Raw genomic sequence first — 288358 nt, 5'->3', positions numbered from 1 at the left:
AGTGGCTGTGGGACCAGGTAGAACAGAAACTCTGTCTACAACTCCACGTGTAATTTATTTGGGAGCTGAATGGCAGGCCCCCTAAAAAAGTGTAAAAAAAAAAACCAATAACACATAACCACTCTGGGCTCTCCCTGATGTGTCTGCCTCTGGCTATGCTCTCCCACATATCTATAATAAACTTTCTCCTCCACCATACCTAGGAGCGGTCCTTTCCTTTTTTATTTCTTTTTTTCATTGAATACCAAAACAAGGACTGTGCTAGAAACATGGCTGGAGCATTGCTGAGAAGTCCTGAGTTGTTTCTCCTCTGTGCACGGGGAGGTGCTCTCACAGAACCAGGCTTGATGACACCCAGGAGATGGGACCCCTGACAGTATGGCAGGTAGCCTAAGTGCTTCTCCACCAGGAGTAGGTTCAGTACTCACCATGAGAGCAGGCTTACAGCACCCAACCAGAGTGTGAGCCCACACTGAGTGATGGTGATTGGTAGACCCTCGTCCCTCAGCCAGAAAGGCTTCTAATCCATCTCTGTGACCAAATAAATAATGAATGGAAAATTATGATGTCTACGCAAGATTTCACAAGGAGTTGAATCCCATGCATAGTATCTGGACCAAAGCAGTTTTCATATCCATAACCCATACTCATACTCAGAAACAGCCTTGCAACATGGTGCTGTATTCAAGTGTGCTCGGTGGTGACCTTTCTGATGCCTCCCTGAACAACATGTGGCTACCTCCTTAGAGGATTGTTCATTAGGTAAAGAGCAAACATTCCAAGGAGTGTTGGACAGTAGAGTTGAGTAGCATAGTACGGGGGATCCAGACAAACTTTCCTACCAAGATAGTGAAGTTGGGGCCAGTGATCACTGGGGTTTGGCCCAGATCGTTTTTTTTATAAAAGCCCCACTGATTCTACAGACCCATCCTGTGCTATCTGTCTGGTTCTGACACAGTCATTGCAAAAGGAATATGGAAAACATTCCCAGTCCTCACTAGCTACTGCTGAAGCATTAGGCTATCCTGGTCTTGTAGAAGGCCAAGCTGTGTTATCAGGCCGTGCCCAACCACCTCTTAGGCAGTGAAGTGCATGCATGCCTTCCCTCCTGGGATAATGGCAGAGATCATCTACACATTAATGACCTGGCATGGAGTGGATGCTGGGGGCCATTAGACCCCAACAGACTCTGGCTGGTTTCTGTGAATATCCTCTAAGTGGTTACCCTGGAGACCTTCCTAATTAATCGAAATCCTTCCCACACAGCTGCAGTCTTTCACTGGCCAGAGAAGCTGCCTTTTCTGAAGGTTTGGCCCAAGGCCTTTCTCTATCTGCTGGACTTTTCTCTATATATGGTTCCCTGGTGGTATTGATTAGCATCTGTGTGCCTTCAAGTGCCAGACAGACTAGTCCTATGAGCTTAATATCTCTTTGGAGGCTTTCTATTTATCCCAAACCCAATATGACCCAAATCAAATACTCTCTTCCATCACAAGCATGGCTAGGTCTGTGTGACAGTCTTGTCTGATTAGGACCTTGCACACATTTGATTGTGCAAGCCAGAAGTCTAAGGGTTGCCATGAACCCTGACTCTGCCTCACTCACTTCCAATCAAGAGCCCGTTTCGTTACGTTAAATATCTCTTTAATCCATCCACATCTTCCTCTGAGCTATGGTTTTCTCAGCAGCGCTGGGAGACAGCAAGCAGTGGTGTCCTAGCTGTCTCTTACATCTATACATGGCCTGCCCATCTATCCTCTTCACCTCAGCAAGAGCAATCTCTTCAAAGGGCAAATCTGATTACTTCATCTCACAATAGCCAAAATGACCTTTGTGGATCCTAACTTATGGCAATCACACCCATTGTCATTCCCTCCCTTACTTAACTTGAGCTGATCTGTGTGACCAGTAGATGGAGGGTCACCTCCAAGACTGAGTAACACAAACACCCGGCACCCATCCTGGGTGAGCAGAACTGAGAAGGCCCAATGAGAGGCCCACAGTGAATAGGCCACAATACTCCTTTGTCCATGACATTATAGAAGTGATCTCAGCTACAGTCACACCTGAGATGGTGACAAGCCTGGTAGACAGCTTCACTCTGGCTTTATGAGAACCCTGAGCCTAATACATCATCTTTCTCACACTTGGGTTCTCACTTGCTAACCATGAAAGAAGCTGTGCTTATATTAAGCTACCAAGTTTGAGGGGTTATTTGTTACACAGCACCGAGTAACTAGAACATCACTATAGTAGTTTAAAACCATCAGAGTCATTTTTTGAACACTTGGTCCCAAGCTGATGGCTGTTTGGGAAGGCTATAAAACCTTGAAGATGTGGAGCCTTGCTAGAGGAGGAGGGAAGATAAAACAAGAAATAGGAGAGGGGAGGAGTAAAGGAGGAAAAGGGGAGGTTGGAGAATAATTGAGGAAGGACACCATTTGCAGGCTGTCTTAATTATCTACAAGAGAATGAGTGGGAGATAGTGAAGACGGGAAGAAGGGATGGCATCTTAGGGTTTTTATTGCTGTGAAGAGACACCATGACCACAGGAACTCTTTCTTAATTGGAGTGGCTCCCTTACAGTTTCAGAGGTTCAGTACATTATCATCATGGCAAGGAATATGGTGGCATTCAGGCAGACATGTTGCTGGAGAAGTAGGTGAGTGTCCTACATCTTACAGGCAACAGGAAGTTGACTGAGACACTGAGTAGTGGAAACCTCAAAGCCTGCCCCCACAGTGACACACTTCCTCCATTAAGGCCATACCCACTCCAGTAAAGCCACACCTCCTAATAGTGCCACTCTCTATGAGTTTATAGGAGCCAATTACATTTAGACTTCCACAGGCTACAGCAACTGTTTGGACTCCTCCTGCCAACTGCCATTGGTTGTAACTCCAACTCCCTGTCCTCCCCAGACTCACCCTTATTCTCCTGGACCTTGAGTCTGCCATTTCTGTCTATCTGTCCCCACTTGACTTTTCATTTTAGCCCCCCCCCACCTTTTTTTGGCCTCTATCTTCCTCATTGAATTTTCATCTAAGCCCAACCCATTTCCTTAAAGCTTGACTTTCTCATGGAGTCACTGGTCTCAGAACCTTGTGATGGCTCTGCTTCCTCCCTGGCTCTTGGGACAGCCAGGCTTCCGTAGGAAGTGGTGGGGTAACCTGGCTGAAGTCGTGGAAGGAAGGGAGGGTTCCATCCTGGCTCATCTCATTCCTCACTCAGGGCACTTGCTCTATGGACGGCTGGAGGGAAACAGGCTTTGCAAACTACTCAGGCTTCAAGTGAGATGTGAGCTGGAACAGAATCGGGGCAGGGGTGGGGTCAGAGGGAGCTTTCCTTCTCCTCAAAGCTGTGTCACATCTGTGCACAGAGGTATGGCTGCTTTTAGATGGCTCAGCAGCAGGATTCTGAGAGGCAAAGCCCCCATTCACCAGACACAGCAGCTTCTGGGCCAGCTGATCTTGGTAGAAGGTCGTTTCCCAGGGAGGAGAGTCTTAGTGGGTGCCAGACTCCAGGAACAGTTTTGCAAGGGAGTGATTATGATTTCCAGATGAAAACTAAAGCCCACCAATACAGGCTCTGAGAAGATGACTCATCATGCTTCTATCATGCAGGTCTGATGGCCTGAGTTCAGATCCCCAGAACCCATGGAGAAGCTGGATGTGATGGCATGAGTGTCAGAAACCCCACAGACCTGTGAAGACATGGGAGGCAGAGACAGGAGGATTCCAGAAACTTAAGGCCAACTAGCTTGGTACAGCCAGAGTAAACAAGACTGTCTCAAACAGCTTGGCAGGGAGATAGACCAGGCTGCCCCCAGGGATAAGACTGAGTTCCTGAGCTCTGAGAGGGCTGACTGACTATTCCTGTGCTGACTCAGCACCTCAGGAAGGATGTTCTTGGTTCTTTAGATGCCTGGCAGGCTGAGCATGTCATTGAGCTGGTAGAGTGCCTAATGTGCACAAAGCCCTGACTGTGATCTCCAGCATGGTACAGACAAGTGGGGTGGTGCAGGTCTGTAGTCGCTGCACTTGGAAGGTGGAAACCAAATGATCAGAAGTTCAAAGTCATCCTGAGGCTGGACTCAACTACTACACTGGAGACCCACCCTTCTTTATGTTTTGTCTAGGGCAGTACTTGGGTTATAGGCTTGTCTGATGGGAGATGTCAGCAGTACTTGGGTTATAGACTTGTCTGATGGGAGATGTCATTTTGTAAATGTGTCTCTTAATTAGCTGATAAAAAAGCACTGTTGGCTAATAGGGATGCAAGATAGGTAGGACTAGGAGTCCCGGAGGATTCTGGGAAATGTAGTCAAGAATGGAGAGTTGCCATGTGATTCCCAGGAGGAAAGGACGTGTCAGGATGGTGTCCTCAGAAAGATAAGTCCTTATAAAAATATATTAGTAATTATGGGTTAATAATTAAGTCAGAGCTATCCAATGAAAAACCATAGCAAATGGCCAACAGCTTCATAATTAATATAGTGTTTTGTGTGTTATTTGGGGGCTGGGACAGCTCGGGACCAGGTGGCTGGTGGGAAGACTACACTTTACACTTGTCTGTTTGCAGTTGTGCTCCAGGCAATCGGAACCTCACACACCACGCTCCCTGCCTGCATAGGAAGCGAGCTGCCCCTCCGTTTGCTCAGCCTACAATGCAGGAGGGAGATGAAATGGGGAACTAATTGCCACTCCCAAGTCTGCTCCCATTTGGATGCATCTCTCTGTGATGTTTGAAAGCATCTCCAAAACCTCTTCTGTGGATGATTCTCAAGGACCCTTGCAGAGAGAGATGAGTCCTTAACTATAATGGGAGTGGGCGCCCATCCAGATTCTCAATCAATCGCCTCCCACACTAAATGTTGAATCCAGGCAGGGCGCGGCTCTCATTCCTTACAGTTAAGATCCTAGGAGGAGAACCAAACCAAGGAGGATGAGGAAAAGCAGCATTCATTCTTCACTGTCCCAACAAGTACAGCTGCTGGGCCTTGCGGCACATGCTATACCCCCAACACTTGGGAGGCTAAGGCAAGAGGATTGGGAGCTCAAAGACAGCTAAGGTGAGTTCGAGGCCAGCCGTCTCAAAACAAACAAATAAACAAACATATCTGGCCCCCTAGAACTTGGCCAGTGTTCAGAAGAAAGCCCCTGTTAGTTGCTGGGCACAGGAACACAGAGCACTGAAAATGTCTTCCTTGAGAATCTCAATGTTTCATTTTAGTGAATTCGAATTCAGTAATGAATAATTGATTATTTAATTTCATCTTAAGTAGCCACACGTGGCGTAGCTGCTTGCAAGGCAGCAGACGCTGTGTGTTAATAAAGGTGATTTCTTAGGAAGAGGAAGGAAAAAGAAGAGTTTAATGTGAGCGTGATGCCAAGATTGGCATCTTTCCTGAGCAACCTTAATGAAATTTCTGGAGCGCAGAGGAGCCGCATGATGGTCACTCAGGAAAGAGCACATGTGTGGCTGTGGATGGAGAGCCCTCACCTACTGGACTCCTGCACATCTGTCATCCCACAAAGGATGATGTATTTCATTTTAGCCAATTTACAGTACAGAAACGGTTGATCACCTTTGTTTTTACGCTCCTCCTCACCCTCTTGTGTCTGTGTATGTCTTGGTGTATATGACTATCAGGTTAAGCCGTTGGGATGTATTAATGTAACAGACTGCATAGCTTATACCAACCCCAAAACTCAGAATGCCCTTGGGTGGCACCTGAGACATGTAGTTGAGTTTTCCCTGATTTGCTATAACCAACCTACCCCATGTTTCCACTAATGTAGTCTCAAAACTGTCTTGACTTACAATTTTCTTTTGCTGCATAACTTCCTAAAACTCTTCCCACATTGGAACATGTTATTTGAGGTGACCAAAATTCCTCTTCCCAGACTATGCTCGCTGTGTTGGCTAATCTTGGTTGTCAACTTGACAACCTAGGAAGAGGGAACCTCAATTGAGAAACTGCCTCCATCGGATTGGCACATGGCATGTCTATGAGACACGCTGTTGATTGCAGATCAGTGGAGAAGGGCCCAGCCCACCGTGGGTGGTGCCATCCCCAGGAATGAGGGCATGGGTTGAATAAGGAAGCAGGCTGAGTTTAAACCAGAGGAAGCAGACCATTTCTTCATGGTCTCTGCTTCACTTCCTGCCTGTGCTTCCTTTGATAGACTATATAATCTGTAAACCAATCAACCTTTGCCTTCTTCTCCAAGTTACCTTTGGTTATGATGTTTACCACAGCAACAGAGAGCAAGCCAGGAAAGTCAACCACATTTGGCTTGATATTAACCTGTCTCTTACTCTTCCTAAAGAGAGAGCTATGTTTTGGGTCAATAGCTATGTAGTGAGATCAAACAAACAAACAAACAAATTGAGCAAAGAGATTGTCTTGTATGGACTCACATTTAAACTTGTGACATTATTCTTGTGATCCCAAAGAGAAACATGAGACACTCTGGTCTAGTGAGTAAGCACAGCAGAAATTAGGAAGTGACAGATAAGCCTTCTTGTCCAGGGGCCCTGTGATGTGGGAGTCTGTATCCGTTATCTGAGCCCCTGAACATACCAATAAACTTTGATGTGAGGAAAACCGGATGCTAGGAAGTGCGCACTGTAATGTTTGTTTGTTTAGCTGCAGCACACTGACTCCCCTGGGACTCCTAGACGCATTCTGGGGACCGTGGCTTCCGGCATTTCAGATCCCCATCTTCCATCCCAGGGAGGCTTTCCCGTAGCTTTTGGAAATTTGTGATCGCTGTTTGCAAAGCACGTCCACAGAATGCAGCGCAGTTAAGATCTCACAAAAAGTGATAGGTGGTGAGGCAGAGCTGAGTCATCTGGGATGGCCAGTGTAGGCGTCGCTGCCATTACGTCTAAATCCCTTCTTTATATTGGTTTTATTTATGGGTACATACACAGGCAAAGAACAGCTATTAGAGCTGTAAATTGCAGCTGATACGGAGATTGATAGCCTTAAAAATAGTCCTTGAGGGAGTCCGGGGTCTGGTTTAACCATCTCAGAAATGTCTCTCTTCCAACATTCACGGTGTTCCAGAATTTATAAGCCTGTGCTCACACTGCCCACGTGGCTCCCAGAGGCAGCACTGGAAACTTGTCCCAGAGTTTCACTGTCTGAAAAGAGCTTCTCTTTGACATTCTGTGTGTCACCATAACACGTTACCTGAGGGTCATGGAAGCTAGACTCAGAGCTGGGTCCTGGGGCTCCAACCATCAGAAACAGTATCATCTTCAATAAGTAAGGGCTGGGAGGGGAGAGGGGGTCCAGTTACTTCCGTCATACTGGCAAGAGGAGCACAGAGAAGGAGTCTGTGTGTCTCCTGAGGCAGGGATGGGGCTTTTCTACGAGTGGGTTCTACAGACTGGCAGGAGCTTCTTGTTACATTTCAAGGATCTTTTCGATTCTGTTTTTTGTATGCAACTGCAACAGTTGCAGCAGAGTGAACCCCTGTGACCCCAGCACTCAGGAGCTAGAAACAGGAGGATCAGGAATTCAAGGCCAGTCTTGGCTACCTAGCAAGTAAAAAGTCATCCTGGGCCATGTGAGAGCCTGTCTTAAAAAGGAAATCAACAACTCTACCATTAAAGTATTAAATATACTCTAAAAGCAGAGTTAATTCTTGCTGAAAACCCTGATTGTGGTTTTCAGGGGTTACCAGGAAGGGCCTAGCTGGTAAAAGCGGGTCACTGAGGGCAGACCTTTGAAAGTTCTATCCAACCTCTAGTTCCAGAGATTCACTATCTCCCAATCCACCATTATGTGAGGAGACTCAGCCATGTGCTCTCTCAGCAATGCCCTCCCTGCTATGATTGATGGACACCCTAAACTATAGCTCTCCTGCTTTTAAGTTGTTCCTGTCAAGTGTTTCTGTCACAGTGACAAAAAGGTTGGTAGCATGGAGGTCAGGCAACCTTACCAACTTGCGCGCTCTCTTGCAGAGGTTGCTGGCATGGCTTTCAAAAGGCCCTGTATGGTCTTCACACCCATTTCCCTCTTCTATGACCTTTAGGTTTGGATAGAGGGGACAGGATCAGGGAGGACTCCACAGTTTGCCTGGAACTGTTTGTGACAGAAAACTACTTTCCATGACATCTCTCTTTCCTTTAAACTATGATCAGATTCTTATCAAAATGAATGGTTCAAAAAAGTTCATGCATAGTGGAAGTCACCAGGCAAATAAGCAATTTCTTCCTCTATTTTCCTGCCCTTCTATGATATCCCAAAGGTAGAATTCAGACAGATGAAAATCACCAAGCATTGCAGACTTCACTGCAATGAAGGAAATGAGAAAGTGCTTAGGACGACGGGCCCTGTCTTCCCTAGCTGGGGTCATCTAATTAAGCAGCTGCCGGAGTCCATTTGCCCAGCCGCCTGTTGTGTGCATCATAAAACCGAAGCATGGAGCTATGGTACTTCCTGCAGCAAATTTCCACCCCGTCTTAAGAATGAAACAATCTTGACACTCACACAGCTCTACCTCCCATGGATGTGAGCGGCTTAGTTTAAATGTGAAATATCGCTGTCTTCTGTTCTCTGATGCCCTCAGACCAGCTGACCTACAGAACTCTCAGCCAACTATAATCCAAATTAGACCTCAATTAGACCAGCAGCTCCCTTTCTGTGGGTCCCATGACCCGGAGTGTCCACTCTCCCTGCAGGCTTAATACCAAATAGGAAATATCTAAATGGTTGCAGTTGCATCAATTAAAGGGAAGATGGCTTGCCCACTTTGACCCAATGTCTTTTTATGTTTGATATACTTTCTTAATTAAAAAGTACACTATGATCAGAATTGCAGCATTAGGTGGTTTTGTGTGTGTGAGAGAGAGAGTGCACACACACACACACACATAATAAAAAGGGAAGAAGGGGAGGCTGGAGGACAAACTCTTTGCAGTATTTAAGCTTGGCGAGTCAAGCTTTCAACATAACAAGCCAGGGACAGAAGGAACAGCTTTTGGTGCTGAAGTTGACCTTGGAGTCTGACTCTCAGACTTCTGGAGTTGCTGAGAGCAGCCTGAAGACAGAGTCTTCTTTACAAGCAGAGATCTTTCTTCGTCCTGTCTAGTGCCCTCCAAAGCATGTCAACTGCATAGAGAACATGGTCGCTCTAAGGCCATGACCAGGGCCCTGCCCCTGAGAACTCACACCTAGCTCAGTGGTGTTAGCATCGGTCCCTGTGAAGCGAGACTATCCCACCCCCAAGCCAGTTCTCTCGTCTCTAGAAACCATCTTTCTCAGATGTGTTTACAGCTGTTGGCTCCATCAGCTACATCCTCTTAGGAGAGTTTCCCTGACTATTTGTCTCTGAGACTCAATAGACAGAAGAGTATAGCAGAAAATAGCCCAGAGCCACCATGAAATTGCTGGGAGTGGATCTTGCTTCCTTGTCTAATGGGCTGTGTGACCATGGATAAGCTCCTTGCCCTCTCTCTGCCTTGGGCTCTCATTTTTGTTATATAAACTCTCACTGGCGCACAAGCGGCTTAGAGATGTTGTAGAGTAAGAGAATTAATGCTAGTCACACAGCCAGGACAGGGGAGCATGCCAGGTGCCCTGTAAGCTCTCTCCTAGCTATCACACCCACACACAGAGTTATGCTGTCTAGGGGAGGAAAAGGATGGCCAGAGGAGCATGGAGCATATCTGTAAAGACCTACTGAACATTAGTGACTGGAACCTGGGGCTGGGGTTTCAAAGAGACTCTCAGCATGAGATTTAGGCTGCGACCTTATAACACACACAGCCATCTTCCTGAGTTTGGGGACCACTGTATGTGTTGTGTAAAATCTATAAATCAGTGATTATGTGTCCTGACCAATGTTTATGATAATCTGACTGCTACAGAAAGACTGAAAGATGGTACAGAGACACCTCAGGGTTCCTTGCTAACACAGAACCCATACTTCTTGGCTCATGGATGCTATTGCTGTAAGATTTATTATTAGTGTGTTTCACAGGTTGACATATGGAGGCCTTGGCCAGGAGAAGGAAGCTACTGGAAGTCTTACCCTCTTCACTATATCCTTGCCTTGTTGGGACTGTCCTTTAAGTCTCAAATCCAACTTTCACTCTGTTGACCCACAAAGGACAGAGATAGTAGAAGGTGAACCATAACACATGTAAACCATGCTCCCCCTGCCTGGGACTGGGAGCTCCATACTAGCATCCCTGCGCTGCTCCCCTTCCCACAGGTGACTCTAGTGTTCAGCTGTGACTGCAGCTGCCTCCCTTCCCGTCAGGGTTCCATATGTGGCTGCTAGTACATAGGGGTGGGAGAGGTCACATCTCTGGAATTCCTTTCCGTTTTGAGTCAGAGGAACCTGCAACTGTTGCTTCCCAGGGCTTGGAGCCAGAGTTAAAGAGGAGGTTTGATCATGCTTTTGTGGTACCTCCTCCTGGAGAAAGCATCTGAGGGCAGTGGGGTTGCTAAGGACCACATGTCCACTCTGTGTGTACACATATGCAGTTGTTATGGGACTTGCCTGGGGAAACATGAAAAACATCATTTCATCCCAGATAGAGAGGATATCAATAAACCAAAGAGAGTGTTCATCTGAGGAGTGATCCAATAGGTTTGTGGAGATTGTTGACAGGAGTATGGGCTACTCAAAGATAGCCATGTTGAACGTAGTCCCAGCCCAGTCAACCTTTATTTCAGATATAGTGGTGATTAGTATCTTGGGGAGAGGAGGGACCATGTGAGGATGTTGGGGAACCCTGTCTCTTCTAAGCCTGGTGAATTCTTCCTATTCCTCCATGCAGGAACATTAACAGGCCAGATCTCATGAAGGTCTTGTGTAGGTGATCACAGCTACTCTATTTCAAATGGGAAGGGTCCCGTCCAGTAGAGAGACCATCTGCATTACAATGATATAGTGTTATTATATTGCACATATACACATATATTTATGCAGTATATATCATTGTAATATATACACATGTTACACAGTATTTATTATGTGATATATATGTGTACATATATATATGTATATATGACACACACATGCATATATTTCACTTATATACACCCTGCTATATAGTTCCTTAAGTTCAAGCCTAAGAAACCCAGTCCCAAAGTGACGGATGTGGAGCCTTCAGGAGGTGATTAAGGTACAATGTCTCCTCTATTCCCCTAGCATTAACAAACCAATAGGTTGTCACAGGACTGGCTTGGCTAGGACCCTCACTTCCTCTGGCTGGCTTACTGTGTCTTACCACATGACATCCTTTGCTATGCCATGATAGAGCTTGGCTGAGCAGAGAAGATGTCAGCTCTATGCTCTCATACTTGTTAGCTTGCAGAACCAAGGGCCAAATATAGCTCTATCCCATATAACTTAATAAATTGCCTTTCTCAGGTACTCAGCCATAGCCACAGACATACCCATCCTTGTAAACAAGTATCTGTTATACATCTATGTTCTGGTCCAAATACTGAATGTTCTGGAAAGATGTCAGATGAAAAGATACCTAGGAGAATCATGAATGTCTGTCTGTATGAAGGGCTGTTGCCATGGCAGCTCAGCACCCTTGGGCAGTCTCCTAATGAAGAGTTATTACTTCTTAGCTAAAACACATCACAGGGAATGGATTAGTCATCAACTTGCAGAGAGATACAACAAGTTATTTTTTTCTTTCGATTGCTTTTGGATGTAAACACGCTGATCTATGTGTGACAATTCATGCCCACGTCTGACTCACTCACCCCCACTCTTTCGTCACTGAGCTAGCGAAGGAAGGCCTGAGAGGTCTCTATTGCTCCCAGGGACCTCTCAAACAGAGGCGTGGGTGGCAACTCAAATGCATCCTGTGGCAAGAGGGTTTTAGGCAAGACATGCCCAATGAGGATATACCCTGGCTCCTCTGAGCTCCACATCAGAGCTCAGGTCCTGGAATGGCTCGTTGTTCACGAGAGCTTTGGGAGGAGGTGCATCTCATGTAATAGGGAGGACCTACCTCTGCCCCTTAGGTCTGGCCATTGTCCTCTCCTGGTCCTCCTATTGTCTATGGCCAGAGGAAAGGTGACAGGATTAGAGAGACTTCTGAGCTGTGTGGAAGGAAGGCTTACATTTCCCTCTTGGGACTTGGAGATGTGTGTTAGCTGAGAAACTTAACCCATTTTCACTGTGGCTTCTACATTCCTAAGATGTCTTTGTCCTCCTCCTGCATCCCAGCCCTCAGGCCAGCTCCCCCACCCCTGCCTCCCCACCCTCCCACCACACACACAGATGAGTATCCCACTGCAACATCCACACACAGATGAGTATCCCACTGCAACATCACACACGGATGAGTATCCCACTGCAACATCCACACATGGATGAGCATCCATCCCATTGCAACATCCACACACGGATGAGTATCCCACTGCAACATCCACACATGGATGAGCATCCATCCCACTGCAACATCACACATGGATGAGTATCCCACTGCAACATCCACACATGGATGAGCATTCATCCCACTGCAACATCCACACATGGATGAGCATCCATCCCACTGCAACATCCACACACGGATGAGTATCCCACTGCAACATCCACACATGGATGAATATCCCACTGCAACATCCATAAAAGAAACCCAGAGAAATACTCCACATACTCATGAGCTCCTGTGGGGATGAAAACTTTAACTCAACAAATCCATAGGAGTCACCATTGATTTGTGGGAAAGATTTTCAGGTCACATATTTGTCATAAATAAAGTATGTAAGGTAATTAACAATAGAAAAATTATAATAAATAATTAAGATAGTTTCTCCTACTTTTTGAAACCACAGGGTATGTGGAGAGAGAGAGAGAGAGAGAGAGAGAGAGAGAGAGAGAGAGAGAGAGAGTAGATGAACATCTCTTCTAGTTTTCTTTCTGTTACAGTAAAACAGTTTGGCCAAGGGGGCAGCTGGAGAGATGGCTCAGCAGTTAAGAGTACTAATTGCTCTTACAGAGGGCCAGGGTTTAGTTCCCATCACCACATCGTGGCTTACAACCATCCACAGCTCCAGTTCCAGGGAATCTGACACTCTCTTCTTGCTTCCACAGGCACCAGACAAGCACATGGTGCACAGACATACAAGCAGGCAAACACTCATTCACATAAAATATCTAACATATATATGCATATATCTAACATATACATGTATATATATATACATATATGCACTTATATCTATATCTATATCTGTTTTTTTCCCAGCCAAAAATAACTTGGAACGGAGAGGATTTATTGGTTGTATACTTTCAGGTCACAATTGGTCACTAAGAGAAATAAGTGAAGGAACTCAAGCAGGAACCTGAAACAGAAGCCATAGACTCTATGACTTTATGATACAGAGGAACCTGAATGCTCACCTCACTCTCTGGCTTGCTTACTCTGGTACTCAGCTAGTTTTCTTATACGAACCAGGACTACCTGCCTAGGCATGATTCATAGTAGGCTGATCCTTCCCACATCTATTATCAATCGAGACAATCCCCCCAAGACGTGCCCATTGACCAATCTGATAAAGACAGTCACTCAAGTACAGCAATGCAATGCAGCTCCCAACGCTCCTATCAAGTGACTCATAACTGGCCGTAACTAATTCCAAGGGATGGAGCTCTCTTTCTTGGCCTCCGTAGGCACCTGAACATTCATAGGCATACTTACGCACTGATCTACACACATCCATACATAAACAGCAGTTGTAAGGTTGTTTTTAAAGATTCCCTTTTCCTGGGAACAGAAAAGGAAAAACTGAGCTAGTGTATAGAAAGAAAAAGCATTGGATCTGAGGCTTCTGGCCAGCAAAAGGATTCAAGACATCACCATGTCACTTGTGTCTAATGGGAAATCGCATCATCTTGGAGGTTTGCGGAAAGACTTGATGAATAAGATCACGAGGAAAAACCTTACAAGGCACAGTGGCTGTTGCCATTTGTCCTCTGTCTACTCTCTGCCTGTAAACTTTGCCTGATAAGAACTTTCAGGAAAGGGGCCCTAGATTCTGTCTGTCCCCGACGGTCCTTGGCTTACACTCAAATGGCAAATTGTGTGGAAGATAAGGAAACCAGTTGCTTCTTTAAAGTTAAAAGAAGACTGGATTTAAAATGTCATTTTAGATGACATTTTATAGATGGATAGATCTATGAAATGGATGGATAGATGGACAGATGGTTATAGGTGGATAGATGAGAAGTTTTCCCACACCCAGACACCCCAAATAAACCATGTTATTTAGCAAATGTCCATGGGGGGAGGGGGAGGCAACCAAACAGATGTTTAGAGAGTGAAGAAAGGGCTGAAGATGTCTGGAACATTAAGACTTCAAGTCTAGGAAGAAAAGATGACCCTATGGATGACCAGAGTTTCACAGAATCACAGTGGGAATCACAGTACTATTCATGCTAGCCCTGGTGTCAGGAGCCTACATCATTCTCCAGTGCCTACTGGCTTCTCTGGGAAAGACCAGAGAGAAGCTAAGCCACACAGATGGGAACGGAAGGGCTCTCAGGGGGGAGAAGTCCACAGGAGCTCTGAGCTGAGTCCAGCTAACATCTACTCCCCAGTTTTTATTAATTTTTTACTGTGTAGCCCTGGCTAGCCTAGTCTAGAACTTGCTATGTAGACCAGGCTGGCCTCATAAAAATCTACCTTCCTTTGCCTCCCAAGTGCTGGGATTAAAGTCATACACCACTAGGCCTGGATGGCTTTTCTTTAAATTAAAAACTATGTACCAAATGTTTCAGAGCTGCTTTCTTCATTTTTCTACCCTGCTTTTTGGTTCTTCCTTCCTTCCTTCTTTGCTCTGTCCCTCCCTGCCTCTTTCCTCCCTTCCATTTCTCTCCCTCTTCCCTCTACTGTGCTTCACCCCTCCCCACGTTCTGCTCTGCGTCCCTTCCCTCTGTCCCGTCCCATCCTCTTCTCTTTAACCACCCTGGTCACTAAACAAACACCCTGTTAAAGACAAGCCCCACAGTCAACTTCACATGTCTCCCAAGAGCTTTCCCAAAATCAAGACCATATTAACTAATCATAGTAGTCCATCACTTCTCTCCGTGGGGACCCAACACTCTGACTTGGGGCACGCAGCACAGACAGGAAAGAGGCAGGGCAGCCAGCCTCACAGGCACAGCGGCCATGATGTCATAGTGGGAGAAGACATCAGGCCTCTTGGGCACATAGTCTCCACAGAGCATCACAGGTCATGGGCCTTAGAGCCTGGTCTTGGGTCAGGTGACCACACTGACTCTCAGATGACAGAGCATCTTGGGTCTGTGGGTCACAGCTGTGGCTAAAGTTTAGCCTATACAGTAGAGGAACTGATGACTGCCATGTCACTGAGATGCTGAGCATCAGAAGCAATGAGTTGCGGTCCTCTCCTCAGCATCTGTAAGGGGGGGTCTCACTCATCATTTGTGAAGTGGATTTATTTCTCACTCACTAGAGAAAAGTGGGGTTTTGTTTCCTTCCCCTGGAATTGTCCCCAGTATGTGACGGTTTGCAGGACATGGGCTATTTTTGATCTCTTTATCTTAATCTCTGACATGATCTGGTAACCTCCGGATGTTCTCCATTTTCCCACAGCACAGCCCAACTCAATCAACAGGGGTTTTTTTTTTTCTTTTCATTATTTGAAACTCGGCAGCTTTTCCTGGTCTCCTGCCCCACAAGGCCTCGAGCTTTTCCTGGTGTGTCATTACTTGGTTGTTTGTTTTGCACGTGCAGGTGTGTATTGTGTGTGTGCCTGTGTGGGAGCACATGCATGTGTGAGTGCAGGAACATTTGTGCGTGCCTATGTGTGTGAGGGCCTGCGGGTACTGGGAATCATCCTTGGTTGTTCTTCACCTTGTACCTTGAGGCAAGGTCTCTCAGTTGAACCCAGAGCTTTCCCTCACAGCTAGTCTACCTAGCCAGCTGGCTCTGAGGCTTCCTGGTGTCTGGGCCCAGTTGGCTTCTACATGGGTGCTGGCGGGCCTCTGGGGTCCTCCTGCTTCTGTTTGTCCACTGAGCTGGGGAGGGTTGCTGCTGTCCTGCAGCCAGCTTGGTGTTGGCTCTGGACATCCTCACTCTTCACCTCTCCTGCCCTTACTGAACACGCCTAAGTTCTACAGCTGAATCATCTTTCTGCTGGAAAAGCTAGAAAAGTTTCAGTTTCATGAACCTGGACTCTGATGAGTACCCACAATCCAGGGCCTCAATGTCTGGGGTCCCTGTGGGCACTCAGAACCATCTTACCTCCCAATTGTCAATAGCCCCAAGCTTCCATTCTTGAATCTACTCAGATTCCTAAAACAATTGGCCCACAAAACTCCTCATGTCTTCTGCTGCTGTTGGAAGCTAAAAGCCATCAGAGGTCCACTGTCAAAGGCATGCTGGGTAGAAACTCCTCTCTATACACCATTTGCAATTCCAATATGGGAGGCAGAAGGCCAGCCTATGCAATGTAGGGAGCCAGACTTGAAAATTACAGTGAAGAACTCAGTAAACACATACACAAAGGATTTCTTTGTGGTAGAAAAGACATGATGGAGATAAGTGGTACTTCTGAGTAGAAATATTGACTTTAATAAAAGAGGGATTCAGAAATGTTTTTATGTTCTCACTTCCCAGTATTTCTTCTTCCCAAGATGTCTTTCAAGGTTGAGATGCTGTGGAAAGCAAACATTTTCTCCTGAATTTGTAGGGGAAGCCAAGGCATGAGTTTTGACAGAGACGGTAGTGCTATGGAATAATCTTTTTGTACACTGTGAAGATGTGTCGCTCTAATCGGTTTAAGAGAAAGCTGAATGGTCAATAGCTAGACAGGATTTTCAGGCACAGGGGATGCTGGGAAGAGGAAGAGCTGGGACAAGAAGAGACGTGGGAGACGCAGGAAAGCAGGATGGACATTATGTAGATGAGGTAATCAACCCTCTGGGCAGCACAAGGATGGATAGAAATGGGTCGATTTAAGCTATAAGACATAGCCCAAAACAAGCCTAAGCTATCAGCCAAGCCTTCATAATTTATAATACATCTCTGTGTCATTCTTTGTGAGCTAGCAGCCCAAAAAGAAAATCCATCTACACAGCGGCTCATGGAGAAGTGACATGCTAGGATTGGCCCTCAGCCCCTAGAGTTTCCGGCCCACTGAGACCAGAAATGTGGAAAAGGAGAGAGAGAGAGTAGTTAGTGGTTTGTTGTTGTTGTTTGTTTTGCTTTTTGTTTTTTTGATATAGGTCTCACTATAGCCAGAATAGCCCTAGCTGACCTGGAATTTGTTATGTAGACCAGGCTAGCCTCCAACTCACAGATCCACCTGCCACTGCCTCCTGAGTACTAAACTAAAGGCTAAACTTGTCTATGATAATCTCTAAAAGCAAACAAGCTAAATGAATACTTCATGCCACCTTTTGTTCCTCCAGGACTGCTGCTGGAGAGCCCCACTCTGCTCCCCCCTCTTGTGAACTCATCCCTGCACTGCAGCTGGCTCAGCATCCAGCATCTGGGGTGTGTTGTTCCTGAATCCCAGTGTTTCTGTTCTCCTAGCCCTAGCACTGCTGGTAGCTGGGCCCCATCCTTCCCTGCAGGATGTGAAGATGCTTCTCATCCTCTAGTTGAGTTTGAGCCTTGATGCTTGCTCACACATATTAGAAAGACTGCCGGAGGGCACCTTTACTCTTCCTTCAGCCTGGACCCTGGTGAGAACAGGGCTCTGAGCTCCCACAATGCCAAGGACAAGATGCTCCAGCCACACAGCAAATTTTGGAGTCAGGCCACATCCCTAAGTGGTCAGTTGAGTTCTGCCCTAGCCCTGCTAGCCTAGTTAGGCATGAATAACCATCCTTACCTCATCTGTTTATATGAATTTTGTCTGTTGGAGTGTCATGCTACTTAGAGTTGAGGGACTTCCTTCTGCCTCAGTTATTTTTAGAGAGTTTCTTTTTCCTTTCTGGTCTTCAAGGCCTCCTAGGCCTTATGTTTGTGCCTGGCTATGTCTTAGAAGTACTTTTCACATTTAAAATGCTCAGTGTGGGTGGGGGCAGGAGGAGGTGACAGCAGGAGCTCACTTCAACATCAGAGACCCAGTTCTTTTCAGAACCTTTTCAAGATTGTCACATACTCTGGGACAGCAACAGGTTAGTTTGTCCCGTGTGGGACTTGAACCCTGGTGGGATTAGCATGGGTCCTTGGAGAGCAACTAGAGAGGGACAATGAAAAGCAGGCGACCTGAAGAGCAATAGTAAGATGGAAGACACCAGGGCTATGGGCCATGAGGTAGAGCCTTCCCTTGTTCGGATTCTTGTATCCTGGGTCACCTGTAGCCGCTTCCTCAGGGTCCCTCAGGGTGGCTTCATGCCATAACATATGTGGGAATATAACATCCACAGAACACATGACTGTTTCCTATGTGGTTGATAACATGGTTAATATTTCATCACCTGTCTGTCTACCTCATAAGATCAAATGTAAAGAGAATCACTAAGGGTTTGGGTTGGGGGAGGGGTGTGACTGTCTTCTGTTCCCAGCCACAGTGTTGGAACCTCCACAGAATGTGCGCCTGATCCTGGGGTTAACAACCTTGTTTCGGGGTTGCTGAGTCACACAGATTTTTCTCTTAAGCAGAGTGCAAGTGTTTGGAGCTCATCATTCAAAGCAAAGTTAATCCCCGAGGAGAGGAGCCTGGCTGAGAGCCCAGAGCCTGGTAACTGGAGCTGTGGAATGCTGGCTAGGAGGGCCAGTCGCTGAGGGAGGAGCAGCACGCTCAGTGTGGTCTACACCCTTCTAGACCAGGTTTTGGCATCTCCAGCAGAAGGACCTGAGAAGATAGGTGCTGGAGGGAGCAGAGCTCCCAAAGGTGTGCTCACCTAGGACCTCAGAGGGTCTCTTCACTTGGAAAAAGGTTCTTTGCGGATGTCACTATTCATGACCAAGTCACGGTGAGTTAAGCTGGACCTAAGCCAGAGGTCTGTGCTCTTACAAAGAAAGAGCACTTGGAGCAAGGGGAAGGAAGTCTGGTGACCATGGAGACAGCAATGGCCCGGGAGCAGCGCAGGGTTGCTGGCCATTGCCAGGAGCTGAGGAGCCGTGAGGAAGGGAAGTGACCCTGCTGGTGCTTCTCTTTTCTGATTTGCATTATCACCATGCTTCCAGCAATCTGCGCAAGCTCTGATTTCATTCTTGAACAAGAGACCAAGAACCTGGTCACATCCAGCACAGACAGACCAGGTCTCCTTGGGAGAAGAAGAAAAGAAAACCCATCAGCATTCCAAAGAGAAGCGCAATTTGTGCATGGTAACAGAAACATACAGACCTTAAGTATCCAGGGTGATGAGTTTTTAGTTTTTATTTTATTTTATTTTTTCAGTTCTGGGGCTGGGCCCCAGTGTCTCATACATCCTCAGCAAACATTCTACCACCGAGCTACATCCTCAGGCTTCTTTTCATTTTTTATTTTCAGACAGGGTCTCATGAACTCACCCAGGTTCGTCTTGAGCTCACTCTGTGCTGGTCTGAAACAGTACCTCACTCTAATCCCTAAGACTCCCTCACCCAGCTTTCTAGCAACCCACTCCCCCTGGTGAGTCTCTATTGCTTCAGGGTTTCACAATCTTCCAAAATTACTGTCACTAGCTAGGGACCAAGTGTTCAAACACGAGCCTGTAGGGAACACTTTACATTCAAATCATAACACTTGTGTATTTCTGTTCAAATAGGAGCCTGCGCCCACCAGGGTCTACATTTAAGGACAGGACAGCTGCCAACAGGAGGCTCACGCTCAGCGAGGAAGCTGGGAATGGCAAGGAGGTATTCTCTATGACCACTGTCACCTGTGGAGTGCCAAGAGGTTAAAGTGGAGACAAGATGCTTTGGGGAGCAGGCTGGCAGAACACATGCTCAGGGCTGACTCTTGCACCACCCCAAGGCCCAGCCTCATCCTGCATAGTCTGGGAACAGCTGAGGTTGGGCATGGCGGGACCTGATGTGTCTAACACTCTGCCCTGTTCACAGAGTCTGCAGGCAGAAAGGAATTGAGATGGCTCTACCACAGTATTCCACTGAGACTTCTGGGAGAGTCTGGGCCTGGGGCTGCTTCTGCATCTGCATCTTTAGGAAAACAATTTTTACTGCAGCTCAGCACAGCCAGGAGGTCTTGATTCTGCTTCCTTCATTTATTCTTGAGTTCCATCTGTAAAATGGGATGATGTGGCTGATGTAGCCTGCTAGGGCCCAGTTTGCAGCTGCCGTGGTGCTCTGTGGTTAAGGCGAGCAATGTGGGGAAGCACGGGATGAGCTTAAAGTCCGTGGATGACAAGGCAGTTTCCATCCCCCTGTCATTTGGATGGTGAACCTGGCTGCTGATGCCCTCTGGGATTGTGGACAAGAACAATAGGAAAGAACTTGGGGCAAAGACTATGTCTTCCTGGGTTAGACAGAGCTGAATCAGCAAATATCCACAAAGCCAAACATCTGTGCCTCTTCTTGGCTGTGGGGCACACAGTGGTGGCTTCTCACGGTTGTCTTCTCTGCCTGACAGAGGCAACAGAGTAGTGTCCAGGGGATGAAATGAAGAAAGACAACAATGCGCAGAGCAGACTCAAGGCAGCAGTGAAATGTCACACAGAGGCATGACAGCAACTGACTTGCTTCACTGACTAAAGACGGAAATGAAATCAACACAGAGACTGGAAGAGACGCAGAGTAAAACAGAGACAAAGAGACAGACAACAAGAAAGACAGAGACAGACAGGCAGAGAGATCGAGGAACACACACACACACACAGAGGTCAGTGGCAGGGGCAGGGATGTGAATGTGTCTTCACAGTGGAAAACAGCACTCACAGAGGTGGGTAAGGGTGACAGAGCTTACTTAGCCTAGCTGTGATTTGGTCCAGCCTGTTTCAAATAGGCAAACTGAGGCTGGTGAACCTGGTATATTTGTAACTGTTTGTTAAAGCTAATGGGGACTGTGGCTGGCACTGGAATCCAGTCCTGAATCTTGGAGGCAAAACCATGTCAACTTGTGAAATATTTTTTAAGTTAGCTCACAAGTGTTTACTGTTTGTCAGAGAATTAAGACTGTTTTTATATTGCATGTTTTACGGTGTCTATTGATCTGTGACCATGTGACTGAAGACCCCAGGGTGAAAAGGATGAATGTCCAAACTCCAGCTGAGAGAGAGATTGCTAAGAGAGAAAAGGGAACCAGAATCAACAGAACAACCAGCTGCACGCACACAAGCGCCACAGAGGCCTTAGAAATTAGCCCCGTGAAACACTTCCCAAATCAGGAGCAGAAAGAAATTCTAGTCCAGGCCAGAGCAAAGCCCCTGGAAGGAAGATAATGAGAACAGAGAAAAAGCAAACTCAGACAAAAAGAAATCTCTGAGACTCAGACAGCAGAACTTGGGAGCCCAGCAGGCAGATGACTTGGAGAGAGCCTAACAAAGGGAGGACAGCCACCAAGTGGACACTTGTAGGGGCCACGGCTGCAGAGTGGGGGAGGCAAGGAGCTTCCCCAGCCACAGAAGGTGGTCTCTGAGAGGATATGCAAATGAGAACAGGTATGGCATGGTTTACTTGGCATCCACTATTCCTGACTAGCCAAGGCACTGCTGACCTGAGAGGCCCGTGTGTGAGGCAAGAAGAGTGGGGTCAGGCACGTGGGACCATGAGAATAAGAAAGTTAACTCCATGAGACCGGAGAGATGGTCAGGAGTTAAAAGCACTGGTGCCCTTCCAGAGGATTTGGGTTCAATTCCCAGCACCTACATGGCAACTTACAACCATCTTAGGCCCAGCCAATCCAACACCCTCTTCTGGCTTTGGCAGGCACTGTACACTTGTGGTACTTATGTGCATGTTTATACATATGGACCAAACACACATGCGCACGTGCACGCACGCGCGCACACACACACACATACACACACACAATAAAGGCAAATATTTTAAAGAAAGTTCACTCTAGGACTCTGCAATCAATAAGTCCATCACACGGACTGTCCTGCACAAATCGCCTCAGCAAACCAAGAGAATCTGTCACCTGCAGTCAAAATTGAGCTGCTCCTTCCCAAGCCCCTCTCCTTTCCTTCCCTGCCAGTAAGAAAGGAATAGGGTGAGGGGAAAGAGGCTCTTGAGCTGCATGCTTGCTCCAAACTTCGTATCACAGGACTTTCCAAACCCCCCTCCATCGATGAGGCTTTAGAAGATGCAGCCTTCTGGGCTGATATCAGCCTGGATTCTGGTACTGTCTGCCCACGGTGTGATGGAATGTTTGTATTTGTAGTGCTTCTAGGAACGACAGTACCCCCTTGGTTTAACAACCATTGTCAGAGCCATTCGGGCTGCGCGATTTGCTTCATGCTGGCTTGGCCCATCTGAATCTGACCTGTGTGGTCCGTCATTCATTCTATCCATGCTTACCGGGAACTTCTGCACTCGAGGTGGTAGCATAAAAGCTGAAGGCAGAAATGCAATTGAAACCGGCAAGATTCCTTCCTGGTGCTGAAGTTTCTTGTCCCTAAGGCTGAGATACTTAGCCTGTAGGGCTTTTGTGTGTGTGTGTGTGTGTGTGTGTGTGTGTCATCTCCAGAGCATGCTTGTTAAATGGGCAGTAACGGGAGGTTTCTTACAGAGGCACTGTTAATGGTTGAAAGCCAATTTCTGTGATATGTCATCCCAGTGTCTTAGGTAGAGAGAAGGACTTGAGGCCATCAGAGGAGCAGGTCACCCCAGACAAGGAAGGCTGAGGTGTGACCTTATAGACCAAGACCTTCTCTCAGACCAGAACCTGTGGTCTACTGAGGCATGGTCAGTGCCATGCCAATCATAATCCTGCCATGTCACATTCTCCAGACTTTTGAGGCTGGGAGCATGGTGTATACTAGTACTATGGGCATATAGGTTCTCCAAGGACTTGCCATGTGTGAACTGACATTCCCAGGAGGAAAAGAAATGAAAAAGCAAGCAAGAAAGAAAGAAAGAGAAAAATCTGCACCAGTGATAAAAGATTCTACAAGGCCAAATAACTGAACTTCAAGATGATGAAGGGTTAAAATGTTGCAGACAGAACCACATTGTCTCAGGCTATTTTTAGCACCTTTTAAAACTGTCTATTGCCCACACCTGTGTCTGACCTAAGGCCCGAAAGTTTATTGAAAACCTTAGTGAGTATTCTTAGCAGGTCTTCTTGTTAGGTTTCAGCTGTTAACTGGACACAGCCCACAGTTTTCTGAGGGAGTCCCAGCTGGGAAACTGCCTCATCAGATTGGCCTGTGGTCATGACTATGGGGCATTGTCTTCAAGGCTACATTGATGTAGCAGTCCAGTCCACTCGGGGTGGCACCATCCCTAGACAGGGGTCCTGGCCTGGGCTGTTTAAGAAAGCTAGCTGACCAGAGGCAATGTGCCTCTGTGGCTTTCTGCTGTACCTCCTGCCTGAGCTCCTGTCCCAATTTCTTTCCATGATGGACTGGGATTTGGAAGTATAAGCAAATAAGCCCTCTCCTCCCCACGTTGCCTTTGGTGGTGGTGTTTATCACAGCAGTAGAAAGCAAACTAGCGCAGTGGATCACTAGTTTTCACCAATGTAAAAAGCTAGAAATGTCATCAGACGCTTCTGAAACCTGCAGCACAATTCCCCCCCCCACTTTCCTGTGCTCCACTCCGGACTTGGTGAGTGCTTTGATTTATGACTTTCTTTGTTCTGTAGCTGATAAAATCTCCTGTAACCACTCCCACCGGCTGAACACTAGCCTGGGCACAGTGTGTCCGGTGTGAGGAGAAGCTGTGCAGGTCGGCAGGAAACCCAATTTGGACCCAAGGGTGTGTCACTTTCAAGATCAACACAGAGACTGGGGTGATTCTGTGGGAATGGCTGGGAGGGGGTGTGTTTCCTTCGGGGATGCACGGGGACTTTGCTGAAGGCTTCCCTGTGGCTCCAGATGTGTTTCACTGCCCTATGGGGAATCACAGGCATTCATCCAGGGGTTGCTAGGCAGAGTCTGCAACTTGAAAATAAACTTGGGACAGGATTCAAACAGCATTTGCAGACTCGTCATGGTCATCTTATCACCCTCCTGAGGTTCAAGTTGTTTTTCTTCTCCATCAGGTTTGTTTTAATTTAATTAGTCTGAGCCCAGTGTGAGCCCAGTGATGACCTTCAAAGATGTCATGAAGCAGGTAATTATATATCGGTGCCTAGGGCCAGATGCGGAGGTCTCAAAGGCCCTGAGGGTTTGTAAAGCTGCCACAAGTCTGCACCTGGCTTCCCATCCAGCTGCACATCTCACCATAGCATCTCAGGCCAAGAAGGCCCAGCTGTCCCCAAGCCAGCAAGGACTCTATATAGCTTCCCTTGCAGCTGGGGCCATGTATCCAGCCATTATGGTGACTGCTAGATGTCGCTTGGTCCATGTACTAGGTTCAGCATCCTGGGAACACAGGGCAGTGGATACCCTGCCTTCATCATTACCCCTATTTTAGTGCCCTGAGCCACACAATGGCCCCATGACCACTTGGCCCCATACATTTGGCTGTGACACTGGGGTTTGGTGAGTACCTCCAGAGAGGTGACAAGTTCTTGTGCTCTAGATCAAGGAATTAGACAGGTACATATGTATAGTAGCAAACAAAGTGAGAACCGTTAAGACTATATAAACTTAAAGGAGGGAGTAGAGTTGAACAGAGAAAAAAAATTAGAAACTCAGCAGCAAGTATACTACCAAAGTTGGGGGCTTCTATGTCATATTCTCCAGGGTCTTGGGGGTCATTTGCAAAGCATGGGCTTTCTTTGCATGCTCTACTACCTGGAGTTCTCCATGTAGCCTCATGCAGCCTATGTCTCATTAGCATATTAAGTCTCCACCCAGGTGTGTATTTTAATATTATGTAAGGCCTTCTGGACCTGGTCCTCTGCCCTACTTTCCTGCTTCAACTGAACCATTTCCACTTCTGGAGGGCTTTCCAGAACCTCCATGCAGAACAGAAGCCACCTTTCCCATTACTTTCATGCCCCTTTCCCCCAACCTTGGCTCTGGATTTTAAAGTCCTGAGCCCTGGTCCAGAACACAGCGGACTTGTATACCTGTGTTTTGATTCAAGGCCTGGCCTACGGGACCCTCAACAGCCTCATCTGAGCACAATGCAGATGTAGGGGGTGTGCAGTCCCTGTTTCTCATTCCCTTCTGAGACTCTGCTTCTGGAGAGCCTCAGCTGGCTGAGCTGAGGTCTGGCCCAACCAGTGAGCTCACACTCAGGGTCTACACACATCCCACTGTAGGCCTCCTCTAAGTCTGGGCCTCATGATAAGTGCAAGAGGAATCCAGGTGGGAGAATCCAGCATCTCCAGTCTAAAGCACCACTTGCTGGCACAGATGCAGGGCACTGCCTCTAGTCAGCGGGTGCTGCTCTCTGTTCACACTGACTTTGAATTACATGCCCCTACTATTGTGCCAGATGGTGAGAGTGGCTTGGTCTCCCTGACTGGCTGAGTCTTGGCCAGGGCTGCTGCAGAAAGTGTCCTTCACTGCCCTTTCACTCACATTAAACTGTGTCTTGTTCTTCTCTCTTGCACTCTGCTATCAAAAGCAAGTGATAAGCGCCACCTCAGCTCACCCCTCAGCATGCCAGATTTAGCACAGCATAGTCAAGAACCCAGGTGTCATTCTGTATCAGCACAGATGGCAGCCTGCGGTAGAAGCAAGAGCAATAGGCTGGCCATCCAATCTCAAGGCCAGGGCCAAGATCTGCCTGCAACCATCTGTGTGACCTTGAGTTTAAGTTGTGGGTTCTTCAGCCCGTCCAGCTGTCATAGCCTATAAATGTATGCCCAGTGTAACATCATGTTCAATCTCCTTTTATCTCCATACACAACAAACTTATATACAGCCTTCAATCAGCCAATTAAATGATGGTCTTAAGAGTTAGACTGTTGTGGGGCTGGGGTGATAAGGCACCTAGAATGGGTTCAAGTCCCGCACTGGAAAACAACAACAACAACAACAAAAGTCAGCCAAGTTAGACTGTGAAAGGAAGAGGAAAGCTGGTTTATGAGAGGAGAGAGACAACAGACAGAGGGGGAAACTGAGTTCCAGAACGTAAACTTCCATGGAAAAACAAGAAGGAACATTCCTTTAGTGCTGTGCATGTTTGCCCAGGCCTCCTCAGGTAGACCCTTAAGTTTAATTGGAGATGGAAACAATAGGTGGCAAGTTCTAAAGACAGGCTGGGAAGAATTGTCCTTCAGGAGAGAGTGTCATTAGGGGAATTACCAATGCTGTATTTAGGCAGGCAGCACCAAACAACAGGGATCCAAAGCTAAGAGGGATTTTGATTCTGCCAGACAGTGAGGTGGCCATTTTGAAAGGTATGAAGTATGAGGGAGATCCTATGCCACAGGTAGCAGGCTTAGCTGGGAGACCAAACATAGGTGACTTAGGTTTACAGACTAAAAGCCAGGGGCTGCCTGTTTCCACCCTGAAGTGGCTGTATCTGCTTAGGGTCTGGTTATCTTGGTTACCTGGAAGTCCTGGGTTTTCTAATAAGGAGGACATTTGGGATACCATAGTGGCCCTCTCCTCCGTGCCACTGGGGTCTCTTACTGGCTTCTGTGTGTTGATAATTGTGACAAAGAAGAGTCAGACATCTTCAGTAGCTGCTTTTCTGCAGCTCTGTCCTCTAAGGCATCCAGGCACTTTATGGAACACAAGTTCTACTCATATATATGTGAACCACTTTGTCACCACTCCCCCACTCTCGGGTACTCCCAACACTTCCCCTTCCCACCTTTGTGTCTTATTTTATTTTTCTCAGTCCAAATTGTTGGCTGATCTTATTGCCTTGATCTTACGCAAGTGACCATGGAGCCTTGGAGGTAGTGTGTGTGTGGAGTATGGGGTGGGGCATGGTAGAGATGTCCTTTTAGGACTGAGCGCCCAGTGGTCACTTATTCTCCACACTTTGACCAGTTCTGAGTTTCCATTACCTGCTGACCACTGCAGAACATTCTCTGGCCAAGGCTGAGGCCAGTGCTAATCTACAGCTGCAAGAATAAATATTTAGAAGGCAGTTGGTTTGACAGCATGCCATTTAGCAAAACAATAGTAGTAGGTTCCTCCTTAGAGCCATGACCTCCTGGGTCATGGGCTTTTGGCCAGGTTGTCAGCACTAGAAATGAAAGGATAATTTCTTAAACTAATGTTTCTTCTTTTGGGGAGACAGACTGAGTCCTGCTTATGGGTCAGGAACTATATGCCGGGGAACTACAGATAACCAATCCAGCTGACCTGTCAGGCCAGTGTGGTCATTGAACCACAGACTGTCAACATTCCCTGACAGTGCTTCACCGGAAACAGGCCTTTGTAAACTAAGTGTGCTCTGGGAGAGGTTCTCAACTAAGCCAGGACAGAGAATATGTATTAAAGTTTTAAGATCTAGAGTACAACTTGACTGCATCTGGAATTAACTAAAACCCAAATGGTTGAGCAGAGGGCTTTTTTTCTTAACTAAATCCTTTGACTTTTGAAGACTCACTTCTAATCCAGATCTTTTGAGATGGGGAGATTCACCTTTAATCTGGACCACACCTTCTGCTGGCAGCCTATGTAAAGGACATGGAAAAAGGAAGCAAGTCCATCCCTTCACTGGCATTAGAGCCTACTTAACTTTGGCCAGTTAAGACAACCGGCCTCGAGGACTGAACAACTACTAGATTCTTAGGCCTTACATTGGTAGACAGCCATTGTTGGACTAGTGGGGCCACAGTCTATAAGTCAGTCTAATAAATCCCCATATATATTCAAAAGAAAGAACTAGAGTAAACAAGGGAGAATTATTGCAGTCTAATAAAGCACCTCTACTCTTGAGACACTCCATGTTTATTTAATGACCATGACGCAGACCTGTGATGAAGCAAGGAGAGGACCTTCAGTTCTTGGCAGCGTCAAACCAACTTGAACTTGGAAAATGCTTGTGCATCTTGGTTGTGTGAATGGTCGAGCCCTTCTCCTGAGTTAGATGGAACCCATTTTAAGGCCTTGGTCTGTGGTATCATGCTGGGCCAGAAGGGTAGGAAAGGTACACAGCAGGGCACATAGATGGAACAGCTTGCACTGGAAAGACAGAGTCTCTTAACATAGGTGGGCCAGCATATGCACAGACACTCACCCTGCCCCAGCTCCATCTGGTCTACCCCTAGGAGCATGCCCACCTGGAAAATATCATGGCCAGCTTTCCCACTCCTGTGGCTGTCCCCATCCACATATTTAATAGAAAGTAACTTACAATGTGAAGGCACCTGGATGCTTCTAGACCTTTCTTAAGTATTGTCAGGTTTAGCACCTATGTTTCTGTCTGTGTTCCTTAGAAAAAGCAACAGTCCTTTACATTCAGATTACTGTCTCCAGAATTTTCCAGTAGCCACTTACAAAGTGGGACACCTATGGCCAATGTCAAGCTAGATAAAGCCAGTCTGGGAACACCACCAGTAAAGATGTCACTCTCCACAGGCATCATTGTCCCTACATTGCCAGTGTCAGCTGTGGGCTTGCTGGAGGTTGCACAGAGCTGAGAGGAATTTGGGTAAATAGGACATGCTAGCTGGGCACTTGGGCAGGCGTGATGCTCTCTCAAGCAGCATGGGACCTGCAAACCTGAAGTTAACATTTCAGTACTGAGAACTGCAGGTCACTCTAGAAATGGATACAGGACCCTTGAAACCAGCACTGTTTAGCTACTTTTCCCAGGGAAATTTAAAGAAATGTCTATTCTCCCTAGATAGGACACTGGCAGACTAAAGAAAGGACTCCATTCAATCTCAGCTTGGTGAACCAATGAATTTTCTTAAGGAGCATCTGTGACTCAAAAGCAGCTGCACCACCAAGAAGTCCCACCCCAGCATGTGTAACCAGCACTGCTGAAGACCCACCGTTGGCCAGTCTTCCATGTCCAATATATTCTAGCACTTTCTCCAAGAGCACATGCAGCTGGGGCAAGAGAGGGTGGGAAGCAGACTCTCCTTTGAAAATCTCCCAAGACAGTCCCAGGAAGAAATATTAACAGCCTTATCATTATTGCCAAGGCCTGGGACTGACTGGGGTCTTCATTGCCCTACCTGCTAAGGTACAGTACTTTACGGCAGCCACTGATTCTTGGTAGTGGTGGTGATGTTAAAGCCAGAAGCAGCAGTTTTGCCACAGGTGCCCTGCTTTATTCCACATTTGAAGCCCACTGGGCTGAAGTACAGGAAAGCAGGTATAAGGACATCTAACTTTGACAGGGCAACCAAGTAGAACAGTGATGAGCTCTTGGGTTAATGAAGCCATAGCTCTGTTCACTGTGTATTTTGATCCTTTGCAGCCTTGACTTTCTGTAGTCAGGTTTTGTTTTGTCTTGTTCTTTTACTCTTTGGGGGTCTGCCACCCAGTTCCCAAATAAATACATGGAGACTTATTTTTACTTATGAATGCCGGCCTTAGTTTGGCTTGTTTCTAGCCAGCTTTTCTAACTTAAATTATCCTATTTTTCTTTAGCTACATTTTTCCTCTGGGCTTTTCACTTTCCTTTATTCTATATGTCTTTCTTTCCTTCTTAGTATGTGGCTGGGTGGCTGGCCCATGGCATCTTCCTCTCCTTCTGCTTTTCTCACTCCTTGCCCCATCTCATTCTTCTTTTTCCCATTCTAGGGTTCTCTTATTTATTCTCTCTGCCTGGAAGCCCCATCGATCCCTCTCCTTCCTAGCTATTGGCTGTTCAGCTATTTATTAGACCAATCAGGTATTTTATGCAGGCAAAGTAACACAGGTTTACTGAGTCAAACAAATGCAACATAAAAGAATGAAACACATCTTTGCATCATTAAAGAAATATTCCACATTATAAACACATCTTAAACTAATATTCCACAACCTTCTAATTGAGTGCAGTTTTGTTGGAGGGAAGCCAAGAAAGTACAGAATAGGCTCAAGTCCTTACATTTTTGTCCCAACAGCTTAGTTCACCTGTTGCCTCCGAAATTTGGTAGATTCCAAGTAATACAGTCCAAGTGTACCAAGGTCAATCTTGTGCCATAGGTCATATACCAAAAGTACAAACACCTCTTTTTCCCTTATATAAAGCCTCGGGACTCTGAAAAAAATTCTACAAACATTTGCACTTGGGGATTTCTGCTCTCAGAAACATCCTCACTCTGAGATTTCCTGGGAGACTTACAGCCACCCCACATACCAATTGCAGGCACTGATCAGAGAGTCAGTGATACCACAGCACAGCTGCACAGGCAAGGTTCATCCCTTCTGAGCATAAAACAGGAGTCCTCTCCTCTGACTGGAGCTCTGCCTGCTAAAGTCCCCACTAAGCTCTTTCTTGCTTAACAAACCTTCCTAGACCCTGTCACTGTCACAGGCCTGGATCAGAGTCCTAAGGTTCTTGTTTGGGAACAAAAAAACTGGTCCAGGGATACCTGGGGAGCAGTAGAAATAGTTTGAAAGAGAAAGGCGTTCCTGAAAACTCATGCAGACCCGAGAGCTGAGGAAAATCCTAGACTCAGGGACCCTGGCCAGAAGAGGCCTCATGGTTTTTATTTGTTTGTCTTGTTTTTGTTTGTTTGGGTCATTTACATGGCTCTGCCTTCTGTTTTGTTCACTTGAATCCTGTTAGGGGCTTCCAGTCTTCCTCTGCCATTGGTTTCTTTCACATGCCAATCTTGATGCCTCTGGATTCTCCCTCTCCATCATGTACTCCTTCATAATCCATCTACCATGAGCTATGCTTTTATTAGCGGAATTGAGGTGGCACCATTCAAACCATCACACGAATCTGGCCCTGGTGCTTGTTCCTTGAGGGTGAGAACTGAGTGCAATGGGATTCAGCCTCAGCTACAGAGAAGTGGCTAGAAGCAGAACCAAGCACAAACTGAAGGTGTCCAAATCGCAGCAACCCTACCTCCCCTGTAACTCTGCTTCCATCTCCCAGAGGACAGGAAGCAAAAGATGGCGGCGGTGGGTGCTGCCAGCACAGAGCACCTCCCTCTGACCTGCAGGAAGCCACACAGGCCTGTCCAGGAGCTGCCTTCAGCTCTTTGTCAGGCCACCAGCTGTGGGCTGTGGCTCCCTGAAGAACAGCCTGATGATGAAGGACATGGTGTTTATTAGCAAAATGAAGGCAGACACTGAGCCAACAGTATGAATAACTCAGCCAGCTCCTCCCATACCCACACCCACTGCTTTGGATCTGCTCTCCCAAAGCAAAATTGGCCAGAGAAAGCCTAGGATGTGAGGCAGAATTATTTGGGGTGGGGGGTGGGGTGGGCAGGAGCCTACCTGTTGAAAATCATGATTTAAAGGTAACTTCATGGTTTGATTGGTTTTATTTTTCCTTCAGAATTATGCAGTCAGTTGGCCAGTTTCATTGTATAAGCCATCTCCCCCTACACCTGTGACAACTTAAGACAACTCCACTGTCTGTTTTGAGATGCCCCATTGCTTCCACAGGCTATTTTCCTGCTTGCCTCTCCCATTCTCCTTGTGTGAACAACCCCATATTTAGCACGTCCTCCCCCCTTTCTTATTCATGATGCCACTTTCCCACTTAATATTCAGCGTTCTATAGTAAGTATCTGTGGGCAAAACACTATCCACTCTTGTCTGCTTCTCTAGAGGAACAAAACCAGCGTAATGAATATATATCACTAAGAGGTTTTTTAGAATGGCTTACATGAACGGGCTGGGTAAGCCAGCAGTGATGATCTGCACACTAGAGAGCCTGAGAACACTGTAACCGCTCAGTCCATAGGACCAGGTGCCTTAGCAGTCCCAGTCTGCCAACGATGGCCTCTAGTTCATGATGGAAGGTCAAAGGACTGGTGTTTTTTTTTTCTTTTTCTTTTTTTTTTTTTTTTTTTTGGTTTTTACGTGACAGGGTTTCTCTGTATTGTTTTGGAGGCTGTCGGTCCAGCCCAGCCTCGAACTCACAGAGATCCACCTGCCTCTGCCTCCCAAGTGCTGGGATTAAAGGCGTGTGCCACCACCGCTCGGCAGGACTGGTGTTTTGACAGCAGTGGCAGCAACAAAGGGATAGATGTATCCACCAGCAGGAAGGAAGGCTGGTGAGCGCTTGTTTCTTCTTAGGACCACTTTGTATCTGGGCTGACAGAGGACAGTGACACCTATCCTGCGGTAGGGGCTTCCCCTTTCAGTTAATCCTTCCTGGAAATACACCACGGACCTGGCCAGAGGCCTGTCTCTTAGTTAATTCTAGATCTATCAAGTTGACACTCACGATTGACCATCGCAGCCAGAGTGCAAAGCGTGGATGGCACTCCAAGCTGCTGTGCTGTGTGTGACTTCGATGTTGTAGTGCTCACTGGGCACGGCTTCTTCCATGGTGACTGGGGAAAACTTCTGGTGACAGAACTAAATTTAAGCCATGTTTCTCTGGAGTGTGATTGAGTTTCCTCATCTCTGCGACAGCCAGCCACATTATCCTTTTACTACAGAGACAAAAATGCCAGTATGGGTCACTGATCGCCTCAGATACTACATTGTGTCTTGTCAGAGCAAGAGAGGCCACAGGATTTTGTACTCCTCAAACTTCAGGAACTTCCCCAGTAAATGCCAGGGAACATCATCTGACCAATCAGCCATCATGCCTGAGGCACCATACCCTGCTCCTCTTTGTAATGCAATGCTTTTTTAAACCCACTCAAATGAAGCTCCTGGGATGTTTGATTGACAGGGTGGTAGTGGAAAGGCAAGGCTGGTTCCCCTTTATCATGATTGTGCAGTGCTGTGTCCCTGGCTTCATGGGCTCTTGAAGGCTCCAGCATTGGCATGAGACATGAGATAGTGACAGGACCTCCCTTACGTTGCTGTGAAGAGCTACTCTGAAGATCAAATGTGAAGAATAAGATGTCTAAGGAGGGTTGAGAGGAAGGCTCTTCTTTAAAGATTTATTTTTAAATTATGTGTGTGTACGGATTTGTACATGTATGAACGCAGGTGGCTTCAGAGTCACCTGGTGCTGGAGTTACAGGTGGTTGGGAGTCATGTGACATGGGGGCTGGGAATTGGAACCCCAGTCCTGTACAAGAGCAGTCAGTGCTTCTATCTGCTGAGCCAGCCCCCCAAGACTTCTTCTTCTTCTTGAAAACTCAAGTGAAAAACAGAAGCAACACCTGCCCACTGACGTCAGCGTCACATTGTCAGTGAGCACAATGTGGTGGCAATGAAGAAGAGACGGCAACATGGATGTTGGTATTGCAGAGCCGGGAGGAAGCGCCACCATGCCACCCACCTATCCACAGTGGCACACTGCCATCTTTACACCACACACAGCAAGGGAGCCACCTGGTGCCACCACACCAGCCTGTGATTGTGTTACCCCACTGAGGCTTCAGGAAGGCTGGAGAACCACCTCACATTGCCCTGAGTGCTACAGGTGTTCAGGACCGCCTTGTCACCCTTGAACTTGCTTTGGTGGCAGAACACTGGTGGGCTGGATGGAGCCAGGGTCCTGTGGCCTCTCTCATGAGCAGGAGATACTTTTGCCAAGAGCAGCTAGCTGCATGTGTGGGTATGGAGGAGAGATGTATCCATGGAGCGTAGCACTTGCCCAGGTTACCTTCATCCTTTGCTCACAGGAGAGCTGGGATCTGTCACTCAGAGAGGAGCAAAGGACAGGTGCTGGAAGCCAAGGACATTAAGTAGCTAAATCATAGGTTGCCTATAGTAGTGAGGATGGGAGCCCATGTCTTTCAGTCTTCACTGGCCAAGGGTGTTCTGTCCACACCCTCAACCTGCCTTTCCCACCGCATTGACTCTGAGGAGTTCAGTGGCAGACACGATGGGAGCTTTATGGACACTGTGTCACCTGCACTCCTACTACGGGTTCTGGGCCTGACTGTTTCCATAGTCTGTGACAGTTCCAAGCATTTGTGCCAGAAAGCTGAAATAAACAGGAACACCCTACCTAGAACAGATGGGCCAACATGTGGAAGAAAGAGTGTGGGGGAGGCAGGGGAGGAAAGGAGAAAAACAGATAGGAGGCCAAGCCACAGTTGGAATAAATTAGTTTATCATTATTCAGTTTGACTGAGGGCAAATGCACCAAAGCCATCCCAAATGTCCACACGGAGATCATAGGGCATTAAGATGTGCTTGCCTTCAAAGGGACAGAGGACTTGGACTCCAGACTCCAGGTCTCATCAAGACCCTGATCTTGGAGGTAGCAAGATGGCTCAGTGGTTAAGAGTACTTGCTGCTGTTGCACAGGACTGGAGTTCTGTTCCCAGAACCCATAGCAGACAGATCACATGGGATTGGATGCCCTCTTCTAGTATCTGAGAAGCACACATACACATACACACACAGAGAGGGAGAGAGAGAGAGAGAGAGAGAGAGAGAGAGAGAGAGAGAGAGAGAGAGAGAGAGAGAGAGAGTTCTAAAAGATAATAATAAATAAATCCTGACAGTTTTTTGAGACAGGGTCTCATGTGTCTTGAGCTGGCATTGGACTGACTCCATAGTTAAAAATGACTTTGAATGTCTGATTCCTCAGCTTCCCAAGTGCTGGCTTTAGAGGCAAAGCACCATCAGACCAGGTTTGCATGGTGCTGGCAATTGAGCCCCGGGCTTTATATGCTAGATAAGCACTCTAGCAGCTGAGCTGTGTGCCCAGCCAGAGACCCTGTTCCTAAGCACCTGCAGCCTGAAGTTCTCACCCACCCCCTGCTACTGTCTTCAGCTTCACAGCAACCCCACTGTGTGCTTGGAGTGACAATGCGAGGCATCCACGTTATTATCTTCAAGACCTATCTCTTGCATTTTCCAGTGACATCACTTGGCCTTCATGCTAATCTGTGATGGACTCAGCAGGGGTATCTTATCTTCAGGGCGTGCAGCATTTGAGCAATACCCCCACTGTGGCTCCTTTCTTCCCAGCTCTGGCCTTTTCTGCTCATCTTCCCTTGAGTGAGACTTTAGAGCAGATGCCTCATCAGTAGATCCCTAGGCCAGGCTTCTGGCAATTGGTTCGCAATAGGAAAATATAACCCAGACCACTCATGGCCATCTGAAGTGACTTTCAGTAACAGTCTCGTGGTTGGGAGCTTGACAGCATCCTGGATCCCTGACAGTAATGATTGCTTCACTGATAGAAGACTTATTACCTTGTCTTTCAGAATGGGGACTAGTAAGACACTAGCGTTAGGATAAAGCTTGAGGGGGACCTTGGCGGATTCCATGGCAGGCAAGGGTGAGCCGAGGTGGAGGGACAAACATGGCAGGCACACAGGGCTTAAGTGAGAAGTTTTATTGGAAAGGAGAGGGAAGGGGGAAGGAAAGAGAGAAGAAGTAAAGACACACACACACACAGACACACACACACAGACACACAGACACACACAGACACACACACACAGATACACACACACACATACAGAGAGAGAGAGAGAGAGAGAGAGAGAGAGAGAGAGAGAGAGAGAGAGAGAGAGAGAGAGGACAGAAGAGTGAGACAGGAAAAGTCATGTTTGCCCCAGAGGAACAGCAGGAAAGAGAGAGTGGAAAGAGAGCATAAGTGGGCAGAGTCTTTCTTTTAAAGGGGTCCTTTGCTCCTGGGATGACCAGGGTACTGCCTGAGTGCATTCTGCCAGGTGACAGGGGCAGGCCAGCATAGTGCCTGAATCTTTACGACCAGGGCTTCCTGGTTGTAAGGAAAAGCTCTATCATGGCAGTGCCCATCTTCATTCAAGCCTCCTTCCCTTAGCACTTGGGTTTCTAGAAGTGACATCTTCTTGTGCATCAAAAGTTGTTCCTTATATAGAATCTGGAGACGACAGACTTTGACTTGATTGCAAATGGCTAAAGTTTGCTTAATTTTTTAATATGTATTTTTAATTTATTGTTTAAAAATTCTATGCTCTGGTTTGCTTTTCTGTTGCTGTGATAAATATCATGATCAAAAGCAGCCTAGGGGAGGGAAGGATTTATTTCAGGTTACACTTCCTGGTCACGGTTCATCACTGAGGGAGGTCAGGGCTGGAGCTGAAGCAGGAGCCACAGATAAATGCCACTTGCTGGCACATCTCCCGGGTCTGTCCACCTGCCCAGGGCTGATACTGCTGGGCCCTCCTATATTAATTAACAATCAAGATGCCCCAGAGACATGCCCACTGGCCAATCTGAGAGAGGCAGTTCTTTGATTGAGGCTTCCTCTTCCCAAGTGACTCTAGTCATATCAAATTGACAATTAAAACTAACCGGGAAGACGCGTATACAATGTGTTTTGATCCAATACACCCTCCACCTCCTCCCCTCCAACTTTTCCCATAGCCCCTTCCCACTTCCCCCTCCTAATTTCATGTGCTGGCGTTTTTGTTTTTTGTTTTAACCCATTGAATTCACTTAGTGCTGGCAGTATTGCCTGGGCACAGGACCATCCACTAGAGCATGGGCAAGCTACTGGGGTGCCACATCTCAGAAGAAAACTGACTCCTCCCAATAGCCATTAACTGCCAATAATAATGCCTCATCTGGGGGTGGGACTTGAGTGACTCTCCTATCCATGCCGAAATTTTGGCTGGCTCATCTTGTGCAGGCCTTGTGTAGTTATCCAACTGACTTTGTATTAGAGTATGGCATAGCTTCTAGCCACTGTACATCCCTGGAAAAGTAGCACAGCCCTCCATTCATTCAGCTGTGGAGCAGGGACCTACGATGTCTCCTCCATGCTGCATCTGTGAGAAGATACGATTTATACCTGCAAAGGCCAGGCCCAGTGCGGATCTTGGCAGGTGTCCTTGGCTGTTGCCATAGTCATTGGTTTTCAAGGCTGAGGCTGTAGGCAAACAAGGATCTAACATGGGTGGTTCAGGCCAATGGAGGACAAGCAGTGGCCTCAGCAGCCTCCTAATGGGGCTATCCTCTCCATTTCTGCTCTATAGCATCTTCCTGCTGCAGTCCTAGAGGCCCAGTAATGTCCCCTAGAGAAAACAATGGTGTTGCTTACCTAGAGCAGAGTTTACCTGGCCCGTGGGACAGAGAATGAGGGGCGACCATCAGCTCCGTCTTCAGAGAGGACCAGAGACAGGGTACAGGTCGAGGGGTTCCTGGGAGGGTAATCCCCCTCCTGGAAAGTGGGCTGATCATAAAAGAGCAGTGAAGGAGGTCAGGGTGCCCAGCCTTGGATACCTTTAACAAAGCAATGCTAACCACTCAGCTGGCTCTGTAGAGGTTGCTTAAATGAAGGATGGAATTCCAAAGACACTGCATGTTAGAATATGCTCAGGACTCCAAGTAAGCCCGGTTGTTCTCTCTCTCTCTCTCTCTCTCTCTCTCTCTCTCTCTCTCTCTCTCTCTCTCTCTCTCTCTCTCTCTCACACACACACACACACACACACACACACACAGTTCAAGGAACACTTAAGAGTACACTGGGTATAGGAGCTACAGCTATCTATGAGTCTCTGAAGCAGTGAGGTTATGAGGCAGAACTGCAGCCTCTCCCAGCAGCAGCTCTGCAGGCTCACTGTATCGTGTAAATCTAGAATTCAGCTGGGGGTAGGGCAGGGTGGGGAAACACATCAGCCTGCCAGCTCACAACTGGCACTCCAGCGGTATCCTGAGCTGGTACAGAAACGGAGCCTGCATCCAGTCCCATCTGTGAACTTGACCCTTCCTCTTCCAGGATGCCCTCCCTCAGATCTCCACAGTTCAGCTCCCCTCATCAACCAGGCTTTCTCAGCTTATGCATGGACCCTCCTCAGACGACTTCCAGGCAGTGGCACCCTTGGTCTCTACAGATCTCTTCATCGGTCTATTCTATTGTCTGACCTCCTCAGCCTGTGTCACCCATACAGCAGAACCTTGTTCTCCTTGACTTGGTCATCCCCCGTTTCTTCAGCAGTCGTCTGATAAATGCTTGAGGAGACGAGGATGGAGCCAGCTTTCCTACTGTCCCGAAGCTGGGGGGTGAGGAGGCTTTGCCGTCTGAGCCACCACTCTCCGGGGTGTTTAGGGATGCAGGCCAATGCCAGGTAGGGCGAGGTTGTAAGTCCTGGACGTTCTGTGTTGAACCCTCAGGTGGGCTGGGTGTACTAGTGACTTAGGTTGTGGTAACAAACTATCTGAGAAAGAAGATATGAGAAAAGAGGGTCACCTTGGCTCACGGTCTCCTGGCCGGGAAGCCACGGCACTGACGTGATCTGTGGCAATGGGACCTTACAGCATGCGTCTCACAGATGGCAGATGAGGAAGCAGAGACCTCATGTAGAAAAGAGAGGCGGGTATCCACCCTGCCCCACCTCCTAACGGTCTCATAAAGTCCCACGACCACCAGCTGGGGTCCAAATGTTCTAACTTATGGGCCAGTTGGGGAACATCTCAACACCAGGCAAGCCCCTGTCTTTTTCCTGTAAGGAAGGCTCTTTTGACCTTCGGTTCCAGCATTTGTCTGGAAAGGTCATTCCTGGGGGACTCTATTTCCAGCCAGCTGGCTGCCAAGGACGCTTTATTTATAGCCTGTATTTTGATAGTGTTGGGGATTTGCTGCCTCGGGGCATTTGGATAGGGCTGGCCTGAGACAAGCCAAGCCCGGCTTCCCCCCAGGTCTTCCCAGGAGCCAAGCTTTAACTTGGCTGAGGTCTGATAAGGCTGTCTTCTCTCCTTTCAGGACTGGGTAAGAGGCCAGGCCCCAGACCAGTTCACTTCCTGCTGGGCTGGGAGTCCCTGGGGCCTCCCTTCAGGGAACACTACGGGCCAGAGTGAAGGCCTTTCTTTCACCTCACCAAGCCTGCCTGTGCATTTCAGACATGGGCCTCTGAGGACAAAATTCACATCCTGTGCTTGCTCCCACTTGGCAGCCAGGCCAGTCTGTGAGGTCAGCTTGAGGAAGTTAGTCTCCAGGTATCTGTGAGAAAGTCAGAGGCCCCAGGGTAGGGGTAGCTCAGGGCTCCAACCCTCCTAAGCAGCAATGAGAGCAGGAGCTGAGGCTCTCAGCTGAGCAACAATGTCATAGGGTTTCTATTGCTCTGATGAGACACCAAGACCACAGGAAATCTGAGGAGAAAGGGGTTCATTTCAGCTTACACTTGCAGGTAACAGTCACTGAGGGAAGTCAGGGCAGGGGCTAAAGACAGGAGCATGGGGGCAGACACCGAGGCAGAGGCCATGGAGGAGTGCTGCTTACTGACTTGCTCAGCCTGCTTTCTTACATCATCCAGGACCACCTACCCAGGGTGGCACTGTCCCCTGTGGGGTAGACCTACCCACATCACTCATTAATGAAGAAAATGCTCCACAGACCAATCTGGGGTAGGGGAGGGCATTTTCTCACCTAAGGGTCCCTTCTCTCAAATGACTCCAGCCTATGTGAAGTTGACATAAAAATTAGCCAGGTCCTTGGGGCTGCCAGCAAATGAAAGAGAAATCCCCAGGGTGTTCGAAGTTTCATAGCCTATGGGAAAGCACTGCTTAGCCCAAGGGTAAGGCTGCACTTTTGGTTCTTTTTCTTCCTCATTTGGAAGGGACTGGTATGGAGTGAGGTGGCAGACATTACTGAGACAAGGGCACACATAGATTGCCATGCCCTGGTGGTTTAGAGTTGGTGGCTTAGTTCTCTTTTGTTCCTTACCCACTAGAAACAAGAAAAAACTTATTCCCAGCCTCCACTGGCAGGGAAGGCTAACTGCCAGGCCTTTCTCTGTTTGCTAAACAAAGGAGTTTGCACGTGGAGGGCTCCCAGGAGAGACTTAATCCACAGCCAAGTCAGGGAGGCTGTGACCTTGAGAATGGCAGGCTTTCTGGCGCTAACTTGCTGGCTGGGTGTTCAGCTGAGTCATTGGAGGACCCCCACTCCTGCATGCCCCCACCCCTGCATGCCCCCACCCCTTGATGGCACTGCACCCCACCCTTGAGTTTCTTCCTAGCTCTCAGATGCCGCTTTTCACTCTAGTCTCCTATGCAGGGATCGACGGACTGCAGAACCAGCAAAAACAGCCCTCCCTCCCTCCCGGCCAGCAGCCAGAGCAGTTTATTTGGTTTGTAAGTCTCATGGAAGTGAGAAAAATAAACACCCTATCAATAATAAATGGAATAGAAAATAGAAGCAAACATATCCTCAAGGTAGGGGGGAGTAGAGACAAGCCAACCAATTTTCTTTCAGTTGCCCTGATGCCCTTCGATGGCAGAAGGACAGCGTTTCTGGACTGTTCCTCATCAGCTAGAATCCCAGGAAGACTGCAGCCTCAAAACCTCTTGTGGGGAAATGCAAAGCTGCCCAGGTTTATAAACTTCGTCTGGCTGAGGGACACTGAGCTGGAAAGGGAACAATTACAAAGGAAAGCTAGCTGCTGGCCTTGGCAGCCCTTTCAAGTCCCCTGATTCTGAGGACAGGGCTGTAGTTTGACAAACTGTCTCCATGGCACAATTTGAGAAAGAACTTTTTTCTGTTGTTATTTTTGAAAGTGTTGGGGATGAATTCATGCAATACATGTTACCTAAATTCCATGTTCCAACACATAACCTTTATATGACATTTTTATGGTAACCTAACAAAGTCACACATCAAGACACTTTTTGAATACATTGGTTGGTAGAAACATTAGCGGCGGTTACGGCAGGGTAGAGAAAGCTCTTCTATAGGTCACAGATGCTATTCCTAGCTTTTGAGTTAGCAGACTAGAGGTCTGTAGCACATTCCAAAGGATTTACCTAGTGGTCACTGTGCTGGATAGCTTTATGTCAACTTGACACAAGCTGGAGTCATCTGAGGGGAGGGAACCTCAATTAAGAGAATGCCACCACAAGATCCATCTGCAGGGCATTCCTTAATTAGGGATTGAGAGGGAGGGCCCTCACTGTGGATGGGGCCATCCCTGGGCTAGTGGTCCTGGGTTCTATAAGAAAGCTGGCGGAGCAAACCAGAGGGTGAAAGCCAGTAAGCAGCACCTCTCCATGGCCTCTGCATCAGCTCCTGCCTCCAGGTTCCTGCCCTGTTTGAGTTCCTGTCCCAACTTCCTTCAGTGATGGACTATGATGTGGAAGTATAAGCCAAATTAACCCTTTCCTCCCCAACTTGCTTATAGTCACTGTGTTTCATCACAGCAACAGTAACCCTGACTAGGACAGTCACAAAAGATGCTAGATCACACACAGAGGAGGGCTAAAAGTGGCTCTACGGGAGGCTAATGATTGCCCAAGATGATTTGGCTGCAGACCTATGACACTCCAAACTCTGCATCACTGAAGTTCTAATCAGCCAATCAGCCTTTGTGGGAGGGATTTCTTCCTTTCATACGCACCAGAAAGACCATTGTGGAGGAAAATACTCAAAGGGAAGGAGTAGACAGTGATCAGAGTGACCACTGTGCCCATCTTCATGCTTGGGCAGGCTTCATATTATTTTCTAAAATCTCTGGACAGAAGGAGTACTATGCCATCACATGTCAGGTGTGGGCACTAGGCATTGGGGTGCCTCTATTTATGCCCCTCCTCCTTACTATCATATTGGTTATTGACAGCAACACTGGTGTGTGCATAATGACGCTGAACATCAGAACTACGCCGTCCATATACTCAATCATCCATGCACTGAAAAACAATCCAGTGGGTACCTTTCATGTGTCAGAAATTATTCTAGACTCAAGCTTATATTTTGGAGAATTATGACTTTTCAAAAAACTCACATGCACATGCCTTGATGTCATTCAAGATGTACCCCCAAACTGAAATTTGTGGAGTTTGGGTTTCACATCTACTAGGGAAGCATACGGACCACAGGTATTGTTTAACTAGGTTGATTCAAGGAACCTGATTGCCGTGAAATTCTTTCTACAATAAAACCACTCCAAAGGTGAGTGAACTGTAGAAATAATGTTTTGTTCGTTTGGGGATAGATCCATATTACAAAAAGAAATACGACCTAGATGGATGTCTTTTCCAAGTCTTTATATAGTCAGCAAGTGCTCTCTGAGGGAAAACAATACAGTGATGGGCTATGATTTTCATCAGAAGCGTGTGGACCAGGACAAAATGGGAAGAGCACAAAAACAGAACATGACACAGAAGAGAGTCAGATTTCCATAGCTCCTCTTGAAGATGTTTCATCTCTTCTCACCAGTCCCTCTAGTTTTCTGGGCTACCTATGACTCACTCAAACTCCTGAAGATAGGACACCAATACAACTGTGCTTGGGTTCTTCCATACCTTTTCTTGCTGAGCTGATTCTGAGGCCTTCATTCTCACCCAAGACACATCCTCTACAAGCATATCTTAGCTCCAAACTTCAGACTGACAATGAGAAAACCATGACCATGACATTTCAGACATCAACCAGTGGGTAGATAGAGTCAAGAGTCATCAGATGCACCCCTCAAGCAATATCACAGCTGCTTGTAAGAGCATTCCCCATTCCACCAAGGCAGCTCATAACCAAACACATATCAACAAACTTCCATAAGAACAGGGGCGAGGTGTGGACTGTAGTAGTATCTGTCATACCTCTTTCCTGTAGGCAAGTTCAGACTAGTTCCTTTCACTTGCTAGTTGATTTGAGACCTGGATATGTATTTCATCCTTAAGCTAACACTGAAAATCAGGTTTTTGTTCTTGGTCAGAGTAGAAAATGATCCAGCCACTGTGGAAACTGGTATGGAAACTATTAAGAAATCCAAAACAAATTCTTCTCTATTGTAAAGGGAAGCCTTTTCCTTGAGAGGATGCCTTCCCGCCAGCCTGGTTCTAGTGCCGCATCAGTCCCAAATAAACACACAGAAGGCTATATTAATTATGAAGCTGTTGGTTTTGCTTGTTTCTTACTGGCTAGCTCTGACTTAAGTATTTATCCCATAATTGTTAATCTAAGTATTTCTCTTACCGGAGAATAGTTCCAGGCTTCCTACCCCATGGCATTACATCTTGACTCTCTGTGTTTCTCCTTCCCAGAGTCCTCCTGGACTCCTAGTCCCACCTATCTAGATTCCCTATTGGCCCAACAGTGCTTTATTGACATAATCACAGGACTTCCCACATCACTCTATCACCCAGCTACACCACTCTAAGTCAACACACCACAGAGACCTTATACACCTGTGTATAATTGCTGCACTAGTCATGATAACTAAGAAATGGAAAAGGCCTGGGGACTGGGAGATGGTTCATTAACTGAGTGCCTACTGTACAAGTGTGAGGTTTGGAGTTTGGAACTCCAGAACCCATGTAAGTGTTCAGTGGGTGAGGCAGCCCACCTGTAATTTCAACCTCTGAAGACAGAGATAGGGAGTCATGAGATCTAGAAAACTGGCTAGCAAGATTAACCGTATTGTCAAGCTCTGAGTTTGATTGAAAGACCCTTCCTCAATAAATAATGATTGAGGATGATTCCCAACATCAACCTCAGGCCTTCAATGCACACACACACACACACATACACACACACACACACACACACACACACACACATGTTAACACCACATACATGAAAAATGGAAAAACAAACCAGGGTCTAGAAAAAAAAAAGACAGAAAAGTATAATGCACACTATGAGGGGAGAGCAGGGGGTCAGGAAGAGGGGACAAGAATGCCATGGGGAAATGAATTTATCCAGTGTTCACTACACACATGCTCAAAAATGTCACAATGAATCTATCTTAGATAATTCCTATATGTTAATAAAATATATGAAATAGCATTTTAGTAAAGTATGCATTTTAATAAGATTTAACCTTTCCGTGTTATTTGAATATCTTATTGCACTAGTATTCCTTAATCCATCAAGGATTTTTAAAGCTTTATTATATTTTAAATTATGTGTCTGTCAATGGTGTGACTGGGACAATATATGAGACCACTGGCAGTGGGTCCAAGACCTAACTCTAACGTACAAACTGACTTAGTGCAGCCCATTCTATATGGAGAGATACTATGCCCAGCCTAGACACAGTGGTTTGGGGGTGGAGAGGTGCCTTGGTCCTGACTCAACTAGATGATGGGACAGACTTAGTAGACTTCCTATGGGAGGCCTCACCCTCTCTGTGGAGTAGATGGGAGGAGGGGAGGTTGTGGGGAGTGGGGGAAGAGGAGGGAGGGAGAACTGGGATTGGAATGTAAAAAATAAATTAATAAAAAAAGAGCCGGACGGTGGTGGCGCATGCCTTTAATCCCAGCACTCAGGAGGCAGAGGCAGGTGGATCTCTGTGAGTTCGAGGCTAGGCTGGATTGACAGCCTCCAAAATAATACAGAGAAACCCTGTCTCGTAAAACCAAAAAAGAGAGAGAGAGAGACAGACAGACAGACAGACAGACAGACAGACAGAGAGAGAGAGAGAGAGAGAGAGAGAGAGAGAAAATAGTGAAGAAGATGGGCTGAGCACAAGCATGCATGCACAAATTGATTGCATTCTGCTCTTGGCTCTGGATGTCTGTAATTAGCTGCTTCAAGTTCCTTACACATTGAAGTCTCACAGCAATGAACTAATTTTTAAATATGAACTAAACAAACTTGTTTCCCTAAAAAAACAAATTATGTGTCTATGTATATGTCCGTGTATCTGTGCAAGTGTCCCTGAAGGCCAGAAGAAGGTGTTAGATACCCTGGAGCTGGGGTCAAATATGGTTGTGAGCTACCTGACATGTGTTCTGGGAACCAAACTCAGGTCTCTGTAAGAGCAGCAAGCGCTCCTAACTGAGACCCTCAAGTATTTACACACACACACACACACACACACACACACACACACACACACACAGCTACTGTGCACTTGGGAAAACACAAAGATGAACTTAAGGTCTAAATCTGCAGGGAGAGCTTGTCACACATGTGACTCTCATTTGCTGCTATAGGCTGTAAGGGAATTATGAGAAGGTCAGTAACTCAAGTTCTGGGGCAGGATGGGGGGTGGGGGGGATGTGTCCAACTTTGAACATTGTGATGCTGTAATCTACAAATATACTGGACCTCAACTAAGACTATCCAGTCAGATTAACCCCTTGAAACATCCCAGTCCTGACAGTTTAAAGTGATTAACCAAATAATGTAGGCGAAATAAGAGGAAATAGCCAAAACACATACAACTGGCAAGCTCAGTGTCAGAAAGCCAGTCTCTTTGTCCAGAATTTGATGAGTTTAGCTGTGCCTCTAGTGAGTGACACAGTCCACATATTATCTGGGCCTGACATGGAAAGAGGCTGTCAGTAAAATACTGACAACAATATCAACGTTAACAATGCCAGACTTAGAGGGAAAAGAAGGTTTGAAAAGAAAAAGGAACAGGGCTGGGGGGATGGCTCAGTGAGTAGAGCATTTGCTTTGCAATCCTGGGGACCTGAGTTCAGATCCCAGACCCACACAAAGTCAGGCACCATAATGCATCTGTAATTCCATCACTCCTACTGGGAGATGGGCGGTGGAGACAAGAAAATCCCCCTGAACACTTGCAGGCTAGCTAGCCTGGTATACTTAACAATGAAGAGATATTGTCACAAAGAGGACCAGCAGCTGAGGCTGTCCACTGACCTCCACAGGCTCTCTGTGGCACAGGTGCACTCCCCTCCAACACACACACACACACACACACACACACACAATTTTTCTTAAAGGGAAAAAGAATGAGAAATCAAGACCTGCTTTCCCTGATGATCCTCAGGAATGAATTAACTGCAGTTGGAGTCACTTAGTAAGTATAAAGCTGACTGGAGCAAAGCAGGAAAGGGATGGGGGAGGGGAAGACTAATAATGACTAGAAAGGTAGGGGGAATATCAGAGGAGGATTAGTGGAAAAAAAGAAGCCTACAGGGAGGGGACTGATGGGCAGAAAGCAAAGATCAGACTAAGCTTCCCAGCAACACAGCCCCAGGAAATCCTATTAGACTTCAAACATGAGATTATTGTACTTTCATTTCTCCACAATATGCAAATGCCTCCATTTAGCTGCTAAACATGCTGTTATTGAATTCTGAGAAATCCCCTTCATAAGATGTAATATTTTTGTGACAATATTGTCAGCGATGCCAGATTGCTTTTCTATTTCGGTTAAGCTTTTATCTGCGTCTAGTCTATGCCATCCACTCCCAGATCCAAAGTGATGGCTTTTATGTAATTTTTGTGTAAGCAAGAAATAATAACAGGCTTGGAAATGTGAGAAATGTATTAACCTTCCCATTATTTTTCAATGCCCAAGAGAATGAGAGGGTGGGCCACCATAGAGGATGTAATTATTTCTCATGATGAGTTTTTATTTATGTTAATAAACCTGAGTGCTGACAGTGACTGTTACCAGCCTGGTGGGTTAGGCTGCCGCCATACGTCATACCTTCTACTTCCAGCAGCTTTATGTATAACTTGTGGACACTTTAAAACCCTATAGACACAGACTATGGAATCACAAGCTATCTGACACATCGGCCCCTCCAGGGTCACGCACTCTAATTCTTCTGTTATTTTGCAAAGATGCTGGTCTTGCCACACTGTCTTGTCAAAGGGGGCGGCAATGGCCAAGATGACCCTCAACTTTATAGACTTGGACAATGTTTCTGGTATAGATAACTCCCATTCACACAGGGTGAACCCATGATAAGTGATGGAGGGAGCAAGGAATGCTCTGAGGATGCATAGGTCCCAATAAAGCATAGTTACCTAGTCAAAGCTACTGGAGAGGTAAATGGCCAGCCATTTGAGCCCAGACAGTAGCTACGTGGTCAGGATAAATAGTGACTCCTGATTGATTACCTATTGATCAATATCAGATCAATAGGTAGCTGTTGGGCTGGCTGGGGCCTCCCTTGAGGATAATAGAAAGTACCAGATGTCATGGGAGTCAACCGAAGCCTCAGGGATACAAGCTTCTCCCCATTAGCAGATCATACTGGTGTTTGTCACATGAGGGCAGAAAGGGTCCCTGTTGCAGGCACTGTGTGACCCTCTGTTAGCATCAGTCACTTTGCTCAGGTCTGTTTAGCAACTCCAGCCACATTTACAGAACTGAGGGCTGGAAAGATTCATGCCACATCTTGGCAGGGGGAACAGCAAGAGGCATTTGTATCAAGATTGGTGGTTTGTGGGTTGTGGTCAGTGGCATAGTTCTACCTATCCCAGAAGACAGCAAGTGGTTAAAAAGGTGGCCAGCTGTGCAAACCATTTCTTTGAGAAAAGCATTAAAAGAAGCAATAGAAACTGAATGGAAGTTGTAGTGGTCAGAAGGGCCAAATAATAGTTTTATTGTTTCTGTGGTTGGAGAGATGGTTCAGTAGTTTAGTATTTAGTGTTCTATCAGAGGATCTGAGTTCAGATCCCAGTACCCACATCAGGACAAATGGCTACCCCATATTCTCTCTCTCTCTCTCTCTCTCTCTCTCTCTCTCTCTCTCTCTCTCTCTCTCTCTCTCTCTCTCTCTCTCTCTCTCTCGTATAATTTTAAAAAGGACTTGTTGCTTTTATTCAGGTTGGAAAAGGAAAGCTGAGGCACTGACTGCTCTTCCAGAGGACCCAGGTTTGATTCCCAGCACCACATGGCAGCTAACAACCATTTATAGCTCCAGTTCCAGGGGGGTCCAACACACTCTTCTGGCCTTCATGGGTACTGCATGTATGTGATGACAGACATATGCATAATACAAAACGAACAAAACTTTTGAAGGAAAGCTGAAAAAGAGCCAGTACTGTGAGAGACCCAGGGACTTTAGCAAGAAGGACTTGGGTCCCTGTGGAAGAAGGTTCCTCGGGTGGAAACATCTTGACTGTCAGTATCACCTGGCTGCTGTGGAGAAGGTGAGTATGTGGGCCTGTCAAATGGTTTAAGTGGCCAGAGTATGACTCCCAACCTCAATCTTCCATTCTGTTACTGACTCAGAAGGAAAGGGTGGGATGCATTCAGACTTCCCAAAGCCACTTCACCCCCTGCCAGGCATCGCTTGCTTAAGAAGGCTTTCTGTTCACCTAAGGAGATTTGGGGTCTTTCAAGTTCATTGCATTCTAGGTCCACTTAGTATCGATCCTTGCTGTTCAACAGCTACTCTTGATGTCTTTTGGCTGCATTTGTAAGAATTGCTGGGTGTGGGGGGAGGTGGAGTGAGGGGGTTGTCTCCCCTGCAGAGGCATCTCAGAAAGCTTCATTTGGGAAAGCCTAAAATTGGAAACCAGAATCTGCCCTTTTCTGAGCTCCCCAGGAGGCCGGCAGGTGGGTGGTAACAGAATACTGCATTAGCTGAGTTTACCATCTCAGCTGTAGTGAGAAGTGTCCTGGGGAACCCTGCCTGTGTACCTGTATAGAGAGGCAAAGAGAGACAGAAGATGGTTTCACCCAAGTCCAGCCTGGTGAACCAGGTTTAATGGGTTAGTTACAGGAGCATGGGAGTGTGGGGGAAGGGTTAGGATAGGGTCTGAGTTCTCCCTAGGAGCTTGTATGAGGGAAACTAAGCCCCAGTGTTACCATGTGAGAAGTCACAGGCTCCCTAAGAGGCAGCATCCAGTAAGAGATCACTGAAGGAACTGCCCTTGGCAGGCATTGAGGGAGTTCTTTTGGGGCCCATTGTCCTGAGAGGCCTTACCCTCTCTCTCTCTCTCTCTCTCTGTCTTGCAGGAGTTTAGTTCCTGTCTTAGGCTTTTCTGCCACCGTGATGTCATCCTCCCTGGGTCCTTCATTAGAGCCCAGTAGAATTTGATTGCAAATCTCTGTTGACAGAGCAAGTAGGTAGGAGGTGGGCTAGGCAAAGAGCAGAGGGAGCCAGGGTTTGTTTACCTGCCTTGTGTTTGATGAGCAGCCTCACCTCATGGCTTGACTGGGGTTCTGTAAACAAGGGCACTGACCATGACCTTTCAGGTCCCTCCTCTGCAAACACTGTTGAGAGCCTGCTCATCTGAGGTTAACACAGGATGCCACTCTGAGGCTTTCAGTTGTCTCTGCCTTTGGAAGGACACTCACACTTGCTGGAAAATACTTTGGGTTTGTGTGCTGGCTAGTTTTCTGTTAACGTCACACAAGCTAGAGATATTTTGGAAGAGGGAAACTCAACTGAGAATATGCCCCGCCAGATTGGCCCCATGGGCATTTTCTTGATTGATGATTGACATGGGAAGGCCCAGCTCACTGTGGGCAGTGCCATCCCCGGGCTGGTGTCCTGGGTGCTATAAGGAAGCAGGCCGAGCAAGCCATGAGGAGCCAGCCCATAAGCGGCACTCCTCCATGGCCTCTGCACCAGCTCCTGCCTCTAGGTTCCTGCCATGTTTGAGTTCCTGCCCTGACTTCCTCTAGTCAGACAATTACCTATAAGTAAAAGTTGAAATAATCCATTCCTCCTCAAGTTGTATTTGGTTGTGGTTTATCACAGCAATAGAAACCTCAACTAAGACAGCCCTGTATCTGCTGAAGAAAAGGGTAGTGTATGGAAGGCAGGGTTTCATTTACCAGAGGAAAGGTGCCCAAGCTCTCTGCAGCACGCTTTAGACTCTGTATCTGCTGAAGGAAAGAGGGAAAAGTACAGAAAGCAGGGTTCTGCCCCATGGCAAAGATCCATGACCCAGCACCATTGCTAAGACTGCTAGTAGCTGAACCACGGAGGTGGTGACAGAGAGAAGGTAGAGTGTGTTCCAACCCATGCAGAAGCAGGTATCATGGTAGGCACCTCCCAAAGTGTTTCAGTTCAGCTCTCAGCAAACCAAACCTTGGCCTTGGCTGGTAGAGGGCTATAAAATCAGCCTTGGGAGGCTGCAGCAGGAGTGTCATTGAGTTCAAGGCTGGTTTGGTCTACAAAGTGAGTTCTGGGCCACCCTGGGCTACTTAGTGAGACTTTGTCTCAAATTAAAACAAAACAAAAAACTGGAAATATAGCTCATGGTAGAATGTTTACCCAGTGTGTAAAAGGCCTGGGTCAATCCTCCCTGATATTGCTAAGGGGAGAGAAAGGTGGGGGGAGGGAAAGGAAGAGGGAAAGAGGATAAAGCCGAACCCACAGCCTACTCAGATACTTGGGATGAAAATCTGGAAGGCAGATTTTAGGTCATCTAGCTATTTTCCTTTGCAGATGAATAAGCAGGTCCTCCCTATACGGTGACTTCCACAAGCTGAACATATGACTAGGGATGTGGATGACCGACCTCACCAGGAAAAGCCAGAGGATATCTGTTGTCATGGTAAGATGCTTCCCAGATCTGTGTAGATGGAGACGGAGAAGAGCGAAGGACAGGGCAAGGGAACACTTTAAAGAGGACAGTGAGCTCATTAAAGCCTCCTGATGATGGCAGACAAAAATCTGATAGGATGGCTTACACAGGGGTACCTGTTCGTGACCCTGGGAACCTGCAGCTTTTTTTACCTCTAATTCCAGCTCTAGGTAGCAATGGGAAACTTTGGGGCTGGGATAAATGGGACTCCCCTCCTCCTTCTGCAGCAAGGTGGTAAGAGTTGCATGTTGGGCTGTAAGACCAGCCTGGCTCCTACCCTCTCAAGTCAGTGGGTCATTAGATCTGTAATGCAAATGTTTCCCATTCTCTCCCCATCCCAAAGACTCGGGGCCATGTAGAAAATGCACCTCTTTGGTTAGGTCAATAGCTGGACAGCACTTGAATTTGAAAAGTACCAGTGGATGCATGGAGTAGCTACTGGGTTAGAGCTGTAGAAATCTCAGAAAGGACTTTGGTGAATCCAGCTCTCAAGGGAACCAAGGAGGGGTTAGGCTGCACTAACACTCACATGGGGACAGTGCTAAGTTTTGGTCTGTCCCAGGAACCCATTTGAGGTCCTGCTCTGGGCAGTGGATTTTTAAAAGTATCTTGCAAAGTGTCTCTTCATAACATCATGTGTGGATACACACTGCTCAGGTTGCTGTAACAGCACCCCCACCCCCCAATCCTCGAAGGAGGATTGATGAACATTCTAGAAATGATGTGCTTGGAGAAGACCTGAGGGTGGGGGGAGCTGTGTCCTAACACTTGAAGAGAGGCCAACACAAGCTAGGGCTTTCACATTCTTGTGGTTCCAAAGAACAAAGATGGGACAGACTGACTTTCCAGAAAAATAAACATTCTAAAGAACAACAAACTAATGAGCTAAGTGCAGCAACAAAGAAGTCTCTCGGACACAGCAGTCCTCAAGGATAGACCAGGAAACTGTGCAAATAAGGTGTTGCCTGGGTTCAAGTCTTACCAGCTGTGGACCTAAATGCTTTGGAATAATCCTTTTATACACTGTGAAGATGTGTTGCTATCATTGTTAATAAAGAACTGACTGGCCAATAGCTAGGCAGGATCTGGAGGCAGAGAGAATGCTGGGAAGAAGAAGGGAGGAGTCAAGGAATCATGAGGAGATGCAGAAGAAGCAGGAGATGTACATGCCATATGAGATAAGGTACCAAATCAGTTGGAAGAATACAGCTAAAAATATGGGTTAATTTAAGTTGTAAGAGCTAGCTAATAATAAGCCTTAACTATTGACTGAGCATTTATAATTTTACTAAGTCTCTATGTGGTTATTTGGGAACAACTGGTGAGACAGAGCTAACTGGTGGTCCTGCTGAAAAACTCTGTCTACACCTAAAGACCCTGCCACCCCACCCTCACATCCAAGACTCTGTGCCTGGCAGGAGGAGAAGCACCCACATGGGAGCTAGCAACTGTCTGTAACTACAAGTCTGACACCCTCACACAGGCATATATGACTGAAAAGCACCAATGCAAATGAGGTAAGTAAATTATTTTTAAAAAACAGAAAGGCAACTACCATGTTCTCTTTTATTTGTGGAGTGCATGCGAGTGTGTGTGTGTGTGTGTGTGTGTGTATGTGTGAGTATGTACACATGCATGTGTTCATCATGCATGTTTGTGTGTGCATACGCACATACATGTATGTGAGCACTGTGTGTGCATATGAGTATGTGTGTGTTATGTATGTGAGGAGGAAAGAGCAGAGATAAGAGAGTGTAAGGGGCACCAATGTGAGCAAAATACAATGATAATTATGTTTGAAAATGTCATAGAGAAACTCACTGTTTTGTATTTTTACTAATTTTTTTAAATCCTGAAATCCTAAATAAAGGTTAAAATGCCAAATAGAATGCTTTATATGTAAAACACCATTTCAAACATATGTAATAATTGTATATAATATCAACTGTTCAATTACAATAGTGAAGTTGTCCTAGAAGTCTCTGCAGAGTGGCTATGCATGACTTTGAACCGGTACCATGGCTCTTTACTATTATTATTTAAACTAGCACATGCACTCACAAGAACAGGTCCTCAGCACCTTTTCAGCATGCTGTGTGTGAGTGCTCATGCACATAATGACTAATGCAGTAAAAAGACAGGGTTTGCTTCAGTGAGGCAGGACAGGGGAATGATCTACCAAGCTCCCATACAGGAAGGTGAGGTCTTCAGATCAGAGCAAGCCTGATTACTTTCTAGTACTACTTTGCAATTCTCCTCTAAGAAGTCAAAGATGCAGACAGAACTGTCGGCTGGACATGAGGTGATATGTGGGAAACTCCAGCAGGGTTTGCATGGTAGCAGGGATGTCAAACACGGAGAAAGAGGCTTGTGTGCAAGAATGCATCACTAATCACAGACCTGCAGGAACAGTTGGATCAACAGCACCGGAATTGTTCCTGCTCAGTCTTCAGGCTCCCTGAAGTAATGGAATTGTCCTGGCCACAGGAGGCCCTGCCCTGTCCATTCAGGCTGTGTGTGTCATCTGCCTATGTGTGGGCAGAGGGGGTTGGGTGTCCTGCTCTGTGACTCTTCTCCTTATTCCTCTGAGACAAGGTCTTTCGTTGAATCAGGAACCAGGCTGGCGTCCAGCAAACCCCAGTGATCTCCCTGTCTCGGCTCCCCACGCCTCTGGGGTGTCCACACATGCATGCATACAAAATAAATAAACGTAATAGTTTTCTTTTTAAAGGAAGATAATAGAAATACAAATGACATGTATTTTCCCACACACATGACCATGTCTCCTGGTTCTCCAGTACTTGCTCAGGAGATGGCGTCTATGCTGGCTTTATCTGGTGCTGCTGAGGGAACCACTGATCTTCGTGAAAACTTCTGCACACCCAACAGAAAACTGTGAGTGGCTACTCCTGCATAACAGACTTTGGGGGTCTGTGCCCACTAAAGGGATGGCAGCTCTGCCACTTTCCAGAACAGTTCATCGCTGGGACACAGAGGAGGGGCAGGGATACTGACTCTTACCTGTCAATCATGTTTTCTAATATGGGACCAACAAACACTGGTATAGGCCTGCATCATTGTTGAGGGACAATATTTTCTGAGAAATCTCTTCATCAAAAAAGTTGTCAAAATCTCTTCATCATGTAAAAATTTTCAAAGTCAAAAGAGTAACATTTATGTCAACCATAGAAACAAACGAACGGAGTAGGGAAAGCCAGGCAGTTCTGAGGAGGGTTTGTGTACAGTGCAGGACAACAGGTGTCAAAAGAGCCTGTGTGAGGCTGCACTGTAGACAGAGGCCGCAGCCAACAAGAAATGATGTTCTTGGAATTAAAAGTCATCTCAAACATCATGCGATCTGCCTGAGTGTTTTCTGTTAAATGTGTCCATTGTTTAAATACTTGTGAATACATCTACAGTCGTGATGGTGTGTATGTTGCCCATTCAGTGTCCTACCGTCCCTCACAATGCCCTACCATCTCTTCATACTGGTCCACTATCCGTCACACTGTCCTACTGTCCCCACACTGTCCTACTGTCCGTCTCACTGTCCTACTGTCCATCTCACTGTCCTACTGTCCATCTCACTGTCCTACTGTCCATCTCACTGTCCTCATTGTCCCACCACACTGTCCCACCATCCCACTACACTCTCTCCCAGAGTCTCATCACAGTGTCTCACTGTTCCTTCAAACTGTCTGTCCCACAGCTGCAGTGGTGCTGTGAGCCCCGGGGTGTCATGGCAGTTTACACCTGGCAGGAGCTAAGCCATCTGAAGTTAGGGGACTGAGTGGCCACCCAGATCCTGGTTGAGCTGTAAGACTCAGGGCAGAGGCATGCCTCTGGGATGACTTAGAGTAACATGCAGTGTCTTCAAGAACAGAACAGATCCCCGGGATTGGACCTGGTATCTATTCATCAATTTCTCTAGAAGGTTCCGAGCCCACATCCCACACAGTGGGTACCCAAAGGGTGGGTAAACACAGCAAAAAAGATAAAATCCACGTAAAAAAGAGACAAGGGGCTATTTGTGAGGGACATTCTTGTAATTTCTAAACTACAGCTAAAGAAAATGTCAGCATTTGGTTCAGTTCCCATCTGGCACCTTCTCAGAGGTAAATGGATTCCAGCAGGTTTTCTCTAAAGCCTCATTAGGAAGCTTCTATAGTTTGGTGCAATTCATCAGGGTTTAGAATTAGCCCAGATTTCTGTAAATTCTTATTTTTTCACACAAGGGTGGATGATTGTTGGTTTGGAACATTGAAATGCAAATGATGGGGGAAGCCTGACATATTTGCATGTGTGCCTGCTGAGGTTTGCACAGCTCTAAAAAGCCACCCGTGTCACCTGGGAAAGCGGGCAGGAGACAAGGAAGCTAGCCTTGCAGAGCTGTGGGGGCCAGCTGAAAGAGTCTTCATGAGCTCAAGGCCTTGCAACAGAAATCCCAACACAAGTCACAAAGCAAAAATTGTGGCCTGGCCTGGAGACAGGCAGGCCTCACTTGTCCCTGACATCCACCTAAGGTTTGATGGGCCTATCTTCCCCTTTGCCTTGGGAAGCTCTTGGGAAGGGGTCTTTGATTGCAGGCCCCCCCCCCACTCCTTGCCTAGTGCCACAGACATGGTCGCCCCTCCTCCTGGGGCTTGCTGCTAGCTACTCTGGAAGGATGAGCAGCAGCCTTGGGCCTCAGGCCTTGGAGGATGAGGTGGAGGAGGCATTAGTGTTTATCTTGACCTTGAGCCAAGATGAACTGGAAAAAGGGGCTTGATTCCAGTGTGCTTAACGTGCCCAACAGAAGGACAGTTGAAACCCAGCCTTCTACCCATCCAGGCCTTATGCAAAGAAGGCCAGGCTGTTCGTATTGGAAAAGGTCTGCTCTTGTCTGACAGCCAGTGGCCAATGGCATGCCCAGTAGCCTTGTCAACCCGCATAGCTCCTAGATCTAATCTGTCTCTATGGGTGGGCAGAGAAATGGTCATGAATATCAGGGCCCTGGGTGGAGACACCTTGATTTGATCCTATTGGCTCTGTGTTGTCCAATAAGTAAGCACTAGGCTCTGTGCTCCAGCGTCACCACCAGGCCATGGAGAACACAGGGCTCTGAGGCCCATATCTTCATGCATTCTGAGTGGATAACAATAGTTCATTCTCAGAGTTGAGAAGTTGTGGGCACCACTCAGTAGGAAAAGGTACTGTGTGTTGCCTCTGAGGACTTCTCAGGTATGGCTTTCAGTTTACCCAGGACTTCGGGTTGGTGCAAAGGGCAGTGTAGGCCTGCAGGCTGCGGCCCCTTTCTTGGCCTTCCTCTTCCACGTCTCTGCTGGATGCCTTGACTTTCTGCCAGCTCCAGCCAGTCCTGGAGAACTACTGTGACTTCCTTGGCATCCTCAGTACCCACTGGGGAGCGGATCATTTTCCTTTCTGCTTCTATCTGTAAGAAAAGTTCTGACGGAGCTGTTCGTCCTGATGGGATTGGTGTGTGGTGACGTGCAAACTCTCTCTAGCACTCTGTGTGTATCTCTCCCGTCATTCCTAACACCTCCTCTCCGTGGGCAGCCCCTCCTCCGACTCCTGCTTGCTCTTTCTGCTCCCACACAGTTGGCACAGTTATGGCCATGGTTACCTGGCACATGCTTCTTCCAGCACCCCTGTCTGCTCTGTGTTTCACAATCCCGTTTCTGCTCCATGGCAGACCATCGTCCCCTGTTACCCGGTTTCAGGCTACTTCCCATTGGCCTTCTAGAGCTCACTTCTGCAAGTCAGCACACACATCATGGGCTCTCAGTTGGGACAAAGGCCTGGCCCAGTGAGCCATGGCAGAAGGAGGGGCTGAGAGATACATGGCCGCTTTGGCCAACTGTTCTGGCAGATGCTGCAGGAAGCCCCTGCTCCCCAGCAGGCATGGGTGGGAGGGGCATGATTGACATCTCCACCCACAGACAAGGGCCTGAACCAACTCCATAAAAGGGAGGCGCCTGCTCCAAAGACCAGAGGAAGAAGGCCTGATCCGCATGGCACTGTCTCTCATATTTTATCAGAACACATGGCTTGTTCAGGTCCTCTGAATTGACAGAGACCAAAGCCAACCTCACAGAGTCTCTGGGTACACATACTGTGCATTTGTGCTTTCAACACTGGCAATGATATTTACCAAGATGTTTGTGCCACTGGGAACAATCAGATCATTCTAGAACTAATCAGAAGTGCTGCATTCTATTATAAACTTGTGAACATGTGAGCATGCCCCCTGGAGTTCTCTTAGGGGCACAGAAGGGAGTTCTTGGGTTACAAATACCTCTGCTCCCTAGAGACTGCTCTCCCCTGCCCCCCTCCTCAAGCATGACTCAAACACCCCTGGCAGTGTCTAGCAGGGTTCCAGTGTAGGGGAGGCACTATTCGAAGGTTCTTGTGAGAAAACAGTTGTGCATGGCACAGCATGGAGGAGCTGGGGTGAGGAGCAGTGGTAGGAGAGGTGGGGGAGGGTGAAGCAGGAGAAAGCGGGAGGAGGGAGAGAGAGGGCGAGTGAGTGAGAAAGAGTTTGCTGGCACTCAGCTTGCTCCCTCTCTTTAGCCTGGAACCCCAGCCAATGGAACGGTGCTCCCCATATTCAGGGTGGGTCTTCTCTCTTTTGTTTAACCTCTCTGAAAACTTTGAAGGCACACCAAGAGGTGTGTTTCCATGGAGATTCTAAATCCAATTAAGTTGACCCTGAAGATTAAGGATAACACATGGGTGTGACAGGTCACAGCCTGTGATGACTGCCTGTGTTGTGGGTTTGGGAAACTGATCCTGAGGGAAGCCTGGATTCACAGTAGCCTGTGTGTATTTGTTGTCCTTGAGTCAGGCCGGAAGGGTGCCCACTGCACAGATGTGGAGCTGGGGGCGGCCTGGTATCAAGTGTAGAGAGCACCCAGCATACACTCCCAGGCCTGTGGTACCAGTAGCCTGTCTGGTTTTTGGTGGGGAGGGTAAGAGAAATCTGCAAGACAGGCCCCATGAGCACAGCTCTGCAGCCAGTTAGCAGAAATTCACCAGAGGACCTGTCTGCCCTGAGACCGTCCTGCTGCCCTGCAGCCTTCTGGGTTCCAGTTTGCTCATCCCTCCCAGTGAGGTGCCTGCGGAGAGGAAAGTGAGAAGCCAGTGGGCACTTGTGGGAGGGTGGGGTGTACCACTGGCTCTCCGCTCTGCACATTATCCTAGCCTCAGGAGACAAGAATATATCCTACTGGTACTTGAGGGGCAGTGCTGTGCATATTTCAGAAAAAGAATCCAGAAGCAGATAAATATAGACAGTTGAAAATAGGATTAGATTCTGTAAAAATCGTTCTTGGACACTGTGCATGTGTGTGTGTGTGTGTCTGCATATGGAGGCCAGAGGTTGGTATTTCATGTCTTCCTCAGTCACCTCCATCTTATTTTTGTTTGTTTTTTTGGAGGCAGGGTTTCTTACTGAGCTAACGCTGGCCACTACTCCCCAGCACTGGTGTCACGGACACACACTGCTATGCCTGGCTGCTCATGTGAACTCAGGTCCTCATGCTTGTGTGGCAGGCACTTTGCATCCTAAGCCGTGTCCCCAGCTCCAGGAGTAGTCTTGAAGAAGGCAGTCATATTTGGCACAGGTCTTCTACCCCATCAGCGCTTTCTATTCTGCTCTACTACTGGAAGCCCTGCCTCAGGAAAACCCATGGAATATATGGCGGGAGTCTTGCTTATGTACATGTGAAATTCATGGCACTATAAAGTGGGTGCCCAACATGCCTGGTACCATTACCCCTTTCAACTCCTGACTGCCTTTTTGCAACCAAACATTTGTGGGGCAGGTCTCCTGTCTCACTGCTGAATGCATCTCTGGTTTGAGTGAAGGTCACTTGAGTTAGAATGTTTGAAGATGGAGATATTGTGGAATGATGTCCCTTGATCATGACAACCATCACCATCTTCATCAGAGCATCTGTGACAACTTACAAGAAACCCACAAGACTGGACCTGCTGACCTGTTCTCATTGAAGGAGGGGTTAGGGAAGATCATTAGACCCTAACTAGAGATGTTAGTCTGTCCCTCCTGTGTTCATTCCTAGCTGTGTGTAACCCTGGCCTGGCTGCTCAAGGTTTTTGGAGGTGCTAGAGATTACAGAGCCTGGAAGGCTACCTGAAATGGGGGAGTGACTCCATCTATACAGCTATGAGGAAGTTGCCACTCATGCAGGAATGAGACTGCCATGCTGTTAGGTGGTCACCCACACTCCTGTAAGTAACCTCAATAAACTCCTGGCTGAGTTTGAAGCGACTTGGTTCCTGGAGAGCATCATTTCTTTGCTCTGTTGTTTGTATACTACCTTGGGGGAGACGTGTTTCTATCTCCCCAGGAAACTTATGGAACGTGAGCTTTCAAGAGTGTGTCCGATGCCTGGACACTGGAGGATATTCCACAGGAAAAGCATTCTGGGAACTCTCGGAGGATGCTTAGACCACTGCCCTTTCTGCGCTTGGTTCAGAGAGACCCGCCATTCCTTGTCAAGCATCATGTAGGTCATCCGCATTGTGGATGACCTCCTTGCTTCAGATGGGACTGTGAAAGATAGTCCTATCTCGGGCTTCCTGCCAGCGATGGGGACTGTCAGCTGAGGCTGTGTGTTGGTGCCAGCTGAAGAATAAAAGCCTGGCTCTTTATGGACAGTATCCAATTGTCCAGACGCACTCAACCATATGACTATGGAAACATTTGGGGTTGTGTTCAAACAAGGAGAGCTGTCATGTTGTGGATCTGGGCACGTGGCTCAGAGGTACTGGACCCAGTGGCATGTCAGGTCTCAGTCACAGGACACAGGCTCTCCAGGTGTTTATACTTGAGGGCAGACAGACATAGACATGTATGTCACTGTATACTATTTTTGACAGAGGGATGTAATTTCTACTATTGTTATTTCTGTAAGCTTAAGATCTCTCAGAGTGGGAGTGTATAGCCCCAGATGGCTCAGGGGCTGCCCCTCACTGTGATTGACATGTGGCAATCAGTAAGGATGGTGTGTGGGTGTTCTGGGAGGACCAGGGTCTGGTGGAGGATAGAAGAGACACACTGCACACAGGAATTCCTGTTTACTCTTTAAAATAAGGCATTTATTTGTGTGTGTGTGTGTGTGTGTGTGTGTGTGTGTGTGTGTGTGCAGGCACATGTCACAGCATGTGTGTGGGGGTCAGAGAACAACTTGTAGGAGTCAGTTACCTCCTTCTGCCATCTGGGTCTCAGGATCAAACTCAGACTTGGTGTCAGGCAGGTGTCTTTTCCTGCCATCTTGCTGGTCCCTATTTACTTTCCTTTAACAAAGCTATCCCTGCTTGAATTGTTCTAATTAATCCTTGTTTTTCCCACACAGAGTTTAGTAAAAGGAAGCACTCATGTAAAAATCCCGATTTTCCTCGGCCTGGGCTCAGCCATCCCAGTACTAATTGCTGGCCAGGAAGGGCCCAAAATAGCAAGACTGCCAGTCCCTGCCTGGGCCTGGAGCCAGATTCCCAGTGAGAAAGCATGAGGGCCGGGAGAGAAGACCTGAGAACTCTAGAAGCTCTTTCTAACGGCCTCCTCGATGTCTGCAGAGTCAGCCATTGCCACCTGTCCCCAGTGTTTCTCTTTAATTACTGTGAGGCTGCTCTGTGGTTGTCACCAAGGATGCTGCCACTGCTGTTCTCTGCATAGTAGGGTCAGATGGAGACTCAAGAAAGGGAGCCATCCCCAGGCACCTGTAGGTTTGGTCCCCTCTAGCAAATCCCTGCAGCATCCTTACCCCAGGATGCAGAATCAAGGACTTCTGGCTTGAAATAAATCACAGGTCAGGGCATCTAGGCGCAGGAGGAGCCTCTATCTTTGGTGTCTTGGAGATGATGCTGCCTGGGGAGGCAGCACTGGATCGATGATGTATCAGCTGGAGTTGGCTCCCCAGTGAGGATGCTGATGCGAGTTAATAACTAGCAGGATCCCAGTGGATGACACCATCTGCAGCTGAGCTGACGAATTAAAGTCTAAGCAGTAGTGGCAGGGGCTAGAGAGAACATTCTGGAAACAGGGTTGACGGGAATGCAAACATGAAGGGAATATACTTTTTTTTTTCAACTGACTGTTCTCAAAGGCATTCTGTTCTAGCCAACTCTCTATGGCTGTGGTAGGTTATGCTTCGAAGACACAGCAGGACAGACTGGCATTGATGAGTCTGGGATTGTGGAATCTCATTTCTACTTTAGCCTGAAATGGCTAGCAAAGTTGTTTGAGTTTGAAAGAGGCTTCATAAAATTTTTGGACCTTGGGTGTGGGGTTGTCAGTTTTGTTTTTATTTTTAATTATTTACAGAATTAAGACAATGATACCTATCCATCAGGATTTTTAGTTGGAGGATTTTTAGTGTCTTAGTTGGAGGAGGGAGGATGGTGTGCCCGGGAGTAATAAGAAATGTAGCAGATTTGCTCTCAATGGCCCTGGATGCAGGCTCTTGGATGCTTGCTCTCAATGCCCCTGGATGCAGGCTCTTGGATGCTTGCTCTCAATGGCCCTGGATGCAGGCTCTTGGATGCTTGCTCACAATGGCCCTGGATGCAGGCTCTTGGATGCTTGCTCTCAATGCCCCTGGATGCAGGCTCTTGGATGCTTGCTCTCAATGGCCCTGGATGCAGGCTCTTGGATGCTTGCTCTCAATGGCCCTGGATGCAGGCTCTTGGATGCTTCTTGCAGTTTCCTCCCTTCTCTTGAGGTTTCCCTCTTGTTCTCCGGAGACAAACTCCTCCACAGGTCAGTTCTCAACAGTCAAATCAAAGGACAGCCCCCAGCTCTCCCACTCACTCTAATGCCCTTGTGTGTGTGTTGGGACGGGGGAAGCACCAGGCAGTGGAGTTCCTGGTAAAAGCTGTCTCAGCTACACCTCCTCCTGATCAGGATCTTTCTAGTCTAATCTATCAAGAAGCCAAATGTCTTCCCACTGGAGCACAAACCTCTATTCTCTGATTGTTTTTCAGAGCAGTGTCTCTGTTCAAACTCCAACTGACTTTCAGAGTAGAGCTTTGCTCCAGGTTCTTTCTTGGGGGTTGAGCCATGAAGCTGGAGTGCAGCTCAGAAGGTTGCAGTTCTTAGAGGCACAAGTCCAAAGGTGCTGGGGAAAGGTGCTTCACACCCAATCTTCCCTCTGTAACTTACAAAGCCCTGAGCAGAACGGCTTCTGCAACCATCACTCAGCTTCTGGGACATGACTTGTCACTTCTGCCAGGTACTTCTTGCACAGAATGTATTTGGGTGAGGGCTGGTCACTTGATCAAGAAGGAACCAGACATTTGCCCTGAGAACTAGGGCAAGAGAAAAAGAATCTTGTGTTGTAGACAATACCCCAATTTTTATTTGTTTTATTTTTGTTCGTTTGTTTTTGTTTTCAAGACAGGGTTTCTCTGTGTAGCTTTGGATTCACTGGAACACACTCTGTAGGCCATGCTGTCCTTGAACTCACACAGATCCCCCTGCCTTTGCCTCCCAAGTGCTTGGATTAAAGGCGCTTGTCACCACCACCCAGCAACAACACCCAATTTCTTAATATTCACCCTGCAGAGGCTTTTGGAAAGGCATGGTAACACCAGCACTCTCGCTGCCCAGCTCCCCAATATGCCCACTGAATTCCTGCCCTTTGACCGCGATAGACAACAGGAAATGGGCCCAGTGCCCAGAAGAGGCGAGATGCTGTCTTTGACACCTGTCCAACAAGACATGGCCTGAAGTAGGAACTGATAATTTTGGGCACCTGTCCTCACACCATCTCCCCACCTGGACCAAAAGCTGTCCACAGAAGACCATCTGGACACCTTGAATTTATGCGGCCATTGAAACAGGAGAGGAATGGACATGTGAGAAAAAAAAAAGGCTCCAAGAGGAGCAGCCAGCAACCTTGGAGAAGGTGGCAGTTGGATTCAGCTAGCATAAGGGACAGTGGGGCCACAGAGAGTAAACAGAGCCCTGAGAATGTGGAGAGACCATCGCATCAGGCTGCTGGCATGGGATGGCTCTGTCACACCTCAGGGGTCTGTAGAATGGCTGGTGGCTCTGATGTTGTCAGATCCAACCCTGTGCCTGTCTACCTCTCTCCCAAATCGTCACTTTTGTACACCCTAACCCAGAATGCTTCTACCGCTGGATTTCAGAACTGCCCTGGACCATGCGCTGAGGCTTCTGAATGTCCAAGTTTCCAGAACTCGGATAGCCTGGTAACTGTGTCTTTCTATATTTCCTTATAATAGATAGTCAAAGGTGATATAAGAAAGATTCTCTGAGAACTGAGGAAATGCCCCGCTGATAAAGTACTTGCTTCATAAGCGTGAAGACCTGTGCTTGATCCTGAGAACCACAGATACGCTTGGCATGGCAGCAGTGTGTGCTTGTAGTCCTAGCACTGTGGAGGAGTTCACTGGCCAGCCAGCCCAGTGTAACCAGTGAACTGCAAGTTAATGCAAGACTCTGCCTCCAAAAGAAGTAAGTGGACACGGCACTGAAGAGGATGCCCAAGGTTGTCCTCTGGCTGCCACATGCATGCAAACGCACCACCATGGTAATCCATACAGATATGAACATGAAATGCACGCACACACACACACACACACACACACACACACGAGGCAAAACTAAAATCTGAGTACATCACAGCAGCAGGGCTGTATACACCAAAAGGCAAATGGCAAAGTGAGATCTAAGCATGTTTTGTCTTCAAGATTCAAACAGCTGTTGAGAGATGTGGAAGGCTGCGGCACTGAGGAACAGCACATCCAAGTCCAGCCACGCGTGGGTGAAGACTTTCCTAGATAGGGAACACATAGGCCGAGTGAGACCTAGACGCAGAAAGCACAACCTACTCAAGCATTGCTGCAGAGAAGAGGTCCAGTCTGCTGAGGGCTCCGAGACCCACTGCAGGGCCGGCAGCAACGAGGGCTCAAGTGCTACACCGAAAAAGTGGCCCCAGGTTAATCAAAGCCTACAGACTCACATCAGATCTGGCAATCATTCTTTCAAAGTGATGCAGGTGCGTGATCATAATCCCAAGATCTGGAGTTCAAGGCTAACCTGAGATACATGGCAAGACCCAGTCTCGCAAAAATCAAGAGTCATCTGGGGTTGAAGGAAAGTGCACCTGCTAGCTGCACAGCAAGCCTCAGGAGCCCTCCTGTCTCTGTCTCCCCGGTGCTGGGATTGCGGCGAGTGCTGCCACACCACGCATCTCTCTCTCTAAACATATATCGTGGGTGCTGGTGATTGGAGCTCAGGGCCTCATGCTTACAAAATGAACACAGTATCCGAATGTTGTGCCACTGAATTCAGACTCAACTACAAACGTTCTGAAAGCTTGGGTTCACATTTGGAATCCACAGCCACACTTGCCAGCTCCCCTTCTCTTGCTCACCCAGGTGAGCATCCTCCCACACGCTGTGTAAACACTTGGCTCATGTGGGCCAGACCCTGTCCACATCCCCTGGACCTGGAGCTGAGAATACAGGCAAGAGCCTGCTAAGGGTGACATGTTTAGGCATTGAGTCTAGGTAGGCCCCTGTGGGAACACCAGACCTTGAGCAGAGACCCACTTCCCCTTCTGCCTGGGAGTAGGCAGCTGTAAGACAATGTTTACTAAAAACAATGGGGGCATTAAGTTCCTGGAAAAGGCCTGCCCACAGAAACCACCCTGACCTCGACCTTGTCCAAAGACTAACCACCTCTTCTGCCACGCCCAGATCAGTTTTCTGGTGTCAGAGCAGAACCAGCCAGGGGAGAGGAGAGAGCAGAAGTTTCTCTGGTGGGAGCTTTTCTTAGGAGGTTTTCTTGAACCTTTTTGGAGCCTGTTTAAAGTTTTCTTTATATCATTGAACGAGTCTCTGTGTTGTCAATCCCCGACACCCTCCGCACGTTCTCGGACACAGGCCTAGAAGCAGACGTGACAGGCCCCAACTCAGTAGTTTACAACTTATGGGTTGTGACCTTTTTGGAAGTCAAAACAACCCTTTCACAGGGTTTGCCTAAGACCATTGGAAAACACAGATATTTACATTACAATTCATAACAGTAGCAAACTACAGTTATGAAGTAGCATTGAAAATAATTTTATGGTTGGGGGTCACCACAACATGTATTTAAAGGGTTTAAGTGTTAGGAAGTTTGAGAACCACTGCTCTAAATAAAGACCCAAGATTATCTCTGCAGGGACTACCAGCATCCTAGTGGTAGGATGGTGGGCATGGTCCTGGGGTCAAGACATCAGTTCTCTAGTAGGAGGCTCTGCTGGAGCAGGGCCTGAAGCCTGAGAACATTTGCTTATTACACAGCAAAGAAAAAGATGATGGAACTGCATGTGTGCATTCGCACACACACGCATACACACACACACAGATACACAGACATAGACACACACACAGGATATACAGAGATACACAGACACACTGACAGATAGACACACACACACACACACACATACACACACGCCACAAAATAAACAGGTAACTTAAGAGTTTCTAAAGAAAGAGGTGTTATAGACAGAGAGGGCAGGCCTTCTCCAGGTCACACGGCATGCACTGAGGCAAGAGAAGAAGCTGAGGGGCACAGGAGAAGCTGAGGTCCTTGATGCGGAATATCTAGAAGTGCTTCCTTGTCTCCAGACCGGCCACCCTGGCCCTTTGCACCGGTGTAACTCAAAGACACCTGCAGCCGCCAGTGAGAAAACCCAGGACTCCAGCTGCTCCCACAGCTTTCTACGATTTCTAAGTCGCTCCCTCCCATTCAGATTTGAGCCAAGAGCTATTTTTTGCTGCCGGTAACATGAAACAGGAATGATGAATTGTTTGGTGCCAGGAACACAAAATAAAGAAGGACAATGGAGGTGAAAATAGCCCCGCTGTGATTTATGGTACAACCTAGCGTCCTGTCTCCTTCCCACGCTCTTCCAACCTTTATGCTCTCCCTGAACACTCCTTCCACTTTGTTCTCTTTACTTTCCAAAGTTCGTTTTAAAATAAATATCTTTACCCCATGGCATAGCCTCTTTCTCTCTCTCTCTCTCTCTCTCTCTCTCTCTCTCTCTCTCTCTCTCTCTCTCTCTCTCTCTCTCTCTCTCTCCCTTCCTCCCCCCTCTCTCTCCTCTACACACACACACACACACACACGTGACTGTGCATGCACATGTGCAGACTAGAGCCTTACATTAGGATGGTTTCTCTCCATTATATTTTGAATCAAGGTCTCTCACTGTACTTGGAGTTCACTGATTGGCTGTACTCACTGGACAATACTCCCTAAGATCTTCCTGTCTCCACGCTCCCCCAGCACAGTGTCTGCCACCATGCCCAGATTTTTATGTGGGTCCTGGGGAGGCACACTCAGGTCCTCATGCTTAATTCACTCACTGAGCCATCTCCCCAGCTCCATGGTATGCTCTTAGCAAAACCATGATGACCCATACATCCAAATTTCTGCACCGTACTTGTTATTGTACTTATTCTTGTTCTTACTATCAAAACTAATTAAATAGGGGAGATTTTCAATCATTCATTGTTTCGTTTTTGTTTGTTTTTGATTTTTCGAGACAGGGTTTCTCTGTATTGTTTTGGAGGCTGTCCTGGCACTAGCTCTTGTAGACCAGGCTGGCCTCGAAGTCACAGAGATCCGCCTGACTCTGCCTCCCGAGTGCTGGGATTAAAGGCATGCACCACCACCTATCATTCATTGTTTCTAAAGAATATTTGCTAGAAATCATTTCTCCTAGCAGACCCACTCAGTATTCACTGTCTGAAGGACCTGATAACCTGGTGATAGACACAAGAAAAAAAAAAACATAGCTTGCTAGCCCAGAGACAAGACACAGGCAGCGCGGTGACAAGAAGCAGTGTGCTCTCCGTGAGGAGGAGAGGCAGGTAAGACGATGGCATAGGGCAGCTGCTACTTCAGCAGACACCTGGAGCAAGTGTCTTCACAGGCCGAGAACAGAGGCACAGCCCTGACACGGGATGTGATGGAGGAGCATTGAGTATGTCACGCAGGTCCGTGTGCCTGCAAGGGTGACCAGAGCTGGTAGTTAAGGCAGGGACAACCGAGAGGAGGGAGTGTGCACGAAAACTCCAACCCACACCCGCTAGGCAACCGACAAGGTTAGGATTCTACCGAAGGCCAAGGAGGTGAACCAGCGACCTTACTGGGGCCACTTGCAGGAACCTGGGTGACTCAGAGGTACACGTCCCAGGAGAGCCCACCCCAGCCTGAGTGACTGGGGCTTCTGCATGATCACCCAGTGTGAAAGCATAGCGCTGACTGAGGACAAAGGTGAAGAATGAGTTCGAGGTCCGGGATGAAGCAAAGACCCCAGCAGGTATTTGGGACAACATTAGGACCCAGAGGGACCCACTTGCACGTCGGGTCATAAGCTTAACTAGATGCCATTTGCCCAGTTGTTCAGGTATGCATAGGCCGTGTCTGGCTTCAGCTGGTTTTCAGGAAGGATTCTGTACCAGGAAGAAAGGATGGCTGAGGGCCTGTGCTGGTGTGTGAGATGCAGGCATGGTCAAAGTGCTGGGCTGAAGCTGGGCAGAGGACAGTGTGAAAATGGAGGCTGTGATGCTTAGTCTTGGCCATCAGCTTGATTGGCTCCAGAATCAACTAACAGATGCTCCCCTGGGCAGGCCTGTGAGGGCGTTCCCAGGACCGACTAATTCCACCTACCCTGTAGGTGTGCTCTTTACAGATGTGGTGAGGAGACACTTGTGGGTGGAAGGGATGGGCAGGACCATGGCTTTTTTAGAGTACAAGAAGCCATGTAAACCTCTGTTCAGGGTTGACCGGAGTCCCTCCAGTTCCTCACAGGCTGAACAGACACCAGGGCAAAGGCCAATGGGGCCATGCTTGGCTAGGTCTGGGAGCAGCCAGAAGGTTCCAGGGTTCTTTCCAGGGATGCTTCAGCCACCAGGCATCTCAACAGGAAAGAGGCAAGACATGCTGCTACAGGCCCAGGAACTGGGGCGCCCCACCTGACACCCACAGATGCTGCTATCCATGCTACTCAGGTCTCACCAGCACTGCTGCTTGCCTGCCCAACAAACTGCAATGAATTAAAAACAAAAGATGAATGCTGTTGGCGTAGTGTATTATGTACTCCACTTCCATGCAAAGCCAGCAGGTAGTAAATCAGCCCCAAACCATATTTAATGACACCTAGTAAAAGCCAATTTACTCACCTGCCAACCGTGAAGAAGCCGATTGCTTCGTCAGAGGTGGGAGCCCCGTTCAGCGCAGACTGCGGGGGCCGCTCCAGACATAAGAATACATTTTCCTGATTTAGATCAGGATGATATATCAAAAATCGAGCCAAAATAAAAAAAATAAATAAACCCGCCCAGTAGCAACACACCTGTGGTTAATAACAGCAGGCTTTATTATTTGTCATCTGCTCCAGATCCATCCACCTTGGGAGCTGGCATCCTTCCTTCCGCAGTTTTTAACCAGAGCCCTCACAGGGCAGGGGGAAGAGCAGATAAAGACAGACTCATAGGAAAACCTCAGCCTTCCTTCCTGCTTGTTTAAACAAGTCCTCCGGGGTCAGCCTCAGGGAAGCTGTGAGCTTTCCTTGTGACATCTTACTATGTGTCTTGAGTGTACTGCTAGGTTTCCAGAGGAACTTCCTACCTGTGACTTCTGTATTGACCTGAAGGAAATGATGGGATTTTTTTCCCCATCCCATCCACTGATTTTGGCCCTCTACTGTCTTTCTAGCATTTTCTTCAACTTCACCCTCTATTGTCAACCAACTACTGTTCCTAAGAAAATTCCCCATTTCTGGCTGCCTCCCAGATGCAAGTGCTCTTTGACACGGGATGTCTGAACCGGGAAGCTGATTGCAAGGCAGCAACAAGACCTGCTGCTTGCTGCAATGGAGCGTCTGCGCTCTAGCTTGCTCTAGTTTCCATTCTCTTGCTGTGACAAATGCCATGGGTCAACGCAACTTAGAAAGGAAAGGGTTTCTTTGCTTCCTATTTCCAGGTCCCAGGCCATCATTGGTACAAGTCAGGCCAGGAATTCAAGCAAAAACTTGGAGCAGAAGCTATGGAAGAACACTTAGCTGGTTTATTCAGAGACTCCTGCTTTCTTATACAGACCTGGACCATCTCTCTAGGGAATGGTGTCACTTACAGTGGGCTGGACCCGCCTACATCAATTAACAATCAAGAAAACCGTCTAATGGACATGCCCACATGACAATTTGAGCTGAGCAATCCCTCACTGGGGACTTCCCTTCACAGGTGGCCCTAAGCTACATCAAGTTGATAGTTAAAGCTGACTAAAAAAAACTTCCATCTTGCCCTTTGATCTGTGAGCATCAATTGTTCCAAGGGAAGATGGAATGCTTCCTGCTTCTGATGTGAGCAGCACATCTGGGATAACTTAAAAGGTCCTGTACCTCGGGCTGGGAAGACAGCTCAGACAGTAAGTGCTTGCTACACACTCACACATGTGCACCGTGCACAAACACACACACACACACACACACACACACACACACACACACACACACACACACCACACTGCATCTCCAAGACTATGACCTTGAAAGTCTGCCCAGGAAAAAAAAAAATCCAAAACCTAAGACATAGTGAGCAAGGAACTTGGGCACAGCCTTCAGTTTCAAGGCTGGGGTATGGCTGGGTATCCCCACTGTTACCTGCAGCCTGTGGATTGAGGTCAAAGCTGAGTCCAGCTTATGCCTGAAGATATCAGCAACTCATAGTCAACTTGCTGGTTAGAGTTACACATGTTCGTCTATCATATGCTAGGCTGACTTCCTCAGCTGATCTAAGACTCTTTAGAAGTTGTTCACAGCCATAAACAAGAGTGCATGGTATGTGCAGGCCTTACTATTTACAGTAAAACTCATGGTTCACGGAGTATTTTAACAGACACAGTTCTCTACAGGAACATGGCGTTTCTTAAATTAGTCTGGGATGATACATTTTCGGTGATCTTTAAAATGTTTATTACATTAACTAGTTAGTGTGTGTGCACACACATGTGCACATACATGGGGGTGGGTATGTACAATAGTGTGTATGCAGAAGTCGGTGGGCAATGTGTGGAAGTCAGTTCTCTCTTTCCACCATGAGGGTCCCCCATTGAACTCAAATCATCAGGTTTGACAGCAAGCAACATCTCAGCCCCTTTTCTCAGGGTCTTTTTTTTTTTTTTCCGAGACAGGGTTTCTCTGTGGCTTTGGAGGCTGTCCTGGAACTCGCTCTGTAGACCAGGCTGGCCTCGAACTCACAGAGATCCGCCTGCCTCTGCCTCCCAAGTGCTGGGATTAAAGGCGTGTGCCACCAACGCCCGGCTTTTTCTCAGGGTCTTAAGGCATGAAATTACGTTTTTTAAAAGACGGTTTTATTTATTTTTATTTTATATGCATGAATATTTTGCCTGCATGTGTGTTTATATGCCACATGCATACAGTGCCCACAGAGGCCAGAGCATGGACATTTTGGAACTAGAATTATAGTGGGCTGTTTTCTATGTGGGTGCTCGGAGCTGAACCTGGGTCTCTGCGAGAACAGCAAGTGCCCTTAACCACTGAGCCATCTCTCCAATACCCAAGATTTGGTGGCTCTTAACCTCTTCGCCATTTAGTTCTTCCAAGGGGTGTATCTTCATTTCCAATTGCTCAAACTGGCCTGCACAGAAATCAGGATGTGTGGGTACATATTCAAGAATTTCAGGTTACTTCTCCGGTAAGTACACCTGTACACTCCTTAAATTCACAAAGGTCCAAATGCTGGAGCAACTCAAGTTAGTGTTGAAAGCCAGTCAGGATTCCTTCTGTCAGATGACATAGGGACATTTTTAAACCTCCCTCTGTTGCTGTAGTGATGTGCGTTGGGGACAGGGATGCTCCCGTCTTCTCCTCTGCAGCGTTTGGGTTGCAGGCATGCACCACTACCCCTGCCTTTTTATCTGGCTGCCGAGTATGGAGCTCAGGAACTCCCATGGCAAGTGCTAAGGGACTGAGCCATCTCACCAGTCCTTAACTCTGGTTTATTCTGTTCAGCAAAACCATTCTACCACTGATCTTGGGATTCTTCCCAGCCTCTCTTAGACTCTGTGTTTCTACACCTTAAAATACAGTAAGAAAGCACTGCCATAGGCAAGGCTGTATGAGGAACCCAATACTTAGTTACTCTCACTGGAGGCAAGCACAGCAGATCAACTTCACCTTAGATCCCGTGTTGGCTCATTAGTTCAGGCCCTACAATAACATACTTGCCTCGAGCCCCGTTTTAGTCGAGAAACAAGAACTAAATCAGGCTTTTCAGAAGCTGGGTTGGTACCAGCTCATCATATTTGGCCATGGAATATTTAGTCCTCTCTTGCAGATACCTGCTTCATGTAATTTACCGTCTTGTGGGATTCTTTAATAGCCCCTTTCTAAGAGATGAGTAATGTCCCAGTGTATTGCTTCGGGGAAAAAAAGTCACAGCTGGGTGAGATGCTTAGCAACTTTTTCTGCGATGAAGAGATTTGCCAAACTCAGCAATTGGAGGCAGTAGAAATCCATCATTATGTTCACAAGAAGCCTGGGTACCAACTAGCCTTGGGAAATCTCCTTCTACTGGTAAGAAAATAACCTTCATTAAAGTTCTTGCTAAGAATTGGCCAAGCCCTCCACACAGGACACTCTGAGAATTCAGGGTAAGCTCCTTACCCAGGACACAGGGGTCTGTGTGTGTGTGTGTGTGTGTGTGTGTGTGAGAGAGAGAGAGAGAGAGAGAGAGAGAGACAGAGAGAGAGACAGATAGACAGAGAGAGAGAGAGAGAGAGTGCGCATGTGCATTGGCTCAGCTCATGTATGGGGGCCTGAATAATAAAAACCCAAGCATGGTGTGTACCTGTAATCCCAGCATCGGGGAGGCAGAGCCAGGCAGACCCCCAGGGCTCACTGGCCAGCCTAGCCAAATCAGTAAGTTCTAAGTTCAGTTAGAGACTCCTCCCAAACATAAGGTGAGGCCTGGAGTGATGGCTCCATCGTAAAGAAAACTGGCTACTCTTCCAGACGACCCGGGTTCAGTTCCTCAACATCCATGCTGTAACTACAGCTCCAGCGTGTCCAATGCCCTTTTTTGGCCTCTGAGACCTGAGAGTATTTGCACATATGTGGCATGTAAGCACAAACACACACAAATAAATAAAATACATCTTTAAAGCAAAAGGTGGAGTGTGGTTGACAAAGACTCCTGACACTGACCTTTGTGCCCCCCCACTGCCCCAGAAATCCCAATTTTGATGCAATCTTGACTTGCTCAAGATACTCAGTTCTCGGGAATGAATCACCAACAAATTAGAATCATTCTCTGTTTTTGCATTTTAATGCCTCTGTTCTTTCATAAGATCATTAACCTTGTTCAGTCAAGTGAACCCAGGTGAGTCATTTAGAAAGGTTCATAGCATATTTTTAGGATACACACTAGATACAAAAAGAAGGTATTGTTCTCTAAAAGTAAGCTCTCTATACTAATAACTGTACGCACATTTTTGGCGATCCTTTATTGTCTTCTTTTGTGCTCACTGGTCTCCACTTCCTAGCACCTAGCTCTTAGGTGGGTTCTGTAGAATTTATCTCAGGCCCCCATGCCAACACAGCAAGCACTTTACTGACCAAGTCATCTGCCCAGTCCCTTGGGTCTTGTTCTTATCATTATAGGGAAAAGGAATCAATGGGAAATAGAAATGAGGGGAATGGTTTGGCACAATGATTATAGTTAGATTCTGGAGTGCTGTCCACAGAAAAGGCAAAACTAGTTCTGCTTCTAAACAAGTAAGTGCCAATGACACACCAAAGCTGTCACAATGAAGCAGATAGGAGAGCCCCAGGGAAAGCTCATTTCTACTTCAAGCCTGTTGCACCATGGTGCCATGATGCATTTACCAATGGACTCTCCTCCCTGACTCATGTGGCACGTGAAAAGATGCTTGGCATCATTAACATTCTCATTTCCAAACCTCACCTCCATGAGGCTGGCTATGAGGAAAAAAGTATCAAATGCCGGGGAGGGTGTAGAGTAGGAACCCCCATGCAGTGGAGGGAGGGTGTAAAGTAGAGAAATGGTTTGACAGGCTCTCTGAAGATTAATATGGAGTTAACTTATATAAACTGGACCGTTCCACTTGAACTTGGACATGTTACCAAAGTGCAATGTACCAGGCTAAAACACTGCATTCTTGTCACGTCTGCTGCACGGCCTGTGTCCGAGAACGTGCGGAGGGTGTCGGGGATTGACAACACAGAGACTCGTTCAATGATATAAAGAAAACTTTAAACAGGCTCCAAAAAGGTTCAAGAAAACCTCCTAAGAAAAGCTCCCACCAGAGAAGCTTCTGCTCTCTCCTCTACCCTGGCTGGTTCTGCTCTGACACCAGAGGTGGATGTGTGTGGGTTTTTGAAGGTGCGGTTAGTCTCTGGACAAGGTCGAGGTCAGGGCGGTTTCCGTGGGAAGGCCTTTCCCAGGAACTTATTGTATCATTTTTAGTAAACATGTTTTTACTAAACATTGTCTTACAGCTGCCTACTCCCAGGCAGAAGGAGAAGTGGGTCTCTGCTCAAGGTCTGGTGTTCCCACAATTCACCCCTTTTTATTTTCAAATGAGGCACTCCTGGCTTAGGTCAAGTAGGGTCACCCTCCCTTTCCCGTCTTTGGGGGACCTTGAACCCCTGTTTTAGGTGGGAGGGGTCTTCCCCACAGGTTGTCCGTCATCGGAGATACCCCAACCTTAAATCATCTGTAACCAACCTTCATGGCTATCGGGATTGCCATGGGCTAAACTAAGCAATACTTGGTTACGTGTCTCTTGCCTCTGGAACAAGGCACCTTTGAGCTCGGCATAAAGCCAGAATGCCTACCGCCACTGCCACCATTCCCAGGACCCCCATTGACATAGCACCTCTCCATCACCGTACCCATCACCAGATCTGGGCCATAACATTCTACCAGCCTTCATCTGTTACAAGGGTAACATGCACATGATTTTCATTCTGCTACAATGGTAACCCGCACGTGATTTACATTTACAATTTGATAAAGTTTACAATCGTTTCAAGATCTGCTCAGGAAAGCATTTAGAAAGTGTACTTGCACAGATACATTGGACACAATCATTGATGTTACACATGTAGCATTATGAAAAATATGAACAATAGGCTTGTTGCACTATCCACAGAGCACCAATTTGTTCCTGTGGTGATGTAGTTTGTTGATTTAACGTCAGCTGATTATGCGACTTGAGTTAAAGTCTCCTTTTTGTCGCATTAGGACAAGTTGCATTTCTCCAGAAAAATACATTGGCCTAGGCACAATTCCAGAAACAGGAACCACCAAGTCTGATATTTCAAGTGACCATGTCCTGTTCAATTACTGAAAAGAGGCTTTTGTCACTCATCATAGTCCATACCAATGTCCAAATATTTTAAATGGGTCCTTTTTTCTCTGTTGGCTTCACGATGAAAACTCATGGGTCCGGAAGGTTGATGCAGCAGGTCTGTTGAGAAACTGGAAATCTCGAACCGACTGTTTTCTTTCTTTCTTGGGCTCTAGATTCGATGACATCAAGAATCAGGAACACTGATTTAGGAGATCTCACTCAAACTGGCTTAGGTAGGCTCCCATGGTCTCAGGTCCAGTTTTTCTCTGCTCCATGCATCTCACTAAATGGTCTGACAGTTGCCGAAGCTTTATTCTTTTCCTGAGTGTTCAGCAATGGTTGGATCTTTATCATGGTGAGCATTCCTAGTATCCGGAGTAGTATTGGGGTCGACATGCCTGATGCACCGTTCGGGGACCCAAATGGGCTTCTCACTTCCTGGAGGGAAAACACAAACAGCCCCTCGGACCCTAGCTAGTAGGGGAGTGGGTGGCTGCCATTTTCCTGTAATCAAATCCTTCCATCTGACCCATCCCAAGGACTGGGAGGGTTTGTTCCAATGTCTCTCCATAGCAGACAAATTATTATGGTCTATGGTCAAAAAATTTAAAATGTAAAGTATGGTGGATAACTGAATATTGGGGGAGGTAACATACTCCCCCTTTTTTATTTTCTTAAAATACTGTTTGAGAGTGGCATGGGTGCGCTCCACAATAGCCTGTCCCGTGGGGTTGTGAGGAATACCAAAAGAATGGACAATGTGATGTTCCCTGTAAAAGGCAGCAAAGCGATTGCTGGCATAGGCAGGGCCATTGTCCGTTTTTAGGGCATCGGGTACGCCCATGTAGGCAAAGGCCTGCAGGCAATGAGAAATAACATCTTTAATCTTCTCTCCTGAGTGGAGAGAGGCAAAAATCAGTTTAGAATACGTATCCACAGAGACATGTATATATTTTAATTTCCCTGCCTGCGGCAGGTGAGTGACATCCATTTGCCAGAGATGGTTGGCCCTGAGGCCCTGGGGATTTACCCCCTCATTGGGAGAATTATGATAAGGGGCACAATCAGGGCACTGAGAGGTAATCTGTGTAGCTATGGATAAGGGGCACCCAGTGTGAAATTTAATGGAGCGGGCATTTAGATGATACCTCTCATGGAGCTGGTGGGCAAGCTGCTCCTGAGTAAATAAGACCCTAGGGCGGGTCAAGGAGTCAGCAATTTCATTGCCCTGGGCAAGGGGTCCTGGAAGGTTAGTATGTGCACGAATAAATCCCACATAAGCAGGGTGGATGCACTGCCAAATAAGATGTTGGAGCTGAACTAATAAGGAACGAACCTGGGAGGTTGGAAGAATATATGGAGAAGTTTCTAAAGGTCTAACAATGTTGGCAACATAAACACTATCAGTATATAAATTAAAGGGCTCTCCCTCAAACATTTGGAAAGCCATCAAGCATGCAAACAACTCGGCGGCTTGTGTTGACATCTGCCCTATGGGTACCCTCTTCTGCACCTGAGAAGAAACCACCACCGCGAAACCCTTGGAGGAGCCGTCTGTAAAGACTGAGCGAGCTCCAACTAGAGGGTTCTCCTTTAAAATCTTGGGAAAGATCACAGGGTGTTGTTTGAAAAAAGACATCAAGGGGCTGTTGGGATATTGGTTATCAAACTGTGCGCCTGTAGATGTAATAAACAGGGTCCACCCATCATGGAAGATCTGTAGATGTTCACCTCCTCCTTACCATAAGGAAGGATAATTTTATCAGGACTCTTTCCAAAGGTTTGAATGCTAAACTTGTGTGCCTTCCACAACAATTGTAAAATGAGATCATAGTAAGGGGTCACTACCTTCTTAGGGGAGGCTGACAAATGTATCCAATAAATAGGACCAGTCTGCCAAAACACAGCAGTGGGCGAAAAGCTAGATGAAAGTACAACCAGAACAAGGGGCTGCCCATAATCTATACGCCGAAGGTGGGCTTGCTCTATACTTCTTAACAACAATTGTAGGGCTTCCCTGGCCTCTGGGGTAATCTGTCTAGGGGAAGTTGGAGCAGGATCTCCAGGAAGAATATCATAAAGCGCTTTAAGAGCCCCTGTTTTAATAGAAAGAGAAGGGCGAAACCATTGCACCTCTCCCAAGAATCTCTGCCAATCATGAAGTGTTTTTAAATTTGAACAATCAATTTGGAGTCTTTGTGGCCGGAGGCCAGTTTGTTGAATTTGATGACCCAAATAAGTATAAGGGGGTCTCTTTTGGATCTTTTCAGGAGCCAAAATAAATCCGCGGGCCTCCAGAAGTTCCTGTAGCTCTGCAAAGGCTATGTAACATTGTCTTTCTTCGGCCGCAGCCAAAAGAATATCATCCATGTAGTGGATAATGTAAAGATCAGGGAACTTACGTCTGAGGGGATCTAAACAGGCAGCTACATAAATCTGGCATATAGTTGGACTATTAGCCATCCCTTGGGGGAGCACCACCCATTGGAAGTGAAGGGCAGGCTCCCTAAAGTTAATCGCAGGAAGGCTAAATGTAAACCGAGGACTATCTTGAGAATGCAAGGGAATAGAAAAGAAGCAATCCTTTAAATCAATAACAATCAAATGCCAGTCTTTAGCACGGGCAAGCCAGGCTGTAGAGCCCCCATAGGCTGCATGGTCGCATTCACGACCCTCAAGTCTTGTAGTAACCTCCATTTTCCTGAAGATTTTTTTATTACAAATATAGGGGTATTCCAAGGGGACGTGGAAGGAACCAAATAACCTGCCTCCAATTGTTCTTGAACTAGCTGGTGAGTCGCCCTTAGTTTCTCCGCTGGTAAGGGCCACTGTTCCACCCATACCGGATCATCTGATAGCCATGTGATGGGTATAGGGGCTGGCGGCGCAACAGTGACCCTCATCAAAAATGGCCAAAACCCTTCCTATCCCCTGGGGCCCTGGTCTCCAAAGGGAGGGATGTCACAGGGCAAACCTCTTTCTGTTTTAGTTTACCTAGTTCTCTCCCCGGGCTCTAGCCCCTCCCTTGTGTTATCTGGGGGCCCCTGCTTTTGGACTTGGGTGCCTGAGTGGTGAGGACCACTCCCATTTCTTGTATGAGGTCCCGTCCCCAGAGGTTAATAGGGAGGCCAGGCAAAACATATGGCTAGAAAAGCCCTGTGTGGCCCTCAGAGTCTTGTCACTTTAGGATTTTGAGGCTTTTTTTGGGGCACAGTCTGTCCTATTCCCTGGAGGGTCACTGTCCCTTCCTCTTTCGGCCAGGCAGGGGGCCAGAATTTATCTGAGAGGACAGAGAAATCTGCCCCAGAATCTAAGACGCCCCTAAAGGACTTGCCTTCTATCTTTAATGTAAGCTGGGGGCGGTTCTCCATAGTGGCTACCCAAAATGCTGCCGGGCCGGTACTTCCAAAACCTTGGTTGTCCCTTTTCTCTTTAATTTTTCTAGCCTCACAAGGAGCTGTAGGGAGGAGGAGTATCTGAGCAATCCGTTCTCCTGTAGGGATGGCAACAACCCCACTGCCCACTGATGTCATTATTTTAATCTCCCCCTCACTATCCTGGTCTATAATGCCTCGAAGAATAGTACTGGACCGTCCCAAGAGTAGTCCAACCGTGCCTGGGGGCAATGGCCCATGCACCCCAGTAGGGAGGGCCTGGATCCCCATTTCCGGTGTTAGGATTGCCCGGGCAGAGGGAGCGAGGTCCAATCCTGCACTCCCCGAGGTGGCTCTAAGGAAGTCTGAGATATGAAGGGGTTGCTCTGGGGTAGAAAATGAGTCCTGCCACTGCCCAGAGCAGGCGTCATTGCCCCGTACACATTGGTTTTGGGGCCCTGGGGTGGGGCCCTCCTCCCGTTTCCCTGATTATTATTAGCAGAAAGGAAATTTCCCTCCCTGTCAGTTTTAGAGTAGCAGTTATTGGCCCAATGATATCCCCTTCGACAACGGGGGCATAAACCAGGTCTCTTGAGACCCGTAGTACTATTTTGAGGGCACTCTCTACGGAAGTGTCCCTCCCTACCGCAGCTAAAACATGTTTTTCTCCCTCCCAGAGTAGGTCTTTCTTTCCCCACTTGGGGCCGAATAGCAGCAGCTAACACTTGGCCCTGGATGAAGTTCCCATCAATGTCCCTACAGATCCGGATATAGTCATTTAGACTTTTATTGCGATAGGGGCGAAGGGCTTCCTTACAATACTTATTTGTATTTTCAAATGCCATCTGCTTTATGACTGGCATCGCAGGCCCAATGCCCCCAAATATTCTTTCTGCTACCTGACTGAGACGGTCTACGAAGTCTTGAAAAGGTTTAGAAGGTCCTTGAAGGATTTTGGACAGATGATCCCCTCCTTCCTTGGAAGGCAATACTTTCCAAGCCCCTTGAGCCGCTGCTGCCACTTGGGCATAGACTGCGATGTCATATTGCATTTGTTGCTGAATGGTGGCGTATTGACCACTCCCGGTAAGCATCTCCACATTTCTCTGGGGCTGTCCGGCCTGTGCATTCCTTTGGGCTGTCTGGCTGTATCTTTCCTGAAACTCACCTCTCCAAATCAAATAATCTCCCCCCGACAGAGCTGCTCTGCAAAGCTGCTGTCAATCGCCAGGTGTCAAATTAAGAGACGCAAAAGATTCCATTAAGGAAAGTGTAAAGGAAGCCTGTGCTCCATAATTTAAAGTTGCCTCTTTAAGTTGTTTTATATCCTTAAAATTTAAAGGGTTATGACGCCTAATGACCTGTCCAGAATTGTTCGGATCTGGAACTTCCATTACTGGGGCCACCACCGGGCAGCATTGGACCCCTCCTCTTGTTCTTCCCTCCAGGTCTGAGAAGGACTGGGTTATCTCATAGGAGGAGTCCCTTTTTTCAGAATATGGGGAAGGGTTTTTCTCCCTGTCCTGTCTTTCCTTAATTAGAATCTGTTTTAGTTCTTTTTTAAGGGTCGCGATCTCAGCAAGTAACCGTTCCTTTTCAGACTGTGACAAGTCTGAGTCTGAGCTACTTCCATTTTCTAGGTCTGATAGAGAAGGATATAACCGATTTTGACCGGAGTCCTTCATTTTGGATCGCGCCCGGAGATGTCTACCCGTTTTTTTGTTGTTACTAAGAGACTCCTCCTCATCCTCACTAATAATGGAGCCTCTAGTTTTAGTCACGGTCTCTTTATCATTACTTTCTGCCCCTGAACTCAAGGAGGCTTGAGTCTCAGTCTCTTGTAACTCTAAAAAAGCCTCTTTTGTGTCCTGAACTTCCTGGCGGTGACGAACCTTATCTGTCAAAAGTGTTCCCCTCACTAATCTCCATAAGGAGAATGTCGTAGGGGGCAAGGACTCAGATCCCTCTTTTTGTAAAAGTCTATGAAGATCACGGCGAACCTCCTCCCAATCTGGAATATTTAAGCTTCCCCCAGTAATGAACCATGGACTGGCTCGTTCGATCGATTTTAGAAAGCCTTCTAGGGTTTTAGACTTGACTGTAGTCCCATGTTCTTTAAGTAACTTTTTTAGTTGATACTGTAATGATTCTAGCTTCCTGGAACTATTTCCCATAGTTTTTTAACCCCGTCCACTTACCTCGCTTTTACGATCTCGGTGGGACCTCCAATTGTCACGTCTGCTGCACTGCCTGTGTCCGAGAACGTGCGGAGGGTGTCGGGGATTGACAACACAGAGACTCGTTCAATGATATAAAGAAAACTTTAAACAGGCTCCAAAAAGGTTCAAGAAAACCTCCTAAGAAAAGCTCCCACCAGAGAAGCTTCTGCTCTCTCCTCTACCCTGGCTGGTTCTGCTCTGACACCAGAGGTGGATGTGTGTGGGTTTTTAAAGGTGCGGTTAGTCTCTGGACAAGGTCGAGGTCAGGGCGGTTTCCGTGGAAACCTTTCCCAGGAACTTATTGTATCATTTTTAGTAAACATGTTTTTACTAAACATTGTCTTACAGCTGCCTACTCCCAGGCAGAAGGGGAAGTGGGTCTCTGCTCAAGGTCTGGTGTTCCCACACATTCTCTAGGATTCTATTGATGTAGAAGGTCTAGAAAAGATACCCCACAGATACAATGGAAAAGAGTTACTGCCCAGAACTGGGGGAGCTTGGGAGGAAATGGAGAGGGCTAGCTATGTATGGGCCCAAGGGTTTTTTGTAGGGCGTGAAAATATTCTAAGATTGTGCTGGTTGTTGTGCAGGTCTGTGGATTCTCTAAACACATTGAGCTGTACACACTGGATTAGTGAAGAGTACAGTGTGTGGCTGATTGCTCAACAAAATTAGTACACAAGAGAACTAAGTGACTTGGAAGACCACAGATTCATAACCCACATTAAACAGAGCAGTGACTATGTCAACACAGGCAAGGAACATGCCATCGACTGAATGTGTGATGGAATTTGAATTCCAAGTTAGCAGAGAAGAGGGAGAATCATCCTGGTAATTCAGTAATGGACATCTTGACACTCTCCCTGGAAAAGACTGTAGTCAGATACTGTGCTTTCAGTAGATAGAAAATATTCCTGATGGATGCACCTACATGTAAATGGGCAAAATAAAAATGACCTACATGTTCTAAAGGAAACAGCAGGTGATTCTTTTTCTTGGAGAATCAAAACAATTTACCACCAGGACAATATAAAATCTAACAATAAACAAGATGACACGGATGAAGATGTTGCGATAGAAAATGCCTAGTGGAGAGAATACAGAAGTTCTGAGTTCTAAATAGGAACAACTGGGACTGGGGAGATGTTCAGTCAGTCATCTTGCTTGCTGTATAAGGATGGGGTGCTGGTTCCCAGAAACCCATGTTAAAAAATAGTCTATTGGTACATCCTCCTGTTGGCAAAATTTGATGGTGTCTATACAATTTTATATTTGTAGTATCTTGCAGCTCCAAATTAAAAATTCAGCCTTGATAAGCATCTGCACAAGGACTCAAAAGCACGAGTAAATCAATTCTAGTGAAGCAACTGTTTATAACAGTGAAAAGCTGGAGGTCCCCAAACAGCCTGCTGCTGGGGGAGTCATGTAAACTGTGGTAGGCTCCCACCATGGAACAGTTCACAGTTGTTAAAATAATATATACTGGGCTGAGTGTGGTGGCACATGCCTTTGGTCCCAGCACTTGGGAGGCAGAGGTCAGTGGATCTCTGAGTTCAAGACTAGCCTGGTCTACATAGTGAGCCACAGGACTGCCAGAACTGTAAAGCCCTGTCTCAAAAAAATGGAAGGGGGGTTGTTCATGTATGTGTACTCATACATGTATGTGCATGAATGGGAAACCAAAGGACAATTTCAGATGTTGTCCTCAGGCTTTGTTTGCTTTTCTTTGATGGCCTTTGAGTTTGCCAAGCAGGGTAAGTCAGCTGGCCCGTGAGCCCAGGGGACCTTCGCTGCCTCTGCCTGGTGGAAGGAAGACACCTATCTGCTTAGCCCTTTGTGACTGTTAGCTTCAGCTGCCAGGGTGACACAATCTAGGATGACGTGAAGAGAGTCTTAATCAAGGAGCTGTCTAGGTCAGATGGGCCCGTGGACACATCTATGGGGAATTGTCTTGGTTATCAATTGATGTGGGAAGACCCAGACCACAATGGGTGGCACCATTCCTGAGTAAGAGGTCCTGAGCTGTGTAAGAGTAGAGAAAGCAGACAGAGCACAAATAAACCGGAAAATGAGTGATCATGCATGCTTAACTTCTCTGCTCTTGACTGCAGCTGTGATGTCGGTTAGCTGGGGGTGTGATGTCAGTAGCTGCTTCAAGCCTCTGTCACTGATGATGGTCTGTAAGCTGAAATTGTAAGCCCATAGCCCCCTTTTTCCTTAAGCTGCTTTTGGCCAGGATACTTTATCACAGCAACAGAGACCAAACCAGGAGAGTTTTTCCTACCACTCTGCTGTCCTGTCAAGCACACAGCTAGTCTTCAGGTAAGAGGGAGCCACACCAGGGAACCAAGGCCACACCAAGGTCTGCTGCCTGTTAACCTGGCTCACATGCACTTGGCCTTCCTGACCTCTGAGACCCAGGCTGTCAAGTCAAACCTGCTGTTCAGAAGAAACCTGTCTGTTTCAGGCTTCTCTGTGGCACTCCAGGCCACAAGGATAAGGGCGGCTCTTTCAGGTACTTCTCTGTTCCCCAGAAGGCAGCAAACCTGGGCACTGCCCAAAGCATCATTGTCTTACTTAGGGTTTCTATTGTTGTGAACTATGATCATGCAATACTCATCAAAGAAAACATTTGGTTAGCGGCGGCTGCAGCAAAGCGTTTGGCACGATGTCTCCCACCATTGTGCTGGTACAGCCTACCAAGAGGCCCGAAGGCAGGACTTAACACTGACTATGAGTCTGTGAATGAGTGCATGGAAGGTGTTTGTAAAATGTATGAAGGACACTTGAAGAGAATGAATCCCAACAGTCCCTCTATCACATAGAATATCAGTCAATTGTTGGGTTTTATTGACGATCTGGCAGATGTCAGCTGTCTTCTGTACTGAGCTGATACACAGACATACCAGCCTTATAACAAAGACTGGATCAAAGAGAAGATCTACAAGCTCCTTTGTCGACAGGCCTGTTAGGCTGGGAAGTAACTGAGTTGGAAGCATTAGGGGCTGGGGGTGGGCTTGAAACGGGTGCATACAGTGTGCGGTAGTGAACATTTTGTATGATAGTAATCCTGTTTCCATTTTGTTACTAGAGCTAAGATTGAATGTATGGCATGAAACGTGAATGATCTTTTCATACTGAAACCACCATTGCCCCTTTGCTCCTTTTCTTTATTTTTTTACTTAAACATTTTTATGATAATTCAGACAGAAAATGTTTTTGCCATTTGAGGTTGGTTCCAGTTCTTGAAACTGTTCGTATCTGCTCTGTAGCAGTGAGTGCACTCACCCTTTACTGGGTGGGGAATGGTGACAAGGTTAGTTATGTCCTCTGGGAAAGTCTTAGTGAAAAATAAAGAAATGTTCTGAAAACAAAACAAAACAACAACAACAACAAAACCCATTTAATTGGGGTTGGCAGCTGGCTTACAGTTTCAGAGGTTTAGTCCATTATCATCACAGCGGGAAGCATGGTGGCAGCTGAGAGGTCTACATCTGGATGCTCAGGCAGCCAGAAGAGATAGTTTGTCACTAGGCCTGGCTTGAGCTTCTGAAACCTCACAGCCTACCCTCCAATGACACACTTCCTCCAACAAGGCCATACCTCCTAATAGTGCCACTTCCTATGGGCCTATAAGGGGGTCATTTTTATTTAAAACACCCCAATCATGCATACCCAGGGCCTGACAGGGAGACTGACAGCATTTTCCCTTACTATTTTCTCAGGCATTCCCCAGACAAAAAACCTTACCCAGGAGGCAGTGTCCAGAACAAATAGCAACGGGTCCTATTGGTATGTGTGGGTAGCAGCTGATAAGGAGGCAGGAGCCAGGACCTCAGCTCACAGAATGAATGGGAAGAAGTCTGTTGTCAAAGCACTGTAGAGAACTGGACTCCGGTTGCTAAGCTGCTGACTTTGTCCACTCCTCTGCACCTCCTCCCCTCTCCAACAGCCATTCTCATGACCTATCAGGACTCTGTGACCTTGGCAACCAGCAGGTCAGCCCACCAGCCTGGGAATGTGGTGAGAGGTGGGACTGGGGGCAGACAGTGAATGCAGTGCATGGAAGTGTGGGGGCAGATTGGCTGTTTGAACAGGGGACAGTTGTTCCAATGAGTTCTCCCCTCAGCCATTGGCTCAGATTCCCAGACTGACTGCATGTGGGAGGGCCTTGGGAACAGGGTACTCCTGGAACAGGGGTGCCCCTGGGTTGGATTGGGAGCGGGAAGCTTTGGCTGGTTGCTATGGCAGCCCTGCCTTTGAGAGCTCATTCCTCTTCTTAGATTTGACCCTGCTTATCTGTTCAGGGACCAGCAAGTGCTCTTGCCTCCAGGAAGATGAGCAAGACCTTGAAGAGGGTCTGCTGCAGAGGGGAGAGTCACTTCGGTTTGGTCTTTAATGAGTTGGGGATTTTAAAAAGTAAGGACAGGAAGAGTTGACACAGATCTCACTGGCTCAGGTTGACTTAGAATTAACTATGAAGTCAAATCTGGTCTCCAACTTGCAGCAATCATCTGCCTCAACCTTCAAAGTTCTGGGATTACAGATGACCCTCATGCCCTGCTTGAGATACTTTAAATGTGTGAAGTGTTTTAAATACACATAAAGGCATGCAAGTGTACACACATGGGTAAATACCATACATATGACACATATGTTTGCATACAAATGGACACACATGCATTTGTATGCATATGCATTCATGCACACACACAAACACAAATGCGCATGCATATGCATATACACTACAGAAACACACACATGTACACATACATACACAATCATGCCTACATAAGCACACAGACACGCACACACATTTACACACATATGTACATCTACACATGCACACACATGCTCACACAGGGGCCCACATACAAAAGCACAGGAATACCCATACAGGGACACTTGCAAAGACACACATGTGCACACACATGCACATGCCCATGCAGGGGCATGCATGCATGCAGAGACACACATGTGCACACAGTTATAAACGTGTATACAACAGGCACACACTCAGGCACGCACACATTTGTTGTGATCTCAAGGGCTGCTCTCCTGGGCTCAGCTGGGGGCCACTCTCCACTCTGCGTCCTTCTGACTCGGAGGACAAGGCTTGAGACTCAGCTGGAGCACCAGCTACTGTGCTGCATCGTTTGCCCAGTGCCATGGAGACGAGAGGCCCAGCGAGGAGCGAGATGCTGTTGCATTATTGATGGCAACACTGACAACTCAGCTCTCTCCCAGCTGTGACACTTGTCGCCTTAAGTGGGCAGTGGAAAAGGCTTCCAGCAAAGAGAGCTGAGCTAATGTGGCCTCGGGTGGCCTGGCTAGGATGCACATCCCTGGGCATGGGTGGAATGCTGGCTGCCTGACTTCTTTTTTTCTTCAAACACCCAGGACCTGGCAACTGCCTGGTGGTGTACTAAGGAAAAGGCAGATACTGAATAGGTCATGAGAAGGCTACAGACCTGCTCAAGGGACTGTTACATGAAAATGTGACCAGCCAGGTGAGAAGGCCATGTGGGCTGGCAGCTTCCTGTCACTCTGATCATCTGAGATAATTAACTTACAGAGAGATGGTTTGCTTTGTTTCAGTCTGAATGGTTCCAGTCTAAGATTGGGAGACCCAATATCGGCAGCATCTGAGGAAGTAGCGTATCAAGGCAGGACCAATGGCCCAGCACAGATGATTACCTCATCAACCAAGAAGTCAATGGAAGAGGAAGGGGCTGGGCTCCTACATGACATACCCGCCAATAACCTACAGACCTCCCATACAGCTCTCCCTCTCAAGGGCTCCTCCCCATCCCAGCAGCATCACATGGTGGGTGGGTGGGGCAACCCTTCCACAAGTGGTTTTTTGGTGGTCACTCATGTATATTCACATGTCACACCAGGTCTCTGAACTTTGCTGAACTGCTAGTGAGTGCTTGGTATCTCTGCTGACTGGGACACAGCCGAACACCAGCAAGCATGGGAATAACTGGTCTGTAAGGGTGTCTGGTAATTCCTCCTGAAAGGGGCTTTTCTGTATGCGTTCCAAGTACACCCTCAGTTCCCACAGCCACTCCAGCCGTAGTTACCATTAGCAACCTTCCTTATACGTGGAAACCGAGGCACTGGAAGGCGAAGCATCTTTTCCAGTATCACACAACCCTTGAAGATTGGCATCCTGGTGTGGACGCCAGCACAGAGCCTGACAGGGGCTCTCATCCGAGGAAACCCTGTGCATACTGTGGTTGTGGTGAGGGGAGGGGTTGACCAATTTCCTAGAGTCCCAGAGTCCTCCTGGCCTTGCTATTGAATAAGAGTACCAGTACACTGGTCATGAGTCTGTCTCTCATTCTGATCCTTCCCTCCCTCCCTCCCTCCCTCCCTCCCTCCCTCCCTCCCTCCCTCCCTCCCTCCCTCCCTCTCTCCCTCCCTCCCTCCCTCCCTCCCTCTCTCCCTCTCTCCCTCCCTCCCTCCCTCTCTCCCTCCCTCCCTCTCTCCCTCCCTCCCTCTCTCCCTCCCTCTCTCTCTCCCTCCCTCCCTCCCCCCTCCCTCCCTCCATCCCTCCCTTTGTTTTCTTCCTGGAGATGATGAAAAAGTCAGGCCACCCTGGGAGGTTTGTGAGCCATCTTGGAGCACATAGGGAGTCATGGGAAGGAGTCAGGGTCTGGAAATTGGACTGACTTCCCAGAGGAAGCCAGTTCTGAGTGAGGCCTGCCAATCCGTCTTGTGGGTAGCAATGTTTAAACTTGGCATCAGCTGGGCAGTGGTGGCACACGCCTTTAATCCCAGCACTCGGGAGGCAGAGGCAGGCGGATCTCTGTGAGTTCGAGGCTGGGCTGGACTGACAGCCTCCAAAACAATACAGAGAAACCCTGTCTCGTAAAACCAAAAAAACAAAAACAAACAACAAACAACAAACAACAAACAACAACAACAACAAAAATTTGGCATCTACTCACTGTGGATGAGAGCAAGTGTAATAACCCGGAAGAGCGTTTCCATCCCCTAAGGGGGTGATGATGTACACAGGGCCATCAGGTGAAGGAGAGTTGGGGGAGGGGCATAGGTAGACAAGGAAAGCTTCTTGATCCCAGAAGACACTGTGAGAAAAGGCAGCTAGGTACAGAGGCAGTTATCTAAAAAGGCCTAATGGAGGAAGGGAGGGTGGGGGGGTCTATAAAACACCTAAAGCAGGGTTGCATTTAGTCTTAGGCTCCCTCCTATCCCAAAGGGATAAAGCTGTTACTTCTCTTTCTCTGGGGCTTGTCTGCACTAAGGAACTAACTCAATGACCCCATAGGTGACCACCAGCACCTGTTACAAGAGACAGTTTCCAGAGGACCAGTCATACCAGCTCCGGTCAGCAGTATGGGGTTGGGTAAGTACCTCCAATCATGGGGCAGGCTTGAGGCGAAGTGACTGTTGCTCTGTCCAGGCTGAGCCAGGAGGCCAGCCGGGTCCCCATCCAAGCCTGGCTTTCCAAGAGCAGAGGGAGAACTGGGCTGCTTAGCCTGTCATCCTTCCACCCAATCCTATGTCACCAAGTCAGGGCAGAGGCTGTCGGTCCCATCTGCCCAGGCGTGTTGGGTCATGCACAGTTTGGATGTGAAATGTCCCCCAGGCTCATGTGTTTGAACACTTGGTATCCAGCTAGTGTTCTGATTTTTGGAAGATTGCAGAATTTGGGGGGAAGAGAAACCTTGGGGTTCGATGCCCCAGCCTTACTTCCTGTCCACTATGTTTTCTGAGCCCAGACACAATCTGACCGAATGCCTCCTGCTTCTGCATCGCGGCCCCCTCCACGATGGAGCGTACCCTTCTTGATTTGAAAACAAGCCTTTCTTCCCTTATGTTGCCAGCTTAAGTGCCCAGTCTGATCCCAAGGGTACTGGATTCTGCTGAGGCCACTCACCAGGCCTCGGCAGAATGACTCATGGCCATCTGCCCTGCCATATGCCTGAGCAGCACTATGCAAACATGGGCCTTGCTGGTTTCATGAGGGAAACATTGGTTCACAGTCCCTGTGTTCTAAGGCACAAAATCCAAGCGTGTTTACACAGCTAATACTGAGTGCTGTTCCCGTGAACCCTTGCTCCCAGGTGGCTCTTCTTCCTGGCAGGGTTCTGGCTCTTCTGCTCCTCAGCCATGGGGTGGGAAGCAGGAGCCAGGGAGACCAGAGATGTGACAGACCGGAGCCACTCCTGCACGGCCTTTCTCTCGACCCTCTATGCTGCCTGGCACACGTAGCCTGGTTCTGCCACTGCTAAGGTGTCTCTCCTATGCTGCTATCTCCAGAGGGACCCATTGCAGGCTGTCTCCAGCTCCAGGAACAGTGTCTACACCATAGGAAGGATTCGTTCCTGGATCGAATGGAGTTAGGGCTGAAGGAGAGGGGAATTAGTATGGGGGGTTCTGGGCCCATTTCGTGAGATTAGGGGTAGGGAACTCAACTTCCTGAATGCTGTAGTAATGACTGAGAACACTCTTCCAAGAGATTTCTTTTTCCAAGATAGAGAAACAATCCACACAGCAAGCGTCATCCAGATCTACTGAGAACCCAACCGCAAGTTTTTTCCTTGGGTTGACCTTGAGTTAGAAGCTACATGCCTGGCCACCCAGCTGTGGCCACACTGCCCCTCACAGAGGTCACCCCTGGGGTGGTGAATACATGATCTTCCTCTGTTGAGGCTCTACTCCCTATCTAATCTCAACCAAGCAAAGGGCAGCAAAGAGAAGCCACCTGAGTGCTCACACTCTCAGGGCAACGAAATGGTGAGCAGCCAGGGACACGGGGCAGTCTGTGTTCCCTTCTGGCCGAGGCAGCCTGCCTAAATGAAGAACACATTTGACATTCCCATGTCGTTGGCACTCAAGACTTCTGTGGACATTTCCTCACAGGCAAGCATGGGCTCACCGGAGTCCAGGGGCTCTGTAGGGACACACAAAGACGACTCGATGTCCTGTGACTCTGCATGAGGCGTGGGCTGTATAGGTTCAAGTGCAGGTATTTGGGAAATCCCAAGAGACATGATGGCCTTGACCCAGCGTCCCTGACAGCACAGATCCCACCTGCCTCCTTGTTAGCTGACAGCTGTGTTCAGGGCTGAGCCATGCTTTTCCTCTCAGGGTCAGACAGTGGTGGTTGTAATGGCCCCCAGACTCAGCACAACTGACTCCATGATAGGAGTACCATTCAGGCCGTAAAACTCAGCACACAGATAGCACCACCTGCCAAAATGAAAACAAAGACTGATTCCATAAGTATCTACCATCTCTAAATGTACTAACCTTACCCCTTAGCTTCTGTAGTTCTACTTCTGACTAACTGTTCTTGTTAACTGAAGTATGTCAACCCAGGACATGGCTTTAATGCTTAAAAAGTTCACCCTGAGAAGGGCTCAGTGCTACACTGGGATCCCAGACACGCAGTGTAGTTGTTAGCTGGCCAATAAAGACTTTCTATTGGCTTCAACTCATGTCCCAGCATTGGGGAGGTGGAGACAAGAGAATCCCTGGAGCTTACTGCTGGCCAATCTAGCAAAACTGGTGAGCTTCTGAGTCAGTGAGATGCTACCTCAAAATGATGATGATCATGATGACAACGATGATGACAAGGATGTGGAGAACATTCGAGGAAGATAGTCACGATGGACTTCTGGAATTGATGTGCGAACACACACACACACACACACACACACACGCATACACATGTCCACATACAATCACCTACAGCCCACATACAATGTCTGCACATACATGGCCAAACATACACCTCATTGAATTTTGACTTACAGCAGTGGTTCTCAACCTGTGGGTCATGACCCTTTTGAGAGTCAAACCACCCTTTCACAGGGGTCACCTAAGACCACCAGGAAACACGGATATTACATTATGATTTGTAACAGACTCAAAATTAGTTATGAAATAGCAGTGAAAATAATTTTATGATTGGGGGTTCCCAGAACATGAGGAACTGTATTAAAGAGTCGCAGCATTAGGAAGGTTGAGAACCACTGACTTACAGAGGCTTACTTGTCTTAACTTATACAGGTTAATCAAATTCTAAGTGCAGATATTTTACTCAGAAAGCAATCCTCCAGGGCTCCTCTGTTTACCTGCCTTTAGACTACCTCCCCAGAGACCATGCTGTGAATGTGGTACCCCAAATGCCTCATTTCTCCAGGCCGTGGAAGTTTGGTTTTCACACTAGTGAAAGACTTGCTCTTTCTGCCCCAGGGCTCTTTCCATTGAACTCCAGAGCCTTCTCACAATGCCTGTGTCTTCGCATTTGAAGTGTTGTCTCCCTCCTTTCAGGGCTAGGCACCTCTGGCTCCCAGAGGCCCTGCATCTTCAATCTCCTCCCTGCTGCTTCCACAGCTCTGCATCCTACCAGACGCTGCGAATGCAGACTTAAATGTTAAAATTTAGGGCCCGAAGCAAACATTTCAGAGTCATTCTTCCTCTTCCCTGCATTAATTACCAAATTAATCACTCTTCAGAGAGAGCTTCTCCTCCCTGTTGCTCTTCCTGTGGGCCCAGTGCTAAGCTTCTGAGAGCCCAGGCCGCTCTGAATGGATGGCAGTGGATCAAAGCTGAATACCCAGGGGGCTTTTCAAAGTGGTGTTTTTGGTTTCCTGCAAGCACTAACTCCTTCCCTTCCCTCAGCTCTGCAGACCTGTTTTCTGTGTGAGTCTGACCACTCTAATGGCTGCACCTCATAAAAGTGGGGTCCTGGGTGACTGACTTATTTCACTTTGCATAGTGTTCTCATTCATAGTGTAGCACATGTCAGCATCTTCTCCTCAAGGCTGAAGAATAATCTTGACTTATCTCCCTCGCTGCTGTGACAAAACACGCAACAAAAGCCATTTAAGGAAGCAGGGATTATTTCACTTTGGGGCTATGTCCTTCATGGTGAGAGGCATAGTGACAGGGGCGTGAGGTGGCTGGTCACATTGCATTGACAGTCAGGAAGCAGAGAGATGATGCTGTGCTCAGCTCGCTGTCTCCTTTCTGTTCAGTCTGGGACCCCAACCCATGGGATGGACCCCAAATGTGGGTCACCTCAGGTTAACCTCAGTTAGCCCAGTCTAGAGAATCCGTCACAGACATGCCCAGATATTCATTTTTTAGGTGATTCTAGATTCTGCCAAGTTGACAGTATTAGCCATCATAAGTGTATGTGTGCATTTTGTTTTCCTGTCATCCATGATAGACATCTGAGGTGTCTCCAGCTGTTGTGAACACTGCTGAGTAACTATGGAGAAGTAACTCTGAATCTCTCTTCAGTCCTTTTGGTTTACATAGAGATTTGGGATTGTAGTCACAAGCTCCCCAAACACTGTTCCATTCCTGTCTCTTTAAGTACAATTCACCTGAGCCATGACTCAGAAGGGATCAAAGCCATATATGATGGGGGCTCAGAGAAGTCCAAAGACTAAGGTGTCTATATGTATCAAGGATTATTAGAGCAGGGCATGGTAGATCAATTTTTCAAGCACAAATACTAAAAATGTTGGAACCACATGGTGGAAGGAGAGTAGACTCCTGAAAATTATCCTCTGACCCCCACCTATATGCTGTGACATGTACACTCACACACACACACACACACACACACACACACACACACTCAATACTAGTATGATAAAAATAAACCAAACCTGGGGGCTGGAGAGATGACTCTCCAAGAGCATTGGTTGCTCTTCCAGAGGACAAGAGTTTGATTCTAAGCACCCACATAGCAGCTCACAATTGTCTCTAACTCCAGCTCCAGGGATCCAACACCCTTTTCTGGCCTCTGAGGACACCAAGCATCCACACAGACATTCATGCAGGCAAAACAACCAGATATGTGAATTTAAAAACAAAACTAGAAACTATTTAAAATGGCCATACTTGTATACATAAAATGTACGTATAAAGAAACAGATTTGATGTCCATGTCCAGTGAGTGCATCTGATGTCCATAACCAGTGAGTGCATTTGATATCTATGTCCAGTGAGTACATTCACACAGACCCCGGAGTGGGATGTCTCCTTCTACAGATGTGTTTATAGCCAGAACTACTTCAGAGCATTTGCTGAAGTGCCTCCACTCTGAATCACACACAGCCCTCTTCATGGCTCTCAGGCTCCATGCAGATTTCCCACACGAGTCCCTCAAGGCTGATGGATGGGCACTGATGGCCAGGACATCTGGCCTTGACTTTTTTGTTCTTTAGTAGCTTGAGGACAATTCAGGAATCAAAAGGACATTTGCATGTGTTTGTTGGGGAGGGCTCATGGCTTCTCACTGGCTCTTCTGCCACACGAAGCTGCTCTGCTAGTCCCAGGCAGACTCCTGACATCAGGACAGAAAACATCCAGGTGTTTTCAGTTGGCTATATTAACAGGTGAGCAAAGACTTGGTCAGTTTCAGAGGCCAGCACATCTGGTGTGTTAGGATGAATGGGGTGGGGGAGGGGCACACACGTTCATATGTGTAAGTATGTGGTATCTGGGGCTGGAGGCACAGAGCTCAGTCAGTGAAGTGTTTACCATGCAAGAATGAGACACTCACTTCAACCCCCAGAACCTGCAATAAAATAAGCCAGGGGTGATGACATGCACTTATAACCCAGGGGCCGGAGAACACTGGAGCCCTGGGGTTTGGTGGCCAGCCTGTCTGAATTGGACAGCTCCAGACCAGTGACAGGCCCTGCCTCAAAAAACACAAGATAGATGGCATTTGAAGCACAACAGATGGGCTTGTCCTCTGGCCTCCATATGCACACACATATCTGTACATGCTACCCCCCAAATGTGACACTTGAGGTGACGTCTGTGGAGCTTGCTAAGTGCCTAACTAACTTCCTGTCCCGTGTCTGTGAAGGAAAAGCAGATAGCTCAGCATGTGGTTAATGTGGAGGCTGTTTTTCCTCCTGTGTGTCACAATAAATAAGCAGGCAGTTCTGCTTTCGCTTCTTCCTCAGAAGCTTTTAAACATCCCAAGAATGAGGTCCTGGTTTTATGTTTCCACTAAAATCCACACATTCAAAGAAATAGCCTAGATTCTCTCCAGTGTGTAACCTACAGGCACAGTGGGTTGGCACAGTCTTCGCTGTCTCTGCCTGTCCTCACTCCATCTGGGGATGCTGAGGAGCACACACTGGCTTCGTTTCCAAGGACATGGGGGCTACTCAATGAAGTATCTTCATGGTGAGGTGCCACAGCTGTCGCTGTGGTAAAGAGGGACATGGAGCATTGGCCAGAAGGATATGGAGTACTCAGTTTGGCTAGAAGCACACAGTCAGCTCCACAAGACATCTCCACACCAGAGGATCCATGGTGTCTCGGCCTGGGTTACAGGCGCACACCACACACCCACGCACCCAGCTTTCTGTGTGGGTTCCACAGAGAACTCGGGTCACCAGGCTTCTATATCAAGTGTTTCACTCGCTGAGCCATCTCCCTGCCAACATGTCCTCATTCTTCTTTGTGGCCACGTACATCTCTGGCCTTAGATTTTGTAAGTAAGAAGCTGTGGCTTCCTAAATCTGATGCTATCCCTGGTGAGGGACATGTAATCAAGTTGCATTTTGATTCACTGGTGGACCATGGGTTTCTTCTGTTTCATTGATTAACTGAGCAGCTGAGCAAGGTAGGCTTCTATTGTTGCTCTTTGATGGCAACTTGTATTTTTAATAAGCCTTCTCCCTGGTATAGGGGGAAAAAACCCCTCCAATATGCTAATTACTTTCAACTGCCACATACTGGGAAGGCTTTGACACACAACAATTCACCCTGCAAGGTGAGAAAAAAACACCTGCTTAATTATTCTAAAATAAAAGCAATTACTTTTAGAGGCTTGACTCCAATATTAGTTTGTACCAGTGCATCTTCATAGCAAGTAAGAATGCTTAGTCAAGAGGTGTCAGTAACTAAGCATGCTTACTTAGCACAGTGCAAAGCTGCCCAGAACTACATGCACTTTGGAGGCAGGAATCCATGTTCAGTTAGCCTGGTTAAGTAGAAACATCACCTTTGAAGAGACCAGAATCACCTTGCATCTGTGTTAGGCATGGCCCTATAGAGATGGCCTTGGGAGATGACTCTACACTGGTCCTAGAGACAAGAGGACTTAACATGAAAAGATACTGCCATTTTGGGCCATGGTAATGCCTAAGTTGGGAAGGCTCTCCATTTGGCTGCTTTTGGTTGGATTCCTCTATTTTCTCCAAGGTTCACTGTATCTGCTTAGCTTCTTGGTACAGATCATAGCTGCTATAGATCAAGGACTTGGAGAGCAGTGGCTCCAGGTTTTGCTACTATTTTGTTGTACAACTAACCGACTCACAAACAATTCTAAATTCCTTGAATAAAACATCAATTTATAAAATGAGTCAAGGTGTGGTGGCACAAATCTGTAAATCCAGGTCTCAGGACACCAAAGCAGGAGGATGAATTTATGTGAACCTATATAGCAAGCCCTGGCTTTTATAAAACCAGCCAACTAAATGGCTTTCCACCACTAAAGGAAGCTTGAGTAAGTTACTCACCCCAAGTCACAGTTTATCTGGTTATAAAACGGGAACCCCAGACCCTCCCAAGGATACTAGAAGCTTAGAGAATAGTGTGTGTGGAACACTTAGCACTCTTAACCAGTGAGAGGCAGCTAGAAGTTCTGAACATAGGTCAGGATCCTAAATGACCTGAGATAAACTCACAGAGACAATCGACACAATCTACAGACAACACTGTTTTTTATGTTGACTTCTTTTGAACATTTATTAAAAAAGCAAAATGTATGTTCATCTCAAATATAACAGTTAAAAATGGAAAGCAATACAAACAACGCGTTAGCCAGCAGCATCCAGGCCTCCGATCGCCCACCTGCTTCAGTCTGATCCGGGTGAGCTCAGTCACTGCCTGCCTGCCTGCCGCCCTCCATACAGTGCAGGGGAACCAAATCATATAAAATTAACAAGGTAGGGTTAAATAAGCTTAAATAAGAGTGTTAAATACAAGACACTTTATCAGAGTTTCTGTACAAAGATAAACAAATCTGGAGTTGTACACAGGATCCCTCGGCATTCGGCATCAGGGGACTCTAGTGGGGAAGGCAGATTGACTGTCTTCAGCAGAGTAACTACAGGAAAGCAAACTACTCATTGACGTGACTACCAACAGGTCCAGCCATTTACAAGGCATATGTATCTCTTTAAAAAAAATCAGAACACTGTTAATATTCAGGCACCGTTTGTTCCTGCAAATAAATACGTCTCTACGGTAACGCGTTTGAGCTAGTGTTAAACTTCAGGGCTTCTCTCTGACAGAGCTCTGCCAACTACTTACTGCACCCTTCTTATTGCTATGATAGTGTGGCTGCAGAAATAAAACTACTGTACATCCAAAAAAATAGAGCACCTTTAACATTAAAGTACATGTCTGATTATCTGCCTCCGTATTTATTTTTTACAATCCTACAGCCCTGCTATTGTACACTGGCTTAGCATCTCTGTGGGTCACCTACTTCAGTTGGCGACACCCAGTTTTCTCCCCCATGGAAGCTGAGGTGGGAGCATTGTCACGGGAGCCTTTCAGCTGCAGGCTACTTCTGCGTTCACCAGGAGTTACATTCATCTTCTGCTGCAGCTACCCAGAAGGAGTGCAGGTCCCCCAAGCTGTCTGTCCTGCTAGGGTGAGCAGCGAGACACACAATGGACAGTGAGACATCTACCTACAGGAGGTGGAAAGCGCACGTAAAACTCGGAAGGGATTGTAGATAGGCAGGCAGGCAGGCCAGCCCATGGTCCCCAGATGAGGAGCAGCTAGCTAGCTGGTCAGGCCTTCTTGTCAATGGTGCTGAAGAACCACTCGGTGAACTTGCGGAGCTGGGCGGTGGCAGTCTGCGACTCTTCCTGCAGCCGCATGTTGTCTTGCCTCAGGTGCTGGACCTCAGCCTGTAGCACTGCCTTGTCCTGCTTCTCCTGTGGGGACCAGAGATCATGTCATAGGCTCATTCTGACTTAACCCCAGGGACTCACCTGCCTGGGTTTCCCCACTCACTCAGGGATAGGAGCCACCCTGGCCTCTTGGCTTCCTCCGTATAAGATGCTATGTGGACGATGCTATGTGGACGACTGCCAATCAGAAGTTATGCTACCCTTCACCCACCAGAAGAGGTAGACTGCACTAGGTTGGTGTGATCCCCTCCTTATCTTCAGGGCTTCTCCAGTTGCCTTCCTCTCTAGCTAAAACTGGTGCCTATGCTGCAGCCATGGATACGAAGTCTAGAACAATCACTTGGGCTTCTCATTCTACCCTTAAATTAGCCTTTTGGTGCTACATTATTTCCATGCTGACCTTCAGAGTTTGCCATTCAAAAGTACACAGTAACACGAGTTTCAAAATAACTGTGTTGGTGCCTCTAATACACAGCCATGAGAAATACATGACAAGCCTCAGATCTCTAGTGCTGACAGGCATAGCAGTCACAGCATCTGCTGTTCCTAGTGGCTCACACAGTGGGTGAGCAGGAGCTAAACCACTGGGAGCTCCTTACCTCCTCAGAGTGTCTATTTTCACCCTACAATGGCCTTCTGGTTCCTCACATCTTCTGGGCTTGCCCCAAACTCACCACCTCTCCTGTAAAGCTCTGGTTCAAAGAGGAAAGAAGCTTCTGGACTAGAAGCCAGGACCAGCCCTGCCATAAAGCCAGCCCAGTCCTGAAATCCCCTTCCTCTCCATTCCTTTCTACCTTGGCTCAGCTCACCCTGCTTCCACTCAGCTGCTGTCTCCCTGAAACCCCACAGCATGTAATTAGACCCGAGTTTTCCACATCTCCTCTAACTCCCTTTCCCCTTCCTGCTCTTGAACCACGGGGACAATGGCTGCCAATGCTCTGCCCACCCGCTGTTCCCTTTGGAACTCTGCCCACTCTGACCAGCCTGATGTTAGGGATGAGATCCCCCATCCCAGCCCTGTCCATGTGTCCTGGCTCCAAGACCTTCCCAAATCTAATGGACAACTCTAAAGTCCTGTTCCCTCTTCTCTCTCCTACCCATAGAGCATCACACCTCATCACCGATGTCACGGCCCCTTCTAGAGCAGTTTCAAGTTTTTACCTTCCGACTCACTGCCATCTCCTGTTTTTCAAAGGAAACTTCCTGATATCCACTCCTCATTGTCTTCAATCCCATCTCTCCCAGTGATCACTTCCCCACATCACCATATCTTCCCGAGCAGTCCTGCAAGGAAGGATCTTCTTCCTCTGGCAAGCTGGTATACACCCCCACAAGCAGCTTATATTTTGGGTCCCCTCATCTACTTACATCCTACACACCCCTTGTACCTCTGTCTATTTCTGTTGGTAGACTCCAGTGATCATACCTTGCGAAGGTCAGTCTGAAGTTGTCGAAGAATCAGTTCTAGCTGGTTGACTTTCCCAGTCAGTGTGGAGGGTGATTGCTCCCTGGTAAATGGTACAATTAAGAGGGCTTAAGAGACCCATGGCTAGGATGTTGCTTGTGTTTGGGTCAGTAAACTTTTCACTGAAAGTATTACATGTAAATTCACAATTTGGGACCATGTTCCCATAGCTACTGCTAAGGACTCAGACTCTGTAAGACAAAGGCTGCTAAGAAAACAACGGTCAGGATTATTTAAATGGAGAAGAGGTAGGCCAGAGCTAAATCCTAAGGGCCAAATGTAGATCTGATTTCCCTAACTTGCTTTTGTCATGAAATAGCAAGCTAACAGTGACCCAGTTCATAGGGAAGTCAGAACTGGGGTTCATGCATCACGAGTGATGGGGCATTCCTCAAATATGACAACAGCAGGTGGATGGTTGGATCAAGGGCCAGGATTGACTGACAAGGGGTAACTGCCTAGTGCTTTTGTAGTAATTAGGAAGCTAACCTGAGGTTCCGCCTGGCCTCTCTGCCAGAGAGACTGGCTACTATGGGCACAGGCCAGCCATCAGACAGTATCTGTCTACGTAGTGCAATGGTCACACAGTCTAGTGGTATCACTTCCAGTATGGCAGGAATCCAGGTCAGTCCCACTGTAAGACTCTCAGGCCGGGCCCGGGATACCTGAGTTCTGGGACAACGGGAGGGGGTGTCCACATACCCAGGTGCATCCATGAACTCCTTGCCACTGGTGGGATCCACACACAGGGACAGCTCTGGAGCCCCTTCCAGGTCTTGTCCATGCTGGAGGTCGGTCAGGGTACAGAAAGATGCCACCCTCTGGTCTGCAGATGAGGAACACACAGAAAGCAGGTTGGTGAGAGCCACCAGGCACCATGTCTTTGCACAGACCAATTTACTGAATGGACTCTGCTGGCCCTCCTTACCACAATGCCCTGTTCGAAACAAAATAGAGAAACAGAGACTCAGGCAAGCTGTTGGCAATGAAAAAGCATGAGGCTGACTGTCCTCCATGGGCTGTATGGTACATATACCACAGTCCCAGGGGCAGGTCTACTGCCTGCTTTCCACACCCCAAGGACTCTAAAGCTATTGGCTGTGAATGGATTAGCAAGCTGGACGATGTAGCTGGAGGACAGAACCATGGAGATGGACCCTTGTTCAAACTGCCGTGACCTCGAGATCACTCCTGAGATAGACCAGCCAGGGCACTCATCCCTGGTGCACCCCCCGCCCCCACTCAGTATGTGGACCACCATGCAGGCGTGCAGACACATGAAATAAACAGAGCAGGCTACAACATAGCAAAGAGCCAGTGTCAATCACCTAGGTAGGAGGCGTGGTGACAGAGAAGCCCGAGTTCTTCATCTGAGTCAAGACCTGAAATAAGATTTAGAATTCTCCCATGAACAGGAAGATCTCTCTGACCTTGACAATCTCAGGGACCCTTATGACGCTTGAAAGATGGGGTTGTGTGAGTGCAGCATGCAGGGCGTGCTAGCATTTGTGTGCAGGGAGTCTATGTGCACTTATCTGTGTTATGTGTAAGACAGCAACCAGGAGAAAGCTCAGTGCCAGTGTTAAATAGTGTCACACACAATGCTGAGATAACATGTTTCATGTTTCAAGCATTCTAGTTAGAAGCAGGGTGGAATTGTCTGACATACACATATTCAATCATAGATACCCATTGTTTCAGATTGTCCTGAATTCTGCAAATTTAACAACAGAGATGGTGAGAGCAACCAGCTGGGCCCTCTCACTTGAAACCATGCAGGAAGCTCAGAGGGACCAGCAATGCCTGCAGTAACACCCATAACCAGCTGAGACAGCCTCCACTTACAAGGGATAGTGAACTTGGCATTCCATGTTTTCAGAAGGCTGGGTAAGAAAGGAAAACAGGAGCAGCCCCGCCTCCCCGTCCTAACCTCTGACCCAGAGCTCAGACCAGCAATGCTCAAGATAGGCAGGAAACATTCTGTCTTTACACAACATGGGGACAGATTCCGGAAGCGGCCCTGGGAGCTTGCCTTGCATGACTCTGAGTGCACATGCAGCTGGAAAGAAGGGACAGAGTCTGCCAGTGAGTACCGGGGAGGCTCTTTTCACAGGGATTGATTAATGGGGAGGAACAGTACTCAGGCTCTAGGAGCTCTGTCTCCTGCTGGCTGCTGTGTGGGCCCCCTAATGAGGTGACCTGCCTGTTTGGTTGATGGAGGGTCACACACTACCAGTCAATTAAAAAGGATAGCAATGTTGGGGCTGCCAGGGGCGCATGATGGAAAGTCATTGCAGCCATACAGTGCTGAAGGCACAGCCTACTTACTCATGGTGCCCTGGGCCCTCTCTGAACTCCTCCTGCTCAGCCTACCTAGTGACCCAGCACATCAGGGTTCTCCAACTGCACAGTGCCCACCTAAGACCTGCCATGGGCATACAGGTCCTTTAAACTGACTTTTCTGTAAAGCCCAAGTCTAACCTACAGCATGCCAAAGATCCTGCAACTACTCGGCTCTAACATAAAGCTGTGTTATCCATTTAGTGCTTGATATTCGGCTGTTGGCACATGATGAAATAACCTGTAATTTAGTGAATAATGCAGTCTGGCCACTGCCCACATCCACGCATGGTCTCTCTGCATAGAGGTAGTGAGGATGGATTAAGGAGAACCCCCACTGGGAGTCAGTAAGAGGTTTGGGTGGCTACAGAATTTTGCACAAACCAATTACTGGCCTTTTGGCTAAGATCAAGTGTAGAATTCTACACAGCCTTCTTTTCTGTGAGGGCCCCAAATAAAACATTGTATCATTTAAAAACAACAGCAACCAAAAACTAGAAAAACCTAGGCTGGGTAAAGTTCTTGGACCCCTAGCTCCCATGTAGCAGCTGAACATGGAGAGTGTGTTTGTACCCCAGTGTTGGAGGGTGGAGATAGGCAGATCCTGGAGGTTCACTGGTCAGCAAGTCTAGCTGAATGGTGTGAGCTCCAGGTTCAGACAGAGATCCTGTGTCAAAGGGGATGGAGGGAGGAAAAACTATCAAAGAAATCCTGACGTCAGCCTCTGGCCTCCAAAGGCGCCCACACAGGCACACATACCTGCACATGCATGTCTACACGCCAACATCAAGAGAGGCTGGTTTTGTTTTTTCTTTGTGAATAATTCCACAGACTTATTTTACAGTGTGGAGTCTGGTGATAACCCAACCATGCCACTTTGTTTTTAAGTGTATTTGGCTCTGAGGGTCAGGTCTCACACCCGGATAGAAAGACTGTAGCTCACTTCAGCTATTTCTGCCTTAACCACACATATGAGCCAGAACATGCTCTCAGCAGCCTCAGGGAGTCACATGGTCCTCTGGCCAGGGGGCAGAAGCCAGTGCAGACTCTGCCATCCAGGGAGTGTGTGCTGGAAGAGCAGGCTAGGGCTCTGGGCATGCAGATACTACTCCCCTGAGCAGACACTGAAGGACTTTCTAGTAAGGCTCATCTTCCTGACACTTCTCAGGGAAGCCTTTTCCTCTGCAGCTTACTTCAAATGCTCTGCCATCAAGTGACCTGACCTGGAACCACACGACACAAATAAAACCACAGACAAGGCAAGCTTGGGAGAGTGGATGTTGTATGCAGACACAGCTCAGGCCTGGCAACTGAACCCTATGGGGCAGACTACTTGTTTTGTCACTCCTGTTCCCACAGGCTAAGCAGGTTTTGCTAATAGGGACATCAGACATGCTTGAGGGACAGACAGTTCACCCCTTTAGGTATGTTTATAATAATTTCAATGTCACTGTATGTTCATGTAGGGTGGAGGGCAATGTGCATGTGTGTTCGAATGTCGAGGTCAGAGGCCAGCCTAGGCATTGTTTCCCGGGTGTGTCTACCTTTCTCTTTATTTCTAGAGACAAGGTCTCTCTCTTGGCCTGGCACTTGCATCCGACAGCAAGCTGACGGGTCAACAAAACCCCAGGGATCCTCAAGGCTTCACCATTTCTGTGCTGGGATTTTAAGTGTGTATGGCATGTCCAGCCCTTCACTCAGCTCTACACACTTCAAGGTCAGCATCTTAATGACTGAGCCATCTCCCCAGCACCCAACGCCATTTTTAAAGATCTGAATGCACAAAATGCTATGCATGAGGAAGAATAATCCATAGGTTATTCCATGACAGTTCAGGGCTGAGAAGAGCAAGATGGTAAAGGGAAATCACCCAGGACTTCAAGCCACACCTACACGATGGGCAGTGGTGTAAGCAGTGGCTTAGGGATGAGTAGAGTCGTTGTACAGGCCCCAGACACTCAGTGAATGGTAGGTGGCGAGGTAAACTACAGTCCTCCACATCCAAGGGGGCTCTGATCTGTCTGTCAAAACCCCGGAGGAAAAGGCTTGCAGGGGCTCTGCGGCTAGGGGGAAGGAACCAGAGGCTCTGTCGGGACAAGTGACAGGAAAGGAACACACTGCACTTTCCACAGCACACAGCCTGGTTTGGGCCTTTGTCAGTCTCCGAGGAACGCAAGGAGGCAGTGCTGTAGGGCTGGCCTGAGCGACAAGAAGGAAGGAGCCCCGGAATCAGCCTCTGCTCAAGACACAGACATGCCTTGACCTGAAACACTTTCAATCTACTGCTGAAGTGACTGAAGCTGGTTTACCATACAAAAGCTGACCTCATAGTTTCCATCTCCAGAGTGGTCAGTGTTCTGTTTCCCCACCATTTACATGACCATCAGGACCCCACAGCACGCTGTGTTCTGTTTGTGCTTGCACACAGGCATCAGACAGCAATAACTTTAGGACTTCTATCGACTTTGTGCTAATAGTTTAAAACTGAAAAACTCTTCATCTTCAAAGTTTATGATTAAGCTTTCTAAGAAACCAAAGACACATGGAGCATATATTAAAGGCACAAACTTAATATATATATATATTATTCCCATATCATCTAATTCCCATAGCAGCCCAGCAGTGAAATTAAACACAACTAAAGGCACAGGCTTAATAGACTTAATATCTATAATACACTCATGTGGTCATCTAATTCCCATGGCAACCCAGCATAGGCATTAAACGCATGTGAGCACACGTCCCATATTCAGTCTTGGAGACATGGTGATAGTCATTACCCACAGTAAATACTGGGCACTTAGAGGTCAGGTCTCCTCAGGTTGGGGACATAGAACTCAGTCCCTGGTTGTATCACTTTAATTCTGAAGCATGCTTGCTCTTCATTTCAGCATGTAAGTAGGAAACTCTCAGAACCACACTGGCTGGCTCCTGATATGAATGAGAACAGTGAGCTCCAGAACCTGTGTATGTGCAAAGCACATGTATGTGCAGGTGCGTACGTGTATGTGTGTGTGTGTGTGTGTGTGCGCGCGCGCGCGCGCGTGTGTGGAGGGGGGGCAGACAGCAACTTTGGCTATTATTCCCCAGGATGCTGTCAACCCTGTTTCTTGAAGCAGGGCCTCTCATTGGCCTTGAATACTCACTGATTTGGGTAAGCTAGCTGGCTAGTGAGACCCAGAGGTTTGAGAGTCTCTGCTTTTCCAGCACTGAGATTACAAGTGAGTGACCATGCCTGGCTTTTCACATGCGTTCTCCAGGTAAAACTCACATCCTCATGCCTGATGGCTAGCACTTTATTGACTGAGCTGTCTCCCAGCCCTCTAATGGTTGAACTTTCAAAAACAGACTCCATTTCCCTTCCCGGACTCAGTCTGACCCACTCTCTACTTGGCTCCGATCCCATTCGAAGGATCACATCCTGTTAAGCCTGGGTTTAAGTGAACACACTATTAACACATTAACAGAAACACATATAACACACTACCTAGAGAACATCACAGTCCAGCCACGCAGTATACTTAAGAGGGCCACTGTGCTCATGGGGCTGAAGGAACTGCAGGCATGGCAGAGGGTGGCAATGCACTACGGATTCCAAATGCAGTTTCTGTGGAAGCTACATTGCTCTTGAACTGCAGGAAAGTGAAAGACTCATTGACAAGTCAGGGATGGTCTAGAAAGCATTATTTCAAGCAGCAAAAGGTAAGCTGAACACGGCATGGTGGATGGCTAAAGGATTTTGCTGTATTAGGCAAGTCTGCAATTCTGTTCGGGAACTCTGACAGGCAAAGGGCATTATCACACCCCACACCAAATAGAACTGGGCATCGTAAAGCGTGGCATGTGACCCAGCCAGGTCTTAAATGTGACTGTCACAGCACAGGGGAGCTAGATCATCCTCTCAGTCAGGGATCAAAGAAACTTCTCCACTCTTGGGTTACACTCTGGTTATCTATCTACTTCTAAGTGATCTTAATTGTGCTATTATTATTTTATATATTGAATAATTTGCTATCAGCTAGTTCTTAGGAATGAGATTTCAGAACTGGGGAGGGGCTGCGGGACAATTTTCTGGTCTGGCTATGAGTTGTCACTATGTCTGAACGAGAAGATGGATTGCTTTATAATCTGCAGAACAACAGTGGCTTTGAGTGTTCTTTGTGGCTTCCAGGAGCAGCAGAATTGTTTTCCACACTGAGTAGGTGAGTGCCTGTGGCTCATTATCATTTAAATCTACATGAACATTGTTTGCACACTTAGTTACTGTGTCTTCTTCAGCAGGCAGCCTCCACACACTTCATTTGTTTACCACAGAGGCAGCCTTTCGCTGTTTGGTTATGCATGGCACATGTGTCGGCTTTATCTACCACATTATAAACCTCTCTCTATAGCTAACCATGTCCCTTTTAAAATCTACTCTTTCAGTCTCATAAATACATATATATTATATACAATATTTTACATGTTCTTTCATTACTGTGTAATTAAATCTTCCAAATGGTAATATTGAATTATTGTTCACTTTTTATAAAGTTGACTTTTCTAGTATATAATTTGCTTTCTCTTTTAGGTGCTAAATACATTCTGATGCCTATGTTCTTCATTTTTTCAAAAGGACCTATTCTATTTTTGAATCATTATTATGCTATTTTAATTATTATTGATTTATAATAGGTTTTTTGTTGAATACTGTTAATCGTTTTTTTAAATGGGTGCAATTAAGTTCTTAGCATATCTTTAGATAACTGAGTTGAAACTGCACTTATCTCAAATTAATTCAAAAAGGACTGTCATTTTACCACCGAGGATTCTATCCATTCCTGTCCTTGTCTATATTAAGACTCTACAGTTACTTAAGAGTGTCTCTGTTCTCTCACTGTAATTCTAACGATGGCTTGATTTCCAAAGAACACATAGTTGGAGCTTGCTGATTTGCTTAAGGTGCTCTTCAAGGCTGTTACAGTGACTGCCTGTGGAATCTGAGCCAACCAGACCTCCCTCTGCTATGTTAACTTAACACACCAGCCCATGACGAGGTGTTGACCACAGGCCTGCCTTAGTGTCTGACTGTCCTTGAGATCTGCTCTGCCACAGATGATGGCAGGTTAAACAGCCTGGGACTTCTCAGATTAGACACCAAACAATTACAGAACTGCTTTTATTCCACTAGGGATGCCATCATGCATGAAAACACGCAATGACCCCAATGGGTGCACAGTTCAGACAGACAGGAGTGGGGTCCTCTGGATGAGCCTGACACAGCTAAGCTCCAAGTGTGTGCTCTTGCAGCCTGTGGAACAGAACTACCTAGATGAGCCTTAGCAAACTCATGACACTGGGAGACCACTGATGGTGGTAGCTATAAATTTTGGGATGGATTATGTAGAAATAGTAGTTAGAAAAATCAGGACTACTTTGAAAAATTGTGTATCTAATTAATTTTAGAATTTTTTTCCAAGATAGGGTTTCTGTGTGTAGCCCTGGCTGTCTAGGAACTCGTTTTGTTGACCAGGCTGACCTCAACCTCACAGAGATCCACCTGCCTTGGTCTCTAGAGTGCTAGGATTAAAGGTACACACCATTACCACTCTGCAATTTTAGAATCTTAAATAATTTCCATTTAATTCTACCTTCTAGGTATGTAAGTATGGCTACAATTTTAAACCACTGATATTCATTCTTTTTTCTCTCTCCTACACTGCGCTGTTCATGCATCAAGGATTCCTGCTGTGGTCTGCATGTGTCCCCCACAGGCGTGTATGTTTTAGCACTTGGTCCCTAGCTGGTGGTGCTACCTGGGAAGCTTGTAGAGCCTTTAGGAGTAGAACATTGCTGAAGGAAGTAGGTTTCTGTGGGCCCTGCTGCTTTAGGGCCTGGCCCCACTCTAGTTCCTTCTTTTGTTTCCTGAGTGTGGATACAATGGGGTCAGCAGCTTCCAATGCCGTGGGCGGCTTTGTCATGCCTTCCCTGACACAATGGACTCTATCTCTCTGGAATTATGCACCAAAATAAATGCTTTCTCCCTTAAGTTGCATTGTCAGGATATTTTATTACAACAATGAGAAAGTAACTACAGCAGTTCCCTTGTTTAATTTCTGAACTTGAAAGCCCTGCTCATCAACATATTCCCAATTGCATTATGTAGACTATCTGGGAATAAGGATATATCCTTCATGAGACTTTGGAAGGATCTCTTAAATCTTATCTTTTATTAGAACTAGGTCCCAATTCTATTAGATATACTTCCAGGAAATTAGAACAATCACTCTTAATTACTTCACCTACTAACTTATTATAATTAAAGCCTTTCTTTTATTAAACTAGTTAAACTCTTGCTGGTAACAATGAATAATCTCAGTCTACTATGCAATTTCATGTAAGTTTTCTCACTGCAATCCTACAGAATAAGGCTGTCTCAATGGGGCTCTATTTTTCAGAGATGTAAAAAAAGAAAGAATTTTATTACATAAGAAAGCTGCTTCTAGATTTCAGGAAAGCCTTGCACAAGGCCACCATTATCCTTTGAAACTGAAAACAATTCACTATAAACTTGGTAGTTTTGAGTGACATTGGGTATTTTGGAATATTTTCCAGTGGCTTTTCAATGACTTCCCACTCTGGCTTGTGTTCCTCATCCCCTACTTTTTCTTTCACTTATGTCACTATGAAGCTTATTCCTATGTAGTTGACATTCCTCAATAACTTCTTTTGATCGCTCTTTAGTGTCACCCAGAGGATATATAATGAGAAAATGTGGGGGAACTATGGGTGAGGCTTGGAAAGGTGGCACCTACTATTCACTGCAAATGGAACCAGCCAGGCAGAAGCCACAGTGTTAGTCAGGTATATGGTTCCCACCTTAAGGTGAAGACAGAGGGTAGTCAGCTAAGGCACTGTCAGTGAGCTGCTATCTCTAGGCTTTCTGGTGACAGGTTCCATTTAGCCTCTCAGTTAATTCCTGACACCTGGGAACTGTGCACTCTAGGGAACCAAGTTCTGTTTGTTTGTTTGTTTGTTCTGTAGTTCCAGAGATATGGAATCCTGGGCTCTGCCCTCGATCTTGTTCCTCTGCCCAGGCAGGCACTGAACTTGTGGTTCTCTTCCTGCTTAGTCTTTCATGTGGCTGGGATGACAGGCCTGGCCAAGGTCTATCTTGGAAACCAGTTCATCAGGCTAGTGGCTTGGGCTGGCCAGGTTTGCAGTCTGTGGGGTACAGAAGACCCCAAAGCACCACAAGGTCTCATGACACAAGTCAGAGGAAGGTCTTACAGAGCCTGCGTCTTCTCCAGGGGACAACAGTCTGCTGCAGCTCCAATAACATTCTCACTTGCATTAATTCCATCTTGCTCATGCCCTTTTATGGTTTTGGATCATATCTGCTAAATGTTAATCAATATTCAAAGAAAAGCTAATTATTCAATTATTACACAATGCACTGATATTTTATCTGCTGTTGTATTTTAAAACAGACTTGTCTGTCTATGTGTGTGCACACCCATACATACCAAGACTAGAGTCTCACTGAACTGGAAGCTTGCCATTTTGGCTAGACTGGCTGGCTAGCAAGCCCCTGGATATGCCCACCTCTGCCCCACCCCACAAGGCTGGGTTACAGGCTGCAGTCAATGTCCAGCTTTTGACATAGCTGCTGGGGATTCGAACTCAGGGTCCTTGTACCTATACACACAGTGCTCTTACCCACTCTGTGCAGTTTTCCAGAATCTTTTGAAAGTACAGTTAAGGTTAGTTTTCATACTTTCCCCATTAAAATGTTTCTAAAACACTGTATATTTCTTTAAGAACTACCCTCTATACTTAATATGTAAATATTTTTGTCATCATTATTCACTGACAAAAAAGAGAACTATTATATCCTTTAATTCTGCATAGGTAGTTACTAGAATAACATTTCACACATCTCCAAAGTTCAGATCTTGAGTTTCATCTTAGTTTTCTTGATGAATTGTTTTAGTGCCTGTGGTCAGCAAGGTCTGGGAATGCTTCTCTCTGGAGGGCACTCATGGTATGGCCTTTGGCAAGCTTCCTGGTGACTCATCTATGGTCAAGTAACACCACTCATTTTTCACACTAACTATATTTAAACATATTCAAACAGCTGTAATGGGGTGGGGGTGGGACAATGATGAATTTGGTGCCTCAGCTCTACTCTTGAATAATACAACAAAATCTAAGCCCTTTAGCTTTGAATATAGCCTTTCCATGGATGAATAAAGCAAGTCAATGGATCAAATGACTGCCAGGGAAGAATTCTTGTTTTGATTTTATAAGTAAGAATTGTGGTGTCTCTGGGTGTCAGTGAGGAGGCCTAGGTAATCTATTGAACCTTGGGCAGCAGATCAGTACCCATCCCAAGTATACACACGGACTTTGGACTCCCATAGAACAATGTGAGGTGCACTCTCACCCTGAACTCTTGGGGAAGGGTCTAGGCCCTGCCCTATATGAAATGACAGACTATGGACACCCCCATGGAGGGCCTCACCCTCCCTGGGGGAATGAGGGGATAACGGGGGGGGGGAGGTTGGGGGAGGGTACGGGAGGAGGGGAGGGAAAGGGAGAGGGACCTGGAACTGACTTGTGAAGCAACCTTGTTTCTTATCTAAATTTAAACTGAAAAAAAAAAAAAAAGAATTGTGGTGTCTGTTGTGTGAGTTTCCTGAGGAGATGGAGAAACATCTATTCGTCCTGATGTTGACAGCATCTATGAACCAAAGAAAAGAGTCCATTCAAAGGGACCCAATGGGGGTGACTTAAAGGAGTGTGAGCAACCCAGGGGCAGCTGAAAAGCCCCACCTGCACCCTTGCACCTCTCACATGCTCTATCACCCAAAAGGCCACATGCAGCTGGGTAAGAGGGCGCGGTGATGGACATCTCAGATCAGAGTCCCTTGAGGACCCTCTTCTATGAGGGAATGCTGATGGTTCAATCTGGCGAGGTGCCTCTGCATGTCATTATGCAGACTTAAGATCACCAACAAAGAGGAAACAGTTACACTAGCATTTCACTCCAATAGGCTGATAAATTCCATTTCTAAAAACTGCTACAATATGGGTGCTGAAGTCTGAATCTAGTAAGACGCTTTACCCCACCACCATTAGCAGCTTCTAACAGTGAAATAAACAAGAACATGGACACTGTTCCGACTCTTTCCAGAAGGGAGTGATGTACTAGTGTAGTAGGGAAGTAGTGAGGGCATGTTCACTGCGTGTGAGCATCCCCTCTTAGCTGTCCTATCTCAAAAGTAAACTCCCCCACTGGCAGACATGTACCTCAGGGGCATGGGAATAAAGAAGGCCTCTCTAGCAGGCCAGGTCACAAGAGGAGAGGAAGGGTTACAGCAGCAGACCTTGGTCATCTGTAGTTGGATGTCACAGGCGTAAGGTGGAGCCACCAGCAACTGACAGGTGTGAGGGGCCAATGGAGGCTCTGAGCCCTGCGGACAGCATATTATGTTAGGGCTGGAAGGCCCTGACATCCTCACAGTGGGCAGAAGGCAAGGCACCATCAAACAACCCTGCATCAATTCATCTACTGGTGGACACAGAGAGGGTGTGGCAGTGTCAGAGTCTGTATGCAAAATCTTCCTGGGGGTTGGTGTGTCTGAGTACTTGCTACCCAGCTGGAATGATGCCTGGGGAAGTTGTGGAAAATTAAGTGGTGGGATCATGCTGAATGAAGGACATGGGATCCAGCCTTGAAGTCTGTAGCCCAGCCCCACTTCCTGTTGCATCTTTGTTTCTTGGTCTACAGAATGAACACCCCCCCCCCACTGCCATGGCTTGCCAACCATAGTACCCCTTAAACCATGAACTAAAGTAGGTTTATCCTCCCACAAACCATTGCTTGGCAGATATTTGGTCACAACAATGAAAAAAATAATACAAGTGACAGATGCCCTAAACTCTAAGAGTTGTGGCCTCGTGTCACACAAGCCCCAAACAATGGGAAGCAGCTTCTTCATTTACTTTGTGGACAGTTCCTCAGAAGCTGGAGAAGAATGTACACATGCGGCAGCTTCAACTACACAGTCTCAGTGTCAATGGTGATCAGAAGCAGCATGGCAGCCAGAAGGGCTCTCTGAGCTCAACTGACCCAGTACAGCCCACCAACCCACAGGCTTAACTGACCCACTGCTGCTTACTGATCCATGGGATTAACGGGCCTCCCCTCCCCCACCTACTGGCTTAGATGTAGCCAAGGACCACACAGGTAGAGGGACTTTCAAAGGACAAACAAGCCTGCCAGAATCATTCATGTTGGCACCAAGTCAGCAGGCCACTTGTCCTAACAAACTCGGCAGCTCTGGCCTCTTGAGGGTTCTCTCCCATGTCACCTTAAGCGTGCTTCAAGGACAGAGACGGTGGGAGCTAGACACTCATGCAGGGTTTTCAGACCAGGAACCGGAGCCAAAGAGGAAAAGGGGCTTGTTTGATCAGTGGCAATTGGTACCTGGAGCAGAATTTAGGGTTTGAAATCCTGTGACATGACCACTTCTAGATGCTTCCTTAGAGCCATATTTTCCCCTACCTTCGCCTTCAAAGATGGACAAAACATTCAACATTTGCCAGATGATCCGATATGTAGACATGTGTTCCTAAGCTGCAGTATAAGCCCTGCAGGAGCATGCTCCCTGGGTACACAGGCAGGCCTTGGGTGTGGGTGAAATCTTTACCTTCAAATGCTCGTGCAGCATCCACAAGATGGGACCAATCTAGCCCTGTGGCTGTGTCTGGTAGCGGCATCAGACCAGGATCTGCACACTTGGACTTATCAGATAAGGATCCATCGGAGAACCAGAACTCATCTGAGTAGAAACAAAGTCAGGGTGTAAGACAGTCAGTCAGCCAGCCAGCTAGAGCATGTGCATGATCACCCTCACAGAGAACCAGTCAGTTGGTTAGTCCCAGCATGGGTACCATAGAACATCAATATGAACACCACAGTCCCCATTATAGTCAGCTAGTCGTCAGTTCATTAGTCACTGTCTACATGGTCAGTCACACAGCAAGAACACTGCTACCCACACAGAGCCAGTCAGTCAGTCAGTTAGTAGGTCACAGCACGGCTATCACCTTTCTCACATAGTCACAGTATGAGTACCACATTCCCTACTGGAGTTAGTCAACCTATCATTCCATTAGCCACTGTGCTCACAGCCAGTCAGAGCATGGGTACCACCATCCTGTCAGTCAGTCAGTCCCAGTATGAGTACCATTAGTCCCTACCTAGAGTCCGCTAGTCTGTTGATCTGTTAGTCTATCAGTCCCTACATAGGTGCCATTGTTCCCACAGAACCAGTTAGTCAGAGCAACAGCCCTGTGATTCTTCCAGGGTCAGAGAGTCAGTAAGTGGATTTGTCAATCGAAGTGCAGAGAGCATGTCCCCACTCAGTCATGGTATGAATGCCATAGTTGTCACAGAGTTGGTTACAGCACAGGCATCGCCATCATCTCTCACAAAGGGGCCTAGGAAACTCTATAAAACATGTCCTGCTAAAATAGGAAACAGTAAGCTGCTATCACCCAAAGATATGGAGATTTTCCATAAGCAGTCAACATGACACCAACTAGACAGTAGAGCAAGCAGGGGCAGTCAGCATGGAGCCTGGTAGAGTGTCCTTACTTCATGTTCTTACAGAAGCTTTCTGGAGGTACCCAAATCTGACCGACCTGGGATAAGCTCCTGTTTCCTCAGGGTAGCTGTCCCCTTTAAAAAGTGCCTCAACCTTCAGACTGCCTTGAGACAAGCTGGTAAGCAATCTCTTACCTGATGATTTACAGTCTGAGGAACAAGGTCAGCAAAGCTGAATGGTAAACATTACATGCATCACATGGGCCCCTTTTCTACCCAAATGGAATGAGGCTGTTTCAATTAACTGATTATGAGAAGCAAGGATGTCTTTTCATGACCTAGGTGCAGACATGGCTGCTGGCCCACTTTTCTGACTTCACAGGACAGTCCTACTCTGCCACACCCGAAGCCCCCGGGCCCTCCCTCGCTTCCTGAAAGTCAGTGGTGCATGTGTGTCTTCCCACCATTGCTTTTCTCCTCTGGCCCGCACTGCAGCTCCTTAAGTGCTCGGGACATTAATAACCCTCATTGTTAAGAGCTCGTTATGCATCTGAGAATAAGTTCTGAAAGGGCCTGACCGGGCGATTTCAAAGTGCCTTTTCTGAACCTGCCCAGAGCATTGCATGTAGCTGCTTGTGGCTGCATCTGACTAATGAGACCAATCAAAGTAATGACCACCTGGCTGGCTGAACCTGCAATTAAGTTCAGGGGCATAATTAAGCAAATGCACCTGTGATTTCTGCACTTCCATCCCTCTGGGAAGCTGTGAGGTGCTGGCATCTGGAATGGGACAGACATCATTTTGCATATGTGGCCTTGAAAGACACCCACAGTCTGCTCCTAGTGACAGTGACACCAATCAGACAGTGCTGTTTCCAAGCCACCATGCTGAGATGTGGTGATGTCTGCCAATGGATGTACTCCCAGTCTCCACTGAGAGTATGGCAGCCTCTGCCTGTATATCTTTACAATACCAACAGTTCTTGCTTGCACTCTGCCATTGTCAAGTGGTAAACCAGCAGCAAAGGCTGGAGCAGGAGTTGGGAGAGAAAACACTCAAGATTTTTGGGTTCCTCCTCCATGGCCTTCTCTGGGGTCCACTGGAGAAGACAGTGGCTGGTGTTGTCAGTAGACTAAAAGGGACAGTGGCTGGCTGCCATGATAAAGGAGGGAATGGAGGCCTAGTTGAGAATGAAAGGAACAGTGGCTGGTTCTAATTTAGAAGGTGGGGTGAGAGTTAACATCCTCCTGTGGGAAGATCACTCCCCCAGTTACTCAATGAATAAGCACGGGGCAGTCTTGGGCTAAAAAAAATTCAAGCTCTGTTTCTGAGGCAAGGCACAAATTAAGGATCTTGGTGCTGAGGGGCAAATTTGAGTGACTGGGTGTGCAGACAGGTGCAGCTTAGTCAGCCCTAGAGTCTGCTCACAGGAGAGCACAAGGCAGTGACCACTAAGTGGCACTGGGGTCTCAGGAAGAGCCCTGCATCACCTGAGGCAAGTGCAGGCATCCTCCTCTCCTCCAGCCTTCAGACATGCAGGGAGCCAAGGGAGGAATACAGAATGCAAGGACGCTCAGTGTCCATGCCCACTGTGAAGGGAACTTCTGCAGACTCAACACTGAGCAACGGGCAGGTGGAGAGGAGGCTGTGTGAGAAGTCCCCTCCGGCTGGAGGCATCAGTGATGTCTTCAGAGTGACTACTTATCCCATTACAGATTGGGACAGCCGAGTCACAGCTAAGGCTCAGCTTTCAGGCTCTGTCATCAGGAGACACACACATACTGGACTTTCTGAACCTTTTGAAAAATACAGGCTAGGTGATGTGCTGTGAGACAGAGTTCTGTCTAAGAAGGTGACACTTGCTTGGGATCTGAGTGATAGGGGGAGCTGGCAGACACCTGACACATTACTGGCATAAAAGCTTGGGATGAGTGTATGGAGATTTGAACCTTAGCCTGACTTGACCTAAGCAGGGAGAGCCTTGGGCTGTGGCTGTCTTTCAGACAACCCAGGGGCTATATGTGGCTTTTCCAATAGTCAAAATCAGGCACACTTAAGATTTTTTTCTTCCATTGAGTGGAAATGAGGTAATTATGAACAAGATCAGCCTTCTAAGATCCTTATGTCCAAAGACTCAAACCACTGGCAATCTGTTTCGCCTTTAACTGACACACACACCTCTGCCAGCATTACTGGATTATACACTGGTGAGTCAGCAAGCAAGCACAGTCACCATGTCAGAGGACAGTGGAAACAGTGAGGAGCTGGAGCTGGTATATAACACTGTCCATGGTCTGATGGGTTCGGATATGGTGGGAAGGAGGAGCCATCACTTTGCCTGTGATATTACACACTGCATGTGTTCCGTTCTCAAAGTATGATGGCTTCTAGAAAAAACCTCCCTTGTTATGGCTACTCAAAGCTATCCTTTCAAATGCAACTCTTCAAAGTGCTTGGGGCACCTCAGGAGATTCAGAAAGAAAGCGATAAGCTAGGTGACAGCACTGACTGCTCCCTGGGCATAGTCTCAGCATCAAGGCACCATGTGACTGACTCCCAGAATAGCATCTGGCTCCTCACAGAGCCAAGAAGGCCTGTGCTATAGAACACTGAGGTCAGAGAGAGAAGAGAGAAATACAAGATTATAATAGGAGAACTTCCTGGGGACCCCAAGGAGGTGAAGGACAGAAGAGGGCATGGTTGGCCTGAATGCATGTCTACGAACAGGCAGATTATGTTCAGCTTCACCTGGACAGAACCATGCAATTTCTCTGCTTGGTTATCCCTTCCCACATTGCATGAGGACCTAGATTTCAGTGGTGGCTTTTGTCTAGGCTCTGTTGACCACCCAACATGCTCTTTAGCCCTGGATACCAATCCTGTCGATTCCTAATATCACTCCACAATCCTGACTGTCTGACTCTATTGGTTTTACTATAAACGCAAAGGGGCCACCTTGATAGCATCTTGAACGTGAGCTTTAGAGATGACAACAGTGTAGCCTGATGTCAAAAGGTTGGATCCATCTGACAAACAGAGCCACCTAAGCTAGAAGACAGCACATGGACACTCCAAGTCTTCATCTGATATAGTGTTTGTCTCTCTGAGAATCTGAGAGGTATGTGCTCCTTGGTGTTCATCACTGGAGGACTGCTTCTGAGGATCAGGGCACACACTGCAGCAATTCAGAATGCTGCCACCTTCTTAGAGGGCTGTCTGTGCAACAACCAGGAAGGCATTGGATGAATGGATTCTGAGGGGACACATGGAAACTGTCACATGGGTTATCAGAGGTGGTCATGAACAAGGAACTAGCATCCTCCAACTGGATCCTTGACACTTAAGGTTCATGGGCAGCCAGAAGGGAATCAGAAGCTTTTTGAGAAGATAAGTTACTACACATTATTTCAAGGTTTCTTATTTACATTCAGTTACACATTACAGCTCACTCTATCCCAGAGCAGAGATCTGAGCAGTTTAAGGCTTGAGGAGATGCATTACCAAATAAGGGTGTTTTATGAGAGTGCACCTAATAGCAAGGGCACTTAAATGAGTGACAAGAATGTGGTAGGTCTAGCCGGGCGTTGGTGGCGCATGTCTTTAATCCCAGCACTCGGGAGGCAGAGGCAGGTGGATCTCTGTGAGTTTGAGGCCAGGCTGGACCAACAGCCTCCAAAACAGTACAGAGAAACCCTGTCTCATAAAACCAAAAAAAAAAAAAAAAAAAAAAAGAATGTGGTAGGTCTTGCTTCTTTCCTCATTATGCCTAGATACTGTGGGCATCTATGAAAGAATTCAAAGAAAGCATGGACTACCATTCAGAGATGAGAAAAGGCACAGAGGAACTTTAACTGCTGATGCTAATAAAGAGGCCAACATGAAAGACTGCACATTCCAGCTACTGGACATTACAGGACCACAATAACAGTAAAGAAATCAGGTTTGTTGTAGGTGAGAGGGTGGGAGAGAAATTCAAGGAACAGGCTTTTTAAGGCTGTGAAACTCATCTGTACGATGCTGTGGAGGCAGACACATGTTGCTGACCATCTGTATAGAGCATGTGCAGAGTGAACCCTAAATCAACATCTAGGGCCTGGCTGACAGAGATGCTCAGTGGGCTCTACTGTCACCCAAGTGCCATGTGGCTTGTGTGGGGGAGGGGAGAGTAGGGAGTACATGGAAACTACAGTATTTTCTGCTCATCCTACGAATCTAAAACTGGTCTAAGAAGTGGTTTATTTATTATTATTACAATTTATTTTAAGAAATTGAGGAGAAAAAGCTAGGCATCTCTCACGGGAGGGGGAGGACTGAATGGAAAACTCAACATCACAGACTATTCGTAGTGTGGGAAGTGGAAAACTAAGGGCATAAAACAGAAGCTTTAAGAAACGCTTAGGTCGCCCTGAGCCAAATGACGCCCTGTCTCTAACAAGATGCGTGACTTCGACATTTAAAGGGACATGGGGGAACACAATAAACATGCCTGTCTGAACTTTTGCCATGCTATTGAGAAACTCAGAGGTTTTATAACAGGCAGGGTACCATGCTCCTGAAGAAACACATTAAGTACTGCACAAGATGAGGTTCTCCCCAGCTTGTTAAACATCATTAGAAGCCTTACGTCAGACAACTTGGGATGTTTATATACACTGCAGAAGTTAAACTGGTTCTAAAGATGGTTCTTTTTATGATGAAATTTAAAAAATAACCTCAATATAAATTTATGGTTAAACTGTCATCGTTCCTGTATGACAGGAATGGAACAGGGTGCAGAAATTAACATTTAAACAGTATCAAAACCTCACCCATTGAGCCTGGGGAAATGGCTCGGCAGGGAAAGTGCCTGCTGAGCAAGCATGAGTACTTGAACTGGGATCCCTTGTCCTCGTGTGAAGCCAAGCATGTTGACATATGCTTGTAACTACAGGGCCAGCAGTGGACACAAGGAGAGCCCAGGGACTCACTGGCCAGTCTGGGTTCAGTAAGAGACTCCGTCTCTACAGATGTACATGTACTCGCTCCTGCTCTCTCTCTCAAAATTATAATTTTAAATTTTGAACTGCCAATTGTCAGTATGACTTGTGACCAGTGTGCTCGTTTGAGCTGGGCACACAGAAACAGAGATGACATTCAGAGGATCATAAAGCCTGAGCAGAGTCTCCCAACATCCCCCTGCTACCACCTGTTACCAGGATCATGAAAAGGGAGAGCTGGAATGCTTGGCACAACCTAAAAACTCACTCCATGCCACTGTGCTTTTTTGTAAAAGTTAGACTTTACATATCACTTCCTTCAGAAATAAAATAAAATTAATATTTGACAATAATGTCTAATGTAAACCACCTTGCAGTTTTGCTATTTGAAAATGATTTAAGAGACAAAGAAAATAGTGCCAAACAACTGACATCTAATTCCACATGTGCACTGGGGCTATCCAACTTGAGGAGCACATGAACCCACACATGTCCCATGTACCCACCCAGGCAGCCAGGGTGGCCTGGCCTCCACTTACTCCGAAGGCTCCCCATGCTGGGAGCAGGGTGGGTCCTTGGAGGCAGTGTGCTGTGGTAGGGTGGAGTGGTGCTGAACAGAATGTCATTGGGCAGAGCCTGGTCCAGGATGGAGCTTCGAGAGCTGGCAAAGGAAGAGCCCCTCCGGTTGCTGCATACACTCTCATCGGACAATGTTCGGTACAACGACCTCCGTGGAGACAGGTTCCCATAGAACGAAAACTAGGGGTTGAGCAAGGTAGGGGTCATTAACAATCTGAAGGTGTCAGGAATAGTGTGTAAACCTATAATCCCCAGTATATTGGAAGCTGAGGCAGGGGAATTGCTGAGAAACCAGCCTGGGTTACATGGCAAATACAAGCAATTCTATGCTACCTTACCAAGACTATCTCAAAACCAAATAAAACATCCAAAATTAAATATGCAGTAAGGTTGTCTGACTGTGCTACAGGAGTGGCTTCCTGAAGTCTTCTGTTAGTCCAGGAAAGCCAAGCATGCAGGGAGGCTCCTGTACCATGCCTAGATTTCAGAGTTCCCTCCCTCCTCTGACATTCTATGGAACACTAGCACAAATTAGACATGTACAGCTTTATTAATTCTGAAATGTTAAATGGAACCGTAGAGAGGCAAGTGCTCCTGGAAATACACAAGGTTGCCATTTCAGGCAACTGATAATCACAAAAGCACACACTGCAGCTTGATGGTAATTGGAAATGACTACATTTTAATATTAGGCAATTGACAGTAGGAAGGTTCAAGTGAGTGTAAATAAGAAAACTAATTCTGAATACTGACATTTGCTGAGCCATATAAATGCGCTTTAAAAAAGTAGCTTAAATCCAGTAAATTCTGCTGTCCACTTAAAAATTATCACTTGCAAAAGTCTGTATTATAATTGTTGGAAACTGAATTATAGTCAACGGGACAAAACAATTTCGAGGGTTAGCTTGTCAACTGACATAATCTAGAATCACCCGGGAAGAGTGTCTCAAATGTCTACTTTGGGTTAGCCTGTGGGGATGTCTGTGGGAGTTCGTCTTAGACTAAGAGATAGGGGTGATCCCGCCCACTGAGGGTGGCACCATTCCCTAGGCAAGGGTTCCTGAACTGGATGCGGTAGAGAACCGGAGACGAGCACAAGCAAGCACACATGCACCCACTTCTCTTTGCTCTTGTCTGAGGGTGTGGATGTGACCATCTAGCTGTTTGAAGTTCCTGCCTTGACCTCTACTCGTTTATGCATTGTAATCTGAAACCGCAAGATGAAATAAATCCCTTTCTCTTCTCAGTTGCTTTTTTTTTTTTTAAGTAACTGCAAGAGAAGTAAAACTAGGACAATCAACTATAAGGAAACCACTGTGTGTTAAATCTCAGATACAGTAAAAGAAATCCCAACTAAAGCAGCAAGGGCTCACAAAGAGTCAGACCCCATCTGAATTTCCATCTCTTCCTTGGCATACTGAACCACTTTCCTCTCATGTCAATGCCATTTCTAGAACACTCATTTCTAATACATACAGAAGTCAATATTACCATTTCTGGATGTGGCAAGGAGGCTAGAAATCTTTCCATTGCCTGTGTTCTATTCATTGTCTTCCTTCCAGTGAAGAATGTATGTGAACTGCAAAGCCCACTTGTACTGGGAAAAGGAAGTGATGTATTTTTGAAGAAAACACACATCGAGCACAAGTTCACCCATTCTGAGATGCTGCATGCTGTGGTGTCCTCTGCCCTTCAACCCAAGCACATACTGGGATCTGACACAAGCTTTAAGAGAAAGGTTCATGCGAGGCACTCTGGTGGGATTCCCTTTTCATACCCCCAGCAAGTTCTTCAGAGCTGAGTGCAAGTGCTTGGATGAAAGTGGATGGGGATGGGAGGAGAGGGTAGCGCCTGATGGTGCTGCTCTGGGAGCACCAGACAGCTAACTGTACGCTGTTCACAATGGGAAGGCAGCACACAGCTGGCTGTTCACTGCCATCCCAGGCAATGCTCACTTTCCATTTAAACCAAAGAAGCTTGGATTACAAGTGAGAGAAGGGCTCTGTACTAGTACCAAATATTAGTGTTTGTGTCACATTCCATTACCTGAGTCTAAATTACTTGCAAAAAGAAATGACTGGATAAACCTATTTGGGCTCTTTTAATACTTTGCATTGTTTTAAAAATTGTTTGGTTGCATTTATGTATTTATTTTGTGTGGGGCACATATATGCCATGGTACATAGGTGAAGGCCAGAGGATAACTTGGGGAGTCCACCTTCTCCTTTCTCCATGTGGGTCCTAGGGACAGAATTCAGGTCTTCAGGCTCTGCAGCAAGTGCCGTTAATTACTAAGTCATCTTGGTAGCTCTTAGTTTGAATTATTTTAAAAAGTGGAGAGAGAGAGAGAGAGAGAGAGAGAGAGAGAGAGAGAGAGAGAGAGAGAGGAGGGAGGGAGGGAGGGAAGCAAGCAAGAACTTGGGGACAGCAGAGCAAGAGCAGTGAATTCCTTTCTTGAGAAGGTACCACTGGGCTCAAGCTGGCACAGTGCTGTCTCTCTGAGTGGCAGAATACAAGGTTTGGTAGATGGGGTTGTGATTAACTCCACCCATCATGCTAGGCTCCTGTGTGTCACTTCCTAGCATACCCCTGAACCTGGAAGACAGTTATTGTCATTATCTTTTATCACATCAGCACACAAAGGTCACTCGCATAAGCTCATGTAGCAGGTTGTAGCTGGAGGCAAGATCTTAGGAAGCCCTGTCTGGCTTTCAGAGCACCTTCAAGAGTACAATGCTCTCCACCCTAGCCTCCTCAGGCTTGCTTGCCTCCTGAAGGAATTGCATGGCTGGGCTGTAGCTCTTGCCTACAATGTACAAGGCCCTGGAGTTCCATCCTCAGCACTAAAACAAAACCAAAACCAAACAAAACAACAAGCCGGGGTGGTGGTAGCACATATCTTTAAGCCCAGTACTCAGGAGGTAGAGGCAGGGGAATCTCTATGAGTTTTAGGCCAGCCTGATCTATAGAGCAAGTTCTAGGACAGCCAAGGCTACACAGAGAAACCTTGCCTTGGGAGGAAAAAAAACCCAAAACCAAAATCTGGCAGTAGCCACTCCGTCCTTGACAGAGAAGCATGTGGAGAGGAACCGTGAGCACCCCACACTTGCTTCAGACTGATGGTAAGTGTTCCTGGTGACTCGAAAGCCCTCACAGCCACTCACCTTCCGTCTTCCCTCCTCCACTAAGGGGCTGTCAGGAAGCATTAACTTTAGAAAGTCATCTTTGGATAGGACGTGTTGAGTTTCTGAAACAGCGTCTCCCACCACTGCTGGATGCTGAGTGGCTGTGGACATGAGATCCATCTCACCATATATCCTGATGGAATAAACCAGAACATAGGTTCATAGGAGCTTTTTCCTACCTAGAAGATACCCCTTGATGATCAGATGAAAGTCCAGAAAACACTTGAAGGTTGAGGTATTTTAGTCAGTATGAGGACCCAAGTTAAATCTCCCAAAATCCAGATGAAAAACAGTATTGTACTGTGCTTGGCACTGGGGAGGCAGAGACAAGCTGATCTATGGGGCTCACTGGTCAGCCAGTCTAATCAGGACACTCCAGGCCAGTGACAGACACTGTCTCAAAAAAAAAAAAAAATCACAGTAGGGCTAGCCTTTACTCCCAGCACTTCGGAGGCAAGGACAGGCAGATCTCTGTGAGTTCCAGGTAAGCCTGGTCTACAGAGCGAGTTCCAGGATAGCTAGAGCTGTTACACAGAGAAACCATATCAACAAACAATCACAGTAGTGCTTTCTCTTTCTACACACACACACACACACACACACACACACACACACACACACACACACACACACACACTGGAGGCCACAATTCTTAGCTCTGGCAATTCACTGTGTCTGTGTGTGTATGCCATCCCTACACCATCTCACATCTGTGAAATGAGCTTAAACACAGCTATGGTTTCTGAATAATCAGAGATAACTCAGATTCCCAAAGCCCAAGATGAAAGTACTACACCTTTAAAAAAAGGCCACACTTTCCTCCTAAACCATGTCAGAAAGTAGCTTTCATAATCATCAGACACTGTTAAGAGCTGCAGCAACATGCACCTTCCCAGAGGCTGGACAGCAGGACCCCTTGGCGGCCAGCAAAGAGAGAAAGCTGCCCCAGGTGGTCTGGGGTTTAAGAGAAATGCTGAGGCATGAGCTAAGTAGGTTTCATTATTGGTGACTTTACACAGCTGTTTGGATAAATAAAGCCACTGTCTCCCTTAATTACAAGGATATGAAAATAGATGTATAAGCTACAAAAGCCTGCCATATTGAATTACTGTGCCCGGGTCCCTGCCAGGAGACTGGGGAGTTACTCTGGGATGGTCTGTGGTCAAAACATAATCTGAGCAGCCTGACACTCCTGGGACCCAGGATAATCAGGCTGGATGATCTGTGCTACACAACTGTAAACATGAGGCTCAGAATCCTGCTGCCCACAGCGCAGAGCTACAAAGACTGACCCTTGCATCACTGTAGTGCCCGTTTCAATGAAATGCTACCCATCACAGTGTGACAGCTCATGGTGGAGTGAGAATAAGAAACATACCAGAGCCTATTCACAGTGACTAGGCCTTGTAGGAAACTGTGGCTTTCCCACCTTAAAGTCTGGGTGATGCTGGCAAATGAACACACAGGCTGGGACAGTAGCTCTCCAGATCTTTCGGACAGGCTTGTGATAACAGGGTATGAGAAGGGGGCCACCAGAACCCCAAAACTTTGGGAACTTTTGCAGATGAGCCTTCTAGGGAGAGAGCCACACATGGCTTTTAGGAACAGCATTCCAAGACCTGACTCTGGTTCCCAACACTAGGGCTGGGAAGTGCTCAAGATTATCAGGCCCTGTTTGATTTGGGGGAGACATAGAGAAACCCCCAGGTTTCATCAATTGCCACAGTGTGAAGAAAAAAAAATCAAACCAAACCAAACCAAACCAAACTACGATCATATCAGCTTAGAGAGAGTGCTTCTAGCTTCCATGGGATAAGAATCACTGCAGTCTCTGCTAAACTAATTCTGGAAAAAGGTGTTCAATGGTCGGGTGTTGGTGGCGCACACCTTTAATCCCATCACTCGGAGGCAGGTGGATCTCTGTGAGTTCAAGACCAGCCTGGTCTACAGATCGAGTTCCAGGAAAGCCTCCAAAACTACACAGAGAAACCCTGTCTCGAAAAACCAAAAAGGTTAAATGATGTGCTCCAAAGATTTATTCTGTGCTGGTGACTGGATGTGTACACATACACACATACGGGAAGTATACAGATGGCGCAGAGCCGAGTCTACCCTGGGAGAGCCTGGCTGGGCTCAGAAGGCTGTTTGGCAGGAAACAGGGATCCATTCAGGTACCAGGCACAATTGTTCCTCTGCTTATGTCATTTTAAAATATAGGATACTGAGGGCAAAAGTCTTCCCAGAAGGCTCTACAACACAATTTTAACGTAACTGGTGATTTTTCTCCCTCCCCGCTCCCTGGCAGTGCATTCATGTCTACACATTGTGTGTGAAGGTTTAGGTCAGAGGTTGATATTGAGATGTCTTTTACTGTAGTTCTCCATCTTAGTTTTTGAGACAGGGTCTCTTGTGGAACCTGAAGCTCACTGTTTCGGCTAGGCTGGTTGTCCAGGGATCCCTAAGAAACACCTGTCTTTGCCCGTCAAAACTGGGGTTACAGATGAATGCTAGCACTCCTACCCTTTTTATACAGGTGTCGGGGTCCAGAAAGCACTTTGTTCACTGAGCCATCTCCCAGGCACACTGGTAATTTCAGAGCTATGAACTTCTCCCAAAGAATGGAAACTGAGGTTTGGTGTTGTGCACGATGGCGTACTACCAATGCTTAATTCACAGCAGTGCTAGCCTCATGGCTGGCAGCTTCCTGAATGGCTCTTCCAGAGAACTGGTAGATCCCTGACAGAACTCAAAATCTAGCCTTGTAGTCTTTCCTTAGAACCTGTAGAACCTGTTGGACATGCCTTTAACAATTATGCCTGACATGTGAACACACATGCTGGTCTGGAGTCCTACACTGACACAATGCCTTGTCATATCTACTCTGGCTTAAATACTAGGAAGTGGAGATAGCATGAATAACCTCCACAGGTCCTCCCTGTAACACGTGCCTGAGCATAGACATGGGAGAATGCCACTTGCCCCATACCATCCTGTCAGGAAGATATCTTAGGCGAGGGGCTGCATCTAGTATGTGTGGAGTTGCCCCAGGAATGCCAACCTCCTACCCTCAACACTCCTGTATTACCCCTTTCCCTTGACGTCACTCATAAACGCACACAGAAGCTACACCCACCAGGGTTCCAACAATGCTTTCTGGAATTTGTAAAAGGCTTGGGATGAATTTAATGAAGTCCCAGAAGACGTATGACAGAACACCCATGTGTTTAACTAAGGACAGCAGTTATGTGAAAGGTACAGTAGAAATGTCCTTCTCAAATATTTTCCAACAAATTGACATGATTCTCTATATTCCAAGATTCCAGGGATAATTTAAGCACTAACATAAGGTTCAGCTTAGAAACTATAAACGAGATAGTTAGGTTTAATATGGGATCATTTTATCAGATGTCACAAACCAAGTCTTGACTCTGAAGTATATCCTTTAAGAACCTCTGCCCCCATCCCATAAGCTGTGCATTCACAGGCACACCCAGCCCATGCCTACGCCATGGCAAGCTCACATAGCAGAGCACACGATTCAGACCTTATGACACATGGTTTCTTAGGCTTCTTGGATGATACCAAACCTTCAGTTTTTCTTCCTTTCACACACACAAAGTATTCTCCCCCACCTGCCCATCAAATCTCAAGAGTCCTACAAAACAAGCAGGTAAAGTGGTTTTACTTTTATGTTTTCTGGCTGTGGAATGCATGCTGCCCTTGGCCTTGAGATACCATAGAGTCTATGCCCACACCATCGACAGCTGTTACCATGACTCCACTGCAAGACAGCTTTTTGGATATAGAATCAAAAATCAAAGACAGCAGAGTTTTACATTTTTTTTTAACATATTAAAGTCAAGGGCTAGAGAGATAGTTCATCAGGCAAAGGACTTTCTTTCTCAAAGTGTAAGCCATACAGTCTGAGTCCAATCCTAGGAACCCAGAACCAACTCTATAGAGTTGTCCTCTGACCTCTAGACCTATGCCATTGGCGCCACCCCCACCACTTCCTCCTCCTCCTCATCATCATCAAATGATGACAAACACAGATGCCAACATTTAAGGAATTTAAAACAGAGGCTGGGAAATGGAGATGGCTCAGTGCCTTGCAAGCACAAGGACTTGAACTCCATCCCCAGCACCCAGATTGTAATCTCAGTGTTGGGGAGGTGGAAACAGGAGGGTCACTGGGACTCAAGGGCTGGTCAGCCTCACCTACTTGGTGAGTTCCGGGGCAGCGCGAGGCCCTATTGTTGTTTTTATTTCCTCTTTCCTCTTTTAGGGGCCCTCCAACCAGCTCCCAAGCAAATCACACAGAGTCTTAATCTTATAAATTCCCAGCCTTGGCTTGGCTTGCTTCTAGCCAGCTTTTCTTATCTTGCCCAGCTACCTTTTGCCTTTGGGGTTTTTCCTTTTCCAATTTCTGTATTTTCACACTTACTCTGTGGCTGGCCCCTAGCTGCCCCTTCTCTTCCTTTTCTTGTTCTTCCCCCCGATTTCTCCTCCTTGTTTATATTCTATGTCTGCCAGCCCCACCTATCCTTTCTCCTGGCTCAGCTATTGGCCATTCAGCTCTTTATTAAATCATCAGGTAGTTTAGATAGACAAAGAATCACAGCTTCACAGAGTTAAACAAATGAAGCATAAAAGAAAGTCACACACCTTAAAATGATTTTCTACAACACCCTATCTCAAAGAAGGTTGACAGTGCCTAAAGAACATCACCAGAGGCTGTTCCCTAGATTCCCCATGACTGCTCATGCACACACACTGGCTAGCTTTGTGTCAATGTGACACAAGCTAGAGTCATCTGAGAGGAGGGAACCTCAACTGAGACAATATCTCCATAAGATCAGGACATAGGCAAGCCTGCAGAGCATTTTCTTAATTAGTGATTGATGGGGAGGGTCCAGCCCATTGAGGGTGGTGCCACCCCTGGGCTGGTGGTCCTGGGATCTGAAAGAAAGCAGGCTGAGCAAGCCATGAGAACAAGCCAGTAAGCAGCACTCCTCTATGGCCTCTGCACCAGCTCCTACCTCCAGGTGCCTGCCCTGTTTGAGTTTGAGTGCCTGTCTTGACTTCCTTCACTAACAGACTGTGATGTGGAAGTGTAAGCCAAATAAACCCTTTCCTCCCCAATTTGCTTTTGGTCACTGTATTTTATCAGCAACAGTAACCTTAACTAGGACACACACGCACGCACGCACGCACGCACACAACAATGTTTGAAACAAACATTTCTTGGCTGTCCTTTTCTAGACACTGTACTTCCTGTGGTAGGAAGGGAGTGCAGTGAATGCAGTTGACGATGTAACAGGAAGCCACTTACCTAGGGCATTCAGTCACTTCGGGTTCCTCGGGTGGTGGGCTGCCTTCTGACTTTTTCCAGCCAATGACATATTTGTTTGCTGCCTCTTGTCTGTGGTAAGGCTTCGACATGGCCCCAGTAACCTGCTGACTGCTACTGTGAGAAACAATGTAGACTTTGGAGCTGTCCAGAGACCCCGTGCTTTTGGAGCAGTGAGTGGAGGGGCTTCCTGAATGGTGAGAGCCACTGTGGAGAGAGACAAAAGTGGACACGCTGTCACTGTCACACACAGCAGTGACTTGTGATTAGAGCTGGCCACTGGGCTGGGAAGGCAGGGTGACCTTTTTACCACACAGCTTGCTGTACAGAGGCTCTCCACGTTCATATGTAGGCTCTCTTGTAGGAATAACATTAGAAATACAACTGGAGGGAAACATTACAGCAAAAGACAGGTAGGACGCAGGACCACTCACTCAGTGCCTAAAATTCCACCTCAGCTGCCCATGCCTCCAGTCTCATTACAGGCAGAAAGACTTATGGCCAATGAGGAGCTTCAACCCAGCTCCTCATGGACTTTTTAATTCCCTACCTAACCTATCAAATTAACAGATGAGGTACTTGAGAAAATCCCTTCCAACACTTCTTCCTCTAGCTATGAAAGGATTGTGCACTGAAGGGAGTGCCCAGGAAACTCACTTAACAAGAACACAAAATTCACTGCCATACAGATCCCACGAGTCCCCGAGGGTTATCCTGACTCCTGATACCAGGTTTCTTACAAGTGTCCTGAACTTTGAAAAGATGGTACAGGGCTGGCTGCAAGACCCCAAGGTAGCTTTCATAGAATTGCCAACTTTTATCTGATCTCTAGAAGAGGTGGAGTAGAGCAGAATTCATGTGATCCCTGGATATAATGTTGTCTAGCACAGAACTTACTTTATTAAACAGAACCTGTAAAAAGCAGGCAGAATGTCTACTTGTCACACAACCCCCACACCCTCTGTTCTCTCTGCCCTGAAAAACAGGGGCTGGTTCTGGGCTCCACTGCCCTCCCTTGGCATGGTGACTGTGTCACCTCTGCTGAGTAGCCCACCCCCGGCAGAGGCCCCAGCTATCCTCAGCAGTGCCACCTGCAGCCACGGTGTTTGAAAACCGAGGACAGGTGAGAAGACGTAGGTGGTGGGTGTGATTTTAATCTTGTTAACTTGACTAGATTTGGTCACCCTAAGGTGACCAATGTGTCTGAGGGAATGTTAAAAACCCACTCTGAATGTGGCCAGGACCATCCCACAGACTGGGTCCTGGACGGAATAAAAAGGAGAAAGTGAGCTGAGCACCAGCATCCATCTCTGCTTCCTGACTGTGGATGTCATGTGGCAGCTGCTTTGTTCTTCTGTCCCCATGTCTCTCACTATGATGGACTGTATCCCTCAACTATTAGCTACAATAAACCCCTTTCCTTAAGTTGCCTTTGTCATGGATTTTATCAGAGCAACTAGAAAAGAAACTAGCTGGTACAGGGAGACCTGTGCCTTCTCAATACACTAGAAAGAGCCCCTCCTCACCTGGGGACAGCAATGAACAGGGCCTGTGGGTGGCAATCAGTTTTAGCCATGAGGAAGATGCTCACAGCGTGAAAGACTGCCATATGGATGCTAAAAATAGGGAACTTAGTGATGGGCAATGTCACTTGGCCGAGCAGAATCTCAACAGTTCAAGATATTTGGGTTACAAAATGACACGAAAATCCCCCTCTTTAGTTAAACAAACCAATGAGGGTGTCGTTTTACACCACTGGTTGTATACACAATACCACTGTCTTTTAGTAATGTCCAAGAGAGGCAGGAGAGAGTTCCAGGGAAAACTCTGGTGGCCACTGCTCAGGAGCAGAGGCCTGCTTAGGGGCTTGCAGGCACCACCTTCTGAAGACATGCCCATCAGTCCTAGGTCCTGGAGGACTGTCCCACTATGGTTTGTCCAGCCATGCTCTGTGATTGGAAGCTCGGAGAAGCCAGGGAGTGACCCAGAGCCCAGGGCAAGTATCAGTGGAAGTCACACTGCTTGATTAAATCCCACCCACAGACACAATGATACACACATTTCTTCTCTGAGAGAATGCAGAAATGTGAAATTATCAGTTTTTAAGCCAACATAAAGATGTCAGTCAAGAAGGAATACAAAACTACACACAGGCATGCATTACCCATCTATACAATTCTCTTCTATTTAGCTTCCCCTCATTCCCAGTACTGAGGGGGGGAATTCACCAGAGTCTCAAGCTATTTCACAAATATAAATCAATTAATTTTGAGACAGGATCTCACTAAAATGTCCAAGCTGATTTTAACTGACTATATGTCCCAGGCTAGCCTTGATTAGCCTCTGGAAAGCTGGGATTATAGTCCTGCACCATCAGGCCCAGTCAGCTAACTTTTCACTTAAAAAAAAAATCCCAATTAGGGCTGTAATGATGGCTCAGCATTTAAGCATGTTTACTGCTCTTCTAGAAGGTCTGAGCTTGGTTCACAGAACCCACACTGGATGGCTTACAACTGCCTATGATTCCAGCTCAAGAGGATCCAACACCCTTTTCTGGCTCTGAGGGCACTATGCTATGCGCACATATCCACAAAGACCCCAAATCAAACTCTCAGCTGTACATCAAGTCCCATAAGAAACCTCAAGTCTGGCCTGCTAGCAGGCTTCTTGGGCGTGGATGGTTTGATGGTGTTCACAAGAGCATACAAGGGGGTGGGGTGGGTTCCTGGTGAGGTGCCTACTGCTATGTCTTCCCTCTTCCAGGGGTCTCCAACTGTTTTTTTGACAGACATGGTGAGATGGTGTTGCATTCACAGTTAACCTGGGATGCAGGTGGCCTGTGTGGTGGACATGGTTGATAGACACTGAAGATTACCCAACTTGCAGCTCTTTATCAGAAGATATCAGGATCACAGGCTGAGTTAGGGGAGGTGACATTACCCTCAAATTTAAAGGGAGAAGAAAACCACTAGCACATTACTAGTCATGCACAACAGAGTTTTGGAGGCAAAAGCTCTCTGTGAGGTTAGACAGTTGGGTAGTCAGCAGCAACCAGCCTCAGGCCCTGCCCTTACTGCTTCAGGTAGGAGCAGGTACAGAGCAGTCAATGCTGGCTCACCTGGAGTGAGAAGAGATCTCACTGAGGTCACCCATGCTGCCCTCTGCAGCACTGGTGGAGATGGCAGAGGCATAGCCATGCAGGGTGTACATCTTGGCAGGTTCATCATCAGCTCCTGAGACATCAGCAGCATCAGCCCATTGCTCGGCCCGGCTATGCATCAGTGACCTGCTGCCTGTTAGATGCACAGGGCCAAGGATGGTGGCTGGCATGCACGGAGTGGTGTCAATGCCACTGTCAGTGGAAGCGCCTTTGATGTAGGTCAATCCCAGCAGCTCAGGGTCCATCAGGTCCCCTGACCCAAAATGCTTGTCATCACTGTTGCTGGATGTGTTACTGGAGAGAGTGTTGCTGCTGGAGTGACTGGAGCAGCTCTTATCCCCAATCTGGAGAAGAGGATAGACAGATGACAGTTTTTGGGTAAGCCCCTATGCAATGCCCTCCCCAAACACTGGGCTACAGCCAGGGCCTGGGTTGAATTCTGTGTGCTCTGGTGCTGCCACCAGAAATGTGGCTTTTCTCCACAATAGCCTAGTCATGTGTGTGTGTGTGTGTGTGTGAGCGTGCATGCACACATAGGTAATAGTTTTCAGCCTCCTTTTGTTTCACATGATGCCAGTCAATTTTGTTTTAGAAACAGTGTCTCTGACTTTCACTTGGAACTTGTTGATTCGGCTGGCTAGCTGGAAGTCTCAGGGATCTGCCTATGTCTGCCTCCCAGTGCTGGGATTGTCAGTGTGCATCACCACACCTGGTTTGATGCTAGGGACTGAACTCAGGTTCTCACTATTACCTATTAAGCCATCTCTCTAGTCTTATCAGCTTGGCCTCATGTCATGACATCCTGACATCACTGTCATGAGCTCAGCATCCTTTCTTTCGTCAATCACTGGTGTATAACAAAAGCTGCCACCATGTCCTGTGGTTACTGGACATCTCAGTGACATCAACAGAAGGACCTCACTGCAGTTCCTCTAACCATATCTGTCTCAGTTTCCATGACTGCCCTAGCCCACTAAGTGGTTGAATGTTTAACTAACTAAACCTGGGGACAAGATCTCAACACTATCACCTGGGACATCGAGGCTCGGAGGGTTGATGCACATGTTGGTGTTGCCAGTAATCTGCTGTACAGCCTTTCTATGAGTTCCTTCACAAATTGAGAAAATAAAAGATTTTTCATTTCCTTTCACTTATTATCCTCTTCTATTGTGTCCTATGTGATAAACAACACCCTCTTGATCATACTGTCACCGGTGTGTCACCTACTGTGTGCCAGGTGTTTATGTTATCAATCACTGCCACAGGCGTGCTGCCTGCCATACTGTGTATTGGAATACACCCCAGAGTAGTGAGCATCACATGTGGACACATGCTGGTCAACTGTGTGTGCTGGGGCATGTTCCATACTGCTGGCAAGCATGTCACTCTGCTGTGTGAGGTATGCTGTCCACATTCTTGAGTAACATACACATATGCTGCCATTCTGTGTGTTTGGCTGCACCTCACACTCTCAAGCATGAAAAACCCAGATGCAGTCCTACTGTGGACTGAGCTGCATCCTTATGTCCTTGAGCACTTCAGACAAGTGTGCTGTACCACCCATTATGTGCTGACATACATCAGTCCTGGCTAAAGGTATGATTGGCATAAGCAAACAACTTACATGAGACAGCTTATTGGGGGAATCTTTGCAGCTCCCATCTTTCTGTAGGGCTCTTTCCTTATAGGAGCTCAGGGCCTTGGAAGGTGGGCCATGCCATTTGGTTTCTGTGACATAAAGAGAGTTGAACCCCCAATTTCCAAAGTTAGTAAGAGGAAGAAAAAGATCTTTAGGAACAATCAAGCAGGAAAATGACTTTACAACTTCCCAGGTTACCAATGGATATACAGGAGCCTGGAAAACCACCACCACAGAAGGATCTATTTCTATAAGCATTATAACCACAGTTGTCTGAAGCCACACTACAACCACAGCCGCACCAGAACCACTCAGTCACTCACAGGCACTGCCTCTTATGCTGGGAGGATCAGCCAAGCCCTCTGGCCTAGCTCAGAGGTCTTATCGAATATGGTCAACAAGGGAATGAGTGAAGGCGGTGGGAAGAAGTACAAGTCAGGGGAGCTCTAGAAGCCAGTTTCCCAGGGGTTCCATGATACCTGGAAGCCTGCCTCCTTCTATGATGTCCTCATGCTCCCTGGCTCCATCACACTCCACAGAGCCTGGGCCCTGGTGCTCCAGCAGTAGAGGGGATGGACATCTGCAAAGAAAAGAGTCCAGCCATTCTTTCCTGACACCACCAGTCAGCAGAGGACAGGGCTGCTGATTTCTACAGATAGTTGTTGGTTCCTACAGAGGCCATGGCCACCAACCTTTACTGGTGGGGGTGAAGGGAGGGGTTGGCACTCTAGGCCTGAAGCCCTCCTCAGAAACAGTTCCCTGTTCAGTGGAAACGCAGTAATATGGCTGATCTCTCCAGAGCGGAAGATGCTGTTTCACTAGGGGTTGACACAGTGCCTGCCTAACAGGTTTTAACATATTTAAAACACTGCCAGCACCGAGAGGCCACAGGCTGTCCAGTTATGGTGGGGGCACACTGATCTTTCTTTTGATTAATGTATGTGGTACTGATAGATATGAAAAAATGCATTAAGGAAAAGAAAATCTGACCAAGTCTAGATTCTACCCAGAATGTCTTTACCTTACGGAAACCTGAAAAGGGAAGACGAATCTTAGAAATAAAGGAATTGAAGAAAATGTGCTTATATTACAATATGATTTATATGGGTAGAATCCATGCTTAAACCACACAAAGGTTTCATCTATATAAAAGAAACTAAAACAGCCTCCGTGTCTAACAAGTATTTGACATTTAGCTGTGAAGAGGTCTGTCTATCAACTGAGGTAACAAGCATGTCATCTGGGAAACAAGCCCAAACTGAACAAAAGAACGCCTGGACTCAAGTTGTTCTCTGCACCTCAAGTCAGTACCATGACTCTGCAGCAGGGTCTTCTATTGACAGGCATCTTCTGTCCATACCAGTTCAAGGCTTCCATGGATGGGTGACTGTGTTCTGTTCACAAACGGGCCTAGATGCTGACCACCATAGATAGACCGGAGTCACCACACAGCACAAGCAGGACATGATTGTCCCACATAAGTCAGTGAGTGTGTGTCCACAAGGGTCTCTAGTCTCTAGTTGTGACCACACTGCTGACTCCTGGCATATGACACGAACCATAAGGGATACTGACAAGGTATACTATGCTTCTCCAACAGGATGTGAAGACGCTTCAACCATAACTTACTTCTCTGGCTCCAAGGAGCTGTCTCTTGCTAGCAACTTAAGTAAGGGGGACTTCCTGAGGATTCCTGTCCAGAAGTCTTTCCTAGCTGGAATGGTGGCACATACCTGTCATCCAGCACCTGAGAAGCTGACACAAGTAGATCGCCACATGTTACAAACCAGCATGGGCTACAGTGCAAGACTTACTCAAGCAAAAGAAATGGTGCTTCTTATCCTGGACCCAGCACTTACTACAAGGGCCTGTCACTTTTACATTCCTCAGCCTGTCTTCCATGCAACCCACAAACGGGGAGTACTTTTGAATGAATCCCAGGCATAGGTACAGGCTCCCCCTGGGGAGACAGAAAAGCAGGAAGGAGCCATACCCATCGTAGCCCACTTGTGGTCTCCAGGGTCCACTCCCACCGGGTCCTGGGTCACTGGATGATGACTGGTTGCTGGGAGAACTTCTGCAAGAGGAGAAAGAACAGCAGCAGGGTTACGGGCATGGGTCATTGCCAGACCAGTCCACCTGTCTGACTTGAGATGGTTACGAACAAATTCGCTATGTCCATGACGAAGAGCAAATCATATTACAATTGATAGATAATCTAAGAATTGGGATGCCTCAAGATTTCTGGGGCTTTATGACCAGCAACCCATCACAGGAAGGAGGTGTGGATAAGTGGGCAGTCTAAAGATGAAGGAACATGACAGCTCCAGAGGACAAAACCAGGGACAAAGCTGGAGGATATAGTCAGTAGAGCAGCACTCACACAAGTTACAGGAGCTTAATGCTAGCCACGTCTGGGTCATTAGAGAACAAAGCTGAAATTCAGCAAAACCACTGACTTTCATACAGCTACTAAATGTAATTCTACAGGTCTTTCCTCAAATATTTGTGAAAACTCATGTGATAGGGAATAATGCCAGTCAGAATTCCCTCTCTAACTGGGTCATTCTGGCTTCCTCTGTAATTCTCGAAACTCTACTTGATTATGAGAGGTTCTGTGACTCCTGCTCAGGTGTTACTACCTGGGGCCTTACACGGCAGCCTGCATGTATTTAGAGCTTGGAGGGTGGGTTATAAGCCCCATGATCTTTAAGTAACGAGGCTTGGAGCCCAGATGGTTTAATTAATGTTAAGTTTAAAGACTCCTGAACTTCCTGGGAGAATAAATTAGAAGAGGCAGAAAGGGCTACACATTTAACAAAATGTTGGTAAATATATCTATAAGTTTACAGTGTGCTGTGTCTGGTTCTAAGCCTCTCACTGATGCGATCTGGTCAGTCCTTAGAAGGGCCTGCCATTGTCTGCATCCTTCTCTTTCAAAGGAGGGAAGTAGATCAGGGAGGCCCAGGGGACAGTGTCTCAGGTAAGTAAGACCCTGGCTCCCTGTGTGTGCTGACAAGTGCACCAGATCAGAGCCTGGCAGGGATCAGCTGTCTAAAGTAAGGACACACATCTCTATGTCACATGGAAGTTTATAGTTTACAACAGAATTCATTGTCTTGCTCTCAAATACAGCCTAGGCAAATTAGATGCCCTGAACTTTCATCACGTTCTCATGTTACTGGGTTTAATTTTAAAAGCTGCATTCTTCCATTGAAACAGCGATTGCTGGGCCAGGCTGGTTAGCAAGCTTGTAACTTCAGCTGCTCAGGAAGCTGAAGCAGGAAGATGGCAAATTTAAGGCCTGAGCAGGCTACCATGTGAGTTAAGCTAGACTAGGCAACTCAGTGAGCCCCTACCATTAGATTCATTTGAATTCAGCTCACTTTGCTTGACGTGAGAGAGAAGTGCACTACTTGAAAGTCCCTGTTCATGTTTATGTTTGCTTTATTCAAACATGCTCAAGTGTTCCTAGAAGTACAGTGATAATAGCCCAGGGGTTTTTGGAGGGCCAGCTACCAAGGAGAGCAAAGGGCATCTGATATTACATTAGGAAAAGGTTGGACTCTTGAATGCCACTGTGCCCAAGGCTACCTGATTGCCCTGCTTGCCCAAAGTTCACAACATCATAGAACTGGTCAGGCTGCACTTGGCACCTCTGGCCTGAGTTAGTGTCTAAGGAAGGCTATAGGTGTTACCTGGTGCCATCAGGAAGCTTCCTATCAAAGGATGTGCTCCGGGGGATGGCAGCCTGGGCCTGCTGGAGCAGTGGCTGGCACTGTAGACGGTCAGGTGTGCCTGGCACAGGTGAGGCTCTGGAAACTGGCTGTAGAGCAGGGGTGGGCACACGGTGCCATGTGGTGTTCCTCCTGAAAGGCGTCTTGTACTCGCAGGGTGTGCCCTCGCTGTCCAGCTTGTACTCCACCATGGGGATCCGGCAGAGCTCCGAACAGCCCCTGTGGATTCAAGAAGAGATGGTGAGAGAGAGAGTAGCTTCTTGGAGAACCCCAACAAGTCCTGCTCATGGCTAAGCAGATTCTCCCTGCAAGTATACCTGTGCTTGCTGGGGCTTAACTGGATGCTACCTAACATCTACTCTAAGATGCACCCCTACCTAGGGTAACATTCCCTAGATGCTCAAAACTATTCAGCTGCTTTTTGACTAACAGTCAGATTGAGACTCTAAAAGGCCCAATTGTGGCTTTCTTCTCTCTGCCAATGTACTACTAGACTGGTTGGGGTGGGAAGTGCTGCACAGTGGGAAGACTAGAGTCTTTTGGATGCTGTGGGTTATTGCTAGTTGTTTGGTGTTTCAAAGCTCTTCTGTACTCCTCCAAGTGCTGCACATCAAAATCCAGAGATGCTGCACGCCTACTCAGGATTACATAGCAGGGTCATGGACAGACCCAGGTGCTACAAATGCTGTCCACAGAGCTAGACACAGACACGAGTCTCTGTTCTCCAGAGCCCAGGCATCAGGGTGAGTCACCCAATTGAACATGCTGGTCCAGCAGTTAGTATCTGGAGGCACTTCCCCTCTCTAGATAAAATTCCTATGCAGCCTTTGAAAGAGCTGCTTCAAGAACACACATCCCTTAGCTGATGCTGGAGTAAAGCAAGACAGTTTCTTTTGAAGGCATTGTTGAAGAACAGCAGGCGCTTAGCACCACCCGGGATGTGCAGAGGTAGAACCACCATGCCCTGCACAGTCTAGAGATGCCAGTATGGCTGACTGACAGAGTGAGTGTGTAGGCTTAAGACACAGGGCTGCTAAGAGAACAGGGTCCATGGAAAGTTAAACCCTAGACCCTGGGGTCCAAGGGGCAGGGTTCAACCAGAGGGTCCCAGAGAGCAAGCACAGGGCTCTTCAGTGTTCTGCAGAAACATAGGAACTTGGGCTGGTGAGAAGAGCGGGTGGGAAATGATGAAAGAGGAGATTCAACCTTACTGCCCCTTACTCAAATCCAAACTGTCCCCAAAGACCAAGTGAGGACCACTTTCACCAGAAAGACAACAGATGTCAGTCCCCAGCCCTATGGAGAAGCTCCCTGACCATCCATGGCTCAGAGAACAAGTAGAAGCCTCTGATATTGACAAACATGATAACTAGGTCTTAAAGTTAAAAAAATCTGGCCAGAGAGTGGAATGGTAAACTGAGGCATTCTCCCAAAGAACTTAGGAGGGAGAACTATGAGAAAATTCAGGGTGATCCAAAATACCCATCTTTCACCAAAAAGGACAGAGGGAGGGTGATGGGAGAAGTCCTTCTGTGGACATGTTTGTCTTATTGGTTGATGAATAAAGCACTGTTGACAAATAAGGAAGCAAGATAGGCGGGGGACTAGGAGAGGTGGAGGATTCTGAGAAACGGAGGCACAGTCAGTCACCATGTAGGATGCAAGAGGAGTAAAAGGTCAGGACCCTATCTCTGGTAAGAGAAGACGATGTGGAAATACTCAGATTATCAGTTATGGGTTAATAATTAAGTCAGAGCTAGCCAATAAGAAACCATAGCAAACGGCCAACAGCCTCATAATTAATGTAGTGTCCTGTGTGTTCATTTGGGGCTGGTGAGGCTCTGGGACCAGGCTGGCAGGAACAATCCTTGTTATAGGAGGGCAAGGTGGGAAATTAGTAAGAAATACTATCAGAAAAGCCAAAATATCAGAACTAAAAGACATGTAAAACTAGATTGGAAGGCCCACAGGACACCAAGCACACAGATGGACAAAGATCCACCTATACATACATCCTGTGGCCTCCAGATCCTGGGTCAACAGCATGACGTAAATGAACATGGTAAGAGACCTGGGTGGAGGGCTGGTCAGAGCTCTGCTCTACAGCCATGCTGGAAGGCAAGAGGGAGGTAATTCAAGGAAGGCTTCTGCTGAAAATCCTGGCTGGAAATTATTCTAGCTGTTCACTAGATCTTGAGGCTGGGCCTAGGGAGAATCGCCGAAAAGAATGGCCTGGTTTATGTCTTGGGAACCTGAGTAGGTGATGGTTCATCCTTGGAGAAGCAGCATGGGTGGGGAAAACACTTCAAGAGACGTTCCCACGCTGTCTTTAGCGGAGGCGGCTCTGAGCCGCATTACACTTCATCCCTCACCCTCTAACTCCTTTTCCTTCCCCAAAGCAAAGTTTGCTTCTTAAGTTTCTAAGCCTCTGGATTTTCTGAGTTTGAAGTTAAATATTTAAGTTCAGATTTGTGCTGGATTGCATTTTTATTCTGAGTGAAATCTGAGGAAGCATTATAAATTTTTACCTAAGGAGTGCTTTGCTATGTATCTAGATTCAACACCCCCGACTGCTGATTCTTCCACACACCCAGTGACCCAACTGGAAATCACAAAATGGGACATTACAGTAGGAGGGTCCCAAAGCACTCAGCAGGTCCACACAGGTGTCTACTCTCACTTGCTGTGAGTAGTCACCCAGTGTGCAGGGGACCACATGACCGTGCCTGCACTTCTGTTCTTCAGTTCTAAGAGGAAAGGGAAAGGGAAGGCAGATGGCTGAGAATAGGGTGGTCTACTTAATTCATGCCTGTGGACTCTAGCTGTCAACAGCACACTATAATTTCACTTGAATCCTGGAAGAAAAAATGTACATAAATGCACACTCACACCTAGAATTTGAGGAGTGTCGTGCATAAGATAGAGTGAAGAAAAAGAGCAGAATTCTATTTCTCTAAACATCTCAAAGAAAGTCATATGTAAACTTTTTTTTTTTTAATGCCAAAAATCTGCAGTGTTTTGTCACTAGAGATATAACCTATTCTCTCAGGCTGGAGAGGAAGCTCAATAGTTGAAGTGGTTACTGTGCAAGCATTAGGAGCTGAATTCAATCCCTTAAATCTACACAAAGTGCTGGGGGCTGGGGGGAGACATGCCCTCGTAAGCGCAATGTGGGGAGACAGAGAAAGGCAGACTCCTAGGGCTCACTGGCCAGCCAGTCTAGCCAAACCACTGCAGGTTCACTGAAGAGACTCTGTCTCAAAAAATGGTAAAAAGCAACCGAGATCTGATGTGGATCTCCATGCCACATGGACCATATGCACCCACATATACATGTATACCAGCACACATATGAATACATACATGTACAAACACATATAACTGCTACCAAGAAGTCCATAGCACTAACTCTAAAGAACAATGATCTTAAGATTTTGTTTGACTCTCGTGGCTAATATGTCAAACATCATGGACGGTAATGGAAGTTTCCAGTCAATCTTAGCTCTGCTCCACAGATCTAAGGAAATCCTCATAGAATGCACGTAACCCTCAGAGACACCTCCCCACCCGCTTGCAGCAGAGGCGGATCTGCTGAAGCTCATCATTCATGATTGGCCTTGATGTGAAATGTCCTCACAGGCTCATATGTTTGAACACTTGATCTCCAGGTGGTGACACTGTTTGGGGAGGTGGGGGCCTAATAAGAGGAGGTGGATCTCTGACAGAGAGGCCTTGAGGTTGACAGCGCAAGCTCTACTTCCTGACTGCTTCTGTTTCCTATCCTAGATGTGAGGAGTCCTAGAGTGTTCCTGCCATAGCCTCAGACCAGGAGCCAAGATAACCCCTTCCTCCTTTAAGTTGCACTGACCAGGTGTTCTCTCATAGAGACAGCAAAGCAATGAACATGTGTCTTTTACAATGGACTCCAGAGACATCCTGGGTCCTCTGAATAGTAACTCTTAAAACTAGTGTAGATGGCATTCCACAAATATATTTAACCATGGGCGAAAGGCCAGCTGAGAAAAACACCTAACATATATGGGAAAAACACCTAACATAAATGACATTTCTTAAGGGAGAAAAAGAAAAGCTCTACTACTCTTGAGTGTAAGCGAAAAACCTTTCAAGCAAAGCTTTCACTCTTCTGTTTTCCTGGCATGGTACAAACGTCAGACACTGATACATAGCTTCCTTTCCACACCTACTAAGTCAACGGAGAAGAGCACATTGCCAGCATCAGGCATACTCAAGCTTTCTTGCCAATGAGAGACACTAAACCTTGCTGGCCAAGGCTGTGGGTGTGATCACTAACATATCAAAACACCGATTTCCTCTTTGGTCTATAATACCCACAGATATCAACTTTAGGATCTAATTACCAGGCTATGTAGAGATCAACAGAAACCCAGCTTCTAGCTTACAAATAAGATGATTTTAACATCAGCCCTCTCGCCAACAACTTTTCTGATTCTAATCTCTTCACCACACACCTTGAAGGCACATATGTTGTAGGCCATGGTAACTGAAGATGTGCAGGTCATCATGTCACATGGTATGGTGCTGCAGGTCTGCAGGGGACACACAGTTTGCTGGACTGCAACCTCAGAGAACCTTACATTTTAATGCTGTATCCTGAAAAACATTACTGCTCTCTGAACTCACCACGGCAGACTTCTAGGATAGTTTCACCAGGCACAGGGGGTGCTTGTTGACTGACTTACTGACTAACCACCCTCAGAGTTGCTCTCCCTGCTCCCTGCATTCTAACACTGGGCCCCATCTCTGTTACCTGCTTTTCTCACTGTTGTGACAAAGTATCTGAACAAAGCAACCTAAAAAAGCCTCCTCACAGGTGTGTCTCCCAGGTAACTCCACATTCTGTCAAGTTGACAATATTGACACCACCCTATAGAGGATTGCTTGGGTCTACAATGGCCCCACTTCCTGGCTTTGGACCATATCCTCCTCACAGGTGATAGATGCCCACACTGACTGCCTATGTACACCGTGGCTGCAGGTCCTAGTGTGCCTTTTTCCAAGAGCTACTAAGAGACTCTCTGGAAACAAAGCAGATTCCTTTAAATAAATTACTTGCTTCTTTTATATTATTCATTTTGTACAAGAACCCTTTCAGAGCCCTGGGGACTAAGGTAATCACTGATATTTTAATCATTTTAATGTCTGCTATGCTAATAAGTTTCTAATAGCTAAAAGACCCATTCCAAGTCACATAACAAGGGGGCAAGGCAAACTGACGTTCCTCTCTTGAGTTGTGAAGTCTCTCTGGTACACAAGGCATCAAAGCTTCCTGCCAGAAGATAACCACAGAACAGACCTCCAGGCTGCAGATGCTGCAAAGGCCAGAGCAGTGGCAAACCTAGTCAAGGGCTCAGGAATCAGCAACTGTCTTTTCAAGACACAGAAAGACACCCACAAGATAGGTGTACACGTACGTACACACACACACACACACACACACACACACACACACACACACAGAGAGAGAGAGAGAGAGAGAGAGAGACAGAGAGACAGAGAGACAGAGAGGCAGAGAGACAGAGAGAGAAAGAGCTAGACCGCAAGTCCCCTTGACTGATGGGACACTCTAGGGAGAGTGCAAACAGAGGTGGAGTTTTTCTTTTGTTCTGGCTACCTGGTCCCAAATAATCACACAAAGCTTATAGTAATTGCAAAATGTTTGACCTATAGCTCAGGCTTATTATTAACTAGCTCTTACAACTTAAATTAACCCATTTCTATTAATCTACATTTGTCACGTGGCTCTGTGGCTTTACCTCTTCCCTAGCACATCTTGTTCCTCTGGAGGCTGGCTCGCACCTTCCAACTCTGCCCTTCTTCATCTCCTTTCTTACTTTGTTTTTTTTTCCCTATCTAACCTTATCCTGCCTGGCTATTGGTCAGTCAGCTTCCTTATTGACCAATGAGAGCAATACATATTTACAACATGCAGCAGGGGAGGTCTGGCATTAAATGGGTGGCACCACACAGAACAGGTGTGTGCCACACAGATGAGAGGCCTTCTGGCCCCGAGCAACTACTCAGCTGCCTCTCTTTCTTCATCAATGGGCAGACTCTGAATCCCTAGGACCTGCCACACAACTGGAAAGTTTCAGAATCCTCACTGAAAATGACGACCTCTCTCTTCTTTTCTTAGAAAACCCAAGAGCCAAAAAAAAAAAAAAAAAAAAGTCTACTGCATTGTAACACTTCTAGGTTACACAGAGAAGGTTCCTGGTAGCTGATTCTGGATGAACGGCTGTTTAAGAGGCAAGCTCCCAGCTCTGTCTACAATCTATGCCATGGATAGCATGGCCAGTGTCACCCTCTACATTTTCAGTAACACGTGAAATATAAAATGAAACTGGCTAACGTGAGGGTGATGGTATCTTACAAACTGCTGTACGATTTTTGTTATCAAGTAAAAAGTTGCTGCTTTTGGATAGCAAAACTCTGATTTAAATAGGCAAAATATGCACAAGAAGAGCTGTGTTAAGAATGCTGGACAGACTCGGAGCCCATCAGGATGAAGAGAAAGCTGTCCTGTTAATAATGCAAGTGATCGGCAATTTCTGGCACAAATTTGTTGACAGCTATTGATGAATGAATGAATGAATGAACCAACAAATAAATAACTGTATGAATGAGCAACTGAACAAATGAATGAACCAGTGAACAAATGTATGAATGAATAAAAAGAGGACAAAAAGAATGAGTGAATGAACAAATGAAGGAGCAAATGAGTGAATGAAGGAAAAAACTCAATTCACCAAAGGTTCTGAAATTCCTTCTTAGTTTAGGGAAAGGGTGTAATCATTATACTGGTGGAACATGCTAGGACTCTGCATGTGTCAGGTTACCAGGTGGCCAGTACAGTCTCAAGTCCTGAACTGTTTCTACATTTCACATCAAAATTCATTAGAGGGTTGGTAAGACAAGAATAGATACAATACCTATTTTATTATCTATATAAATTAGAACTGTAATCTAAAACCTTGAGTGCAGATTCAACTATCTCACACACACCAGACCATTAAAATAGAATTTTCTTCCTGTTCTTCATTTCCTATTTTTCCTTCCTCCTGTACTTCAAAGAGTTGGGCAGTCAGGCAATAGGAGACAAAAGCATGGTTCAGGAAGCTTTAATTTATAGAACACTGTGAGAGCAATCATTTTGATTCCAGATGACCTATGGAAATCTCTGCTGTCCTGTATCACATGGAAATGTGGACCTGTGTCAACAAAACACAGAGAATCACTGGAGCCAGATGTACGGTCTGGTGTTTCATTTCCATTTTTATTGGACATATTTACTAACTTCACTAGCAATGTGTGACAAATCATGCATGATTCTGGTGAGTCATTACTTCTCTTAGACAGCAGTCTTTGAAAGATGCCTTTCCCCTAGAAAGTCATTGACAGAAATGTCACCTTTGAGGGTTAGTTCTGGGGTCTTCCCCCTTTGAAAAACAGAAAAAAAAACTTAAACAAAAACCCTTTGTGTATGTCAATGTGGGTGGGTGCTTGTGTGCCATAGCTCTTATATGAAGGTCACAGGACACTCTTGGGTATCTGTTCTCACCTACCACCTTGAGACAGGGTCCCCTAGTTCACTGCTGCGTATACCAGGCTAGCTGGCACACGAGCTTTAGGGGATTTTCCTGCCTATACCTCCCACCTTGCCATAGGAATGCTGGGCTTACAAGCTAACCAGGGTTTCATGGGGTTCTAGGGATTCAAACTCAGGTCCTCAGGCTTCCAACAAGCCATAAAGGTGGGTAAAGTCACTGAGCAATTCCTCTAGTCAGAAACACCTCAATTAGGCAGCTTGGGCAATGGCAGCACTTGTCTGGTAGCCTGGGAAGCCCATTCCTCAGCTCATTTCCATTTGAAGAGAGTCATTCCCAATGTGCATGGATTTACTCAAGGGTCTCAGTTCCAGCAGGAGACCCTTTAACAAGCCCCCAGCCCCATCAAGAAATCAAAAAGTGGCTCTGCTTTCCTTTCAACTGGGGAATGGGACAGCTGGACTGTCTTCAAGACTGGGTCAGAAAGGGACTTCAAAATCCTCATGGCTTTTGATGTAACACAAATACCTTCCCTATAGAAGGCTTCAGTTAACTCAGCAGTGAAGAGCCATAACCAGGCACCTCTGACCCAAGGATAACCAGAAGAGCCCATTAACCTATAGGCTTCTCAGGCTGTGGGCAGAAACAGATGGGCTCTGGGGTCAAATGATTTTGTCACTGATATCCTGTAAGACAATTATTGAGCTGAGATTCCAAAATGAATGGAAGTATTTTCCACAGTGTTGATGAGTGTTAGAATTCCTTATAATTAATTAGTTTGGCTATACTGTCATCCTCATGGAACTTGCACTGAGGACAATGTCTCAGGAAAAAAAATCACACAGATGTGTGCACATGCACATAACTGTTCATTTAAATTCCTTTTTTCTCCCTGACAGACTCTAGGAGCCAATTTCTGAAAGAAACTGGAGGTAATTTTCCACCCCAGAAATCAAATGTGCTGTCAGAGCCTCAGGCAAGTCCTTGTATACTTAACTATAGGCTATGGAACCAAAGTAAGCCACCCTTAAAGTGAGTTTTCGGTTTTATTTAAAAGATTTATTTTGTTACTTATTGATGTGCATGTGGATGCGTGTGTAAGTACACCTGTGCATTCAGACACCAGAGGCAACCAGAAGAGGGCACTGGATCCTCAGGACTTGGAGGCAGTGTGGTTGTAAGCAGCCAAATGCAGGTGCTGGAAACTAATTCTCTTGAGGGGAAGCAGGTGATCTTAACTACCTAGCCTAACATTTATGTCCAAGTTTTTCAGATTTTAAAGTGCATCAATGCATATAATCCAAGTACTTAAGAAGGTAAGGTAAGAAGATGGAGAGTTTAAGGCCATCCCGGGTTACTATATTGTGGGAAACTCTGCCCCCACCAAAGAAAGCCAAACCAAATTAAACTCAATATGACAATGAAAATGAGTCAACGGCTACCCATTCTCTTTTTAGTGTCTCTTCTATGGTTTCTTTGGCTGGTTTTGTTTTTTCAAGACAGAGTTTCTCTGTGAATCAGTCCTGGCTGTGCTGAAACTCACTTTGCAGACCAGGCTGGCCTCAAAATCACAGAGATTCGCCTGCCTCTGCCTTCTGAGTGCTGGGATTAAAGGTATGTACCACCACCGCCTGGCTTTTTCTATGGTTTCTTAAAATGTCTAATAATGCAGACTGGGAGTGACAAACCCTTTGGGATATAGAGGTAGAAGGACTACTGCCAGTTCAAGGCCAGCTGGTCTCAAAACTATGGGGTTGGAAATGTGGCTTGGAGCTTGTTGAGCATTCTTGAGGTCCTGGATTTGGTCTCTAGTAGCACATGCACACAGGTACATATGTGCAATGCATATGCTCTCTTTCCAACAGTGCCAACTGTACAGGGTCTGACTGTGCCAGAACATGGTTGTGCCAGAAAGAACAGCATTTCTTGCTAAGAGCTAGCGTGATGGGGACTGACTGCAGGTTGTGGAAGATGTCTGAATACAGCAAATACGGTTATCATGGCTCATACACATCAGAAGTGAAAATGAATCAAGAAGAAATGAAAACACTGACTTTAAAAAGGCTCAAGTTCAGATTCACAAAGAATGAGGAAACAACAGAGAATCCTGCTTTATGTGTGCTGGGCTTAAAACTCCAGAGCCTTCCCCCAAAGGTAGAAACAGAAGAAGGTGACTGTGCACTATAAAGAAGAAAGGGACTATATGCTGGGGAAGGACATTAACAAAGGCAAAGGATCTGAATAAATATCCTGGCTATTTTCAATTGCATTTAAAACAAAGAATTAATTATAGGCAGATCCAGGCAGATAAGAAAGTCTCTTTAGAGGAAAAACATGCTCTTGAGGAAAAGATAACAGCAAAACATTCACACTGTAGTTCTGTTTATTTGTTTTGGCTAAAAAACAATTCAATATTCCTTAGGAAATTCTATTCTTTGAAACTGTATAATTGAAATACCATACATAATGAAAATGTTACTATTTTTATTATCTAACATTCTTGAAAGCTTCGAGAGTTTCTTGCAGAACAACAGCAGACCAAAGCTAGGTAAGGCCCGGCAACCTTTTTACTCAGTTCTGCAGTAGTCAGTCTCTAAGAGAGACTGAAGACCTGACCTCACCACTGGATGACTCACTCTTGTTTTCCTGCCACAAAGGGGCTTAAGAGTTACTGTGAAAGCTGTTCACTTACAGGATACATGAGCTTCTAGGAGGGCCAAAAGGAAGACAGGCGCTTAGACAATGAGTCTTGTCTCCTAAAATCTTTCTTCATATACACACTTAAGTATGGTACTTGGCTGGGGGCAGGGCATAAGACACAGATGGGTCTAATGGGCAACATCAGGCAAGGTGAGGCTATGAGAAACCTCTTGTGGGACTTTACAGGATTTTCTTTAACACTAAGAGGAATCTCAGCTCTTTTCAGTTCTTTAGCCCTTCATTTTACAAACATATTGAGCAAATATAGGAACAGGGCCATTGAAAGGGTAGGGGGCTAGGGCTGTTGCTCAGGGGTGGGGTTCACCCCCCAGACACAAGACCCCTGGTTCCATCCCCAGCATCACAAAAACAAACACATCAGGTTGGGAACAAATGCTAAACATAATCAAACAGACTTTACAAACTCTGGCATATTAACCACAGAGACCAAGATAACACAAGAGTAGTTTGTTTTGTAAAAGATTCCCATTTAGGGCCGAATTCCTCAAAAGGGCAGCCATTAGAGCCACCTGTGGTTAATTAAACTGAATTAATTAAAGTGAAAAAACTCAGCCACATCTCAAGTATGTGACAGCTGCATGTGGCCTGGACATGGCACAGATGCAAGCAGGCGTGTGCCACTGGGAAGAAGGAGAAAGGATACCTTTGTGTCATTAGTCCAGAAGACAGATACAGTCAACCTACTGTCTGCATAAGAAAGTCCCTTTTTAAATGTGACAGAAACTGGAGTGAATTTAAAGCTGTCTCCCCTTCCCCCAACTAAAATGTAGATGGAACGCTAATTATGCTAGAAAGTTCTGATGTTTATAAAAACCATACAGGCTAGGTATAACAGGCTCCCTATGTTGCAGATGTGGAAAGACCCTTAGAATGTCTGTGTACCCCATAATCATGCATCAGAGCCTTAGACCTCCTCCATCCTCCCCAAAGGTAAGCTTCAGAATCTGCCTCACAGCTCTCCCTGAATGGAGACACAAGCTGCATGGGAGATATGGCTGCCACAGCCCACTATACCCCCAACATGGGCTTCGGTCTTCAGGGAGCACAGTCGTCTGATTGACAGTCAAACCTCTGACATTGAAACATGACCTTGTCATCCACACATGTTCACCAAAAGAACTACACAAAAGACAAAATGCCAATGTTTTAAATACATTTACAATTCGCAGCAGTCCTTGCGGAAGGTGCACGTAGCTCCCAGGCAACAGGTTAGACACACCTGGTGGTATTCTCTTGAGGCTTTTCATCTGTCAGTAGCAGACAGACCACTTCCTACTTTCACTCCTGTTCCTTCCCACCACTTATAGATCTCTGGACCTTTCAGTGTAGTTACCCCACTTTCTGTTTTTCAGGACAGACAGAGCACAAGGATACACAGGACCACTAGACATCATGGAGGCTTCAGCTTGAGAACAGCATGACCTCCAGAATCTACCTGCTGTCCTACATTCCTTCAAACAGGCAGCCCTGTTGCTATCCATCTTGTTAACTAACCATCCCAACTTGAGGCAGCAGGCTGTGAAGGCTGTGCTGTGTACACTCAAGTCTACATAGGCCAGGTGCATCAAATGGACCAATCCCCTGGTCTGTGCTGACTCAGTGTCACAGAGTCAATATACCATGACACTCTTTAGAGTCACAACCTATCAGTAATTGCACATGACCTGCCCATCTAAAGCTCTTAACCATTGCACTCTGGCTCTTGTGGTCCACAGAGACATCTGACTGGCTCTCTGAGGATCCTGCAGGCAGTCAGAAATGCATCTGGTGACAGCACACTACCTAGCTGGTCTTACCTGCGGGGAGAGCCATCTTCATGGGGGTGGATGATAACCACTTTCACAGTCACAGATGTCCGCAGTAGGTCAATCATCTGCTCATGGGTCAGGGTGGCCACAGCCACCTTGCAGATCTCCACGAGGCGGCTCCCTTGGCGAAGGCCCGCCTTCCAGGCAAAACCAAAAGGTTCTACATCGGCAACGATTCCTTCAAAGTTCACATGGAAGCCAAGCTGGCCCAGCCCGTTCCTCCTCAGGGTCATTTCTACAGTTTCGCAGCCTCTCGTCACTATCTAAGGGGGAAAGAAGCTGTTAGGTAGGTTTGGTCTTTCTCGCTGGGACCATGGGACCCTACTGGGGACCCACACACAGGTATCTAAGTGAGCCCTCTCCCCCTCAGCTCTATCCCAGCCACTCCCCTGTTCCTCCAAGTGATCTGAGAAGGCATCAGAATCCAGTGTTTACCATGATTGCCTTTGACAGAGAGCAAAACCCTAGTTTCAGTGTTCAGACCATAGGCTGCATGGTGGGCAGCCTGGATCTTACGAAGCCACTGGCCTGCGTTCCCTTTACTCCCTGACAACAACAGGACTCTGAAGCACTGAATTCTATCTACAAGAGAAAGAATGAGACAATCTCATTCTGTCTCAACCATCAAATTCTAAGGCTTACTGGATCCTTTTATCTAAGTCAAAAGAGAACAACAACGAAACATGGCCCAAAGTACTTCTGATATCACACTCAGTGACTGTACCTGTGCTTAGGAGGGGCCCAGGAGAGGCTGGACTGTGAGAAAACCCTTAACTGTCCTCCGTGTACTGGCCTGCAGACTTCCTAGTTTGTCCCATCAGGTCTCCTGAGAGTGACTCTATCTGTACCCAGGGCCTTTTGATCAACGTGGGGCTTGCAGGTGGCAGAGGGGCCTCTGTTCCTGCAGTCACCTTTCCTTCTCTCACCTATGCCCCAGAGACAAAGGGCCACCCCAGGCATTTCCAGTGACACGCCTCTGGAGGAGTAGGAGTCTATACGGCACTCCGAGAAGAACATGAGAGAGCCAGTTCAGTGACTTGGTGCTGCAAGTAAGGTAATTAGTCACGGTAACCCTCTGAGGTACTGATGGAATGTGGCTTGCAACGCCATGAAAGGAAAACACAGCTCATTAAATATCATTTGAAGATGATGACATCATTTTTTGTGGGAAATTTCAAGTTGGGAGGTATTATCCCCCATCCCCAAAGCCCTGGGGGCAGTGTATGAAGTTTCAGTTCAGTAAACTCTCCATTTCCAGGAACCTGGCTCTGAATGCACACATTCCTATTAATGAGCCTCATGGCTGTGAGTACAGCTGGGGAGCTGTGGCTTGCTCCCTGCATCAGCATCTGGCCTAGGTTTCCATGGTTACAAAAATGAACACACTGCCAGTCGGCTTCTCCCAGGCCAGCATGATGCTGGGGACTCAGCAGAAAGGGAACACTGTGTCAGTCAGGAGTGAAGTTTCAAAAGGTTCACATTTTCAATGATCTGAACTAATTTCAAACTGTTAGCAGAGCAATTCCAGAACCTCGACAGACATTTTCTTCACATCTTTTTCAACTTTGTTTTAAGCAGCACTAACACAGACGGCATCTAACACACCTGTGTGCTGGCAGATGTGAACGCAGCCACTACCTGAAATTCACTATGAGGTACTAGACCGAACAACATTGGCCAGGCTTTATTTCTGACTTCCTCCCCTTCATTATCATTGTCTCTTGCTTTCAGACATCCCTGAAGTCAGACAAAGGTCTCCTTGTTCCAGGAGTGCCCTATGTATTTATGCAGACTCAATAACCCTGGGAAAAGGGCAGTCTCCCATTTACATACCTGGGATTAGCTACACAATTTGCAGGGCACACCCGACAACACAAATGTAGGGTCTTTACTCAAAATCTATTAAGAAGTTGGATATGTGAAAAGGGAATTTCTGTTCAAGCATGGCCATTCTGAGGATGCCTTTCCAAGACTCAGGCAGCATACCCAAGGTCTCTCTGGGAGTCAGCTCTCCACCCTCCTGTATGCCCAATGTACAGTTCTGGCTGTATTCTGTACCAAAAGCAACAGACAGTAAGCTCACCATTTACAAAAAAGTGGTGTCCCTACCACCTCCAACATGATGGTCTCATGTAGACGCTGTCTGCAATGACTGTAGCTACTCCAACACTGACAGATGCTAACTGATTTTACTCTCTCTCACACTAGCCTTCTCATAATAAAAGACTCACCCTTTGTGGGAAGAAAGGACAGGAAGTGCTATCCATATCCCTTTTTAATGAGTCTCAGTTGACTATGTGATACATCCTCCTTGGGAAAGGAGTTAATAATGAGATGTTTTATGGCCAAAACATGCTTTGTTCTTATATTACACCAAGCAATCCAAACAGCAAATTTATGGCTATTGCTCTACTGCACACACCCAAAGAAAATCTGAATTTTGCTTTGTTAAAGTTGGGAACAAAACCCAGACCCCTTGAAGGTGGGTATCAGTGAGGAGGCCTAGGTAGTCTATGGGGCCTTGGGTAGTATTTATCCCTGGCGTACAAATAGACTTTGAGTGTCCACGCCACAATATGGGTTGTTCTCTCAGCCAGGAATCTTGGGGGAAGGCCTAGGCCCTGCCCTGGATGAAATGACAGTCCCTGGAGATCCACCATGGAGGGCCTCACCCTCCCTGGGGATCGTAGTGGAGACTGGGTGGGGGAGGAGGGGAGGGAGAGGGAGCTGTGATTGACATGAAAACAAGCTTGTTTCTAACTTAAATTGAAAAAAAGTTGGGAACAAAAATTTGACTGTTTTACATCTTAGACACAATGCAGGGGGTTGAGATTAAAAATCATATTAAGCCATGGTGGCACACAATTGTAATCCCAGCACTTGGGATGCTGAGACAAGAGGATTTCAAGTTTGAAGTTGGCCTGGGATATACTGTAAGCTCCAGACAGTCTGGGTTACATGGAAAGACCCCAGCTTTTTTTTTCTGTTTGTTGTTTTGTTTTTGAGACAGGGTTTCTCTGAGTAACAGCTCTGGCTGCCCTAGAACTTGCTCTGTAGACCAGGATGGCCTCAAACTCACAGAGATCCACCTGCCTCTATCTCCTGAGTGCTGGGACTAAAGACATGCACTACCATTGCCTGGCTAGGTCTTGTACGTACGTACGTACGTACGTGTGTGTGTGTGTGTGTGTGTGTGTGCGCATATGGGTTCATGTGTACATTTTATATATAGAGGCCATGCACTACCATTGCCTGGCTAGGTCTTGTACGTACGTACGTGTGTGTGTGTGTGTGTGTGTGTGTGTGTGTGTGTGTGTGTGTGTGCGCATATGGGTTCATGTGTACATTTTATATATAGAGGCCAGAGGTCAATCTTGGGCATCATTTCTTAGGAGATGTTCACCTTGATTTTTGAGACCAGGTCTCTTTATTATATTAGCATTATTATAACCTGGGTTAGGCGAGCTGGCTGGTCAGCAGGCCCCAGGGATTCCCCTGTCTCTGCCTCCTCAGTGCTGGGGTTACCAGTGCATGGCACCATGCCTATTTCCACATGTGCTCAGGATGCACTTTGGGTCCTCATGCTTGTATGGCGAGTGCTTTATAGCCCCAGGACCTTAAAAGAATCCCATCTTTTTCAGAAGTCTCTTTTGAGACAGATGACTTTTTTCATTTTCTTTTTTAGGTTTTTATAACTTAATGTCCACTTTTGTGAAGTACGAGAGATTAACATTATGTTTAACATAACCTTTAAATTAAAACATTTGTTATGCAAGCATGTACAAAGGGATCAGGAGAGAGGACCCAGTTGTTAGCAAACAGCAATTCTGTGCTTTTTTAAGATGTGTTGTTTCCATTACACAACTTATAAAATATTTTAATAATTGTCTTCAACTATTACAGAAATGGTGTACTTGAAGATGGCTCAGCTTTTCCCGTCATGTGGCCGTGGGTGGCTTCTTCACCACTGTAGTCATTGACTCTCATTAAAAAAAACAACACGGGCCGGGCGGTGCTGGCGCACGCCTTTAATCCCAGCACTCAGGAGGCAGAGGCAGGCGGATCTCTGTGAGTTCAAGGCCAGGCTGGACCTACAACCTCCAAAACAATACAGAGAAACCCTGTCTGGAAAACAAAAAACAAAAAACAAAAAACAAAAAAACCCCAACACAGTAGGGCTGGGGATGCGGCTCAGTGGGTGGAGCCAACAGCTACCATGCATAAGACCCTGCGTATCTGGGTATGATCTCCAGCATCATATAAAACCGGATATGGCAGGTCACAGCTGTAATCACAGCACTCATGTTCAAGGTCACCCTTGGCTACATGGTGAGTTCAAAACTGGCCTGAACATGAGACCTTGTCTCAAAAGAAAAACAAAACAAATAAACAAAAGAACCCAGCACTCAGATTGCCCAAGGCCTGGAGTCACAGGTGGAGTATCCCTTACAACCTGCCCGGACTGTGAGGTTGAAGCACAGACAGTAGGGACACAGCCATACTTACCACGAGTCGCTGCACTATCTCCCGGATGTCTTCGGAACAGTTATCCACTGAAGACAGCAGGATACACTCTCCCCTTTCATAGAAGACTTTGATGCTCACTAACCCAGAAGTCCAACCAATCACATCCCTGCAGGAACAGTTAAACACAACGTTCTTGGAGTCCTTCTCTATCAACATGATGAACTCATTAGAGATCCCAAGCAGACACTCGATGTCTGCTGACTGGCCAAAGTCCCTTGCCACCACGTGCCACATGATGGCCCCGATGCTGAACAGGTGCGCGTCCTTCCTCGGTTTCACTCGCTCCTTCTTCTTTGCACCCAGGGTGATGAAGCTGAACTTTGCAGAAGTGTCCACTGTGGCGGTTGTAACAAAGTTCTCAGCCAAGTCCTTCAAGTATTCTTGCCTTGTTCGAGTAGCCATGGCCCGGAATTTTTCTGACTTATGGGCTGCATTTTCTGCATTGATTACTTTGGCTAATAGGAAGTCCCGGAACACGGCTGATTTTGGAAAAGTTACACCTTTGGGGATTGGTGGACCGAAGGGAGGGACATCCTTTGATCTGGAAACGCCAACACTGAGGACGAAAGGAAAATGAAATGAGATGAGTCATAGGCCTCTCATTCCTTCTTTAAGGTGACAGGCTCCCACTCTAGCTAGTCTGTCTATTTTGCAGACTCTTATTCTAATTTTAAGAGAACCCATGGATCTGATTCGGCACTGCCAAATATTTGAGGCACTCTACTGGCTTTCATTCGAATCAAATCAGTAAATATTAAATCAGTGACTACATTCTGATTTCTTAAAAGTCAATGACTCTCAGAAGATCTGAAATATTCCATTGTCTATACAGAAAAACAATGAGAAATGCTATGCTCTATAAAACATGTATGGTGGTTTACGAAACCATTTCTCCCATAGTAATTTAATTAGCACCAAAAAAAAAATTGAAAAGAAAAAAATTATACCTGCCTCCAAAGTATTTTGTACTAACAGATCACTGTGGAACAGACGACAGGCCATGCTGCAAGAATAAAGGCCAGGAGTACTTACAAATACCTGCTGTGTTTGAATGGGAAATGTCCTCATGGCTCACGTTTAAATACTGGGTCCCCAGCTGTTACTGCTCAGGGAGGTGTGGAACATGTGGACATGGAGCATAGCGGGCAGATATCCACTACCAGGGGCAGGCCTTAAAGATGACATCTTCGCCTTCAGCCAGATCACTCTGCTTGTGGGACATCAAGGTGTGAGGAGACCCTGCCATGCCTCCCTGACTAAGACAGATGGAAACCGGGAGCCAAAATAAGTCCTTAGCCCTTAGGGTACTTGTCAGCTCTGATGTCACGGCAACAAGAAAAGTAACCAAAATGTTTGCTTTGACTAAAATTAGCAACCAAAAAAAAAAAAAAAAAAAAAGTACCAAAACCAATAAAGCTGTAGATCTAGCCTATTGCTGAGGAAGGTTCTAGAAACTCCTGAAGATGTGACTTACCATGTTTGCACCAATACCACCCACTCTAAGAGCACACATTACATATTCTCTCAACTACCCTTTCTTAATGTAGGCCGGTGGCCTCGCCAGGCCAGAGGTGCATCCACAGTCATCATGTGGGGAAAGGGACCTTGTGTTTGACTCCAGGCCTCACAAAGTAGATCCTTCACAGCGAGCCAGATTCCTCATGCATTGCAAGTTGATTAGGAGGCAAAGTCAGCTAGAAACTAGGGTTTCCAGAGTATTTCCAAACGGGCTGCACATGAGGTAGGCCCGTGCTCAGACTGGTGTCCTGCCTGTGGGGCAGGGTCTCTATCGTCCCAGGGCTGTGCTGTCCACAAGCACCAGCAGCACCTGTTTGCTCAACTTAAGTTATTCATGCTGCATAACCATTTTCTCAGTAGGTGTGTGAGCCCTCAACATTACGACAAGAAATCAAAGGATAAGGAAACTAAAGAAACTCGGCGATTAAAGCACCTGCTGCACAAACCTGAGGGCCAGAGTTCAGATCCCCAGAAACCACACTAGTGAGCTCTGGGATTAACTGAGAGATCCTGTCTCAGTGAATAAGGGAGGAGAGCCACTGAGACTCCTGACATTAACCTCTATGCGCATGCGCATGCACGTGTGCCCATCCTCCCCAAAACATACGCACACACAAAATGAAAATGGGAAAGAAAAAAGAAAAATAAACATCCATATACCCAATACAAGCAGTAGGCCAGGGGCACTCCTATCAACACACACACACACACACACACACACACACACACACCAGTCATTCATCCCAGTCACCTCCTAAGACAAATCCCCAGACAAAGCAGGCCTAGTGAAGATGGTCTTGGGGCTCTACAGCATACATAGGCTTTAAAGTCATCAAGGCAACTGTGGGTGCTGGGTCTCAGTGGCCCAGCCTGGGAGTCTCTAGGATAGTCCTTGCCATTCACTTCCTTAACAGGCCATCTAGCCAAGAGGCTGGTGTCAGCCATGGCCCGGGTTCAGTCTCTCAGGAAAGCAGAAAATGGAACCCCACTACTCTAAGCTTCCCGGCCCTTCCTTTTTCAAGGGAGGGAGACAATTACTGCTTGCAAGATATACTTAGAATGAGGCTGACTAGGGAATGAAGCTCTGTGGTAGAGCACATGCCTAGCATACACAAAGCCTGTTTGAATTCTCAGCACTACCAAAAATAAATACAAATTATTATCAGGCAGGTTACAATCCCAGCACTTGGGAGGTTGAGCTCCTGGCCAGCCTAGCTACACAGTGGAAGAGGAGGCAAGAAGGGAAGGAAGTTAGGTAGTTACGGGTCCAGGAGAAGAACGAACGGCGGACGGGAGGAAGGGCCACAGACTCACCTGTAGCACACACTTTCTGTGCAGGGGTTGTGCACCTTCACTATGACGAAGACATGCTGGAAGTGCGAGCGGATGTTCTTGGGGGTGAATGGGAGGGCGCCAGGCTCCTGGAAGACGATGGTGACAATGTCGTTCCCAATGTGCCTCTTCCTCAGAAGCTGTGTAGGGAAGGGAACACCCAGAGTGACACAAAATACACTAACATACAACCTGCTCACCCTGGGAACAGAAATCTAAAGTATTCAAGGTCATCAGAGAGAGCATGGCACCTGGGAGGGAAGTGGGCTACCCTTGGCTTACATCTCCAACTATTCCTTTTACTTAGAAATCTTTCTGTTTTCTCTCCCTTTATCTTTATCCAGCTATTTCTTTCATTCTAAAATAGCACACTAGTGCTCAATACACTTGTAAGTTACGTTATGGTTTAAGCACTTCAACTTAGAGGAGGAGACTGTGTTTGGGGATGGGTGACCTACTGCACACACAGCCCTGCCTTATACCTCAGGCTCCCATGCTCGCTTCCATTTCTGCAAGAAAACCAGGAGGCTGTCTCCTTAGGTAGCATAAGTCTTCAAACTAATTAACTGAAACTTGGCTTTTTGATACAATCCATATTAATTAACGAGTCCAGAATTCCACTACACTAGCAGCTGGAAAACCCAATCTTTTGTAATCTTACAAAACTGAGAAGTCTAGGGGAGAGGAGGAAGCCAGAGTTGCTTCTGACATCACTTCTGCCAAGAATGTTCCTCACTGGGAGCTCTTCCTAGACAGTTCCTGTGTTCATGTGGAGTGAGGCCTTGGCATACCTCACCTGGACAGTTCTCTCTGCTCCTGAGGCTTGGATGTGAAATGTCTCCCAAAACCTCATGTAGGAAATCTCGGCCCATGTGGCAGTGCTGGGGGGGGGTGTCTAATCTCCAGTGGATAAATTTATGGAAGGATTCATAATAGAAAGTACTACTGGGGAGGGGAGAAAATGAGGAAGCAGAACACTGTGGGTGTGCCATGGAGGGCTGTATCTTATATCCTTCCTCCAGTCTCCCAGATGCCATGAGGTGCAGAGCTTTCCTCTGACATGTCCTCCTACCTCACTAGACACCAGAAACACAGAGCCAATTGAGCATGGACTGGAACATCAGGGGCTGTGATAAACCTTCTCCTTGTCCACATTGACTCTCTCAAACTTCTTGTTAGTGAGAAGTCTGTCACGGCTGCATCTCCACTCCACCCTCATACCTAGGTCGCCCAGGTGCCACTCACTTTCTGCCACTGGCTGGTTTATGTTCCTATATAGGTAGTGATCTTTCCAAGGACGGGAGGTATACTGACTGGATTCCTGCCTTCCAAAGGCATGCCTATCACCAAGTAAGTAGGCACCCAATATACATTTGCTTAATGACTAAATGAGGCACACAACCCATGTTCCTTATATTGTGCATTAAAACCATGTTCACATTCCTGTGACCACACACCAAGACCCTCCACAAGTATAAGCAAGCAGCGTAGAAGTGAGCCCCACCTACTTCAGATACAGCCAGTCACCCACCAAGGAGTTGTTGCAATCACTGCAGGGCTGGGCCCGTCTCCAGCAGTAAACCCCACCCTTCACTGGCAACAACAAAGAACACAACCTTGTCCTTGAGTTTATTTGGCATCTACAGAACACGTTTCACTGTCCAGGGCATCAAGTTCAGCTTTTCAAACCTTCTGAACTCAGAAATAAAAAGTATCTACCGTGAGCTCCCTGGCTTTTAACTTAACACATAAAGAGGCAAGGAAGTGAAAATGACCTGTTCCTCCTTACGAGTCCTCCACGGGCCAGTGAGATCCATGATCACAGCCTGGAGGAGTCTTATTTATATACTGTGGGTAAATCTCTGAGCACAGGGAAATCACTGTACTGCCAGAGAAATTTTAAAGCATGAATTAATACATAGTAGCAGATCTATTGAACCTCCCTGTCCAAATCTGTAGTTTGGTCTTTGATACTCCTCTAAATAAAATGTATAGATTCAAATTCATGTTAAGAGAAAAAGAAAAAAGAAAAAAAATAACATAGTAAAACTACATTAGTCAAGAACAGTTCTCCCCCTTTTCCTGATACCTGAAAAGCTTGTTTTCATATACTGTGGCCAGACCTAAGAAGATAAGGAATGAAACAACTATTAAAATAGAAGTAGGCCTGGTGCTGTGGTTGGACATAGTTATAGAATAAAGAACAGAGCAGCTTTTCCGACACACCATTCATTCAGAGTTCTCAAGTACAGGACATCGTAAGAATGATGGCGAAGACAGAGCTAAGAGAACACAAGGCTGGGCAGGGGCTCTGCATCACAGGAGTCCAGAGCAATCACTGTACACTGTGTCCCTTGGCACTCAGATGACTGATCCATGAGCATGTGGCATACGGAAAGACCCCGTCTCAAAGCACCAAACAAACAGAGGCAGGCAGCCTCTATACAGTTAAACAAGGCCTATATTTCCATAGACAGCCTTTCCTGCTCTCCACAGAAGCACACAAGCCAGTGGCTGGTAGCTCTTGGATGCTATCAACAAGTCCACCTCAAACTTAACTGATGTTTCAAACTGATTTACCATCTCATATGACCACACTTCACCAACAGCAAGAGTAAATAAGTGTACAAACCAGCCAAGCAGCAATACGGTACAAATAAAGATGAAGACACAGAACAGAGTGAATTTTCAGTGCCTTTCTGACAAGGCCAAGATGAAGATAGGGCTAGCCCAGCCCTCTGCTTCCACAGCAATCCTCAAGCTGGTGTCATCACTACCCCAGTGAGGAAGAAGCAAACCAGAGAGTCACCTCTGTGCTTTGTCCTGTCAGTCAGAGGGGAACACAGGCTGTGGTCTGCTCAGGTAACACTGAACAAGCCAGGCTGCTCTAGGACCCAAGTGCTCACCAGCTGTGGCAGCCAGGACCCATGAGGTGTAAAAGTCTTCACAGCAGGACCTGTAGCCAGTCTAACACAGCGCAGCTCAGCCTAAGCATTGTAGCTTCTAAGGTGACGATGAGCATAACACCAAAAACCCAAGGGCCTGGTCACTCCTAAGGTAATTCACAGGGCTTGAAGTCCCTTCCAGTCAGGGCTACTTGACCTTCACACATGCACTAAGAAAGAAAAGGTTGCTGTGTACCAGGCACCCTGTTCTTCTCCTCTTTTCTGAGGCTACTGTGAACAAAGGGTGTCTCTGCCAAGGTGAGGTTTGAAGTTGCCTTGAAGTTCTCGATGATGACATCACATGCTGGCTGAGCTGTGGTTTGTTCAGGGAAAGGGAGCACAGGGAACCCGGCCTTAGGATAGACTAGTGTGAACTTATCTTGTGTGAGATGTGGGGTCCAGGGGCATCTATGGTCCAGAGGCCAGTAAGGCTTCCCCTGTGGGAAGGGGCTCAGGCCTGATGAATGTGCCTAGGATTTTACTACCTCAACAAGCAGCTCCCAGATTGATTAATTACAGGAACAAACACAAGATATCAGGTCCTCTGAGGACAAGCCTAGGCCAGTTAACAAATTACAAACACTCTGGTGCAGGCAGAGGTGGGGTTCCAGCTGGGCTAAGTCCCATGGCAGTCACCATGGGATTGAACCTTCAGACTTTTCTGCTCTTGGTATTAAGTTTGTGGGTATTATTTGCAGGATGAGAGAAATGGGAAGAGTCAGGAGAATCTGTGGCTAAATTTTAATACCCATGCCCACGATCAGAGGGTGCCACAGATTCGCTATAACTAGAACATCCTGGCAGCAGCTTGAAATTCTAGGTGAGGAAAGTCGCTAAAACGATAGAGGCATCTGGCCCTTACCTTTACACAATAGATCTTTAGGAATGGGGACAAAACTAACTTGCAAATCTAGTCATCTAAAAATACTCACGAGCCACACCTATGGGATTATAAAATAGCAACAATAGAACTTGGGCACACACATGACCCTGTTTAGGGGCTCACAGATGGGCCTGGAGGTAAAGGCTAGGAATTCCAGGAATTTCGGGATAGATCTTTCAAAGATGAAGGGGGAAGAACTACAAATACTAGAAGAACTGTGAATCATTCAGGAAGGGCAACATCTGAGCTAAGAGTCAGAGGGAAATGTTCAGCTAGTGAGCACGGACTTGGGAAGGGAGTGAAGCTTGAAGCATGTTCCTCAGGGGCAAAGTCCAGGGTTCTCCTAGCTGAGGGGAACCTCTGGGGCTTAGAACTAGTTAGTGTGTATATGGCGGGATGTGTGGTGTGTGTGTGTGGGGGGGAGCTGGTTTCTTTTTTGAGAAAAAAATAGAAGTTTTGACTCAATTCATGTTTTAATTCATTAAGAAATGAGAAAAATCAAGGCCAGAGAGATAGATGGCTCAGGAGTTAAGAGATCTGGCTGCTCCTCCAGGTGATCTGGCTTTGGTTCCCACCACCCACATGGTGGCTCACAACCATCTGCAATACCACTTACCAACAAATACTCATGTAAAATGAAAATAAAAAAGGAAATGAGATAATTCTCTGCCACTAATTTTGTTTCATTCTTCAGACAAGCCACTCTCAGGCCACCCTATGGTCTCTGTGTACAGGAAGGCAGGAGTGGCGTGCAGAATGTAAGCATTCAGAAATAACTGTGTCTCAGTCCTGCCCTAACTCCAGTACCAAAGCCACAAATCACATCCCAGCAGCTTATGACCTTTCCTAGGAAGCATCTCCAGACACTCAAGCAGTCTTCTTCCTTTAAACGGGGCTGGGAGTGTTGCTGCTACCCTACAGGGCTACCTTATGTGCCTCAAACTCCCAAGCTCATGGAGCAGTCATAGCACTGCCAGTATTTGCTATCAATTCTAGCAATTTCAGTATAAGAACTCAACTCATTTTACAGCAACACAAAACATCCTGTTAATTACTTTGTGATGTTTTAGGCATCATTAAGCTTTCAACACTTCTTGAGTCTGTGGGAGTGACTGCCAGTGCAGTAGAATCCTCTCCCTACACAAAGGGTCAACACATTGTGTCATTAAAACAATGAAATAGAACCCTGATGTGGAGCAGCAGCTAAGAACAGCCGTAGCCCCCACTGCAGTTAATATTTCCTATAAATAAGTTATTTACCCGCATGTAGAAACCTGCCTGATCAACACAGTTGTTCTCATGATTAACATGGTAGACATGGGGTTCTCTGTGTAGTCAGCTTGTCAGTTTCCTGATTGATAAAAATGCAGTAACATTCCCATAAAAGCTCAGATAGCCTAGAGAGTGCCAGCTTAACAGGAACAACCTCCAGCTCGAATGTAAATTCTCAGAGTCACTCTTACCCACCTGCATGATGGGTGGTATAGGAGGCTGCACAGATGTGCTGGTGGACATGGGAGTGGGCACATACTATGACGCACACACAGGAGGCCTTACCTGCTGCCTGTTGTTCGGCATATACGGAAGCAATGTCGACACGTGGAACATGAGTTCAAAGTCTTTGTATGTGGTATAGAGAGAGTGAGTCCCTGTGGAATCCGCTGAAAACAAAGTAATTAGAAAGCTAGTTAGTTACGCAAGCACAGCTCTACCACTCGGATGGTGATTTCTGCAAAGGTATTTATTTGGGTTGAAAAGCACAAGCCACACTGTGTTAAACCTGGATCAACCTCTCTGGCACTCTGCTCAGTTGTTAGCAGTTCTCCACCTGGAGCTGGGCCTCCAGGCTTCTGCTTTCCTGTCAACTTTCTACTGAACATGCTCTCACAGGGACCCAGGAAGGGAGATTACAGTTTCTTTCTGTACCTCCTTCCTGCATAAACACACATGTTAAGAAATGGGAAAACGAGGCTGGAGAAATAAATGGTTCAGTCGGTAGAGTGCTTCTCAAGTGAGGCTAGGGAGCTGACATGGGATCTGCAGCGCCCATGTGAAAGGCTAGGTGAGGAGTGCATGTCTGGCACGTGTGGACACAGGCAGAGGGAAGTCAGTGGCTAGTCAGTGTAGCCTCATCAGTGAGTTCCAGGTTCAGTGAAAAGCCTTGCTTAAAAAGTAGAGAGGATAGACCAATGAGATGGCCCAGCAGGTGATAGCTACTACTGCCACACAAGCCAGAAAATCCAAGACTGATCCCTGGAACCCACACAAGCAGAAGGATATGGGGCAGATGCACCCATAGTCCCAGCATTTCTATGGCAAGACAGGAGGTGGAAACAGAATTGCCCCAACACACAGGGCTCGGATAGCCTGGGATACTGATGTAGCATCAGACATGAGACACCTGCTTCAATGATATGGGAAGAGGAAACCGACTGCTCAAAGTTGTTCTATGATCTACCTCCACATGCCCATCATGATGTGGTGCATTCAGAGTTGTATATGAGAAATAAAAATTAAAAGGCATAAAGCAGAAAACAATATAGGAGGATACTGGCATTAACCTCTGGTCTCCAACATGAACAAATATGCACCCTACACAACGTACACAAACAGGTACATACACATACAACACATAAATACTTTAAAAAAGAAATGGGAGTGTCTGAACTTTTGACTGTAAAGCTAGTCATCTGTTGTTTTTAAATGTATATAAATACACACAATCATGCATATAAATACACTGGCTACTCACATACACATGCACACAAAAATGTATTCACAAAAACACAGTAACACATATACAAACACAAGCTACCCAGGCTATATGCATACCCATTCGAACAAACACCGTAACTCACACTTGCACATATGCTTACTTTTATTGTCCAGCTGTGCACGGTACTTGCTGAAGCCTTTCAGTCGCACTCTCTGGCCTAGGAGGTCCAGGAACTCCTCGAAGGCTGGTCCTGCTGTCTCGTTGTTGTACATTTCCTCTTCCGTGCTCTGCCCAGCTTTGCAGTACAGGATCCCAATTTTGTGCTGAAAGCTCAGCTGAAATGAGAGGAAACATGATGAACTTGGCAGAGACTCCAGACCTGCTCACTTCTAGCCAAGTTAAAGCTGCGGAAGCCTGGGATCTTGTTCCCAGGAAAGCATGCTGGAAAAAATTCCAAAAGCAACTCTCATTGTGCAAGATGTTGCAAATAGGATCCATGTCCAGAAAACCCCAGGACACAGCTAGAGAAGAGTGAGAAGCCCTAAGAAAAAGTGCCTATCGCCAGAGCCATGTGGGATTTGAGAAAGAGTGGGCAGACCTGTTCAGACATGAAGCTAAAACTGCAACTGTGCAAATGCCTCATCTAACATACTTCTAAGTATAATTAGGGTAACCTTCAAAGTTCAGAAGTGGGAGAGGCCATGGACTTAGAAAAGTTTTCCCTCTCCAGCTCTCTTGTCTTTTTCTTCTGTAATTTATTTGAACATTCGTGGGAAAATGTTGGCTGAAAGGAGGGAAATCAAATTGAATTACGGTCTGGTAAGAGAAGAATTCCAGCAAGAACTACATACAATACGTGTGCAGGCATAGAAAATGTTTTGTTTCTACCAAAGTAAGTTTGGTTGTATAATTATAGTCATTTCTCATATTTTTGCCTGTTTTGAAAAGAAAACACTGGCTTATAGACACAATACTCCAGAAAGAGCTGCAGCAGCCCAGAACTATTTCTGCCATAATCCTACCTCGCAGTCAATACTGTGTCAAAGTGGAAGCCATGACCAGGTTCCTCCAGAACCAGAGAGAAACTGATTCTAGCTTCAGTAATTGCTTCCCCCCCCCCCCCAAATCTACTTCTCAGCCCTGCCAGCAGAGGCCTTGGTCCTCCTAGCAGCAGCTGAGCCTGAGAGACTGACAGACCTTCAGACGTCACCAACTTCCTGCAAATATGGATCCATAACATGTTGATCTTCAGTACCGAGATGGGAAACTCAGCCTCTAACAGAACCCCAGAGCTGACTCCAGCAGCAAAGCAAGGCAGAATGACAGGCAGTTCTTGGAGTAACAGTCTGGGCCACCTCATTATCCATGGTGAGAGAGTGCTGGTGCTTCCTGGGTGACCTCAGCAGGTTGCGGAAGTTTCTCTGTCTCTTTGATGGGTGCCCACAGCATGACAGAACCGGCTTTCTCTGCTGACAGATGCCAGGGTGGGTAGGGAGTGTAGGCAACAAGTTCCTCATCACAAAGATGACAACAGCTTTGGCCTTGACTGCGGGCTTCTAGAAGTTATGCAGCAACTACTGAGCTTATTCTTTACTGGGTTCAAAAGGGGCTGGTGTTAAGGGCTTATTCTTTACTGGAGTCAAAAAAGGAAACTTTTCCCCAAAAGAAAAGAAAACCACCAAATATAATTTAAAAATGCTTTGTTGTTTCTTTATGAATAGCAGTTGGCTCTGAGTTGCTTGGGAAATGGTTTAGGATCTTCGGAGCTTTAGGGACAGGGTGGTTGACTTCAGTGAGTCCAGATTAACATCAGAAGCTCCAAACATGTACTCTGTACTTCTCCCTCCATTACCAGAGAATCTCAACTGCACCCACGATTAAACTGCAGAACAGCAGGACCATCATTTGCCATGCCTGTGTCCTCAAAGGCATGGTTTCAAGCTGGCGGAGCAGATCCCTCCATGGGCTGGCATGCATTTCCTGACTCCCCACACCTGGTGGACTTTATTCAGGCAAAGCTGGATACCTGCAGATTGAAATCCTGGGAGACTCCCTGCTCTGCACTATGCTATCTATTTTACTGTCTTCCATGCATTGTGTCTAGATCCAAAATGAACGGAAATGGTGTTTCCAATCGCTAGACCTGCATCACAGATACCAAGCAAGACATTTGGGAAATGTAATGACAGAGTCAGAATCTGGATCCTGAAGACATAGGGGCACACATGGCCAGAAACAGGGCTGTACTCATGCATGGGTTGTCACCACCATACCTCCCTCATCTGTTCTCCAGCGAGTTGCTAGCAAGATGGAAATCAGAGAGAAATGCTTCCAGGGACCCAGAACCACTTATACAAGTTGGCAACAATCTAATGGTATTCAGGAAGTGACCTATTGTCACCTGGCCTCTTTTAGAAAACTAAAGAATGATCAAATGGCACTTCTCTTTTCTTTCTCCTAGTCTACTGGAAGCCAGTAGCAGGCTCTGTTGCTCACTGCCATACAAGTAAACATTCACTCTTCTACACAGAGCTCTCATCTTCCTAGACCACTCTTTTATCTCTCACCTGCGGACCTCAAGCTGATCTCAACCCTTCCCCACTGCTGCAACCCAACCTAACTGATCTGAGAGAATTTGCAGGCAGGCTGTAGTCCATCACCGGTGCTGGGACATGAGACCTGTGACACACACTTGTCAAAGTCTCCTGTGGCTCAGGGCTGTGAGCAGGATATATACACAGATAGCAGGGGACTAAGTCATCTCTTCCCCTGGGGCAGGGTCACTGGCTGGTTACTCTGTCCCCAACACCTAAAGGTGGTGGTTTGAATAAGAATGGCCCCCATAGGTTTATATATTTGAATGCTTAGTCATAGGGGAGTGGCACTACTTGAGAAGTGTAGGAGTGAACCCCACAAAGCTATCTGCCCATGAGGGCGGGGACATGTAAACTGACACAGGTAGATATAAAAGGAATTGAAAGGAAAAGGAACCTCCCTTTTCTCCTGGAAGCCAGCCACGCTTCTAACTCCTGGTTTGTGCGGCTCTCTCTCTGGTAAATAAATATATTGTTTTCCTATAGCACTGACTATCATTAATACAGAAGAACTAGAAGCTGTGACCTTGTTGGAGGGAGTGTGTCACTGGGGGTGGGCTTTGAGGTCTCAAAAACCCATACTAGGCCAGCATCTCTCTCTCCTCTCTTCTCTCTCTCTCCTCTCTCCCTCTCTCTCTCTCTGTCTCTCTCTCTCTGTCTGTCTCTTTCTGTCTCTCTCTCTGTCTCTGTCTCTGTCTCTCTCTTTTCTCTCTCCTCTCTCCCTCTCTCTCTCTCTGTCTCTCTCTGTCTGTCTCTCTCTCTCTCTGTCTCTCTCTGTCTGTCTCTCTGTCTCTGTCTCTGTCTCTCTCTCAGACTCTCAGCTACTTCTCTAGCATCGTGCCTGCTTGCATGGTGTCATGCTTACCAACATGATGATAGAAGAATAACTGTAAGCAAGCCCGTAATTAAACACTTTCTTGAGTTGCCTTGGTGTTTCTTCACAGCAATAGAACAGTGACTAAGACACTTAGTCATTATCAACAAGAAGTTTTAAACACAAATGAAGGTAACATAAAAGAAAGCCTATCAATTTCCTTGACAATCATGCTGCGTGTGCAGCAACTCAGCAACACACAGCTCAGCTGGTGGTGGGACCTGATGCTTATGTGCAGCAAGACCTGGTGTGTCTGGACCATGTGGCCAAGAGGGAAGGGGCAGCTGACCTTTAGAATAGACTTTGTCAAAGGCACTATAATGTGTTGTGTTCCTGGGGGCTATCATGACCCAACTAAGTAACTCTTCTTAAAGGCCAACCTATGAATTTCCCAATGTACAAACCAGAACAATCCCTTTAAGAAGGAAAAAAAAAAAAAGCAATGTATGCAGCAGTAGTTAAGAGCACTTGCTGCTCTTAGAGAGGATTCAACTTCATTTCCCAGTATCCATATGATGGCTCAGAATCGCCTCTAACTCCAGTTTAGGGAATCTGATGCCCCCTTCTAGTGTGTATATATTCACACAGGAAGTGTTCACACACAGAAATAAATAAATCTTTAAAAAACTAAAAGGAAAGGGGGGCTGGAGAGATGGCCCATTGGTTGTGAGCACTTGCTGTTCTTTCAGAGAATCAGAACTCCCAGCATCTATGTGGGGTGGCTCATAACTGCTTACAATTCCAGCTCCAGGGTATCTGACATTCTTCTCTTTCACAGGAGCACGTGCGGGTGCATACACACACACACACACACACACACACACACACACACACACACCCCTAAAAAAGGAAAAACCGGCGTTATAGAAGCTGGGATGTGAATTTATAAAGACAATGTGTCACAACCCCCAAGGCTCCACATCATATCTTCTCTTCAGCTTTTCACAGTGTTCTGTCTCTTACCAAAATCCAACAGACAAAATGAAGAAGCCAGAAATCTCACCTGACTGTGTCCTAAAGGGAAGTGAGATAGCCAGGAGTCAATCACAAGGACCCAGAAGGGCTACAGACCCAAGCAAGAGGAGCCACAGCAAGGTTAGTTACTATTCAAATATATGAACTTCTTTTTGGTTATGCTGGTGCCCTCACACAGGCAGATTTGTTTTCTGGAAAATAAGCAAGGACAGTGGTGCCTGGAGTAAGAGGGCAACACCAGCAGGGTGATGGCAAACTGCATCTCTTTCAGGGGTAAAATAAATAGCCTATTTTCTCAGTAGTCCTTGATTTCCAAGACACAGAGGGAGTTGTCGGATCTGAAAGGTCAGCTGACACTCAGGTCCAAACATCACAAAATACAGCCACATCAACATCGCAAAGCCAGAAGACAAAGCAAGAAAAACAACTGGAGCCCTGCCTCCAAAATCAGCTCACGGACATCCAATTCTAAGACGGTGTTCACCCAAGGTCTGAAAAGGCTGGGCACCGTTTCTGAACCTGCCTGGCTTATGACCTCACGTGGAAGACAGAGCAGGCCACAGTTGTCATGTGGTTTCGCCACTCTGCTGCCACAAAGCAGAACCACATCGATTTGGGAAAAATGGACCCTCTATGGAATTTTCAAGAGCGGTCTTTGGGGTCATACACTTTACTTGGGGACATTTATAGTAAATGGTCTCAAAAGGAAGAACATGAGAACCTGGTACAGAGGCTAATGTCTGGTTACCTGGGAGACTGAGGCAGGAGGATATTAAGTTCAAGAACACAGTAAGACATTATCTTGAGAGAGATGTAGGCGTGCATGCGTGCGTGCGTGTGTGGATGCGTGTGTGCATGCGTGCGTGTGTGCATGCGTGCGTGTCTCCCCGTCCCTTTTTCAAGTACACAGCTGGGTTTGCATGAGCTTTCTGGCCACACACTATACGCACCCCTTGCTCATCCAACTTGAGTAGCTGCTCCGGGACCTTGGGGGAGCTGGCTGCCTGTCGCAGGCACTGGATACTCAGCTCCGGGATAACATACTCCAGGACTTCTTTGAGGGGCAGGCCCCGGGCAGTGCCATGCCGGGCTGTGGAGGGAACAGCATCTTCTAGGATAGCTCCTCTCAGAGTTGTGAGCTGGGACAAATGAGACTCCAGTTAGTACTTGTTGGTGTTTATTCACAAGGATCTAACAGTTTAGCAAATGGAAGCAAGACACCTCATCTGAAACAAAATCAACATTCCTTTTATCAAGAACAACTTTACAGAGGAAGGGCAAACAGATGAGAACCTAAGAATGAAGGAAACAAGACAGAGCAACATCCCACAATTAACCCCGAAGCTCTGAAACCCCACAGGACGGTTACTGAGGCGGGAACACAGGATATGCCCATAGTACATCCTCCCCGTCTCTCCATTTCTACTTATTCCCGTCTACTCCTTTCTTGTATTCTGTTCAATATCCATGCTGAACACTCCTGGGGCTACATGTGGGTGGCTGAGATGGGACCACTGGACTTGGTCTCATATTTTGCTCTATACCTTGGAAGCCTCATGTGGTGTTCTGAATGAGAATGGTCCCCATTGGGGCATATATTTGAAGGTTCAGTCTCTGGCTGGTGGAACTGTTTGGGAAGTATTAGGGGGTGTGGCCATGTTGGACCAGGTATATCACTGGGGGCAGGCTTTCAGGTTTCAAAAGCCCATGCCATTCTGTTCCTCTCTGCCTCCTGCTTGTAGATCAAGGATGTGAGCTTTTCTTCTTTTTGTTTGTTTGTTTTTTTTTGTTTTTACGAGACAGGGTTTATCTGTATTTTTTGGAGGCTGTCGGTCCAGCCTGGCCTCGAACTCACAGAGATCCGCCTGCCTCTGCCTCCCGAGTGCTGGGATTAAAGGTGTGCGCCACCACCGGCCAGCATGTGAGCTCTTAACTACTGTTACAGTGCCATACTTGCCTGCCCGATTGCTGCCATGATCTCTACCATGATGATCATGGACCCTAACCCTTAGTAACCATGAGTCCCAATAAATGTTTTCTTTTATGTTGCTTTGGTGATGGTGTCTTCACAGCAATTGAAAAGTAAGACACTTGGGGGACCATTCCAAGCTGTCATGGTAAAGAAAAGTCACTGCCCTGTGGTACAAGTGATCCTAGTGCTTGACCATGGGAACTGGGTGTGGTTCCAGAGACATCTGGCATGTGCACAGTGTTCTCTGGGCATACATAAAGCTTGTGACCTGCACTAGTCACGCTGTCCACAGACCTCAAGGTAGGTAACTAGTGTGACAGACATCACGACAGCTGGCTTCATCAATTATTTACATTTAATTACTATCTTAAACGTTACTCTGCACAGGTCTATCTTCAAAGCTGTCACTCAAGGAAAGGGCTTAGCCCATATGAGCAGAGTCAGCATTGAGCCCAGTGCATATACCAGTTGAGACATACAGAGTCACCACACTTATAGAAGCAAAAGAAATTATAAAAACTTCCCTTTTCTGTCTGACCTAAAGTGGTCAGCTGGCACAACCTTGAAAGTCTGCCAAATGGTTCCCACTCTGATTCTGTGGGCCACAGGATTGAAGGGCAGGGGAATCTGATTCCTTAGGGTGGTTGATGTGCTGCTTAGCTACACACTGTGTGCAGTAATCTCGATTGTTACTCAATATGAGGCCAGTTGGGCACAATCTATTCTGCCACGGTGTGGACTGGATGGACATGTGGTCAGTCAGACTGGTTATGTGTGCCTGTCAGATGCCAGCCCCACCGCAGGCTGCTTCATCTTCTGTACTCATTTCCAAATTCTGGTGCGGACTGTGTAGCTCACATCTGTCCTCATGTCTCAGTGCCAGAACCTTCCATCTTTACCATGCTATTATGTTAGGTGGTGGTAAGACAATGGCCACTTAAGATCCAGGACAGGCTTCTATGTATTCACTCATGATAAAAAAAAAAAAAACATAACCGTCTTTCAGAGTCCTTAAACGTGAAATGACTGACATTAAAATCAGGTTTTCTAAAACTTAACTGAAGTGGCAATGAGGATGGGCTTCCCACAGCAACCTCTTACCTCACTCGTCCTGAAGGTCACCCTGTAGTTAAACTGGGACCCTTCTTTCTCCTTGGGATCTTCCACCTTCTCCCTCCGGATGCTGACTGCCACAGGGCCAAGGTTCTCATCTATTCCAAAGTAGTTCTGGTGCTCTGGGATCCAAAAGAGCAGAGTCAGTGGAGACACTGAGGGATGCAGCAGCGTCAATTCATGCAGCACGCACCACAAGGCTGCACCATGACCCCTGTGCACTGGTGGAATCTTCTAGCTTCACCTTACTCACTGTCTCTCTGCCCTTTCGTTCTGCTTTCCGTTGTCAGTGTCATGAGGGTCCGTACACTGAAGCTGCCATTCTGTACACAGCACCATCAGGAGGATGGGAGATCATCCTCAACACTGTGAAGAGGTGTGGTTCCTCAAGTCATCACCAAAGGCTGCGCTGCTCCCTTCCATATGGAAGGCGGCTTCCTCTGACTGAAGAAGCCTCCTGAGGTTACCCAATGAACCACTCTGACCTATCGGAGTAATCTTAGCCATCAGTGGAGTGGCAAAGGTCACCCTGTCATTAAACTGTCTCTAGTGTCTAAGGAGAAATTTAGTGACAGGAAACACATAATAATTACTGGGCTGGGAAGGTCACTGGTCCTACAAATCTACTTACTCTCTCCACCAAGATGTCAGTCAGTTCACCTTTTCTTTCCCATAAATCCCTGGTCCTTGAAAGAGACCCAAGTCACACAACACCAAGGCAGGAATGGACAGTAGGGTGTCCCAGCTATCAGGCACAGGGTGCCACAGAACACATTTTCTAATGGACAGTCACCAACCTTCATTCATCTGCATAATAACCACATGCCAGGTGACATTTAGCAGTGGGGACAAGGAAGCAATAACCACTCACAATGTGAATCTGCTGGTTAGAACCCTTCCAGTGATGGGACATTCCTCACTCTGGACAACTCTCTCTGGGCCACAGAACGAGGGGTCACCATGCCCCACTGCAGCTTCTACAATGATGTTTCTTCAGAAACAGCCCACCTTACTGCAGCACAGCAGAGGTGGCCCACTAATGCAGGTTAAGAGCATGTCTATCGTAAACAGCTATATCACACGGTACTGTGTGCAGAGCAGGTAGTAGATGCGAACCCCCAGGAACTGTTCATTCATTTCTTTATGAACACAGCCTGGTCAGTTCCCCAAGGGTTACATCCTTAAAAACTGATTTTCCCCCACCCTTATGCAAAACACCATATATATCCCCTCTGAATGTCACCTTCTAGGTCTCCATTAATCTTACCCAACTCTCGGGTTTTGAGTTTGGGAAGCCTGCAGAGTCTGCAAGGCTCTGCAAGCCGTGGTTTTATGCTCTGAAAACTTCTGGGTAGATCTGAAGTCACCAAAGGGACAACTGCCTGTTTCACTCCAGTCAACACTGCCTAACTGGTTGTGCTCATTTTATACTGATTGGGGACCAGACTAGTGTAACACAGGTATTTTGTCCTTATGGAACTAGGCAGAGCCAGAAGCAGCAAGGAGGCTACTTTTGGGGCTGAAGGTGAGTCAGTTTCACAATGGAGAAAGCCTGGATGGTGGGTACAGTATGTGTTGACACCAGCCAAGATAATGGTCACAGACCTAACTAACTCCAGTTGAAGAAACTGAGCAGCTGTTGTGATTTGAATCAGTAGTTTAAGACCAGCAATAGGAAGTTGACTGTTTATTTCAATGTATTTTGTTATTCTTGATGCTACATTAGTGGAAAGGAGCCTAGAGCACTGTACTAACCCTGTCTTTATAACAGGCAAAGCATCAGTACAGAACTTTCCAAGCTGCAGTTAACTACCCTTCCATGTATTTTGGCCTTTACTGTTGTTGGCAATACTCTGTAGCTCTCTGAGGTGGTCACTGGTCTTTCTTCAGATTTGATCGTAGGTTCATGGTGTTTTAGAATCCATGACACCCCCCCCCACCAAGTGTGTAGGTATGTGTGTATACACATATATGTATATATTTATATGCATATTTACATATACCACATAAATTTCAAATATATGTATTTGAAAATCTCAAATTTCTAACTGTTTTCTAACAGACTGCTGAAGATTTTAGATCGGATTTTTCCACTGGTATGTTTTTAGGTGACTGCCTGGGAAGATTCAGTTGTATTCAGTCTTTTTAAGAGGACAGTGGCATATAATACTCCACTGACCCAGAAGTCATATTTTGAAAAACTGAACTATTAGTTCTTTCACTAAGGATGACAAGGACACAAACTAGGAAACAAGAAAATAAAGGAAGGGTATCCCTCCTTACAGGTCTTTCTAACTTATGTCACTGCCACATCTTGCTTCCATTTCTAGCTCTGACTCTCTCACATGTCTGTATTTCTGAATGCACATGCAGAGGTGAGGTTCCCATGGCCCACAGGCACCATGCCTGTGCCTACAGATCGCAAGGCGGTTATGCCCCACCAGTCTTTGCTAGGAACCTCACAGTGCTTTTGGTTTCAGCAAGAAGTCTGCAGGATGCCTGCATGTGTTTCTAAAGAAATTAACATTTTCCCCTAGATCTGAGAACATGCTGTCTAGCTCTTATATAGAGCATGCCCACAGACCATGAAGATGTGAACAGAGCCTATGTCCCCTCCCCCACTTCCCCAGAGGAAACAAAGGCAACACTTTCAAAGGACATCCTGCATCTCTTTCAGGAAAGACCCGAGAATTCCGTCCCAAGAAGCCCTGCCACTCTGCACAGAGGCTTGAAGTAAGTCCCTCTTAGCTGAGTGCATTCAGACACTCACCCCCCACAGCCTGGCCTTATTTCTGAACCAATGAGCTGATGATTTCTATAAAATTGTTTCAAGAGTGAATCAAATGAAATCCTTTCCTGGCAGGACGGACGCTTCGAGAAGGCTGTTGATAAGTTGAATGAAAACCCACACATCACTCGAATATAACTGAACATGATAAAAGAAAATTGGTTAACAAGATTGCAGTGTGGAAAATGAGAATCGCAGCATCTTGGTGGTGTATCCTGGATATTTCAACAAGAAGGGGGGGATTCCAAGCTCCAATGAAGAAAAAGGACTGGGGTGCCTTGGGACCCTGGCTCAAGGCTGAGTCTGCAGTGTCTTAGATGGAGATTAGTTGGTAAGTCACCGATGAAGTGAGCAGGGAAGGACAGGCAGTCTGCACACTTAGCTGGGGCTGAAGAGATAGATGGGAACAGCTTTGTCAGGTTGTGGTGCCCAGGGGTAAAGCACACTGCAAGGTCATAGACGCCACAGGCTCAAGACCCATGTCCCCCGGGCCTCTGCCTCAGTCCCATGCAGAGGGGAGGCCTGTGAACACTGTCTCCTGTAATGTAGCTTACCAGTTCTCTGCCTTACAACAGCTAGCTGGTCACTGTTCTTGCATACTGCTAACTGGGTGGCATGTCAGAGCTGGTAGCTCTCTGAACTCTGAGACGGACTGTGCATTACCTCTCCCTCTGCGCAACTGTGCGCCTACATTTCACATCATTCTCTTCTGTGCTCTAGGAGCTGCGGGCAAAACTCAGCAAGAGTGGGGCAAAAGGCTGAGAGAAGGAACCCTGTCTCAGCAGATCACTGTGCAGTCACGCCCAGCCTTGAGACACCCATGCTCCTGCAAAGGCTTCCTGCTTGTACACCTGTTTCCATTCCAGGAAACCAAGGTATTAGTGCTGCACATGCCTCTGACCCAAACTTAACCAAAGCAGAAAACCCACAGCACTGGAAATAATAAAATGTTTAAAATACTACACTGTGTCATACAAATCCAATGAGGACCCATGTTTCAGATGGGGCTGAAGGTGAGAGGCTGAAGTGACTTGCTGTAGGAAATGATCTCCTGCAAATGTCAGAATGTAAACAGACAGCCTGGCAACAGCACTTCTGTGAACAGCTTCAGGGATTGACTTCATGTATGAGGTAAAAACTAAGCCATGGGCTGGGGAGATGGCTCAGTAGATAAAATGCTTACCATATACAAAATGCATGAAGAATGGATTCCTAAATTGAAATGCCATGTAATTCCTGATAGGTAGGAAGAGGCAGAGATGGCTCTCTCTCTCTCTCTCTCTCTCTCTCTCTCTCTCTCTCTCTCTCTCTCTCTCTCTCTCTCTCTCTCTCTCTCTCTGTGTGTGTGTGTGTGTGTACAGTGGTAGGAAGAGGCAGAGATGGCTCTCTCTCTCTCTCTCTCTCTCTCTCTCTCTCTCTCTCTCTCTCTCTCTCTCTCTCTCTCTCTCTCTCTCTCTCTCTCTGTGTGTGTGTGTGTGTGTACAGTAAGCTGGCTAGCCAGACCAATGACATCAGTAAACACTGGTTTCAACTGGGAGACCCTGTCTCTAAAAGAAGGGTGAAGAGTACAGAAGGACTCCTGATGTCAACCTCAGGCCTCCAAATGCATGTGCACACACCTGTACACATACACAAGCACAGATGTACAACCATGCACATGCAAACACACATATACATACATGTGCTAAAAAAAACCAAGCAAGTTATATGGGAGAGCCAGCACAGCATGGAGACAGACAATAGTACCACCAACAAATGACATACAATAGTATGTCATGAGGTACAGATCCAAAGAAATCAGTACACAACCTGAGAGACTAGGAACTAAGGAGCCATCCCAGGCTGCCTTTGCTCACTGTAGCTTTTAGCAACATGTTCTCAAGAGGAGGAAGACATCTCTGAGCATAAGTAACAGGCCACCAGTGAGGTATAGCTGTCCAGATTCACAGAAATAGCATCCTCATTCCTACTTCTCCACAGCTGACCCAAGACCTGCTGAGGTCCAGTGTGAACAGGCCTCTGCAAGCCCTTCTACCAAGGACTCCCTGCGTCCTCACTGCCCACAGCAGCAAAGCAAGTGTAGGTCAATGTCCCTTGGTGCCAGAGTCCCAAGTACAACTGGGTAGTTCCTCCTGCTAGGAGCTCCTGGAATCAGTGGGGTCTCTGTTTGTGGCGATGATGAGGCAGGAAGAGAGGTTATGCAGAGTCTATCAATGGTGTCCTCAGGGAGGAACGTGTGTCTTAGGAAGTATTATTGTTAGGTGTCACTCTGTTCACCCATGTGAATCTAAGTGTCCAACTCCCTATTACTTTAGTCATCGACTGTATAAAATGGGAAGAAAAGGCAGGGGGCATGAAATTCAAAGGAAACACAGTCATGAATCACTCAGCAGTGAGTTCAAGGGATTCATAAGACACACTCCTCGCCCAACCCACGACCCTGCATTAGTGACACTGGAGTGAATGTGTCTGGAACCAGGTGGTAGGCTTCACTAGACACACTCCTAGCCCCATCCCAGCTTCCTTCAGCTTCTCTCCTCATCTTTTAACCATCAAAACAAAGTACTGCCCTTTAATGCTGTGCCTGTCTATGGCAGGGACAATGGCTTCTTTAAAGAGAGAAAGTTCTCACACACTTTTATAAGAAATGCATAGGGGGCCCGTGCTGTGTGACAGGCACTGGCCTAAGCCCTTTGCAGGACTTTTCTGAATCATTAGCTCATTTTAAAGATAGAGCTAGGTGGAGTGGGAACCCATGGGTGTTTTCCCCCTTGGCCCTTGGTTATCAGGCATGGACTTCCAAGTCAGAGTTACAATGGATGGTCACTTCATTCAGCCTTATGGCAAAGGGGCAGTGCCCCCATCCACAGAATAGTAAAATGGTGTTGTGACAGGAGACAGGGCTAGCAGGGTTTGTTTGTTTGTTTCTGTTCTTACTTTTGTTGGCTAGTGAACTCAGGGTCTTGTGCATGGTAGGCAAGTGTTGTACAAACAGCCCCTGCTCCATCCTAGAACAAACTCTTCTTGGCTCACTTATGCACAGCATCCTTCACTCAGTGCTGCTGAGGAGGCTAACACTGGAGAAAAGGGAGCGTCTACAAAGAGCTGGGTGGAGCAGAAGTTACAAGTGATGAAGTGACTGGGCTTTCAGGGCACTAGGAAACCAAACCCTTCTGCTCCTGCTCCTGCTCCTTCCAAGTTGCCACCCCCCTGAGGGAATCAAGTATGTCCTGTCAAGTGCCTTTTATAAAGGAGGGTGGGGATAAGGAAGAAAAGGGGAGAACGAAAGGACAAAAGGAAAAAGTGAGGCAGGAAAGGGGAGAGCAAGGAAACGAGAGTGTCAAGGTTTGTGTTGTCAGTTTGACAAAATCCAGAATCATGGAAAGATGGGTCTTTGGGCATCTTTACCACATTAAAAGTTACAGGAAGATTCATCTTCATTGTGAGGGGGATCATTCCGTAGGTAGGGAATCCTGGACTGGATAAAATGGAGAAGACAAGCTGGATATGGGCTTTCATTCCTCCCTGTTTCCTGATGGTGCATATGATGTGATCAGCAGCTTCAAGGTCCTGCTGCCTGGACTCCCATCATGGTGGAGTCTACCTTGACTGTGAGCTAAAATAAACCCTTTCTCCCTTATGTTGCATCTGTCTGAGTAGTTCATCACAGCAACAGGAAAAGCAGCTAAGGGGGACAAAGGGAGAGCGTGAACTCATGGCTGTCAGCTTCATCCCATCTGAAACACACCCTGAAGCTGCTGCTGCAGCACAGGAGTCCACAAAGAGTCACGAGCTGAATCTGGGATGCTTGTAGGACTCTTCCAAGTGGCCTGTGCTAACATGGAGAAGCCCCAGAGAGGGACAGTGGAAATGTGGACTTTTCTTCCTGGTCATCACCAGAGAGAGTGAGGGATGTTATTGCTGCTGGCCAAGCTTTCTGCCATGCCCATTTCCTTTCAAACTCTCCAAGGATGCAGGAGGACTTGTTTGGACAGGTCATGCTGCTGGTTCTGTTTAAGGTGGCCAGCCACTCCCTGGTTGATGGGTTCACAAAGTCACTGAATCATTGTTTAGTGATTGTCATGGGACATATCCCGGAACCAAAAGCCACCTCTGAATATCCATACCTAGTACTTACAAAGCCTACATATCAGACAACCAGGAGTTTCTGGAACAAAGAAAAAGACAAAAGGTGCTTTAAAGGTTATCAGCAGGTCCCCTGAGAGCCACAGAGAAGAGCTTTCAAAGGGAGAAGGGGAAAAGCAGGCAGCTATCTACAGAGCCCAGCCTTAGAGCCTGACCTGGTAGTGGGTCTGCTTTTAAGCAGTGACATCCTGGTGAGCTTGTAGTACTCTGCTTTGCCTTGCCTAGCAACAAAGGTTATGGGATTAGGCTATTCTGTACAATCGAACCCTCAGGACTCTGGCCACCAGTGTCTGGTCCCTAATGACTCCATGCAGACACTCCTGCTGTCAATTCTATCTCAAGTCATACTGGGTCACAGGCAGAGCTAAGCCCCGAGGAAGCAGGAATCTCTTTTGCACTGAAGCCCTGCATCTTTCCCTTGTGGCCACTTCCCCTCAGCTGGGGCTTAGCAGGCTTTTTCCCAGCAGACAGCTATGGAAACGGGGTCCTCAGGGCCTACTGCACACCCCCTCATTCTGCTGGCTTTACACAACAGTCTAGAACTCAGCTTTCCAGCTACTCCCTAGATCCTCTGCTGAGCCCCCAATCAGAGATGAATCCCAGACCCTGGCACTGCCAGCCAGCACAGCTATCCCCTCACATTCACTCCAGAGTGTGCACACACCAATTATTTCTTGGAGCTTATTAACTTATTTCATGTACTGACCTAAATAGTCTGACAGTGTTGCTTCCAATGTTCTCCAGTGTCTTTGTCAGCAATCAGAAAGGGCAGAGGAAATAAGTCACTACAGAGAGGTCTTCAAGATGAGTGACAGATGAGCACAGACCAGAAACCACCTCCTGGGACAGACTCTGAGGTCACTAATAAGTCCAGTGGTGGCAATGGCGCCAGGCAGTAAGTTTGGCTCTTATCACACACACTTTGTATGTGAGACACAGTTTGAGTGGGAAGCCATAAGCAATTGCACAATAGGACCATAGAAACCCTTACGTTCTGATGCCCTACACTCTCAGCACTCAGCTGCCCAGGAGGAGCTGAGCTACTTATGGACTTTAGAATGTGACAAATCTAGACTGACTTCATGTGCCTGCTTCCAGTTGTAACAAGTCTTGGTGAGGAAGCCTGTTCCTCTGCGGTTCCTTTTTGAAAGCCAAAAGCAATTGCCTTCTTCCTGGAGACCAGTCCTCCACATGTCTAATAACTGGGACCCAGGGATGGGCACAGCAGTGAGGATGGCAGTTAGTCACAGCCTGGAACACAGTTCAGAGGTTCCTGGGCTTTACTGTGACAAGGACTGAACTCACAGCGGTAAGAGTGGAGAATGGGGAAAGGAGTGCATTGGTAGCTAAAACCTGGAGAGAAGACAGCTCAGACAAATGAAAGTGAAAATAACTTATGTTACATTATATTAAAGACTTTTGCAATAACACCAGAAGGAGTTTTTTTTATCTCTGCCCATGAAATCCCATTGTTCGGACCATGCACATCTGGCTAATCCACAAATTTCTTTCAACAAGGCTTTGGCACATCCAATCTATGCATCAACAAGGTAAGAAAGAACAAAGAATGGTGGGAAGACCCCACAGAATTACCCAGTCCAAACAGTGTTAGGAGCTATGTAGAGGAACAACATAGGGCAGATGTAATCTCAGGACGTTTAGTAAGACGGGTAAAACCTAGATGAAGTCTGATGTCAGAGGAGGAGGAGGAGGCATGCCTTGGAGGGGATTATGAATCAGCACAGCCAGAAGCTGGGGCTCCTAACAGGCTGCAGGGTGCAATTATTGACCAGGGCAATGTAAGCCTAGTGGGTCACGGCCCTGGGACCCTGAGGACATTGCTCTAATGCAGTAAAGCTCATGGCAGGCTCTGAAGACATAGTCCTGGTATGGTTGCAATGTCTCCCACATTTCTGTAGCTGGTGGTGCTACTTTGGAGGGCCCTAGAAACTTCAGGAGGTTGAACTTACCTGGAAGAGCAGGTCATTGGGGTTAGGTCATTGAAAGTGATTCCTGGTCCTCAGTCCCTCCCTCTCTCCTTCCCTCCTTATCCCCTCTGCATAACATGCTCCCATGCCCACTCTGAGGATAGGAGGACACTTGACTATGGACTGGACTCTCTGAAACCATGTCAAAAGACATCCTTTCTCCTGTTAAGCTGTTCCCTCAGGTGTTGGATAGTTTGGTCATAGTGTGTTTTGCAGGACTATACTCTGACCCAAACTGCTGCCATCTTCATGAGATCAGTGGTGCCTGCTTGCAAAAGATCTTCACAGCTGGGCTTTTTGACTGATGATATTTTATAAAAGGAATGGTAGTGAGGGTGATGGGACCCCTACCTGAATACCCAGCCATTCCTCCCAGTCAGCTGTATGTTAATTCTGCTCTAACTACATGTGGTCTCAGAGTATAGGTAGAGTAGATAGGCAGGGCAAGAACTAGGGAAGGAAGACCACATCTGTGTAGTCATTGGGGAGTCATCACCATGGATGTAGACCATTCCTTGTGGCTGCAGTAAGGCCACCCATACGCCTGTTCACAATCCCTTACCTATACTCTGTAAGTAAGCCTAATAGACCAATTGGTTCCCTAGAGTGAATGTTGGTAGAACTGTATCTTGGTTTGTCCTTGGATCATGGGGGAGTGGTTGTGAGTGAATGTTGTTTATGTGTCCCCCCAGGAAAGGAATATAAGAAACACAGCAACGTGAAGTGAGAGTTCCCGAGCCCTTGGAGGTAGCCAGGTGCCTACCTTTGCCATAGAAGAACTTGCGGTAGTAGTAGGCCCCAAGGTCAACGTGCTCTATGATGTAGCGCTTGACCTTCTCCCTGTGGATGGGCTGGTTTTCTCGAGGCACCTCCAAGACAGAGACGCCTGCATTGGTACAGTGTGAGCTGAGGGATGACTCGAAGGAACAGCTTTCCCCGGAGCTGAATGAGGCTGAGTTGGCCCGAGAGAGTGCAATTCGCCTGTCACCCTCTCCACCAGTCTCATTGCGGAAGTAAGGGCAGCTGAGGACCAAGTCATTGCTCTTCCCATCGCCCTCATCAGCATCCGGGTTCTCTTTGGAGTTCAGGTCCTCCTTGCTGCCCAGTGGGGACTCGCAGCCTCCAGCTGGGCCTGTGGGAACTGGGGTCTGTGATGCAGCCGAGGCCCCAGTGGTGATGTTCTTTCTCTTCCCCACGCTAGCCCTCGTGGCCATGGCTTCGTTGATGTTGAAGAGGATACTCTGCACATCATAATGGGCAAAACACCTCTGGCAACTCCAAGGGCGGGCGCCCCGGTCCAGGCGGCCCTCCTCTAGGTCAGACGTGAACTTGAAGGTCTCATGCTCACTTTTTACTGTCCGGAGTTTGCGGAAGAGTGATGTTTCCACTGACTCTGATTTTAACCTGCGCTTGAAGGGCTTGTCTCTGTCCCTCCCCATCAAGAGCCCACCATCCATGTAGTCCAAGCCTGAGATGCGGACAAACTCTCCTCTAGAAATCTGGGCTGCCGCATGGAGGCTGGGGGAGATGGCGGTGTTACAGGGGAAGAAATCCGGAAACCCAAAGGAGCTGGTCACCTTAGGATCATAATTATCCACTCGGTACCCTCGGAGCATGGCAAAAACACTCTCTCCAGACAGACCCTGCCTATCAATAGATGAAGTGCTCCCATATTCCCTGTGCAGGGCAGCTCCAGTGTTGGGATTGACTGCATGTTGGTCCAGAACATCCTCAGTATCAATGTCACTAATGGTAACATCACTGTTGCTCCTTTGTCGTATGGGGTGGAGTCCTCTCTGAGGAGAATGGACAAAGATGTCTCCAATGGTGTACTTTGCCTCCACAAAGTCCAGGTCCAGCTGTTCCTCTTGCAGCCTGTCACCCTGGTCATTTTGGCCATTCTGGATGATGGAGGCAACACTCTCATAGCTGGACTGAGAACGGCTCTCCCACAGCATCTTGCAAGCCAGGTCCTTGGAGCAGTCCTTTTTCGGAGGCCACTCAGACACTCTGGCCCTCACTCCCATCTTGGGCACTGCTGGGGTACCGTTGGCTGGCCCACCACCACCTCCACTGCCCTCACTTGGACTGGTTGTGTTCAAAGTGGCGGGTCCCATGTTGCCATTGATGGATTTAAATTTCCGAGCAAAATAATCATCAGACTGCATGGTTCTGGAAGAGTCCTTGAATTTGGAGGTAGCTCTGCCAAGCTTGTGCTTCTCTACCTGTGATGGCCTTGGGTCACTCATGTCTACAGAGGCAAGAGGAAGTCATCAGCAACAATGGTGTGAACCCACCTCTGTGGTCATCACATAATACTGTCACAGACAGACAGAAAGCTTGGTTGCCTGGAGTATCTTTTTCACCCAAAGCAAACAACATCCTCAAAGCACAGTTTCTCCAAAGCCATGGTGGAGGTGCTTTCCAGTGGCTGCAGTGACACTATCCTCGCTTCTGTTCTTTTCAGCAGCACTCTTTTGGACACCTGTCCATAAGCATTTTCTTCACCTAAATTAAAAGACAGAAAACAGTCAATTGTAACCTACACAGTTCAGGTCAATGCAGGCCTACAGGCTGCTTCCTTTCGTCTCGTGCCCCTGTCTCTGCCCATACCAATATTCTCACACTGCTGTGTGCATGTTGCATTGACACATGGCTTAGGTGTGCCTGTTTATCCAGTTGTGCAAGGCTGACTAGAACTCTCATAGAAAACCAAAGCCATCACTCTTAGACCAACTTGACCAAGATGCAAGATGTACTCCAGGCACTAGATGCCAAACAACATAACACATGGAAACATACGGGTAGAAATGTGATTGGATCTATTATTTTCTGTCTTTCTCCTTTATTTTATCTTTAACCATACAAAAATATTGCTAACACTGCATAATTTCCTAGCACAGGACAGAATGGACCCAAGAAAAAAATAGCTCTTGTTCTTCCCACAAGCATAACATCAAACTACAGTTCAGTTGGACAAGATTAAAATCCCAATTAGTTGAGAACTTTCTAGAAAGCTCCTGGTAGGCACAATGAATAGATGGGCATCCTTGAGAAGTGCAGATATTTTCCTAGGGTAGCAGCTGCTTTATTTTGCCCCCAATACTAAAAAAAGCTATCAGTCTTGGTATGGCCTTATGTTATTTACCCCAGAGTCATTATGTAACCGAGGAAATAAGGGATGTTAGGATATAACAACCGAGAGGAGAAAATACAAGCAGATGTCCAGACATCCTGACCTGTGTTCTCAGAAAGACAGAGTAACAACTGCCTCTTCTCAACCTACCTAGCGTTACTATTGTTAAAAGGATTGTAGACTGCTGTGGATTGCTATCATTTCCTATACAACTTAGACTTCTATGTAACCAGTCCCGGAAAACCAAGAGAGTGACAACAGAGGCAAAAAAGCCAATGATTTCTCCCCTCTTCTACTGAAATGCATTTGATTCAGTGAGCTGGGTTTCTGTGGAAACTATCAGTTCTTTAGATGACTGCTTTTTACTGGTAATACAACTTTAAACTTGAGAAGAAGAATGGTTGGGGTCTAAGGAGATGCTTTAGTGGTGAGTGTTTGCTATGAAAGCATGAGGACCCATGTAAAAGCAGGCATGGCTGTAAGTGTTTACAGCTCCAATCCTCTCGCATGGAAACAGCTGGATCCCAGGAGTTGATTGGCCAGTCAGTCCAGTCAACATGGCAGACTCCAGGTTCAGTGAGAGGTGCCAAAAAATGAGGAGGCCATTAGAGGAAATAAGCTGTGTACTCCTCTGGCCTCTGCAAGAGCACTCATGGGAGCACACACTCACGTATACATGCATGTTTGGTACAGAGCTACATGAATCCCCAATAGGTAATACCAGGAAACTCATCTTTAGGTTTCTAGTATTAACTTACAGATCTTCTGTGTAGAGAGACTCCTGCCCTAATATTTAGTTCCAACTCACTTAACTAACTTATGGAGTCATAAACAGGAACTGAGTGTTCATTACTCTGGTCAGTTTCAAAAACAATAGAATGTACCAGAAGAGCCAAAAATTGATGGAAGAGATGTGGACAGGATAAGCAAGTCAAAGCTACTTTAAAAGAAAACAAAACAAAAATATGAGTTTTCTCAACAGAGACAGAACACCACACAGGTTTTTTAAATGAGGAGGAAAACATGAAGGATGCATATTCAAAGCATTATTATGTTAATATAAGCATAAAGAATATCTGAAGTGATCATATGACAAAAAATTTGAGAACCCATAAGAAACTAATAATGTCCTAGTAAAACACAAATTCTCCAATCTGACCTGGGAATGGAAAATCTGAATAGATTCACAGCCACTGAAAAGGACAGAAGCATTTATTCCTAACAAAAATGTTATAAAAATATGTATGAAATGCCAAAGGCCACCCTGACAACTTCTCTGAAACTCTCATCTTCCTGTTTATATAACTAATGATATCTAGAATTATAGCAAGACTTTCTTACCTTCCTTCTTTTTTCATGTCCTGGCACACATGGAAGGGCCAGTACATACCTAACACATACGACACAAAGCGGGAAGTTACCAACACCCCATGCACAGCCAACAGTCTGACCACAAGTGGCCCCACCCAACATGGCAGAACTAAGCCAATCAGCATCTCACCAAGATGCATGGGGCATGCTGATGTCCAGCTAGCTCTACAGACCTGCTGAGAGCTAAGTATTAGCATTACCTCCATCCAGGACTACTGAGGACAAGACATGGGCCAGAAAAAGACAAAGCATGAAGCTACAGAGATTAGGGGCTCTGTGTTCTATTTAGAAATCTTGGCTGGGTAAACAGCTGAGTTACAGGTGGAACACTGGATGAGTAGAGACTCCATGTATTTATTGTTTGAGCTGTCTCTCTTCCTTTCCCCTCCCTCTATGTGCCCGCTGGTGTATGGCTCTCTTCCATCTCTGTCTTCTGTTCAGCCCCATTTTCTATGCAGTGTCCTGATCACATCGTACTAGGTACTTTTTGTGTCTTCTAGCACCCCCCCGGCCCCCCACACTTTAGACTGTTGCCCGAGCTGATCCCTTTAATTGAAATACCAACTACGGGGCAGAGCTGACCACGCCACCAGGTGTGTGTCCCTGTGCCATGTTCCCATGGTGTCCTCTACTTTCTCCCTCTTTTAAACTTTACAGTAGCTTCCTGAATCTATAGGAATCTCTTCTCAAAGCAGCCCTGTGGGTCCAGGGCTAGTAACACCTTAATAAGAGACTCAAATGGTATGTCTATGTACCTATTAAATAGTCTTTAATGGTGAGAGTTCAGGCATGGGGATGTAGCTCAATTGGTAGAGTGCTTGCTTGGCATGCATGAAGCACTGGGTTTGATCCCTACCCCTGCAAAAAACTTGGTGTGGTGGTGTACTCACTTGGGAGGGAAGACTGCCAAGTGAGGTCAAGTTCACCTTCAGCTACATATTGAGTTTGAGGTCAGTTTGAGGCTTTGTTTTTAAAAAATAAAGAAATGGTTCACTATAACTTTGCAGATACATGTTCACATGCAAAGGTGGATGAGTGTAAACATCTGGGAACCCAGGGCAGGATATTACATGCCAAAAGGCTTTTCCTCAAACCCTTACAATGACCATGAACTTAACAACCAAAGCTATTCCATTTTGTAAAGAGGGCATCCTATCCCGCTGAAGCACCAGCCAAAGGAGCTGCAAATGCCCCAACTGAATAAATGGCAAAAGGCTTCCACCCTACATCTTCTCCACATCCGAGCAACTCCCCCTGGTAAGGCAGAGTCCCGCAGGAGCAAGCAATCAACAGTACCCACAGTCTATCTGCCATGGGTCTCTGAGTGCTCTGGGCTGTGCAGAGCCCTCTTCTGTTAGGTGGCTTTCTGGGAGAAACTTCTGAGGCATGCTGTGAACAGTGCGACTGCAAATGAAGATGTCATGGAAAAGGGAATATTCAGGGCACCCAGGTTTCATGTCAGAGTCAGTAGCAAAAGCCCTGTAATGCAACAAGCTTCTATCATCTGCCATGTGCTAGCTCTTCTTGCCCTGTCACAAACAAATACTGGTTTTGGTAGTATATGCTGACAAACGCTGGGGTGATAAGCCTACAGCAATTTCCACGTGAAACTTATTGGCATATTAAGGAGGTGTGTTGTGAGGTATAAGAAGCATCTGACCTTCTAACTGCTCCATCCTGCTAGGAGTAACATAAACTCATCCTTAAGTTCCCAACTTCAGACACTGACCAGCTGAAGGAAGAAGACACAAGATTCCCAATTGTGAGTTTTCCTTCTCAAGTTTGTTTTCAGTATCAAGAATGCACCACCTCCAGTCCTCTCTCTGTGTTTGCTTCTTTTTCTTTCTTTTGGTTTCATGTAGTTCTAGCTAGCATCAAATTCATGTAGCCAAAGATGACTTTGAACTCCTGATCCTCCTGCCTTTACCTCTCTAGTGCTGGCAGTACAGGCTTGTTCCATACACCCAGTTTATGCTGAAGACTGAATCCAGGGCTCTGTGCATGTCAGATGAGCACTTTACCTACCAATTCAGCTACATCCCTAGCTACAATAACTCTTACTCTATGGTTTTTGCTGCCTATCAAAATAAACAACTTGTTACCAGTCCTCTGAGGGCACTAGAAAAAAGGAAAGCAAGGAAGTTTATGTGGCCTTCCAGAGCATGAACAGGAGAACTGAACAGTGAGGAGCAAGGGAAGGCCATGGGAGACAGCTAAGGGACGAACTCAAGAACTGGGACCCTGAGAGAAGGATCGGCACTCAAGCTAATGTCCAGAGTATTCAATAGAAAAGGACAAGACAGAACCATAGCACTACACTGCTTAAGCACAATTGTCTGCAAATAAGATGCATTTCCAAGTCTCCGATGAGACATCAGTGAATCTTAAAGACTAATATTGTGCTTATAATTGAGTCTCTTATCAGGATTGCAGCTGTAGCAAATGGTTGAAACCCACAAAAAATGCACAAATTATGAGTCCCATTCATTGAAAAAATTACACAGTGCATTGACAATACAAGCATAACTGTGGGGAAAATGCTTATTCTCCACGGCAGAATCCAACCAGAACACATCTAGGAAAGCACAGAGAAACAAAATTACCCCCACTTTGACTTTCCCTGTGGTCAAGAGAACAAGAGTTGGGCTGTGGCTTTCTCTGAAGGTCCATTATCAGAGCCACCCAGATTAAGTTATGTTTAGCCTGGTGTCACAGGACGCTGTGACCAGATGGCCACAGACCTGAGAAATGGGTTGTTGTGCTGGCTCGTCTTCTCTGTCAACCTGACTAGATTTGGAATCACCTGGGAGAGGCACCTGCCTGTGAGGGAGTTCCCAGAGACGGTTAGGTCAGGAGGAAAGGTCCACTCTGACTGTGGGCAGAAGCAACCCACGAACTGGGTCCCAGACTGAAAAACGAGAGAGTTAAGCACCAGCATTTCTTTCTCTCTGCTTCCTGACAATGTGACCAGCCACGTCACACTCCGCTGCCTGCCTGCATTCCCTATCATGAGGTACTGTACCTTCAAACCGAGCTAAAACAATTCCTTAAATTGATTTTGTCAGGTATTTTGTCTAAGAAATGAGGAAAGTGGCTAATATAGCTATTATTACGTAGCAACCTCTACCTATTGATAGGCAAATTGAATCATTGTATGACTGCTTTTTTTTTGGTTAAATCTGAGTAGGAAAATTAGTGTTTCATTCAGATATTTTTTGAAAAATAAACAAACAAACCAAGACCCTGAGCTGTATCAAAGTTAGGTTGACATACACAGTCGTGAGAATTCAGACAGTAGAATTCTCTACTATGTTACAGGGTAAGTCACCCACAGCTTTTTACTATCATACAAAGCTCACATGTTAGCTCCATAGTTCCTTAGGCAAGTCATGTGTTACCTGGGGGAATTTGCCCAGTGTGGTCTTCAGGAAAGCAGATCCCAAAAGTACAGCTAAAGTGTTTTCCATCAGAGTACAGCAGGTTTCATGGCAAATGCTGGAAGATTTATTCCGCAGATAACCCCTTATGATTAGCCCATGATGTACAGACTTGGAGGGCCAAGATAAACAAGGAAACTTGAGCCATGGGTGTATCAGGTGGAATTTCAGCTAGTTCCACATGGGCAAGACCCAGTCTAATAAACAAACTGCTTTTTCCCCCATCCTTACTTACTATCGTGCATGGCCCTGGGCTGGCACTCATGATCAGCTTACATTTGTATCCAGTCCACATGGCTATAGACCCAGGATGGAGCAGAGACCACCATCATAGTACACGGACCACTGGATACAGAGACTCCCTGTTTGCTTCTTTAGATCTCCTGCTGGCTCTTCCTCCTGGAACTTCCTGCAGATGCTGGTGCTTGGGCTATCCCATGCTGCCTTCTCTAAATTCTGAACGAATCCTGGGGGTTCCGCATACCCTCTCTATGCTGATGATTCAGTCTTTATCCACAACTCAAAGTTGCTTCATTCAATGCTTCCAATCTGCACTGTGATTGCTCACGCTTATGCTCCCGCCTCTCTCTACAGCCCCTCCCTACCCAGCACAACCACATATCAAGTTCTCATCCAGCTCTTCCCGAAGTCAGATGTTGACACCCCCCCACACACACACCCATAAACACTAACCCTAACCTGCATACCCCAAACACACAAGAAATATAGCTCACAGAAGCTGGAAGTATAACCAAGGATTTGGCAGTAATATCTTGAACAAGACATTGACAGGTCACCAACAGCACTGCCAACCAAAGAAAACGATTGATAATTAGATTTGATCAAAATAAAAAATGTGTGCATGTCTCAGAGACTAGGCAGAGTGAAGTAGGCAGGCAGCCCCTGGAATGCGATGGCACATCTGGGAACAGCCTTGACCTCACTCAGGTCAGGGCAGAGACCCAGTGCTTCTAGGTCAACCACAGCAGGAAGGCCCTCCCTTGCCAATGCTTCTTGCTGACAGGTCCCAGTGACTCTCCTCTCGGAGCTCCCTGCCCTCATCACAACTAAACGGTCAGTGGTAACTGGAAGCCCATGCTCATCAACTAAAATGGCCTTTTAAACTCACAGACAACACGCCGCGACAGGACTGAATTACTCCCACCCACAACATCGGGTTCTGATCCTGCAGTAATGTGCAAGAATCACCAGACTCCAAACCATACATTCTGGGGTCCAGTGATCCAAAGACAGATAAAAGGGCATTTAATAAAGGCCTCAAACATCAAGGAGCCGCCTCCTGCTCGCCACAGAAAGCACCGGAATGCCTGGGAAGCATGCAAAACATATGTTTTTTAGCCTGTCACAATCTTAAGTCTCTCTAAGCATCTACTGTTTAATCTAATTTTCCCTCATGAAATGTCTGGCTTTGGCTCAAATTGAATCAGCATTTCCATTATAAATCTCTATTTCCACATTTCCCGGGTTTGACTGTAAAATGTCTTTTGTATGAAATCTGACACAGGCAGAAGCCTGAATTTTAATGTTCTTCATTGGCAAAATGTGTTTTTTTCTCCCCCTACAAAACCAGAATCACAGTTTTCTACAAGTCAAATACCTGGAAACAAGTCTAAAAGACAAGAAACTCCCCAGGAAATCCTTTTGTGTTCCATTTCCAATCTCAGGATCTAAAACATTTCTGCAGGTTTTCTAATGCCAAACATCAACAGACAAGCCACAGAAGAAAAATCTGACCTTCTATCAGAGCTATGAGTGCTGAGGCTGCACGACTCTCCCCTGAGGAGGACGACATGCCCTGCAGCTGGAGCAGGAACCCCAGCTCCGGGTGGGTGGGAGTGGGAATGTTCTGGCTTCTAGGTCAGAGTCAAGATGGTCATACAACCAGATGGGCTTCAGTGTGCCCAGGATGGGAGCCCAAGAGGGAGGGAGGGAGACTCATCACTCATCACCACCCACACAAGTTACTTCCTCAGGACATGAAATGTCCCACCTCTGTCCCAAGCAAGTCTCTGATGGCCACATAGCTGTGTATTGGTAGCTAAGACACAGAATGCCCCAGTGTTTTAGGGATATAATGTTGCATACATATGAATTACTTTTACAGAGAAGCGGAGGAAATCTCATGAACCACACAAGTTTACAGACACTTAAGGCCACAGTGTGGTTTTGGAGATGAAATTACAGCTCTACTGACCTTTTTGGTCACTGTATTGAGGGACAACTTCCCCTTACCAGCTTCACATGGTACCTGTCATTACTGTTCTTACAGAAGATGGGGTATGATTCCTAGCTCCCACTCTGGGTGGCTAACAACTGTCTATAACTTCAGTTCTAGGAGATCCAACACCCTGTTCTGGCTTCAGCAGACAGTCGCAGATGTGGTACATATAAACACATGCTGGTAAACACTCATATGAAGAAAAATAAACAATAGGCTTTTAGCAGAACTAAGAAATAGCCCACACTACCACTATAAAACTATATAGTTTTCAGAATCAAGATCACAAAGTCTCTTGTTATGTGTTCGCTTTTGTGTGTGAACCGTATCATGTTATTTTAAAAGTAATGAAGAATCACCCTCAAGTGACAGGAGAAAAAGTTGACAGAAAGTAAATGTCAAAAAACCCATCTCCTCCTATGCCCAAACAGCTTAGCATCTTAATGTCTCAATATGCTTCCACTCAACAAATGCTACTTGATTGGAGACCATTACATTGCACTACCAGGTACCGCCATGGACCTGGCTTGTATGTGCACACAAGACAAACACAAGTTGTGCCATTTGTAATCCCCTCAGACTTATAAGATATGGACAGGAACCTCCAAAATTAAATCCAAAATGAACATCTCAATAAAATGACTGCCTCAGATACATGCTATAGTAACAGAAAACTGGCCAGTGCACAGAAGTCCACACAGGGGCAGAAAAATATCTAAGCTGTGCGTAAGGATGTGTGCCTTCACCTACAAGGACTTTGAATGTCTAATCCTCCCTAAATACAAAGTGGGTTCAAGGCAGGTCAGCCTAAGATATATGAGACTCTGCCCCTATGCCCCATGCATGCACCAAAAAAAGAAAAAAAGGAGAATAAAAAAAAAAAAAGGAAAACAAATGCAAGAAAATGGCAGATCTCCTCCCTGTGTAGTTGGTTGTATGCAGTGAGTGAAACACCTTGTTTGTACATATTGGAAGCCGCACATGACAAAAACCAGGCTTCTCCACCTGCTGTTTTCCCCAGACATGAAGAAACAGCCAAGTGCCCAAGAACCAGGCTGTGCTGGAAGAGGCTACATTGCATAGTGCCTCTATCTAGCTCCAAATGTCTCTACTGACCAGAGGATAGTCTGTAGCCACACAGTACCATCAACTGAGGAGACCCAAGGAAACCAATACTCTCCCATGCTGCCACCCAGATGAGCCCCACTGCATGATATACAACACAGTCTGGGTGACCTGGTGAAAGATTTTCTGTCAGGACAAAACAGTATCAATATTCAAAATGATGAAATTTTAAATTACTATAATCATACCAGGTGTCTTAAACATGGTACACACACCTAAGGACACCTACATGCAAACTCACACATCAATGTAACCTCCAACATAACCTTTCTTTTCTAACATAAAAATTAAGTTTTTTACTTGTGTGCATAGATGGGGGGGCACATTTGTAGAGGCCAGAATTCAAACTCAGGTGTTATCCAACTTGTCTTTTGAGCCAAGGTCCCTCACTTGTCCTGGAGCTCACTGATGAGGCTAGGCTGGCCAGCAAGCCCAGGGATCCACTTGTCTCCATCTTCCAAGGCTGGGGTCACACATGTGTTTTACCATGCCTGCCCTTTAGGTGACCACTGGGGATCAACTTAGGTCTTTGCGCTTGCATAGCACCCAACTCACCACCTGAGCCATCTCCTAAGCTCCAAATTTTTGTTCTCTTAATACACAGAAAAGTAACTGATTCCACATTGTGGGAAGCTATGGAAGACATATATATATATATATATATATATATATATATATATATATATATATATATTTTTTTTTTTTTTTGTCCCGAGGCAGGGTTTCTCTGTGTAGCTTTGTAGACCTGGCTGGTCTCAAACTCACAGAGATCTGCCTGCCTCTGCCTCCTGAGTGCTGGGATTAAAGGTGTGTGCCACTACTGCCCCACTACAAGGGCTTTCTAATGCTAAGGGAGTAGGATGATAACCATGATCTTCTCTCCAAAAGAGTGTGATCCCAGACACACTTGGCATCAGGTTGTTCAAAATAAACAAACCATTGGGTAGAAGGACCACATGGAAAAATTAGTCCCCACTTACCAGCTCACCAGCAATGACAAGTTCCTGAGGCCCATAAGAGCTAAGTCTCAATACACAAAATGGAAAGCAAAGGTCTAGAATGTCTAAAACTGACCTCATGAGTTCCTATTCTCACCAAAAAGGCTCCAAAAACCAGAAGACCCCTTCTGTAACAGCAGTTCCTAACTCCTCACATTCCACACCAGCTCTTAGCGGTTTCTTTTGCTGTTGTTGTTGCTGCTTTTTTTTTTTTTTTTTGTTCTTTTTGAGACAGAGTCTTGCCATATAACTCTGGCTAGTCTGGCACTCATTATGTTGACCAAGCTGGCCTCAAACTCAAGGCAATCCTTCTGCCTTGGCCTCCAAGTTCTGGGATTTCAGAGGATGTGCTATATATAATGTGGCATTAATATCTGACTTTTGGATAGAATCACTTGACTGGAATATGCCGGGGCACTATGTGGAGCTCAAGTGTTCTAGAGTGCTTGACTTTATAGAACAGTGATCAACTTGCCTTCTAAAACAATGAGAATGACAGGAAAGCCCACAGTTACACAAGGTAACCACCCACATAAGCTGATGTAGAGCCATTTCTCCTGCCACTTGTCCTGAATTGTGCTCCTTGCCAAACAACTAGAACATGTGTGTGGCTTTTTCATTCTGACAAAACACAACTGTCTAAAGAAAAAATCCAGACAGAAACAAAGTGTGGTGGTTCACATCTGCAGTCACAGCATGTGAGAGGCTCAGGCATCACCCGACAATCAAAGATTCTTTTATTTCATTTTGAAATTTCTGTGTGTGAGCACACATGTATATGGAGGCCAGACATCCATGTTAGGTGTTTTGCTCAGTCACTCTCCATTTAAAATTTTTATTACATTTATTTGCTTATTTATTTTGTATGTGTACAGGAGTGCCATGGCACACATATGTCAGAAGACAACCTGTAGGAGTTGCTTCTCACATTCCATCACAGAACCTCTTGTGGAACCTGGAACTTGTTGATTAGGTTACACTGACTGACCAGACCCCCAGCAATTCTGTCTCTGTCTCACACCTTCAAGTAAGTCATAAGTTATAGCCTCATTCAAGATCTGGGGCCATAGTTGACATTCCAGTATGCAAATTATGCACCAACTAGAGTCTCTGTCTTCCTGACTCCTCCCAGTCTGGAACTCAAGAGTCCCTGTGAAGATCTGAGTTCAGATCCCTAGAACCCACATAAATGTTGGGTATGTTTGAATGTCCTTGTAACCCAGCATGAGGGAGGTGGATCCCAGGACTTGCTAGGCAGCTCCCCAACCTCACCTGTGAGCTTCAGGCTGTGATAGATGCTGTCCCCAACACCTGGCTGGATGGTGCCCAAGGAACAACAATGAAAGAGGTTGTTGTCTGCCCTACTCCATACATGCTCACATGGGATGCCTACCACAACACAGGAACACACACACAGGAAAAGTCAGGACTTCAGATGTAGAACACACAGATGAAAACAAAACAAAGCAACAAAAACAACAGGTAGAGAACAACATCCACAAAAGCCCACAGGAAGCCGGGTGGTAGTGGCGCACACCTTTAATCCCAGCACTCTGAAGGCAGAGGCAGGCGGATCTCTGTGAGTTCAAGACCAGCCTGGTCTACAAGAGCTAGTTCCAGGACAGCCTCCAAAGCCACAGAGAAACCCTGTCTCAGAAAAAAAAAAAAAAAAAAACCCACAGGAAGAAGAGGCTGGCTTCTCCAGATCATGTCTTAGGGAGTCCATGAACTAATGTGCTTTCTGCTACTAAAATGAGGTTCCTGCAGCTGGCCAGGTGTTTAATGGGTGAAAGTTTAGTTCCAGTTCTGGAAATTTCTGAGCATGGATCAGTCAGTATGAGCAGGGAGCCAGGAATTCACAGTTGGGTTCCCTCTTTAACAGTTTGTTCTTACAAGAACGAGTTCAAGGTCCTGGTCCTGGAGAAAAGACCTTGATCTCCTCTGAAGGAAGCATCCACTGTCCTCTCCGGGGCCCCATCTAACCTTGAGAATGAGAACTAAGTCTCCACTCTTGGGTTGTCTTCTATTCACCTGTCTGAAGAACCCTGTTTTTCAAGATATGTAAAGATGGTCTCACTTTAGGAACCCAAAATTTTGGGGGGTTTTGCTGGATCTCTTTGTCCCTTTTCCCAATGTGGCCACATAAAATAAATCTCATTTTTAAGTTTTTCACTTTTAATTTGACTTTTCTAATTGGCTGGACCTGATGTGAGGCACATGTGGAAAACCTCCAGTTCATGATACCGCAGCACCCACTGCACATGTGTGCTGTGCCGAGGTGGTCTCCTGACACACAACAGGCCAGGAGAGACCTGCATGCGCCCCACAGTGGAATCTCAGTCTGTTCAGACACTAATCCCAAGTGCAAGTTGAAAGCCAATTTTCTAGAGAGGTAATTACATAATCCACTTTTTACAGTCAAGCTTTGCTACAGCGTAATTACTTGAGCAAAAAGAAAATAAATACTCAAATGAATATTAGTGCAGTAATCATGGAGACGCTGAAGGCAGAGCCTCCCCAGCTCTGATGACATCTGTGAGGCCCAGACAGAACTGTTCTGGAGCTGTGCTAGGCTTAGAGGACAAGCAAGCACAGCAGAGGCGCCCCACCCCTCACCCTGGGGACCAGCACAGACTGCAAACAACAGGCTCCCCACCATTCTTCCTGTTTCCTAGAGGCCTTTGCTCAATTACAATGAACTTGGAACTCAAATGGCTCCATTGTGAGGCAGGTACCTTCCCACAGTGTGAGGAGACTCACAGAAGACACAAATAAGAAAAAGCTCAATGAAGACACTCCATTTATTCTTGCAGTGTTACTCTTGCAACAAACATGAACTAAGCAAGCCCCTGCCTGGGCAGGTAGCAAGCCAGCACTGTAGTAGTGTCCCAAAAGAGACACAGACGGTCATCTTGTGAAGACCACATTCTGAGTAGAACATAGTGCCTGTGCACACACACAGGGTCCAGACACACTGTAAGGAGGGGGCACATCATACAGGGCTGGCGTCCACCCAGGCAGAAGGGTAAGTAGGGTTAGTATGGGGCTGGGGAGAAGGTGAGGGTAGATAAAGGGTAGCAGGGATGTGCACCTCCACAGAGAACAAGAGGCCTTGGAGAGCCAGAGACGTGGAGAAAACTGACAAGGAACGGGTGCTTGTAGTAGCTACAGAGAGTACAGGACCTGACCCTGTATGCTGGGTGTGCGCTGCACCAGCAGAGATGTAGGAGCAACCTCAAAGGCTCTGGCCACTGCTGGCACTTGCTTCTGGCCCAGCCAGCACCTCACAAACCCTTGGCTGGCTCCAACGCTTTTTTTGCTGAGGCCAACCTTTTCACTCTTCTCACCCCTGCCCACCTGCTGGCTCTCCTGGGGTGATTCTCTCATTATTTCCTGGAAGTCACCTCCTTCGGGCTCTCATTCATTTCCTGGATGCAAGCTGCCCACTTCAAGACATCTGTGGTGGCTAGGGGAGGAACCCTACAGAGGGGAGTAGGCTGCTGAGGCCTCACAAGCTGCTTACAAGCATCCAGTGCTGAGTAGAGTGGCCTCTCTGTGGAAAGCTTATATAGACAGGATGCTGCTTTCTGGGATAGGTGAAGTCACTGTCAGCCTGATTCAGGGACAGATGAGTGAACTTAAGACTTTCATGAACCAACACCCTGCTGGTCCAACTTCAACTTGGAGTGTGAATATGCAAACACATGATCAGCTTTACTCTGCTTCTTCACTGTGTTAACCTTGATCATGTGAATGTTTTAGGTGTGTGGAGTGTGCACATTGGGAGGGTGTAGGTACTCTTGTGCACTACTAGACCAGAGAAGGATGTCAGGTGCCCGGTCTGTCTGTCTCTCTCCATCTTAATCCCTTGACACAAAGGTCTCTCATTAGTCAGGCAGTCAGCAAACCCCTGTGACCCTCCTGTCTCCACCCTGCACAGTGTTGTCATGCACAACTTTTTACTTGAACAATGGGGATTTGAACTTAGGTCCTCAAGCTTGAACAGCTTACCCACTGTCTCTACCTTAAATCTTTATGTCTCTAACCTCCCTTATCCCTGCTATCATAGATGACAAGCTAGAAGGAAGGCATTCTGAATCATTCTGAAGCCATCTGCAGAGAGACAGAGGACCCTGATGGACAGTGTGATGGGAGAAACCTCTGGGGAATTGGTCCATGGCTCCAGGGCAGGTATGGAGACAGTTACATGAATCCTTGAAAAGGGTCAAGTTGAATTACCTGAGATTCAGAAACCCCTCACACTGCAGTAAACACTGCTAGTGTCCACATTTTGTTGCTGTTGCACAAACAGTTATTAATAAGCCCACCCCATCAGTTCCACAATCAAGCATCACCTTGCTGTATTCAAAGGAGAGTGCTCGATACTCTCAGGGACAGCTTTCTGGAAGCCTGGCAGAAGGCTAAATAACCAAAACACAGCACAGGAGGAAGGCTGTGCGCTGCAGGGAGGCAAATATTTACCATTCTCAGAGTTTTAAATGTGCTCATTCTTATCCAGTCACCTGTAAGCCAGACTTTATCATAGTGCCTTGGGATTGGAGTTTCCCCCAAAGCCCCCTTCTGTATTTTCCAAACCAACAGAGAAATTTCAATGCCAGGGTAGCTTAGTTTAGGCAAACAAGACTGTCAGCCTCAGGAGTCTCACAGCTACCTTCATTTGCACAAGAAATAACCTTGACAGCAGTGATACCATCAGCCAGAACAACTCAGAGAGGCATTTGGAAAACAGCTGATTCCGCCTTTCTGAGCTGTTGTCACAATCAGCAAGGACAGAAGCACCCTGTAGATCTCAAAGGCATCACCAATATTTCCATCAACTCAAACAACATCTAAATGATGTCGACAGCAGACCTGGGCCAACCTGTCCTCTAACAGGGAAGGTGACAACAACACAAGAAAGCACAGCAATTATGTGGCCTAAGAGAGAAGCACTAATACAAACAAACACTTGCTGTTCAAGCATGAAGACCTAGCACTCACATACGAAGATGGGCATGGTCTCAAGCATGCCTGTAACCTGGTGCTGTTGTGGGGTCAGCAAGACAGGAAGATTGCTGAGGTTTGTCGTTTACTAGCCTAGTTCCAAGTTCAGTGAGAGACCCTATCTCAAAGGTATAAGACAGAAAATAACAGAGAAGGACACCTGACATCTTCCTTTAGCCCAGGTTTACATACCTCAACACCTGTACAAATGTATACACATTCTCTCTCTCTCTCTCTCTCTCTCTCTCTCTCTCTCTCTCTCTCTCTCTCTCTCTCTCTCTCTCTCTCTCTCTCTCTCTCATTAACATGCATCCTCTCACTCAAGTTTTGATCAGCAATCAGCCAATTGGCAAAGCCTTGAGGTAGGCAAAGGAAGCTGTGTAGAATATGAGCCCTGACTTCAACCAACTTATAACCCGCTACCCAGGCCAAGAGCAGCACCCAACCCTCCCTCAAAGCCGGCTGCCATCTCATATCTAACATTCTTCCTGTCAGAATTAAGAACTGAAATGAATACATTTTGGGTTAAATTTCTACTTTCACACTCTGTCTACCCCTCTGACCGACTGGAGTGCAGTCATGGGAGGGACACCACAAAGAGCAAGGCAAGGGACAGAAGTCTGAGGTAGCTGCAGCTCTCCAGACACTCGGAAATACCAACTGCACAAAGATGCCCACCATGTACGGGAACATTCTCACCCAAGGATGATTCCATTCCGTGGCTGTACTAAAAGAAGGGACCAAGAAACAAAATTTTTACCCTTAAGGTCCTATGATGGGGGAGGTCCTGTACATTTGTTAATAAAGCACTGTTGAGCCAATAGAACTCTAGATAGGTGGGACTAGGAGTCCAGGAGGATTCTGGGAAGGAGAAACACAGAGAGTTCGAGATGTAACCGCCATGGGGTAGGAAGCCCGGAACTATTCTCCGGTAAGAGAAATACTTACATTAACAATTATGGGGTAATTACTTAAGTCAAAGCTAGCGAGTAAGAAACAAGCAAGGCCAACAGCTTCATAATTAATATAGCCTCCTGTGTGTTTATTTGGGACTGATGCGGCTCTAGAACCAGGCTGGCGGGAAGGCATCCTCTCAAGGAAAAAGCCTCCTCTTAACATAATGGTTGTCAGGAGTGGGATTGAATTTCCACGCAAAACAACAAAAGCTTTAAAGGAATTTTAGAAACAGAAGAACAGAGAGAAGCACAGATTTTGGTAGCAGCATTTTTCTCAGGTGTGCTCTGTTTTGCTAGCCACAAGCCGAGATTCACGTGGCTCACTTACTGGAGTCTTCCTGACTCGGCATAAAAAGAAAAAAGAAAAAAAAAAACAAAAAAGGAAAAAAAGAAAAAAAAACCACCAAGGTTGTTTTAAGAGACTCTACTAACGATTGAAAGGTGTGTACATATAGCTGGCAGTGGCAGCTTTTGCTGGATGTCAGCATGGACTGAGGCAGTAAGCTGGAATCATGCTTACGCCCGCCATCTTGAAAACAAGGCAGTTTAAACTGCCGAGGTTTTACAAATAAGACAGTAAAGTCAGACTTGGATGAAGAAAATCTCTAAAGGTTTACAGTGTGTTTAAAAATATACGTGAGATTGAGAGAGAAAATGAAACAGCAAAGTGGTAAATAAATACAAAAGCCAGCTGTGATGGCGCACGCCGGTAGGAATTGCTGCAGAGGCAGAGGCAGGCGGATTTCCAAAGAGAAACCCTGTCTCAGAGAAAAATAAATAAAAGTAAAATAAATAAAGTAATAATAGATAATAAGCCACGTAAAGATGGAAAATACACAGAGAGTCTGGATACTGTACGCTATTATGTTTTTCAGGTTTTTGATTGCTAAGGAAGGAACAGCTACTAAAGTACACTTGATTATAAATGCTGCTGAATTAATCCAACTTCTATCTTTTAAAAATGCCTTGACTTCAAAATTTAAGTATAAGGATATGTTACTCGGAAAAGGAGTTTTAGTTTATGTTTCCACAGAGAATGAAAAGCTGAGGATTCCTTCCAGGCTTCTGTGGTTTGATGAACCAAGACCCCCGGAAGCAGTGGACCAGGTGTTCCAACAACTGAAACAGCTAAGATGATGGAGCTTTACAGACCATGAAAATAAGGACTTATACAGGTTTCTGAGTTTTGTCATGATCCCCATGGTATGAACGGCGCCCCCTTCCAGCATGAAGCAGTTTGGAATGAGCGACGTCCTAATTCCCATCTTGTTTATAAATCTTTGTTTTCATTTAAATGGGGTTGTTTATAATTGGCTAATGATCACAGCCGATCTCTTGTTAATGGTAAAAAGGGGAATTATGGTATGGGTATTGTTTTTCATTTATTGATACAAATTCAAGGTCAATTTTGTGATGTGTATATTTCTCCTCTTGATTAAGTATTGTGCTTATACTTATCTTTTACAACGTAATGCATAATTAAATGCAGATTATAGATAGTTACTTATAATAGTTAGAATTTATAGTTAGGTAAGTTAGGTTTTCTAGATATACAGAAATATATTTGAGATAAACAGTCTTCAAACCTCTCAAAGACCTTCAGAAAATGGCATTTAAAATAGTTTAGGGTTTTTCTTGACAATGAGAAATGTCTGCTCCTGGCAGCACCAATTATGTCTGAGAGGAAAATGGGCATCGAAGAAACTCGTTATGGAGTTTGCTTTCAACATGGCAAGATTAGCCATTTGGGCAAGAAACTGCTCTTGCCTAGACTGTTTGACTGTTGTTGTATAATCTGGACATGCAGGACCCACAGGAAAGTGACTGCTGAACTCAGTCTTACAGGGTTCCTGCTTCATGGAAGAGTCTACGGGACATTCTGCAGGACACAGAAAAATGACTGACAGACTGCCAATGCAGATAGACAGTTTGAAATTTTCTGTTTTGCTGAGAAGTGTTCCAGACACATTGTGGCCTATGGGCTGAAGATGGATGCCTCAAAGTTACAGAGGAACTTCGGGTGACTGTCCAGGCAGTAAGATATCTCTGTCAATCCTAGTGTTTATATATTATCCTTCTGTGGTCTTTGATGGAGTTGAAGACAGATAGTTATAGTTATAGTTTTCCTTAGTTATGATAAAAGATAAGCTACATATAGAACTTTGGACTCACAATGATGGGATGGATGATATTTTCGTTAAATCTCGCTAAAATATTGTAACTATGTTCTTACTTGATAACTGTTCTGTTATATATAATTTGACTATGTTAAAGTTAAGACCTTTCTTTTTGTTTAAACAGAAAAGAGGAGATGATGGGGGAAGTCCTGTACATTTGTTAATAAAGCACCTTTGAGCCAATAGAACTCTAGATAGGTGGGACTAGGAGTCCAGGAGGATTCTGGGAAGGAGAAACACAGAGAGTTCGAGATGTAACCGCCATGGGGTAGGAAGCCCGGAACTATTCTCCGGTAAGAGAAATACTTAGATTAACAATTATGGGGTAATTATTTAAGTCAAAGCTAGCCAGTAAGAAACAAGCAAGGCCAACAGCTTCATAATTAATATAGCCTCCTGTGTGTTTATTTGGGACTGATGCGGCTCTAGAACCAGGCTGGCGGGAAGGCATTCTCTCAAAGAAAAAGCTTCTCTTTACAGTCCTATTTTTAACAAGCTTGTTTGTCTAGCCTCTTCAATAGCAAAGCCTTTCTACCATGCACCCCTAAAAATAGTGATGTTTCATTCTTGCTCAGGGAGGCACTCAGGTTTCCCTCCAGGCTGTTTCTGCAATGGGGCTGTACCCCAGAAGAATGAAGCACTTAACTATTTTTGTAAGAATATGCTATTTCTGCAACACACATAGCTGGTACTGTCACACACTTGAGGATGTATTCCTTCTAGAAATACAGGTCTGCAGCAGCCCCATTTGTTGTGGCCTTGAAACTTCAGGGCCTGTTGACTTAGGCATTCCACAGAAGTTCATAGTTTCATTTTATCAAACAGGGTCAAAAAGGGTCAATTACTTTCTATTAAAATAACAATAAGGGAGTTATTTCCAGTGATAAATCTTTAAAGGGAGGAGTTAGCATACTGTCCTTGTCAGCTTTATGAGACAACTTGACATAGCTTGGAGTTATCTGAGAGGAACTGCCTAGTTCAGGTTGGACTATGGGCATGTTTAAGGCAGCTGTCTTGATTTTAATTGCTGCAGAAGGGCCCAGCACACTCACTGGTTGCAGCAACATTTATTCTTCTGTAAGTGGTCCTGGGCTGTGAGTATGTCAGCAAGCACCATTCCTCCATGGTTCCTTCTGTACTTGGCTATAAAGCTAGTTCCCTGGTTAGAGATAATATTGTACCCAGTGGTAGCCAGGCCTGCCTCCAAGTTCCTGCTTCGAGTTTCTGCCCTGACTTCCTTCAAAGATGGATGTGACCCGTGCCCTGAAATAAAGCCTCTCCTTCCGTAAATTGCATCTGGTCAGAGTGTTTTATCACAGTAACAGAAAAAAATCTATAATACACACCACCTTGTGTCTATAAAGCAAAACCAGGCATCTTTCTCTATTATTCTATCTTTTTCCTTTAGAACTCATGAAATAAAAGCTGCTTACAAATGTCGGTATGTGATTTAGTTTTTGAGGAAGCCTTAACTTTGAAATCAGTTACAACCCCAATATCCAGAGAACCCGTGAGCTCCGTGCCATGTAGCCGTTCTTCCCTGTACAGAGAAGACAGTGATACTTCAAAGGCACAGGTAAGAGATTTGTTTCCTTGTCTGCATTTCTCCCACATGCAAATCCCAGCAGGAGACTATCACAGGTTCCTTCAACACTGCACTGTGTCTGGAACAGGTGAGCCCAGCTCTGATTTCTCATACCTGCTGAGTTGCCCCAGAAGTACCAACTACAGATGACAGACTGACCAGTCAGCATACAGAGCCCCAAACTGTCCTGCTGTGTGTGTGCAGGATCTCACTAAGTATTATCCAGTCCTATATAAAGGAAACACCTAAAATATGGTCCAACCCAGGTCTAGTATGATGGTGCACATCTGTAATCTCAGCATTCAGGAAGCTAAGACAGGAGATTCACAAGTTCAAAGCCAACCTGGCTACATAGTGAGTTCCATACTAATCTGAGTTATATACACACTCACACATACAAGGGGGGGCAGGAAGGGAGGGAGGGAGTGAGGGAGAGAGAGAGACAGAGACAGAGACAGAGAAACAGAAAGAGAGAAAGACAGAGGGAGAGAGAGACAGTGCACAACACTGACCTGAAACTCTCTTCAAAATCTCAAGGAAAGGATCCTTGGAGTCCTAGAAAGCAAAACATTACTTCCTAACTGAAACACCTCCATCACAGGAGGAGAGACGGACAGATCTGTCCATTATAGGCAAGAACCAGCAGCAAGCTGATACCTAGCCATCTGGAGGTAGCCACAAGGTCCTCAAAGGGACCTGGAAGGAGGGATTAGCCAATGGGATTCAAACTGAAAACAACAACTGGAATATAAGAGTATATCGCAATTAACAATAACATGTAATGCCAGAAAAGGGTCTGAGGAGTGGGGATGATAGCTCAGTTGGTAAAGGACTTGGCACAAAGCATGAAGACCCAATAAAAACACAGGTGCTACCACACCTGTGTGGCTCACCTGGCATCTCCTGAGGAGGCAGAAGCAGGTGGATCCTTGGGGCCCATTGGCCAGCTAGCCTAGCTCAATTGGACAGCTCCAGGTCAGAAAGACCCAGTCTCAAAAAACAAAGAGGTGGGCAGAAGAGATGGCTAAGCAGTTAATATCACTCATGCTCTCCCAGAGGACCCAGGCTCAATTTCCTCACCCATAACATGCAGATCACACCTGTCTGTAATTCCAGTTTCAGGGAATCCAACACCCTCCCTGGTCTCTACAGGTACCTGATACATTACAGAAGCAAGCATACACACAAACACATACATACTGTGAATTCCTATGCAGGCACTGGCATTACAGCTGGGATGGTGAGCTTGGATATCATGATGGGTCTGAGATGCAGATCCATCTCAGAAAGAATAATCAACTTTTTTTTTCCTGAAAGTCACTTAATGAAAGTCTCTGAAAAATTCATTTCTAAGTACCTCCTCAGCCTTTATATTCATGTTAGCTTTCAATGGGTGCAGTATGGGTGGAGGTTTACTTGGGCAATCCTTTTCAGCTATTGGCATTTTTCACCAAACAGAAAATTTACACAGCCAGGGTCATTCATTATCCTAGCATGAAACCATCCTCTCTGTCTCAGGGTAGAAGAGCAAGGAAGTAGCTCAGTGTCAATGGCATTAAATTAATGCGCCTTTGCAAAGCTCACGCTAATTTCTGCAAAATTTAATTTGTAAAAACCAGCCCAAGGCTACTGCAATATCAAATTCACTTGATGTGTTAATTTCACACTCCAGGGTCTTCATCCCATGGGTGGGTGGGTAGGGGGACTACAATTATATAAAGTAGCAGAGTGTTTGAACTTACCCAGGGGACCCCAGAGAGTAGTCCTGCCCAGCCCAGCAAGGAGTCAAAGACAAACTTGCCTGCTGCTGGCCCCCTGGGAGTATAAAGATGGCACCAGAAATCCACCAGGCTGAATCAGTATTTTCTCCTCTGTAGAGCTCAACCACCAGGTACCGGCATCCCATTTAATAAACTTTGTCTTTCAGCAAAGAAATTCAGTTTGCACTTAAACAAAACCAAAGGCTTGCTAGATGGCTCAGTGGGTTAAGTGCCTGCTGTATAAATGCAGATCTGAGTCTGTATCCCTAGCATCCATATCTGAAATCCCAGCAACAGGGACAGACATAGATCCCTGGAGCTTAGGACAGCTACCCTCGCCCAACCAATGGGCTCCAGACTCAGTGAGAGATTGTCTCTCAAAATATAAGCTGGAACGTTATCAAGGAAGACATATGGCATAGGCTCTTACCTCCAAATGTGCATATATGCACACATGTGCACATACTCACATGAATACATACATCCACCCACACACACACCAAACCCAAGTGCTTTATTCTGACACTGGAGACAGCATGATAGCTGCAATGCCGTCTTCCAGCTTGTATTGCAGATCCTTCACCTGAACGTACCAGCTATGAGCATGACACCAGAAAGACAGGCAGACATTGGTGACCCGGCCACTAAAGTGGCTTATTTAGCCTAATCAGACCCTTCAAAAGTTTCTCCACCATTGGACTGTATCCCATCAGTCATTAATTAATCTTCTAGGGCAGTGGTCCTCAAGCTTCCTAATGTGGTGACCCTCCCCTAACCATAAAATTATTTTCATTGCTACTTCCTAACTGTAATTTTGCTACTGTTATGAATCACAATGTAAATTTTTCGGGGGAATATAGGGGTTTGCTAAGGAGGTTGAGACCTACAGGTTGAGAACCAGTGTTCTGGGATGTAAGATTTCAGTCAGCCATCTTTACACACCTGCCCACTAAGCTGGCATTTACCACAGGTCACACAGCTTCAGATACAGGGTATTTTCCAGCAGCTGCCTAGTACTCATGGGAGGAACAGTACTGCATGCTGATCCCCCATGGTCTGCAAGAACAGCACCCAGTTGTCTTGACTTCTTCAAGTGTCTCACATGGACAAGAGGCTAGCACTGAGGGAGTCAGGCCCAGATACAGACAGAGGCCTCCACTTGGTGGAGTTTTCATGGCTGTCATGTCATGGCCTATGTCAGTTAGCTAGAAATGGAAGAGCCTACAAAGACTGAATTTCTTGCAGAAGCATGGAAAGTATCACTGCTGGAAAGATGCAAAAACTCAGATGGCTAAGAAATGTGAACAATGTGGGGTCACAGAGACACTGTATTTCAGAGTCCTGGTATTATGAAGGAAAAGTAAACGAAATCACTACCATCCCAAGACATGAATGGAACCTTCCTTACCATGAAGCTTTACTGCTGAATTATTATTAAAGAAGTCAGTCCCGGTAGCACAGGCCTGTCATCTTTGTGACTCAACATTGGTGACAACAACTCTGGGACATGAACAACTCTGTGACACCTACCTCAACTAAAGAAAAATGAGGAAGTGCTTCCCTAACATACACTCATAGGTCTCAGGTTCAATCTCTTGTACTGAAGGAAACAATTAAACAGCATGGTGGCTTGATGCACTCATCCCTGCTCACTTGGATGAAGAGGCCTTTGGTGTAGACATGCCCAGAGGAAGACTGCTCCATGTGATGAGATCAGAGCATGCTAGTCAGAAAGGCAAAGAACACAAACTGGAAATTTCTCATCACCACCACATCCTCCTTGATTATCCCTGCGCTACCCGATGTCGTTTACGCTGGTAAGAGAGAGGGAAGCTTCAGATGGATTCTGAGAAGTCAGCCTTTGACTGTATAATTGAATTTGTAAACTAGGTACGGTGGCTAGCATCTGGGACACCAGAACCTAGGAGACTGAGGCAGGAGGACAACTGTATATGCGGTTATCTTGGGTTACAAACCAAGATTCTTTCTCAGCAAATAAAAACATTTTTGTTTTTACAAAGAAGCACCTGTCACCATGAAATGTGAATTCAACTACAGTTTAGACACGTCCCTACCAGGCTCTGAGTCATCCCTGAAGAGAACCTGTGTTTTCTAATAAAACATGTTCACAGCTCATATACCCACCAATGTGTAAAAGTAAGCAGACACAAACACAAACAGACCAAGATGGTGGCCTAAAAGAAGATTACTATTACTAGTAACTCAACATACAGACATACTCATTGAGACTCCACTCAGCCTGTAGTCTGGAACTGGATGAACATGCAATCCACAAAATTACCCTTTGTCACCTGGTCCCTACAGCAACAGAAAATACAGACAGGCAAAGCCAGCTCCTGCATCTGGGTGGGCAGCCTAAGAAGCCTGTGGGGCACTCTGCACTGCATACAAGTACGAAACAAAGAGGAAGGAATGGCTTCGATCTTTCTTACTCTGGCTTTTATGGTTCAGCCATTGATGGTCCACGTGGATAATTTCCTCAGGAGAGCCTGGTGGAAATTTCATCTTCTGAATCTCAACACTAGGGGTAAGAGGGAAGGGGACACAGACTGCTGTGTGCAGTACCTTTATCTATAAGCAGAAATGCTGTTGGAAATCACTAAGCAGCTTCCACAGATACAGTGAGCAGGTGTCCAGAGAGCCAAGCACTTGAGGAACCTTGAGATAAGATTCAATACGAATTGGTTGCCAGCCAGGTCACTGACAAGCTCAAGGAGCTGAGAGACAATGGAGAAGACAAATAGAAGAATGGCTCAGCAGCCAAGTGAACCTAAGTGGTAACCTCAAGAAAGTTGAACCCCTCTCTTCACAGTGGCTGAAGTCCCATGGGCATCCGTCCCAACACCAGGAGAATTACACAAATGTAAGGCCAGAAGAGGTGCTAACCCACTTTGCAAGCATTACAAGGTCATCACAGACAACTTTGAGTCTACCAACTCCTACAAGCAATGCTAAGAAAATCCTCTTGGCTAGTTGCCTAGAAGGAAATTAGTTTGAGAATGATCTTCATGAAGCTGTGCATTTGAAAAAGTCAGCTGCACAGCATAAGTCTAGCAAACTGCTTGGAATAGCATCTTAATTGAAAGATACCAAGGGAAAGAAGTGACCAATCTATCTGGTGGGCACATGAGAGCATCAAGTTTTATGAGTGTGTGTGTGTGTGTGTGTGTGTGTGTGTGTGTGTGTGTGTGTGTGTGTGTGTGTTGTTTTGGTTTTCCATCTCAGTGATAGCAAGTCAGTCCTTCCATCCTGATGAGCAACTCATTCAGAGCCTAAAATAAAAAAACTAATAAGATCCAATTGATTTTTTTCTCATCTTCTTTTTGATTCTGTTTCTAGAGAGTCTCATAAGACCAGGATGATCTTGTACTTACTATGCAACCAAGGGTGACTGAACTTGTCATCTTCCTGCCTCTACATCCCCACGTGCTAGGATTACAGGCCTGGGTCACCACCCTGGTTTATGTGGAACTGGAAATAGAATTCAGGGCCTCATTCATGCTAGGCCAGTATGCTGCCAACTGAGCTAGCTACATCCCTTTTAAAAGCAAACATAAAGTAATAAACGGTGCTTACTTTCCTGATTGGTAATCAGGTCAAGGCAAGGGGAATCCCTTCCTTGGAGAAAACAACTAAAGACACAGAAGACTCAGAAGGAGAAAACATCTCCCTCGTTCACTTTTCCAAGCAGCACCACTAACTATGAATCTTTTAGCACATTTTAAAAGGAAAAGGAGGAAAATAAAAAAATTGCAACTTAACCAACGCCTATGAAATGGAGCTGGAGAAAGGGCATGGGGGTGCTCCACAGACACCTGGCACAGCCTGTCGAAACTGTCAAACCTCTGGATCACCAAGATACTCTGGTACTTTCCAAGGAAGAAAATGGAAAAGAAAGACGAAGAAAAGAAAATCCTACACGCCTGAACAGTGAGGCGGGAAAGCTTGCTTGTAACTCAGCCTTGTCAGACAGAACACAGCAGCCTCAAAAGGTTCAATAGCCTTTTTATAAACCTATTGTGTGAGTAGTGCCTAAAAATAGTGTGGTTCCCAGGCAGGCAGATCACAGGAGTAATGCCTGCATGCTAAGCTTCACACAATAGACAAAGGATGGGGAAAGGAGGGCAGGCTGGATCTCCCTCTGTACCAGGCTCTTGTAGCTGGCTGCCTTCCTCCCTGAACACTCCTCCAAACTTCGTATCCTCAGACCACAGGGTGAACCACATCAGCCCTATGCCCTCCCCATGAAGATGGGAGGGCAGGCAGAGAAGTCAAGCCAGGACCCATGACATCACTTATTCTTGGCCACTGAAGAGAACTTTCTTGTCCCTTAAAGTGACCTTAAAGGCAATGCCTACATTATGATAACTACTATTGTCTTTGCTAATTTTCCCCTGGGTCAAAGTGGCTTCTCCACTTTCACTGCCTAAGGGAAACACCCAGGAATGCTTAGAAAACAGGTGTTGGTAATCAATGTTGATTCAGTGCTTAAATATCAAACACCAGGAGTTTCAAGTTTCTTAGCAGCAAGATGGTTCAGTAAGTAAAGGGTGCTTGCAAGCCTAGTGACCACAACTGAATTCCCAGAACCCATGTCCTCTGACCTCCACACATGCAGTGTGGCACAAGGTTCTCCATTCTAACACATATAGCACATTATTACGTTGATTACATCCAATACATTAATTCGTTCCATCACCCTAGCCAGCAAAGTAGGCTCCTTGGGAAAAGTGCTTACCATGTAAGTATGAGGACCTACCCAAGTTTGATCTCAAGAACGCATGTCTAAAAAAAAAAAAGCCCAACACAGATGTACACATTCATAAACCTAGTTCTGGGGAGGCAGTGGCAAGTGGGTCTCTTTATTGCAAGGTGAAGGTAAGTTATTGCCAAGCTTGTGAGAGACCCCATCTTAAAAAACAAACCAAAACCAAGGTGGAAGGCACCTCAGGAATAACATTTGCAAGTACACATGTGCACCTGCATATAGACACACACACACACACACACACACACACACACACACACACACACACACACACACACACACCAGTCTAAACAACCAAGAGCCCTTGTGGGCAGAACAGAGAAGGCGCTGTGAGAGGTGGCATCAGAAACAGGAGACACACAACAAACTGAAAACTTAAAAGATACGTTTCTAATAGTCCTACAACTCTGATTCTAATTTAGCACTCACGTTTTCTTTTTCGATACATTGTTAACATCCTTGCCATGAAGTCTTACTGTGGAAACCCAGCAAGTCCGAGATGGGGAAGTAACTGTGTGCTAAAGCTCTCTGAAGAGGACGCATCTGCAGTAAAGAAGGTGTTTCAATCCAAGCTAGGAGATATCCTGATCCTGTGACTGTCCTGGACAGAATGAGCCTATTCTATAGACATCTGTGTCACCTCTCATGACCCAGCTATCAGACTATTGAAAGAGCAGACCCTGAGAAATTGGAATTTCCAAATAATCGCATGCTCCTGAAGGAAAAGACTGATGCCTGGTGCCAGCCAGAGGAAGAGCTTGTCTCCCAGGAAGAGATGTTACACAATTCTGACAGTCTGTCAGACCACCATGTAGGACAGACCCGAGCTGAAACAATAAGGTGCCAGCGATGGGCAGGCCCACACTCCTTGACCAGGACTGCTTAGCTCTGTCCACCTCTTGCCCCTATTCAACCTAAACCTCCTGTCAGGACTCTGAAGAATAGGAGTTGAGGAAGGGGTCACTGGACATCTGGGTTCCTCTTCTCAGTGTGGCCATACTGAATAAATCTCCTTTTTTGGCTTTTCACTGTCTCTTGTCCCTCTAAGTGGTCTATTGAGGAAAGCAACTGTGCAGAAGCTGCTAGGGCCGCCAGGGCCCTGCGCTAACTCTAACACCATCAAAACCAGCCCCCTCAATGTGGAATGCTTGCAGGTCCAGAGCCACAATTATCTTAGGTCATTTCTGTGCCAGACTGAGCTTCTGGTACTGCACCTGGAAGCTTAGCAGGCTCCCAGCTATTAAACCCTGAGGCTAAAAGTGCTGAGAGATAACACAGGCAACCTAGATACCATAAGGCTGGCTGTAACCACCCACCTGATGCTCCCACCAGTAGAATGGAAAGCGGATAGATTCACAGGCACAGAATAAAAGGAGGCCATAAAATGCAAGTCATCTCTTCCGTGGTGGAAGACGCTATTCAGGGTCACTTGTATTGCCTGCCAAGGTCAGCCCATCTGGCTCAGATTTAATTCTTACTATAGTCTCTTCGGAGTGCACATGTTACATGGTCTTAACAGATCATGATACCCATGTTACCAATGATTGAGCCATTTTTTCCCAGAAAAAAGTATTAGTTAAATAGCTATATTGGTGCAGCAAGTGTCCCATTAATAAATTCTGACAGGAAGCTTGTTGCATAGTTATTTCTCCAAGCTGGATGTGACCACCCAGCAGCTGTGTTCAGCCACAGGAGATGCTCCCACAGCCCACCTATTAATGCTGCTTCCTGGCGGGACAGGGAGGCTCCAGAGCCTACACCAGGACCCGCCCTGCCCAGAGGCTATTGACTGGGGTGTGACTCTTCAGTGCATTTGCTTAAATGGAAAGTGAGGCACATAATGTCTGTTTAACATGCACAAGACAAGGCCCTGGGCTCAATCTCTAGCAGGAAACAAACAGTTTAGGCAAACTGCCCAAAGTTAAATAAATTAACCCTGACAATCTGATGGCAAAGCACAGGCTGCTGTCCAACTCTAACTAACATTAAGTTCCTTTCATGAAACAGGTTCCCCCAAGCTCATTTGGGGGTGTGTGTGTGTTGGAATCTCTCTCTCTCTCTCTCTCTCTCTCTCTCTCTCTCTCTCTCTCTCTCTCTCTCTCTCTCTCTCTCTCTCTCTCTCTCTCTCTCTGTCTGTCTCTCCTCCAGCCTGATTCTACAATTCTATAGTCACAACCTGTCAAAGCCTTTTGAATGCTGGGATTACAGGTTTGTGCCACCACCACACAAAGTCCATGTACTAGCACGTTTGTTTACATATATCCAGAGCCCAAACGGCTCAAAGTTGACAGCTTAGTCCCAGACTCTATTTCCTTCAGCCATAACAACCCTTCCCTCACTCTGGGGCTTTGTTATCCTCCCTAGCAGAAGGAAGGATGCAATGGAGTACATAGAGATAAACTCAGGGCACAGATGATGGCTGCTAACCCTACTGTGTTTAATATAAACAAAGAATTTCATCAGCAGATTCAATGCTACAGTTCCCACGCTGTGGTACATGCTTAGTCAGTCTCTCTGTTCACACCCCTTTAAACAGTCCTTCACGGTGGGGGTTGGATGGCCAAGTGTGTAGGGAACCAAATGACCCAAGATCGTCAAGAACCTGGCCCATAGAAAGTAGGAGGCTAGAGTGCCTGGGTTGGAATGACTCAAGCTGTGGTGGATTCTCCAACCGCTCTCAGACACATGGTTAATTAACAGAGACAAGCCTCCACGGAACAAAAACAGTTATTTCACTAAGGAATCAAAGTCTGAACGCTCCCCATTGTTCCTCAGTGAATGCCTCCTTCACAAAACCTTCCACTGCCATTGCCGCAAAACAAACGCTCCGTATAAACAAACAAACCAAAGAAAGGAAACAGCTTATGAAATTACAATGTGTTCTGTGACAGAGCCCAGCCTTCGTGTTCATAAACTAAGAGCCAACTCAGCGGCTTTTCACTAAGGGATACAGAGAAATGCATCTTTATAACTCAGGGCTAGAAACACCTTCTAAAGTGAAGCATGCTGGAAGTCTGGTTCACAGCAGGATGTCACATTTCACGTATTTGCAGGTGTATATGTGTACGTATGTGTGTAGAGTCCAGAGAGGGAGGGACACATATGTACCAATGTAAACATGTGGAGGTAAGGGGAATATTCGTGAGCGTTAGTTATTTCCTTCTACCATATGGTTTCTGGGAACTGAACTCAAGCTATTAATTCCTTTGGGGGTCAGGTGGGTGGGTATCAACAGCTCTGGTGGCCTGCAACTCCAAGTAGATCAAGTTGGCCTTGAACTCACAGATACCCACCAGGCTCCAAGTTCTCAGATCAAAGGTCTATAGAACCACACCCAGGTAATTCAAATTTTAAATGTGCCTGGATTGTAAATGTGACTGGATTTATGGGAAGTCTGTGGGCACCTTCAGAGAGTTCTCCACACAGGGACATTTTCTCTGTTTCATGTCTCTGGGCTGTAGGAAGTAATATCTCTCTATATACAGTAATATAAACTATGATTTCTGACAAAACTACAGATGCCTAAAATCTCTAGCAGGCATCAGAACCGCTCAAGCTGAGCACATCCTAGGACTTGCCCAGGACCTTCTGCCCCCTGGTTACCCGCTAGCCTTGGTCTAGAAATATACCCTGTAGGCTGGAGAACCAAGCACAGCTGCCTTCCACAGCTCTCCAAGGAAAGGAAATGCCAGAGGGCCCTCAACTGTGTCCAGGTACTTCTAGGAGGCCCTCAGGCCGCCACCTGGCTTTGACAGCACTGACTTGTCAAGCAGCAGGAGAGAAGTCCGCAGCACTGGAAGGCAGGGCGCTTTGCTTAAAGCAAACCCTGCTTATTTCCTGTGCTGAACGTTTCTCACCTCCCAGCGGCTTTTTTTCCACATTAGAATTTACTCAGGCCCAGGTCCTTCCCTGAGCACAGGAAGTGGACCGAGTCTTCCGATTCAGGAGGGAACACAGCTGTGTTGTAGAAGCCACTCTGGCCCTTGACCTCCGATCCTCAGCATTCACTCCTCTCTGTAGAGACTTTCATATTCTCCATACAAACATGAGCCTCATGCACTGGCCCAGTGCAGTGAGAAAGTAAGGGGTGATATGGGCATCTCCTGTGGTGATACCCTGCCTTTGTTCTCACACACACACACACACACACACACACACACACACACACACACACACACACACACACACGAGAGAGAGAGAGAGAGAGAGAGAGAGAGAGAGAGAGAGAGAGAGAGAGAGAGAGAGAGAGAGAGAGAGAGAGTCAAAGGCTGCAGGTAACAGGATGAACAAGGGACATGGCAGTACCACGTAGGACCCACCCTGAACTGGAAACTGTATGGAGGTAGATAACGCCATGAAGGTCATTCTGGGTCAAATGATGAATGAATTGGGATGCTGATAACAGATGGGACATAAATGAGTCAGTATTAAATAATTAAATAAGCCAGGGTTGATAACTGAACCGCTGTGACCCAAATGCACACATTTTTTATTCCTAGGAAATATACACTGAAGTTCTTAGAGGCAAAGGGTAGAAAACACACATGTGACATACAGACTTGCACATATGTGTGTGGTCTTACAAGGCAGGGCAGAGTAGTGTAGGAACTAGTTCTGACACAGGTTAGAGGCCTAGTATGCCAGCTGGTCACCCCTGACGGGCCCCTTCACAGAGCTATCTCATCTCCTGCTGTTTCTATGTACTCACCTGAGGAAGGGGGCAGCATAGCCTTGACTAAAGGCTGAATGGGTGGGCTAGCCTCATCCATCTTACTCACAAGGCTCATCTCAGCAAGCCCCACCACATCCTGTACCCTCAAGAACAGTGGACTTCAGGCAGCCCTTTGCCCACAATATACTCATCTGAGTTCCAGTTAGTTATGGGGCACTCTCTATGTAGATATACACAAGCTAAATATAAAATGCATACCCTTGTAAACACACCACAGGACACGCACAGAAACTCATCGGCTACTTGATTTGAAGCATCCCCCACCCCCTTACAGGCAACTCCAAAGTTCAAAGGAACCTATGTGAGCCCTGCCAGCCCTATTCACCACATCTACTGGGAGTAAAAAAAAAAAAAAAAGAAAAAATCACAACATCCAATACAGAGAAAGAACACAACCTTTCCAAAAAGCCATTATTGGGACACAGGCATCCAATTAAAACATCAAATAACTGTGGAGGGTAACTGGGTCTGCATGGCAGCCTCCAGCAGCTTACCTAAAAGAACTGCAGCCTCCCTCTGGTGCAGAGCCTGGAGCTCACTCACACAGCCTGCAGGAGAAGGAAGAGATCTGGTCAGATTCCATGCAATCACAATCCCTGGGCAACCCAAGCTCCTGCCAGGGACCCCAAGAGGTCAGACCCAGGTTCATCAACGACACCAAAGCAGTATCTTATCTTTTCCTTCTCCTTCTCTCACAACCCGTAATGGAACTTTTGCTGAGGTTGAATGACACGTGACGGTGTCAAAGGTTGACCAAAGAAGCAGGTAAAAGAACCCAGTTGTCTGCTCTGCATCCAGACACGGAGATTTACAAACACAGATGATCTCTCTGTACACGACCTCTCTTGCCTTGGAGAAGTTATTTTTGAAAAATATTGTTTATAACAGAAGGCAAAGAGTTTACTGCCAGTTTTTTTTTTTTTTTACAGACATTCCTATTTGCTGTGTACTGTCATTCCAAGAAATACTTTTAAGGACTTATGTATATGAGTGTGTTGCCTACATGTATATGCACAACAAGCATACAGTGACTCTTGAGGTCAGAAGAGGGTGTCAGGTTCTCTGGGACTGGAGGTTCAGAATCAGAAGCACAGGCAGTGTGTTCCTCAGCCTTGCCATGGCATCCAGGATTTGCACCCCAAAGAACTGAAAGCAGGCTCTAGAGCAGCGGCTCTCAACCTTCCTAATGCCGAGACCCTTTAATAGCATTCCTTATGTTTGGTGACTCCCCCACCCTAAATCATTTTTGTTGCTACTGTATAACTGTAATTTTGCTACTGTTATAAATCATGATGCGAATACTTGTGTTTTCTGGTGGTCTTAGGTGACCCAATGAAAGGGCTGTTTACTTCCAAAGAGGTCTTGACCCACAGGTTATGTGTCAACCCAGGTTGACAGCAGTTCTCTTTGCAACAGGTGGACAGTGGAACCAATACAAGTGTCCACTGATGGTTGAATAAACGAAATGAGGTCCATTCATACAATGGAATTTAATCCATTCATACAATGGAAATTCTGACATTTGATATATTGTGGATGAACCTTGAGGACTGCTAAGTAAGATACATGGGTCACAAGGGGACAAAGGCTGGGGCAATTTCTCTTAAGTGGGGTTCCTGGAGTAGTGTAGACTCCAAGCAGAAGCAGAATCGGCTGAGGGAAGGAGACGTGAGGAAGCTGCCTTACAGAATTCTAGTCTTATAGGTAACCACAGACAGATATTGACACCACAGCTGCAAAAATGGGAATTTACTTGATAATACAGAACTGCGTATTTTTACCACAACTTAAATGCCCCCAAAGCCAAAATATTTATCAAAGATTACCTAACAAATAATTAGGTAATATCAAGTGTTCATGGACCCTTATCAGAGCAGCAACTGGGCAAGTACCCAGACTACCTTCTAGCTTCTAGCTACTGCAACAGAACAACACTGCTATATGTAATGGTCTTGACCATACAGGATAGGCAAGAGGGATGTCACGTTTGACACACTGAGCAGTCATGGCAGAGACCTATATGGGAGTCATTACTGCACTGCAAATGACAAGTATATCTTGTGAACACAGTATGACTTTCTAGAATTTAAGAGAGGCATCTCTGAAAAGACTCCAATTGTCCTCTAAGGGCTCTATTCTCCAATGTCCTCATGTGCACACATTACTGACCCTCCACATAACACACAAAGTTCTCCTGCTTATAGTCAGTTTCACGCCTTCACTTCTGTGTTCATTAGTTTTCGGTGGTTTATAGTGAGATGCCCTACACAATGAACATTCTGGAAATGCTCCTTTCCTTCCTCTGATGCAGCAAGCATCCCAAGATAAGCAATGCCCACTCTTTCAGCTGGCTGCTTTTGTTTATGGGCAGGAAAGGAAGCCACAGATTCTCCAAGCAATGGGGTCTCTGGAGCCTGGCTGCACTTCCTTTGTCACAGGAGGCAATGAAGCAAGGGTTGTCTGAGTTCTCCAGGAGGTGGGAGAGGGGTGGTTTGAGAGGGTAAAACTGGGTTTTCAGCAAAGAGGTCTTCTCCAGCAACTGCTATGAGCTGGGTGGGGCATGACAGAGAGGATCAGGAAGGTCTGCATTCCTGTGTCTGAGCTGAGACACATCACAAGATGCTCTGCACAGAAATCAACCCTGCAGACACGTCCCTCCCCCACACCTTGTTCCTACCAGCAGGTTTCCTGATGAATTGAGGTTCTGAGAAAAAAGTGCATCCAGCACTGACCCACAATTATCCCATCTAGCTCTTTCTCCTTCTGGTAGGAAGACAACCTTGCCAGCATTCAGGAAAGCCAACATCCAAGAAAGGTTATGTTTTGCTTTGGTTTTTTGAGACTGTGTAGCCCTGGCTGGCCTTGAACTCACAGAGATCCACCTGCCTCTGCTTCCTGTTCCTGAGTTCTGGGATTAAGGGTGTGTGCCACCACCACCCAGCTTGTGGGTTTTTGTTGTTTTGTTTTTGATTAGTGTAACAGTAAAATTCTTGGAGTTGGGGAGATGATTCAGCTGGTAAAGTGCTTGCTGTGTGAGCACGAGGATCTGAGTTCAACCCCCAGAACCCATGAAAAAAGTCAGGTATGGGCAGTGATGTACTCCTGTCTGAATTGTTGAATCCCAGGCTAGTGAAGAGACCTTATTTCATAAAACAAGATGAATGGCATCTATGAAAAGATACCTAAGGTTGACCTCTGTTTCCATACACCAGCACATAAGAACAGACACACACACACACACACACACACACACACACACACACACACACACCACTCTAAAAACAAAGAAATGAAAATTCCTTGTCAGTATATGAGATCTCTCCAAGGCAAAATCAGGTATACCTAACCATGCCCTGTCCATCTATCCATGGCCCAGAAGCTTTGGCAATCAACAAAGGCATCATCTCTCTCCCCTTAGCATCCTATGCAACTGGACACGGCCAACTCATATCCTTTATCAATCTGAGATATTCTGACATGAACAAGCAGCAGCAGACATCAGCATTTGGGCCGAGCTCAACTTGCCCAGTACAGCTGGACACCAGCCCAGTCCCCATGAGTCCCCAAAGCTCAATTCACACCCCAGAAGACAAGGTGAAAACATGAACAGTTAGTGCTAGGTACAGATCACACTCACTAGGACTAGGTCATAAGGGACTTCAGTACATGGACATCAGAAGATATCACCCTTCCTGGAAATGTGCTTTGGACACTAATGCTCTGGATAATGGTATGTGTACAATGGTATGCTAACCACTCACCAAGGCTAGTAGACAGACAGACAGGCAGGCAGGCAGGCAGGCAGGCAGGAAGGCAGGAAGGCAGGCATGCAGGCACGCACACCCCTGTCTGTGCACTGAGGCAGGTCAGGATCCTGTGGAATTCCCAACGTAAATGAAGAGCACTGCACACTGAAAATTGGATGGCTTAAGGGCATGATTATATGATTACTCTGGTTCTTTTCAAGTTACTCGGGAAAGGAAGAAACACTGGACACAGAGACCCTTTGAAGCTATTTAATATTCACCAAATATTTATGTAGCACATCTAGCACCCACATGCAGACCTACATGCTCTGCACACCAAGATGCAATTCTTGGCACCAGAATTTACTGCCTAGTACAGGAAGCCAGGCTTCCCACAGAATGAATCCAAGTGTCCTCAGATGGCACCAGAAGAAATTCCTGGTGGGATCCTCCTCACTGGAAAGGAGGAAGTCATATTTGACTTAGAAGAAGCACAAAGAAAAGGAAAGGCTTTGTAGAGCAGGGGACACCGCAGAGGTCCACATCCCTTCATCCTAAGACTGTTGGGAAGGTATTCATTCACCTAGTAGACTCTCAGTCAGACCTGCCACTCTCCTCTCAACATTGCTAGGGCTAACACAGAAGCCTGGGATTTGGATCACCACTCATACCTCATGTCTAGCATCCCTTTCAGCCCTACAGCACCTCACCTCACATGACACTGATCTCAGCCTTGTATCCCACTTCACAGGGCACTCTCTCAGCCCCAGATCACCTCACCTTACAGAGAACTCCCTCAGCCCCAGATCACCTCACCTTACAGAGAACTCTCTCAGCCCCAGATCAGCTCATAGGGCACTCTCAGTTCTAGGTAGCATCATCCATGGCTTCGAAGGTCTTCACTATCTTCTCTGGCATCTTCAGGAGAGAATACAGTAAAAGAGCTTCCAGGTGCCCTTATTCCCCATTGTACCCCAAGGGCATTGAACTTTCTGCTCCAACATTTTTAGTTTCTTATTTACTTTATATCTGTAACATTCAACTGTGAGTTCTTGACACACAGGAGCCTTAGGTGTAAGCTGATAAAAAAAACAAACATAAGCAGGGGAGTTTCTTACACTCAAAAAAACATTGGCTGCCGCCACTGCAGTGAATTCAGTATTTTTATCCTCTCCCCCTAAATTTATTTTATTAATTCTTCTTTGTGAATTCTGGGAGTTAATAATAAATTACTCTCACTAGCATATGTGGTACAGGAATTCTCTGCCTCTTTCAGCATTTACCATAGACAGAATGAATAAGGAAAACCTCAGAACCAATAGACTCCTACTACATTAATGTTAAAATCTCTATCCCATGGTGACGACAAAGCCAAATTTGTAGGCAAGGCAGCCAGCTCAGCCTTGGCAGCTTTCCTACCGTCTGTTCACCCAGCTCCCTACTCTGCCACTCTGGTTCTCATGCCCAGACTGTGGCTCTTCACACTTGCTTTGGCATAGGGTGGAGTAAGAAGTCATTGAGGCACCTGCAGAAGCATCCTCTCCTCCTCCTCATCTGTAAAACACTTTAGTAATGGGATGCAGGCTCACTCACAGGATGTTCTATGTTAGGAAGCATGGTGTATCACACAGGCATCCCCACCCAGGCCCAACAAAGGCTCCTGACCTAGCATGCACAGCTGATCCAGGCTTTCCACAATCATCTGCTGGTTTGCTTTAGTATCTGCTTATAGACAAGCAAAACATTAGAAATGAGAAGATACCATTTATAGTCATTATCTTAAGAGATGAGTTCTGATCCAACCCAAACCACCCATGGTCAAGTACAGCGGCTGATCAGAGTTCCAACTGAACAATGCCTTGGACATGTTCAGCCTGGGCGCCCTATAGTATAAGCCTGCAGTGATGCTCATTAAGTCAACAGAGAAGGAAGAAAATGAGCCATATTTGTGAAATCCAAGTGTATCCTATTTTAAGGATGCAGATTAAGATTAACCATAATAAACCAAGAAAAGACAGACTCAAACAAATACCTATAGATATCCATAACAGGCACTGTTCCAGCTGATAATTTTCCCACTCATGCTGTCTCTATTCTAGACACCCTAAGGGGCAGAGCTCGCTGTCATATGAATTCCTTGATACATGCTTGACTTACCATTCATCCAAAACATAAATGAGAATCTGCCATGAATTCTATGAACAAAAGAAAGGTACAAAAGGGAAAATGGATATGTCTCCCACAAGCCACTTCTGTAAGAGACTGAATGAACGTATCCACAGAAAATTATGGACCTGTTTCTTCATGTGGGGACTGGGAGATTCTGTTTAACAGATACTGAATATTTCCTCAACAGAACAGGGCTCCTCCTAAGTTTATTTTGCTCAGACCTTAACTGTTATGTGTACACCCGGGGCATAGGTTATCACTTCACATAAACAGCAAACTTCTGCAACCAATTATATGGTATGATAGAAAAATTCCAAGAAACCTTTGAAGATGTAATGCAAGAGAATCATCTTTTACCATCCATTTTGGTAACTCACTGTATTCAGGAATATGTGACTTTTATCCATATTTCTCTACAAAATTCTGTAAACAGTCAGTTGCCTATACCCTTGCTTTGGTAGAGGCAATGGAAAGAGTCATTTTCTCCTTTAATTTCTCCTCCCACTTCCCTGACTTCCCACTACAAAAAGGGAGCTACCAGATTGCCAGGCAAAGCTCTGTGTACATACCAGACAGCAAAATACAGCACTGCAACAAAGCAGGAAGAACAAAGAAGGAGGAGAGTCAAGCCTGGACCACTCATCTCCATGACAAGGCTCTCAGTCTTAACAACCCACCAAGGGAGAGCTGTGAGAGGAGCAGGCTCACAGCACTGGCACAGAGCATGCAAATCAAAGGGCTCCAGGCAACACGGAAAACAAGGAGGCAGGTTTGTAATAATGCAGCAAACACCCCATAAACGCCTACAGAACTGAATTAAATCTCTCACAGCTTGAAGTAGGAAACCATGTGATGAGAAAAGACTGGAAAAGGTGGTGTCTCTAATCTGCAAAAATAATAACTATGCACAGTCAACCAGGTAGGGCAACAGAGTCAGAATATTTCAAAACATGAGGCCGACACCAAAAAACGCTAAGGATGACTCAGTGTGGCTCCACCAGCCAGCCCAGGAAGATTCCACATGAAAGGACAAAGTGAGGCTTGCTGCCTTCCAGAGTCCAGATGGTTCTCAGTGCAAAGTGTCTAGCCAGGGACTAGGCTTCCAATTCATGCCCATATCCTCTCACTAGGAACCAGGGTCCTTCCTTGTGTGCTCCAGGGAACACAGAGAAATAGCATGACATTACTAGGTTCCTGTCCTCCACACCTGCAGACTGATAACACCCATCTGAATAATACAGATTCCAGTGTGAGGCTGTAGGACCCATTACCAGACCACATGGCTCCTCCAATCCACATGCTCCAAGGTACTAGAAAAGGCCCTTCTTGCAGTCACACAAACTCAGCAACCTTTAGAAGAGAATGCAGTGGGGACAAAAATATCAACTCACAGGGAACCTCAACTCACAGGGAACCTGCTACCCAGTAACCTCAAGACATAGCAAAAACCAAAGCTTAAAGGTGGTGGCTTTGACTCATGAAAGAGTAAAGTAAACCATACTATCACCAGGATAGATTTTGTCAAAGGCAGAAAAACCAGAGAAACATGGACAGGAACGAAGAAGTACTTCTAGACACAGGACCACACAAAAACAGTTTCCTGTTATGTATACAGAAGGCAGGCAGCCCAAAGACCTGGTCACAATGCACAAACACTGGGGAATTGAGAGTGAGGCCAGATGTCCCAACAGGAAAGCCTTTATACTGGGCATACTCTCCATCAGAACCCTATGGCTAGAGCCGGGCGTTGGTGGCGCACGCCTTTAATCCCAGCACTTGGGAGGCAGAGGCAGGTGGATCTCTGTGAGTTCGAGGCCAGCCTGGTCTACAAGAGCTAGTTCCAGGACAGCCTCCAAAGCCACAGAGAAACCCTGTCTCGAAAAACCAAAAAAAAAAAAAAAAAAAAAAAGAACCCTATGGCTAGCTCTTCAAAGCAGTGGGTTACATAAAGGTTGCAGTTAGTATTTCAGGAGAACACCTACACAGCTGGCAACTGGAGGTTAAGGGCTACAGACAAGTAGGACTGGGTACAGAGAAAAGAGGACAGGGTCACAGAAAGGTAGGAGGGATGGGCAGGTATAATTCAGAGCACTACTGGTTTTTACCCTTGATTCGTGGGTTTGTTTTTTTTTTTTTTTCTGTATTGTTTTGGAGGCTGTCCTGGAACTCGCTCTGTAGACCAGGCTTGCCTTGAACTCACAGAGATCCGCCTGCCTCTGCCTCCCAAATGCTGGGATTAAAGGCGTTCACCACCAACGCCCAGCTTACCCTTGATTCGTTTTTATGCACTAACACAAAATTGATTTTTTTAAAGCCCCCCCATCTATAGATCTAATTCCCTCAAATTAGTCAAACTACCAAAGATATTTACTGAGTCATTTATCACGCACCAAATTATTGGCCAGGTCACAGGGACTGCTGGCGCCCCACATGTCTATAATATGCTTCCACTGCTATAACAAAAGGAAGTGAGCTAACATTTTCTAATATCAGACTGACAAAACAAAAGATGGTCCCATTTTAATTCATGAAGTCAGATATATATATTTACTTAGGCTTCTCTCCAGGTTTGGACATTTGGTTCTCCTAGAGATTTCCAGAATGACTAGAAGTGCAGGACACTACAGAAGCATGCAATATGTAAATTTATCCAATTAGCTCCCTGATCCTAGTGCCATCTCCCAAGTTCACGGGCATCTCACTGCACTGTCTTCTGTCACCACTGACTGAGAGACTTCTCACTCAATTATTGATTTTTCTGCCAATTAATTACCATAGCAAGAGTCGCTCAGGCTTATCTTTGCAGGGATTTCCCCCCAGTCTCCTTCCTCTACCGCTGGAGCCTGGGGGAGGGAGGGAGGAGGGATCAAAATAATTGGAATCCTGAAGATGAGACAAGTTCTAAAAAACATCTTCTGCATAACTGGCAAATAGCTCAGTTGTCACCAGACACTTGAGTGGGCACAAGCTTGTTTCCCACTTGGTCCCAAGCTTGGATGTTTTCCAGGGAGAACTTTGCTCAATCCTGCCAACAACTTTACTATGTGACTCTCAGGAGAAACGAGGTCTTCTGAGTCCAAGGGAGGGGTGGCAGATGAATGCCTTTGCCTTGTTCATCAAAGTGAGATGCATGAGGAACAAGCACAAGAAAAGAAACCATTTCTCATTATCACCTCCAAAGAAAAGGCAATTCTACTTCCTGAAGCAATGCTTGCACAGCCCAGGGTGCTTCCTGCTGTGGGACATATGGGGGGAGGGTGGGTAACAGAGACACCACATACATTCAGTCTGCCTCCAGCAAAGGTATTCTCCACAGGTCTCCCGAGTCCACGAGGGTACATACACCTACCACTCCCCACTGTCCTGTCTTCTGTCTCACCAGAGGACTGAGACCCCTGGACACCTTAGAGAAAACGCAATGGGACAAACCACCTCACCTCCAGTTGTGGTTTTACTATGAAATATCTCCCAAAGGCTTAGGAGTTTGAGCACTAGGTCTCCAGGTGACGCCTTTGTTGTGGGGGGGGGACGTTTATAGAACTTTTAGGAGGTGGGGCCAAGTAGAAGGAAGTAGATTCCTACAGAATGAGCCTTGAGGTTTACAGCCCCAGCCCTCTTCCTGTCCTGTCTTTACTTCCTGGTCCACCGAGATAGATGTAAGTAAGCAGCTTTGTGCTCCTGCTGCCACGCCTTCCCCCATGATGGACTACACTCAAACTGTGAGCAAAAGTAAATCCTTACTCCTTTAAGTTGTTCTGTCCATATTTGGTTACAGCAACAAGAATAGTCCTAAATCTCTCCCTGCCAACTCTCCCCTTGGCTCCCAGGGTCTTAACACTGACTGCCTCAGGAACACCCACAAGGACTATGCGTCAACAACTGACACCAAGAATAGTCCAGGGGAAGTTTATGTTAGCACACAACCTGCGTTCGCAGAAAGTAAACAAAGTACATATACTCTCTTCTGAAAGAGGAGGGCACAGATAAAAGACAGTCAACTTGATAGCAGTGTGAGTTAAACTCTAGCATCTCACCTCCTGAAGCAGAACTTGCCTGGAGCTATGCACAGCCAGTGCTCAGTCTGTAGAAGCTAACATACGAACAATTCCTCCCCACCTTCCTCCCAAGATCTGCTCCGCCTCAAACAAGAAAGCATGAATAAGACCCTGCAGCTCCTACAGACCAGAGTTAGACACTATGTCCAGTGTGGCAAGCGGGCACCAGATCAGTAACCAGAAGGGAACAGAAAGCCACCAGGTGCCACAAGCAGACAGGAAAGTTTTTTTCCACGCAGTTTACAATATACAAAAGGCAATAAACCTTGACCCCACTGAAGGTCTGGAAGAGAAAATCCTAGTAACTCAGTGTGTGTTAGGGTGGGGAAGGAGGTTCTTGGTTCTTGACTACAGACAATAGGGTGGACTGAGACCATAGATATTGGCCTGGAGGGAAACAGGAAGAATAGCCAGGAACATCTAAATGGGAAGATTTGGTGAAGCAAGGTTAGTAATGGCCTGAAGTTCAAGTATTTCAGACTTTCCCACTTCCCAAACCAAACCGGAAAATAATCCAGCTATTTGCACAGCAGAGAAGGGATTTTAAAAGGCTTCCCAATGACAGCAGTGAAGTTTTCCATACCACAAACGGGAGATGAGCCATGACACACTCCCCCACCCCCCACCGTGGGAGTAGGAGTTGCAGTGACCAGCTCTGACCAGGTCTGTCTGATAAGCAATAGAATTCCCAGGGCAGTAGCCATGTGGCTGGATCCACAGGGGTCCTTCACAGGCAAAGCTGTGCTTGACCCCTAACCCGGGCCTGGTGGGAGCCTATGTTGCTGCTATGATGCTTTTGTCTGTGAGCCCTTTCATCGGTTAGCTACCAAACAAACAGGGTTTTCTTTTAGCTGGGACACCCCACACACACACAGAGACGGGGGGGGTGGCGGGGACGACACACGGACAGCAGGGCAAAGCCTAAGAAAACCAGGAAGCTCCTGGATCCCTGGGCTACCAAGGTCCAGTGAGAGGATATCATGCCATACCACAGTTCCATCTGCTGGACCAAGAAGAGGAAGATAGTTTTCATGTTCCCAGTGTGTATGTGTGTGTTTGTGTACTCGTGGACACACATATGACCTAGGATATTGTTCCCCGATTATCTTGCTTTTTTGAGCTCAGGGTTAGGCTTAGGAATCTGCCTGTCTTCGTCTCCCACTACAAGGGCTTTTTATCTGGTCCTGACCTTCAAACACGGGTCCTCATACTTCCAGAGCATTTTACAAACTCAACTGTCTACTCTTCACATTCTCACTTATAATTTCCTAAAAGGTGTTCAGACTCTCACACAAAGAAATGCAAGCACAGTTGAAACCACAAGAACCCCAGCCTCGAGCTGCCACCTGTCACAGAAGGCCACTCCTACAGGTGCTACTCCTGAGACAGTCCTGTGTCCCTTTCCCTCCATTGCTGCCCAAAGACTAGTCACATAAATTGGCTATTGAGAGTAAACCACCAGGGAAAAGGGGGAGAGAATATAAAATTATCAGTTCTCACACACACACTTTCGTGCAGTCTGACTGGAGGCTGTCTGATAGCAAGAGGAATATTTAGCAGACATTCGCAGACGCTTACTGCCAGAATTAAAACGGGAAGCTGGGCAGACAGAAGTCACTGAGGAATGAGCAGCCAAGACACGTTTGTTCTGCACTCCTTGTTGGAGCAGTGAGTGGCAGCCATGTCTCCAGAGGTGAACATTTCTAAACTGGTGTGGTGGAGCAGGGCCACCTGCTGCTGGCTTCTCAGAGGTTCTTATTTGGAAGAAGACTTATCTTAAACATTCACCATTTTTTAAAATGTGTTTTTTTTAAATACATGGAGTCTGCTGGCTTCAAATAGAAATAGTTCTGATTTATATGTGAAAATAAAAGGTGATTCCTCAGGCTTTCAATAAACTCCTGGCCTTCAGGCACCAGAGGATAAGAAAAACTCTTATAAAAAAAATTAAAAGACAACAGTGGAATGTTAGACCAGGGAGATAGCTCTGTCGTAAAGTGCCTGCTGAGTAACCATGAGAACCTAAGTTTTGATCCCCTCACCCACACGAAAGCCAGGTGTGGTGGCATGTGCCTGTAAACCCATGCTAGGATGGAAGGCAGAGAAAGGCAGGCCCTGCATGGTCCTTGACCAACCAGTCTAGCTGAAAGAGCGAGCTCCAGATAAGACAGAGAGCTAGCTCATCTATCTCAAAAGATAAGGCTAAGAGCTGGAGAGCCATAAAGGACACCTAGGATTGACCTCTGTCCTCCATTCTATTCTCACACAAACACCACTCAGGGACACACTGCACATACACACAAAGGGAATGTTGATTATTAATCAAAAAGTTAACTGGGGAGTCCTCTAGAGAAAAAAAAAAAAAGGATTCCTAACCCCCTGAAAGACACCAGTTACTAAGTGAAAAATCCCAGTTCCAGGCACGGGATATTGACCTACAAGTCATTGGCCAGAGAGGTTCCAAAGGCCCCCCAAGACAATATACACTATTGCTGTTGTTCTTGGTTACCCACTAGAGCTAGACAGTAAGACCCCATTGTTGAAGACACACATACTTTGGTTGCAGGACATAGACAACTCAAGCTGGAACTGACCACTGGAGGAGAAAATACATCAGTGGTCTTACCCAACACTGGGCCCTGCATGCTACAATACTAATCTGCCAAGCAAAGTGTGGCCACTGGTGCAACAGTGACACGAAGGTTCTGGAGGCAATCAACTGTTTTCGGATTGAATCTGAGCCCAGCTCCACAGGAAGGAACTTAAGCCTTGTACTGTAAACCCGGTCAGAAGCATGGCTCAAGGTGTCACTGGCCCTGCTTTGGCAAATGACAAATTGTCAGACTGCTTTTTAAATATTTATGTTTATATCCATAGATTAATCTTTCCCTCAACCTTGACCAGAAACTTTTCTCTCTGAGTGGGCAGTACTCAGTGCCAAGGCTCCTAACTGATCAAAGTGCTGAGAATAAGTGCCTACTGAGTGAGCCCTAAATAGGACATCTGTTTCAACAGACATCCCACCCAAGCATCAGGAACATCACAGAAGATGGGAGTGGAATAAAATCTACGTCCCAGAGGATGGGGAGGGGCGCTGTGAAATACCGTCTTCTGGACAAGGCATGGTCTCCACAGTTGCAGCTAACTGTAGCTGTGCTTACCTGACAAGATCAAGTCAAAACCATCACTCAACATCCCAGCAGAGCAGCAGTAATTCAGCTTAGTAGGTTATTTTTAACTAGCACAGAGAAGCACATATAGGGATGCCTCTGCCTCAGCAGTTAAGAACATGTACTACTGTTTCTGGGGTTAATTAAACCAGCCCAGTCTTAACCCCTTTGCTCAGCTGACCTGAACAAGGGGGAGCTCTTGGACCCAAGACTGATGGCTGGGAATCCATCATGGGACTGATCAAGACACCCTGAATGTGGGTGTCAGTGAGGAGGCCTAGGCAATCTATTGAGCCTTGGGTAGTAGATCAGTATTTATCCCTGGCATACAAATGGACTTTGGGTGCCCATCCCACAATGAGGGGTGCTCTCTTACCCTGGACTCTTGGGGGGAGGGGTCTAGGCCCTGCCCTGGATGAAATGACAGACTATGGACACCCTCATGGAGGGCCTCACCCTCCCTGGGGAAATGAGGGGATATTGGGGGGGTTGGTGGGAGGGCAGGGGAGGAGAGGAGGGAAAGGGAGAGGGACCTGGGATTGACATGTGAAGCAACCTTGTTTCTAATTTAAATTTTAATTTAAATTAAAAAAAAGAACATGTACTACATGTACTACTCCTACAGAGGACCAATCTGGTTCCCAGTACCCACCACTGGGCAGCTCACAAGCATCTACATCTACTATGGTTCCAGGAGGATCAAAGGTCAGACTTCTCTGGCCTCTGCAGGTATCTGTATTCACATGTACATAACCACACATGGGCACACACACATAGTTAGAGATAAAAATATATTTTAAATTAATGAATTAAAACACCTCAAAGAAAGGATGTGGGCAACAGCCTTTCTTGCTCAACAAGTCAATGCAGGACCACGGTGGGGGTTATGGAAGCCTATGTCACTCAGGCGAACACCAAAGCAACAGTGAGAAAGTCCATTTTCTCGGGCAGCCCTGCATCAGATAGCCCACTCTCCCTCTAAGTTGGGGAATAGCCAGGCAGCACATACAGGGCACAGCAGGGCTCTAGGTGCTGGATGCCAGCTGGACCTTCCTTAGGCAGCTGCTGCTTAGACCACATCTACTACGACAGCCTTTCATTAGAAAGCAGAGCTCTGCAGCGTGCAGAATCTGAAAGCCAGTTTAGAGTTCCTGTCCCCAGGGTGCTCTTCATAAAATGATTTATTATGGTTTCACTAAAGTGATTAGAAACTGTCCAAACCGTAAAACGTTGCTAGGCATCTTCGAAGTGGCAGGAACTGCCTAACAAGTAAGTTGTCGACTGAAAATAGACAAAAATCTCAGCAGTGTGCAGGACACAATGAAGATGTCCCATCTAGAAGCCCTGTCAAAGAGGCTGCATTCAGAGTGGGCGTGGATCTTTGGCAATGCCAGCTGCAGCAGACACTGCAGCACCTGCCCCGTGTAAGGCAGCTACCACACCCAGCTCCATAGTACAAAGCCATGACAGCAACTCAGGACACAGGATCTCCAGCGACGCAAGTATGTCAGGCACTGAGAGGCAGGTTCCTGGTAGGCAAATGGAGAGGAGTCATGGCTAGGCGATAAAGGTGGTGAATTTCCAAGATGGATGGCTTCTTCCTCACCCTCCTGACTTGAGACAAAAGCCTGGAAACCTAAGGTCTTGTAGGCTTTTGTCTCCACAAGCAGGCCCCCTGCTGCTGGACTGACTCAACAAGTTCAATACTGGATCCAAACACAGTGTGGGCCAATCAATCATCCATCTTGCTTCCAACTCACCAACCCTAAATTAGGGGAGGAAAACTCTTCAGAAACTTTAAAAATAACAACAACAAAACAGGTCTTGCCCTCAAAACTTTGGTTTGTGTTCTGGCCTCTGCAAAGCAGAGGGTCTTTTTTCCTGTGTCTGCTGTGTGCATTTTTCCTCACCCTCAATAAACACCTCTCTTGAGCTGAGGAGGCTGTCTGTGGTGCTCAAGACTTCTCTGCTGCCTGTTGCGCTTCAGATTTTCCCTGCCTTTTAATTTTTTAACTAGCAGAGAAAAAGAACCATCTGATTCCAGCCAGGCCCACACTCCAGCTCCTCTCCTACCTTCCTGCCTTCTTAGGTGGCTCTGACATATACCACACATTTGACACTACAGGCTGAACATGAGGCCTGGATAAAAGGGAGAGAGGAAGGCAAGGAGAGCAGATATGCCTGGGCAAGAGCAGGGCTCAGTGGGAACAAAGCATCTCATCGGAGGAGCTAACAGCAGCAGAGGGAAACGGGGAAGAAGCTGGGTAAGAGGCCTTGGACAGCACTGGACAGAGCTAAACCAGTGCCCTTTCACCCTGCCCCAAGTCTCACCCTGCCCCAAGTCTCACGCTGCCCCGTTTTGAGGATTTGGGGAAAAAATCTCAGCACTCATTTTCCATAAAAGCTTTCCCAGCCCCAAATAGCCCAAGACTCCTAAATTTAACACGCACCATCTTGGAGCTAGTTGGAACCTCTCCTGAAATAATCTAACATCATGGCACTGTTTTTAACTTCCAGTCCCTGAGACCATACAGAGAGTGACAATACTACAGACAGTGACAGAGAGGCAGAACACCCAGAGCATGTCCTAGACAGGAAGTGCCCTGAGTCCTCATCTAGGGCCACACGCACTTCCTGGCAGTCTAGGTGACCTGGCATCCCTAGTCCCCAGAGGCACCTTTCACAGATGGCAGAATGACTCTAGGGCCACAATAGCCACAAGGCAAACTGCAGTGGCTGACAGGTCAACTTCTCAAATGCCTGGTGATTCTAATGAGCAGCCTGCTTCAGAAGATTCCAGAAGGGCACCAGTGGCTGGGCCCAGATGAGCCTGTGATAGGTACTCAACTTCCCAGGTCCTACCTCCTCCCAGCTTCCCAAAGGCTCCTCTCCCTTTATGTGATGGACCCTGCTAAGTGGGCAGCAAGGCTCTAGTCTCTCAGGTACTAGATCTTTCCACGCTGACACTTGACCCTGTCTTATCTGACATCCAGCACAGAAAGTACCAATCCTTGATCAGAGCTGGCCTCACTCTCACACACTGAAAATTAAACAACTCAGCTTGGTGCCCGCAACTGCATATGAAGATAAAGCTGGAAGAGGTAGCCTCTCTCAGTCACCCCACCATGAGAGAGAGCAAGGGCAGGGGAAGGGCAGAGGCCACCACCCCTCTGTGCCCCACTGTCTGTGCTGCCAGACAGCTCCTGCCTCTTTTTAGCTGTCGCCTTCCTCAAGCCCTGCTGACCTCATTGCTACAGACATAGTCTGTAGCAGTGGCAGCATGAACTCCTGGCAGAAGAACTCTCCTACTGAGGAAAACCTGCAATCCGTCTGTGGGGCAAGCAGCCATCTTCTTCCCCTGCTCTTGGAGAAGAATGGACTCTTATAGACAATTGGAATTTGAGCTTTTCTTCCTCAAAAAATCTCAAAAGAAAAAACCGAGTTTTCTTTAAGACTAGATCGGGACACGTGACGTCCATCAGAACTGCTTACGACTATACTACCAGCACTCAGGAAGCAGAGGCAGGAGGATCACTAAGTTTCAGGCCAGCCATAGCAACATAGTAAGAACCTGTCTCCAAGACAAGGATATCTAAATCCAACACAAAACAAGAATTAACCAAATAAAATAAAGCATAAAGCTATGTCCCGAAGACTGATGCTTTCCTGAGTCCCTCACTTTGATGGAGGCTCCCTAAACTATTCCCACTCATTAAGGTACCCTGAATGCTTCCAGAAAGGCTGATCAAGCCACAGGTTTTAGACTGAGGGTGGCAGCTGCACACAGAAGGAATAGCAGAAGGCTAGGGAAGTTCAATCCTAAGGCCAACCCGGACAGACTCTGGTGAGGCAGCAGTGCATGAGTACATAGGTCAGTGCAGGCCCTGAAAATACTATATGTTCTGACCTCCCTTCTTGCTCCCACCCTGGAATCCTTCCTCATAAACAGCAGGAAACATCAAGAAGACTACAGTTAGAAGGGTCTTCCAACCACACACATGTCCTCTGTGTAAGAGATTTCAAAAGAACTTGGCTAATTGTCAGCTGAGAGTGGTTCCAAGAGAGGGCTCAAACACTGCAGGACAGCAGAGGTCACACACAGGGAAGGACCCTAACTGAAGCTAGCAGGACAGCCCAGGTCACACACAGGGAAGGACGATATTCATTCATGCATCCACTCATGCAAGGGAGACTCTTAGAAACACTCCAGAAAATGAACTGCAAGGGCAGAACCATTTGTGCAGCTGTAGCATTGCTTCTGGGCTGGGCATGACAACAGTTCTCCTAGAGTAGCATAGCTTTGATGATGCACAGAGATCCAGCTTGTTAACACTCCCTCATGGAGGGAGTGGGAAGGCTCATGGGGTCACAAGATCTTCACCAGGCCTTTCCAATCACCACCAAACTGTAAGCAATCAACTGGAGTGGAACTTCCTAGGGGTGAGGCTGCCTCTGAGTGGCTGCTGGGTTCCCAAGCATAACTTGAGCAAAATCTTTTCTTTGGTCTGCCTTCCCTATCTGGGGTAGATAGCCATCTTTTTCTATCTCTCCAGGAGAAGTCACAAGACAAACATGCCTTGTCAGAAATGTATTCTAAAAGCATCAACATTCTTAAGGAGGAAGGGCTGGGTGAGTTCAACACACCTGTTGCGTTTCTCTGAGTTTCCCATGTGTTGAAGCAGCAGCTGTTCAATACCCATATTGAGAGGCTCGCTAGGGAAGAGGTTTCAACCAAGAGCTGCTATTAGTGAGAAGTGCTCTTCCCACCTGTGAGAGGCACCGTGCTCTTAGCACGACTTCTGTCATTGTGCTATTAGCTAGAAGATGGCCCGACCCACCTCCTCCAGCACAGCCCAATGCCTGGAACTACTGGGTGTGGGGCCTCAATCTGAGACAATCAGCAGAGACAAGCTGTGCCCTCCAGCTTCCTCCATCAACAGCCAATGAGACAACAAGCATGGGCCGTCTACAGATCCTCTCTATCTATAGCTCCTGTCAAGGCTAGCCAGGGAAAGAGACAAATTTACCAAGTACCCTAAACACCCCAACAGCTGTGCATGGTAGCTATCAATTTCACTTCCCAGATGGACACATCAAGCTAAAATATTAAACCTATGAAGGCAACTAAAGTTAAAAGGTGACAACAATACCCCCCCACACAAAAGGTGACAGCAACCCCCACCTCCCCCCATACACACATCTGGTGTATCTGAGCTTACACTAGGATCGGCTCATGAGAAATCTGGTTACTGAATTGCTTCCAGAATGGACACTCATTCATCCCATACAATGTGTTGATCACATGAGATACAAAGGAACTAAGCTAGTAAGCGGGGCCCTGATATATGTCAGGGTGGAACACTAGCTTGTTCCCTGACCCCAGCATGGCTGAGTTAGTGGGTGCCAACTTAAGGTGTGACAGGTACATGCAGAGATGTGGATACAGGAAGGCCATATCTAGAACCCCTTAAAGGGGAATAAGGAATGGCCAAGCAGGAATGGGGCTTGAAGGGCTAGGAGGAGAGCAAGGGCCAGGAGAGAGGACACAGGAGAAGCAACCTGGGAGCAGGAAGAGAAGAAGAAAGGTTGAGGAAGTAGGAGGGGCAGGCAGAGGTCAGAACCAACAGCCTCGGTGTGGTGCTTAGAGACCCGACTTCAGCCTGAAGAGGCAACAAGACTTGATGTGGCAGTCACAACAAGCTGGTCACTGCCTTTCATAGTCCAGCAAAAAAGGCTCTTGTGGGCCATGTAAGGAAGTGGAGGTCCAAGCAAAGTCAGGCAGAGTGGGGACTCCCGGTGGCACCTGAGCTAAGACTGCGCCTTGACCTCAGAAAATGTGGCCAAGCTCTGCTTTCCAGTGAGGCCTTGACTTCAGGCCACATCTGGCTTACAAGGCCAAGACTGCTCTGTGTGGCACTGTTCCTTTAAAGCACAGCTTGCAGCCAACTCAGAGACACCTATAGTCCTTTGAGGCTCACATGCTGCACATTAAACACACAGGTGTGCTAAGCAATCTCAGTCTATTCCAGTTGCTGTAACAACACCATGGTCTAGTTGGTGCCTATAGACAGGTGTTTACTTCTGGCTGTCCTGAAGGCTGGAATCTAAGGACCAAGCCTCAGGCAGGCTTGGTGCTGGGGTTGGGGTACCCACTTTCTGGGTCATGAAAGGCATGCATGCATGAGGTAGAAGAGATCTCCTTCCTAGGACACTAATCCCATGCCTGAGGATTTACCCTGGTGACCCTCCCCTTGCCTCCAGCTTCTCTAAGGAGCCATCTCCTAATATCATCATCTTAGGAGCTAGGAGTTTAACCTGTGAAAGAGAATGAAGGCATATTCAGTCCACAGCTGGAGAGACTAGTGAACCAGACTGAGCAGGCCCAGGACAGAGCCACAGGACAGCTCCAGTCCAAGTCTGTCTGACCCTGAGTTGAGCTGAGAACTCCATTTAGGCCTCTACAAAACTCGTCTACTGCCTAGCTAGAGACCTCCAAACCCTGTGACTTTAAGCCTGTCCATTTAAATTTAATTCTGTAGTTTCCTATTGAGCAATTTCCTTGATGACCCAAAATCCACTAGCTCTAATCACATTGCTTCCCTTAGCAAAAAAAGAGAGCATGCTCAGAAACACCACATAGGAGTGTGCTTTAGGCCCTGGGTGCAAAATGGGGGTTTCAGACTCAGATTATACACTATGTAAATTAACAGCACAGTGCTTGGGGTCACACATTACAAATGACGGCTCTTTATCGAGCTGACTTTTCCACCAGGGTGACTGTGGACACACAGCAGATTCTGTAAGCATGCCCACCCCCACCCCTGCCTGTGCAGTTATTGGCTCTGCCCTATCAACTACACCACTTGGCAGGAGACCTGAGGCTGCAGTGTTGACAGCTGATCAGACATCTGTAAGAACTGTGGCCAGGGACATTTTTACCCATTCAGGAAGTTGCACTATGTTCTGTACACTGTTCCCAACATGTGTGACCAGATCGGGAAATCCAGAGTCTGTGGTGTGCAACTCCCAAGTGGTCACCAGAGGAAGCAGCTGGTCGGTCTCACTGAGTGGCAGCACACAGGGCAGAGCTTCCCTGACCCTGGAGACCATCTTTGCTCCAGGTCTCCCCACAGCACTGGCCATAGCTATGGCAAACACACTTCTGCCAGCAGCTCCTAGCACAGCCCGGGTCTCCCACTGCCACAATTTCTGCCTCATGTCACAGGCTAGAGGCCCACTGCTCCGAAAAGGTGCATGCCCAAGAACATTCAACAGCTATCACCACTGCTTATCTCCCTGGGTTCCTCCTATGCCAGATAAAAATACTTCCCCTGGGGTCTGCTCCAGACTTACCAGATACTAAGCTGAGCAGCCAATGCTCTGGTGAGCAGAGAAACTCTTCGGGCCTTGCTTGCGCAGATGCAGTGCTCTGCCAGACTCTGGGCACAAATCCATGCCAGGGAAACCTAACTTTCCCCAAGTGGCCCTAGGAAAGGAGAGGAGCTACAGCGACAGCCACATTGTGACAGCATTAACAGTCACTACAAAGTAATGAGTAAAAACCACTTCTTTGGCCTTTTTTGTGCTATATTAAGCAGAATTTGAAAACAATTACAGAAGTAATTTTCTTAGTTGTCCTCCCTAATAGAGTACAAATTAACATGGCTGATTTTTTGTTTTGTTTTTGAGACAGGATCTCAAAATGTAGCCCCGGCCAGCTATAACCCTCTATGCAGACTAGGCTAGACTCTACACCCCAAGTTTTGAGATTAAAGGTATGCATCACCATATCTAGCATCAAACCTTTTTTTTTTTTTTTTTTGGTTTTACGAGACAGGGTTTCTCTGTATTGTTTTGGAGGCTGTCGGTCCAGCCTGGTCTCGAACTCACAGAGATCCGCCTGCCTCTGCCTCCCGAGTGCTGGGATTAAAGGCGTGCGCCACCACCGCCCGGCCAAACCTTATTTTTAAAAAAGCATATCCACCCCCTTTTGTATAGGATTCCAATGTCAAATCGACATACAAGCCTACCAAAGGTCCACCCTAGGGGACTAGTGAGTTTATGACCCCAAAGCAGTCACATCACTGAAAAGCCTCACTCCAGCACAGACAACTTCACCAGAGCTATATGACCTAGTCTGCCCTCCCCCACATCACTATCTCTCCATACTCTATATACTCTGGCACTCTCAAGATCTGGAATTAGAGAGGGTCTCTTGTAAGCCACCCTACTACCCCACCTTACACACACACACACACACACACACACACACACACACACACACACACACACAGAGGCACGTACGCACACACTGCCAGAAGAGGGAACTTCCCGTGTGCAAGGACTCAGGGCCTGTGATACTAGGGTGACATAATCAAACAGCTGCCAGAAACTGACATTTTGTATTATTTTTTCAATTAATTTTTTGCCTATGACTATCTACTTATATAATTTTATAAGAAACAATATAGACAACAGTCTTCTATAGCAGGCCCAGGGTACCTCCAAAGGAGAGGAAGGACAGAAAAAAATCTGCCTTACAACTGGTCTCCCACCTGAGTCATCAGACTGAAGAACCGAGGACCCTGACACTCCATGTGTGCAAAGTGTGCAATTAATGAGCATCTAGACCCTCATCTTCCCTACAAGACTTCTGAAGAAAAGATGAGCATCCTTTTCTTCCCACCAAGATCTCCCCACAATGTACTGTAGTCATGGTTACAAACTTCCAGGGCTTGACATAAAGATGCTTTAGAACCTCGGCCACCACAAGCCTTTAATAATCAACCTGGCCTGAAGCCCAAATGTGGTGCCTGCACCACGAGCAAGTCCAAGGTATCGAGAAATGAAAGACAAGACGTCCAACCGTTTGTGCTGCCAGAGAATGCATGTGTATATGTCTTTATTGCAAGTGCTAAGAGATCTCTCTCTCTATATATATATGTAAAGAGGGAGCAGGCTTATATACAGACTTACAGCACAGTGGAAAAACCCCAGGTGTAAAAGCTCGTGTTCTCCTCGTGCTAGACGTCGATGTCAGGTGGGCAAGGCCAGGGCTGTAAGCCAGGACTAGAGAACAGGATGCACCTGTGGCTATCAGCTGACAAGCAATGTACAGAAATCTGTGGGGGCTGGGATCCAACACCCAAAGGCACCATCCCTGTGTGAGGCAGATGTGTACCTGGCAAGTGCGGCTTGTGTGGGGATGCTCAGACTCAGAGGGGCCAGAAGCAAGCAATTGATGATAAAGACCTTTTCAATACACCTGGAATTTCCCCCACAGTACCAAAAAGGTTCAAACATGGCACAGGTGACAGCTTCACAGCATTTATTGATAGTCTCCACAATCAGGAAGTTCAAATTGATTCTCCCAAATTACACTGTCAATGCTCACATTATTCCCATATTAGCTCTGATTTTTTTATGTCTCATGAACAAACATAAGCTACTTAAATGTGTCATGAAAGTGTTGTGCTAGAACGTTATTACAATTATTTCTGAAGGAGTCGATGCACGAATATTTAGAGACCCCTAGGAGCCAACAGGGAGTCCAGCTGGGGAAGTGAGCCCTGCTTGGTGGGCAAGGATGCATCACTGCTGGACTAACAAGGCATAGGTACATCTGAGGAAACTCAACTAGAGGGCCAGGAGTGCAGGGGGAGGCAGTGCTGGGGACCTTCTGGCCCTGCAGGAAGCACACATCTACTATCAGATTTTAAGCATGAGAGGGCCATCCCTGAATGTGTTCCCCATTGAAGAATAAAGGATGGAGTCTATCCAGAAGCCCAAGGCGGGGAGACTGACTAGAGAGTGACTAATGAACAAGGAAGCCTTGTGTACTCATGAAAGCATCCCATCATGCTGTCTAATGTGGCAGCAACCAGCTGCGCGTGACCACTGGGCATGTAGCTGTGGTCATAGAGATGGGATAGAGACTGCATTTTTTTAATGCAGTGTTTGCATTCACCAACATCGTCACATTAACTGAAAGTGATCACTTGCAATGTCTGTCCCATTGATGACCAGTCTAGAAAGCTATCTTCACAGTTCAGAAGAAGAGATATAGGAGCAGGGAATAAGAGGACCACAAGAAGAACCAACAACCTGTTGACTGCCAGAGGACTGCAGCAGGAGGGACCCCTAACCCTAATAAGGGTTACTGAGAGCATGGGTGTACTTCTGGTTAGGGGTAGGGTAAGTTAGGGTTAAGGGTTAGGTGTTTTGGTTAGGATTAGGGTTAGGGGCTAGGGTTAGTATTAGGGTCAGAGGTTAGGATTAGCATTATGGTCTGAGGTTATAGCTACGGATGGGTTAGGGTTGTGGTTAGGGTCAGGTTTTATGATTAGGATTAAGGTTGGGGCTAATATCAGGGGTTAGGGTTAGTTGGGGTCAGGTGTTATGGTTACATTAGGGGTAGGGGTTATGGCTATGGTTAGGGTTAAGAGTTAGAGTTAGGGAATGGTGCTTTTGAAATAATTTTATCCAGAGCCACATCAGGGACCATATGCATCCAGGGAAAAGAGAGCCCTTCTGCAGACCCTGCCTACCCACAGCTGAAAGGTGAAGGGGGCTTTCCAGGTAGCCAAGCAAAACGGCCATTCCCAGCAAGGATCAAGCAAGTTTCTCAACCCTGTGTCATAACATTCACTGTTACCAATCACAGGGTCTGTCACCCTTGAACATAATATGGGTATTCTGACTTTCAAACATCCACTCGCCTCTCCTACCCAGTGGTCATGAACTACCAGCACTCTCTGCACAGCATACAGCCTGGATGGCCACGCCTTTCAGCACATGTGGTTGATGCTTCATGCATAGGAGATTTACCATGAGTAAGTAGTCAAGAGCCTGTGCTGTGCTGGGTACTAAGCACAGTCCTCACACCACTGTCACCAGAAGCTCACGAGTTTTCCCGTCAGATATGCCATTCCTGTGTAAGTGGGAACCTGGGAATCTGCTGCTCAGACTATGGGATCATCACAGTGTCCCAACAATGACAGGATGGTGACATCAAATGTCAAACTCCACTCATCTTACCAAGGTTACACTGACTTGTGAGATACAGTTTCTAAAGTTAGAAAAAATGATTGTCCATTGATAGCTTGTGGCTACAAACTTCTCAGGTACTCAAGGCCTGTGTTCAGAGTCATGGACAGCTGCTGCCTGCTGACCTGCGATGATGCCATGCCCTACTCTGCCACTCCAACCACACACCTGTGCTTCACACATACAACACCAGGAAGTTCACGTAGAATACTATGTCCAGGCATCCCATGTACTTTTAGCTCTCTAAAGTCAGACATGTACATAGACTGAAATTGGGCATTATCATCCCTCATTCCCCTCTCCCACTCATAGACTGAATTTGGGCATTATCATCCCTCATTCCACTCTCCCTCTCTCATGGTAAAACCATCTTCTCCCCAACAATTCCCCTCCTACTTTGTTGCCTTTCACTTTTGGCCCAGAGATCGTCAGTGAGCCCCATGAATGAGACCCATTCTTGTGTAGGTCTGTGCAGTGACCGTTACAGCTGCAGTAAGCTCCAGAGTACAATGCAGACTATGGACCATGCCACATCTAGAAGACAGTACTTCACAGCACTCTTTCACAAGGTCTTTTGAGCCTCAGGGGAATGTGGGAAATGATACATAATATTCTGTTTAAGGAACCAAATACTCCACAGTTACTTCTCCAGGCTTTGACCAATTTAGTCTCCACATTAAAAAGAGGCTTCCTTCAGGACACTTATAGAAGGGACCTCACAGTCCACAGATATTTCATCAACAAACACTATGAATGGATAGATTTGGCAAATGGACCTCAGAACTGCCTCTCAAAGGTAATGCTTAAACCAGGCTTTTCCACATCACGTAGGTGAATTCACAGAGAGACAATTAGCCTTTGACATTGCATTTAATTTAATAAGCCATTTCAGAATTTTAATAGAACCATTCATAGGCATGAAAGAGGAATGAACTATTTTTTAAGACCTTACAACTTACAAATTAGCTAATTTTTATTTTTAATGTAAATGTCAAAGAGCATGGTATCAAAGGGCTGGCAATTATACAGCTAAAAAGACACACAGAATTTTCTGACTCAAGATGTCTGTGCTCTCAGAGATAAGAGAGGGCTACAGTGCTTTTTTCAAGTCAATGCCAAAAATCTATGCTTAGTGGCAACTCAGAAAGATATGTCCCATCACCTTGGTGTCCTGAAGATAACATCACAGGGAAGGCATCTATGGGGACTACCGGATGCATATAAAAGCAAAGTGGGGGACTCCTTCCTAACAGTGAAGACATTAAACAGCCAGAGTTAATTTTGGTGCTTCTAACTACGTGTATATATGTAATTCTAAGTAACACGTTTAAAGGAGAGAAGACACTCAGACATTTTAAAAACTCCAATGCCTAAATTTAAAAAACAAGATCAACAAATACTGAAAGGAAATCTCCCTATGGGAGAAGGAGATTAAATGTAGACAATCAGAGCACAATGCTTTTTATAGATACCCCCAAAACATTTATTAGACACTGTAGGTGGCTAGTAAAGTTGCTAATTAGTTGTCTTTAAAACACTTTAAATACACTCAAAAGAAGAGCAAGAAAAGGAAGATTATACAGGGAAAAAAAACAATTCCAAACTAGAAAGACTGATCACTTTTAACAGACACATATAACTCACTCTAATAAACTAGCATGCTTTTTCTCTTACAAAATTAGTACATTCCTCTCAAAAATATAGGAAGCAAAAGAAAAGATAATTACATATATCTGCAACTAATAGCCACAGTAACTGTTTAATGTAGTCTTGTGCTAACAATATGTGCATTTTCCTAGGAAACTGAGATCATATATGTTGCTCAGCAGGAACATTTTTACATTTAATATTAATACTTTGTAGACATTCTCCCTTGTCATTAAATAGCCTTATGAAACAAGATATTAAATTAACTTAAATTACTTGATGATATGGAGTATCATAATTTATTGTCTTACTGCCAACCTTATAACAGATCTTCTATTCAGTACTGTTATACATAAGCCAGCTGTGACTATTTCATAGGGAAAACTCCCCACACAATCACTAAGCTTGGTTCAGTACTCAGAAAGTCCACCCTAGAAGCTGTGGTTTCTGGCTCCAGAGAGTACAATCCTTCGCCCAGTGCTGGAGCAGGCTGCCTATTTCAAAGTCTTCAGCACTCACAGAGGCTAGTTGGTGATGTGCCCACCTGTAACAAGAGTCCTAGGCCAGCATCCTGATAAATTAGGTCCAGTCACTTATCCTGAAGTCAAATGGAAGCATAACAGTAAAAAAGATTTATTTTTATTTACTTTTGTTGTTGTTTTTCGAGACAAGGTTTCTCTGTATAACAACCCTAGCTATCCTGGAAATAGCTCTGTAGACCAAGTTAGCCTCAAATTCACAGAGATACCCATGACTCTGCCTCCTGAGTGCTGGGATTATAGGCCTGAGCCACCACTGCCAGGGTTATTTTTATTTATAATTACGTAAAATTGTGTGTGTGTGTGAGAGAGAGAGAGAGAGAGAGAGAGAGAGAGAGAGAGAGAGAGAGAGAGAGAGAGAGAGAGAGAGAGAGAGAGAGAGAGAGAGAGAGAGAGAATTATCTGCGGGAAGATATGTAGACATGTGCAGGTGCCCTCAGAGGCTATCAGATCAGAACTGGGCCTATGGTGACTGTGAACCACCCAACTTGGGTGCTGGGAACTGAATTTAGGTCCTCTGCAAGAGCACTTAGCAAGTGCTTTTCAGAGACAGAGTTTCTCTGTGAAGCCCTGGCTGCCTTGGAACTCTGTATGTAAATGAGGCAGGCCTCAATCACATTTATCTGCCTACACCTGCCTCTCAGCAGCAAGTGCTCGTAACCACTGAGCCTTCTCTCCAGCCACAGTGAAAAGGACAATGATTAACATGGCGGAAAGAGGTAGAACACATGGGATACTGACTTCAGCTTAAGGTTTAAAAAAGAAGAACTGGGCAACTGTGAGAGGTTTTCTACATTTATTTATTGGGGTGAAGGGGCGTGCACGTGCTACTGCTGACATGAGGAGGTCAAAGAGCAAATTTTGGAAGTTAGTTCTCTTCATCTGCCATGTGCATTCCGGGGATTGAACTGGGGTCCCTAAGCTTGGTGGTGAGTGTCTTTACCCCAGCCTGAGGTGTGTAAGTGAGCAATCTTGAGGGAACTGTGGTCTGCTTAGTCCTTATCTCAACACTGATAGAGAAATCTTTCTCTCGGTCAGTTCCCACAAGTGATGATAGGAGACTGGGGTGGAACCGTAGTTTCCATTTGGGGTTATCTGTCCCTGAGATTTCACTATTCCCAGAATCCATGGTGACTGAAGGCTTAGACAGTACCTGGGGACTCTCCAATGACACACAACAACACAAGTTGTTCTTGGTTCCTCAGCTTTGCATGAGGATGACGTAAGTCAGGCTCCTGGGTTTAGGCAGATACTTGGATGATTAGCAGGCCTACCTGTAGTTAAATAGGTGACTGATTTAAAGTAAAGGAGATGGAGAGGAGAGAAGGCTGAGGTACCAGGCTTTCTGCCGTTAGTGACCTTGATACCTGAGTAAGGAGTCCCATCCTTTAGCAAAGCAGTTTCTAAGCTCCTATTATACATCTGCACCCTCACCCCACCTCCAGTCACTTCTTGGAGTGTACAGAAAATCATTGGCTCAGCTTCTCAACCGGAGATACAAGTCTTGTGGGGAGATGATACAGGATAGACCACACGTAAACACAGTAAGGACTCCAAAGTAACAATACAAATGGATGTGCTGGAATCCATGGGTGTACACATTCTTCAATTTGTCCTCTTAGTACAGGTTCTTCCCCAACACAATCCTCCTCTCTTCAAAAACTACTTGTTAAATGGCATTTTGAACTTAGCAAGTGACTTGCATTCATAAAGGGTTTCCTTTCCACATTTCACACATTCTGTTACAGGGAAATAAATGATCACCACCACAGCAGAGGCACATGGCCAACAAGCCCAGGGTTACCTGGGCAGGGAGACTCTGAAGTCCCATTACCCCATCCTAAATTCACAGCCCCAACATAAATCTTCTGAGAGGTCCCTAGTCCACCAGCTACTTGGAAAGATCAGCCTTCATAAAGTCAGCATGGTATCTAACCCCACCCACATCCCCCCCTCTCTTTAAAGAAAGTCACCTCTTCTGCTGTAATGTTCCAGGCTTTAACACTGCTCCTCTGCGAAGTAATCTCAGATAATCACTCCCCTGAAACTACCCAAGACCAAGCTCCATCTTGCAAAACTGGAATGGCAAGTAGCTAAGATTATAAAGCCAGGGTGACTGTGAGATTTTATAGTTGGCAACTGAATACAAAAGCATGAAGATTTTGGAAGCCAGGGTGTTCAAAGAACAAATTAACTGAGGACCTGCAGACAGAGTGGAAACCTTAGCCCAAGAAGAAGTCAAGGAGAAACCCTGGGATCCAATATTCTGTGTTTTACTTTGGAAGTAAAAGTTCAAAATGACTTCACTGAACTTTCTTGAAGTTATCTCAAAATCTCCTTTCCAACTCAGTACAACAATGCTCACTTGGAATGCTAGTTGTACTTAGGAGGCAGAGGCAATAGGATAACAAGTTCAAGGTCAGCCTGGGCTACACAGCAAGTCCCTGTTTCAAAAAAAAAAAACAACAACAACAACAACAAAAACCAAAAACATCAATTAATCAATTCCTGCTCCATTTTCATCAATATGCCTTTAGGACAGAGTCTATGAGACCTATTTAGATATATACCATTTCTTGCCAACAGTGTACAGATCCAACCCCAATTAATCAGCAAGCAGATGCAAGAAGCTTATCACATCATGATCTCTACATACCTATGTGGTGCTTGTTCAAATGTGTGGTTAGCAGCATTTGACTGGGAGATGGATCTCTGCACTCTTTTGTTTGGTTATAACCGCAAAGAAGCAAAGTTACAAGACTCATCCTATGTTAAGTGCAATTTGTCAATAGTTTTCCCCCTTAGGGTTACTGTGATTCCATCGATTGAAATGGCATCTGTTAAAGCCAGTCATTTTGTATCACTGTGGGTTTTGTTATTTTAATTTTTACTTATTATGTGACGTGTGCCGTGGCACATGTGTGGAGTTGGTTCTCTTCTCCCACTTTTATGTGAGCTCTGGTGATTCAGGTCACCAGGCCTGTGCACAAGGGCTTTTACCTGCTGAGCCACCTCACCAACCCTGTCTGTGTGTTCTTGATAAGCAATATTTATTCTATTCTCAGAAGCCCTGATCTGTGAGGGGTGGAAGAAAACATCAATCCTTTGCTGGGTGGGGGTGGGGTGGGGGTGGGGCACTGCTCTGTGTGATGTGGGAGGACTGATCTGGAGGAAGTCACAGTAACCCCTGCCAGGTGCAGGGCCAGCACTGGGCTGGACACATCAGCTCCCAGAGTCTAACAAGGGAGCAAAGACCCGCTGAGGGATGTGAGGAAGGAGACTCCTCTCCCTGAATGCCTTGGCTTTTAAAGAAAGAGCACAGCAGAAAGTCAGAGGACTTGATAAACAGTGAAGCACTTGTCTGTTTCCCAGATCCCTTCACAGCCTCTAAAGAAGTAGGGAAGTGCACACACAGTTCACCTAGACATCAGCCATGCAGACAATCCCAAGCACCTGGCCCCACAGCAACCGGGGGCAGCTGCATGCAGCGCTTGCAGCAGGGAGGAAGTGCCCCGTCTACATCTGTCTCTCTCTGTAAGCTCATCTCAGGAGAACCCAGGGCAGGGTCAGAATATAGGCCACAGAGTGAAGGGGATTTGCCAGAGGCACTCAGAAGTAATCGCTCCATCCACACAGATCTACGCTGCATCCTGGGTGCACAGGGTGATTCTCTATTCACAGAGACCAACCACAAAGCTCCTCCACCCTCCAATGGCAAACACTGGGCGCGATGGCACATGCTAGCACTTGGGAGGTTGAGGCATGGGGTTCAGGAGTCAAAGTCATCCTTCCTTGGCAACATAATGAGTTTGAGGTCAGCCTGGGCTAATTAGCTCATCCGAATTTAGAGAGCCCAAGCTATGTTCCTTCAGGTCCTCTGTAAATTGGCTGGACACACCCGGCACCTGAGCCTTAGGCGGAGAAGAATCTACAACACAGAAATGTAGGAATGTCCACAGAACCAGAGGTGTGGCCCAGCAGGCCTTTCTTCTGAATCCAACAATAACAGAAAGATCATTTAGTGGGAGGGTACTATGTAAAAACCACTTCTTCCAGGGTTGCCAGGATCTGCAATTTCTCTGGCACCTCCTCCTCACTCCTCCACAAAGACAGGAACTCTGAGAAACCTTCACTCTGCTGCCAAGAATCCCCTTCTACTCATGGTCAGTCACACCACTGGCCAACAAGCCATTTCATCTCAGTGTCCCCAGCAGGCTCTGCTGCATGCTTCTTGAAAAAGGTAAGGGAGTCTAGCTAATGGGACAGCAAGATACAAGGACACAGACCAGTATGGATGTCTGTCCACTAGTGGACAGTCAAAACACACCCTTCAGACACCTAGAGTCCCCAGGTCAGTGTTCTAGGTTACACACAAGTAGCATATTTCAGTTAAGACAGTGACAGTGTCCTCAGGCTCCACATCACCATTAAGTTCCTAGCCGTTCCTCTGTTCCCTACAAACAAAAAGACATGGGGAGAAAACAAAACAAAACACAACACCAAACTGGAGCTAGGAGATGACTTTGATGGCAAAGTGATTGTTTTCCTCACAAACACAAGGACCTGAGTTCAGATTCCCCAGAAGCTACATGAAAACACCCAGCATGGTGGTTTGTGGTTGTAGTTCAGGAGCTGGGGAGACAGAGACTGGCAGATCCCTGTGACTCACTGGCCAGCCTGTCTAACTGAATCAGCACTCCAGGAAAATAAGAGAACATGTCTCAAGAAAAGGTGAACAATACCTGAGGAGCCACTCCCAGGATTGGCCTCTGGCCTCCACACACACAGGAACATACACATACAAGCCCATAATGCTGCACACAAGAACACATATATACAAACTTCCAAATTATGGCAGCAAATGCCATCTGCAGCTGCTTAGCCACAGCCACTGCCCCAAGTCAAATAAATGAAAAGCTCAAGGAACCTCTCTGTTCATTCATTCCTCTGCCTCAGCAGCCCTGAGCAGCTCCACTCCAGTCCTTGGGAGAGTCCCCAAGTCCTCCCAGCTCAATTCCTGGAAAAAAGGAACAAACTCAGCACTACTGTAATACACCTGAGCAGCAGACAATGGTGAGGAAAGGCAAATCTTCCACCAGTCAACGCTTAGCCCAAAGTGGGTGTGGACCGAACACACACACACACACACACACACACACACACACACACACACACACACACACACACTCTCAACTTGCAGACCAAAAGGCCAGGATGCCCCTCCTACCACCAAGCCCATTTCATCCTATGAATAGTTCAAGTGTGATTTCAGTCAAGGGCCCACCCCCTTCTAATCAGCTAAACTGCCCTGTACAACCCACCAAGTTTCACTCAGGAACATAAATGTTTCTATCTTCAGAGAGAAGGATAACTGTAGCCCAAGGCTGGATACAGTCTTAACAGACAGCACACAAGGCTACTGCCAGACTGGGGATGTTGCTCCATCTGTACAGTGCTTACAGGGAATGTGTGAGGTTCTGGATCTGATCCTCAGCACTGCATAAAACCAGGTCTTGAAGTGCACACTTGTAATCCTAGCACTCAGGAGACAGAGACAGGCAGGAAACCCAGAAGTGAAGATCAGAATATGCTGAACTCATGAGGCTATCTCAAATTAACAACAACAACAAAAAAATATTTTCATGGATGGTCTGCACATCCTTGGGATACACAGGAAAACTAACCCAGGTTCAGGAATGCTGGTCATGTTATTACTAGCCCATGTATACTGACCCCAACCCTCCATCAATGGTAGATTCTGTGTCCCACAAACCCCAAAGCAGTCATTTCAATGAGTCTGAACTGGCACCTGGAAAGGGTATTTTAAGGGGATAGCAGCCAATAGGCCCACTGAGGACCTCTCCTGTGAGTGGGACAGAGCCCCTAAACACCCATGAGACACCTCTGAATGACATGCAAGCCCCAAAGCCCTACTGTCATTCCAAAGGTCCCTGTTCCAAGAGCCCCTCTGGCCCCTGAGTAAGCAATCACTATTATTCTATTCATGGAATATCCCTTAAGCCTTCTATTATGAGTCTGGATTTTAAACAGGAACCCAGGTCTTTCATTACATCCTCTAATCCAAGCCCCCCAGTAACACCACTTCCTCAGTTAGAGTCTGCCCTCATTCATATTCATACTGGATTTTACCCAGCCTTCCTCCACATGGAATTAAACTGCACAAGGTAGCAACGCCTTCAATATCAAAGATTTTAAAAACTGGACTAGGAAGCATATTATTAAAAAGCCTTCTATTCCTACAATGGAAGAATCTCAACAGCAACACTAATCTGCCTCCTACCACCAAGGGCCAAGCCTCCAAATTCTTGCCTGGTCCAGGGGAGCCCACTGCAAATAGCAAAGGCAGGCATGTGTCTGAGAGATGCCTGTCAGCAATGCTGCATGGTGAACAAAAAATGTCCCCCATTCACAGGTGCAGAAACTGAAGCTCTGGTGAGAAAGCAGCTGACCTTGGGCACCACAGCCACAGACACACATATTCTACAGTGTGGGGTGAAGGCGTAGCAACCAGAGGCCCAGGACCAGCAACTGCACTTCCTTTGCTTTCTCCCAGATCACATGACCTTCCCAGGAGTCATCCGCTATGAAGGCGGGTTTCAGGGAAGCCTTACTCACGAGCAGCAGCATTAGACAAGATGTCATGAAACCTGATGTCAACTCCACAGAGCTAGACATAAGCTAGTGATGACACTAACAACAGCTCCCAGTTTCCCCTGAGGTCAGGGAAGGTCATAGAAAGAATGAGGGCAGAGTGAGAGGGACCTTTCCTCCTCAGCAAGCCTGACTATGGACCACAGAAGAAGATGGCAGGAGCCTGGGTACAGAGTGTCATCTGTGCAGAACTAGGCTATCACATAAGAAAGAAAGGCTTCTTGGCTGTCAGGAACTACACTTGAATGGCTGGCTACCATAGCCAACCTGGCCCCATGCAAGAGTCACACACACACCGGCAACAAACATGTTATTGTCAACCATTAGGTAGAAGCTAGTTCTATTTACGGCTGGAGAAGCCTGGTCACCCAAAGCTTCAGTGACTAAGGGTGTGACAAAGGGGCAGCTCATTAGGTCTAGAAAGTCATTTGTAATTCCATAGGGATTTTATTGCATTAGCCAGTATCACCTCAGCACAGCAGATTTGAAAATCTGGTATTCCCGGTTTAGGTGGTTTGTTTCCTCCATAGATTACATCATCAAACCGAATCCAGGGAGTTGGAGCAACTGTCATGTTTGAACTAAAAATGAGTCCTCAGCTTTACAAGGACACACCCATGTCTTCTTTTCTCTAAAGTTTTCCAAACAGCACACACAGCTGAACAGCTGAGCTCTGCTGACCTATCTTCCAAAAGTAAAGTCAGGAGCCCCTGCCAGCCCTGCCCAGATGGCAGCACGTGGAGGCAGCATACCTGACCCTCGGAGTGCACCGTGGAAAGACACCAGGCAGGAAGATTGGCTGGACAGGACAGGAAGTCACTCCTTGGCAGGGAAGGGGGAGTAGAAATGTGTCTAAGAAACCAGGGAGGAAACTGCTCTGGGCATCATAGGCCACTGAGGATGATCCCCAAGCCCATGGGGAGAGCACACGTGTAGAGGGTGATACATTTAAACACAGATTTAAAGTAAATACAGTAATATATCCATACACAGCTGAAGAGTTCGAACCTTGCAACTAAATAGCTATTTATATCTTTTGAAGAACACGTCAAACCTCACAGCAGAAAACTAGAAACTAGGGTGGGTGTGGGGCAAGCTGTCTAGTAAGGGGCAGAAGTTTCAGGGTAGTTGGTACACTTCACACCCTAACTGAAGTGTGGGGTTACAAAGGATAACACGTCTGTCAAAACTCACAGGATGAACAATACACTTAAGAGTTCTGCATTTTGTTCGCACCTCAGGTAACAGGTAAGTTCTGAACTTGTATGCGAACTACAAGTGGAAATGCTCAGTGATGAAGAACACCGGCTCCACACTTAGAGCTTACGTTGAAATACGGTTAAAAATAGAGTCGGAGCTGGCATGGTGGTACATGCCCGTGATTCCGGTACTCATGAGGATGAACTGGGAAGGCTATCGTGAGGTCAAGGCCCACCTGAGCTAAATGGTAAGCACCACACTTGGAGAACCCTCAAATCCTAACCATTTCCAAGCTCAGCTCCAGACCCACCACCCTCTCAATATCCAGAACACAGGACTCACTCCCTAGTCCCCCTGACACAGGCCATCAGAACAAGATTTTGTGCTTACACCATCCTTTCAGTGACAAAAGCCCGTGACAATGCTTTTGAAGAAGAGTGTGTTTATTTTGGTGCAAGGTTTCAGGGTTCTGGGCCATCTCTGGGCTGGGTCCATGGCTCTGGACCTGTGCCAAGGCAGAGTATAACTGGGAGTTTGGGGGTTGCTCATCTCATGGTAGCAGGAAAGGGTCAGGGACAAGATATAATCTTGAACTGAAGATCAGCTTTCTTCCAACCAGGCCCCACATCCTAACAGCTATAACTAATTAATGTAGCAATAACTAATTAATGATGATGAAGCTAACATCCTCATGATCCAATCATCTCTCCATAGCCCATCAGCTGGGGATCAAGCCACCAACACATGAACCACCAAGGAACATTTGCAGATTCAAACCATCACACTGCTCTGAACTAGTCAGATAGGGAAGTTCCATTGAAAAAGCACCCATCAGTTTCTTTGAGATCTAAGACTGACTCTAATAGAGGAGAGAGGGTTGTAGGAGGAGGCTGGAGTCAAGGGCTCTGCCTGCAGAGGTCAGGAACTCCGGGGTTCCCAGCTAGCCTGGCAATCAATCATTCACTTGCTCTGTCAATACTAAAAGGCCAGACTTGTAAGCAAACCTGTGGCCTATAGCCCCACATCATCACTGAAACTGTACTGTAAGAGCTGGGGAGATGGTTCATTTGGTAAAGTGCCTGCAGTTCGAACATGAAGACCTGAGTTCAATCCCCAGAATCTAGGTAAGAAATCTGGGCATGGTAGCACACGTTTTTGTTTTGTTTTGTTTTGACTTTAGTATAATTATTTTTATTAATTTATGTTTTACATTCCAATCCCAATTCCCCCTCCCTCCTCTTCTACCACTCCCTCTGCTTCCCCTTCCTTACATCTGCTCGATGGAGAGACTAAGGCCTCCCATAGGAAGTCACTAAGTCTGCCCCATCATCTAGTGAGGCAGGACAAGGGAACCTCTCCATCCCCACACCCATGTGGCACGTTTGTAACCCCAGTCCTGGAGACAAAAGGATCCCTGAAGCAAGCGCGCTGGCCAGCCAGCACAGCTGAAAACAATGTAGAGACTGAGGGCAACACTGAATGTTGACCTCTGGCCTTCACATGCACTCATGCAAACATACACAGCATGAAACTCTAGTTCTCTCTTCCCTACTATGCTCCAAACAGCTGCAGATACTTTATAATTTTTTAAGTTATTTTTCTAGTTTTATATTTTCCAGAAAGGATGGGCAGGTTCAGTATTTATCATCGTGAGGCTGGCAGAGATCAGAGACAAGGAAACAAGTAGCCCTAGGGCTGTTGCTGCAAGAAGGTGGAGCCTTGGTGTGCCCCACCCCCTCCTCAGCCTGTGCGAGTGCGAGGGATCAGTGTCTTTCCATCTATTACACAGCAAGATGAGACCTGAGCCCAGCCTCTCCCCACCTGCCAGTCTCACTCCTCCCTCACTGACTCAACATCCCCTGGGCCCCAGGCTTATTCTAGGAAGAACCAGGAGCTCTGTTGCCAAGCTAAAGGATGGATTTAGAAAGTGCCACTGAACCAGACGCACAGCAGCCACCAGACATTGGCTAGATTTAACTGCCCTAAAATTAGTAGCAAAGTAGTTACGGGGACCGGGTGATTGCGTCAGAGCCCCTGGCTGGCCAGCTGCCAGCCTGAAACACACCCACAGCTTTCTCCAACAGGGAAACAATATTTTGGCACACAGCCAGTTTCAGAACCCGTCAAAGGCAAGCTTGGCTGTTAACGTTTTCTAATTCAGTGACAAGGTGGACACAGTCTATCCGGGCTGCATCTGCGAGGGTGTTATTTTCTTTGTTGAAAGCGTTTATTCTTTGGGTGAGTAGAGAACTGTGGATGAATCCTTTTAAATATTTAAATGCCTGGAATTTATTTAGGGCTTCACATTCAGCTGGCTTCAACAAAGATTATGCAAATGTAGCAAAGTAGAAATGAGAAACAAAAACTGTTTCCCTCTTATACTTCTTTTATCTTGGCAGAGATTTTCAGAGCTAAAGAAATGGCCACTGAACGATCAACAACTCCCAAGCTGGGATGCTACCTAACAGGGATCCCAACATCCACCCCTAAGAAAGGCACCTCCACCCTCTGCACCCCACTCTCTGGGACAGTAAGCTAGCTGCCTCCACCACACTCCCATGCCCCTACCTTTCCTTACCCCTCCCTCCCTTCCTCCTTTCTTCCCTTCCGTTCACCCCTCTTCCCGTGATGTACTGAGAGATCTGTCTTGCCCCGAGGCAGCTACAGTGAACAGGACAGGACAGGACAGGACAGAGCGCCACAGCTGGATCCAACAGACCCAGGTTTGAAACATTAAAAACTCTTAGGATCCAGAAAAAAAGCACACTTCTCATTAAGCCACTGTGTCTGGAACAGGAAACAAATCCCACTGGACTCACTAAATTCCCATGTAGGAGCTGAAGACACAGCTCAGTTGATAAAGAGCTTGCCATGCAAGCATGAGGACCTGAGTTGGAACCCCCAAACACACATAAAATAAGCCTTGCATGGAGGTGCATGCTTATGATCCAAGAGCTGGAGACAAGTGAGTCCCTGGGGGCTTCCTGGCCAGCCAGCCTGGCTGAATCAGCAAGTCCCAAGCCAATGAGAGATCCTGTCTCTAAAAACTCAAGGTGAATGGGCACCACCGGCGGGTGTTCTCTGGCCTCCAAAGGCATGTGCACACATGGGCATGTACAGATGCACATGTCTGTATACATACACACACAGAGTTTTTTAAAGTTATATATTTAAAAAGCTCCCACATAAGGCAGATGCAAGAAAGAAAAGACACGAAAAGTTCACACACCAGCTTTTGAAACCTGCATAGGTTCTGGACTGAATCTCCCAGCTCTTCATTCTCTTTATATGTCAAGCACAAGAGTCCCCTTCATTCCTACCAATCAGAACTTTTAAAATAGAAAACAGACCCATGATTCATAGGGAAAGTCTTAGAATGGCCCTCAAATAAAATATGGTAACCAATTGGATGTCCCCACTCTTTGTGATGGCTGATCCCTTAGCCAGCTCTGCTCAGAGTATGGAGACAGAACCATGATTCTAAGATTCCACACAAAACAGCAACCACTGCTCTGCTAGGACATGAAATGTGAGAGTCCTATTCGGTGAGGTTAGAACAGGAGTTGCAAGGCTGGGGAGTTAGCTCAGTGGTGGAGTGCTGGCCTCACATGCAGGAAGCCTTGGGTTCCATCCCCAGCTCTGCATGAACCAGGTGTGGTGGAGCATGTCTGTAATCTTAACATGCAGGAGATGGAGGCAGGAGGATCAGAAGTTGGAGGCTGCAGAAAATGAGTTCAAGACCAGCCTGGGCTATATGTGCCCTTGTCTCACATAAAAGCAAAAACTGTAGTTTTGTAGTGCCTGTCATATTTAAGTCATACATTCCAATTGACTTTGTTAGTCTTGAATTATAAACACATAAGCAAGAAAGGGTACGCCCTATAATCTGCAGACCAAATTATCAAACAACCCCTCTTTAGTAGGCACTTTCAGGATTGAGAGAGACAACAGAGTGCTAGCGCCTCAGAATTCATTTCCCCCCAGTAATCTGTATCAAGTAGCCCAAGCCAAGGCTTCCAAGAGAACTCAACTTTCCCCTTCAGCCTCCAACAGGGCTGGGCCCACCCTAGGGTACCAAACTGACACAAGGAAGGGCAGACCACAAGCCATGGAAAGTGTGCCATCTCCTCAAAACCTCAGTACTCTAGGCACAGTGTCAGCAGTCTCTCTGGACCTGTGGAGCCCTGCTGATCCCTCTGCAGGATCTTCAGTACCAGCTACTTCCTATGAACCTGGGTAAGATGCAGGAACTGCAAATGGCCACTCACGGTGAGTCACAGTGGAATCCACAACATATTTAAACAAAAATCAAGACTCAGAAAGTTCCTTCACTTCCAAACTCACAACTGTAGTCATTTAACTAATGATGGCCAGGAGCCATTAGTGTGGTAAAAACATCTGAACCATGGGGAACACAGCAGGTACGTCCCTGCCCACAGGAAAAAGATGCTTTAGGGAGTGGAGACAAAATGCAGGTGTATAAAAATAATGCTCAGGGTGCCGGCTGGATATACACCCTGCTAAGGAGGGCAATGTGAGAGCACAGTACTTAGCTGGAAGTCATCTTCCTCTATCCACAGCCCTTCTGCAGTCTAAGGGCTGGTGAGGGGCTCCCTGTACTTACTCCTATAGCCAAATGCCTGGTAAGAAGCAACTTAGGGAAGGAAGGGCTTATTTTGGCTCACAGTTTCAGGATATAGTTCATCATGGCAGTAGGAGCATACAGCAACTTGCTCACATCTCTGTGGGATCAGGAGACAGGAACTTAGGCTGGAACCACAGCCATGAACTGACATTGTTACCATGGAAAATTAGGGCTCTTGGGCATCATATGCATAATTATGCATATGATTACTACATCATATTATTATCCAGTGATCTGTTGTGCAGGTTTACACAGATTTCTGAGAGGTGTGGAGGACCTGGTGCCTATATTAGCAGCACAATGTCTGCCTTCTCTGTGCTCTGGGAAGTTTTTTGAGTTTGGGTCCTGTGGAACCATGGGATTCATGTGGTTATTACCATGGTCATAAGCCATAAGGCTTACTCACAGTAACCCACTTCTTCCAGTCAGGCCCTGTCTTAGTTAGGGTTTCTATTGCTGTGAAGTGACACCATGACCATGGCAACCTTTATAAAGGAAAACATTTAATTGGGGCTGGCTTATAGTTCAGAGGTTTAGTCCATTGTCATCATGGCAGAAAGCATGATGATACACAAGCAGACATGGTGTTGAAGGAGCCAAAAGTTTTACATCTGGGCTGGCAGGCAGCAGGAAGAGAGAGTGCCACTGGGCCTGGCTTGAGCATCTGAAACCTCAAATGACACACTTCCTCCAACAAGACACACCTAATAATGCCACTCCCTATGAGTCTATGGAGGCCATTTTCATGCAAACTGCCACAAGTCCCAATTCCTAAAGTTTCTGCAACTTCTCAAAAGGACAAAAAGCATCTGGGGACTAAGTATTCAAACATGAGCCTATGGGGGACATTTCACATTTGAATCATAGCAACAGGGAAGCACAGACCCATCCCATCACACAGAGACAGTATGCGTCTGACTTTCTCAGGCACTTCAGAACAGGCAATTGACAGTCATATCCCCTCCCAATTCTATGCAGGAAGTGGCTGTAACGGTGAGGATTTCTCTACAACCAAGCTAAACCAAGAACATCTCCAGCAGGCCAGCATCTCCATCACCATACCCAACCAAGTCACCCACAAATAGTTCCAGGGACACAGGAGAAAGACCCCCACCCAGGAAAGACAAAGATACAGTAAACACAGAGCCCGAAGAGTGGGTTAGCCCTGGACCCTTGGAAACTTGTTTACACATCATAGAGCATTAAATGGGGGAGAATGGGGAGCAGCTGGCTCCAAAACTGGAGCCACACATTTCTAAGGGTGGCAACGGAGTCCCTGGGGTATGAGACACAGTATTTTCACTTCTACTAACTTGTAAGAATAACTTTTTTAAAATTCATACTTTTGCTTGTATTTTATGATGTTCAGGACATCTTATGATAAAGCACATGTGTACATATGCAGATCTAAGACATAATACACACAAGTATGCATGTATTTTATTTTAGTTTTTGAGACAGGGTTTCACTATATAGCCCTGGCTAGCCTGAAACTTGCCATGTAGACCAGGATGGCCTTGAACTCATAGAAATCCACCAGCTTCTGCCCCCCTCTTTGCTGGGGTTAAAGGCAAGACCTACCATGCCCAGCAGCATATGTGTGTACACACAGACACATGTATACATGCATGTGAAACACACATGGACATTCAGAGAGCTGACTGTATAGTGAAAAGAGCATGCAGACCCTTCTACAAAACAGTTATTGTTCATTGGATTAAGACATTAGACACTTGTAACAGTAGTGCCCCCCCCATGAATGACCAAAACTGTAATTCCTAAAATCCCCTATTAGACATTTCAACACAAAGAGGAATACAGCCCAGAGCTATTCCAAAACCACATGAATCCCACAGTTCCACAAGAACCAAATTCAAAACACGCCCCAGAGCAGAGAAGGCAGGCATTGTGCTGACAACATGGGTACTAGGCTCTCCACACCTCTTGGAAGTCTGGAAACTTGCACAACAAAACACTGAGGGTACTTGATGTTTTACATGCCCAAGAGCCCTCACTTGCCAGTCGCAATGTCAAAGCCTGGTCCTTCACTCTGGTCTTTTAACTTAGGAGAAGTAGCTGTGACCCCAGCACACCTGTGACCCCAGCACACCTGTGACCCCAGCACACCTGTGACCCCAGCACTGAGGCAGGAAGACTTGAAATCAAGGCTAGCCCAGGAGATCCTGTCTCAAAATCACCCAACAGAAAAAGAATAACTGAATACACAATGTCAATCTGCCCACACTTAGAATCACCTAACTGATGAAGTACACACTGAGGTGTATCTGTGAGGGCATTTCCAGTGCATAACCGAGTAAGAAGACCTACGATGAATGTGGGTGTCACTATCCCATGCTTAGGGCTGGGATGGAATAGGAAACAGGACAGAGTCTGCTCACTATTGGCTCCTCCTCTGATCTTTGCTTCCTGCCTACCATGAGGTGAGATGCTGGCTACGCCTTCCCTGCCATGACAGCTGACACCTCCGGAACCATGAGCACAAAGAATTCTTCCTGCTTTATGTCAGGTGTTTGGTCTTAGCAATAGAACACTAACTAGTTCACCTACTTTGCACTTCTCATTTCTTGACCACCACAAATAAAAGAGGACGTTTCTCAGAGGAGGTGTCAAACATGCAGAGTGGGAGGGACGAGTGTACACAGGAAAACTGCACAAGACAGACATATTGGCTGTAATGGTTAATATTGTCAATGGGACCCAGAACTTGTCACCCTAGAAACAAGCCTCTGAGCATGTTTGTGAGTTTCTGGATTGGGGTTAACCTAAATGAGTCTTCAGAGTCACCCTGAATGTGAACGGCACCATCCATGGCTGGGGTTCCGTACTGCCTTCCCACCAAGATGGGTTATACATGCACTGTGAGTCCAAATAAGCCCTCCCTTCCTCAAGCTGCTTTTGTCATAGCAGCAGTAAGCGTAACTAACACATGCACTAATAACAATAATGAAATAATTAACAAGATGATGATGAAAACACCAGGGAAATACTGTGGCTCTAGCTCTCGCTGTCTAAAAGCAATGGAAACAAGATCACGCAAAACTGAGACCAAGAGAAGATGTCCAGCACTACTCGGTGATTTCCCTGCACTTTCTGTTGGAGTCCTTGGAAAGCCCTGGGGTCCCCTAACATCTCAGAACTAGTCAGCCAGTCATTAAGTATACATTTCCTAATCACTCACTATATGCAAAGCAGGTCTAACCAGGGACACACTGACACAGACTCACTTCTGACTTAGAGTAACTTGGTCAGCAGAACTCGCAAAGCAAGTTAGGTGCCATCTTTCACAATAACCTGTGGGAAGGGGGAGCGACACAGCCAGTTACAAGAAACCAAGCACTCCCACCGGTACCACTGCTTGGCTGTAAAAAAAAGGGAGCCCCTGTGGCTAAGGCTCACACACTGGGTGCCCAGGCAACCAGACAATCCCACCAGTGACACAGGAAGAGGTACAGAAACTGTCTTAAAAGTGCAGACGGCACATTTTCTTCTTAACGTCTTCATTTAGTGGAGAGGACAGGGCATGCTGTGTTGCATGTGTGAAGGTCAGAGGACAACTTTCAGGACTTGGTTCTCTCCTTCCACCACATGGGTCCCACTCAGGCAGGAGTTCAAACTCAGGAGTTCAGACTTAGTGGCAGGTATCTTTACCCCGCTGGACCCCGGTGGCACTTCTTTGAGAGGAATGGCAAAAGTGTTAACAGAACCAAATTCCAACTGTATTATGAGAGCTAATTACAAGGAAACAGAACAGCAGTGTGTGTTACGGAACAAGAGCCCGCACATGTGTAAGGGCTCTAGGGCTCCAGGACAGTAGTAGGCCCAGATTTAATTGAATTGAATTTGATTTGAAACCATCAAAAGTAGTGTTCTACTCCCCTTTCCCGGGCCCCTCTGGGTGACTCTGGAAGACACCCTTTGGAAGTCATATGGAGGCTGCCTGGGGATGTAATTCAGCAGGAGACATGTCTGGTTTGTGTCAAGGCCTCAGGTTCAGTTCCCAGTGCAGTCAAAAACTGTATGGAAGGATCTGCACCCAAAAAATCTAGATAAAGTGGACTGTGCCCTCTAAACGCTCCTCTTGATGACATTGTCACTGTTCTAAGAGAAAGGAAAAGGTGTGTGTGGGTGAATGAGCAGGTGTGAGGTAACTTTGATAACACACGTGGGGGTGGGGGGATATATATGATTCTTCCCTGATACACATCTCTTTTTGGTGTTACTTTCTTCTTCTCTTTTGAGATGGGGTCCCAACTTTGTAGTCTAGACTGTCCTCAATTTCCCAACAATCCTCCTGCATCAGCCTCCCTAATGCCGAGATCACAGGTAAGAGCCACCATACCCAGGCCCACCTTATCTTGATTAAATGCACTGATAATTGTAATGTGTATTCTTCCCACCAGCTGCCTGGGTCCCACCGCTGTCTCAGCCCCCAAATAACACACGAGACACTATATTAATTATGAAGCTGTTAGCTGTTTGCTATGGTTTCTTAATGGCTAGCTCTGACTTAATCATTAACCTATAACTACCAATATATAGTTCTACAAGGTCTTATCTTACCAAGGACACCAACCTCATGCGTCCTTTCTTCCCGGGATCACATGGCTACTCTCTACTCTTGACTACATTTCCCAGAATTCTCCTTGACTCTTAGTCCTCCTACCTATCTTGCTTCCCTATTGTCCATGTATTTTTGTGTACTGGTATTTTGCCTGCATGTATGTCTATGTGAGGATGTAGATCTTGGATATACACAAGTTGTGAGCTGTTATGGGGGTGCTGGAAATGGAACCTGGGTTCTCTGGAAGAACAGCCAGTGCTCTTAACTGCTGAGACATCTCTCCAGGCCCTTTTGTGTTGATTTTGTGAGACAGGGTCCCATGTAGCCCAGGCTGCCCTTGAATTCATTATGTAGCTGAGGATGGCTTTGAATTCCTGATCTTCCTGCCTCTGATTCCTAGTACTGAAATTATCAGAGTGTACCACATGTGGATTGGCTTTATTTTCTAACTTTTATGGATCAGTGGTAACAGTGCTAAAAGTTCTTTCTGGCATAGAGATGCTGGCTGACATGACAATTATACTCAGCTCACAGTCTGTCTTCCTTTCTATTACTCAGTTTTCTACTCAATGCTACTGCACAGGAAACAGGTCTCAAGGAACAGTTCACTCCAAAGGAACTCTAGCAGGAAGAAAAGCCCTGCAACATCAGATCTAAACCTCTAGACCACTTGCCACTCTTGGGGAAAGCTTATTCGTCAGGTTCAGAGACGATCAATCTAATTTTACCCTTGAAGTCGGAAGGCATTTGAATTCCAATTGCATGGTTACCTCTCCTTATAAAGGGTAAAAGCTAAATGCAATTGGCATAGAAAAGCAATTTCTAAGTCATTGATTTCAAAGGTAAACCTAGCAACTATAAATCCATATAAGGAGGTTCACTATACACAAACTTACAATACACGGAATCTAGAAGGGCTCATAATCATGGGAAATATAAACCATCCTGGCCAGACATTTTTATTGCTCTAATACATGTATTTTAAACAATAAAAAAGGGGGGGCTGGCAAGATGGCTCAGTGGGCAAAGGCACTTGCTGCCAAGCCTGAGTTCAATCCCAGGAACCCATGTGATGGAAGAGAATCGACTTCTAGGAGTTGTCCTCTGACACCACACACACACACACACACACACACACACACACACACACACACACACACACACAGTAAAAAGAGAGAGAGAAACCTATAGTTTTGGAGTCAAAAGGAATTGTGCTCTACTTTATCCAAACTCTCCTAGAGAACTACAAAGAACAGCCTTCAAGCGTTCCACCCTTCCTCCTAATCACCCAAAAAAGAAAGCCTACATGGGTACAAGAAGAAAATCTAGACCACGGTTCTTGTGCATTTTTTAGGGCTTGACTTCATATTTCATCCAAGCTAACAAGCATAATCCAAGTTTTCTTAAAACTCATTGTGTCCTTGTAAAGATTTGTAATCTGAAACTACCACCACACAGAGACCAGAAGTTCAGAGAGACAATTCAGGGCTCCCCAAAGCTGGGTTTCACAACATTGCTGGGGCAAGGGGTAAGGGGCAGATGCATGTAAATGGAAGCACAATTCCGAGGCTAGGCCCATGCACTGCATTGTCAAGCCAGTTTTCAATTACCAGATAACTGTCATTTGTACTAACAATTCCTCAGTTTCAGAAATAGGTTTTCGACTGTACCTTTTGTCTCAGGTAAAGAAGATTCCCCAAGCTACAGAAAAAGGACCTTCCAAAGTCATACTAGTGGTGGGGTGGGGGTGGGGTACGGGGGTGGATGCCCCTTCCAAATGTATATTCCATAGCTTTGACCAAGATGATAATCCCACTCATGAGGCTAAAAGTTACAGAGAAAAAAAATGCTCTTTACAGAAGTCTAGCATTTTACAATATCAAAATCATGTTCTGAAAAATTGTACGCTCAAGCCAGACAGTACAATTCCCAGGCCTGCACTCCCAAGCGGAAGCTCCACCCCCCCACACCCTAACTGGATCCAGTGTTGCTCTCTTCACCCTCTGGAGCAAATGTCTACAGGGCTTCTTATGCAAGTTCTCTTCACCCCATCTATAGGTAGCACGTGGGTATCGAGGAAAGCCGTTCCTGTGGGTTTCATTATGTTCCCCACTTCCCAGATGTCTACTCAGTCGGGGATCCCCCCCTTCCGCTATTTAAGAATACATTCTAATTTAGAACATACAAATTTAACTTGTCATATTTTAAGCCAAGCAAGACACACTATAAAGCCAAATTCAAATTTCTTCAGTTAATAAGCCTGCCTATCTGGGCAAGACTGGGGGCTAGCTGTCATGTTGCTTGTAGAGTAAAAACACTGAACAAGAAGTGGGGCGTGGCAGGGCACACCTGTCATTTAAGTCACTCGTGAGGCAGGAGGACCACAAATTCAAAGCCTGTTTGAGCTACTGTGTGAGGTCAGCCTAGGTAGCTCAGTGAGACTCTTCCAAAATAATAGCAATAAATCGATGACTATTTTAAGATAATAGTAAGTGGGACTGGGAATGTAGCTCAGTGGTAGAGGCTTGTTTAGCACACCCAAGCCTCTAGGTTTAATTCCAAAAAAAAAAAAAAAAAAAAAAAAGGCACTTAACCCAGAATGTAAAAATGTGTTGGACCAGCAGTTAACTAGAGGCAACTGTACGAGTCATTAAAAAGCTGTGCTCTGTCAAAAATGAAGTAGACCTCATCAGGGGAGAAGGAAACGCAGAGGTCTCTGACACAACCGTCGGTATGACTCAGGCAGACGCACTGGACTACAGATCTTCCTCAAACGCTGCTGGTCAACCCTTAGGCATGAACAGCCCTGCATGAGCCCCAAACTCAAGACAGCTTTTCCACCACAGATCCCATCTCTGCCTGTTCCCAAAGCCTCCAAACTAAACCCGGGCAGCGAAAATCTACGCCAAGTGTAATCACCAAACCCACCCTAGGACTCTCCGTTCTCCAAAAAATTCAAAACACGATGCAGAGCGCAGCTGAGGGGCAGCTTGCTCATATTCACCTTTTAGGTGGTAGACATCAAAGCTCACTTTTCCGTATTTGCAAAAATAACTGGCTTAAGCCTTAAGGGGAATAGCACATTTCAAACAAAGCAGCAGTTTGGGATACTTTCTTCCCTTTCATTCCAATTTGTAAGACGATAAATAAACAAATAAATAAATGAATAAATAAATCCCAGCCTAGACTGCAGACGCAGGAAACTCAAGAGGCCAGTGGACTAAATGCCTGTCATAAGAAAGCCATCTAGTGTTAAAGTTTAGAAGTGAAACCTCAGACAAAAGGAACATTTCTGGGACTATTTTGAAGTTACTGGGAAAACCAATGAAAATAACCAAGATGCCCGGTTTTCTGTGAATGACTTGGGTTTGGGGGTGTTTTTCGCTTTGCCTTTTTCTCTCGCTGTTTATTCTTCTTTCTTAAAGCCATCCTTGTCCAGACCAAGTCAACTCTAAGCAAAATCCAAAGCGCCTAAGACCTGTTTTGACCAAAATCAGGTACCGCCGAGCCCCAATTCGTTAAGACGCACTTGCTGTCGGTTCACTACTGTTGGCGTTGGCCGAGCTGAATTAAGGTACCCGGAGCCGGTTAATGACGATAAACGTCTCCCCGAGAGGTAACGCCAAGTTGTCCTCGGCTCTCGCTCTCGGGAGGATAAGCCGAAATTGATTCTCTGGGTTCTGCGACCAGGCTGAAATGAATAAGCCGGCGCTGCTGGGTAGCTCCCCGGACCGCGGTCCTCACCCGCGAAGACGCGAGCCCAAGCGTACAAAGGAGCGGGAGCCCCGGGGGAGCGGCCCGCAAGTTGGGCGCAGCCGGGCAGGTCCGGTCCCCGCGACCCGCACCAGCGGACGCACCCTGCACCCCCCGACACGCACCTCGGAGCGGCAGTCCTCTGGGCCCCGCTAGGGCCGGCGCGCAGAAGCCGGGGCCTCGCCGCCCGCCGCCGTCCCGCGCTACCCATGGGCGCGCTCCCCGCGCGGCCGCTGCGCCCGCGGCTCGAGCTGTCGCCAGGCGCCGCGCTGCGTCCTCGGCCGCCCGGCTCCGTCTGCAGCCGGCTCCCGCCGCCGCCGCCCGCCCCGGCACCGCCCCCACGCGCTCCGTCCCCGCCTATTGGCCGGTGCTCCGGCAGGCCCCACCCCGAGCGCTCCAGCCCCTTTCATTGGGCAGTACCCGGTAGCCCCCGCCCCTGGAGCTCCGCCCACGCCCATTGGCCAACAGGACAGGCCCCGCCTCGAGCGCTCCGCCCACGCCCATTGGCGCGCCTCCTGGCCAGACTGGTCCCTTGCCGTCGGGCGCGCGCGAGCGTCCTGGGAGAGCGGGTTGCCTGCGGCAGGGAGCGCGAGGCTTCAGCCTGCGGCGAGCAGCAACCGGCCTCCCACCGCTCGCGAGTCGGGGCGCCCTCGGAGCGACCCGTGCTCTCCGGGGTGTGGACTCTCAGCCCCGCGAGCTCTTACCCTTCTGGCCTCCTGAGGGTCGCCACAACCCGGCGAAACCCGGGGAACGCACTTGACGCAAAAGTCCTAGGCGGCGCGGTCGGGGGACCCGTGACGCTCGTGTGGGCTTTACACTCCGCGTTCAGGCCTTGTCTTTCCTCCAGGAAGCCTCACTTGCGGCTGGCTGCAATACACCTGGGTTGGGCCCTGTACGAGATGAACCGGCTCCAGGAGGCGTTAATGAGAGCCGAGCCAGCTTCACCTTGTGTCCCCAGAGTCTCGATCTGGTTTGATTGGGACTTTGAACTTCTCTGGGGAAGAGATAATGTTATGATGTTATCTCTCCTCCCCCGTCGCACTGCTTCCTAATGTGCGCACACACACCCTGGTAAAATTTCAACAAAGTGAATCCCCACCCACGTTGTATTTCTCCGCATTACCTTTTTATTCAGTTCTTTATATGTCATTTTATAATGCAGGTGGAATGCATAGGGGTTGGCCTGGCAAAACATTTCAGCGACCTGTATATGACACGACACCCCTGAGATCTGCAGGCTTTGAGGTCTTTCTCAATGGTTGTCTCATACTTGGTGTTTGCAAGTTTGTGTATGCAGTCAATAAACATGGGGCCTGATAAATGACCTATGCTGCTGTGCTTCCTGGGAAGCCCCCCCCCCAATCCCTGATCTGCTGCTTTCGGGGCACGTGCAAATTAAACTCAAGGCAGAGACTGTGGGATGCAATACTGGTGAGGAGGGCAGTGCATGGCCATGGGCTCGGGGTGTCTTACAGAAAGAATACAAAATGCCTCTTCTAGCAAAGGTTGGGAGACTGCTGAAGTTGCAAAGAAAAGTACCAACCACAAAGCATACAAGTGAGCTTGTCTAAAGGCCTTCCTGAGACAGGTTCTTCAGCCATTAAGAGCACTCACTGTTTCTGCAGAGGATCTGGCTTCGGTGCCCAGCTTCCAAGGGCCACTCTTAGACATCTTTAACTCCAATTCCAGAGGATCAGAGCCCTCTTCTGGCCTCTCTGGGATTGCACTCATGTAGTACACATAGGTAAATGCAAGCAATCACGCTTACACGGGAAAGCTAGTTTGAGCTATCTCAGGTTCATCATCTTCAGGTCACTTTTCTGTAAGCCTCCCTCCCTGGGATTCTTCTGTGCGCAGGGGTGCCTATGGAAACAAGCTCTAGGTATCCTTTCCAATTCTCCCCCACCTCTGACTGAAGTAATTCCTAATCAGTCTAATAAAAATGAAAGGGACAAAAATATGCCAGCCAATACCAGGAGCTGAGTTTGCCTACTAACCTTCCTGCTGCTTTGCGGCTGTTTATCTTTTCACCTGTTAATTTCCTTAACAAGCTTGTGTCTGTTTACTTTTTCACTTGTTAATTTCCTTAACAAGCCAGGAGATTCAGCCTACAAGGATGCTCTGGGGTAGTAAAGGTCAATGGCTAACTTACAGAAGACGTAGAGCCCCATCTTTGTTTTCTCCTTCCCCTTTCTACTAAAACCTTCCTGTTAAAACTTTTCTTTTCATGCCAAATGAATATTCATAATTTACAACAAATAGGCATTGATACTATATACAGTTCAGGGCCTGATGTCAGAACCAAAGGGCTGTTGGCCGCCATATGAGGCTTCAGGACAAGGAGCAGTTTGAGAGCAGATAGGTGCTCTGGCACCCACGAGGAGAGCTGGTGTGTGCAGGCCAACCTTGGGGAAGTCAACAAAGGCCTTGCCAAAGCTGTCAGATGGGAAAGGAGGGGGAACTAGTGGTGTAGCTTGGCTGAAGTGCACTTTCCTGATACGTGTAAAGTTTGGAGTTCCACCTTCAACTCCAGAAAAAAAAGAAAATACTAAAACAGAAGGGATACAGGAGCAGTGCCAATGACTGGGAAACCCAGAGAGATGGTACCTGGCCCACCTGGGAAGCAGCCATGCCCTCGAGCCCGGTGCAGTGTCCTGCTTATGCAATGAACACGTACATGGCCTGTTTGCTTGGGGTGCAGGGTTGTCCTCACACATGTCCAGCCTGTGGCTATGCTTCCCCTGTCTCCACAGTAGAAGCCTCTCACAATAGAATGTTTGGATGTGGTCTTGTAAGTACAATAGAAAACATCAGGTCCCTCAACAAGTTTTGTTTTTATCTTTTGTTATTGTTTTCTTTTTTTTTTTTTTTAACAAGGTCTCCGGGCATAGTCCTGGTTGTCCTGGAGCTTATTCTGTAAACCAGACTGACCTTGAATTCACAGAGATCCACCTGTCTCTACCTCAGGAGTGGTAAGATTAAATGTATGTGCCACCATGCCTGGCAAAGATTTATCTATTTATTATTTTATGTATATGGATGTTTTACTTGCATGTACATTTACATACCAGAAGAGGCCACTAGATTCCATGGGACCACAGTTATAGACAGTTGCAACTAGCCGTGTGAGTGCTGGAAATTGAACTCAAGACCTCTGAAAGAGGTCTTAACCACTGAACCATCTCTCCAGTCATAACAAGGTTTTAAGAAATAACTTCGGTGGCTGGGGAGATGGATCAGTAAGTTAAGCCTTTGGTACATGAGCCTAATGACCTATCTGATCCCTAGAACCCACGTAAAAGTAGAAAGAAAGAACTGACTTCATGAAGTTGTCCTCTGGCTTCTACAAGTATATAGTGGCATGCACTCACGCTATCAGACAGACAGACAGACAGGCACATGAACACACACACACACACACACACACACACACACACAACTGGCTGCTTGCCCTGGACATGTGATATACCACTAGCCCTGACTAAAGCAAAGCCTGTGTCCATTTGAAGTGTATTATGGGATCATGTGCTAATTGCCATTGCATGACATAATGTATATGCTGTCATAGGAGACCAACGATGCCACTACTAAAAAACCTCATCTCTGCCAGTACCACTCTAGGGACAACAGAAGACAACCTCCTTTAAGTAAAGAGACAGCTGCCCTCAAGAAGAGCAAACCTAGCTGGGTTTCTGCGGGAAGCAGATCTAAGCTGTGAAAAGATAATAAAATGTCATTGTGGACCATAGATCACCACGGAGCCAAAGCTGTGAAAAGTTGGGCATAATGACTGACACCTATAATCCTGGCACTTGGGAGATGAAGACAGGAGGATTGCCGCAAGCTCTAGGCCAGCCTGGACTACGTAGTTGCAGGCATGCCTGGGCTACTACTGATTGAGATCATCTCTCCAAAAAAAATAATAATAACAACAAAAACCTCAGTGACTCGTGGGTATCTTTCAGCAGAGAAAGATCTCCTGATCTTATTACCCAATTCACAGATGGGGAGACCTATATCTTAGCCTGTGTGCCCACCCCAGTGGACTTCCAAGACTTTTCCAGGATGGGTGCTATTTCTTTTCTGATGATTTAAACTCCTCTTACTCCGGTGTTTTCAGGCCTGGCCTATAACCAAGCAAGGAGGGCCAACTGCCCTCAGAGAGGTTTGAGGTCCCTCTGCCTCTGTACGGGGCAGGAGAAAGGAAGAGTGGACGCTACAGGGCACACAAGAAGAGTCTTCACCATCACCGCTAACCTCAGAGTCTCAGCAGCAGAGGGTTTAGAAGCTTTCAGACACTTGGTTACATAAGTAACAGCTTAAAATCTCCAAAGATACGGTGAATGATAAACTCCCAGATGCCTCTGAGTACAGAAAGCAGGGCAGTGACCACTGTTCACCATTTCCACTGCCTGATTCCAGGCTGGGTCAGATAAGAAGTTGATGACAGAGTAAGCCAGCACTGGAATCAATAACAGGACTGCTTTTGCTATTCCACACCACAGCAGATTTCAGGTTGCCATTTTCAACCTCTGATTTTATTCCTAGTTCGGACATACTGCTCCTTAACCAGTATTTTTTTATTTTGTTTTTACAAAATAAGCAATAACAATCTCATGCAAATTGGATTACCTCTGAGGAGCTATTACTTCTCACCACTAGATGGCATCTATCAATAGGGAGGGGTCAAGAGCTCCACACACATTCTGCCAAGTAATAATTCTTGAGAAATCAATACAAGAAAACATTTATATCCACTTATATATGTATGGATTCACTTCTTACGTGTGATTTCTTTTTAATATTGGCTATGAATCTACAGCCACCTGTCATTTGGATAATCATGAAGGTCTTCAGTAACATTTCAAAGTTGTTAATTAAATACTAAGCAGCTTTGGGGCCAAGTAGAAGTACGTGCTGTGCAAGCCTGATGATCTGAGTTAAATCCCAGGGACCTACAGTGTAGGAAGAACAGTTGTCCTCTGACCTCTACACAAATGCCTACACACACACACACACACACACACACACACACACACACACACAGAGCTATTACTACTGCTCTGCTAATAATAATACTTAATCAAATTTAAAATAAAATAAAATGTAAGCATTTCCATCATTCAAGGCATTACACACTTCACAGTACTTGGTGACAATTCCTGAGTCACTCTGAAATATCAAGCATCAAAATACTACCCCTTTGGTGTAAGAAAAGTTGACAGCAATATGGAAAAATGGTAGACAGGTACATTATTCTGCTTGTCTCATCCATCCATTCATTCATTCGACAAGCAGAGACTGAACATCTAGTATTTTAAGTGCTTTGGAGGAAGGACTTGCGTTCTCTGTCAGCCATTTTCTGCGATACAGTCCTTGAGGACGTCAATTTAAAAGGAGAATGGCTTGCTTGTTGTCCTAGTTTCAAAGAATTTGTTTCACTCTCACTTGTCCCTGATGCTTCTGGTATATGGTGAGGCAAAACAGCAAGGTGGGCTGCATGGTGTGGAACATAGCTAGCTGCTCACCTCAGCAAGGAGAAAGGGAGTGGTGGGGGGAAAAACCCACTTGGAGCACAGTCTGAAAGGCCTACCTTCCTTTACGGGTCCCACATTCTAATTTCCTATTTCCCCACCCCAGTAGCCCATCAATTGTGAACCAGCAGCAATGGATCTGCCCATCGATGAGGTCTGAGTCCTTGAGATCCAGTCTTCACAAAGCCCCGCCTCTTAACACAGCCACACTGGGCAGCAAGCCTTGGACCTGCCAGCCTTCCAGGGCATCTCAGACCCAAACCACGCCACTAGCTCACAAAGGCAGACTATCAGAATACTAAGATGGAAATGTTTATGACATTTAAATCACATAAGGAATCAGATGTTTAGGGGAAAATCTTATAAGTTACAAGAGAGAAATTAAGATGAATGTGCAATGTTCTGTCAAGACCGGATAGTTACTACGCCCCAGTTCCACATAGAGACACCTCCTGAGTCTGACATCTGCTTGCCGGCTCTGTAGCTGCACTCCTTACTTCAGAGGAGAACCTGGGAAGAGATGGGAAAGCTCAAAGAGTGCTAGGCAACCAAAGAGAAACCCAAGTGTAGCCAAGGACAAGCTGTGCAAATTCTAGTCACAAATCTGAAGACTAAATAATTGAAATGTCTTTGCTATTGAGAGAGTAAGTCCGTGTTTTAAAGTCAAAAGAACAATTAGAGAGAAAGGAGCCAGGTGTGGCAGTTCGCACATCTAATCCCAACTCTCAAGCAGCTGAGACAAGAGGACTGCTGTGAGTTTGGGAACAGAATAAGAACTCACAGAACGAGAAGGAAACATAAAACAAAACCAAAGAACTGTGGTCCTCCTGACCCCACTGCTTCCAGAAACTAAAATCGGAGAGCTAGAAAAAAATTTAAAAATGTACTCTGACAGTAACAAAATTTTACTTCCTTATCACCCGCCCCCAAAAAGGAATGCTAAGAAATGACCCAGCAAAGAGCACGGGGCAGCCACCATGTGTATCCTACACCCTCCCCTCAGATGAGTCAGCATTTTTGCCTGCAGCTCAATGGTGAACAGCCAGTCTATCAAGCTTCCCCCAAGACTGTCTGGCTGTGCTAACTGGGGCATTCAGATAGATGCTGTGCTGCTACTCAGCACTGGGTACCAGATTCTCCTTGGAGTGCCTCCTGTCCCTGGCCTCCATGATTCAGGAAGGAACCATCTGCCACTGGCTCTCTGTGGATGCCACAGAATACCTCAAATCCACTGTATCTTGAGACCTCACTATACGCTGTTTTCTGCAGCCTCTGCTTCAGTGACAGTCTGCTCATTCATCTGCACGGTGACCAGACTTCTCCTCCACTCCTCCCTTCTGCTCTCCTCCAACCCTCATCCAGGACTTCTGAGCTCTCATGTGCCCTTCTGTGTTACTGGTCCAACTCTGCCCCCACACTCTTATATATCATCATAAGTGGCCTAAAGGGCATCAAAAGTTGTCTGTCTTGCTGTCTCCTGTCTGGATCTCTTCCAATCCCCCTGTTCCACTATGTTCTTGCATGGAATCAATCACTCCTCCCTTGCTTCAGGTCCCTCAAAGGTTCCCTCCAGGTCCCAAGAGAAGCCCCACGTCTTGGGCTAGCCCACTTTGGGCCCCAGCCTCCAGCGTGGTTCCTGTCCTTTCTCCTCCCTCCACAGAGCTAGTCACCACCTTTCTGCCATGGGGCATCATTCACTTGGCTGCAGCTCCTCTATTCTCCCAGCACTGTCTCCTTCCCTCCCCTCCTCTCCTAGCCCAGCTCCTGTTCTTCCACTCTCAGGGGACCTTGTATACCCCAAAGGAGGCTAGGCCATCCCTTATCTTCTTCTGACCTATCATGAGCCCCTTGTGATTTCTTGTAAGAGACCAAGTCTTTTCCACCAGAGCATGACCCAAGGAAGGCATAAAGTATGGAGTTTCTCACTTCTCCCTTGAAATAATTTCACCAGAGACCCCCAGCATTAGCTCCACACAATCCTCTGCACCTGTCTCTGGGGATACAGGAGGTGTGTCCACTAAGCTGCCTTTGCTGACAGGAGGCCCCATGTGCCATCAAGGAAGAGGCGGCTCCTGGCAAAAAGCTACAACTGGGTGACGTGTAGAACTACATAACTGGAGAGGAGAGGTGGTCTCAAGACACGACAACATCTGTGACTTGCACTTAACTGGGAGCATCCTCGTGGCTAGTGAGAAGAAACAGTGCAAACCTTTAAAATCATCACTTACAGGCTGGAGAAATGGCTCACTGGTTAAGAGCATTGGCTGTTCTTCCAGAGGACCTGGATTTGATTCCCAGCACCCATGTGGTAGCTCACAACCATTTTAACTCCAGTTCCAGGCCATCCAATGACCTCTTCTGGCATTCATGGCACCAAGCATGCATTTGGTGCATATGGATATGTGTAGGCAAAATATTCATACACAAAATTAAAATAAGTAATTTTTAAAATAACACCACTTTAAACCCAGCATCTGGAAACTGGCAGGAAGATCACTTTGAGTTTGCATCTAACTGGCATTACAAAGCAGGTTCAAAAGCAGCTTAGGCTACACAGGGAGACCTTGTCTCAGAAACACCAAAAGTAAATGAGTAAGTAAATAAACAATTAAAATTCAGTGGGACCAATTGCAATTTTAAAAATCAATCTCCCCGCTCTCTGTCTCTCCCCACTGTGTGTGTGTGTGTGTGTGTGAATGAATACGTGTGTTTCTAGTACCTAGAGCCAGAACCCAGACTCTTTGATTATCTTACTATCAAACACACTCATTCTTCCTCTCCATTCTCCTTGCTACCATCAAACCTGCCATTTCCTAGAGGGAATAGAAAGGAAAAGGGTACAAAGATGATTGCCCTCCAAGGTACATGTGGGCAGGAGAGATTATTATAAAGTGTCTCCAACCTCATCCTCACAGCACAAGGCATTTGTTATGGTGTCACCTCTTATGTCTACCACCCCGTATTCTCTCCATGCTGGAGCTGGTAGTCAGCAGCTTCCTTCCAGTCAATCCTTCCCCCAAGGCACCTAACAGAAAGTGTGGAGTCATGCAGTGTATTACTGTCTCTGATTGCCAAGATACTTCTCTAGTGGCCTGTGTTCCCTCAAGCCTTGCATCATGAGCCCAGGTCTCCTGCAACCCCCACAGTTGCAGCACATCAGCCTGGGACTCCAAGTCTGGAGCCACCCAGGAGGCACCACATCCTTGACAGACTACTCCCCCTTCATTCTACCCTGGAGGAAGCTTGCCCAAGACAAAGCAGCACTCAGGAAGTAGACTCAGGGAGATCCACAGTTCAAGTTCATCCTCAATTGCATGGCAAACCTGAGGCCACCCTGAGCTATGTATATCTGACTCTAAAAAGAAAAAAGAAAGCTCTAAAGAGCCACCCTGTTTTGAGATATGGAAATAAGTATTCTTTTTCTCAGAAGACAAAAACATCCTAAACTTAAACACAAATTCACTTCCTGAAGACCTCAAGCTTTAAAAGAAATAACAGAACTGAAATTGTTGCTTTGTGAAGATTATTTTATTGTTACCATTCAAACCATTTTTACATTTATACTACAAAAGTAAGCATGAAAGAAAAATCAAGTTAACTGACAGGAAAGGTCAAAGTCGCTGAGTACATTAGCTAATCCCGTTTTCTCAGCACTACCATAGTGTACAGCCATCCTGAAATTCTTATACACTCGACTGTGATTTCAACCTTAGAGCATGTGTGTGACCTTAGCCTGACCCTCTGTCCTCAAAATCTTTAGTCAGCGTTGGTTCTAACTTGGGGTTTACTGAACTTTGCACAGAAATTCTATTTTAACTCAAGAGGATATAGATTAGATCTCTCTCTCTCTCTCTCTCTCTCTCTCTCTCTGTGTGTGTGTGTGTGTGTGTGTGTGTGTGTGTGTGTGTGTGTGAAGTTCTGTTGAATTATTCCTCAGAACTTTAGTCAGCTTTCTAATCCTTCTCCCCAGCCTACAGCTCAGCCTCTTTGGCATTTCCAGTGGGAACAAAACACAGCATCAAAACAAGATTCTGCACTGGTTCTGTAGGCGCTCTTTCTGCTAGTCGGAACCAGCTAAGGGTAACGGGAGGACAAGGACAGGGACTAGGAATCTAGCTCGGTTAGTAGAGTTGTTGTCTAGCATACAGGAAGCCTTAGGTTCAACCCCAAGGCTGTGTGGTAACCCAGTCACTCAAGTGGAGGAGGGAGAGCCAAACGTGCAAGGTCATCCTTGGCTGCATGGTACCAAGGCTATCCTAAGATATATAAGACCCTGTCTCAAAAAGCAAACAGACAAAAACAAAACTCAAACCAAACAAAAGGACAATGGGGCACACTGAGAAAGGGCTGTAGGCTGGCCTTTAGTCTGAGGATGGCTGACGGCATGGAGAATGGGGCACTATGATTCCTCTTCGTTGCATCTCAGTGACTCACCTGTGTCCTGCTGTTGCCTTCATATTGTACTTCCTGACAAAACACTTCTCATTCAGGTAAGGCAGGTCCTACCGCCACTAAGACTCTCCTATGAGGAAACCTAACTCTGTCTCTCAAGAAGACAAAGCCATTCATTCAAAGACTCTTACCCACGGCTATGGTTGCCAAGAGATGACTTTTCTTCTCTCGAAAGCCTGGGAGCCCAGGTGGTCCGAGGTCCATCCAATTAGTTATAGTACTGAGGGAACATACTCAGCCACTAACACCTCAGTCTCTTTGGGTGCCAGTGACTGGACCTGGTAGCCTGGGATGACCTTGAACTCTTGATCCTCTTGCCTCTACCTCCAGACTGCTAGAATCACAATCTTGTGCCACCATACCCAGCTTCTGTGGTACTGAGAATGGAACCCAGGGAAGTTTGCCACCAGCTGAGCTCTGTTTGGCCTTTCCTGTAGAGAAGTGGTAGCATTCCTTTTCTGAAGTAGGGGAAACAACGACCTCTGGCCAAGGATACCCGGCCCCTCAGATCTCCTAGTAGTTAGATGGCGACAGCTGTGTCTTCCATCCCACATGCCCTAGGAGCTCACCAGAGTCAATGAAGAGGTAGTACTGTCCACGAACCCTGAGACAGGCTGGGCACTATGACTGCTCTGCTGATGGCCTGTGGTAATGGGGCTGCTGTGCGGTAGCATCTAAATCCAGGTTGGGAAAGTGCCTTGGATTTGCCCTTGCTGTCTGGCTTGTTGGTTCTTGGAACCCAACCCTGTGCTATGAGGATTCCCAGGCAGCCATGGAGAGGCATGTATGGTGGAGAATGATGGCCAGCCCATGGCCGAGTGCACTAGTCTAGTTATGTGAATATACATCCTGAAAGTGTGTTCTAGGGCTCTGTGGAGACCTCCAGCTGCTGCCACTAGGAGCAGAGTGCTCTTCATCTCTGACCACAGGTTCTCCTCAGCTGGCACAGCAGCAGGAACAGAGAGTAGAAACCATGGCAAGGTGACAGAGGAGAGGGGAGTGGGCCAGGCTCTAGGAAAGCCACACAGGCTTTGGCTAGGCTCATGACTTCACAAGGGCCAGGATCCCATTGGGAGGGGACAGCTTTAAATGAGCAGCAGTGAAACCACAGAAAGATGAGTGACAGGAATAAGGTAAGTCAGCCTTACCAGGCAAGGACAGAGGTGAGATAGATTTTATTGTAAAATATTTAGTATTTATTAATAATTATATATATACACATATATATATACATACATACATATATATATCCTGTATACTCATAGAGCTAACATGGGTGTCTCCTCTAATTCTTCAGATCTGAAGACTCATTCCAAAGTTTTGTCTCCTGGGTCTCCTTGAATTCCAGTTCTCCAGTGTCAATCTGTCATTTCACCCCATCTGGAGGAGATTTTGAAGCTAAATACTGAGATGCTTTCCAGCTTCCAGAGATACACTGAGATGGATTTCAGCTAAAATCTCCTTCAGCAAGCCAGCCACCTGCCACAGGATAAGCAGAACAAAGGAGATTCCTTATGTCTGTAGATTATAGAGAAGAGGGGTCTCTGAGTTTAGCAAACTAGTGAGGCACTAGAAAGGACATAAAGCCTATAATTTACAAAGCTAATCCTATTGTCCTACCCTAGCATGGGTTGCTATCTGCTGGGAGTTTAACAGTTTAGGGACAGTGCTGGGTGGGATATAAGGCTTGCCTGATCCCCTCTACAGGGGATTATCTATGATCTAACACTTGTCCTGAGCCCCAAGCCAATCCACCTCTTCCCTTCCTCCCAGCACTTGTATTGGCTTTTAGCTCTCTCTCCAGCCTCAAGGCATGCAATCTCCAGGCTTCTCCCTGGCTGGCTGCTACCCTGAACTAGTCTGCCCTGTGTGCTTCCTCTCCTGTCCTTTTCACCTCTGTCCGGTTCTAATCCATCCTGTTCTCCACTGGGATATGAGGGATGGCTTTTATAAGGTTTGATGTAGTTCTGTAATTTCCTAGAAAGATCCCAAGCGTTTCAGGAGTGCTGTCTTCAGCAATATTACCTGCCCTTTTGTGACTAAACCTGTCGTTTATTTAACAAAAGGTCTTGCTTGGGCCACCAGTGGCTCCACTTGTGTCCTCAAAGATGCAGGATCAGAGAGCAGCCTGAATCTTATTAGGGAAATACTCTCCTGATTTCCAGGGCCAAAGGAAGGAAATTCTACCCATTACCAACATATTCTTACAGCATAACTTTTTACATTTAAAAAAAATCCTCCAGAGGCAGAGGCAGGTGGATCTCTGTGAGTTTGAGGACAGTCTGGTCTACAGAGGGAGTTCCAGGACAGGCAGAGCTGTTACACAGAAAGGCCTTGTCTTGAAAAAAAAACCAAAAACCAAAAATTAAATTACCAGCCAGGCCTGGCAATGTGGGTCTGTGATCCTGGCTACTCAGGAGGTCGAGTCAGGATCACAAGTGCAAGGCTAGTGTTAGCTAAAGAATGGGTTCAAGGGCAGCCTGGGCAAATTAGTGAGATCTTGTTTAAAATTCAAAACATAAAGTGGGGGAGGTTAGGGATATAGTTCAGTCATAGGGTGATTGCCTAGCATGTGTGAGACATAAACTTCAATCTCCAGTGCTGGAAAATAATTACTTATTTGCTTGTGTTTACACTACTGGGGCTTCCCTTGATTGGGCCCCTCATAGAAGGAAAGGGGGACTTCATTAGATCCTCACCTGAGGTCTCAGCCCTTCTCTTCTACACCTCCCAACCTATATGTAATTCTGCTCTAATTCTACATTACCTTGTGGTCCTGGGAAGGGCTAGGGTACACAAGGAGTGGAAACTGAAGAAGCTGCCATCCATGCCATGGTGCGATGGGGGAAGTCCTTCTGTGTATATGGTTGTCTTACTGATTGATAAATAAAGCACTGTTGGCCAATAATGAAGCAAGATAGGAGGATTCTGGGAAATGTAGTAAAGGGTAGAGAGTTGCCATGTGATCCCAGGAAGAGAGTGTACATGAGGCTGGTGTCTTCGGTAAGATAAGATCTTATAGAAAGATATATATATGTGTGTGTGTGTGTGTGTGTGTGTGTGTGTGTGTATGTGTGTATAGTTAGTTAGTTAGTCAATCATGGGTTAATAATTAAGACAAACTAGCCAATGAGAAGCCCTGGACATTGGCTGACAGCATTGTAACTAACAGAGTCTCTGTGCATTATTTGGGATTGATGGCGGCTCTGGGACCAGGCTGGCGGGAAGAATACTTGTTACAGCGGTGAGATGGTGGGCAGCTTTGAGTTCATCCACATCCCTGTCAGTTCCCCCTCATCCTTGCTCTCTGTAAGTGATCCAAATAAGCTGCTTGCCTCCCCATGTTGGTCTCTGGTGGGATCATTAGTTCTATCATTGGTGTCCTACATGGGGAGAATAGACATTTGTTCAGATCTCCCCACAACACCCTCTTCCCATTGCTTCAGCCAGGGAAGGAGTCAGATATGGGTCTATTTGTGGTTATGAGATACAGTAGATGGTTAGTGAGCACTGGGAAGAAGTTCCCCACCTCTCTCTCTTCATTTTCCTTTGTGTGCTTTCCAAAGTTGCTAAGTGACCCTGGATTACTAATTATGCTCATAAGTTCATGTGGTTTCCCAGCTCCATCCCTCCTTAATCTAGTCTTTGTACTGTTCCTCTATCCTTGAACTACATCTCAGCATGACTTCTAGACTACCCTGGATCCTCATCCTTTGGGGACTTCTCCCACGCCCAAAGGAATACCTTGTGGAACACAAAGGCTGTGGGCTTGTCATTTTCACTATCTCTACAAACAATTGACAATGAAACACTTCCCTGGTTCCATGTCTTTCCTCCGTGTGAGGAAGGAGAATATAAAACCAGGCCACACTGTAAACAGTGATGAAGACCATTCATTCACTTTGAACAGAACCCCGGAGACTGTTGCTCTGCCAAGTTCTTGTCCTTTCCAGAACCATCCAAGGATCCAGTAGCTGCTGCCTGAAGACCTCTGCAGCATGTGGTTACACCAGTGTCAGCTGAAGCATTGAATACTTCAGTGTGCAGCATGCTAAGTGTTATTGGCAACAAACAGCTGCATGTGGTAGTCTCTGTAATGGTTAATCTTGACTATCAACTCAAATGGATTAGGAAGTACCTAGGTTACTGAAGCATGATACCTCTGCATGTGTCTAGGAGGGCAATCCGAGACAAGGAGACGCCGGGCTTTGACCTAACCAGTGGGTGAATGGTAGGAGTCTAAGGTGATGGAACTGCTGGGAGAGGATGGGAGGTACAAGGCAGCTAGCCCTAGATGGAGGAGGGAAGTTACTGGGCACACATCTCTGGGGCTCTGTTTGACCTGGTCCCTTCCTGTATAACCCTTCCTCTGCTTCCTATCTGCCACTTTGATGGTCTGCCCACGGACACAGCACTAAGTAACCATGGGATAAATACTCTGAAACAATGAGTCAAAGTAAATCCCTCCTCCTTTATGTTGTTCTCTTTTGTATTTTTGTCACAAGATGCAAAATTAATTAAAATAGTGAGACTTCCATTTAACTCCTGAATGTGTTTCCCATTATCTTTTGGGAGTATTTTTTTGCCTACCTTTCTTCATATATCTCATAACTCAGAAGTTAGCATTTCTGTTGGTAGAACATTGAGTAATGGAGCTGGGCATGGTGGCACATGTCTTTAATCTCAGCACTCAAGAGGCAGAAGCAGATGGATCTTTGTGAGTTCAAGACCAGCTTGGTCTATATAGCAAGTTACAAGACAGTAAAGCCTACATAGTAAGGCCCTGTGTCAAAAGGGGTGGGCACTAGAGAGATGGCTCAGTAATTAAGAACACTGACTGCTCTCCTAGAGTACCTGGGTTCAATCCTAAGCACCCACATGGTGGCTCACAACCATCTGTTATTCCATTTCCAGAAGATCTGATGCTGTACTCTGACCTCCAAAGGCACTGAGCACATATGGGACACAGATATACATGCAGGCAAACACCAATATACATAAAATTAAAGTAAATAAATCTATTTTCAAAATCAAGTAATGCTAACTTTAGAAAAGTTTGCCATTAATTTAATATAAGTGTGTGTGTACACACGTGTATGCACATGTGCAAGTGCACTCACATGTGGATGCACATGTGTGGGAACAAACATATGATTGTACATGAGTGTTGAGGCCAGAGGTTGACAATGAATAATCTTCCTCTATCACTTTTCACCCTACTTTTTTGAGACAGGCTATCTCACTGGGCCCAGAACTCATCAACTGACTTAACAAGCTCTAGGATCTGCCTGTCCCTGCTTGCTCTCCCAGTGCTGATGTAATGTGATGTGATGTGATGATGTGATGTGATGTGATGATGTGATGATGTGATGATGTGATGTGATGATGTGATGGTGTGATGTGATGATTTGATGATGTGATGATGATGATGATGTGATGATGTGATGTGATGATGTGATGGTGTGATGTGATGATGTGATGATGTGGTGATGTAATGATGTGATGTAATGATGTGATGTGATGATGTGATGGTGTGATGATGTGATAATTTGATGATGTAATGTGATGATGTGATAATGTGATATGATGATGTGATGATGTGATAATGTGATATGATGATGTGATGATGTGATATGATGATGTGGTAATGTGATGTAATGTGATATGATGTGATGATGTGATGATGTGATGTGATAATGTGATATGATGATGTGATGTGATATGAGGATGTGATGATGTGATATGATGATGTGGTGATGTGATGATGTCATGTGATGTGTGGTACCTTGATCTGATTTTAATGTAGGTGCTGGGGTCTACAGTTATGTCCTCATTTATGCTCAGCAGATACTTTATCCACTGAGCCATCTCCCCAGCCCATTATCATAGACATTGTTTATAATCAGAAACATAAACATATTAATGTTCAGCTTGTATGCCTATCTCACTCATTCATATTAGTTCATTCTAAATCTATGTTCTTCTAACTTGATACCAAAGTCCTCCTGGGGCTTACTTTCCCCAACAATAGTTCTCCCCAACCAGTTGTTTAAAAGTCTAAGTTCTCAGCAAAGCCTGATGGTGAGGTCTGTATCCCAGATTCTCAGGAGGTTAAATCAGGGAGATCAAAAGTTCAAAGGCCACCTACCCTATGGATTGAGTTCAGGGCTAGCCTGACTCTTAATTGGACTCTGACGTATAGCTCAGTGGAAGAGTGATTGACTAGCATGTTTAAGCCCTGGGTTAGATTTCTAGCACTGAAAATGAAAAGGTGTATCAAGGGGAGGAGAAGGAAAGGATGAGGAAGAGGAAGAGGAAAAAGGAGAAGGATGAGGAGAAGAAGTTGTCATTTATTTCCTGGAAAGAAGCTATCCATGCCTGGTTGGTGAAGAAAAACAGCAAATGAATGAATAAACACATATAAAACTCAAGGTTTGTGCTTGCATATAATTTTTGTCACATGAATCCAAAGCTTTACAGAGTTCATAGGAATTATATCCAACACACACACACACACACACACACACACACACACACACACACACACACACACACACGCATGCTGCATGCATGCAGCGATGAGAGCACTTCAATGCTCTTTGCATTTTCCAGGTAAAGAAACAGACTCTGTAAGATAACACAACTGACTCAAAGGCACAGCTGGCCAAGGTCACAGAATGCCAGCCCTTAGCTCTCCTGTGAAATCTCTGCCTCCACCTCCAGCCCATCTGTTGCTTTCTGGGTACAGTGTCTGTGTAGACCCAGTTTCTCAGCATAGCAACCAAAGGCCAGTTGGATAGACGTACATAAGGCAGGGAACTGTGAGTTTCCAGGCAGTTAGAAAGTAGCACTTGGAATTTATTTTTAGCATCTGTGTGCACTCCAGAGCAATCATAGCAGCAGAGGCACCTGAAAGTACCTTCAGGGGCTGGACAGAGGCACAAGCACTTGTCTACACAGGGAGTTAACAGCAAGCTGGACACAAGCATCACCACGTAGGAATAAAGTCCTATCAGCAGGCCCTGCCCCACTGCAGGGTAAATGTCCATGAGGTCATCTGTGGGGACTTGTCATCCCTTCCTTCTGGTCCCCCCTCTATCAGTATCAGTGCATGTGTGAGTGAAGCTAAGCAAGCAGCCTCCACTCTGAGGTGTGCTCTGAGGTGTGCTCGTACGTGTGTGTGAGTGTGAATGTGTGTGTGTGTGCATGTGCGTGCATGTGTGTATCTATACAGTTCTGTGTGTGCAGGTGACTGTATATGTGTACAGAGACCAGAGATCAACCTCAATTGATTTTTCTCACGAGCCACCCATCTTGTTTGTTTGAGACAGGTCTCTCATTGAGCATGGCGCTCACCAAATTCATCATGCTAGCTGGCCAGTGAGTCCTGGAGATCCACCTTCCCAGCACTAGGATTACAAGTATGTGTTACCATACTCTGCTTTTTTTCCCATGGGTTCTATGGCTTGAACTTAAGTCCTCAGATCTGTACAGTAAGCACATTACCAACAAAGCCATCTCCACAACCTCGTGTGTCATGACTTATGACTCATTCCTTCACAAAACTGCAAGAGTTCCTACCACAAGAGAAGACATGAATGTCAAGAACCATTAGGCGTGGAGAAGGGCTTCAAAGGTATGCATCAGACTTTCTTGTCACGGAAAGGTCAATATCAAAAGTTTCAACTTTCTTTCCAAAGAACCAGTACAAAGGTGACTGAGGGCATGATGCTGCCTCATAGGGCATGGCCAGCCCACATTGGCTACAGGAGACCCTCAGAGTTTGCAAAGACTAGAGCTTGGAGTGATCACCCATCACTCCTTCCCAGGTCCTTGCCTTCCAGATAGGTGATCTGGGATCCCAAGCCAACTTAGTAAACTCGCTGGTTCCCAAACTTCTGCATCAAATTCTCTGACAAAGCAAAACTTTAACTTTCATTCAAAGGGAGTAAGAGGCAGTTCATTCTAGAGTCAACTATGAATGACCATGACCTGTGAACACAGATACAAGTTTCCCCAAATACCAATGTCCAGGGTGGCAACAGTTTCATGAAGTTTTTACAGCTATAGAACAAAGAAAGCCATGAATCAAGGCACTTTTTAAATACATCTATGGGATCATCAGGTGGTAGTTTATAACATAATGGGAAGTCTCTGTGACAGGCTTCAGATCTGATGATATTCTTAGCCTAGGGGCTTGTCTGTGCATTCCAAAGGGATTTACCAAATAGTCCTAAGGATATTTGATTGAAAACAGAGTGGACAATAAATGGCTATCAGGGGGACTAAAGATACCCTAGCATACTTTGGCACCCAACTTGCAACATTCCAGCAGCCCAGCAGCCTCGTGGCATGGTTACCACAAATGTGGATTTTGTTTGTTTGTTTGTTTTCCTGAGACCTCCAGTACACAGAGTGCTGGAAAACTCAAGCATGGATTTTCAAAAGAGCTCACCCACCCTGCACCTTCGGGGTTAGAATCTTGGCTTTTTGGCCTTCCCACGTGAGACTTAGGGCTATGCCCTTCCCTTCCCAACATGTACTCCCTCTGCTTCTTGGGGAAACACCAACAGGGGAGGTATTGTATCTAATTTTTGTAGTTTATCAAGGAAGCAACTTACACTTCAGCTCAGTGTTGGCCATTTTACCATGTCTTTGCCTGGGCGTTGTTCACATTAACCACAGAAAACTGTGGATGTTTCCTATTATATTCAGTATGTTGCCAAATGATAGCAAGCTATGTGTTGTGCTGGGTTTGTGGTTCAGTGTTATCTTGAAAATATAATAGTAACTGATATGATTCCCATGGATACATCATCTATAATCTTAAACACGTTCCAATAAAATCCAAACTCGGAGGATGATATTATCACATAGGGTTGGCCCTGTTGGTCCTCCCATTCAATCACATTGAAGATCTAGGACAGAATTTGTTCACAAAGAGGTACTTAATAAATAATAAATAGAGCAGGAAAAGAAAGCCATCATTCTAGACACATGGCTGGAAATCTCTCCATTGATCTTTGCTCCCCCACAAAACCCACATAAATATATAATGGTGTTATTGAACCAGATTCCACCAACCAACTGAACTGTGGTATTTGAAAGAAACATCTGTGATATTATAGGACAAAAAATTCAAAGATGAGGTAAGAGGATTCTCTCTCTCTCTCTTTCTCTTTTCTTGGAGGAACAGTCGATTCATTTCTAATTTCTGTTCCTAAAAATAAGGTCCTCAAAGCATCCCAGATTCTCAGAGTTGGAAGAAATCCTAGAAAGAATGAATCATCATCCCCCCTGCCCCAATAAGCTTCCATCTGCAATGTATAGCCCTACATAATATTAGAATAAGTCATTCTCTAATTTAAATACTAGAGCACTTTATACCTACTAAAGGTCACACCTAAATACAGGACAAAGAACCATCCTTGATCCTAGAGAGGCAGAAGTCAGTGTCCTGAAGGGTTTCCATTCACAGGGCTGCTTCCCTGGTACAGACAGAACAGCAGGTGGAGAGGCAGGCGGAGAAATGGAAGTATTCAGGAAGTTCTGTATCTACAGGAATGCCACAAGGCGTGGCTTCAGAGCAGAGCCTGGTACTCATTTGGAGTGTGTGGAAGAGGGTGTGAGGAAGGAAAGCTGCCCCTAAGATCTAACTCCCCAGTATATGACCTATCCAGGAAACAATTCATAGAGCAATGTGAGGGCCTCGTCCATTCTAACTCCTGCTTTCCTGGCAAAAGACAAAGGCCTTCTTTTTAACTTCACTGTATTGGATACTTGTCCCATTTCTCTGACAAAATGCCTGGCCAAAGCAACTTCAGGGGAGAAGGGTTTCTTTTGGATCACTGTCTGAGAGGAAGTCCATCCCAGTGGGGAAGACACAGCAGCAGGAGTATGAGGCAGCTGGTCACATTATGTCCACAGTCTGGAAGAAGAGAGAGATGAGCACTGAGGCCGAGCTGGCTTTCTGCTTTTTAATTCAGTCATGCATTTAGGGTGGATCTTAATTAAGCAAATCTAGATATGCCCTCACAGGCATGCCCGGAGGCTTGGTCTCCTAGGCCACACAATCAATATTAACCACCACACCAAGTTTTTCTCAAAATAGATGATAGACAAGCTTGATTCATAAAGACAACTATGCTGCAGTAACCTCAAGTCACTTGCAAAGTGAACAAATGACACAGGTGACACTTAACATTGCACAGCCATGTGACTTTCAAGAGGAGATACCAGATCCAGACTCCGTATTTCTTTCTGTACCACCAAGAGACAGAACCTATTTTAGACTCCCAGATGAGAAGGGAAGACAGCTAAGCAGCCTCTCACTCCCAGATGTCTCCCACAGGGAGGGAGGGAGGGAGAGAGAGAGAGAGAGAGAGAGAGAGAGAGAGAGAGAGAGAGAGAGAGAGAGAGAGAGAGAGAGAGCACACAATTGACCTAGGAAAAGACTATGCTGGAGAAAAAGAGGTGGGTGGAAATAGAAGGATCTCTATGACTACAGTCCCCAGTCTGGAGGGAGGAGCGAGTGGAGACATCTTCTTTGCAAGGACCCGTGAGAAGAGAATGAGACATGCTTATCTTCTTGCAGTCCTAGACAGCTTAGTGTGGTTGAAAATGCCTAAGAATTGCTGTCTCTAAGTCTCCAGTGAACTTGACCATCACAACAGCAAAGTCAACAGTACCGTCACTGAGAAGAAAGCATCCTCACCGAGGTTCAAGTTCCTGATGCTATACTTTGAAATGCAGATGGAGAAGTTGATTCTCCACACTGCAGTTCATGGTCACCATCCAAGCTAGACTCAAAAGAACCAGGATTTGGACAGGGAGGTATATAAAACCCTTCCCCACCCATCTCTGGAGGCTTTTCTTTGGCACTCAGGTATTGTGCATCAAAAATCCTTTGTATTTTCTGGAGTTGGAGTCATGTCATAGGCAGTTGTGAGCGAGCTGGGAACAGAGCTCAGGTCTTCTGTGAGAGTATGGTCCTGATTACTGAGCCATTCCTCCCAAATGCTTCTCATGACTACAGAGATGATGCACTGGGTGAACCACTTGCTTCACAAGCCTGGCCTGAGTTTGGATGCCCAGAAGCCACACCACGGCTGAGGACAAAGTGTGTGCCTCTGTAATGCCAGCGATGCTATGAAGAGACAGGAGGCAGGGGAAGCTCCAATCGAAGGCCGGTGAGCCTGGAATGCAGAGCAGTGTATGGCAAGAAAGTCAGTCCCTGTCTGAAACAAAGTAGAAGGCAAAGGCGACATCCAAGCTTGTCCTCTCACCTCCACATCTGTATGATGGCATACCCACACTCACATTCACGGCACACACAGGTACACAGACACTATATTTCAAGAAATGATTATTACACTTGCACTACAGCCATCACCATGTCTAGAAAGGCAGCCCTGCCCCCACCATTCCAATTTGTTTTCTCCAGTCCGATTCATTCTAACTGAGCATGAGTAGAAAAGTCAAAGTTTTCCGTCTTCAAGATCCTGTCTAACCCAGCACTTAGAGCAGAACTTAGCATGGAAATGTGCCAGGACCATAGTGTCACTACAACACACTGTGTATGAAGCAGATAACTGTATGTCAGCTGAGAAACAACTTTACATAATAATCTCTCCGTATGTCCCTCAGACATTCAACAAGATATATGACATTCATGGACCTGGGCATTCTCCAAGGCGTCGAAAGCTCATCTTAAATTGTCCTATTCAGTAAATAGTGGGTAGTTAATATGTATTAAATATCATGGGAATTATGTCAGAAGGCAGCAAGACCAGCATTCATGAGTAACAACACTGAGGAGAGTGTTGGTCTGTTGAGCATGAAGACCTGAGTTCAACCCCTAGAATTCACATTTGAAAAAAGCTAGGTGTGGTGACATGTGCTTGTAATCCCAGAGCTGGGGAGGGAAAGAAAGGAGGAACCTGGGCCTCCCTGACCAGCCAACCTAGCCTACTTGGTGAGTTCCAGGCTAGTGAGAGAGTCTCAAAAATCAAAGTGTCTGAGGAATGACATCTAGAGTTGTCCTCTGGCTTCTATATGCATCACCTCCCAGATGAACATGCAAATATATGCACATACATGTATGTACACACACACACATACACATACACACACGGAGATTGTCACAAAATCTAATTCTGAAAGATCATGCTGAACTTAAAAGATGGCCAGGCATGGTGGCACAGGCCTTTAATCTTAGCTCTCAGGAGGCAGAGGCAGTTGGAGGCCTGAACTTGCACACATCCTACATAGTCACAATAATAAATAATAAATAAATACTTTTTGGGGAGTTTTTGAGACAGGGTTTCTCATAAATAAACACTTTTGGTGTGTGTGTGTGTGTGTGTGTGTGTGTGTGAGAGAGAGAGAGAGAGAGAGAGAGAGAGAGAGAGAGAGAGAGAGAGAGAGAGAGAGGTCAACTTCTGATTTCTTCCTGTTGATTCCATCTTACGTTTTGGGACAGGACCTCTCACTAAACCCAGAGTTCAATAATTCAGCTAGATTGGATGACCAGTGACCTCTATCCCCACCAGCACTGATGCTGTAGACACGCACACAGTGCCTGGGTTTCTACATAGCCTCTAGAAATCCCAAATCAGGTACTTGCACTTGCCTGGCAAACTCTTCACTAACTGAGCCACCTCTCTGCCTTTCCTAAGGAGTCACAGGCCAGTCATAGCAGCCTGTCTCACTAGCAGTAGCAGAAGAAAGCCCTGCTTGAAGACAAGGCCATCAGGGAAAAGCCTTACCTTTGAGCTTTGACATAGAATGTGTGTTACCCAGCAAGTCATGTGCAGGACAGTTATCACAGATACTTCGCACAATACAACTGACTGAAGTCCCTCCGAATGAACAGTCCTTGCCTGTCTGGAGGTCACTGTGCCAGAGCATGGGCAGGGATGCAAGGACTGCATCAAAGGCACCATGCTGAGTGCTGAGATGACCAGACTCTTAGCAGACATACTAAACAAAGGCAGGTGACACATGCAGCTGGAGGGTAGAGGGACCCAGAGCAAGCTCTGTGGAGCAACACTCAAAGTCCACTAGGGGTGGTGTATGGGAGAGCAGGCTCGTCTAGCACTCTATCTCAGCTGAAACTCAGGGGTGCATTGGAAATGTACACAGTACTTGATTTATATTGGGGCATGGAGATCTGGTCGGGTCCATTAAAGAAACGAATATCTGAGTCCAAGAGCCATAAGACTTGGGAGATGTCAATTATCTTGTTTTGTTGTCTCTTCTCTTCTGGAAGCATCTTTGCTGCCATGTCATTTATGGCTCTGGAGAGAGCCATAAAACCACAGGAGCAGCAGCAGATGGATCCAGGCTATTAAAGAAAACAAGGTGGAATCTAGGGATCTTTATCCTTCATATCCAAAGGCCTTCCCTAACCCTAAATACAGGGCAGATGAGAACAATCTTGAGTAGTTGGAAAGATCATCTGTCATTCTCTTGTGAATTTTTACTTACAAAGAAAATACAGCTCCATGCTTAGAGCTGTATGGGCCTTTTGTAGTTCATGTTTTACAGTCTGATAATTGTGTTATAAAAGTCTAAGTAACTCAAAATTGCTTTTTGGGATTAGAGGTCTGAGAAAAGAGTGTTCAGGTCACAGAGCAGAACAGAAAATCAGGAAGTAAATATTCCTTTTCCCCATCTCCAAGCTGGAGAACTACGAAGCATCTTCTGAAACAAGTCAGGGTGTCTAATCTATCTCGTGGTGCAAGTACAGAAGCTGGGTGTTTCTCCAGCCATAATAAAGGGCAGGTATCCAGAGACAAGCTGGGACCATGGTACCCCAGGGATAACAGCTCAGTGAGATCTGGAGGGGAGTCCATAAATACAAACCAGAGAACTGGATGGGGTGCTTTGTTCTTCTCGTCTGGAAGCCCTTAGGTGCAGGACAAAGGGCTGGAGATGCACAGAGGACACAGACTCATGGATAAACCACCCATGTATGGAAAGTACAACCTGAAGCATCTTGGCATGTGGGCTAGTATTCATGGTATCAGGTCATTTGCTTGGTGGCCTCATGTCAAGAAACAGGGCAGCAGGGCTGGGGAGCATCCACCTGGAACCTGTTCCCGCTGGGCTGCCAGGATGCCTCTCTGAGAAGCCGGCCTCACTTTGTCCTCTTTGAAGCACTCTGCTTGCAGCCCCTCTGTGATTTTTCCCTTATCTACCATCATGAATTCGTTCAGTAAGCATCACTTGTGGTTCCCCATCATAGACATGCCATTTTCCTCTAACTCAGAAGTGTGTTGAGCCAATGTGGATTGGAATCTGCTGTCACAGAAGAGACTGTCAGCAAAACACCCCAGCTTTCTCCCCAAGGTGTCTCATCTATATCCAAAGACAAACATCTGTAAAAAACTACTGCTTTAAGTCAGAGCACTGGCAGAACTAGGGGTGCATTGTTGTTGGCTTGTTTTTGTTTCAGAAGTATTCACTTCCTTATTTCCCTCACTCCCATGAATTTTTTCAGTTGTTTTTCAACTATAAAACTCTATTACATAATCTAAAGTCTTTTCTGTAATGATATTTTGTGTATGATCTAACAAATAAAGCTTGCCTCAAGATCAGAGTGCAAAGCTAGCTATACTTGTTAGCCATCGAGGCCAGGCAGTGGTGGCACACACCTTTAATCCCTGCACTCAAGAGAGAGAGGCAGACGAACCTCTGTGATTTCAAGGCCACCCTGGGCTCCATGAGAGTGAATCAGTTTAATAGAGGAACAGAGCTCATATAAAGGTGAGCACCCCTATCAAGAATCATTTTATTTATTTATTTTTATCATTTGTTTCTTTTATTCACAAAACATAATACTTATCCTTCTGTTGAGACCCTTTTTTTTTATGATTTTCCAGACCTTGAAATGTATCAATTATAAAACATCAAAAAGAAATCATCTTTAAAATTTACAGATACAAACTGGTACTTTATACAAGAGTTTTCTATAAAATCCATCAATGTAAAAAAAGACTTCACAAGTGAATGTAAGGCATGTTCAGTTGTCATTAGAATTATTTTTGTCTTGTTGGAGACTTTTCTCTCCTCCGGTCCTGATTTCTCTTCGATTCTCTAGAATGTCCAGAGTATCTGGTGGATTTTTCCCACTGTCTCTCGGCACCATTCTGATACCTGTCACCATTGCTTTTATGGTCTGAGTGTTTTCTATTCCTTTCCCTTGACCTGGAGCGATCTTTTCTTCTACCGCTTTCCCTGTCCTGATTTTGGGGTTTTTGCTTCTCATTTTTCAGAAACAGAATCTCTTCTTTCTCGCCGCTTCTTCTTTAGCTCACTATGCTTGTCTTTCAGCTCTCTGTGCATGTCTTGGTCTCAGCCATTCCCAACTCGACTGTAACTATTTTCTTGGGAAGGAAGGCTTCTGTCCGCCGTGTACTTTGCTAGGGGATCTCTCCAGTCAGCATTTCGTGAATTTAGAGCTCTATCTGTCAGACCTTGCTCTTCCTTCCTCCCGTCCTGGTGCCTTTGCTCGTCCCTTCCTCCTTCTCGCCTCCTGTCACGAGTCTGTTGGCCCCTGGCTACTTTCTCCACCTCTTCACTTCTGGCTTTCCCTCGTTTCTTCGTTCTTGTATCTTTAGCTGAGGCGGAACTCTGACTGCTGGAGCATGATGAGTTGCTCCCTTCACTGGAAGAGTCTGAGCTTCTCTCGCTACTGTCAGAGTCGGACTCTGAGGAGGAGGAGGACACTGAAGATGATGAAGGCAGGGGCAGTTTCTTTTGCTCGGCTTCGGGTCTCTGCATTACGATGACCTTGGGTGTATTTTTCAGATGCTCTCGTAGTTCATCCGTTAACCCTCTAAGACCTATGGAAGTGAAGAAGTTTATGGCAGAGGGGGTATTCCATGGGTTAGCTCAAGGTAACAGTCCTTCAAAGAATGGCTGTAGAGTTTCGTTCTTCAACCTTCTATTCAATTCAGGAAGACCCATGAATTTACCCAGTTCCTGGAAAAATATTTTAATAAAGACTCTAGAAGACGATGTTGTGGTTTCTTTGCTAGTCTTTATACATTCAAGAACACTCCATGGAAGTGAGTCAGTGTATAAAGGTGAGCAAAAATCTTAGCAACATTCCTCAGTTTGTTTGTTTCTAAGTGATGGATGGTATCATACTGTTCTTTGAATATACTTTCAAGTGATTCCATGCATTCCTTTTTCAGCATACAAAACCACCCAGTTAGCAAGCCAAAAAATTTTTCATAGTTCCTTTGTTGGGTGCAGCAATCAAGTATCATGTTGCAGAGTTCTTTTGTTTAGCTCTCAGCAAACTCCATTTTCAGCAACTTGTGGGCACATTCTTTAAAATCTAAACTTGACTCAATAGCAAGGTATATTGTATGACAAAATGAGATTAGGTTGATTTCTGTTTTGTCATGAACAGTTACTTTTTGTCCTCCCTCCTCCTCTTCTCCTTCTTCTTCCTCCTTTTCCTCCTCCTCGTCTTCACGACTTCCAGCTTCTTGGTCTGTGTTTGAATCACTATCTCCTTCATCAAGAATTTTCTTTTTAATAGCTTTGTACTTCTCTTCATTCTTCATAAAATTAGGATCCATCTTGAAAACATTGAGAACATCTTCTGGATTGTAGTCGCCCTCCAAGGGTAAACTGGTCATCCTCTTCCACTGAATCAAGTCCTTCCAGAATAACAGGGTGGTCCTTGAATCCGTACAGCAAACATCACCTCAATCATGTACTGGACTCTTTTGTCAATCTCAGATTCATGTAGGTATTCAAAGATAGCATTGATTCCTCTTGGCGACACTTGGGTTAATTTGAGGCCACACTCCTTGAGGAAGCCGATAGTTACTTTGACACTTTCATCTGTTGGTCTCTCCAGCAGCAAAGTCAGCATCTCGAGGCACAGAACCTTATGTGCCACATTTTGGTTAATAAGATGTGCCACAAATTTTGAAGCAGTCAGGCAAAGTTACTTATCATTCCTTTGATATCCTTTCCAGAAATTAAGAATTAGTCTCGTGAGGATTAATTCTCCAATCTGTGGGAATTTTGAGTTGATTATTGCCACCAAAGATGCATAAAAATGAGTGAAGATTGGAGATGCACTCTGTGCCTGTAGAACAGATCTGGACAGCAGTCCTCTCCCTCTGACTATGTTTTCTTGAAGGAGCTCTTGGATAATGATACTTATATTGGAGATGTTGACCTTGTTAGTGAGACCATTGATTGATTTCTTCAGCGCCTCCCAGCTCATCCTCTGGTAGGCTAAGCTGTTTTTATCTGTGATCTGCTCCTGCATCATCCTGAGCTTTTCGGGAGGAATATATGCTCCCCCCAGTTTGGGTGAGCAGCGGATCCTGTTCCTCCTCCTCTTCCTCTTCCTCTTCCTCCTCCTCCTCCTCCTCCTCCTTCTTCTCCTTCTTCTTCATGCTTGGTTCTTCCTGAGTAGAACTCTGGGTTACTGCTCATTCTGGGCTCCTTCTTCAAGGAGATGGGGATTTCTGGAACCTTTTCCGATCCACATCTCTTTCTCTTTCTCTGCATTTTTCTCAGTCCCTACTTTGTGACTCCATGCTGCCATCATAAGAATACCCTCTTCTTGAATGCTCATAGTTTGACCGGCTATAATCAGAGTAATCTCTGTCCCGGGGGGTGGGGGTGGGGTGGGAGGGGGACAGGGACGTTTCTTGTTCTGCATATCTGTCTTCTGGAGAGGAGTTCCGGTGGTATGAATCATGGCTCTTCCTTCTGTCTGACAGAGGAGTGTTTCATTTTCTAGAGCCAGTTGACCAAATAAACTAAATTCCTCAAGTTGGTTCGAGAAACACGTACTCAATGGTCTGAGTTCCTTGACAGTTTTCTTTTTTTGTCTCCACACAACACAAAAGAAACTGGCAACCCAAGTGAGTCAGCAGCTTTCTGAGGCTGGACGGGAAGCCCGAAAGCCAAAAATCATTTTTAAGTAAAGAAAAATAAGCACTTCTTAGGGCTCAGTTAGCAGTCCCCTGATACTGAAGATGTTTATACATTTTATTTTGGAGAATCCAGCACCCTAATTAAAATATGAGAAGGAGTTTATTTTGAAGCCAAAGATGGAGTGACAGTAGCCCAGGGACACAGACTAATGTTGCTTATGTCCGACTCTGTGTTCTGTTCTAATATGGTAACAACAGTTTCGTGGAGTGTTTTTTGTTGTTGTTATTTGGTTTTTGTTTGTTTGTTTTGAGACATCATCTCTCTACATAGTCTTGGCAGTTCTGGAACTCACTATGTAAAACAGACTGGCTTCAAACTCAAAAAGATCAGTTTGCCTCTGCCTCCCAAGTACTAGGATTAAAGGTATTCACCACCACACCTAATTTCATCAGTTTGTTTGTTTGTTTGGTGTTTTTTGATTGTTTGTTTGTTTTGTTTTGTTTTGGTAACAACAAAAGCAAGCCATAAATCAAGGCACTTTTCAAATACTTTGGAGGAAACTTTGGGTGAGTGGGTTACAGCAAAGCCAGGAAATTTCCATTGTATATTTCAGGTGCCACATGATAGCATTCTTAGATTTTGCTTGGTGGGAGTTAGTGGTCCATTAGCTTAATAAATTCACAAAAGTTATAGACTCTTTTTTCTTGGGGGTGACCTCTTGGGGGTTACTCATAGTTACATATATAACCATACATCCTCAGCCTTTTTATTTATCTCTTGTTCAGAGTAACAAGTGGTAAGAAAGCGGAGAATAAGATTAAGAAGCTGACAAGACAGAGACAGGAGGTGACGGCATTAAATCAAATGGACTAAATAATTCCATTAAAAAGCAAATATTCAGGTTAGATAAAGTATACTTTGCTCACAAGAGATGCACTGTAAGTATACAGATCTGAGAGGTTGGAGAAAGATAAACAATACAGCTTTCACACAAGAGGAAGTAGAGGAACTATTTTATCACGGGCATAACTTGAAGGCAGAAATAACCACTAAGGAGAAAGAGGAAACGGAGGCCATTTCCAGAAGCTGTGATTATATGCTCTGACATAAGCAACTTAATGGAGTAAGGGGCTATTCTGGATCACATCTCCAAAGTAGTGTCGTAGGTTAGTTTCTCTTCATGGGATAAAATGCTGACTGAAAGCAACAGAAGAGGAATGGGCAGACACTTCTAGGTCCCAGTTCATCATTGGGAGAAGTGGGGGCAGGAACTGAACCATGGGGGAGCCCTGTTTACTGACTTCCTCCTCTTGGCTTGCTCATCCTGTTTTCTTACAGAACTCAAGACCACCTGCCCAGGGCTAGCACAGCCCACAATGGTCTGGGTCCCCCACATCAATCATGATAAAAAAAAAAAATGCCCGGCAGACTTGCTTGCAGACCAATCTTATGGAGGCATTTTCTCTACTGAATTTCCCTCTTCCCAGATGGCTCTAGCTTGTGTCAGGCTGACAAAAATCTAAGTGGCTCAGACACAGTCTTAGGTAAGTCAAGGCAGCAGACACTTGACTGCTGGTCATATTACATTCACAAACCGGAAGCAGAGAATAAAGAATGCAGCTGCTGCTTCCTTTTATAGCACTCAGGATTCGAGCCTAGGAACAGCACCACCCACAGTGGGCAGGACTTCCCACCTCAGTTAACACAATCAAAATAATCTCCCACAGGCAAGCCCAGAAGCTCATCTCCCTGGTGATTCTGGGGTCTGTCAGGTTGATAATACTACTCATCACCATGGGGTGGGGAGCATAAACATGTTACACTGGGGTAGAGCGATGGCTCAGTGGTTAAGAGAACTAGCTGCAAACTGGGCATTGCATGCCTTTAATGCCAGCACTCAGGAGGCAGAGGCAGGTGGATCTCTGTGAGCTCAAGGCCAGCCTGGTCTACAGAGTGAGTTCCAGGACAGCCTCCAAAACAATACAGAGAAAGCCTGTCTCGAAAAACCAAAACCAAAAAAAAAAAAAAAAGTACTAGCTGCTTTTTCCAGAGGACCTGGGTTCAATTCCCAGCACCTACATGGCAGCTCAAACATCGGTAACTCAAGTCCAGGGAATCTGATGCCTCTTTCTAGCCTCCATGGGCACCAGGCATGCATGTGGTACACAGAGAGATATGCAGGCAAATACCCACACATATAAATACAGGTTTTCAAAAACTTTACAGTCATTTGTCTAATAAACTTCAAAATACAGAAAGCAAATACTACAGAGCAAAAATAGAAAGTCATGACGTCGCAGTAATTTTAAAACATTTCCGCACTTCTTACACAGCAACTGATGAAACACACAATGACCCATAGGGATCTAGAAAAACTGAAACACTGAGGGATATGAAAAATCTACACTAGAGATTTTTTAGACATGGGATTATTTGACAAGAGGAAAAGACCCAATGGGAGGTGTGAGAGGGAGAAAGAGTAACAAACAGGACCAAAACACACTAATGTGTGAAAATGTCAAGAGAAAGCCATTGCTCTGTACAGTTAATACACACTGATAATCAGTTATTAAGAGGTGATGAAGGGCCAGCAAGATGGCCCAGCACATAACTTGCTGACAAGCCTGGTGAACTGAGTTCAATCCCTGGGACCCACTTGGTAGAAAGAAAGAAACAACTCCAGCCTCCTAGTGAAGTTGTCCTCAGACCTCCACATATGTACCCACATGTACACACACGTACACATACATACATGCACACACACACACACAAAGAGACAGACACAAAGAGACAGACACATATATGGATATTACACATACACAGAGAGACACACACTCAGACACACAGAGACATACACACACATAGGCATACACACACAGAGACACAGACATACAGACACATACACAGACATGCAAGCACAAACACACATATAAATGCTTTTAATTAAAAATGTTAAAGATGGAGATTAAAAAATTCAACCCATGACATTTGTAGAACACTGTCCTCAGGACTGGGAAGTTTGCATGAAACATTGCACAAAATTAACTTTATTTTTAACTTTGTTTACTTATGATTTCATTTTTAACTTTAACTTTCACATTGTGTGGAGACACAAGGTAATCTCAACAGATTATAGCATACTGCCCCACAGACTGTGCCCTTGGAGCACCATGGAGTATCAGACAAACCAGGCAGTCTTTGTGTGTTCAAAAACTAAGCAACAGCATCTATACAGATTACTGGCAAGAACCATGCTGAAAATTAGAAAATGTTTTGAGCTCAATGGTAGAAAGATAGCTGTAGGCAATAAGGGAGCTTGCAACTCCGACCCAAGAAGACAGGAGACACTCTGGCAATTTACATAAGAGGTTAGAACATCTAAAAAATAAACATAAAGCAGCTCTCTAGAGAGTCACCAGACATATTAGTGAGAGAAATCAACTAAGGACAGAGCAAACAGAGGGGGATGTCTTTGAAGTGCAGGTCTGCCAAAGGCTGCCTGTGGCCTGCTTTTTTTTTTTTTTTGCCAGTTATCCAGCTGTGTTAGAGTATGATAACCATGGTTCTTGATGTATGATTTGGACATTCCTTTCCTTGTATGATTTTCTTGTGTGCCAAGTTTACACAAAGCAAGTAAAATGGTTGCAAAAAGAACAAAAATGGCCCATTGTAGGCAATGTTTAAAGAGATGAAATGAAGCTAGCTCTTCAAGTTAATAATAAGCAGTTGTAAAATTGCGTTTCTGTTTTCTCTTTGTGACTTCTGTGACCTTTATCAGTATTATGGTGCCATTAAATGTGTTTCTAAGACTGATACTATGGTGGGCATGGTGGAACACACCTATAATCATAGCAGTTGGGAGGTAGAGGCAGGAGGATCTGGAGTTCAAAGCTAGCCTCAGTTACATAGTGAGTTTGAGGCTGGCTTGGGCTACACAAGACTCTATTTAAGAAACAAAAATTAGGAAAGTAAATGGTTCTATAAAGTGTGGTCATCTTCCCATCAGTAACCGAATGAATGAATGAACAACCAATGAACAAGTCATCCAAAATAAAGTCAAGACTGGAATTACAAAAATAACTTGTCATCTATAGGTAGAGTGTCTTGCCTAGTTGAGTAAAACGTATTTCAATCTGGTTATCACATCCAAACTATAAGGAAGAGAAGGAATTGTGATGCAGTTTGGACCTTTCCCTTGTTCTCTGACTGACTCAGGGCTATGTGGTCAAGGGCTCGAATCACCATAGGCTTCTTTGTAATGGGGCCCTGAAGGCTGGA

At 46.3% G+C, this 288358-nt stretch overlaps 1 protein-coding gene, 2 long non-coding RNA genes and 2 pseudogenes across 5 annotated transcripts; 2 read left to right on the top strand and 3 right to left on the bottom strand.

Moving 5' to 3' along the window:
- Positions 1 to 10678: 10678 nt before the first annotated feature.
- LOC121143636 lies at positions 10679 to 15139 on the bottom strand. Of its 2 annotated transcripts, none has more exons than XR_005880909.1 (3): positions 15053 to 15139; positions 11998 to 12088; positions 10679 to 10898 (listed from the first exon to the last, which is right to left on the bottom strand). It is a non-coding gene; the product is annotated as an uncharacterized LOC121143636 (long non-coding RNA). The 2 variants fall into 2 exon arrangements; XR_005880908.1 differs by having other exon boundaries at positions 11998 to 12045.
- Positions 15140 to 18773: 3634 nt separating this feature from the next.
- LOC121143471 lies at positions 18774 to 21100 on the top strand. The gene is made up of 2 exons (XR_005880656.1): positions 18774 to 18944; positions 19722 to 21100. It is a non-coding gene; the product is annotated as an uncharacterized LOC121143471 (long non-coding RNA).
- A 60758-nt stretch (positions 21101 to 81858) lies between these two features.
- Positions 81859 to 82174, top strand: LOC101828323 (annotated as a pseudogene).
- Positions 82175 to 93928: 11754 nt separating this feature from the next.
- Positions 93929 to 256409, bottom strand: Sipa1l2 (signal induced proliferation associated 1 like 2). Of its 2 annotated transcripts, XM_005064689.4 has the most exons (23): positions 256304 to 256409; positions 209449 to 209502; positions 176409 to 178153; positions 166712 to 166845; positions 164589 to 164777; positions 159356 to 159530; positions 158037 to 158140; positions 152634 to 152791; positions 149781 to 150357; positions 145263 to 145537; positions 133121 to 133378; positions 131416 to 131499; positions 129902 to 130002; positions 129408 to 129511; positions 127742 to 128127; positions 124606 to 124830; positions 119253 to 119406; positions 116049 to 116268; positions 109634 to 109765; positions 97928 to 97981; positions 97302 to 97425; positions 96561 to 96642; positions 93929 to 95158 (listed from the first exon to the last, which is right to left on the bottom strand). In XM_005064689.4, exons 3-23 carry the CDS (start codon positions 177892 to 177894, stop codon positions 95012 to 95014), a joined length of 5169 nt encoding a protein of 1722 aa, XP_005064746.1. In that variant the 5' UTR covers positions 177895 to 178153; positions 209449 to 209502; positions 256304 to 256409; the 3' UTR covers positions 93929 to 95011. The 2 variants fall into 2 exon arrangements, with proteins under 2 accessions (XP_005064746.1, XP_012977317.1); XM_013121863.2 differs by lacking the exon at positions 97928 to 97981 and having other exon boundaries at positions 256304 to 256402.
- A 24634-nt stretch (positions 256410 to 281043) lies between these two features.
- LOC101843540 lies at positions 281044 to 286175 on the bottom strand (annotated as a pseudogene).
- Positions 286176 to 288358: the final 2183 nt, after the last annotated feature.

The sequence above is a fragment of the Mesocricetus auratus genome, unplaced genomic scaffold, assembly GCF_017639785.1.
Source record: "Mesocricetus auratus isolate SY011 unplaced genomic scaffold, BCM_Maur_2.0 Super-Scaffold_100013, whole genome shotgun sequence".
NCBI lineage: Eukaryota > Metazoa > Chordata > Mammalia > Rodentia > Cricetidae > Mesocricetus > Mesocricetus auratus.
This window is presented reverse-complemented; position numbering and strand designations above follow the sequence as displayed.

Bases quoted from the DNA above. Each gene is read 5' to 3' on its own strand.
- Sipa1l2 (XM_005064689.4), bottom strand. From the start codon at position 177,894: ATGAGTGACCCAAGGCCATCACAGGTAGAGAAGCACAAGCTTGGCAGA. The intron at 158,141-159,355 runs GTAAGCATATGT...CTTTGTTTTCAG, and splicing joins TGCACAGCTGGACAATAAAA to CGGATTCCACAGGGACTCAC. The intron at 97,982-109,633 runs GTAAAGATTTCA...ATCTTATTTCAG, and splicing joins TGCTGCACGAGCATTTGAAG to GTCTTGACTCAGATGAAGAA.